The 288358-nt window shown below is 44.6% G+C and overlaps 1 protein-coding gene across 1 annotated transcript; it reads right to left on the bottom strand.

The window, feature by feature from the left end:
- Positions 1 to 72394: 72394 nt before the first annotated feature.
- On the bottom strand, positions 72395 to 282988 carry HECA (HECA ribonucleoprotein granule regulator). The gene is made up of 4 exons (XM_085612473.1): positions 282386 to 282988; positions 169853 to 170893; positions 128388 to 128542; positions 72395 to 76332 (listed from the first exon to the last, which is right to left on the bottom strand). Exons 1-4 carry the CDS (start codon positions 282633 to 282635, stop codon positions 76168 to 76170), a joined length of 1611 nt encoding a protein of 536 aa, XP_085468599.1. The 5' UTR covers positions 282636 to 282988; the 3' UTR covers positions 72395 to 76167.
- Between the last annotated feature and the right edge of the window lie 5370 nt (positions 282989 to 288358).

Here is a 288358-nt window from a genome sequence, read left to right as displayed (position 1 = left end):
AATACGCTATTTACTTGCTAAATTGGCCTAAACCCGACATCCATTTTGAAACCATATCTATTTTTTGTACACACGTCTCTCTGCCTGCCTCTTATCCACGAAGCCCTTTCTCACAAATTAGCTCATCCTCAGCCTCTGCTCACGATCTGGCGATCAAGATTGTTTAGGAACTGGTTGGCACAGTGTGGTAATTGTATCCTACCTTTATTTTCATTATACAATTTACAGTCATTCATGTCTAATAGGTATTGTTTATGTCACATGGATCTGTAACATGTAATGTGGAATTGACTGATGCAGAAGCTTAGCTTTGAATACAGCAGAAGCGGTTGGAGTTTGCCTCAGCTGGATACCTTAGCTCTTGCACCAGTGGGTCCATTTATGGCACTTAAATAAAGACACTTTTTATATAACTTGCAGACTCCATCGCTTTATCCCACACAGCCACTTTCTTAAACACACCTGATTTCACCATTTGTCTTCTGTAGCATTGCAACATTCTGCATTATATTCTTCACGATTATTTCTTTATTCCTGCTTGCTAAAACACTCCATTTGAGTCTTCAGACCGGTAGGGATGAGTAATTAGCTTCCCACTCCTGCTATAGTCTAAACCCATACTAACACCACTTGCACAGCTATGCTACAGTGGCCAGTATGTTACAGCACCCAGAGCACATCAGTTTACAGCAATCAGGTCACGGTTTGATCCCCAAGTGTACTGGCACCTCACCTCAGCACCATCTCACTCTGGTCAAAACAGCACTTTCACTCCGCTAGGGGTGAATACTTCACTTCACACTCCCTGTATAGCACACCCTAACCACCCCACAGAGCTCACACCGCTATACTCTAAACCCATACTAACACCACTTGCACAGCTATGCTACAGCGGCCAGTATCCTATAGCGCCCAGAGCACATCAGTTTACAGCAATCAGCTCACGGTTTCATCCCCGAGTGTACCGGCACCTCACCTCAACACCATCTCACTCTGGGCAAAACAGCACTTTCACACCAGTATTAGTGAATACATCACTTCACACTCCCTGTGTAGCACACCCTAACCACCCCACAGACCTCACAGCGTTCCTACCCTCCTCTTTCCTACTCTTTTTGCCCTTTTTCCCCCTTACTCACTTCAACGGAATCACAAAATGGCTGCCAACACTTCCTAGTTGCAACCGCTCGCACCGCTTGCAGCCAATAAGCAGCAAGCTCGTGCTCGAAACGCCTCAGCCAATCAGAAGGCATAATTCCCAAATATCGATATCTGTAAATTTCGATATTTCTCCAAAACTACTCAATGGATTTACACCAAATAAACAAAAGCGTGTTTTCTAGACCAAGACCCTTCTCCCTGCCAAATTTGGGGTAATTCCGTTCACCCGTTCGACCTGTAGCCTTGTCTAAAGTTTCCTATGGAAATTAACATGGAGAAAACATGGGACCCCCCTTTTTTCTCAGCCCCCCTTGACGAATCACCCCCAAACCTTCTACATAGGAGCTGACATGAACAAAGAATTAGTTTGGAATATTTCATGAAGATTCATCAAACACCGCCAAAGTTATAAGCAAAACAAAAAATGTTCTTCCTATGGAAACTTGGTCCTAACAATAACTAGGTAATATATATATATATATATTCACTGAAAAAACCATAGGTTTCACACACGTTATAGTTAGGAATTAGCATTTAAAAAACCTTGCAAATTCACTTAAAAAACCATAGGTTTCACACATGTTATAGTTAGGTGGATATTTCACTCGTAAAAAACCAATGAAATTCCCCCGTTATAGTTAGTTCAGATAACTATAACTCGCGTGACCGCCACTCTATCACAAGGATGATGTCATCAGTGATGTCATGAGTGATGCCACTGACCATGTAATGAGTGATGTAATATGTGACGTCATGAGCAGTGGATTGCGGGCGCGCGAGATATAGTTATCTGAACTAACTATAACGTGGGAATTTCATTGGTTTTTTACGGGTGAAATATCCACCTAACTATAACATGTGTGAAACCTATGTTTTTTTAAGTGAATATATATATATACATACACACACAAAATGAAGATACTTGCACTCGTTTGATGAGAATAATGAGCCACTCCAGATCCAGAGTACTTGCAAAGTAAATTTTATTCCAGCAGAGAAAAAACAAGACACATTTCAACCTCACACGGGGTCTTGGTCACATGACCATAAGTACGTTTCTACGTCTTTTAAACACAATGCGTCGCACATGACTTGACGATACTAAACATAGTGAAAATTCTTGAAGTTGTTGTTCAAGCACTGTATTAATCACTAATCACTAACAATCATTTTTTGTTCTTTTGCTTCACTCATCACAAAATATGTATTATACATCTTAAACCAATTGAGAAAGGAAAATGTGTTTTACGGTGCTATACAATGATAACTGTGGTTGTTGAGGATTTACACCATAAGGCTATTTGCATCAGTCATATTGACAATCAATTTTGAAAATCAACAGTAATTTTTCCGATCTCTTGTACTCATGACACATAACCATAATTTTCTCATTGCTATGACACATTTGCCGGAATAACTCATGTGTAATGGCCACAGGCAAGGACTGAGCAGGCCAGATGATCCTGGTGTAGTACCAACAATTAATTGTGTATTTATGTTAGTTGCTGAACTCAAATACATCAAAAATAATTAGTTATGATTTCGATTTTCTCACATTCATCTTCCATAGTTCAGTTTTTTAAAGTTTCAAAGACAGTTAATTCCGCTCTAGGGGCTATCTTGAACATATTATTTTAGTGTATATACACACCTTCTCTTCCCGGCCATGAGATTCCTAATGACCCCACCACTTTTTGCTGCTCCTATTCAAAAGGGAGAACAAAATTTGATTTTACCGACCCTTTATCCCCAGTGCCATTTAACTATCAATTTGTGGTTACCTTGAGGTTCTTTTGTGTATATTAAAACCATACTGACTACTAAGTCGGATAATAAGATACATAAGTGGCTGTGCTCTGTAATTTATATTTGTTTGCATTATATATAGGAAAAAGAATTCCTTTCTGTATATAGGATGAACAATGTTATATGGCACGGTATTCTACATTGAGCACACCTATAAATTATGTACTGTAACAAAACTGGGATAAGACAGAGACAGAGGTGTAACCACTGCCATTTCTTTTTCTATAAACCTTGAGGTTCTCGCCTGCTCCACTGCTCGTGTTCCTGTAATAAAATGAACATATATCTAGATTAATATTCCATTGTACCTGTTCCACAGGCAATGTACACAATCAATTTAAATAATAATTTCTTATATCATACATGCAAACACTTCATAACCCTTATCCCTTTTCTGCCAGTTCACAACAATCATGGTTGTGTGTCTGTGTCCTTCTATTGTTCTAAAAAAACATTTTCTAACCTACAGTTAAAACCACTTCAAAATCTGAGCCAGGAGGTTAAATTTGTTGTTTGTAAGTTACAGAATTGTAACTCCTCATCAATTGTTCTTGTAATCTACAAGTGTGAATGTAACTCCTCATCCCCTGAGGGAACATGTATCCAGCCTGCAAGATAAAATGGGACTCCAGTCTACGTAGTATGAATGTTCGATTGCCACCCCTGGGATGTTTAGGAACTGAATCAAGTCTAAAGTATCTTGTTAATGTTCTGTTTCCATTGTGTACCTCATGAAAATGTTTAGCAATCCAGTAACTGTGGTCATTGTTAGTAATGGCTCTCTAATGTTCTAATATCCGCTTCTTCACTAAGAAGGTGGTTTAGCCTATATACCATTTCTCACATAGGAAAACTATGTCATAGGCTACATAATCCATTCCACCATATATCAATCGAGGGATATGCCACTTTTTGTTGATTCTCTGTAAAGTGACCTCCTGAGTATTCTGACTGTACTTGTAGGCCTTGCATCAACCACACCGGTGAAACTCTTTCCCTTGTCCCAGCTAGTTAGTCTTCGTTGGGGAGAGTGTACCAACATATCCTTCAGCAAGAGATTCTTTTGGTATGTCACAATGCAGTTGTTCCTATCTTATCCTTTAAAAAGGGATCCTGTACTAGGATACTCCACCTATTTTTTTTAAAGATCTGTCTGAACCTCTCTGTCTGAACCTCCCTGCCTGGCTGTTGTACTTGGTTATGAATCTCACTGCGTCATCCTTCCCTTCCTTTCCTTGTTTAGAGTGTGGGGGTTACAATAGTGCATTCTCCCTTTTCACACTATTCGCTCTTCAGTTGGCCTGTTGTAAGGCTCTGTGAGGATAATTTCTCATTTGTAGTCTCTCTGAAATTTCCCCTTCAGTTTTTTGATAGGTTTCTTCCGAACTACAGTTCCTTTTTGCCTGAAGGTACTAACTATAGGGGATGCTCCACCTGAAATTTGGCGGGTGGCAACTAGCAGCGTGCAGAATGGAATTCCCTGCTGTATGTTTTCTGAATAGTTCAGAATTCAGTACTCCATCTACCACTGTCAATTTCAAATCCGAAAATTCCATGGTACTCTGGCTACATTGCATTGTAAATTTTAAGTTGATATCATTCTGATTAAGTTTTCTGTAAAACATTTTTAAACCAATCTCATTGCCTTCCCGCATGAAAAACCCATTGTCAATATATCTGAGCCATATATGGACTCCTTTCGTCCAATGTGCCAAATGCTTTTTCCAGAGCACCTGCTCCTCCCACCAGCCAACCGTCAAATTGGAGTAGCTGGGGGCGAAGCAAGTGCCCATGGAAGTCCACGGCACCTGTTTGAACCATTCATTCTCAAACATGAAAACATTGTCTGATGGGCAAATTTCTACTATTTTATTATCATGTTTGTATGTTCTAACATATGAAAATTCCTTCCTCTTAAAAAATGTTTGCATGCTCTCAAGCCATCTCCATGTTGAATTCTCATGTATAGACTTTGCAAATCCAAGCATACCATCCAATGATCCTTCCCCAATGTAGATTTTTAATTTTTTGTAAGAAATATTTTGTATCCCTAAAATAGGAATTCAAGTTTTTTTACAAAGGGAAATAAAAAGTGATCAACAAAAATGGATGTATTTTCAAGCAGAATGTTTTTTTATGAAACTATGGGAGGCACGGGGGGGGTCAACTAGACTTTTATGTACTTTTGGGAGCAAATAGTATGTTGGTGTCATGGGTGTTTCATTTTTAATGAATCATTTGTCCCAGTTTAAAAGTTGATTATCATACCAATCCACTATCATCTCAAAGTACTTATTTTGAAAATCCAAAGTATGTTTTATCAATTCTACTGTTGCATGCAGTGTTATTAAGCTATCTATGGCTTCTTGTACATATTTGCCTCTATCCATTAAAACCACATTACCCTCCTTATCGGATGGTTTGATTATCGACTTGTCATCTTTCTGTAGGGCTGTAGCTGCTTACGACTGTTCTCTTATCATGTAAGGTCTCTGTGGAGTCTTCTTAGTGAGATCAAGTATGTCATTCACAACTATCTAGCAAAAAACATCTATGTTATCTTTTGTTATCTGTGGGATATATTTGGATACAGATCTAAATGTAGTTTCACCATTTGCTCCTACCTCTATGCCAAAAGATACTGGTAATTCTTTTATAAATAACGGATCAACCGGATCATAAACTTCCTTGGGGCAATTCCTCCCCCACCTTCGTTTATCTCATGTAATGCATACAATATTTCTATATCTTCAATGGATAGAAGTGATTCCTGTCCCCTGTTGGTAGGTGGGACAGAAGGTAATGTGTTTAATTTCTTCAGAGCATGCATTCTATATAGTTTTAATTTTCGTGCAAATTTATATAACTCAATGAGTACCTGCACATACTCTAATGGCATGTCTGGGCAGAACAAAAGACCCACTTTTAAGGCCTGTTCCTCAATGTCAGTAAGCTCTCTACTAGAGGGATTAATTACCATCGCAATGTCGCCTCGGCCATTATTGTTTCTTCTGTCCATGGCTGCGTGTTCTTGTCTTTCTGTGCTGCCGTCTTTTTTGATTTTGTCTTTTCTACCTCTCCCTCTTCTTCTCAGCCTTCCTCTGAAGGAGTGTTAGTTGTTTTGTTGTAAGAGGCGAATTTCTCTGAAAAAGACGTTACTTCCATTTGTCTAGCTGATGCACCATCCAATGAGTCCAAATCCGAGCTTAGGTCCAAGTTACATAATCCTCTTCCTCTATCCATTAGTCCCAAAGCTCTATCTTTTGCTAGTTCAGTTCTGGCTTGGTCTAATTTTCTCGTAAATGTTAAGATTCGCCCTGCTTTATAATCATGTTCATCGCGTAGGAATTTCCATCATCATTAGTGATGTCACTGACCATGCCATGAGTGATGTAATATGCGAGGTCATAAGCAGTGCATTGTGTGAGCGTAAGTTATAGTTAGCACAACTAACTATAACTGCTGAATTTCACTGATTTTGTACGAGTGAAATCTGAGCCTAACTATAACATCCCTATAACCTTTATTTTTTTTCAGTGAATCTCTAAAATTTGTTTTATTCTATTTCCTAACTATAACATCCTTGTAACCTTAGTTTTTTCAGTAAATTTCTAATCTTTTTTAATGTTGTTTCCTATCTATAACATCCCTGTAACCTTTGTTTTTTAAGAGAATTTCTAAGTCTTTAAAAAATGTATTTCCTAACTGTAATCACTAACCTTTAACAGTATGTGTGTAAGTGAGTGCATGAGTGTCTCACTAGGTCAGTGAGAGGGTGTGAGAGTGTCGGAGTGGTTCTGTCAGTGGGCATGCGAGTGTCTGAGTAGTCTGTGAGTAGGTCCGTGAGTCTCTGAGTGAATCTGTGAGTGGGTATGTGAGTGTCCGTGTGGGTCTATAAGTGGGTACATGAGTGTCTGAATGGGTCTGTGAGTGGGTGTGGGAGTGTCTGAGTGGTCTGTCAGTGGATGTGTGAGTCTCTGAGTGGGTCTGTGAGTGGGTGCATGAGTCTCTGAGAGGGTCTGTGAGTGGGTGCATGAGTGTCTGAGTGGGTCTGTGAGTGGGTGCATAAGTATCTGAGTGGGTCTGTGAGTGAGTACATGAGTGTCTGTGTGGGTCTTTCAGTGGGTGCATGAGTGTTGCAATGGGTCTGTCAATGGGTGCTTGAGTCACTGAGTGAGTCTGTAACTGGGTGCATGAGTACCTCAGTGGGTGTGTGAGTGGGTACATGAGTCTTTAAGTGGGTCTGTGAGTGGGTGTTTGAGTACCTCAGTGGGTCTCTAAGTGAGTGCATGTGTCTCTAACTGGGTATGTGAGTGGGAGTGGGTCTGTGAGTGCATACATTAATGTCTGAGTAGGTCTGTGAATGGATGCATGAATGTCTGAGTGGGTCTGTGAGTCGGTCAGCGAGTGGGTGTTTGAGTCTGAGTAAGTATATGAGTCTCTGAGTGGGTCTGTAAGTGCATGAGACTCTAAGTGGGTCTGTAAGTGAGTTCATGAGTCTCAGAGTGGGTCTGTCAGTGGGTACATGAGTCTCTGAGTGGGTCTGTGAGTTGGTGCATTGGTCTCTGAGTGGGTCTCTTAGTGGATCTGTAGGTGGGTACATGAGTGTCTAAGTGGGTCTGTGAGTGGTTGCATGAGTCTCTCAGTGAGTCTGTGAGGAGTGTGTGAGCTTGAATGGGTCTATGAGTGGGCTGTGAGTCTCAGAATGGGTCTATGAGTGGGTGTATGAGTGTCTCCGTGGGTCTGTGAGTGGGTGTGTGTGTCTGAGGGCTGTCTGTTTTGCTCTCTTCTGCTGTTTTGCCTTTTCTGCTTGTTTTTCTCCCTGTTTTGCATTTGTGCTAGTTTTTCTGGCCTCTGTTTTGTCTTTTTTTTGTTTTTTTTCTACCCACTGCTTTGCCTTTCCTACTCTTTTTTCTGCCTTCTGTTTTGTTCTTTCTGATCTCTGCCCTTCCTTTTGCCTTTTCTGCAAATTTTTCTCCCTCTGCACAGGGGAGGGGGGCCGTGTGCCCCGCTCTCATGGCCAATTTTGGCCCCAGGGATCCCATCCCCTGTGGCCTTGCCTTACTTTATATGCACTCAGAAAGGGGAGGGGCCTCATGACCCCCCTACCGGGCAACTTTCGGCCCCAGGGACCACATCCCTGTAGGCCTGAGCATGTTTCCCTGGGTGCCCCTGAGCACCTACCCAGAGCACCCAGAGCACCCAGTGTGCAATGGGACCGTGGGGTAGACCAAAGGCCCCGCGGTCCGTCCCTGCTCCCTGCCTCCTGCCAGTGCCGGCATTGCTATTGCACACAGAGAGCTGCTGGAAATGCAGTTACCTGTGTGCAAGAGCAATCACTTCATCTCTTTCCCTGCCCGCATGTCTGCAAGCAGGGAAAGAGATGAAACATCCTCTTCCTGGAGATGGTAGCACTTTGACAGCTCGCGCTCATGGAACCAGAGTGTTTGCCTTTGCCTGGCTGGAGCTGTCACAGCTCTTGCCAAGCAAAAGCAAACAGCCATCACCCAAGGGTCGGCACATCGGGAGATAGTTGGAGCTAGCCCTGGGGGTGAGGGTCACCAGGGCCATATATGGCTCCAGGTGGGGGGCCGCGCTCCCCCTCCTTTACTTTACATGGACCTGCCCCAGGAGGTGGTGGTCCCCGAGGCCAAAAACTGCCTGGGAGGGGTGGGCTGCATGACCCCCCTACTTCAAAAAAAAGAAGGAAGCCCAGGGGAATTGCTGGTCTCTGGGACTGGGGAGGGTCCACCTGGCTCCACATTATTCTTTTTTTATGTTGACCTGGGGAGGTGGTGGTCCCCGGGGCATGGGGATCTGCACTGCCCTGCTACATTCTAAAAGTAGCCCCACAAAGGTGGTTGTGCCCGAGGGGAAATCCACATGGCCCCATAATATTTTTTTATTGTAGCCCTGGAGAGGTGGTGTCCCCCAGGGCAGGGGGGTCCACGCAGCCCCCCCCTGCACATTTGTAAAATATGCCCCGGGGAGGTGGTGGTCCCCGGGGATCCAAGAGTCTCAGGAGGGGAGGGCCCTCCTTTTTTTATACAATGCCCCTGGGACCTGGCCCACCTGGGTTTTTTTCCAAAACAAGCAACTGAGTCATGGAGCCACCACGATTTTCTTGAATATTTAAAAAAAAATGCTTTTTTGCCCTGGTGGTGTCCCTCTGGGACCCAACAATCAGAGCTAAGGGGTCAGGGGTCATACCCTGCCCCCTTTTCTTTTTTTCAACATTTTTCATGGGACTCGGCTGAAGCTGAGTCCCAAGATGGCTGCCAGTACTTCCTGCTTGAAGTGTTGGCAGGCAATCAGATCTCAGCACGATATCAGGAGGATTCGCTGAGCCTTCACGTCCTTTGATATACAAATTTGTTTTTTCTTCAATGTCTCCCAAACTACTGAATGGATTTACACCAAACAACAAAAAGGGGCTTTCCTGGACCAAAAGATACCTTTCTGCCAAATTTGGTGCAATTCCGTCTAGAGGTTTGGGCTGTAGTCATGCCTAAAATCTCTATTGATGTTAAAATTGGAAAAACACTATTTTTTTACCCCCTTTCTTTCTCGGCCCCCAAAACTTTCCATGTGCAACAAAAATCACCAGCATACTGTTTTTGAAACATTTTGTGAAGATTCGTCAAACTGCATCAAAGATATAGGTAAGTCAAAAAACGCTTTTCCCATGGAAACATGGTCCTAGCTATGCCTACCTATATATATATTCACTAAAAAAACCATAGGTTTCACACATGTTATAGTTAGCTGGACATTTCACTAGTAAAAAACCATTGAAATTCCCCCGTTATAGTTAGTTCAGCTAACTATAACTCGCGCGCCCGCAGTCCACTGCTGATGACGTCACATATTACATCACTCATGATATGGTCAGTGACATCACTCATGACATCACTGATGACATCTCAAATGACATCACTGATGACATCATCCTTGTGTAAGAGTGGCAGACCTCCTCTTATCCTAATATAAACATTGATACACATTGAAAAATACAAACTAAAGTTTTGAAAACTATAGAGATACCAATACCAGTTAGAACAACCTATTCAGTAATTCCAAAATCTACATACGCATCCACTTACTCATCAACACTTCTATATAGTCACTCATACATGTACTCAGTCATCATATCTACTCATACACCTATACATCCTGTTACACACCTACACTCATACATAGAGTTACTCACACACATACTCACACATGCAAATAAACATCCATTTACTTGCATATACAGCTATACACACACCACTACACTTACTTCTACAGAAATGTACACATACTTACTCTCTTAAACAATCACTTATAGAAACACATACTTATTTATACAGGAACTCTTCTAATCTCTCACTCACATATATCCTCACTTATATACATCAATACTCACATATACTACTTGAAAACATATGGACTTACTCATAAAGACACTATTGAGACAGTCATTTACTCTCTTACTGACCCATATACACACTCATCCACCCATACTGTCCTGCTCACATACTGTCTTCAAAACACATACAAACAGTGAGTCACTCATTCATGCATCTATACACCAAGTAAGATCCCCCACTGAACCATACAGACACTAATACTGATACTCTAAAAATGAACTAATAACCCAAATACACACTCATGTAGCTACTCACCAACCCATGCAGCCACTTATACACAAAGTGAGACACTGATACAGATATTTAAATATTTAAACATTACTCACTAATACTTGTTTTCACTAAGATACTGTTAATAAGTCAGTTATACAATTATTTTTCCAAAAAAAACATCCATTTAGACACTTATTTATCAATTTATTCTTCCATTAACCTTTAGATAACATATACAAAAATAATAATAATTTTTCCAGAAAGACACAGTCACTGGATGATGTCATCAGTGATGTCATTTGAGATGTTATCAGTGATGTCATGAGTGATGTCACTGACCATGTCATGAGTGATGTAATATGTGACGTCATCAGCAGTAGATTGCGGGCGCGCGAGTTATAGTTAGCTGAACTAACTATAACAGGAGAATTTCAATGGTTTTTTACGAGTGAAATGTCCAGCTAACTATAACATGTGTGAAACCTATGGTTTTTTCAGTGAATTTGCAAGGTTTTTTAAATGCTAATTCCTAAATATAACGTGTGTGAAACCTATGGTTTTTCAGTGAATTTGCAAGGTTTTTTAAATGCTAATTCCTAACTATAACGTGTGTGAAACCTATGGTTTTTTAAGTGAATTTGCAAGGTTTTTTAAATGCTAATTTATGAATGTTTTATTATATTTTTTAAATATTTATTTTACAATAAGCTACCTATGTATATAGTTATAGATTGACTTTATCCTGTAATATGGAATGGCTCAGCTCTTTTTTATTTTTTATTTGGATAAAGTTGAACAGCATAGTTAATATCTTCTATAAACTTATAAACACTTTAAAAAATGTTTGTTTTTTTTTGGAGGGTTTTTGACCGTGCACGCACTGTGCACGCCTGCGCATGTTCTCCACGTGCGCATGCGTACGTCGTGCGTGCTCTGTACGCGCATGCTCCATACGCGCATGCTCCGTACGCGCATGCGCGCGTGCTCTGTACGCACATGCGTGCGTGCTCCGTGCACGGACGTTGCGTGCACGGCAAGTCATGTGATTTAGAAACAACACTTTTCATTGGTTTATAGTAGTTTCAGGTCATGTGATTAAGAAACAACACTTTTCATTGGTTTGTAGTAGTTTCAGTTGCAGAAACTTCCAACACCACACCCACTCCCCTCATTATTTCTTCTGATTCCCTGGGAGAAGGAGCTGAGCAGCTTTTCCAGTACTCCAGTACTTGAGAATGGCAGAGCAGCAGTCATCTTCTGGGAGTGAGCAGGAGACACTTGTGAGGCAGAGGAAACAGAAAGACTCTTTTATATGGCAATTTTTTACATTTCCAGAGGGGCAGAAGAAGGTGAATGCTCCAAAAGTCACCCGCACTATTTGTGGTGTTGTCTTATCAAGAGGAGAGCCTAAAAAGAAATACTCTTTTAGTATTTTCACTATGCTCAGGCACGTTAAAGGAGTACATCCTGTGGCTTTTGCTCGAGCTGCTAGAGACAACCCTCCAGCAGCTCAGCCGAGCACATCCGCAGCAGCTCAGCCGAGCACATCATCGGCAGCTCAGCCGAGCACTTCATCTGCGGTGGCAGCTTCACCTGCTTCTGTACCTCTGGATATACACCCTCTGTTCAAGAGGGTGCATATACGGTGCAATGCGTGCAATGCTCTTCTCTCTTATGGTGACACCAGCATTCCCCTAATAGAGAGCAAGATACAGCAGCACACATGCGGCACCCCATAATTTTTTTCATTTCTTTGTTCCTCTGTTCCTCAATTAACACAACAGCTCTTTTTAGAGCCACCTAACATCTAAACACTTAAATTTGATTTTTCATTCTATTTTTTGAATGATTTTTTTCGCAAAGGTACGCGCACGGTGCGTGCACCCCGCAATTTAAAAAATAAATAAAATAAAATGTATTTTTCACCCTTCGGGGTCCTTCAGGGACCCCCTGACAAAAGCTAGGGGGTCAGGAACTCTGTACTCTGCCCCCTTTTCACGTTCTCCACCTTTCTTTTTCACTGTCACACACAAAATGGCGGACAACACTTCCTGATTTCGACCGATTCGAATGTTGACTGACATGTAACCACCAATCACAATTATGCTCGCGCACGTTATGGTGCGCGCATATAGATATTTATGTACTTTTAACTGTAATTTTCTCAGGAACTACTGAACAGATTGACACCATATATGCAAAAGGCACATCCCTGACCTGAGGACTACCTCTTTGCCAAATTTCAAGTAATTCTGTTCAGCCGTTCGGGCTGTACCTTCGACTAAAAATCCTATGGGAAAATGCATGGGGAAAACGTGTTTTGGGACCCCCCTTTTTTCTCAGCCCCCGCTTGACGAATCACCCCGAGACTTCCAGGGTAGGAGCTGAGCGGAGCGCCCCATTAGTTTTGAAAATTTTGCGAGGATCCGTCAACCGGCGCCAAAGTTATTCAAAATAGAATTTTCAGATTTCCTTTGGAAACACGGTCCTAACTATAACTATCTACTGGCGACCGCCAGTAGATAATATATATATATACATATATACATATATTATGCTGGTGGTTGCTGGTGCACAGCGTGAACGCCGGAGGTGCCGCTTTCTGTGGTCTCCTCCCCGACATCTCTTCAATGCAGGTAAGAGCGCCACTCTCACGTGGTGTCAAGTGAATTTTATTTAAGCAAAGTTTGAGTGTCTAGAAACTAGGCATTTTGGCTGTTAACAGTCTTGGTCATGATGCAAGTCGCTATCTTGTGTCATTTTTTATAATCATGTGAAGTGTAACACAACATGAACATAAAAAACATACTCAGCCAATCACCTTATTTTAACTGCAAAAAAGTAGTAACTGTGCAAAATTTTACCAAAAATTATAAAAAAGAAAGTGGAAAATGTATTTTTTAACAACAAAAAATTGTATTACATAAATAATTTCCTTTGTATCGAATTATATCAGATTACTGATTCATCCTATTTTTTACAGGTGACTCATTAAACATTGAGAATATCCATAATCTGCATTGTACATATTACACCCCAGTGGCCAACAGGGAACTTTACTACATACTGGTATCAATGTACACAATTGGGCTCAAGTGGGCGTTACCCCAGATACATATTAGCTCTTTCATCCACCATACGGTTATCACTGCCAGCAATCTGAAGAGTTACCAAGAGTGACTGATCTGGAATAAATAGCAAATATAAACATTAACATAAAAATGAAACACAAATCAACACTCAATGTATACAAACAGCGCAATAAATTATTAAATAAATCTCTATCAGTTCAACATTGCATTTGTATGTAAATTACAAGGTCCTCACATGGTCAGAAATGTACATAGAACTCTTCATCACAATTCAAAATAGTAGCTTTTAATATATTATGCAAATGCAATAATTGTGTCCCCAAAAATTGCTTTATCATTTTCTTATACACATATTTTTCTTTACCTTGAGTTAATAAATTCAGTTCCCCAAACAAAATGTTGCTTTTGCCTGAAAATAAAGTTTTTGTCACGTTGAAATATTCATCGATAATTCACATGTAATCCTGCTGCAAGTGGACAGAATTTGCCTCTCACATGTCCGTGAATCAGAACAGCATAACAGTGATGCACACCATACATTAACAAATGCCCATTTCATGTCATAGTTGCCCATCTGAAGATAGGAATGACCACCACACTAGAATTACCATTACAATAAGCGTGGCCACCACTATGATTGTGATAGCAATAATAATGCCAGTGAACCTGCAACATATCAAGAAGGGACACCCTATTCCAGTGCCTCCATCATGACCTAAATGGCCTTCCTGTATCGTAGGATGGCCCATATATATAAAGGATAGGCAACTTATGCTATGGAAACAAGTGTACTAGAATTGGCCACCTGAAAGGCCACTATGTCCACAATATGTCTAGGGGGCAGTTTATAGCAATGTCAAAGCAATGCAAGGTATGGGCACGCTCCAGGGTAATATTCCTTTATTATTCTAAGCAGAACGCAATTGAATCCGAACACTTCATATTCCTGGGAGACCTCAACTTCCACCTGGATGACCGCACAGACACAAACTCCTCTGACCTTCTGTAACGACTGTACAACATCAGCCTCAAGCATCTGTTCACAGACCCCACGCACAAATCAGGACACACTGGAACCCATCTTCACGTCCAGCAACAGAATCAGGTACAGCCACCCACAGAACTCACCTGGTCGGATAACTCCATCGTACACTTCACCATCGGCCGACCTCCCTGAAACCACCACCAACCACTACAGCGGCCCCCTCCGCAACTGGACCAAGGTCACTTAACACCAAAGGACCAATGCCCTTAGCATCACCCAGCACATTGTCACCACAGAACTGAACTAGGCAGTGGAGAACTTCAACACCTGGATCACAAGTGCCACCAACCAAGTCGCTCCCACCATACCGGCCCGAATACACAGATCCACCAAACAAGCCAGTTGGAACACCCCAGAACTTAGCACGTTAAAAATGAAGATGCAAACAACTGGAAAGAAAGTGGTGAATCAACGGTAACAACACTAACAGAGGCACCTTCAAGTCGGCCCTAAACAACTAGCACAGCAACCTCAAAGCTGCACAAAAAGCGACCCTAACACACCGGATCAAGACCAGCACAAGCCAAACCAAGGAACTCTTCACCATCGAAAGAGAGTTCAAATGCTCGTCAGCCACCAAAAACTCAATCCCTTCTTCACAGGAACTCTGCGATGCCCTCGCTTACCACTTCCACGACGGAGAGCAGCCATCTACAGAAACTTCGATCCCCAACCTCCTCAACATCTCATCAACCCCTGCCACTGACCAACCACTCACCACATGGGAATAAGCACTGCAAACACAAACACTTTAATGAACTCCATCCAATCTGGAGCACCCACCGACCCATGCCCTCACCGACTTTTCAACCTTGGAAGAGACAAGATCAACCACCCGCTCACCACCATCCTTGTCACCTCCATCACCACAGCCACCTTTCCCAATGCCTGGAAACAAGCAGAGGTCAGATCATTCGTCAAGAAACCCTCTGCAGACCGCAGTGAGCTCCAGAACTACAGTCCCATCTCGCTTCTCCTGTTTCCCGCCAAAGTCCTGTAGAAGGCCGTCAACCCCCAACTCACCAAACACCACGAGAGAAACGACCTGCTGGACCCTTCCCAATCAGGATTCAGAGCCAATTACAGTACTGAGACAGCCCTGATCGCCGCAACAGACGACATGTGCACCCTACTCGACAGAAGAGAATCTGCCACCCTTATCCCACTCGACCTGGGTTACATGACTGGGAGTTGGTGACAGTTGGGCTTTGTATATTCCTCGTAAACAGCCACACAATAGGGAACCTAGGTGTGGCTGGATGGGACATCACTAGCAGGATAGGAGGAAGGGGCAGGACCCAGCCCCACTTACACTTGAATAGGCTGTTTCCACACAAAGGGCTGCATATTCCCTGTAGTTAATCTGGAGCCAAGGCCAGGAAGGCAGAGCACCTGTGCACTTCAAAGGACTGCCTCTAAAAGTGTCTCCCCACTTCATAGGCACCAACTGGGTATAAATACTGGACCTCAGACACAAACTTTTTAGTACATTTCTGGACTTGTAGATATTCTGCCAGGTAGAAGGACTGCTGTGCTGGTGAAAGGACTGCCACTGCTGGACTGCTGCTCTGAAAGACTGCTGCCCTGCTGTGCTGACCTACTGCTTGCTGTCCTCTTGCCTGGGTGAGACGGGCTGGACCTGCATCTGTTGAGCCCAAGACCACCAGAGTGACTCCAAGAGCTAGTTGGTTGGCCTCCTGACATGAGCTTCAGAGACAGAAGGCTTCAACAACTTTGAGCCCCAGCACCTGGACTCAGCAATCTGTGAGTCTATCCTTCCAAGTAGTGCGACCCCTAGTCCTGGATCCTTGGAAGGGGGCATACGGTGCTCTGTCAGCTGCTGTGTATCCAGCAGAACCAACACATCTCCTCTGCTTCGCAGTGCAACTCTGAGCAGAACCAATGCATCGCCGCTGCTGTGTGGATTGGACCCGTCACAAAGACCCGCATCTCCTCCAAAGCCTCTGTGGAACCTCTGCTGTGTGACGCATCCACAGCGCAGGCCCTTGCATCCCTAATCAACGGTAGCCTCAACAACAGATTTTTGCCTAGCAGCTCCTCAGAACGGACACACTGCTTCAACTGTGAGACGCATCTTCGACGTGGATCCTTGCAACACTCCTCAAACTAAAATGTAAGGTACTTTGTTAAGTTGGCCTCACTGGGTCCCTGTAGTCAGCCTGCGCTGCATCATGATCAGCCAGAACTTGGAATTTTGTATCCTCAGTTGGCTCTTTGGGTTTTTGCTGCTATATTCACTGAAATCTTTAAAATTGCGAAGCTGTGAATCATAGCGTTGGCATGGTTTTTATAACCAGGTGCTCACAAGACGGCCACTACTCTTGTGAGATGGTGAAGTCTTGAGGGAATGCGGTCATAATTGATAATAAAGAGCCGACAAGGGGCTCATGCATGCGCTACCCTCCTCCCTCCACTCAAAATATTCACTGGGGCTGTTTGTTCTTACCAAAATGTGGGGGAATTGTGGCGGATTCTTGTCACCTCCTGACCTCCCATGCTATGTGCCACCTTACACTATGTGTCATTTGGGGTAGGGATGTTCTGTCATGTTTTATTATGCTTTATGTTGCCCTGGGCACCCTCAACAGCTATAATTTGTTTAATTGCAAGAGATGGTAAAGATGTACCTTTTTGCAAAAATTATAAGTACATTCAATTGATTCATTTAGACTATACGATCTTTGCTAAATTAATAGCCTTAGGGCATATTAGTGTTGAATAATCTGATTTTATTAAAGGGTGATTATCTTTGGATAACACTAGAATTATTTTGGGATGTAATAGGAAGGGTTTCATACCTTGATTACCCTATGGCTGCAATCACACTCGATGTTAAAAAAACGCCTGATTGGGTGGAGTGAAAATTCTTATTTGAAGCATTGAAAGGGTATGGTTTTGCCCCGAATTTTTATAAATCTATTTTTGTACTCTGCTCGTAAAGCTTCTATTTTTGTTTTTAATAGGATTGTATTTCCATTTTTTTTCACTTAGAAGAGGGACTAGACATGGTCACTCCTTATCTCTGATATTGTTTGTTCTAGCACTTGAACTTTCTTTAGTTAGAAAACTGACAGAGTATACATAGGAAGAGTTTTAGTTATGAAAGCATAATATTTTCACGTTTCTTAACTTTTTTTGTGTGTGTCTGGTACATTATCTGTTATTAACAAGCGTTGCATTTATTTTTTCCCTTTTCCAGTAATCATGAAATTATCAAATCCTTAATATTTTCAATTTCAATCATGTCATTTAATGGTCTACTAAAGTGATAGTCTTTTGGCAAACTTCACAAATTTCCCCTTGGGTTTGTTGCAGTCTCAAACAAAACCCCATTACTTTTGGTAAGTTATCCCTGCAGCTATGGTGTTGCCTTGAATTGGCTTGTTCAGTTAATTTCCTATCAGCATAGTGCATGTTGTGTCATGCAATTTATAATGTGTGCATGGATTATGGAGAATTAATTTTAAAATATTCAGCATTTGCAGATGTATACTCGTGAAAATGCCATGGTTATCTTCTTTGTTGCCTGTATTCTTTCATAAAGTTGAGATCTTCTCTAAAACTTCAGGATGCAAGTGGAATGTTGAGAAATTAGAAGCCTTTCAACTAAATAAGTTCTTCCTCAGATCCATATTTATAACTAGGGGTGTGCGAACAATTATGTCAAATTATGTATAATTATATGAAATGTAAAACGGCATTTGGTGCTATACTTTATCACAAAATGTAGCCTTGCGTCTATTTTTGATGCGAGGATGCAATTCATGCTAAAATAGAGCAAAAAACACAGGCAGCACAAACAGCAGACACCCATGTTCTGGTTGTTTGTGTTGTTCCATTGCATTTGCACTAAACTATTGCTGCAAACATTGCATAATTACATGATGTGATGCAATAGCGTAATTTCAGGAATTCTTCTTAAAAAGCGCACCACAAAATTACGCAAGATTATACACACTTAATAGAAATTTCACCTAGGCCTAATTGTAACCTGGAATGGAGCAGTGACAAAATCAAATATTTAGGTATTTAGGGCCAATGTACAAAGGGCTTACCAACTGCAAATCTTCTGATTTGGTCAATTGGATGCTTTAAACAGTATGAGGGATATACTTCCCTGATGTTTCTTCCTTTCATTCTGTTTTTACACTTAGACAGTCTTGAATTTGGGTGGAGGATTCATTTGAATTACCTTTTACAGTATGGTTACATTTGGAGAAATAACTTTTCTCCTTTTACTTTGAAAGAAATTCTACTTATCTTTCATAAACCTAAATGTTTATCTATACCCACAATTGCTAATATTTGTTGACCACTTTCACCAATGATGAAATTCAACTTATTGGATGAAGAAGAGTTTCTCAATTCTCCCTGTTGGTATAATGCAGACAGGTTTCTGTCTTGGTCTGAATGGTAATCAAAATATATTGGTTGGGTATGTCAATTATTTAATCATGGACATATTATTAAAGGACTCATACGATCACCCTAACTCCTTTTTTGAGTAATATGTTGTTATATTATCTTATGTGTATTTGTAAAGTGCACTATCACCTGCAACAATATCCTGGCTTTGAGCAGTTATGTGTGCCTGGGATTAGTTGGTTAATTGAAAAGCCAAGTCTTCAGTTTCCTGCGGAAGTCACGAAGAGAGGAGGAGGCTTTGATGTGGAGTGGGAGAAAGACAAATTATTAAGGGCACCGGATACTGACTATCATGCTGTTTCTGATTTATTTCCTAAGTGTTCCCATCCAAAGGCTTCTATGTTACATACATTGTTTTTGTCCCCTTAAAAGAAAAGGAACAAATTGGAGACAGAAGAGTATAAATTTACGGTCTTGCTAAATATTACCTGTCAGTATGTAAATCAAGAGATGTAGTTTTATTACATCTGTTATATGAATGTCCTTAAGTTTGACAGGTAATTAATGAGATTATGATTGCAAGGGTCGCTTCCATAACTCAAAACATCTTTTTGGGTAGCATGGTGTTGGATTGAAGGAAGTTTAGCTTGCAAGAAAAGGTAGTAGACTTGTTTTAGATTTTGCATTCCAACAGATTATTTTTAAACTGGAAGGATTCTTCAAAAAATTCATATAAGGAAGTCAATAGGTTGCAATCATTAAATTGATCTAATTAGTACTACATAATTAAAAATGCCTACTAAACGTTGTCATATGTGGGCTGCTTTTGTTTCATATCTTTGCAGAGATAAACAGGAACCTGTTAATATTCCAAATGTTAATAATGAGGTATTTGCATTTCTTTGAATGCATACAGAACTAATATTTCAGGTACTATTTATTTATATCTTCACATATCTAAGATGTATTCCTAATTGTTGTTATATTATTTACAATTTTTAATGGTTTACTTTTTGACACTTTACTTTTCTACCTTAATCTTCCATCTGTACCTTTCTTTCTTTATTCTCTATACTTATAAAATACAAAATGCTTTTAAGCATTGTATGCTGCTAGTTTGCTTATAGCCGGTAATTAAATTACATGTATCTTTAAATTACTACTACTGGTTATCATGTTATAGAAGATGTTAAATGATTATGGGCCATATGTATCAACACATTTCCCCATAGACACAGAAAGGGCAAAACCCTTTGATACATCTGGCCCTATCTGTATCGATCTATACTTTCATTATTTCATCATTCTTGTATCATTAATAACCTATTTATATTTCTCACAAGTGAAATTACTTCTTAAAACCTTTGAAACAAAAAATCTAGTTTACATTGTTGCTTTATGTTCAAATTTTCTATAGGTGAACCCAACCTGTGTCAAAAATCTGTGAATGTTCTTCTCTCCAAACAGGTAGTGTTTGGTCTTATTTATCATCAATGTTTGGACTGATTAATTGGGTTATTGTGATAGGAGACAGTGTAGGTTAATAAAACTTCGAAGACACTCATTACAGCTGATTCAGGCAGGTGTCTCAGATCTATTTTTATCTCGAGTAAGAGTCACCAGCCAATGTCATGTGTAGGCCCCTTAATTGCCACCCTTAAAACAATTACTTCCTGGTCGGCAGAAAGAAATAAGGACAACAAAAAAGGAAGATGAGGAAGAGAGAGTAGGACCTCAATTAATAGTCTGGTGGTCCACCAACTGCCAGACTCACGGGGCGCGGTGGTGGCAGTCTCCCGATTACGACTCAGGTGGTCAGACCACCCTGGGACCACTGACGTTGCCAGGGGCAGTGACTTGGTGGTCAGAGGCTGCAATATGCTTGGTGGGACCGGCGTGGTCCCGCTAAGTATATTACGAGTTTCCTCTCCGCCAGGGTTTTCATGGCGGTTAAACCACCATGAAATCCCTGGCACAGAGGAAACAAAGGGGGCCCTATAGGGCCCCCTTGGGCCTCTGCACCCTGTGTATGCACACAGGGGGGCATAACATGTGCGCCCCTGTGTGCATGTACACCAGTTTCTGCACGGCATGGACTTTCAAGACCATGCCATGCAGGAACTGTTTTTAGTGTTCCCATTGTGGTGTCCGTTTTTAAAGGCACCACCGTGGGAACGCCAAAACTAAAGCCCGCCAGACACAAGTTACACTCGTAATCTGGCGGACGGCTTCACCGCGGGTTTGGCTGTGGGGCCGTGGGGCAGACCTGGAGCCGCACCGCCAAACCCATAATCGGGCCCTCAGTCTTGGAGATAACTTGGTTTTTAAAGCTGCGCGGATACCAGACAATTAAAAGCTCACAGCAAAACATATAATGCATGCACACTTCAGGCACACACATCATGATAAATTGCTGTATTGTTCACCTATGCGACCATAGTAAGGATTTCTTTTACTTTTGACAGGTCTATTTTGTGGCAAAGAAAAGGGTGCAAAGAGATACAACAATATACTGAATATACATCTAATAGAGATCCCTGATTACATTGAGGCCCCGAACCTCCGTCTGTTATGGAATATTTGCTATGATGCGATCATGGATGTACACAAACTAGTCTGTATGCTCACTGTAGTTGGCATCACATATCAAATTGAGCCATCTGAATGAAGTTAAAGAAAGCTTTATTTCCATGACTCTCTTAAGTGGCTTGTCTCATTCCTGCTCAGCTCCAACTGCCCCTTTCATAAAACACAACATCGCCAGTGTTCTGCATAAAAAAGTTTTTTACAGAACACTGGCTCAGCTTACATTACTACATGAGCCAACCTTCTAAATGTTTATAACATAAAAGATGTCCTCACTTTCAATAACCTTTACAAAACAAAGAAATAGTATCAAAATATAAATATAAATAAAAATAACAAACAGCTGTATAAAATTCTATACCTACAAACTTAAGATAATATACACAGTAGACTACATTTAACACAACATTTCTTTGTACTTCTTCGGAATGTAATTTCATGTTCATTTGTGCCACACTCTTGTTCATCCATATCAGCCAAACTTAATTTCCTATTATATCACTCTTGAGTTTTTTACTCAAATCCGCTCCAGCATTTTTCCTTCACAACAACTGACTTCACACTTATCACTAACTTTCACCTACTCGCTCTTATTCCATCTAGATCCATCCTTCAATTCCACAAATACCGATCTTCCTTTTCTTATACATCCTGGCAACTTAATTCTGACCTTTTGAACACACAACACATCAAGCTCCTCAGCTCTGCTCCTCTCATCAAAATAGTTTTTATACAAGATCTGCTTTTCACTAACCATCTTCTGCAATGCCTTCTCATCAACTTCAATATGTCTTGTCTTGTAACCAAAAGCAACAGCCAGTTTCAATTTCCTCTTTCTGAGTAGTTCAAAAAGAGATATACCTGTGGTACAATGTATACTAGTTATGCATGCCCATAACATTTGGTAACATGCTCAATAACATTTCTGCCATTTGCCACTGCCAATTGAAGGTTTCCTTCACAATCCTATTGACCCTTTCAACAAGACCATTGACCCTGGGATTGCATACTGCAGTTTTGCAATGACGAATGCTCCTTTGGCATAAATAAGTTTCTACATCCTGGGAACAGAATTGTGGACCATTATCCGATATCATTTATTCTGGATAACTTTCCCTAATGAATAATTTTTCCATGAATTATATTAAATGTTTACTTCTCACTTCACTCATGAATTCAGTCTCAAACCATATCAAATAGTAGTCTACGATGACTACCATAAACCCTGTTGCGATGTCCCATAATGTCAAATGGACTCATATCTATGGCAACCCTCAACCAGGGACCAGCAGGATAACTGATAGGTTGAAGCGGTTGTGTGTTGGTTTTCAAAATGTTGTCACTATTTCAACATAGAAGACATTCTTTAACCACCTCCTCCACATCCTTGTCCATGTCTGACCACCAGAACAATTCACTCACCTACTCTTTGTCTTGTTCCTCCACAGAGGACCCTGGTGTTCACCATCTATAATTATTTTCCTCAATGCCATGGGATGAACAAGTTTGCCACCACTCCAGACACCCCACTCATCCACATTCAATTCATTCTTAACTTGTACATACCCTTTTATGTCTGTAATATCAGAATAGCCTTTCTAATACCCTTAACCAAAATTGCCAATTCAGCATCTTCCTTAGCTGCATCCAACCATTCTTGTATTGTGATGGATACTTCATCAAAACATTCTAAGTCTCCAACCCAACCAAATTCCTACAAGTCATCCCCAGAAAAGTTGCGTTTCCTCACTACAACCTTGTTCCTAGATAGAACATCAGCTAAAACATTTTTCCAGCCTGGAATAAATTGCATCACAAAATTAAATTGTTACAGATTAGCGAACGAGCTTGCAAATCTATGTGACAGTATCCCTGAACCCTTTGTTGAAAGAACATTTACGGCTTATGATTCATTCTGATCAGAAAAGGTATGCCCCATAAATTCGTTCTAAAGTGTATGTAGGCCCAGAAAACAGCTAATGCTTCCCTTCCGATCACTGAGTAGTGTCGTTCCATTTTAGATAATGTGCAGGAAGCATAGGCTATTACAACGTCATCTCCTTTCTGAATTTGTGTAAGAACTGCTCCTAATCCATATGCACTGATTACCCGTTGATGCACATTTCACTATTAATGCTCTCAAACCTGTTACAAATGAATCAATATTTTCAATTGCCTGTATGTGGGAAAAAAATGTACAACTGTCTTGAATAACATTTGTCTTGTTACTAAAATGTAAATCCAACTCTTTTATGGTTTTAGCATACAATGACAAGTTATCACCTTCTTCCTGATTAGGAACATCAGGGAGAGTGCAATACATGTTAACCCTTCTTTACCTAGAGAATGTATCAGCATAGCTTGCTTCAGCCATTCTTTGACGGCCAGCTGCCAACATAAACATTTTAAAAAGGCAATGCTCTCCTCCCATGGAGTCACAGGATGACCCGGATTGTGTAAAAACATTGGCAGAACCGATCAATTGTGTGACATTGTGTGCACTTAAAATAATAAATCAAAATAAATAAAGATTCCACCGTCGACTCATTCCACTGAAAATAATTATTTTAAATAAAGTTCTCACTATCTTCTCACTTGCTTATGTGTGTAGTGTATGCACCAATGTTATTACTGCACCGTTTAAAATAGCTACTCCATTAATACTGTGCTTTAAGCTGTGCACCATTAACCTCTACACGATGACTTGCTTTGCAAATCACTGAACATGCCTGGATTTCACAAGCCTGCCAAGCGGCACCAGTAACATCCGTTTGTAAGTGTGCAGATCACTAAAAGCCTAGAAGACTTCCAACCCATACTTGGGGCTTAAAGCGTGCAAACTGTTGTGATATTGATCTGCACCAAAGTTTTAAAGGATACAAATCACTGAATTTAAAACGCTACTATTTTGCATGCCAATTTTTCCACAACATATCTGTCAATCGTTGTTGACACTTCTTTTATTTAGAAGAAAGCTATACCAAGTTTAACCAGAAGATGACGCCGTCTCCTCACAAAAGAAACAAAAACAGCCTCTCACTCGCCACAAACGTGCGGAACCAAAGCAAAGTTTCTACCTTCATAGGCAGTCATAAAGCATGGTTTCACTCGCCCTTCAATGTCACCAAGCAATGCGGAACCCTCAAGATGGCACGAGCAGCAAAGTAAGCTGGTGCTGGCAGCCAACTGTAATGAACAATGGGGAGTGCAAGGGGTCCTAAATTTAGCCCCCAACTGTCCCGAATAAGCCAAAAGCAAAAGCGCAGGGGCAGTGCACCTGGGAGTAAAACAGTACATGTAAGCTGATGCACACGGGAGTTGGATCAGTGAATTGAATTGGAAAGTCGCCCAATGGGAAACCAGGGGCGACCGGGAACAAAGGGTAAGAGAGAGGCATGGGTCTCATACCAAGCCATTCTTTGGATGCACTAACCTCGCCATCGATACCCACCCACCAACACCAGAATACGGTAGTCGCAGACGTAAGGAAAGGGGGGTAGGGCAGATCGGAGGCAGCACAGAAAGGTACCCACGAAAAAGAATAAATTTGGTAGAGGAAATGCTCAGACAGTGCCCTTGGGATGCCTCACAGCAGGGGCACAGGTGAGCATGCGAGAGCACACAGGGACAGCCAGAATTGAAGGGCTGCCCGCATAGTGCCCTTGGGATGCCGCACGGCAGGTGCACGGAGATGCAGGTGAGACATCAGCAAAGGTACAGGCAACGGAACGGCAGCCCGCGAGGTCAGTAGCAAGAGAAGCCTAGAATCTGTAAACACTGGGAGACCGATGGGACTGACCACTACTCAGGTTTAGTGCTGTCGGCTAGAAGGAAACAGGACAAGTGGGACATGATTAACAAGAAATGCAAGTTATGAAAAAAGACATGGGTCGCGAATGACCAGCCATGAACGTTGTGAAATATTGATCCATGGTTTATGTTTTATGCAATAAAACTGCGGTCTTTTTACACTATAACCTGTGTACTTTTCAATGTATGGAAAAAGGGGGTGTAATGAAAGGGGCCACTAATTAGAAGGGGGGGGGGCGAACTCGCAGGCCTTGGAGGGGTTTGGCAACATCAGAGGAGTCCAGTTGACTGACCCAAAATGTAAAGGGCATTTCATACCATTTATTGCTTAATGGTTTTGCCAGAACAAGCTGACGGGGCTTGACCCACAGCCCCTTTCTATGTATTGAGTTTTTTTATTGCTTTGCACTGATGAAATCAACTAAAATCTGGCAAACAAGTACAGAACTCTGCAGTCAGACCAACAATGGAGGCGAGTACGTGGAGCTATTGGAGGATTTGGCTCCAAACACAAAGTGCATTTCTAGTTTAAAAACATAATGCGAGTTTTTTTTTTTAGCGGAGCGCTAAGGTCTCATGAGGATAAAAATGTCACGTTCATCAGAGGGCCCCGTTACAAACAGTATTATTATGGGGCAGACAAATGGGCAGTAAATTATAACAAAATATTACAAAAGAGGACACGATTGTACAATGACCACCTTCTTTATTATGTTTAGCTCGTATAAAGTGTTCCCAGGCAGTGACGAGATGATTAACACTGTCCGGCCCCTTGGCTTCGATCAGGGTAGTTTACAGATGTGTGTCCTCGCTCGTGCGACTCTCAGCTGTTCACCAAATAGAATTTTGCAGTGGAGCTCAACGAGGGTGAACGAACTGCTAATATATAATACCTCAGCAGGTGGCGATATGGTACCGTTTCATTAAATTATAGGTAGGTTAAAATCAAGCCCACTGGTGGTTTAAAGTTGTAATCTGCATATTAAAACTAGCGTTCCTTTGTATTTTAGGATTGTATGTGTGTTCACATTTTTGGCTACAGGAATTGTATATAAAGTAGTAAAACAAGTTGATCAGAATATTGCATAACTCCCAAACTTGGCCCACTCCACACTTTCACGTTAACAATGACTTTATGTTATAAGACATGAGGCGTGGGTTGTGCTTTTGGGAATTCTTGGCCGCAGTTTTATTATCATGTATGTTTGTCACTTGCCCATCATTTGGGATCATAAATCACGTTTGAAATTTTGGCTGGGTCATAAATCTCTTTGACGAGGTCATAATTCATTGAGACAAGTCAAAGATCATTCGTCGTCATAAATCGATCGCGTTTGGTCATAAATTTAACTCCTGCCATAATTCGCAACATACTTCAATTGTTGCTATGTCCTCAATTATACATTTCAATTTTGTAAGGTAGAGTTTCTGTTTTGCACTTATCCTCTGAACACGAGTGGGGGAGGGGGCGGGTTGGGTATGCCGCTGACCGCGGCCCCCGCAGGGGGCCAATCGGCGGTCGGCGCCTTAGTGCCCCCGGGGCACCGGTCACCCCTCCACACCCACTCCCACTGGGGGGGGGTGGGGACGCAGACCGGAGCCCCCCTCCTCGGGCTGGCCGGAAGTGACGCGCAATGCGTGTCACTTCCTGGCCCTGGTGTGAGGGGGAGGCTATTTAGCCTTCCCCCACCCACCTGGCGACCTCTTTGTCGCCCACCTCGCCATTGCTCGTCGTGCGTCGGGAAAGCGGTGGACATCGGAGGGCAGAGGCCGGCGGGCCGCGTGTTGTGAGGTGAGCGTAGGGCAAGAGTGTTTGGGGTGCTAAAGCCCCTGCACGGCGCCCCACGATGTCCACATAGAAATAAGAATTTCTCCCCGGTGGGAGGCATCGGGCACCGGGCGGGTCACTCGGGTCTGGAGCCTGTTGTACCGCGGTATTTGCAGTAGTTCATCCGCTTCCCCGAGGGCCGGCTTCTCTGCAGGGGAGCACTTGAGCGCGTTGTAGTCTAGCTCAGTGGGTTAACGCGTTACGGGTTTTCTTCCTCTATATTGTTGTACCGTCGCATTGCATGCGGGGAATGGGAAGAGCGAAACCACAAGTCCCTGATTAGAAAGGGCTACTGGTGAAAGTGGTAGCGCGGCCATTGTGAGCAGGGCAGCCACAGTACCATCTATCAAAACAGGTTCAACCCCTCGTCACCTCTAGAAATTGCAAAGCAAAAGAGGGAAATTAAAAACAAATAATAATTGGGGCTATATTTTCGAGAGAGGCTGTGGTGTAACCTCAAGAGCAGCCGACTTTGGGCCCGGTGAATGAGGTTTGAGTCCTGCCACCGCAAGCATAACAAATACTTCGCTCAAATGGTCGAGCGCTCGCTTAGCATGCGAGAGGTAGCGAGATCGATGCCCGTATTCGCCATTCTAAAATTTGCATAAATCGCGCGAAAGGGTAGCGGGATCAATGCCCGCACCCCGGGCTAATTATTCACCCCCCCCTGCACCTCGCAGCGGGATCAATGCCCGCACCCCCCCCCCTGGTTTATGGTGAAGTCGTTTGCCCCCTCCCCGTGCCTCGAGTCTGGGGGGCGGCACCTGAACTGCGGTGCCGAGGGGAATACAAGGTTATCGCCCCCCCTTCCCATCGGCTACGAGGCCGGTGGTGACGGGAGGGGGGCGCATGCAGTGGGCGGCGCGCTCATGGGCAGCGCGTGCGTTGTCGTGGGGTGGGGGGCTGAGGCGAGCTTGGCCAAGGGGTAGCCGTGGTAACCTGCGAGTTTAGGGTAATCAGTTCCGGCCCGCGGGATCGCGTCCGCACTGCGGCCAGGTCTAAACCCCCCGCACCTCAATGGATAATCGGGGGCGGTGCTCGGGTTATCTGGTTCACTCGCTCACGTACTATCGTAATTTGAATTACGCGCCCAGTACCTGGATGTATAACGTAAATAGGGCACTCATGTAAAGCGCTCCAATACCTTCGGGTCGATCGCGCGCTACATAAGTATGCAACAGGTAACCGTGGCTGCCTATATAGGCAGATCCATGATACCCGTGCATGCATTGCTCGCAGGTTTTGCTGTACTTGTCAACGAAGCGCCCAGTGCCTAGAGGTGTAAGGTAAATACGGCACTCATGTAAAGCGCACCAATACCTTCAGGTCGAGCTCACGCTATATAATTATGCAACGAGATTGGTAACGGGGCTGCCTGGGTCCAACAGGTAATCGTGCGGCCTATATAGGCAGATCCATGATACCAGTGCATGCATTGAAATGAAATGAAATGAAAGAATGAAATGAAATGAAAGAGGCATTTATAGAGCGCATGGCTACCCTAAGGCCTCCCAGCGCTAAGAAACAGACGACCAGTAAGTAAATTAATTAGACAGTAGGAAAAAGATGCGTCTTCAAAAGCCGCCGAAAGGGCAGGTATTCCTCCTCCATACGGATGGAGTCTGGGAGGGTCTTCCATGTCTTGGAAGCGACATATGAGAAACAGCGACCTCCACATCTGGACCTGAAAATTCTCGAGACCTTAGCCAGGCGTTTATTTCCAGAGCAAAGGTGCCTTCTGGGATGGTATGGAGAGACTATCCTTTGAAGGATTAGAGGGCCGTTCGCGGCCATGATATTGTGCGTGATACAGAGGGCCTTGAATATAATCCTTTCTGAAATAGGAAGCCAGTGCAATTGTCTAATTGCTCCTTTCGCTGATTCTCTCCGCGAAATTTGCAAGAGAATTCTTGTCGCACAGTTCTGGACCTTCTGTTGTATGCCTATTGTGGACTGGGGAACTCCTAAATATAGGGCATTAGCGTAATCCAGACGTGACAAAATCAGTGCCTGGAGGAGTAGTCTTCTTGCATGAAACGGGAGAAGAGGCAGGATCTTTCGAGCTGTCTTCAGTATCCCGAAACAGCACCCAGCTACCTTGTTAGCCTGTGTCTTCATGTCTAGTCTTGCATCCAGCCACACTCCCAAACTCTTGATGTGGTTTTTAGGAGTAGGCGGGTTTCCCATACAACTAGGCCATGCCAACGGCATGTCTGGAGGCAAAGGTTTTCCCAGCAGCATAAGGTCTGTTTTTGCTCCATTTAGCTGGAGGCAGGGCTTTTTCATCCAGACAAATATTTCCTCAAGGCATCTGGAGAGATTACTTCCTGGCTGTCCTGAGTCTTTAAGGGAGACAATCAGCTGGGTGTCATCGGCATACGTGACAATTTGTATGCCAAATGCCTCCACAATTTTGGCTAAAGGACTCATGTAAATATTAAAAAGAGTGGGGCTGAGTGATGAGCCCTGAGGCACTCCACTCTTCAAAGGCACATTCCTAGAAGTCACATTCTCCTCAAAGACCTGGAATGTGCGGCCTCCCAGAAAGGAGGCTATCCATCTCAGTGCGGTACCAGTCATCCCTATCTCGTGGCATCTTGAAATAAGGATTTGGTGGTTGACGGTATCAAAAGCCGCACTGAGATCTAGGAGGATTATTGCAGCTGATCCTCCTAAATCCATAATTTTCCTTGCCTCCTCCACTACGGCGATCAGGGCGGTTTCAGTGCCCTGACGAGATCTAAAACCAGTCTGTGTCGAGTGCAAGCAGTCATGTTCCTCCAGATAGGAGGAATGGGTAGTATTGACATGCTTCTCTGCTATTTTGGCTATGCCCGGGAGCAGGAAGATAGGGCGATAATTAGCCATTACCTCCGGGTCTGATCCTGTTTTTTTTAGCAGGGCCTTCACCATCGCTTCCTTCCATAGTGAAGAGACCTTGCCTGTTGCCAGTGAGGAGTTAATAAGTGTTGCGATGACGGGGGCTACTTCTAGGGCAACCTTCTGCAGCACAGTAGGGGGCGCCTGGTCTTTTGGGGAACCAGATTTAAGTTTATTAAGTAAGTACATCGCTGTGTCTGAGTCCAGGGGCGGGAAGGATTCCAGGCTCTGATCTCGACGGTCTCCAATTTCTTCCGTCTGAGAATCATGGTCAAAAGTGGCGACTGCCGAAAAGGCTGAGTAAATCGCCTGTACCTTATCCTGGAAAAACTCTGCTAAATTATTACAGCGCCCTTGTAAGTCAGTGGGGGTCACTGTGGTAAATGGAGGAGTAGTCAGGGATTTAAACATTTTAAAAATTTCTCTGGGGGTGTTAGGTGCTGATAAAATCTTTGCTTCATAAAACTTGGATTGTGTTTTCGTAATCTCTACTTTATACAATTTTAGTGCATCGCGATAGACTTTCTTTTTCTCGAGTGAGAAGTCTTTCCTCCACTGTCTCTCAAGTTGCTTACAGTTCCGTTTGAGATCTCTCAGCTCCACGGTAAACCATACAACTTTTTTTGGGCCCTTGCAGGTTTTGCTCTAATACACTCGATCTCGTAATATTGTACTTGTGGACGAAGCGCCCAGTGCCTAGATGTGTAAGGTAAATACGGCACTCATGTAAAGAGCTCCAATACCTTCGGGTCGAGCTCGCGCTATATAATTTTGCAGTGAGATTGGTAACGGGGCTGGCTGGGTCCCCGGGGGTCGCGGGCGGTGCCAGCCGCGTGGTCGCTGCCTAGATGAAAAGGGTATCGCCCCCCCCCCCCCCAGTCGGCTACGCTGCCGCTGGGGGCGGGGGGGCTTGCAGCGGGCCGCCCGCTCAGAGGCATTGCGTGCGTCGTCTTTATTGGTGCTGAAGGGAGCGGGCGGCTGTATTAGTGCGCCAGGGGAACCATAAGGGGAGTGCAGCGCTTGCGTATTATCACACAGATGGCAGGCATTTGTTAATATCGCCGTCATATGGCGAGAACGCGGGCTGCAAGCCGTGGGGTCGCCCCACCATCCTCGGTGATTCCGGCCAGTACGACACCCCCTACAATTGAATGGGTTATGTGGGCGGTGCTCGTGCACCATCAGGCGAACACTACTCCCGGCGCATGGTCTCCGGTGCGCCACTGCCCCCACAGCGCCCAGACCCCCCCGCGGCAGGAATCAGTGAGGTGCACAGCGGCTCCCGCGCTGCTCCTGATTCGTCTCCGGTGCGCCACTGCCACTGCCCCCGACCCCACTCTGCTCCAAGATAACAGGATAACCCCTACCCTGCAGAGAGAGGTCCTCAGTAGAGCGCTCCAATACCTTCGGGTCGATTTCGCGCTTTTTAAGCACGCACAATAAGAACCCTTCTGTCATCTTGTCAAAGAAAAGGGCAGGATTTGTTGGCGGCAGGCCTCTTTGTGATAGGGATCTGCGCCAGGGTTGATTCCAGGGTCGCGGTGGCGGCCCGCACCACGGTTCTCCACGGCTCGTTTCCAGTGCTGCGTGAGACATCCCGCTCCCTCGCGATATTTTCTATCTGGCTGGGACTCTAGCGCGATGCAGGCGGCAGCTGCCCGGCACCATTTCCATTTAAATTAATTCGCTGCGTCTTTCAGTTACTGTGGGGATGTCCAGCAAAGCACCGTATCTTCCGGTTCTGGCCATGGGCGAGGTGTGGGTAATGATGTCCTGATTCCTGTATCAGGAGCCCGTTTGACCATGAGTCAGCGTTGTTGAGGCCCCGTCTATAAATATGCAAGCTGTAATTGCTGGCTGCCGAAGAATGCGGATACATGATACATGTGTATGCATTGTTCACAAGATTTCGCTCGTGCCCATATTTGCGCGCAATAGACGATTCCGGACATTACGACACCCCCCTGCACCTCAATGTGAATTTGGCACGGCGCTTGTGTCCGGCGCTCCAATACATTAGCGCGCATTAATGTTTTAATGTCGTGGCCGAGCGGTTAAGGCGATAGACTAGAAATCTATTGGGATTTCCCCGCGCAGTTTCGGATCCTGCCGAATACGAAAATCTTCAAAGCCAGTGCGCTCCCACATATGCGGGTCTGACTCCGCCCCTTGCCTTGCGCCGCGTACCCTGCTCTCCCCGATTATGTGTCTCTGATGTCAACGGTGATGTCACCGGTGGCTGCGTGGGTCTGTTCACGTCCTGCAAGCTGGCAGGAAGAGCCCCAGCGCATGGCTCCTTGGTTGATTGGTCGGTATCACGACGATGCACACACTGACAGCCCGTGCCCAGTGAGCGAACTGGGCCTGATAAATGAGGTTGTGTTGTAGTGAAGGGTGTCCATTCGCGCTTTTTTATAGCAGGGTTAGCAAGGGCAAGTGGGGATGCACTTTCTTTATAAGGTGCAAAGGCAATTCCGACCCCTGGGTCGCCTCCTCATGCTTGTTTTAGGGAGAAGGTATTTGTGCCCCCCCCCCCTCGGGTGCGCGGCCGCTGGGGGCGCGGGGGGCATGCGGCAGGCCGCGTTGTCCTGGGCCATGGATGCGCTGCCACCGAATGCGGGATTGCGTAATGTACACACTGTACTAGTTAAAGCGCTTCAATGCCTTCCAGACCTCCTCCTGCCCATGCATCAGCCACAGCGAGATAGAGGTTGGTGGCCGCATCGAACTAGGGTTCAGGGGGTTTCGCGGGCAAGGTCTAAACCTTCCCCTGCCCAAGCGTCGCCGCAGCGTGATTCAGTGTAGGGTAGAGCACTCATTACACACTGTATCGATCGTGTGTCCGTCGGCCTCTCGCCCGCGGGGCATACTTCTCAATGGCGGCGGCCATCGCGAGCAAAGTAAATGAATGGGGGTGCGACGGCAAAGAAGCCGCACACCCTGCGCCTGGGGAGCTGTTAGGAGATTAGCGTCGGTTCACGGCTCTAATACACCAGCACTGCAAGGCTGGGAGCTGCCTGGGTCCCCGCAGATCGCGGGCGGTGCAACCCCCGTGGCGCTCCCTGGATAAAGTTATCGCCCCCCCTCACGTCGGCTATGCTGCCGTTGAGGGCGGGGGGGGGCAGGCAGTGGGCTGCGTGTGGTAGGCGTGGTGACCTGTAGAGGTGGGGTAGTCCGATGACTGCGAGCTGGACGCTGGTTTAGGGAAGTGAGGTTCCGCCCCTTGAGGTCGCGTCCGCATTATGCGATTGCGGGCATTACTGAACCCCGCACCTCAATGGATAATTGGTACGAATCTTGTAAGCTCCCCATGCTTAAATGTGTAATGTAAATAAGGTGCTCATGTAAAGCGCTCCAATACCTTCGGGTCGAGTTCGCGCTATATATTTATGCAACATGTATTGCTGGCTTCCTATAAGGCGGATACATGATACAAAAGTGCATGCATTGTTCACATTACGTGATTGCGGGCATTACTAAACCCCCCGCACCTCAATGGATAATCTGGTGCGGTGCTCGCGTGATCCGGTACGGGGAGCGTGTTATATGGTACGATTCTCTTAAGCACCCCCTGCTTGAAGGTGTAATGTAATTACGGTGCTCATGTAAAGGCCTCCAATACCTTGCGGTCGAGTTCGCGCTATATAAATATGCAACGATTGCAGGCATTACTAAACCCCCCGCACCTCAATGGTTAATCTGGTGCGGTGTTCGCGTGATTTGGCACAGGGATCGTGTTATATGGTACGAATCGCTTACGCTCCCCGTGCCGGCATGGTGTAATATAAATACGGTGCTCATGTAAAGCGCTCCAAGACCTTTGACGTCGAGTTCGCGCTATACAAATAGGCAACATGTATCTGCTGGCTTCCTATAAGGCAGACACTTGATACAAGTGCAGGCATTGTGCACAAGATTTTGCTCCAATACCTTCGGGTCGAGTTCGCGCTATACAAATAGGCGACATGTATGGGCTGGCTTCCTATAATGCAGACACATGACACAAGTGCAGGTATTATTCACAAGAATTTGCTTGTGCCCACATTCGCACGCATGCTAATACGGGGCTCATGTACTGCACTCTATTACCTTCGGGCGGGTCACGCTGTGACTCCGGGCAGATAATTTAATATCCACGTGCCCGACGATGTATGCATATACGGTGCTCACGAACTGTGCGCCATTACCTTCGGATCGAGTTCGCGCTGTGGTTGTGACGCTGGGCAAATCACCGATCACCCCATGCCCAGATATGCATGCGTGCTGCTGGGCCTGGTCCACCTGGGCCCCCGAGGGTCACGAGTTTTGGCGGCTCATGATCCCACTCCGTGCCCGAACATGTACGTAGATACGGGGCATACGGACTGCACCCCATATACCGTCGGGCGAGTCGCGCTGTGACGCCGGGCAGATCACTTAATCTCCCGTGCCCGATTATGTATGTAAATACGGTGCTCAGGAACTGCGTGCCAATACCTTCGGATCGAGTTCGCGCTGGGTGTGTGACGCTGGGTAAATCAGTGAATATCGCCGTATGATCTCACTCCCGTGCCCGAATATGGGTGTAAATATGGTGCTCATGCACAGCGCTGCTATACCTTCGGGTCGAGTTTGCGCGTTATAAAAGTGCTATTTACAGCAAGGGTCGCGCTGTCCGATCCTGACCACACGTGACCACGTGTCCCTCGTCTCCAACCTTTTTGCTGAAGGGGGCTTGGGTCGTGTGTCGTTGTTGTTGTTGTCAGCAACAGATAAAGTATCAGCGTGTGGGTAACAGGCATCTGCTCTCCAGCAGCTCCGTGCCCTGGGAGCACGCGCGTTGCCCTATTTCTGAGGCCTACCCATAAAGGGGCCGAGTAGCAAAACAAGTAAATAGGCTCCATAGGCGGGCCTCTGGCCTTACAGCTGGGTGAAACCACCATCATTTGGAGATAGGCCCAGGTATAATAGGGCCTTTTCTGGATGTCTAGAGGACCATGCGGTTGGGGGTATCCCCCACCGGATTCACTGGTCGTGTACTGCAGCTGCGGGAGACTGGGATCCGGGTTTACGGACACGTTTACCGCGCTAGGGGCACTGCCAGCCAACATAGGGTGCTGCTGTCCCAATAACTGGGGTGTCAGTGGGGCAAACACAAGGGGACATTATGTCAATAGTACATTTGTCACGCCCAGGGTGCACTAAATCTTTACTTCAACGGAGCAGGAATTTGGCACCGCTGGTGATGCTCTGGGTTTGTGGAGGGGGGGCACCCCCCGCCACCCTCCTACTGAGGAGCATGATGGGAGGGGCGAAGTAGGACTTAGTCAATCCTCAAGGCTTGAACTTTACTGACAGCGCACAATGCTTAAGCCAGACAGATTCCCGAAGCTGGTATACCTAGGGGGTTTCATCACTGAGGGATCTGTAGGGGCATAATTCCCATAAGGAATAAGGGATGGTGGGCAAGGGCAAGAGTCGCCGCTTGCCCATGGTCACGCGCTGGCAGCCAGGAGCACTTCTGTGCTCCAGGTTTAGCAATCAGAGGGGACTGGCCAAAGGTTAAGTAAAACCCTTCTTGCCTTCATAGCCAAAGAGGGCAGGCCCAGAATTGTGAAGAGGGTAACCTGCCCGCATGGGGGGCGAATAGTTCTTGGCACATCTCCCCAGGCCCAACGGGTCCTCTATTTCAGCAGACCCTATCCGGTTAGTATAGCGTCTTGGGCCTTGGGGACATAGATGGGGCCATCTACAACACCAGGAGCTATAGCTCACTGGTAAGTCTTGGGCCTGTGGACATAAGGGATCTCACAGGGTTTGAGTCCCGCTAGCGCTGTCACACTGTCATGAGGTGGCAGAATTTCAAACTCTTCTTTCTGCTAGGATGGTTCCCTTCCAGCTAGTTGCAGGAAGCCCTAGATAGGAGAGGTTGCAGGTAAGACTATAGCGGGTTGGTGGGGGGCCCTGGCTGCGACGGTGAGCTGCCTCCAGGGCTGTGGCGGAGTTACAGGGCGATCTGGAAGCAGGCCGGTACAAAGGGTACCTCTGCGTGACACCATAGGGGGTGCCTGAGCCAAAACCGAGGAGCCTCAAGGGAGGTCCCGGAAGCCGTGTCAGCGCCCCGCTAGTCCTGCGGGCGGTTGTGGGCCTGAACAACCGGGGGCTTGCTATGCGACGCTCCGCCCCGAGAGGGGGGGCGTGAGTAGAATTACCAACGGCACGTGATCGTAGAAAGAATCACCTGGAGGGCAGCAACGGTGGGCATCGCTCCCGCGCTGCCCGGCTCATCAGGCGGGCGGGCGACCCAGTTGGTTGCCTGCCCTTGGATCGCCCGTAAGATAACCCACCCATTACATATTCTGGAATTATGTAATAAACCTGCAGCATTGTTACCCAACACCAACTGTCTTGTGTGTGTCTTTTGGGTACCTATTATGGGGGAGGGGGGACAGTGGGGTGCCCCTGGGGGTACTATGCTCTCACTGCTGTTAGGCTCAACTCGCTACCTTTTCTTTCCATTTGTGCCCTGCCGTCGGGTCTGGGCTGCGAGTGCCGTGCTCCGCAAACTCCCCCTGTTGGCCGATTTACCCTGCCGTAAGGCATGCCAGAGTAAGTGGCCGTCATCCGGCTCACCACCCTGACGCTGTGCCTCCTTTTTCCAACACTTGTTCCTTGTTTTACCTCCTCTACTGTGGCCTTGTCTTCTTCAGCTGCTGCTCCTCGTGTTGAGTGTACCCAAGGGGCAGTGCTGCTTATAACCCCTTTAACCCCCAGCCTGTGTTGGGTTTCTAACTCCTCATAGGGGGGATTAAAAAGATACCAGGCCCCTGATTGGCCCAAGGGTTCGGGCCCTTCAGCTCCTTCTTGGCGCTCTTTTTTTTTTTTACCACAATGTTTCCTGGCCGGGGGGGGGGGGGGTGGGGGCCTCCCCTTTTGCTTGGTGTGTAATGGCGCCGAAAAACATTTTTTCTGGGCCCCAGGTGGTTATTAACGTGCCGGCCTTTCATGCCCCCTTCGTGGGCAGTCTCGCCATACCCACCAGCATTTGGCCCACTCCAAACGTTCACATTACAATGACTTTACGTTAAAAGGACTTGAAGCGTAGGTTGTGCTTTTGGGACTTCTTTGCTGCAGTTTCACTATCATGTATGATGGCCTTTTGCCCATCATTTGGGGTCATAAATCAATTTTGCCAGGTTCATAAATCACTTTGATAGAGTCATAAATCTTTCAGAGAGGTCAAAGATCATACCCCGTCATAAATCAATCCAGTTTGGTCAATACTCCTGCTATAATTGAAAACATACTTCAATTGCTACTATGTCATCAATTAGACAAATTTGTAAGGAAAACAGAGTTTCTGTGTTAGACTTATCCACTGAGCCCAGGGTGGGGGCGGGGGGGGGGGGGAGGCTCTCCCTGCTGTTCGGCTCAACTTGCTACCTTGTCTGTCCATTTGTGCCCTGCCATTCAGCGGGTCTCAGCTGCGAGAGCCATGTTCCGCAAAATACCCCTGTCGGCTGACTTACCCTGCTCATAGGCACTCCCAAGTAAGTGTCCTTCATTCCTCACACCACCCTGCCAGTGTTCCTCCTTTAACCAACACTTGTTCCTTGTTTTACCGCCATGCAGCTTGTGTGTCTCACGTCCCCAGGTGGCTCAATCCCCTCCCCCCCCATGTCCGAGTTTCTCACATTTTTTTTCAGGAGCAGCCTGCCATCGCCATGGCTGCGCACAGGTTTGCCTAGAACACCTCAATGTCCTTCGAGAGGTGCACTCCATCTCCTGTGTATATCTCAGAGCGCCTCAGGTTGATCAGACCATGCCTCATGCTCTCTAAGCCATTTGCCTTGCAAAACTTGCTGACAGAGAGGTTAAGTTTTCCCCTGGAATTATCCACTGCCCCATTCGAAAAGGCCCCTCTTCATTTCTGCCTGGGGATGATTTCTGACCACATGATGGTGGTGGTGCTGCCAAAGTATCTCGCTGCTTCTATTAGCCCTAATTGGATGTCGTGGAGGAGGTCCTTCCCCCCAAGCTAGACGAGATTGTTGCTGCCCAAGTGTATTATTAGAATATCTGGGTAGTGTGTTGCAGTTGCTTGTAGCTTGGACGGGGTTTCGGCCAGCTGTCCCTATCGCATTCTTGGGATGTCCCACCATTGCATGTTGGTGGCGTCTGGCTGACTTGCCCAGCCACTGCGTCTGTGGTTCCACCAAGACTGCATCCGGTGGGTAAATGAATGACGGACCACCCATGCTGTCCAGGGCCTGTCCCCTGCCAAGGCGTCAACAACAACTGTCAATTCGCACGTGCCATGTGTGATCATAAGAGTTGGAGCCTCATGCAAGTTTTGGAAGCGTTTGAGCGCCACCTACCCTTCGCTTTGATCCCTGCCTCTAGCAACCTGTTTTTGAGCACCCGTCATTGCCACCCCTATCCTGAATGAGTGGGATCCATGAAAGATTACAGTAGGCCCACCCGAAAGCCTTGCGCATTACTGCAGTCAATTGAAACTTGCTCAGTAGGTCCCAGTTCTTGTGCCTGAAAAGTTGTCCTCCCCTCCACCCGCCGTGCTGTCATGTAGGAATACAAGCACCATCCTTGGTAGTACTTGGGGTCCGCTAAGCAATGCACGTTTACTTAGGACCCCTTGGCTAGCTGGTCTGTTTTTGATTTTCTCAATAGTAGCACCACCTGTGTTGAGACAGGTTTAACATCTGGGGCTTATAGGCATGCTGTGCCTCCCTCCCTTTTTACTGGGGCCACCAGCTCGCTCACTGTGCATGCCTCAAAAATTGCTGGCGCAAATACGGTCTTGAACCGGGAGACCTCGAATGCTTTCAGGGCTACTAACTCGAGGGCATGTGTTGGAAATGCCCATTTTTGCAGGGTTATTCCAAACTTTTTGCCTACCTCCTCTTTACCTGAACTAATTTTAGTTGGCTTTAGGACTCTGAGCACTTTACCTCTGCTGACCAGTGATAAAGTGCATATGCTCTGTACCTAAAATGTTATGACAGTTGGTTTATCCATGATTGGCATATTTTGTTTACTTACAAGTCCCTAGTGAAACGTACTACAGTGCCCAGTGCCTAAAAATCAAATGCTACTAGTGGGCCTGCTGCACTGATTGTGCTACCCATCTAAGTAGTCCTTTAACCATGTCTCAGGCCTGCCACTGCAGAGCCTGTTAATGCAGTTTTGTAACTGCCATTTCGACCTGGCAAGTTCACCTACGTGCCAGGTCCAAACCTTCCCTTTTATTACATATTGGTTACCCCTGTGGTAGGCCCTGGGCAGCATATGGGCATGTCCTTTAAGTTTTACATGTTTTGGTACTGAAATATACTTAAATGCGTATTTCACTACTGCAAAGCCTGTCTCTCCCACAGGGTAACAATAGAGCTACCATGTAACATTTTACAAGTGTAACTTTCAATTGGGAAAAGACAGGAAAGTAAGTTTGGTGTCTCTGGACTCCCAAGTTAACCCCTTCTATGCGCACGATGATCGGGAGCCGTCGTGCGCAACGGTGCTCATGTGCACGCGACGGCTCCCGGCCGTCATGACACATGTCCCCGGAAATCCCTCTGGTGCAGGCACCAAAGGGATTTCTATTTCTCCCCTGTAGTCTCTGGAGCTGGGGAAGAGCTTCCCCAGCTCCCGAGGGCCCCCCCCGTTTCAGTAAAATGACGATCAGCGCGCACATCACGCTGACGTCATTTCACTGAAACCGAAACTGAAATGAGCCTTTAGGCTCATTTGTTTCACTTTCTACGTGCTCAGGGGGCTATCTCAGCCCCCTGAGCATGTAGAAAGACAGGAGGGGTATCATTGGAAGGGGAAGAATCTAAGGAGGGCGATCCCCAAGCAGGGATCCACCCACTAGACACCAGGGATGGGGGGAGCGGCCCCTTGGACAAGGACCATCGCACCCCCATAAATAATTGGCATCATTCAGTCTTTCTGCCCCCCATGGGGGGCAGAAAGCCCACTAAATGCCAGGGATTTTTTTGGCGCATTTTATTTTAGGGTGGGGGCTGCCCGAAATGGGCATGCCAATGCCCCCACCCCCTGCCACCATTACAGCCTTTTAGAGGGCAGATGGGGGCAGGATCCCCCAAAATGCCCCCCCGGGGGGTCAGAAAGCCCACTCAACGCCAAGGATTTTTTTTGCGCTTTTGTTTTTAAGAGTGGGGGCTGCCCGAAACGGGCACCCCGATGCCCCCACCCCTGCCACCATTACAGACTCTCTGCCACCTGGGGGGGGGGCAGATGGGTGCAGTAGCCCCCATATACCCCCCCAGGGGGCAGAAAGCCCACTAAACGCCAGGGATTTTTTTTGTGCATTTGATTTAGGGTGGTGGCACCCCTATTACAGCCTTTCTGCCCCCCTAGGGGACAGATGGGGGCAGCAGCCACCAATCTGCCCCCCGGGGGGGCAGAAAGGCCCCTAAACGCCAAGGATTATTTTTGCGCATTTGTTTTTAGAGTGGGGGCTGCCCAAAACGGGCTTGCCAATGCCCCCACCCCGCCACCATTACAGCCTTTCTGCCCCCCCGGGGGGCAGAAAGCCCACTAAACACCAGGGATTTTTTTGCACATTTGTTTTTAAGGTGGGGGCTGTCCGAAACAGGCACGCCAATGCCCCCACCCCCGCCACCATTACAGCCTCTATGTCCCCCCGGGGGGGCAGAAAGCCCACTTGACGCTTGACGGCAGGGATTATTTACGTTGCCATATGTAATTTGGGTGGGGGCTGCCCAAAATGGGCATGCCAATGCCCCCACCAAAATTACAGCCTTTCTGCCCTCCCGGGAGGCAGATGGGAGCTGTAGCCCCCAATCTGCCCCCCGGGGGGAAAAAGCCCACTAGAAACCAGGATTTTTTTTTTATTCATGTAGGGGCTGGCCAAAATGGGCATGACAATACCCCCACCACACCCAGAGAAATTCCAGTCTTTTTGCCCCCCGGGAGGGCAGATGGGGACAGTGGCCCCTGATCTGCCCCCAGGGGGGGCAGAAAGCCCACTAGGCACCAGCAATTACACTGGCTTTTTTATGCGTGGGTGTGGGGGCTGCCCAAAATGGGAAAACCAATGCCCCCACCCCACAACAAAATAGCCACAGTCTTTCTGCCCCCCTTGGGAGCATATCGGGGCAAACCCCCCCTCCCCCGATTCCCCCCAGGGCGGCAGAAAGCCCACTAGGCACCGACATTTTTTTAGCAATGTGCCTACCTGTGGATTTTGGGCCCTAGAGCAGCTGGCACGTAGGGAAACCTAGCAAACCTGTACTTTTTTAAAAACTAGACACCAAGGGGAATCCAGGATGGGGTGACTTGTCTGGCTCTCACCAGGTTCTGTTACCCAGAATCCCTTGCAAACCTCAAACTTTGTAAAAAGAAAACACATTTTCCTCACAATTCTGTTGTGGGAAAGTTCTGGAATTTGCATGGATCCACAAATTTCCTTCTACACAACATTCCCCCAGGTCTCCCGATAAAAATGGTGTCTTACTCGTGTGGCAGGCCCAAGTACCCGCGAAAGGCGAGGGCTCAAAACGCAAAAAGGGCAAAATTGCCTATCACAATACGACCTGGTTTTGCAAGGGGGGTCACCTGGGTTTTTGGCACCGTGCTTGGCAGCCAGCTAGGGAAACCTACCAAACCCACACATTTCTGCAAACTAAACACCCGAAGGATTATAGGGAGGTACGGCTTGCGTGGATACCCCAACTTTTTCTTACCCAGAATCCCCTGCAAACCTCAAATTTAGCTGAAAAAAAATCACTTTTTCCACACATTTTTGTGTGGGACAGTTGTGGCATCACCGGGCTGACACAAATTTCCTACCACCCAGCGTTCCCCCAGGTCTCCCGATACAAATGGTGCCTCACTCGTGTGGGAGGCCCAGGTACCTGCGACAGGCAAAAGCCCAAAACGTATTGAGGCAACATCAAAATTGCCTATCACAAAACAACCTGTATTGCAAGGGTGGGGTCACATGGATTTTTGGCCCTGTGCTCGGCGGTCAGCTAGGGAAAACTACCAAACCCACACATTTCTGAAAACTAGACACCCGAGGGATTATAGGGAGGTATGGCTTGCGTGGATCCCCCAACTTTTTCTTATCCAGAATTCCCTGCAAACCTCAAATTTAGCTGAAAAATCACCTTTTCCACACATTTTTCTGTGGGAAAGTTGTGGCATCACCGAGGTGACACAAATTTCCTACCACCCAGCGTTCCCCCAGGTCTCCCGATAAAAATGGTGCCTCACTCGTGTGGGAGGCCCAAGTACCCGCGACCGGCAAGGGCCCAAAACTTATTGAGGCGACAGCAAAATTGCCTATTACAAACCAACTTGTTTTTGCAAGGGGTTCCCATGAGTTTTTGGCCCGGGGCTCGGCGGCCATATAGGGAAACATACCAAACCCACACATTTCTGGAAACTAGACACCCGGGGGAGTCCAGCGAGGTATGGCTTGCATGGATCCCACAAAATTCTCCTACCCAGAATCCCCTGCAAACCTCAAATTTCACTGGAAAAAAATCACTTTTTTCTCAAATTTTTGTGTGGGAAAGTACTGGAATCCATGTGGATCCACTAATTTCCTCCCACCCAGCATTCCCCCAGGTCTCTTGATAAAAATGGTACCTCACTTGTGTGGGTAGGCATAGTGGCTGCAACAGGAAATGGCCCAAATCATACTGTGGAGACTTCGAAATTACCTATAACAAAACTACCTGGTTGTTGGGGGCACCTGAGATTTTGGCCCCGGGCTCGGCGGCCATCTTAGGAAAGTACAAAACCTAAACATTTCTGAAAACTAGACTCCCGGGGGAGTCCAATGAGGTATGGCTTGCGTGGATCCCCCAACGTTTTCTTACCCAGAATGCCATGCAAACCTCAAATTTAGCTGACAAAAAACAAATGTTCCACATATTTTTGTGTGGAATCACCATGCCGGCACAAATGTCCTACCCCACAGCGTTTTTCTTAGTGTTCCGAGTAAAATGATACCTCACTTGTGTGGGTGCCCAATACAGAATTGGCTAAAAACGTATTTTTTAAAAAATGTAGCGCTTAGAATTGTTGGTGCTATACCCTTATTCCCTATGTTTTGGGCTCTTCCCAGTCATAGGCCCTTGCCCCACCCACACAAGTGAGGCATCATTTTACTCGGGAGACTCCTTTGTGCCGGAACAGTAATTCCATGCAAAAATATGGGGAAAATTTGTTTTTTTTCAGCTAAATTTGAGGTTTGCATGGCATTCTTGGTAGGAAAACGTTGGGGGATCCACGCAAGCCATACCTCATTGGACTCCCCCGGGTGTCTAGTTTTAAGAAATGTTTGGGTTTGGTACTTTCCCAAGATGGCCGCCAAGCCCGGGGCCAAAATCTCAGCCCCCCCCCCCCTAAAACCAGGTAGTTTTGTTATAGGTAATCTTGAAGTCTCCACAGTACGATTTGGGCCATTTCCTGTTGCAGTCACTATGCCTACCCACACAAGTGAAGTAGTATTTTTATCAGAAGACCTGGGGGAATGCTGGGTGGGAGGAAATGTGTGGATCCACGCAGATTCCAGAACCTTCCCACACAGAAATTTCTGAAAAAAGTAATTTTTCAGTGAAATTTGAGGTTTGCAGGGGATTCTGGGTAGGAGAATGTTGGGGGACCCACGCAAGCCATACCTCGCTGGACTTCCCCGGGTGTTAAGTTTCCAGAAATGTATGGGTTTGGTAGGTTTCCCTAGATGGCCGCAGAGCCCCGGGCCAAAAACTCATGGGACCCCCCTTGCAAAACCAGGTTGGTTTGTGATAGATAATTTTGATGTCGACTCAATAGGTTTTGGGCCCTTGCCTGTCACGGGTCCTTGACCCACCCACGCGAGTGAGGTACCATTTTTATCGGAAGACCTGGGGGAATGCTGGATGAGAGGAAATTTGTGGATCCACACAGATTCCAGAACTTTCCCACACAGAAATTTGAGAAAAAGGTGATTTTTTCAGCGAAATTTGAGGTTTGCAGGGGATTCTGGGATCAGAACCTGGTGAAAGCCAGCCAAGTCACCCCATCCTGGATTCCACTGGCTGTCTAGTTTTCAAAATGTATAGGCTTGCTAGATTTCACTAGGTGCCAGCAGAGCTAGGGTTCGAAAACTACAGCTAGGCACTGTGCAAAAAAAGGGTCATTTTTCACTGTGAAATTGTGGTGCATCCACGTTGCATTTTGCGCCGTTTCCTGTCGTGGGCACTATGCCTACCCACACAAGTGAGGTGCCATTTTTCTCGGAAGACTTTGGGGAACGTGGGTGGGTAGAAATTTGTGGACCCACCCAGATTCCAGAACTTTCCACCACAGAAATGTGAGGAAAATGTGTTTCTTTGACAATTTTTTAGGTTTGCAAGGGATTCTGGGTAACAGAACCTGGTGAGAGCCTGTAAAGTCACCCCATCCTGGATTTCCCTGAGTGTCTAGTTTTCAAAAATGTATAGATTTTCTAGGTTTCCCTATGTGCCGGCAGAGCTAGGGTTAAAAATCTACAGCTAGGCACTTTGCAAAAAATGGGTAATTTTTCACTGTGAAATTGTGGTGCATCCACTTTGCATTTTGCGCCGTTTCCTGTCGCGGGCACTAAGCCTACCCACACAAGTGAGGTACCATTTTTCTTGGAAGACTTTGGGGAACGCGGGGTGGGTGGAAATTTGTGGATCCACGCAGATTCCAGGACTTTCCACCACAGGAATGTGTAACAAATGTGTTTTTTTTGACAATTTTTGTAGGTTTGCAAGGGATTCTGGGTAACAGAACCTGGTGAAAGCCAGTAAAGTCACCCCATCCTGGATTCCCCTCAGTGTCTAGTTTAAAAAAATGTATAGGTTTACTAGGTTTCCTTAGGTTCCGGCAGAGCTAGGGTTAAAAAACTACAGCTAGGCACTTTGCAAAAAAAGGGTAATTTTCCACTGTGAAATTGTGGTGTGTCCACGTTGCATTTTGCGCCATTTCCTGTTGTGGGCACTAGGGCTACACACACACAAATGAGGTACCATTTTTCTTGAAAGACTTTGGGGAACGGGGGGTGGGTGGAAATTCGTGCATCCAGGCAGATTCCAGAACTTTCCACCACAGAAATGTGAGAAAAATGTGGTTTTTTTAAACAATTATTTAGGTTTGCAAGGGATTCTGGGTAACAAAACCTAGTGAGAGGCAGTAAAGTCACCCCATCCTGGATTCCCTTGGGTGTCTATTTTTTAAAAATGTATAGGTTTGCTAGGTTTCCCTTGGTGCCGTCAGAGCTAGGGTTAAAAAACTACAGCTAGGCACTTTGCAAAAAAAGGGTAATTTTCATTGTGAAAATGTGGTGTGTTCACGTTGCGTTGTGAGCCGTTTCCTATCGTGGGCACTAAGCCTACCCACACAAGTGAGGTACCATTTTTATCGGGAGACTAAGGGTAATTCAGATTTGTACAGCAACTGTTATTACCTATTGAGTTTCGATGCATTTCTGCCTTCCAAATGAAAGACAATGTGTAAAAAAGAAGTAATTTTGAAACATGATCGATAATTCTCATGCTAGCATGAGTATTCCCAATTTTGGAAATGTGCAAATATCTACTGTTTCTAAACTCTATATTTTGTTCCCATTTCTGAAATACATAGGTGTCTTTCATACCGATTTTTCCATGTATACATTTTCCCAGAATAATTGCTATATACCTGGTACATAATAAAAAACCATTGCAAGTCGCTGCTCAGTTTTTGGATCTGGGTTCGTCGGGTTCTTGGTGAACCTACAAGTTCTATATATCCCCACAACCAGTAAGGTCCAGCGGATGTAACGGTATATTGCTTTCAAAGAGCTGTCATAATTAGAAGAAGTTACAGGTGAAAACGTTGCCACAAATGGCTGTTTTTTTCAACTAATTTTCAATTTTTTCTAACTGTTAGTTTCTATAAAGAAACCTTGAAGGATCTACACAAATGACCCCTTGCTGAATTCAGAAATGTGTCTACATTTCTAAAATGTATAGCTTTACAGGATCCCTTTTTGCTTTCATACCCATTTCTACCATTAACTGGAAGGAGGTTGAAAGCACAAAAAATAGCAAAAATAGGTTATGTCACAGAAAAATGCCAAAACTGTGTAAAAATGTTTTTGGTTTACTGACAAAAGTCTGTCATTCCCTAAAAGCTGGGAAAATGGTGATATCAGCCCCACAAACCCTTTCTTGATACCATTTGCAGGGAAATAAACAGACGCTTTCATTTGCAGCAGTTGTTTTCCATTTTTCCCCCAAAAAACAAAGTTTAGCTGTATTTTGCCTAATTTCTGGGTCTCCTACAGGGGAATCCACAACCCCTGGGTACCTTTAGAATATCCATGATGTTGGAAGAAAAGGATGCAAATTTGGCGTGGATACCTTATGTGGTCAAAAAGTTACAGGGGCCTAAGCGCAAACTACCCCAAATAGCCAAAAAAAGGCTTAGCACTGGGGGGGGGGGGAAAGGCCTAGCAGCGAAGGGGTTAAAGACTCATCTTTTAGTGAAGTTGGTTTTTAAATTACAGGTCGGAAAATTGCACTTTTAGAAAGAATGGTATTTTCTTATTTAAACCTTTTAGTGCCTTCTACCTGTCTCTAGATACATGTCTGGGCTGGGTGACAGATGGCTTCCTGCATTCCCTCTAGACAGAGGCACACAAAGGAAGTATAGGTGTGCCTGAGTGGTCATCTGCATGTTGGTGGATCCAAATGATCAGCATGTGTGGGAGGGGCTGACACTTCTACATGAAAGGGCTAGGTCCTGTCCCAAGAAAACAACAAAATGTCCTTCTTGGGATTCCCACTTTTGTTATCATCTTATCAAATCCCTTTTTTTTTTTAGGTGAACCCCACATTTGTTACCATCCACTCAACATATCTAAACACTGAAACCTGTTTAATGTTAAAATGTTTTGTTTATTCCATATCATAAATCACCAACACTTAATAACAGTCATATAAAATCATTATTCTTAGTTTGTGCAAGGATACACTAGTATATTGTCTCAAAGGCAAAAAATTGCACTAATATCCTTGATTAAAGTTAGTTGACCTGCCTATTGGATTCCCTATCCGGTAGAGTAGTAGGCAATGTATCAGGATTTACTCAGGAAGTGGAAGGCTTGGACCACTAAGCTCTTTGGGGTAGGGTGGTGGTTGAGAAATGGGGGGTCCCCTGGGGTGGCGTAATGGCGGCAGGCAATTGTCCTGATCTAGGAGGGTGTGTTGGTAGCTTGTTTACTGTTTTCAGATTGGATTTTGTGCTTTCTTGTTACCGCCCTGTATTTATTTTCGTATGGCCCATCCGGACTGCTTCGTACATTCGTGGTCACACGTGGTCACACACACACACACACACTGGCCGAAGGTGCGCTTTTGTCTAGGGTGTGTAAATGTTAGATCTCCATCTGTTTCTTTGTACAAGTTTTCAATTGGCTGGCATCATAGTTTAGGGTAAATGTTAGCTTGTGATTGGGAATCGGGCTTTTTGGTTACCGCCCTGTCGCTTTTTGTGACAGCCCATCTGGACTGGCCCACGCCATCTTGGTTTCCCGTGATCTAGGAGGGTGTGTTGGTAGCTTGTTTACTGTTTTCAGATTGGATTTTGTGCTTTCTTGTTACCGCCCTGTATTTATTTTCGTATGGCCCATCCGGACTGCTTCGTACATTCGTGGTCACACGTGGTCACACGTGGTCACACGTGGTCACACGTGGACACACACACACACACACACACACACACACACACACACACACACACCCACACACACACACACACACACACACACACACACACACACACACACACACGCACACACACACACACACACACACACACACACACACTGGCCGAAGGTGCGCTTTTGTCTAGGGTGTGTAAATGTTAGATCTCCATCTGTTTCTTTGTACAAGTTTTCAATTGGCTGGCATCATAGTTTAGGGTAAATGTTAGCTTGTGATTGGGAATCGGGCTTTTTGGTTACTGCCCTGTCGCTTTTTGTGACAGCCCATCTGGACTGGCCCACGCCATCTTGGTTTCCCGTGATCTAGGAGGGTGGGTTGGTAGCTTGTTTACTGTTTTCTGATTGGAATTTGTGCTTTTTTGTAACTGCCCTGTATTTTTTTCTTCATACGGCCCATCCAGACTGCTTCGTACACTGGTGGTCACACACACACACACAGAAGGGCCGGAGGTGCGCTTGTTTTCTAGGTTCTGTAAATGTTAGATCTCCGTCTTTGTTTCTTTGTACAAGTTTATGAGTTTTTATTTTCTGCAAGTCTTGCATGAGTATAAAATAGATGGGGTTTGGCAGTAGGGCTTTTAGCAGCTACTGGTGATGCCTCCCATGGTGTCACGGCCCTTTTTAGGTGTCGCCTAGCATTGCAGCGCGCATGCGCTGCTTGCTCTGGTGTTAGCCACGCAAATAAGAAATGACATGTCACCCTAACCCATACTAACATATGAAAATATGACGCAAATGAGAGACCTATTGTAATGCAAATGCTTGTTCTTTTAGTGGGACTTACTGGAGTGGGATGACTTTGATGAGGATCTATGGGTCCACGACTGATCCTGGTACCTTCCTCTTGACCGGGATCGAGACCATTGTGCTGTCACATGTCGAGCAACAAGGACCTTGAATGATCGCTCCCTAAAGGCCTTCGGGTGCATGGCATGACAATCGGCAAAGGTCTTGGTGTTGTGGCTGCGCTCAAGTTGCCAGAGAAAGACAAGGTGCGGGTCCATCACCAACATTTGCCAGTGACGGGCACTGCAGGGCTTGAATCCAGCCTACCTTGTGTGCATCCCTGTCACACCAAGAGATAAGTCTAAAAAAAACTTCAACAAAAGTTGAAAAATGTTGATTACAAGATCTTTTAAAAAATTCTTGCAAACCTATTAGCACAAGTGACCCCTTCTCTTATACATTGCGATCAAAATGGCTCTGTGCAAGGTAGGCTCTTGGCTTCTAATACTCACTACTTACTTCAAACAATCGACTATTTTGGCACCAATAAAATCAAAGCAGCAATAATAATGCTAGATGCCAAAAAAGCCTTCGACAGAGTGCAGTGGAATGTACTTTTTGCTACCATGAATACATTTGCGATTCCATCTAACTTCTGCCAAGTAGTGAAGAATATATACTGTGATGTCCAGGCCTCCAAAATTGTCAATGGTAAGATGGCCCGCTCTATTTTTATTAGCTGGGGGATGCGAGAAGGATGTCCCCTAACGCTCTTTTCCCTGTTTATTGAACCATTGGCCTGTGTCATCAGCCAGGACTTTGACATCCTAGCTCCTGTCCCTGGATCCGCAAAACTCAAGTTGGTTGCGGATGATACGGCCCTGTATTTGGCTGCAGATGTAGATAACATATCGAGAACTTTCTCCAAATAAGTGAATTTACGGCAATTGGGGGGTATAAAATAAATCACGCAAAGTCAGAGGCATTACTTTTTAACTGCTATCCCGATATATCACCCCTCACAATGCAGGGACATTAATCAACGACTCAGCCCATAAGGTATTTAGGGATATTTATATCCTATCGCTTGGAGGACTTATAAACTTAATAAAATGTGTAACCTTTTTAAGCATTGGAAGGATCTTCTCCCCTTGCTCCTATTCCTATTTTCTAATATGATGGTTAAGGTCCCCCAATCCTTCTTTGATCGGATATATTCAGAAATAAGACATGTTATATGGCAAGCAAAAAACCTAGACTGAAGCTACAAACATTACAATTGGATTCTGAAGATGGTCTCGCTTTACCTGATTTTAGTTTCTATCTTCAAGTTTCACTTATTAATTGGCTGAATTATAACAATTTAGAGCACATGCTTTCTGGCAATTTTTCCCTCACTCTAATGCTTGAGGAATCTGAGATTGGTCTTGCTCCTTTCTTACGATTCCCAAATTACCGAAACAATTGTGTTACAAGATCCCCAGAGTTAATATCTAATTTCCCAAAAATGTGGGAAGCCCACAGAATCCCCTGGCTGCATCCTGAATTGAATTTAGTAAAATGCATCCCCCTAGGTCTTCAATGGTCTATTCAGACTTGTGGTCAATGGGCTAAACCTGGGTTCCATAAAATACAAGACTTTTCTAAAAGAGAGAATTTTTCATCCTGGCAGGAAATCAGAGAACAGAACACTAATACAAACATGATTTTCCTCTTCAGTTACATCCAGATTAAGATTGTTTTATTTTATTTTTATTTGTTATTTTTTTGGAGTGAATGTGTGATTTGGTGTATGTGTTTACACATTCTCTAAATGCATTAGGTATTTTGGGTGGAGTTGATTTGGTTGGTCTAGAGGCTGGGTTTTCTCACTTTGTTTTATTACCTGAAATTTGGCTTGGTTAGTTTGGTCCTTTTACGTGGCCTGTTGAACGTTGTATAAATGTCTACTATTGGTGACGATTTGTAATACACTCACTCAAGATGGCGCTGGTAGAAATTGTGGCAGAAAGTTCGTCATCCCTGTGGACTATCTTGTACAGGCGAAGTTATTATGGTAATTTGATATGCGAGATTCGATTTAAAACATACTTGTTTTAGATGGCACGTATAGTAGTAGAGGTATTTAGTTCTTGGTTCGTTTCCATGGAATTAGCAGGTGAAGCTGCTTAGCCAATTATGCATGCGCAACGGTATAGACTATAATGGCATAAATAGAGATACTCACTTAAGATATCGCTTACGGATAATTTGGCAGATGTTTCGTCATTTTTGTGGGCTGTCGTATACAGATTAAGTTACTGTGGCAACTTGTAATGTGGTAATACGATATGAAACACACTCTTTCAAGATGGCGCTTGTACTAGTATAGGTAGTTAGTCCTCTGTCAGTTACCATGGAATCAACAGGTGAAGCTGCTCAGGCAATTGTGCTTGCGTAGCGATGTACACCGCAATGGTATAAATAGAGACACGTATTTGGGTTATGTCTCGCTTACTTACAGGAAGGAGAACCGATGACACCTACGTGCGATTGAAAGATTGATACGCTTAAAAAGATGGTGAGTTAGGAGGGAATAGGTTGGATTCAGTGTTTGTTTTTGGGTAATTCTGAGACTTCTTCCATCTGGGAGTCTCTTGACTTAGCCTCTACGTTTTTCGTCGGTAATTGGGTTTGATATTTTGTGTCATTAAGAGACTGGGCTTTGAAACCCCTTCCCCCCAGCAAGGAATGTGGGTAGAAGTCGATGTTGAGCAGCTTATAATTCCTATTGTCTGCTTCCTAGGACTCCTTTGCTTTTTTCTCTTTATGGGCACTAGATATTAGATTGTGGTAATTTAGAACACGTAACTTACAGCTTTGCGATCGCGCTCTTTGCATTTTTTCTTCCCCTCCTTCATCTTTTTCCTCCCGTAGCAAAATATACTTCTATTTTCTTGCCTTCTTGTTGTTATCGGGACACTACGAAGAATTCTAAAATCGTGTATCCTACCCTGGGCCTTTTTCAGACTTGGATAGGGATGAAATAGGAATACCTTTGTGACCTCTATAAGATATGCTATTCAAAGGTATTTATGATCAGCTTACTTTTCTTTTTGGAGACAGAGCATAGTAAGGATGCCTTCTAGAGTGGAATATAGATGGTAATGCAGAATATAATAACTTTTTTATACAGATATATGGAATACTTCTGAATAAATACCGGATGTATCGGGGTTCTGCCTTACAACTAGAAGGATTTTAAGGTGTCTTCTGCTGGTATGTAAATACTGTGTTGTACTACAAGAAAGGTTTATAAAGATCAGAATAGTAAAATGAAAGTTAACATATAAATGCAACTATCCTGATGTTGACTCTTTGTTCTGATCTTGCTAGGGTATCGTCACACAGGAAGAAACTGTGATTACTCTCCTTAGCAATAACAGCAATTATTGTAGGTCAATATCATTCCTTCATATAGTAAGTATTTTACTTTTAAATTTATGGTAGGATAGGATTATAATACCAAAGTTACATGTGGGATAGACACTCTCCTTCTCGCAGTATAGTTCTACCTGGACAAAATCCTCAGTTTGTTGTATTATTAGATTATTTTTCAAATAAATCCTTTTTTGTTAGGTAAGGTAACACTTAGGGTATCACTATGTATGCTGGGATTTTGTATAGGGTTATGTTGTAAGGGAACACCTTGCTTCCTGTGCATTACACTATTTGGTATATACTGCATATATGTATTATTTGGTCCAATCGGTGTCTTTTTAAAATTTATCTAGTAGTTCCATTTTCTTGGGGCTAATGATTAATTTTGTTTTATATATATATTTTTCTAGGAAATCCCAGGGTTTGAGAACCTGTGGTATGAGAAGTAGAGGGTCCTGATGAAGGTGGTTTCTACGTTTTCTTATGCCACCGAAACGCGTTGACCAAGCCTTTTTGGAAATCCTACAATTGTTGTAGTAGCTCCCCTTGGGGGTTATAAAGACTGTTAACAACTAATAAGCGCTAACTGGGACAGCTATTGAGATTTATTTATAGGATGTGTATGGTATGTGGATGTATGAATGAATAGTATGAATGTTTAGCGTTCTCTTCCTGGGTTTTGATTTGGAGTAATAAATGTTGTATTAGGAAATTGATATAAACAATATGTAAAATATAATGATGAGGTCATAAATGAAGATTGATTTACATATGAAAAAAAATATTTGAAAAAAAAGGATAATTTAAAAATACAATAAACAGGAGTAAAATTATTATATTAAAGTGGTAAATTGGTGTTGTTTGTTGTAAAGCCCATGTTGACTTATATGCTTTACCAATATTTGACTAAATATAAGAAATTAGAATACAGGTCTTGGGGGAGCATTACTTGTCAGAACACTAATACAAACATGATTTTCCTCTTCAGTTACATCCAGATTAAGAAATTTTGCTCAGGCTTAATAACATCAGAAAATTATGATAGTTCTCAACTTTGGAAAGCCCATTTAATACTTAGAACTAAAGGGCTGGGGAACTGGAATACGCTATTTAAATCTGTAGATAATAAGCAAATAGTTTCAGATCATTTAGAAAGAATATTTTTACATCTACTGGCTGCCGCCTTAAACTCCAACAATGGCAGGGATTTAACAGAATGAGCTGTAAAGCAGTAAGAGCTGCCAATTTAAGAAGGATGGTATGTTTTAGTAAATGGATGACTTGCTATACCCCTGCCAGACTCCATAAAATCTATATGTCGGTAGACCCTAGGTGTTTTAGATGCAACTGGAAGCATGTGATGTTCACATGCACCCACCTAATTATTTTTTAGCAGAATGTTTTTGCTGAAATTGGAAGAAGTCTGTCACTTGATCTCTCTCCTGATATTTCAGCTGCCCTTTGAGGCAGAATAGAGGTACGGTACGAGCTCACTACTGGCCGGCTACAGTTCATCTTAATCGCCACATTGAAAGCAAGATCATTAATTCTTGCAAATTGGAAATACGAGACGATACTGACAATTTCCCAATAGGTGATTAAAAGGCAGAGAGTCTTTATGCGGGAAACTTTATATGCAAAAAGGGTGGGTACGGAAGTGAAGATGAACAGAACATGGAATAATCGGAATTGAATCACATCAAAGGCGGGTTAAAATGATTTCTAAATTAGATAAGATGAATTTACCACGTTACTACTCGTTGTGTACTTCTTATGCACTTTATATGTTTATAGATCTCCCGTTTCTATGAATCCAGAAGTATATATGCACTTTATGTAAATGTCTAAGAAAAGAAGGGTAATTTATGGATTATGCTACATTGAAAATAAAGATTAAAATTTAAATTTGATAAAAAAAAGTCAGTCAAAAAGTGACTGGGGATATAAAAAAACAGGCTAACAGTTGTGGCATTCAATTGTCTGCACTCTGGCATCAGGTTCAAAGCAACAATGTGCTCACTCTTTGACCGTTATAAAATACCCACTTATATAAAAATTGCTTCACTGGATGGAGGAGCACATAAACAACCACAAATAATCCATATATTATCTGATATGAATAGAGAGTTTTAAATGATTCAATGTAAGAACAATAAATAATTCCAATGTATTGATTCTAATACAGCGCATAATGCACAATCATAATACCAAATAGGGTGGCATTGCAAATAAAAGAGCTTTCGACCCCCCAAACGCTCAATCTGCATTTCTGCTGCGCTGTCCGCATCCGTAACGGGGCCTCCTCCGGCAAGGGGTCGAAATAGGAAGTGTAAAAACAGGGGAGTTCCAAGAAGAGGTGCGCGAAAGTAAATTATACTAGATTACCGTTGACTAAGAGAAACAGAAAAACAAGGAAATAATCTTGTGGCTAGACTCGGGCAGGGTGGAAAAATGATATACAGTTCAGAGGTATAAAAATACACATAGTTTTGACACACTACTGCATGGGTTACCTTGAGAAATCTTTATGTTAAAAGGGGAACTGGGGACTGGATCAGTTCTGCTTGAAACATGATTTCTTTGCCCTGAAGAAGTCCTGAGAAAAAGGGACAAAACGTGTAGGCTGTTTTGGAGTCTATATCAAGCTGTACATACTTTTGATGAAATGTTTATCAATCAAGAAAAAAGAAAGGAAAAAATATGAGGAAGTTGCTTTGCTCTTTTATTTGCAATGCCACTCCATTTGCTATTATGAATGTGCATTATGCACTATATTAGAATCAATACATTGGAATTATTTATTGTTCTTACATTGAATCATTGAAAACTCTCTATTCATATGAGATAATATATGGATTATTTTTGGTTGTTTATGTGCTCCTCCACCCAGTGAAGCAAAAAGTGACTGGGGGTAGCTCTCTTTGGATCTGCACTCACTGGCGCAGAAAGAAAACAACTGACATAAGTGTGCTGGGTGGGAGCCTATGTGCACGTCAATATCGGCACAGATGACAGCACGCAGAGGCGAACGACGCCACCTACCAGCATGCAGGAATACTGCTCACGAAAACTTTCCAGATCCTGTCTGACGCCCAGGTTTAATTCTAAGGTAAAGACATTACATCCCTGAATTATACTTTGCAAGAAGTTGATGTTATGGCCAGGCCTAACAGATTTTCTTAATTTGTATAAAGAAACAGGTAAATCTCTATTAAAGTGAACATGATGATGGAGAACCCCTCCCAGGTGACTTAGTAAGAAAGTGGCTGAAGAAGGACAGGTGCTTCCCCTACGTTTAAGTGCTTAAAAAACACAACAAAGAAATTAATATAATGTCCTGAATATATCAGCCTGGGCGCAACGAAAAGCTGAGTGAACCAGCCTGAATTAAAGTTTGTAGGTTATGACAGACCTCGAGAAACAATACTTAACTAACATTTCATCTTAAACAGTGGTTGGTAAAAGTTATATAGAAAGCATGCACAACTGTCTCAAATTTCAGAACCAAGAAGAGTCCTAAAAATATTCTACCTAAAGTAAACTACCTGCAATGTTTACGGGTCTTGCGTTAGCCAAGACCTTTTGATTTTACTAAAATTATAAGTATAATCTAATATGTAGAAGCTTTCAGCCAGCCCTCTTCTTCCATTGGTCTGCTATTGTGTCATTCACATTTTTCTTTGGCCCACTCCAGCATACAGCCTGAGGCAATGGGTCAGCCTACTTCAGCCACGGGCTCTCTTCCCTGAGTGACAGTATATTGCTCATTTACTACATGCGTCCACATTGGAGAAGACAATGCAGATGTTTGAAGTGCTCCATTTTTCCTGCCAAATCTGCACCCTGCAAACCAGCCTTCCAAGGAGCATCATATGTGTGGGCAGAGAGGCTGGAAGCAGATTGTAGTTTCACTAAACATAAAGCTTAATTGTATCAGGACTTTATGGCACTAGCACAAAGAGCTCTCTGGGGTGCACTCATGCAGAGAGCCTTCCAGGTTGTGCGGCATCGATTCCAATTTATGACCACAACACAAACAGTGCAGGTTGGAGTCTCCACAGACTGGTGACTATATATATTTTTTCCTGTTGAAGTGCCTCATCCTTTTTGCCAATCCCCTGCTGTAATACTCCCTCATCACTGTCTTGATGTTGGCTATTTCTGGCCTTTCAATCTTTTGCTCTCTTTCCACTGCAGGGTGTGTGTGTTTAAATTTCATTTATATAGCGCTTACTAGCCCCGACGATTCATGACGCAGATTCCACAGTAAATCATTCTGTACATTAATTAATAGCAAAGCGTTACAAATGCAATGTTTATGCAGTGTAATTGTGCTTAAGAATGAAGTTCTGTTAGTTTGACATGACTGAGGCTTGAGGCCTACTGGTGTTTTCCGTTTGCACATTTGATTGCATGGGGTTTTCCAGTGCTTGAAAAAAAATGTATTTCCCCCCTCCCTGCCTGTGTACTTCGGAGCTCAGACTGGACCTTCAGGTTTCATATTAATTGTACTCAATTCAGTCAGCTTCATGGTCTGCTTGCACTGCAACATTTATAAAAGGTAATAATGTATGTTTTAGGAGCGGACAGATTTTACAACTATATATAATTTAAATATTTCCAATGCAGTATTGTTTTCTGTGTAAGGGATTGTAGAGCGTATTCACTTGAAGTAGAGTAAATTTGAAGTTTACCATGTGATGTGCTTTCTATTCACCTATTTGTTGTGATAGGTATTTCTTTTGTCACACCACAGTGACTGCACAGCTTCTCTGTTTAGAAAGGTATAAATGGTCACTATTTTAGAGATGAGCCAGAGCTTTGTTCCGAAATCTGGAGAACAGACCCCTTATGTTGGTCTTTTTAGCACTCTAAACTCAGAATATTTTCTATATCTCTTCTCTCCCAATAGAGCAGTCCTTAAGATAAGTGTTCCTTGGTTTTTCCTGCCATGTGGTAAAACATATTCCATGCTGACTAGTGACTAAATTAGGGCTGTTTCCCTGCCAATGATTTTATATTCATTTGCATTTTGAAATGAACGACTAATGGCTTTTGTGTTGAGTTTAACCTTTTTATTAAACCATCTGACCTTGCCTCATATGGATTTTTCTGAGTGAAAATTTCTATTAATTTCCTATGGGTTTATATGATTTGTGGTTAGGACTCTCAACTTTAAAAACTGACACATTCCTTCGATCGGCTGTTTTAATGCTGGTAAAGCGCCGACACTGTATACACTTTTTTAACCACTCCCAGACACAATCTCGCACATAACTTTTGTTATTACCATTTTATGTTTGGTTGCGGGTGGGCGGGGCAGCTCTGAGAGGAGGGGAGGGGAGGAGTGGTGTGCCCGCCCACTCCTGAGTGCCAAAGTCTGTTCGGTCCGCCCCCTGGGGCAGCCCAAACCGGTCATGCACACTCTGCCTTTTCTCCATGGTGGCTGCATGCTGCCTACATGGAGAAAATAGCCTCCCCATTAGCCCCTGGCTGGTCGGTGTCACGACCATCCCACAACGCTGCTTAAGCAGCATTGTGATTGGCTTTGGGGAGGAAGGGAGCCTGGCTGCCTGCTTCTGCTTCCTGTTCCTGGAGAGCAGGAGAGCTGAGAAGACCTGGGACCTAGGACCTGTGACCCAGGACCAAGGCCCAGGACCCAGGACCCAGGCAGGTAAGTTACATTTGTATTTTTGTAAAACTTAAATTAAACCCCCCTCTCCCCGCGTGACCCCCCCACCGGCGAGTCGTGCCAGTCGCGACTGCAAGTATCCAATGATATGAAGAGTCGGAAGGCAAACACATATGATGCTCCTTGGATTTACTTGCTTCTTGATATTTTTATTCATTTGCTGAAACAGGATATAACACATCACAGAATAAAAGAAAAATCATAGCACACACTCCCCAGATGCCATGTAATCATTTCAAATTCAAACACTTAGCGAATGATGCTTAACTTTGAGAAGCTTTGAGTTGAAGGGCCGTGTGCAATACTTACTTTTTCTCCTTGCGCCAACAACAAGCAGTTTACGAGCATGTCATGTTCTGTGAGTGGCTTCAATTCAGGAACTAAACAGTAGAGGGAAGATTTACTAAGGACTTGTGTTGTCCTTGCGGGACTCAAGTAGTCGCTAGGCAATGCAAGTCCATAAATGGGATTTACAAAGCTATGCAGGGAGCTATTTGTACCACTCTGCATGACTTTGTAAAGAAATGTAACAAAGCGCAACAGTTTGCGCTGCGTTTCATTTCAATGTTGTAGGCATTCCCTGAGTGCAGTGCATCCACCCATAAAATTTGAAGCAATCCCAGATTTACTAAAGGCAGCGAACCTGGGATTGCACCAAAATGGTGGGCTTACCATAAAGAGGCGTAACAAGAAGAAATATCTTTGTCTCCTCGTTACTTACACTTTTGTATGCGTGATGCACTGCACATCACACATAGAAAGAGGAAATTTCCTCTTACATATTCCTCCCTGCACAAAAACAATCCTGCCTGCAACACAGGCATCCTTGCAGCATGGCGCAAGGCTTCCTGAATTTGCATTAGGCTGCACAAAGTGCGTCAGTGCTAGTAGAGAGCAAAGTGCACCATATCTTTCACACAACACAGCAGGCTGGCTTCCTGACTTGCGTTAAGTGGAAAAAGTCTGCCTCAAAGTTCCATATCCTGCAGTTAAATGGGAGGCCGCATGTTTTGACAATATCGTAATGCAACAAGTCAATGTGCACTTATCAGAGTGTATGTGTAGTGTGTCTACGTGAGTGCACACATACGTCATATGTCCAGAAAGTGCCAGAGTGAATGCTCACATCTGTGTGCTTGAAAAAGTGCCACTGTGAGAATGCAGGCAAGAGAGTGTGTCTAGGTCTACAAGTGTGAGAGTGCTTGCCTATGAGCCTGTGTGCAGGTGGCAGTGCAGGAATTTATGGGTGCCACTGCCTGTGTGTATGTCAGAGAACATGTAAGAGCCTCAGTGCCCGGGAGAATAAATAGACTACTGCTCCTCTCAGAGTGCACACATTTTTGTTTTTTTAATTAGTATTCACTTGTGGGTACACATCCTCAAGTGCATGCACAAGAACAGACAGGAGTGCATTACTATGCACAGACTTACCTGCATATATGGTCATGTACATCTATATAGTTGTGTGCATTCACGTGGATATTCTTTACATGTGGACATGCAGCAGTGTTTCTGCGTATGTGCATCTGCAGTTGTGTGCATGGACTTGTCTTTGTGTTTATGGCCACTTATCTGTGTGCTTGCATAATTGCATATCTGTGTGTCTATATGCACCTTGTTTAATGTATTCTTGTTTTTAGGTCTGTCGTTAGCTAAGACCTTTCGACTTTCCCAAAATTGTATCCAATCCACTCACTTTTTTTTTTTTTGCCAGCCCTCTTTATCCATGGGTCTGCTGCTGTGTCATTCACTTATTTCCTTCTGCCCACTACAACATGCAGCATGGGGAATTGGGTCAGCCCACTTCAGCCATTGGCTAACTGTACTATTAGTGAGGCATTTGGCTCGTTAGCTAGGAACACATCTTCACACAAAGTATTTTCCTTCAGTGCCAGGGACTAGTATGGGGACGTGTGCTTTTTGAAACTAAAATATATTTTTGCATTTAGCCAATGTTTTTTATTTTACATTGGCGAAGGTCCAGTAGCTCCACCAATTTGTAAATAAATAAATAACAAAACAAACAAGCATTTACAAAGCCAAAAGGCGGGCAGTCAATGACAGACACATTGGCTTTCCCAATGCTTGTTAAAATTAAAAACACTCACAATAACTTACTGGCGTGGGCCATTTAATCTGTAAAAATCGTTCAAAGTGGCTGTAAAGGGTCTTCATCAACTTAAATTGATAGCAGCTGCTATTTTTGCTGTACATACTTTGAGTGCCTTAGGGATTGTTCAATCGGTTGATTCCAGGACACATTTCTCCTGGTCTTCTTCCGGTTGACTCACGACCTTTGATATTGAACACGAGACAGTATCACAGCAGTCTCAGGGTTGAACATAGCACATGAGCCTCACATCATTAACCACAATAAAAAGTACAGAATGAAGCAGCTGGTCTGGCAAACACCCACACCGTCACCTACCGTCCACGGTTTGCCTGATGCTACGCTCGGCAGCAGCAGAGGCGTTTTAAGGCATGGGCAAAGTGGGCAATTGAACAGGGTCCTCACCTTCTAAAGGGCCTCTGGAGAAGTGAACTATCTTGCTCTCACCTCTGTCTATTTCTGTATATAATACCCCTCTCTACCTACCTCTGCCTCTTTATGCCCATTGTCATCTACAGGTTTAATGCCCTCTGGCAAGGCATAATCCATTTGTTTTTGATTTACCCCGCTTCCTGAAAACTTGGCATCATGTGGGCTCGAATTAGCTGAAAATGGGTAATAAAGTTAGAGGTTTTTCCGAACAAGGTCCCCAAAATCTAACTTGCCCAGGGCCCCAAAAATACTTAAGGCGATAAGGTGCTGCACCAGTAATATTGATGAGTTTCAAGAGGAGAGGCAGAGTAAGGCGTTGTGATGTAGGTGATAATGGGGAAAGAAAGGAGGTAAAAGGTGAAGATATAAATGGATCAGGTAGAGATCAAATGGAGAAGGAAACTGTAGGAAGAGAGGGGAGATAGAGCTGCTTAGGGAGAGGTGGGAGGGAAGAAGGGAAAACTACACAGGGAGTGGTGAGTAGAGAATTGAAAGTGCAGGAGAATAGAGATGAGAAGGAAAAGCTGCAGGACCATAGGTGACAGTAAGAACGCTACAGGTGTGGAAAAGAGAGAGAAGTTATAGATAGAAGTAAAAAAATGTAGTAACCGAAGTCACAGGTGCAACTGCAAAAAGAGGTGACAGGGAGAAGGTGTAGCTTCTGGGGAAGAGGCGAGAAGGAATAATTGCAACAGCAGAAGGAAGATGGCTTGGAAAGTGTTGAGTGAATATAGCTTGTGGAATTTGGGGAGAGTTTCTGGAAGAGAGGCGACAGGCAATGGAGAAAATGCTGCTTCAGGGAAGAAAAGAAAGCTGCAATAGGTAAGTGAAGAGGGCAAGTGGAAGCTGGTAGAAAAGAAATGGGAGGAAGAGGGGCTGTTTCAGGGAGAGAGGAGACTGGAAAAGCCGCTGGAGGAGAGAGGACAATGAACTTCGAGCTGGAGAAGGAAAGATGAGACCAAGAAAAAAGGTCTGTAGGCAAATGTGAGCGGGGGAAGAAAATGGTTAAAGACAAGATGGGAAAATGAAAGGACCAATGTGGGAAGGATAAAACATCCTGGAATAGAGGAGGGAGATTGGCACAAATGAGAGGCGAGAGGGAATACGAAAGGTTCAGGGTTACTGGTGAGCTGGACTAAGACAAAGCTGCAGGCTGATCAGGGAGAAAATATCTGAAGGAGGAGAGATGGCAGAGAGAATGGAAAGCTGCAATGCAGGGGTAAGAGTGCACAAGAATGCACGGGGCCAGAACCCCTGGCAAGATCGTGGTTTATGCAAGGGGCGACCTACTACAGCTCAACTCGGGTAAGTTCCACCTGGAGCCGGCTACCTTACACCGGCTGGGTTGCGAGGGTCTGCTAATATCACCTAGGAGTATTAGAGGGCGTCATTGCACTCCCAGCCCCAACGCACATACCCTGAGCTACGGTCTACTGAATACTCGCTCTTTGCAGAGCCATAGGTTAGAGGTCTTCACACTTTTGGAAGACAGGGAGTTAGACGTCCTTGCGCTTACCGAAACATGGCTGGAGGATTGCTCAGTGCCTGATCTAGTGGCGGCCCTTCCAGATAACTACTTGGCTATCTATTTTAACAGGGAGGGAGCCAAGAGAGGAGGAGGAGTAGCCCTTGTGTATCAGTCATGCCTCCGTGCCAATAGGTTCCTCTCTGAAACCCTTGGAGGAGCTGAGGTTATGGGGGTTAAGATCAGGAGGGGAGCGGTCTGTGTGGTGTTCTTGGTGGTTTATCGGCCACCTTGGACGTCGTCTGACTTCCCCACTCTCTTTGTAAGACTGGTCCAGGACCTGTGTACAAGATATGATAAAATGGTGATCGTTGGGGACTTTAACTATCATTGGGAAAAATCACCGAAAGAGGGACAAGCATTACAGATCGAGGAGGCGGTCTCCTCTTTAGGTTTTACCCAACAGGTCAAGGGACCGACACATGAGAAAGGTCATGTGCTCGATTTAGTCTGGACCACCATGCCAGCCCAGGGTACCACGGAAATTCTCCCCTGTGCTTGGTCTGACCACTTTCTAATAAAGGGTAGACTTCTATTGAAGGGCCCCCTGTCCAAACCTGGGGAAGGCTGGAAAATGGCCCGAAAATGGAGAAACCTTGATGGGGAAAAACTGGTCCACCTCTTAGAACACCACCCCTCAGCCAAAGAGCAGGATACCAACGTAGATACTCTATGTGTACACCTCCAGCACAAATTGGGAAGTGCCATTGATGTGGTGGCACCTCTTCGCAGGATGAAGAAGGTGGCGAGAGGAGCCGGGGCGCCTTGGTATAATGACTCTCTCAGGGAGATGAAACGCGGGGTGAGGAAGAAAGAACGGGCTTGGCGTAAAAAATACGACGCCATCTCCAAACAAGAATATGTTTCATCCTTAGCCCAGTACAAACTAGCTATACAATCAAGGAAGGCTGCTTTCTTTGAGGAAAGAATAACCACGGCAAGAAATCCGCAAAAAGAAATTTTTCGGGTTCTGGCGGAGCTTAGGGTGAACAAGGAGCAAAGTCCCGAGTTCACCCAGGAGGACTGCCAGAGGTTCCAGGATTTCTTCGTAAAGAAGATATCTGATATCTTGGACAAAATTGCGGAAACTGCACCCTTCGAATGTCCGCGGCTACCGGACCCTATCGCCTCGCTAAACATTCCACCATTAATTGAGCTATCTCCTATCTCCATACAGGAACTATTTAAAATCATAGGCCGAGTTAAATCAGGTTCCTTGGTGGACCCATGCCCTCCAGACATATTTAAGATGGCAATGCCAGGAATAGAGGAAGAGGTTCTGCATCTATTGAATACCTCTCTTCATACAGGACAGATCCCCTCAGCCTTTAAAGAGGCCCGCTTGATCCCCTTGTTGAAGAAACCTGGAGCAGATACAAAATGTCTGAAAAACTTCCGGCCCATCTCCCAGCTGCCTTTCCTTGCTAAGGTGATTGAGCAGCATGTGCTAGCTCTATTATCGGGCCATCTAGAGAGTAACAACCTGCTGGAGACCAATCAGGCAGGGTTCCGTGCTAATCATAGCACGGAACTAGTCATGCTATCCATTCTAGATGAGCTAAGGATGCGAGCTGATGAAAAAACACCGAGCGCCCTGGTACTACTGGATCTCTCCGCGGCGTTTGACACCGTGTGTCATAAACAGCTTCTGTCGCGGTTGAGAACCTTTGGCGTCGTGGGTACAGCACATGCATGGCTCACATCATTTTTGCAAGGTAGGACACAACGAGTGCAGCTGGGGGATCTACTTTCCACCCCTGCTCCGATTACCTGTGGGGTCCCACAGGGCTCTGCCTTGTCCCCCCTACTCTTCAACATCTACCTGCAGCCATTAATTGCTCTCTTGAACAGGATGGACTGCCTAGTGTACAACTATGCTGATGACACCCAGATAATCATCCGGCTGGATGATGGTCCAGGAGCATCCACTAGGCTACAGGACATATTGAAAACCACAGTCAATTGGATGTCCAAGAACTCCTTGAAAGTCAATCCGGATAAGACGGAAGTATTGCCCATTTCCATCTCGGGTAACCCTTGGAGTGAGAAATTTTGGCCTAGGGAGTTGGGTGCACCACCTAAGCCGGCAGCTGCGGTTAAAAGCTTAGGCCTATATGTGGATAATAAACTATCCATGGAAAAACAAGTTGCCACTGTAGTAGGCACCAGTATATGCCTTTTAAGGCAACAAAGGAAGATCTCTGCCCTACTTTCTTTCCCTACTCTGAGACAAGTGGTCTCGGCCACAATTCTGGCTAGGCTGGACTACGGTAACTCCCTTTACTTAGGTTTGCCACAGCGGTTGCTGGACAAACTACAGGGAGTTATGAATGATGCGGCTAGGTTAATATTCAAAAAACCTAGGACTGCCCATGCTTCTCCCCTGATGCAGGAGTTGCATTGGCTGCCAACTCGGCAGAGAATTGTCTTTAAAGGACTGTGTATCGCTCACAAGGCTCGGTATGGCAAAGCACCAAAATACCTTAAATCCCGACTATCCCCCTACATACCGGGTAGGACTCTGCGTTCGTCGGACGCCACTCTTCTGTCTCAGTCCCGTTTCAAATTGTCCACGGTGGGCGGCCGCGCTTTCTCCAATACGCTCCCAGCTATATGGAACAAATTGGACCCAAAGCTCAGGAAGGAAAGTAATCTACTTTCCTTCAGAAAAAAACTAAAAACGGTACTGTTCAAACAAGCATGGAGCAGATCTTAGGTACATAGTTGGTTTTTTCAAGTGAATGTAACATCTTTCACGCTAATTTGGTCAGACTGCGCTTAGAGACCCCTGCGGTTATAACGCGCCATACAAATTAAATAAATAAATAAATAAATAAGAATGCTGCAGGAGCAGGTTCAAGAAGCGGATGTGAAAGATGGAGCGGTGAGTTGTATATGGGAGAGCTAGAGGAGGAGAGGCAAGAGAAAGTATTGTAATGGTGGCTCTGATAGAGTGCTGCCTTTCCCAAATATTACAATGCTAGCATCAACCACAATTAAATACAGTCCCCCAATTTTTAATGCTTGGATCAATTCAGCCCTTGACAAATTGGCCCCGATTAGATCGGTCAAATTGTCCAGGAGTAAACCTTCGGCGCCCTGGTTTAACATGGAGCTACGTAGGGAGAAAAGTTTGTATAAGAGGCTTGAGCGTGTTTGGAGAAGAAATTATGAACCCTCAGCTAAGTGTGAATATAAGGCAGCACAGAGGAAATTCCACACCGCGAAGCGCAGGACTATTAGGGAATACGTGGCAAAATAGATTATGGACTCTGACAACTCCCCTAGAGAGATTTTCAAGATAGTAGAAGGCTTTATGAAACCTCAGGCCTTGAAGAGCACGATTACCCCATCGGTGGCTCTCTGTGAGGAACTAGCTGTTTTTTTTCAAAATAACATTTCTACCATTTACTCTGCCTTTCCATTATCAGGAACGTCTGATGTTGCAACTCCTGACACATCAGATAAATGGTCAGCTTTTTGTCCTTTTGAGATGGAGATGTCACTGAAGGAACTAATGAAAGTTAAATCAGGCTCTCCTCTTGACCCCTGGCCTGCCAGATTCTTTAAGCTATTAGCACCTAGGCTTAATGGTATCCTGAATTCAATCTGGAATACCTCTTTGGAGACGGGGATCTTTCCATCTAGTTGGAAAAAGGCCTTTGTTCGGCCTATCCTTAAGAAAGTGGATGCCGATCCAGCAGAGCAAAAAAATGCTAGGCCTATCTCTCTCCTGCCGGCTCCCGCTAAAATCTTAAAAAAAGAAGTTCATAGACAACTTTCGGACTTCTTAGAATCAAATGACCATCTTCATGATTTTCAGTCTGGGTTTAGGACAGGATATAGTACGGAGACAGCCCGTCTGGAGGTGGCAGAATCAATTTGTGAAACCTTAGACCAAGGAAGCTGTGCAATGTTGGTGCTGCTGGATTTGTCCGCAGCCTTTGATACGGTTTCCCATAGGATCCTCCTGAATAGATTATATCATTTAGGAGTAACAGGGACTGTTTTGTGATGGTTTCATTTATTTCTTGAAGGAAAGTCGTAACAAGTATTTCTGCACCCCTATGTCTCTAGTTCTAGTCCTATGCCTTATGGAGTCCCACAGGGGTCTGCTTTAAGTCCTACACTTTTTAATGTCTATTTGACTCTCCTTGCGGCAATTGTAGAAAAATGGGGAGTGAAGGTTGTCTCGTATGCAGATGACACTCAACTTGTGTTCTCTTTTAAAGATCAAAGCGAGACAGCCTTCACTAATTTTAGACAGTGCCTTTTAAATATTTCATCATGGATGATGGACAGCTTCCTAAAGTTGAACACTGATAAGACGGAGGTCTTATTTTTTAATCAACCAATTCCTCCACGTACGGAGCTATGGTGGCCAGCTGAGCTAAATCCGCCCCCGCTACCTGTGTCCTCGGTGAGGAATTTGGGTTTCAGGTTTGATTCCCAACTCACAGGTAAGGCACAAATTACACATGTCTCCTCCCAGTGCTTTTGGAAACTTAAGGCTTTGCGTAGATTTCTTCACTTCCTGCCGATGGATTGCAGGAAGTCAGTGGTTTATGACCTAATTACCTCCCAACTTGACTATGCTAATAGCCTATATATTGGTCTCCCAGAGTATCTGATGAGGAGACTACGGTGTATTCAACATGCAGCAGCCAGGCTGATTAGAAATGTGCCATTGCGATATCACATTACCCCCCCATTTACGCAGCCTACACTGGCTTCCGGTGAGGAGAAGAGTTCAGTTTAAAGCTCTTGTATTGGCTCATAGAGCAATAAGAGGGGTAGGTCCTCATTATCTGAAGCGGAGGCTCCAGATATACCGTCAAGTGAGAACACTCAGATCTAACAGTTGGAACCTTTTGGTCACCCCTCGTTTTAGGAAGGCAAGGACGGGCGGCTGTGCATTCTCTGTTAAAACATCTACATTATGGAATATTATGCCTAATGATCTGAGAAATATAGAGGTGGAAATGCCTTTTAGGATGGCTCTTAAAACCTGGCTTTTTGGTCTGCCCTAAATACAGTGATCCTTCCTGGTCTCTCCTCCCTTAGATAGGATGCTAGCGCCGGGACACTTCCGTTGGAAGTAGCAGCGCGCTCTATAAGTGTTAATAATAATAATAATAATAATAATAATAATAACCACAATTAAATACAGTCCCCCATCCCTCAAAACCACACAGACAGCAATGAGCATATTTCCAATTTGCCATTGTTTCCAAATGAAGGGCATTTTTACAACCCAATTCAAAAACTTTGATTTTGGAGCCCGGGCCCATTTTCTGCCCCCAGTTGACCCCCTGATGTGGATCACTAGACTCCAGAGTCACAAGACACCTATTGATACAACTTAATATGTCCAGTTCACAGCCCTACATGCATAAAATGGCTGAGCGCAAATGGGAGAGAGTGAACTGTAGCCACTGGCTGACGAGAAGCTGAGATGCAAAATGTGTGGAGTCAAGAGGTTAAACTCTCATATCAAGTTAAAGAATCAGCTGATTGTTTTCACACTGGAGTAAAGTCAGTTTTTGTAAAGCGCGAGCTACTCACCCTTACGGGTCTCAAGGCGCTGGGGGCCGTCGTGGAAATTAAGTGAGCTATTGCCCAGAGTCACATGGTGCTGAGCTGAGCTGCCGCCGGAGCTGGGGATCGAACCATGAACCCTGTACTCCGAAGTCAGCTGCCGCTGCACCACACCTCTCCATCATAGTTTAGTGAAGCAGGAATCTCTGACATGGAGGTAGTGACTAATCAGCACACCACAAAAAGACCCCATAGATCAGAAACCTGCTGTGAAAAGTCCCTCCACAACTGCCCCCCCAATCTCTAGAGTCATAACCCACCAATCCAAGCCCATGCTGTTCAATGAGTAATTGACTTAGTTGAAGTTGTGTTGCACTGGTTGTTAGAGTTGGAGCTTTAGACAAAGAGAAAAGTTCCAGTTAATGATCAGAGTAGTTGGTGGGAGAAGGCAGAGAAGACGCCCCAGGGGAAGAAATAAATAGAGAGGCAAACGGCTGAGTTGGAAGCTGAATCACGTAGGGTATCTTCAAAGAATGCAGCTGACTCCCCAGCCTTCTCTTCTCAGAGTAGGCTTCCAGTGAGATGATAACTACATAGGTCCGGGGTCACAACGACCTAGCTTGTATGGACGCCTTAAATTCTTTAACACCAAGCAAACGGCCACAAGGCCAAAGACAGAGATCCACCGAAGCATCTCCCATTGTAATTAATAGAGACATCACCCAGTCCAATATAAGCCAAGTTTTAAACGCACCAGCAAGAGTGATGGGGTCTGGATGCAGATTTGCAAAGGAAGAGAAATAAGCGAGTGAAAGGTATGAAAGTAAATCATTTTCAATCTTTAAACCATCTTTTGCTTGATGAACATCAGAGCCTGCCTTCGGTGTGGAGTCCAGATGCCTTGACGCCCCCAAGAGCAACCAAATCAGCATGACAGCTGCACACTCTTGACCATCATGGGTGACAAACACCAGCGTACTATGGTCGTTTCCACATACAGGAACATCACCAGTGGCAAATTTCAGTGGCCAGATAGCCATCACAAAAGGGACGTGACTACAATTTCCATCACGGTCCTGTGGAGGCTACTTTAAACCTGCATTAACATAAAAGTGAGACATGCCCCTTCTTGCAAGATAGGAGTTTTGGACATGTCCGCGCTTGCGGTCAGCTGTCAATCTTCACGCTTCCCGTTTCTGCGGGTGGTCATGTTTCAGTCTCTAAGAGGATCCTGGATCTTCTGCTCAGCAAGGAATCTTGTCCAGGGCAGTGAGGGATTTTCTTGGCCATCAGCCCAACAGTGAGTGAGAACAATTAAGGTGTGGCCCACCTGATCAAGGAGAAGTGCACCAGCGGGAGAGGGCCCACCAAATCTTTGGAAATGTATTGTATGTCTAAGCACATTTACAATCGTCATCTTAAAACAGGTTTATCTGTGGACTATGTGGAACAGTCTATAACAGTGGTCTTCTATGCATTGTCTGGGTCATTTCTGTGAACTCTCAAATTATACCTTCGACGGAGATTAAGCCTTTAAGTTGCAACTACACATATTAACCTGTGGAAGGCATCAGGAAATTATTGTCTTTTGTTGGTCTAATAAGTGCATCAAGGTGCTGAAGGAATAGCAAGGTTCAATATGATTTGGTAATCCAGTTCCTTCCTTTGTGTACTGTACTTTACAGCACTGACTGAAACATAGGTAAGAGAGTGACGTTACAAAGTTAATTTTTTTTTTTTTTTTTTACAGAGTTTTATATAGCGCGAACTTGACCCGAATCGGGTATCAGAGCACTTTACATAGCACCAGTTGAATTACATGAGGACCCATTCATTTTTTTGTTAGGCACGGAGAGGATTTAGTGATTTGCCCAGAATCACAGGATGTTCAGCGTCATTGCCGAGACTCGAACCCAGTTCCCCAGATTGGAGGTCGACCGCCCTAGCCGTTAGGCCAACTCCTCATCTCTCTTCGTAAGGCCCTGTGCCCAACACTCACAGTGCACCGACTTCAGCCTTACAAGGAGGGGTCTGGCTACAGAGCCTGTGGGAGGATCAACACTGAGGCCCAGACTAACTAACATTTATGCAACGCAGAGGAGCACTGGTGAAAATCAGCAGTGTGTGGTCTTCCCCTTCTGGAGCCTGCACTCAAAAATGTCCAATAACCATGAATGTGCAATGTATTCAGCAATTTCACCCTAGTCAGTATCTAGCGTCTAAAATTAATGTGAAATGCACGTGTAGGTTTGTGCAAATTTTATTTTCACAACAACGGCAAAGGGGTCCACGAAGCTACACCTGTGACAATTTAAGGCATTAGTTCCCGTTTTGAGCCATCACACCATAAAATGCACATAGAGACCAGCAATTCGACCCTAGGGATCACCTAACTATAACACATGAGCAATGCATGTGTTTCCCAAAAATATATATTTTTTCCCAGGAGTGCAGCATCAGGATCTTTGCAAGCCTAAGCCGTGCTGTTTAGGGTGAGAGCTACCATATACAGACACAGTGAACAGTCCCTCTAGAATGTTGCCGCCCCGTCCCAAACACCACCCATCAGTGGGGTAACAACCCCTCCTAACTACTTATTGATTTGCTATCCAACTTGCAGCTGAAATAGTAGAACCGTGAAGCTTGGGGTCGAGTCTCTGCCTGGGAATGAGCCGGGGACTACCGTTTCATGCTGATCATTATTTTAGCAAAACCAAAGGGGATAAGGGACGGAGTGTTGAACATTGCAAACACTCACCCCCAGTCAACTGATCTGGGTTTAATCCATCATCATTCTTTAGCTCACTCCGGTTCAGACATAGCCATATGCAAATCAGTCTGACCCTGTGCCTCATGGGAACAGTCCAGCCCGAACTGCCAAGCCATGTCTTCCCTGGACCGGAAACAAGCATCCTGGACCGGTTTCTGGCTAATCAGCCGTCATCAGCCAGGCTAGCTTGAATCCAGTGGCAAAGTGAGCAAGGGGCCCACGTCTGGGCATTATTTTAGGCATAGTAAACTTTACTTGTGTGCATTAAAGTAATTTTCATTCAGTCAGTAAAGTACTGGCTTGAAAGTCCATAATTAAAAGAATATTAAATCGTCCTATTGTTTACAGAGTGTCTAAAAGTACATCATCTCCTTGAGCAATCTTTGGTCAGCACGGATTTATTAACCTTGAGAGAGTCAAGTGCAACAAAGGAGTTCTTGGTCGTTCATTGTAGGTTTCACGACTACTGTGACTTCAGAACGAATATATCTCTTTCCTATACATGCAATACATCGCATGCCATTACAATGCGGTTGTTACAATGACCACGTTTTTACACCGAGAACCATTACATCGCAAGTCGTTACAACGACTTGCTGTAGGGGGCGCGCTGGACTTAAGAATAGTAATAATTTACTATTCCTACTCCAGTTTGTGCAACAGCAGGGACGGTGTTGGACTGTAAATCCAACTCCTTCTGCCCCCTAAAGCAAGTCGTTGTAACGACTTGCGATGTAATGGTTCACGGTGTAACAATGTAGTCATTGTAACGACCGCGTTGTAATGGCATGCGATGTATTGCATGCGATGTAAACACTGTTTCCCCTTCAGGACACCAGTGTCTTGGATACAGGTAACTTTAGAAGCCTGTAAGCAGACCTATTGTTTCCAAAACATACCATGTACTTAGAGTGGGGTTTGGGTCAGCCCCGTGCTTAAAATCTAATGGCCTTGTTGTCTCCTACTGATTCAATGGTTTTCTTCCCTATTCCTGTTTTTGTACCACCCAGAAGAATTTTGTGAGTGAAATTCGACTTTGGGTACTTTCTGTGATTACAAGCATCAGCTAATGCAGATACACATGCTGTCTTGATTTTAGCTGGCAAATGTTGCTTTGCAGTTAGAGGATAACACAAATGCTTAAAATGTGTATGAATCTTAGAAGACACTGACGACATCTGCTGCCATTTCAAGTGCTGTGCATGTTTTCACGAAATAATCTCAATATGAAAGAAAAGGTTTTCTGAAAACTGTAGGAGACAGGTTATTTGAAATAAATGTGTTTTTGCAGTAGACCAAGTGTTTATATTACAGACTGGTAAAGGTTGTTTCTACATACAGTTATTCAATTTGAGTCCTAAGAGTGCCTATCGGATTGAACAGCAGATGTCAGTGTGTGTCATGCAAGGCATGGTCTGAAACCAGTCACAGCCCATTTAGACGTTCATTCTCTATATGTCAAACAAGTACATTTTACAGAGCGACTTTGCAAAAAACTTGGCTAAAAAAGAAAAGGCTTTGTTTTTCATTCATTGTCCCATAACATAAAACCAGCGACTAACCATTATGAGTGGCATAGGAAATGTGTATGTCTTCCATAGGTTAGTTCATCACCCGTACGCATGAAGGTAAACTTGCTTTTTAACATGAAGCAAATCGCACCCTTTCACTACTTGGAATTCAGGAGCCGTTGAACCAGGTCTGATGGCTCAATCGACTAATGGATCCCACTCCGAGGATCTGTGTATGACCCCATTGCCACAGAATCGAATTCCAGTGCATCCATTCAACCTTTCATCATTCTGAAGTCAATAAAAGGAGTACCTATAGGTTGGGTACCAATACATTATGTGCTTCTGTATTGTGTGGAAGGCTTTGGGGATTTAGCGGCCTGCACATGCCTTTATGTTTCACTTTAGTCACCACTCGCCATCCACTCTACTGAGTCCATCACTGGTCTGTTAGCTCCGAGCCAGTACTGCTGACCAAGTTCCATTTGCAGTCCTCTGGTAGTAACATGTCCAGTGGTGTTAGACAAAATACAAAAATTCGGTGGATAGTGCATTAGTGCCTTAACATATATTAATAACATGAATTATGAAATTCATCTGAATTTGGCCCATCTGGACCCTGCTTCCCTCTTCACCTTCCCTCCCATTACATGACACAAATGCACGTGATATGACAACTCCTTAACAAAGTCTTGCTTCTGAACCTTTTATTACCGTTTTTGACACAGAAAAATCACCAAACATATAAAAACTCATCAAAAATTACAAATGATAAGTGAATAAAACTGTTTAATGTTGCCAACATTAATTCGTTCTTTTTCTTAGCAATGGTCAGGCAGATCATTATAAGCAACAAGAAAAGTGTTAATCTGGCCTTTGCACATTTTTCGACATCTCGACACTTTTCACTTTTTCTATTCATCTTCCCTGATCCTCGCTGAGCAGCAAAGTTGCTCATTATGTTCACATTTATTGTGCAACAATTTACCCGCATTTCTCTTACCACGTAACTTCACCACACCTCGACACCTAGACAGACTGCCCAGTTTCCCAAACAAGAGTTTTTTTTGCCAAAAGCATGAAAAATTTGGCAGAGCAAAAGAAAAAAAAATACATTTTCACCTAGCATACATTCTGCCAAGTGACACAAAGTGCAATCCAGAAGGTAAATAAAAATTATTAAATCCCTGCTGACAGTTACCCCTCAGTTTCTCTTTCCTAAATCCAACAGTAAAAAGAATGATAAATTGCTTTTTATATTTCATTGTGGCCCTTCACTCTCCATTAATACTAGCCCCAGTTAAATATAGCAATCTTCGAAGACAAATACATTATGGGTTATCGGTTGACCTACAGAGACATTTCTGCTAGTCTTGACTCAACAATCAAACAAATGTTTCTTTTTTTTTTTTTTAGATGTGCAGTAATAGGAAACCAAAACAGAATCCGGGATTGGGAAATTACTGCAATCGGGAATATAGTATACTCACTTCTTCACCAAATGCATTTTGTCTGATAACTAACTGTACGTTATGTTTTGGCAATGCATCTCAATACCAGGACCTTTCTGGGAATTAATTCCGGTTTGATTTTTAAAACATCTACTATCATTAGGTTCAACAGAAACGCTTACTCTTCATTGCAAAAGGTATCTTAGCAAGCGAGGGTTCAACTATTGGGAGCATTTTCATTACTACTAAAGTGGATTAATAACACTTGTAGTCGTCTGCAAAGTGAGGTTTTCAAAGTGCTAGTTTGATATTCTACTGAGAAATGTATTATTATATGAAATTGAATACTGGAGGACAGGGGAAACATTTTATAATTTTTTTGAGGGAGAGAAGCAGAGACAGGAAAAAAAACTTCTGGCATTCATGTTTTGCAGTACAATTCCCTGCACTTTTTATTTTAAAAACATGAATGCATATGCACAAGAAGTAATAACCCTTAGGCAATCTACTTGTTCCTATCTTGTTTCTAGCGGTATGTCTGGGGCCAGGGTCACTGACAGCAGAACTGTTCTGGTGTAGCTAGAACACTAGTACAAAATACTCCAATCCTGGCTCTTACACGACTGCCCAATGACATCACTTTTTAGAACTTTTTATGCCAAAATGGCTCTGGAAACATTAGCATATAATTTAAAAATAGATTGTTCGAACCTCATTTATAGACCACAGTCACCGTTGACACAGGGACCAACTAGCTGACCCTCACTATGCCTTTTTCCCACTTCTTTTATTATGTTGCAGAGGAATCTGGCCCACTCGAGCCGTTTTCCTGATGCAATTGAAAAAATAGGCTGCGTATGGGATTGTCTGCGTAGTTTAGAAAAAAGGTTTACAAACGGTCAACAATAGTTTTTTCCAATATATGTATCAGAAATTTCTAACTATACGCTTGAAAGGCGGCCTAGGAATGCCAGTCCATTAAACAAGTGGCGTACGCCACAAAATGGTGGCTCCTTTAATGGATCAGTAATAATTACGGAGCTTGAATGGGCAAGGGAGCACTTTTCTGATTACCAACTGAACCAAATGACAGGACAGGAAGAGAATATTTATTTTTTAGCATACTGCAGGCCAAAGTCACAAAGTCGATTATGAGCCCTGAAAGGTCAACTGTGTCACATTTTCTTTTTAAAAATTTATGAATTGCAAGTAATCTAGTATGTCTTGGCTTTAAAAAAATATATATTTAAAGCCTTAATATTGTAGAGGAAGAGAAGAAAAATAAAAATGCGATTTTGATGCCACCCTTGAGCAGTTCCAAATATGCCATGATTCATTCCAATGTACGATTGTCAGCCATGACGCAATGAGCGTCATCCATGACCGGTTTGATGATGCCCGGACCGCCATAATCTTTCCAGAATGGAAGTATTGCAAACCCTACTTCCCAGTAAGAGTAGTTGGGTTTTTGAATTTTGCAACTAATGTACACTTTATATGGTTGCAACAATTGTATTTTCTCTAATGTATCCCAATTACCATCCTCTATGATACAATTCAGTTAGCATATTTTAAAAATCAGGGAAAGAAGTAAACTTGACATTATGAAAACTGGCCTGCTAATATGGCGAGAGCCTTTCAAAAAATTGATGTACATTATTCAATTCAGAACAGAGAATATTCGAATTAATTGTATTTATATTCCTTTGTAAAAAGCACACAATACCACAGCCTTTTTTTTAAAAATTGTACCTGGGACAGCTACATAGCTCCCGAAAAAAGTATGACAAAAAACCCTTGTAATCAATGTAGCTATATGTGCAAAACTATATTTTATTTCAAACAAGGCATTTTCCCAGCACTAATCACAAAGCAGTGAACCATAAGCACCCTCTCTCATTGCTTTAATAGAAATCCAAAACCAACATATTTTTAGAAACTCAAGAGTAGAGACACTGCACTTCTGCTGGCTTCAGCATTTGCAGTTTGTACTATATGGTGTACCACTTCCCAAATTAACACTTAGGCCAATTGACAATTATTGTCTAAATTGACAAGCGGTTAAGGTGTCCATCGTTTCAGCTCCTCTTCAATACCACAATCGGGACAATACTGCAGCTGTACTTTTTTTTCTAAAGCACTTTTGTTCTCAAATGAGCAACAAACTGGACTGTACTAAAATCCAATATATCAGTAAAGCGACATATAGATTGCACTGAAAAAATGCAGTCAGAGTGATTTTAGTATGGGGGTCTTCTAAATACACGTAGTACTTGATTTCAATCTGCATGGCACGACACAGATCAATTTATCATTTGTACATATGGGAATTAACTGAGAACAGCCATATCTCACCTTGAGCTCAGCTCTCATGGAATCCAAAAGGGACACATCTCTGTAAGTCAGAACAAAGTGCATGGAAAGGATCGGCCGCTTTCTGCCTGGCCGTTGGGTGAAAGCAAAAAAATTGAAAGAGACATTGCAAAATTGACCCGTTCTCATTTCATATCCTCTAGCTACCTAATATAAAAACCTCATTCTCCCAACAACAACAAAAACTACACCACACAAAAAACTAATTTCCAGAGCAAATGGCCTCATAAGAAAAAATACATTTTGGTATAAATGTTTTATCATGTTTTGAATACTGGTAAAACAGAACCGTGTTCCAAAGTGCTAGGCAAGCGGGGAAAATGCTAGTTTAGATAAATATCGCAAACATTATGGCAAAAAAATAGAAACTATTTTTAAAATGTTTCTGGCACCAATTTACATTCACTCGTCATACAATAGCTTACTTTTTCCATCTAGGATGAATCTGAATTTGGATCAGCTGATACCATTTATAAGTTTTATATGTTTTTGCAACATACTGCTATGTAATGTAAAAGTGTTTTTTTAGATAGAAAAGAATTTACTTTTGTCGATGAATAGTTCCTATAAAAGATACGTAACAAAGTAGCTTCACCTAAAAAATAGCCAATACTAAAAACAAAGCGTTCGTCAATAAGCCTCAAGAACTTTAAATGAGGAGAATGGCTTGACAAAGTGGTAGTCTAGATTGCCACAATGCGGGCACTGCTGCACGTTGCTGTATTCGGAGAAGTACTGCATTCCAATGCGGACATCGACCACAGGCTTCCCACAGTGCTTACAGTTTAGTCGAGCCTATCAGAGAAGAGAAGAAAACACCAGATTAGAAAAACCTGCTATTTTTTAAGCACGGAAAGTGAAGAAGACAGGATGGAAAAGGTCTGGCTAAAGAAGAAGAGTAGTGAGGAGGGACAACAAAACAGCTTTATGAATCTCGATCGATATTTGGGCCTAGTAACTACTCACCTCAACGAATAAGCACAACCCATGTCAGGGTGAACCATCAAAGTCGCTAAATTAACCTGCTCTCACCCCCTGGTTGCTATGGCACAGAGCAGTTAGGCTTAACTTAGGGCAATGTGCAAAGTATTTATGCATTATCAAAACCGTAAGAGTGTCCAAATGCAATACAATGAAACTCCCAAAGCAAATCAGAAAACAGAGTCAAGTTTAATAAACAAAATGACACCAAAAAAAACAATAAGGGGAACAGGAGATATGGGTTGTTAGAAATGGGATTTCTGGTTGGCTAGAGCATGGGCCTAAGCTAGGCAGAAACCACCACTCTAGTCAGGGCAAGGGAGTTACACACCGAATATAACCCCTGCTCACCCCCTTGTTAGCTTGGCCGAGCAGTCAGGCTTATCCCAGAGGCAATGTGTAAAGCGTTTGCACAACACACTCACACAGCAGCGACACACTAGGCACACCACAAAAGAAACTCCATACAAGGGTATATCAAAAATAGCCTTTGTATTATCTATAAAACACATTAGAACATATCACATATATACACTGTGCCACCAGGTACTTGTCATGTATTTACAGGTATTTACATAAATCACCAGGCCAATCGGGCCACTGTCATAATCAGTACATAAATGACCGTTGGGGAGGACAACCAGTAACTACTGGTAAGAGTGCACTTGGCACAAAGCATGAGGCATGAACATCGTGATAATAATCAGCATAGCACATTACACATATACATGCTCAGCACAATGCACCACAGTAAACACCTGCCACAGTGCACATGTCGCAATCACCATTACGTGAGGGAACACCCCCTTGCTGACCCTTGCCAGCTATGCACAACAACTTCGCAGCATAATCAGGGCCCGAACTTAGCGCACATAGTTAGGTTACTACCAGAAACACATCATGCCCCTCCTAGGCATATGCAGGTCACCACTGTAATGCATAGAGTGCCAACCTTGCTACTTAGCCCAGCATACAAGCGAACATCAGCTGGGCACTATTGCACATCACACCCCTTCCATGGTGTGCCAGAGTAAAACACTGGCCAGTAGCCCATAACTAGGTCTACCCTCTGCCCCTTGTGAGGGCACACACGACCCACACCCAAAGGCCCAGGCACAAATGCAGCCTGGCGAGGTGGAGGACAACCACGTACCTCACTTATGGTTGTAGAACGAAGTGTAGCTGCCTGTGAACCCGCGCAGCAGCTGCAGGCGTCCGGAGTTCCTTGTGTCCTCACAGAACTCTTCTCCGCCAAAGCTTTGCCAAGTTAGGGGGGAGGCCTCGCTCGGTCCTCCCCGCGTGTTGGGACGTTGTCAGGCCTCCCGATGGCCACGGCAAAGGTACTGCAGCCTCGCATCTTTCTTTTCGGCCCGCCCCGCCTTCTTCCTTTTTCGGTGACTGCAGGCTCTCCCTTGCTGGAGAGGAGGGTCCGCCCGGTGTGGCTGAATAGAGCCCGCGAGACTCCGGTCTCGCCTGTGTGTGTCTGGAAACCGCCTCCAACCAGGCTGAGGAAACCTGCGGGGCTCTCCTCTTCCATACTGGATCCCTGCCCAGGATCAGGTTTCCTGGATCAGCGCCCCGGCCACAACTAGGCCTCGCAGGGGAATCCCAGCATCGGGATTCCTTCTCTGCAGGATTCTGGGATAAAAGTGGCTGCAGGGCACATCACTTTTGAGAGCAAAACAATGAAGCACACGCACTCTTCCGGGCAGTGTGAGCCCACACCTAGGGCCCAGGCCACAGAAGAGGAGGGGGGGGGGGGGTGCTGCCCATGGCAGGGCCAAAAAGCGCTCCTCCCCAAATCAGTCCTGTGTAAGCCCGCTACTTTTAGAAAGCTCTCACCAGCGCTATGATCACCCCAGCGCAGGGGGGGGGGGGCAGAGAACAGGGCACAGGCAGGCCAGCAAGCAGGGCCCCTTGGCAGAGGGCAGTCCCTTCAACCCTCCAGCAGGCAGGGGCTGAGTCCCATGGCAGTTCCTCCTTGCAGAGTGTTCCTCCACATCCAAGTCAGTTTCAGTTCAACAGACATGGGGTCACAGCACCAATACTTATAGTACCAAGTGTCTTTGTTCTCCCCTCTTGCACAGGGCTCTGTGCCCAGTCCAAACCAGTTCTGGGGGGCACTTACACATCTTTTCAAGTGGCACAACCATCTCTATTGTCAGTGTAGGCCCTGGCCCCAGACACACCACAGGGGTGCGGAGCCATCATTGTGGAAGGCAGGCACAGCCCTATTCAGGTTCAGGTGCAACTCCTCCAACCACTCCAAATGCAGATCAGGCCTATTCAGCCTAGCGTGAACTCACGCAGGCTCTCTGGAGCCACTGCACCTCCCCAGCCCCGTCACTCCAAGGCCAGACAGTCAATACACAACAGGCAGGCACAAAAACACATAGCCCACAGAAATGCCTACAGGTGTTGCAAGACATGGCAAAAACTTGGGGTAAACTCAGGTGTTCTCTAAAGATTGGCTATTTTATAAGTAGGTCACCATTGTGGAATTCACCAGGTAGTCCAGATTGGCTGATGGACAGCCTTGCAACACCATTGAGGGAGGCAGGTTTGGAGGTCTGGGGGGATTTATTTGTGGAAGGTTGTTTGCTTCCATGGGAGGCTCTGCTATCTAAAATAGGGCCGGGCCTCTCTAGGTTTAAGTACCTTCAGATTGCAAGTTGGGCACACTCACAGATTTCTGCTAAGGGCAGTTATGTGTTAGGAGGAGATAGTAATCTAGTGACGCAGCTATTGGATAAGCCTTCAGCCCGAAAGGAAGGTTTCCACATGGTATGAGCTATTATTAGAAGAGATGGATGGCGAATTCAAACTGCCAGAGTTGCTGTGGGCCTCTACCATTACTGATCAGAAAACATCACTGTTTCTTTAGTGGGAAAAGCGCGGGTTAAACACTGGTGCAGCCCACCCACTCTCTGAACCAAGCTGCCGAACATGCAAAGAGTGGGGCGAGGCAGGAAATGCTTTCTCTGTTGCCTGGTCCAAGCGTCGTGGGACAGGGCATCCGTGTGGTCTCTCTGCCGCCGGTTGTAGAGTGGCTCGATTTCCCCCATCATGCAGTGTCCGTTTCAGCCTCACACAGGCGCTAGTCTTTCTAGAATTGTCAGTGGCAGGCGTCTCTGACAGGTAAGTCAGACCCTGAATAAACACATTAATTATCTGCAGAAAACCACACCATTTACTAAGAAATGTACGGAAACTGTGATGCTGCATGCTACGGGCCGGGATCAATGACCATGGGGGAGGGGGTCAAAAGGTAATTTACAGCAAGGGTATGAATTTATCACGCATAACGACATTATGTTAGTTAGTGCTGGGCAACTATTTTCCCTTTGCTGAAAGGCCGCACTCCAGTGACAGTGATCGATGGATTCAATAGTCACGTGAGCCCATTAGCTTGGGTGTACCTTGCAGCTGGAGAGCTCTAGACTGGGTCATATTTAGTCCTAACTGCGGCCTCGCATCTTCCATGTTGACACGGAAACCTTGTATTCTGTTCACTATGGCTGTGGTTATGTCACGCAAATATGGCGTCTTTACACATGCCCCTATATGTAAATTGAGACTATTTATGCAGCTCACCTCTTGATAACTAATGATCGTGATATATTGGGCACTACAATAATCGAACAACACTGCCCCCTGTCATTTCCAAGGGTGCATTAGTGACAGTCTGTGAGTCTTTTACTGTAAACACAGGGTATTCTAATCCCTGCAGGAGTTATACCTATGCCCAACATTTACAGAAGTGCAAGTCATTTTGTTTAGGTTTATTAAGGAAAATATCAATAAAAAGACAGAAGTAAAATGTTTTTTATTTAAGCTTATGCCTTAGCTGTTCAAAGTGTGCTAACACGCTATTACACATCTTCAGCATCTCAATTTCAATCACTTCAAGTTCATATTGTCAAAGACTGAGATTCTCGCACGTAAAACAAACTTGGACAAAGTATCACCTCTTCACCATCTGGACACAGGCATGAACCAGAGCTATCAAATAAAGTGAGAAACATGATGGGGACTATGGCCTCGACCCACTGCTTAGGTAAACTAAGTGACTAAGGCATGTTTTACTCAATGTGAACTCAATGCCACATCTTTCTATATCTGGGGTTTCCTCACAGGGAGATGGCCACCATCGCTTTGGGTCAGTCACACCTACATTATGCCAAGAGTTTATTTACTGGTGCCCAATGCTATTTTTCCTCCCCAACTTTGAGCTAATTACGAATGCAGGCATCAGACAATGTCAACACCCATGTATACATAATCCTATCACTCACATTCTTCAAGAATGACACTGGCTGCAAGAAACATCTCTTTCATGGCTCTCTGCATCGCACACGAGACCATCCGTTATACAGGACCGATCTTCCTTCAACTCAAACGTCACACCTACTGCTAAAGAATGTGTCTCTGATACAGACTGGCCCTGCGAGTCACACTCTGGAAAATCTCCCAGTCAAGAATACGGATACTTCAAAAATACCCAGATTTTTAGACAGCGGTAAAGAATTGGCACCTCCCAAACACACGATCCTTTCCCAGCAGAAGGTCCAACAAAAGAATTGAAAAACATTACTTACCTGTAACTTAGTTTGCACCTTATAAATGTTACAAATTACCATGCTGTTCATTGCGTGCTGAGCTTAGACCAGTGCAAGGTGTCCTTCGTTGTTACGCAAATTTTGGTTTCAAGCTTGTGACATGACGTATGATCAGCATGATCAAATACCCTGCAACCAAAAATGCACCATTCTGTTTCACGTCATGCCTAAATACAACTGCAAGCTTGCCACAACAAAACTGGAGCACTTTCAAAACCCCCTTGCAACATCCAAAACAGATATTTTAAACCCACTGTCTCCAAAATTCATGCTTTAAAGGACATGATGGCGTGCTATAAATCAACTTAATAAATCTACTGGTCATGCAAAGCTAACAAAGTGGTAACTTTTCAGAAAATCCAGAGTCTCCTTCAGGCCCTTGACCGGAGCACCCGGTGCTGTAGAAATGCAACAACGTGTAAAACAAAATAAAAATATAGTGAATGTTTCTCTGTCAGCTCTTATAATTATGTCGGGAGTTGGTGGGACAAGTGGATTTTTCAGGACATGTAGATCTTAGCAGCATTTTGTCCCTTGGCCAAGTAGATTATTTTAAAAATTCCACACCCCTGTTGCATATCATGTGAAGCTCAAAGGGGTCATCTTAACCTATTCAGGTTACCCTTTGGTTTGCTTCTTGGAGGAATTTCATATATAATCACACCTATTCAAGACTAATTATGGCTGGGACATGCTGGCACTGAACTTCTAGGCCCTGGGTACACTTTGTACCATATGCTAGGGACTTGTAGGCAAGTTAAATATACCTGTTAGGAGAATGCCAATTCAAACATGTTTTATGGGGACACCAAATGGTGGTACATTGACGCCCATAAAAAAATAAAAAGAGTTAAGAAACCAATTCCGGTCCCAAACACTAGATGGTGGAATAATGCACAGGATATGAATTAAGAAAATATTCACGCTGCAAAAATCAGATTATCGCAATAGCATCGCTGAAGAAGAGAATTTGTGAACAACTATTCTGAATATTGACAAACTTTTTGAAACCAGCTTGCTGTACTACTAAAGTAAAAACACATCACACATTCTGTGATGAACTAGCAATAATCTTTAATTTAAACGATTTCAGGGTAAAAAAAAGACTTTTAAACAGCCAGAACGGTCTATACCAGTCCAATGACAGCAGAATTTATTCAGAAAGTTAGATCTGGTTCTCCGGAAGATATGATCAGAGCTCCAGTTTTTCCATTCTACACCCTGCTTCACAGACATTTTAAATCTCCACAGGAATAGGACCTGGAAAAAAGGTGTAACTCCTTCACTCAAAAAAGTGTTGCTAGACAAGTCTTTTGAAAACAAGTACAGTCCGATCACCCTACTCTCTTTTAAGAGAAGAGATGCAAAGAATGTTGCGGCGAACCAACTCTGAAAGAAAATCACCTGTTAGACCCCTAGAAGTTCGGGTTCTATCCAGGTAGCGGGATTTAAACCACTCTTGCAAGAGCACTAGATGAACTGAGGAGCACGGTGGAGGATGGGATGCTGTTGGTATGATCCAGTGGACCAACCTGCCGTATCTGATGTAGTTGTCCATTATATCCTCCTGGCAAGGCTGGGCGAAGTGGGGAACTCAAAACTATGGCCTTTGGTTTGCCTCATTCCTGGAATGTTGCTCCCAATCAGTGCTATTGTCACCTTATCATTCTGCAAGCTAAATGGTACCATTTGGAGTCCACAAGATGTTGTCAATACATGGTTAACTGCAAAATAAGGAACTTAAACCACCACATACTCAGCCCAGCAATTACAATTCTGAGATCATCCTACATAACCCTAAACAAGCAGTGATTTGCCCAACCGCAGATTTAATTATAAATTTCTCCTTTATGGAAAGACCCATAGGGCACAATCCTGAACATCACTCCTGTTTGTTTTTAGTTAGAGCCTGGGCAGCACATGCACTGCTCTGTGAGGCATGCTGTATTCAGGTATGGACTTGAAACTCCACCCACTCTCTGCCCATATTTTTCATTGGCTTGCGTCACTGTCCTTGTAAACTGCGGCTTTTCATTGGTCAATATGCTTAGTAGTCTCTCCATAGTACCGCCTTGTTTCATTTTGTAACCTCCCATCAGGAAACCCCCTGTTACATGTGTTGTTACTCGGTAGGCTTCAATTACAGCCTCTGAGTACTATTTGGTTAAATGGTTTTCTCCTTCCCACATCCTTCGCCATACTCATGGTGGGAGAGTTGGCTCGTCTCCCATTTCTCTCTAAGTCTCTCCTCTAAGTGATCAGCTAAATTCTCCTTTTTTAGATTTCTCTCGGCTGTTAGTTGCGCTCTGGTGAGGTCTGGTAGATCTCCTTCGAGTTTACTGTCAAGGGTTATTATCTCTTCCTCGATGAGTCTGATCTTAGATTTACTCATCTTTGATTTCCAGGCTGCTATGTTGAGTATTTTACCTCTCATTACTGCCTTATAGGTATCCCAGACCACCTGAGGAGGCATCCCTTCTTTATTTGCCTTGAAGAAATCTATAGTTTCCGACATAAGTGAGTCAGTATATGGATTATCCAGAAAAATTGAGCGATCTACTGTCCATCGTCCGAGGATGATATTTTTTCTCACTTGTAGGGTTAAGACTAATGCTGAGTGATCAGATAAATGTGCCGGAATATGATCCGTGTTAGTGATGTTTGGCATTAAATTAGAGTCTAGAAGAAAGAAATCAATTCGGGAAGAGTGGCCCAATCTTTTATTTTGAAAGGTAAATCCTTTAATACCAGGGTTTTTCTCCCTCCAGATATCTACCAGACCTAGATCTTTTATACATAATGAGATCCACTGTCTCATTTTTGGTAGGTTGATCTTCCTAGTAGGATGTCTGTCGAGTTTTGGATCTAGTATTATGTTAAAGTCTCCTCCCCAAGTTATAGAGTAGGGAGTTATTAATAATTGAGAGTAGAGATTTTGAAGAGGCTCAGGATCATCCGAGTTAGGGCCATAGTAGCCAACTATAGTAAATAATGCACCTTGTACTTTTATATTCGCAATGGCCCATCTCCCTTTGTTATCCACTATGCTTGTTATTACTGATACTTTAGCTGTTTTTTTAAAAATAATAGCAACTCCCTTCACATTGCAATTCTGGTTGGTACAGACATAAGAGTCTATCCATCTATAGTTTTTTGTGATACTTTCTCACTCTTCTTTCAACAGGTGGGTCTCCTGAAGGATTAGAATACTGCAGTCGGATAACTTTAGATACTCAAAGATCAACCTCCTTCGTTTTTTAATTCTGAGACCATTGACATTCCAGGATAAGATCTTTACTAGCGATGAATTATCCAGATTGTGAATTATTTTTCGAGTTTTTTGGGGGTAATTCGTTTAGGCATAGATCCCCTTCGATCTTCCTTATATTGCTTTGAGGACTTTTTTTATTTTTTTCCCTATTTTGCTCCCCACCCTTTTTGTGCACTTGTTCTAGCATAGTGTGTTTAAAATCCCTCCCAGAGGAAGCCTCCCTTGTTCCTTTCATTGGCAAAAGAATTTTGCCCATTTGAGCTCCCTATCTACCAGGCTCACAGGTTATTTCTTTTCTTTCATTTGTGTCAATAGCTGTTAAACCTCCTTTGGGTCTCTAATGTTGAGCATTTTATTTCTCCACATAATTTTCAAAGAAGCTGGGAACCTCATTTGCACTGTCGCCCCAAGTTCTCTTAGTTCTGGCATAAATTGTCCAAGTTGCCACTGTCTATCTTGCGTCACCTTGGCGACATCAGATCTAATTCGGAAGTTCCAATTGTCTTTGTTATATACTCCCTTTTTTAGTGCCTCACCTAGTATTCTTTCTTTAAGAGAATAAGTTTTAAAGTTTATAAGGATTTTCCTAGGATTTTTCTTCAGTTTGTCTTTCCCGAAGGGGTCTCGGTGCACTCTTTGTATATCTTCTTCCAAGACTACAGGATCTGACCAGGGGAAGTTTTCATTCAAGAGAGATATTATGAATTTTTTTATGTCGCCACCTTCTCTACCCTCCGGTATATTCAGAATTTTGATGTTGTTTCTTCTGGACTGGTTCTCTATAGATTCTAGCTTATCTCGGAGAGCTGCTTCACTTAACTTCAGTGCGCTGATTTCTCTTTGTGAAGATTCTACTTCTTTACTGAGAGAGTCCATTGCTGTTTCCACTACTTTAACTCTCTCATCCAGGGCATTTAGCTTGGTTTCGAAGGCCTCGCAAGTCTCTTGAATTTTTATTTGATTCTTTTCAGAGATAGCAAAGTTGTTCCTCATCTCTAATAATACAGTTTCAAGTAGATTATTTGAAGAATTCGGACTCTGTTGGTCCATCATGCTTGCATCTGTAAGTGTAACCTCAGATGGATCAGTTGTCTTAGGTTCCGGGTCTGCATCTGGGACAGAATCCATCGTAATCTCTGACCCTGTATCGATCAGTTTAATCGCTGTAGTATTTGTTGTTGTTACTTTGTCTTGAGTGGAGATAGTGCTTGTTGGAATGTTTTCCAGGGTCGTTTCTGGAGCTTGCTCCACTTGGGTTTGTATTTTGAAGAAGGATCTAAGTGAGGGAGTAACCTTCAGTCTTGGGCCCGACTCTGACAGATGTACCTTGGACCTGGGTTGTTGTTTTTTTATTTTTATAAATGGAGCTGGAGGGGTTTTTCCAACTAGATCGGTTCTTCTAGGTCTTATATTTTTTGTGTTAGCGAGAGTAATCTGAGGGGTACTGGGATTAAGGGAGGTCGGGGGACAATCTGCCAGAAATTGTCTATTCCTAAAACAATAACTGGTTCCAGTTCCACTACCACTAACAATTTTGTCTGACTCGCCTACATCCCCCAATGTCAGGTTGCAGCCTGTTGAATTTTTTAAAAAGTGGTGGTTTAGCATGCAATCTCTGCTAACTGACAGTTTGTTAGATTCAGGGGGGATTGTGGGACTTGTGGTCTGGCATGGAAAACTAAGACTGAACAAACCAGGAATAAGATATCTAGAATATGTAAAGCCCAATCGAATATATTAACATCGGAGGATACAGAAGTGAGAAATGAATTCCAAAATTTCTTTAGTGAACTATATAAAGAAGAAAGCTTCCCGAATGAAGCTCAACTCCAAAACTACCTGGAAACCATAGACCTGCCTTCTATTACCAACGAACAGAGATTAGAGCTTAACAAGCCAATAGAACAAGAAGAAGTCGAAATGGTTATCAAAAGTCTTAAGAGAGGGAAAGCACCAGGACCAGATGCTTTACCAAACGAACTATATCAGTCACTAAATAGAGCCTTAATTCCACACTTAACTGAACTAATGAACGACATTTTCATTAACAAAATAGATCTCCCTGCTTCATGGAATGAAGCAGTCATCAGTATAATATTGAAACCTGGTAAACATCCAGACCACTGCGAATCTTACAGACCTATATCCCTCTTAAATTGTGATTACAAGATCTACACTCAAATCTTAACAAAAAGGTTGACCAAAGTAGTTAATCACCTAATTAACATCAACCAGAAGGGCTTCATGAAGGGACGACAGATTCAAGAATTAACCCAAGAACTCATTTCAGCAATCGATGTAGCAACTCAGGAAAAAATACCCTTAGCTATTATCACCATGGATGCAGCTAAAGCGTTCGATAGGGTTAACTGGCTATACTTGAATGCTGTACTAAATAGATACGAGCTAGGAGTCAACTTCCAGGACTCAATTAAATCAATCTACAGATATCCAACAGCAAGAGTTTTAGTTAACAATAATCTTTCAGAGAAGCTACAGATCACGAGAGGCACTAGACAGGGATGTTCCCTGTCCCCACTTCTTTTTAATCTTTATATCGAGCCTCTAGCGACTAAGCTAATGACTAATCCTAAAATTTCGCCATTTACATACAATGGCTGGACGAAAAAATGTGCTCTCTTTGCTGACGATCTGATGATCTTCACTGATAATTTTTTTAATTGTTATCATGATATCAATGACACAATAAACCAATTTGGTGCAATATCCGGATATATGGTCCACCAGTCCAAGTCTGAAATTATGGAGTGGAATTGTTTCAGTAACCATCCCCTTAAAAAAAAAAGAATACGATATCTGGGTCTCGACATAATTAAGGATATACATAAAATTTCGGAAGTCAACTTTAAAAGGGTACTAAGTGAAACCAGGAAACTCCTAAAAACGTGGAGTGGAATACCCCTAACCTTTATGGGGAGATCTAACATCATAAAAATGATGATTCTTCCCAAATTCACCTATATATTTAGCACAATCCCCCTAGAGTTTGATCAAACAGCACTAAAAAACTACAGGGGGAACTAAATTCTTTTATCTGGGCTGCTAAAAGCCCCCGAATCGCATGGAACAAGCTTAAAATGAAGGAAGGACAAGGGGGTATAGCAAGCCCGGACTTGATTCAGTATTGTAGAGCCTTCCAGTTCAAATATGCAAGAGTCTTACTAAAAGAATATGAGCTTGATCCATCCCATCTCCAAGCCCTAGTAGGACCAGTGGGAAATTTTCTGTATAAATTTGGACACTCAAAATTCTTCAAAAAAATCAAACTAAAAGTTCTCTTTTCTGCAGTTAAACTCTGGACTCAGATAAGAAGAATAACCAAAATCCCTTACTATAGCGACGGGGCACCGATCTGGGATTCACCGGGCACTCCGGAATGCCTCCAAGACAGCCTCTCAGCTCCTTTAATCTTAGCTGGAATCACTAGATGGGGCAACTCATAAAGCAAGATAAAATTATAACTTGGTCACTTCTTGACAATCTTGTGGGAGGCTCCCTATCTAAATTTAAATATTTTCAACTATCTAGCTGGGTAAAAGCAGAGCTGGAAATATACGAAGGAGACAAAGATCTGGAATCTAAAATGCTAACCACCGGAATTCAAAAGAAAGAAATTTCCCTCTGGTACTGGGCCCTTATCGAATCAGGAGAAGATATCCCCAAGATAACAGAAAAGATCTGGAGGAGGGCACTGCCTACAGCAGACATCGAGAATTCTTGGCAAGTATCTATGGGAAAATGTTGGGGTATTATAAAATCTGCTGCCCTAAGGAGAAACCACCTGTTTACTCTTCATAGAGCGTACTGGACACCGAAAAGGCTTTCAAAATTTAACACCACTGACCGGAAAAAATGCCCGAAGTGTGGAGAAGAGGAAGTAGACGACTTGCACATGTTTAGGCAGTGCCCCCAGATCAACGATTTTTGGAGTGAAGTGGGTAAGACCTTAGAGAGGATATTTAACTACCCAGTCAATGTAAGTATACATTTGGTTATCTTTGGGATTAGAGAAGAGGGGGCAAATCTTGTTAAATTAACAAAAGACCAAGAGAACTTGCTCTTTACTTTAATATTACTCGCAAGAAGGGAAATATGTGTTAACTGGATAAAATCCAACCCCCCCTCATTTACGGCATGGATTAACTATATACATAGGATTTCCAGATTAGATAGAAAAGGGAAGACCAGTAAAAGATATAAATATTGAGATATTTGGGAACAACAGAATATGTTAAACTAATTAAAATGATATTTACCACTGGTCCAATGATTAAGCAATGGCAATACAATAGAAGCATTGACTTCTAGAGTAGCCTGGAATGCTAGCTCCACCCACCCCCCTTATAAGGGTTAAAGAGATGCAGAGATCTTGACAGATAAATGGAAGCTCCCCTACTGGTAATTTGTAAAAGGGGTAGCGAAAGGAAACTACGCAACTGTTATAAGGATCCCTGAGAAATCTCCAAACCCAGTATTGCAAAATGAGGACAAAAAAAAAAAAAAAATGGTTTTCTCCTGCCTGCCTACTGTTGCAGACAGAACACACACTCCCAACGCTTTTTTTTCCAAGCATGGCACGTCACTCTGATACAGTGGTGGCTGTGCCTTTAGATTGTTGTTTGCAGCCCGAACGCGGCCATATGCTTTTTTCCTTACCATTTGTTCCGTTTTTGGTTTACAAGCGCCCCATATGGCGCTTTCACTTTAATGTCGGCCCCTTTCTTTAGACAAGTGGGGCTAAAGAAAGGGGCGTGTCCGCCATTAACGTGAAAGCACGGCATGGGGCACTTTTCCAAAAATAACCTTTGCAATGCAATAGGTCTTGCATTTGCGAGAGTTTAAACTATTGGCATTGTCATTTACATTGTCAATAGCTCAAACTCTTGTGAATGTGAGACCTATTGCCTTGCAAATGCTTGTTTTTGTTTGCCTCTCTACAGACAGATGCTCTGAGAACCGGGAGACTCGGGTCTTCCTACGCCAGCTGGTTCAAATTGTCAACTCAGGCACTGAGCAAGAGTCGGTCTAGATTTGGGGTGCATCCTGCCTCCTCTGGTCCTGCCAAGTCTGGGACTGAGGGAGAAGGAATAAACTGGAGTTGTCTTAATTATTTTCAGGTTCTTCTTATAGAATCAGTTAATGATGCGTGTTAATACAGATTACAATGATGTCTAATGTTTGGTCAGCCTCAGAGGGTGGCCTAAAAAGGCTATCTATTTGCTTCAGTATTCCACTGTACTTGTTGTGCTATTTCAAATACAGTTCTCACCACAAGTTGTAACACTTCCAAAGATATTTAAGTCAGAAAAAGAGCAGCAGTACTTCAAAACCATACCTACCGCTTTTGACATTGTCAAAATTAACGGAAAAGACTATAATTCAAAGCAAATTGTTTAGGGCAGGGTGAAGTTTTAAACTTTACCCTAGATGCAGAAGGAAACTCACAATTTTAGTAAAATGTACTAAATTTATCTACTTAACTTGTGGAAAAAGCTTTTTGTATAACCAGGTTTTCGAAAGATTTTTGGGGAGAAATTTTTTTGCGAGATTCTCCTACTTAAGCGGGTTTTGGGGAGAATTCTTCAGGCAAGACCAGGCTTAGCCGTGTGCTGTATAAATGCTGATAACATAACACTTTATGGGGATGCTTTTTTCTTCCTTTATAAAAACGTTTGCGAACTTTGTTAAGTTGACAGTGATTGCATAGTTTTAAACAAAACACATAAAGCAGTGGAGAAAACAACTTCACAACTGTTGAACTGCTAAAATGTGAAAACAAGCATTGAAAATGCAATAGGTCTCGCCCTCGTTTAAGTTAAAACAATTCGGTTTGTCATTAGGTAGCTTTTTAGCTTTGCTTTTATTATTGTTTTTCAAACTTTCAAGTACAAAACATGCATATGTATGCATATATGTATATGTATTCATGCATTTATATAGATATGCAGATGTATATATATATATATATATATATATGTTTATGTATGTATATATATTACCTACTGGCGATAGCCAGTAGGTAGTTATAGTTAGGACCACGTTTCCATAGGAAAACCTCAACATTCTATTTTGAATAACTTTGGCGCCGGTCGACGAATCCTCGCGAATTTCTCAAAATAGGTGGGGCGCTACGCTCCGCTCCTACCCTGAAAGTCTCGGGGGGATTCGTCAAGCGGGGGCTGAGATAAAAGGGGGGTCCCAAAACGCGTTTTTCCCATGCATTTTTCCATAGGACCTTTAGAACGAGCTACAGCCCGAATGGCTGAACAGAATTACTCAAAATTTGGCAGAGAGGTAGTCCCTAGGTCAAGGAAGTGCCTTTTGTAGGTTTGGTGTAAATCTGTTCAGTAGATTCTGAGAAAATAGCCTTTAAATCAATATATATATCTGAGCCAGCTTACGGTACGCTTACCGTACGCTTACGGTAAGCGTACGGTGGCGTGCGCGAGCGCGATTCTGATTGGCTCTTAGATCTTAGTAAACATTCGAATCGGCCGAAACCAGGAAGCGGCGGCCGCCATTTTGTCTCTCGCACTGAGAGAGATTTTTAAAATCGGAAGCCCAAAAACATGTAAAGGGGCTGTTTTGACAACTCCCTCCCACATAGTCATGTGGAGGGAGTCCCCAAACATCCCCCAAGTGCAAAAACGGTTTTATTTTTTTTTCGGCAATTTCGCGGGGTACGCTTACCGTACGCTTACGGTAAGCGTACGGTAAAAAAATAAAAATAAAAAAACCACTATCCACACTTACCCCACCCCCTGTGCTTTTGGTGGCCGAAGGCCACCAAATGTGCTGGGCTTATTACAATGGAAAAAAACACTATCCACACTTACCCCACCCCCTGTGCTTTTGGTGGCCGTAGGCCACCAAATGTACAGGGCTTATTATAAGGGAAAAAAACTTACAGGCACATGCATCAAACCTTTTTGCGATCGCAAAGGGTGCGAATCGCAAAAATAGGCCGTTTGCGATCGCAAAAGTCAGTGTTGAAATGCATCAACTGTATATTTGCGAAAATCCATTTTTTCGCAAATATAAGGAATCGCAAAACATTCTGCGAATCAAATAGCGAATCGGTATTAGCGTGTCCCAATTACCGAATCGCAAACAACGAATCGCAAAATGTATGCATGACAAATCGCAAATAGCGATTTCCATGAAAATCGCAAATTAGCGATCGCTAAATAAGAAGGATCACAACCAGGTGGTAATCATGAGTGCAAATCACAGACAGGTGAAAACCAACTGAAACCCATTTAAACACACCCAGAATGAGCCAGCACTGTTCACAATGGCAGGGATTTACCTGATGGCGAGGAGGATGAGGCTGCAGGCTGCCGCACAGAGACGGAGGCGAATGAATGAGCGCATCTTCAGAGTCCGCATAACTTTGCTAGGCCAGCAAGAGGATGAGATATACGACAAGTATAGGCTCAATGCAGCAATGATCCATGACCTAATCAATGAATTGGACCCCATAATGCAACGACAGACACGTAGGACCAATGCCATCCCAACGCATGTGCAGGTCCTATGTTGCCTACACCTTCTGGCGTCAGGCAGTTTTCAGGGGGTCATTGCTGTTGCGGGAGGTGTGTCACAAAGCGCACTTTCAAGAATATTGAAAGCATTCCTTGATGCCATGATGGCCGTGATCGGGTCTCATATCAAGTTCCCTACCACCGCGCTTGACCTTGCAAAAACCAAACAGGAGTTCTACCAGATAGCTCGTTTCCCACATGTTTTGGGTTGTATTGATTGCACCCACGTTGCAATATGTCCCCCTGCAACACAGGAATATATATATAGAAATAGGAAATCTTACCATTCCCTCAATATTCAGGTTGTTTGCAATGCCAAAAACATTATCACTGACATTGTTGCGCAATTTCCAGGGAGTGCACATGACTCTTATATCTTCAGGCAAAGTGGCATACACACCCGTCTTGTCAGGGGAGAATTTGGAGAGGGACATCTGCTTGGTAAATATGTGTTATAGTTTATCACTGTCATTGTACGTATGTCAATGTGAAGCTGCCACTGACTCTTTGCTCCATTACATGTAGGTGACAGCGCATACGCCTTGCGTAATTACCTAATGACGCCTTACCTCAATCCCACAACTGCCAATCAACAGAGGTACAATGCAGCACATATTTCGACAAGGAACATCATAGAGCGCACATTTGGGCTGTTGAAGAGCCGATTCAGATGTCTACATAAGACCGGTGGAGCACTGAAGTACAACCCTGAACAATGCTGCAAGATAGTAGCGGCATGTGCCATGCTGCACAACATAGCGACAAGGGGAGGAATGGACATCGAGGTGTCTGACAGCGATTCGGAGGATGGGAACCAGCAAGTGCCACAACACCATGCAGCACAAGGGGCAGGCGCAGCAGAAGGGCGTAGGAGAAGATTTGACATCACACAAAATTATTTCTGAGGTGAGTAATGATGACACAGAAACTGACTATTGCTATCAGAGTATTCTTTAATTAAATAAAATTGCCATGAGTGTTCAAGCACACTTGTAATCTGACCAGTGCAATGGACATAAGTGGTTTGCAAATGTCAATTCACTTGTCACTCTGTGAAAAGTCAAATCCAAATAAATGGTTACGTCACCATAGTGGAATGCACTTGTACATGCCAGTCTAGCGCTTTTTCCCACGAACACCCAGACGCCTGTCAGACCCAGCATTGTCATCCGTTATGTTGGAAGCGGCGGGGGTACTGCTGCGTGTGTTGCGTCTTCCTGCAGTGCGGACTGGAACTGCCACACTACTTAGGCTTGAGCCACCCTCACTACCCTCTTCGGGCGTGGAATTGTTGGCCGCAATTGTGGAAGCATTTAGCAAATCAACTGCATTGGTGACCTGGTCCAGTGCTTTAGCCACATCGCCGCTCCAATGGCACATTTCAGTTTGCATGGTCACAGACCTACGTGCCAGCAGTGCAGTTGTCGTGGCCAATCTATTGTTTGATTTAGCAAACATTTTCAATTGCAGCATTAGTTGACGATGCTGTCTCTTCTGGGATACATTTCCCTCATGCATCACCTTGCTCAGTTGCTGCACACTTTCTGACAGTACTGCTATGTTGCTAGCCATCTTGCCAACTTGCAATTGTACTAATCGTGTGTTTTTTGTCTGCAGGCGCTGCATACGGAGCATCTGTCCCTCAAGACCACCCCAGACATCACTTGGTTGCTCCTCCTGCTGTGTCCTGAGTGCTCTTCCTCTCCTACGCCGGGCTCTGTGATTAGTTCAGGGGACCTGTGGTTGTGTTTGTGTGATGGAAGTTGTCTGGCCATGGCTGCCACCTGGTGTTGCATCAGCCTCATCATCTTCACACTCCATGGTGACTAAGGATGGAACAGTAGCCCTGCGTGACTTTGTTGGACGTGAGGGATTTATTTGCACCACAGGTGTGTCCATCTGTTCACCTGCGCTGGTGTCCTGCATGTCTGGGGAATCGCTATCCACATCTTCTACACGTTGTGCATCTGTGAGGTGAAACAGTGCAACACTGTATTATTTCATGTCTGTGATATTAATTGCACAGTAATAAATTTCTGCCTTTGTAAATGATTTTATACTCTATTAAGCTTTTTTGGGTTGTTACTCTGAGATTTGACATTTTAACTGCTTGACCTGACTACATCTCCCATAATGCCCCTCACCTACTGAATGCATTGTGTACTGGATGTTCAGGGTCTGCACTTGGGCTGTGCTGTGGTCGAGTTCTACCTTTACATTTTGTAACACTAAGAAAACATACATTCATCTTACCTTTAGATGTGTTTGCTGCTCCGGACGTGTCCAGCTGGGTCACACCAACAACAGCTTCTGGCTGGATGGTGGATTCAATCAAGTCCTCCATGGGAGTGTTCCCAGTGTCTGTTGGTGTTCCCCCTCCTGTCTTCTTTGCCTCCTTCAGGCGGTCAGCTATGCGCACCTTAGCCCGACTGCGCAAGTCGTACCATTGTTTTTTGAGTTCTTCAATGGTGCGGTGTGTCACCCCAATGGCATTGACCCTGTTTTGGATCCGGAGCCAGATTTTCCTTTTCTCCTGCTCTGCCACTTTCAATGATGCCTTTCCAAACAGCTTGTCATGGCTGTGGACTACTCCCTCAATGAGGGTGTCAATTTCTTTTTCTGCAAATTTAATTTTGCGTTTCCTGCCTGTTTGGCTCTCCTCTGCTGTTTGTGAGGCTTCCATTTGATATCACAAGTTTTTCTTCTGTCTCTGTCACACTCCTGTTCTGCTCCCAGAGCCAGCTCCCTCCTCTCCCTGACACTGTGCACTGGAAATGAGGCTGGTGCTGCTCACTTCCTGGTTGTGATGTCATCAGGATGCATCAAAAAGCGACTTCGGTATTAGCGATTTCGCTAATTGCGAAATCGCTAATAGCGAGTTCGCAAATGCCGAAATCGCAATTTATTTAGCGATTTTTAGCGATTCGCAATATTCTCGCAATGTTTTTGTTGCATCGTGTTTTGCGAGTCTTTATTTGCGATTCCTTAAAATTCGCAAATAAGGACTCGCAAACTCTCTTTTTGATGCATGTGCCTGCTAGCATTTAAAAAACCGTACTAATTCACTGAAAAAACCATAGGTTTCACACACGTTATAGTTAGGAATTAGCATTTAAAAAACCTTGCAAATTCACTGAAAAAACCATAGGTTTCACACATGTTATAGTTAGTGGAAATTTTACTGATAAAAAACCAATGAAATTGCCCCGTTATAGTTAGCGCAGGCAACTATAACTCACGCGACCGCAATCCTCTGCTGATGACATATGTGTCTTTATGAAAAAAAAATATTTGTAATATATGTATAGCTAAAAATGTATGGAAGAAGACATGGGCAAATAAGTGTCTAAATACAGTATTAGCATCAGCAGAGGATTGCGGTCGCGTGAGTTATAGTTGCCTGCGCTAACTATAACGGGGCAATTTCATTGGTTTTTTATCAGTAAAATTTCCACTAACTATAACATGTGTGAAACCTATGGTTTTTTCAGTGAATATACACATACACATACATGTATATAAATGCATATGCATATATATATACATATATTTATATATATGCATATGTGTGCGCGTAGAGAGGTAGAGAGAGAGGTAGGGAGAGAGAGAGGTAGAGAGTAGAGAGTGAGTAGTAGAGAGTAGAGAGTGAGTAGTAGAGAGTAGTAAAGAGTGAGTAGTAGATAGTAGAGAGTGAGTAGTAGTAGAGAGTGAGTAGTAGAGAGTGAGTAGTAGAGAGTGAGTAGTAGACAGTGAGTAGTAGAGAGTAGTAGAGTGAGTAGTAGAGTGAGTAGTAGTAGAGAGTGAGTAGTAGAGAGTAGTAGAGAGTGAGTAGTAGAGAGTGAGTAGTAGAGAGTGAGTAGGGAGAAGAGAGTAGTAGAGCGAGTAGTAGAGAGCAGTAGAGTGAGTAGTAGAGAGTAGTAGTGAGTAGTAGAGAGTGAGTAGTAGAGAGTGAGTAGTAGAGAGTAGTAGAGAGTGAGTAGAGAGTAGTAGAGAGTGAGTAGTAGAGAGTGAGTAGTAGAGAGTGAGTAGTAGAGAGTGAGTAGTAGAGTGAGTAGTAGCCTTGTCGGGCTGCCCACACAAAAAAGCCATAAATTAGGCCCTATGTACTTTGTAGAACCACACTCATTGACCCTGCCTCGACCTCAGTCTAAATCACAGTGGGGGGGCGGTACCGTGCTCTTATTCTTCATTTAAAGGACACTCGTTTGTAAATCGATTCACTTCGAGAACTGAAGCAGAGCCAAGCAGGCTCCAGAATGTAAATTGTTAAGTGACAGCCGGCAGGGGGTGCGAGAGGTACATTTTGTAGCTGGGAAATGCAGTTACTTGTTTTCCGCAGGAAAGACAAGGGGCCCACGGCAGATGTTCTGTCAAATGTCGTCGGTAATTAAAATAAAGATAGTTTTCGAGCCTTGAGAGCTGCCAGCCCAATGAAGATGCATGGATTAGGAATGCATTTATGCAAAGGAGTTCTTTCGGAGGCTGTTTACATGCAAGCTTTTCTCTAATTGCAGCTTGGGTGTAGCATCTGCTCTTAAGCACTAGAACAAATACGTGTGAGGCGCTTTACCACTGCTCGCCTCCACCAGGATGCACTGGCGAGAGGCCCTGCTATTAATCTTTATTTGGTGCTGTTGTGGTCGAGGCGGCGCAGATGCTGCCTGTGTAATCTGGAGGAACATTAGAAATAAAAGACCCCAAGGGATGAAAGGCGTCTGAATGTCGGCAGCGCCAACTCAGCATTTCATTCTTCAAAGCGGAACGCATTGTCTGCTTTATGGTGACGTCAGGCAGTTTGAGATGTCTTGTATGTATCTGACGGTGCCTGCCTAATGGTGACATCAGGCAGAAGCGAATGAGATCCAGATTGGTGATGAATTCTTTATTTAGTGGTAAAGTAACGGAGCCCACAGCTGACACAGCCAACATCCCAGACAGCCAGATAAAACTGACTCAACCTCTGCGCTGGCTACATCACTCAGGACGCTCCACATTTCAAATCACAATAAAAATATATACAGTGGGCAGGTGAAAAACAATTCACAATGCCCGAGAATAAGCCCTCCAAACAATAGTATTTCTAAAGATACGCAATGCCCCGAGCCGCTCCTCCCAAGTGCACGCATGCACATACTCGAGAGCGACCCCATAACAAGCACGGTCCACTTTCATTTTCATCTATAGCAAAACGATTTCTTGTCTTTATGGGGCCATGTGTTTTGAAACACATGGCCCCATAAAGATAAGAAAGCTTTTACTTCACCCGGAAAGCGGACGAGCCCGTCCAAGTGGGCCGGCCGAAAAGTGGAAAAGTCTACGTCACGCAGTGCTCTTTCCCAATGGATGGCCACCGTTTAGCATAAACGGTGACGCTGGCCAATGGGAAAGAGGGGCGGAGCTTGAAGGCCTTTACAGAATTCCCTCTAAATCATTCAATCTCGCCAGCGAGACTGCGCATGTGCGCAGCCCAAGCAGGCGAGACCTAAAAACTATGCGTGTCCTTTATCCATTTGTTATGTATAGAAGAGCGAAATAACACTTTAGAGTGTAAATGAATACATCCTGCCAAACGCAAGCTCATTATATGGATATTCCACAATGCAAGAACTTTGTTCGCCTTTATTTGTAACCTGGTTCTTCAATTGGGTAAATCAGATATTGAAGAGCCTCTGGATAAAACATTGTATTCGATTGCCCTCTAGTGGCCTTCAGATGTATTACTTGAAACCGTTTTGAGTTTTAAAATTCAATGAAACGTTATAGGATTCCAGACATATGTAGGTGCTCTGAATTGTATTGCATGCTGTGTGGGCTGTTATAATGCTATGCTTCACCGGCATTCATAGCATTAGTTTTCCTGCAAGCATAGAGGCTAATTACACAGCTTAAATAAAAATCGTGCTCGCCTTACAGCTCATCTGTTCACCAACAGAACCATGAAGAGAATACAGGGGGCTCTTCGCAACAAGAACTTTTTTTTATTCCCACTGTGAAAGTCTGATTGTTGTCAGTTGGTAGATTTCAAGAAATTCCGTTCTTTCCATTTTTTATCGTCTTGTTAGGTGCCTCAGTACCTACAGGCCTAGACTTTGTTCTTCTGTTGTATTTAGTTGGGTGTCTCTGACTGCATTTGTATCGTTTGGATACAACAAGGCCATTTTTTTTTAGGTCTCGCCTAGCGACGCAGCGCATGTGCTGCTCACATGAGAGACTACTGTCGTAGGTTTTGCTTTGGAAGCGGGGTGGAAGCTCCACCCATGCTTCTAATTGGCGCGTGTCAAAAATGCTCTCTTTTGATTGGAAGGGATGCATGTTTGTTCGCTCCTTGTCTCCTGCTTGCCGTGCCTGCCCGGACAGGAGATGTGCACGCGCACGGCGTCTCTTTTGCTCTCTGCGGACTCAACAGGGCTTCGTTAATTGGGTGTTATATATATTGGTTTCGCTTTTGCATTTCGCTGCATCTCGCCAAGGGCGGACACGCGCCCAATAAATAACATTTGATGCATGATGCATCTGTGTTTCTCACTTACCACGGACCGTTGTTGTACCGTAGAACATGTTTAAAATGTTTCTACAACGTTCTACTGAAAGATTTTTGTTTTCGTTCGCACCAGAATCTTACGGTTCCACTGTAGTTCCCAGAAACGTGAGAAGCAGCGCTGACTCCCGGTGGCTTTAGACAGAGGATGGGAGTGGAGCCGTACGCTGTTATCATGGTACCGTAGCAGTAGCAGCGCCGCTACAGGATGTGAGGCGGGTCATGTGCTACAGCAAGATGGCTGCCCGAAGTCCGGAGGATGCTGTCTGAGCGCATGTGCAAGCCTCAGCCAGAGAGTGATTGCCTGACCCCGGCCACCGTGACCGCACCGCTTCGGGCGATTACCGTATCCAGACTCTGCCCCTGACGCTGCAGCCATGAGAACCGGCGTCCCGTGGCACAGCTAAGTGTGAATCCAGTGGCAAAGTGAGCAAGGGACCCACGTCTGGGCATACCCTGCCAACTTGGGGCGAACAAAGCAAAACCAAAGGGGATGATGGACGGAGTGTTGAACATTGTAAGCACTCACCCCCCAGTCAACTGATCTGGGTTTAATCCATCATCATTCTTTAGCTCACTCCGCCACCCCAGTTCAGATATGGCCATATGCAAATCAGTCTGACCCTGTGCCTCATGGGAACAGTTCAGCCCGAACTGCCAAGCCATGTCTTCCCTGGACCGGAAACAAGCATCCTGGGACCGGTTTCGGGTTCATAACCCTCATCAGCCAGGCTATCTTGAATCCAGTGGCAAAGTGAGCAAGGGACCCATGTCTGGGCATACCCTGACATCTTAGGGCGAACAAAGCAAAACCAAAGGGGATGATGGACAGTGTTGAACAATGCAAGCACTCACCCCCCCAGTCAACTGATCTGGGTTTAATCCATCATCATTCTTTAGCTCACTCCGCCACCCCAGTTCAGACATGGCCATATGCAAATCAGTCTGACCCTGTGCCTCATGGGAACAGTCCAGCCCGAACTGCCAAGCCATGTCTTCCCTGGACCGGAAACAAGCATCCTGGGACCGGTTTCGGGTTCATAACCCTCATCAGCCAGGCTATCTTGAATCCAGTGGCAAAGTGAGCAAGGGACCCATGTCTGGGCATACCCTGACAACTTAGGGCGAACAAAGCAAAACCAAAGGGGATGATGGACAGTGTTGAACATTGCAAGCACTCACCCCCCCAGTCAACTGATCTGGGTTTAATCCATCATCATTCTTTAGCTCACTCCGCCACCCCAGGTCAGACATGGACATATGCAAATCAGTCTGACCCTGTGCCTCATGGGAACAGTCCAGCCCGAACTGCCAAGCCATGTCTTCCCTGGACCGGAAACAAGCATCCTTGGACCGGTTTTGGGTTCATAACCCTCATCAGCCAGGCTATCTTGAATCCAGTGGCAAAGTGAGCAAGGGACCCACATCTGGGCATACCCTGCCAACTTAGGAAGAACAAAGCAAAACCAAAGGGGATAATGAACGGAGTGTTGAACATTGGAAGCACTCACCCCCCAGTCAACTGATCTGGGTTTAATCCATCATCATTCTTTAGCTTACAGTCACGAGCACACCTTTGTGTGGAGACTTGCCCCTAACTTTGTGTTGGTGCAGCATTTCCTGCAGAGACCGCTTTTTGCGCATTGGCAGCTGGTCTTCACACGCTGAACCTAAAGGCTTACCATGGCACTGATTATGTTTAGTAAGTCTGAAGCACAATTTATATTTATCGTATCTGAAGGGGCTAATGCCTTTGTGACTGATTCAGACACGGTGACGGTCTGTGTGATACAGTGCATGTGTCTTCCGCCTGAGACACTATAACTGTCTGAATTGTTTCCTCAGGCAGAGCCCATGGGCGTGTATTCCTGCTAATTTTAGCCCCACTACGGCTAGTCGACTGAATCTCAATAAAGATTTAGCTGGAGGACGAGTCCTCGATTTCCAGCCGTTGGTGATTTTATTATGCACTGCTGTTTAACTGGACGAGACATTTACCTGTATTTCACATTCCCGTTGCATGCGCGTATTATGCAAGAAAGTCAGCCAGTGGTTAAATCGATCCTTTTAGCCTCCAGCTGTTTTTCATACACGTGAAAGTAACATGTGTCTTAAGTTTTTACCCCCTGCCCTTCCACAATCGCAGGCACACCATCTATGCAGGACGTTCTTCCTAACGGGATTCAAATCTGCATTGAATTCATAGAGGTAACAAAATTGTGACAAAAAAAGCTTATACTGGTTATTTCACTTTCAGGGGTCCGCAGCTTTTCGACACATCTACAAACATTTTGAGGTCATCAGTTAAATCCTGGTTTAACTTTTCTCCAAACGACTATGGATCACCATTATTCAGACCATGAAAGGCTCTGGCCAGGTGTTGCATGGGTTCAGCTGGCACTCTTCCTGCATATTCTCTTTCGGATGAAGATCTACGTTTTGTTTCTAGAACACTTCTGACCAGGTTACATTCTTTATAAAATAGTTGTCCTTTTCCAACTTTCTCTCTCTCGTGCTCTAGGTCAAAGCCCGATGTTGAAAAATAAGTACTAGTCCCCAAGAACGAGTGCACTTATAATTGGGGCAGATCACTAAGAATAAAGCACTTAAAACAAGCATTTGCAATGCAATAGGTCTCGCATTATAGTTTGTGCTATTGGCATTGTAAATGACAATGCCTTTTATTCATTTGTTTTGAAAACCTAAAAGCGGTGCATAAACACGCCCTTTGTACGTATAGTGCTTGCTTACAAGAAGGCTAGCAGTAAAAGAGACTGCCAGCCTTGCTTCTCATAAGCAACGACTATAAGTACAAAGTGCTTGTTTACGCACAGCTTGCAGGTTTTCAAACGCATAAATAAAAGGCATTGTCATTTACAATGCCAATAGCTAAAACTCTCGCAAATGCGAGACCTATTGCATTGCAAATGCTTGTTCTAAAAATTAGTTTCTTCCTGTAGAGATGCGCAAGTTCACGCTGCTGGCTTGCCAGAGATAAGTCTGTCAGCATCTATCGATCAGAACTTAGTGCATACAGACAGGAGACGTATCCTGGGTCTGCAGACGTGCATTGTATGTTCCCCGTTGATGCCTTTCTTCTTTGGCGCTGCCTTCCCATTCACATCCTTATAGCTGTAGACTTTGTTAGGGCCTGCCCCGCACATTAGTGAAAATAAAGATAGTTGGGAATTGGTGCATGCTACCTTGTGGTCTTCCCATACCGTAGCGACTTCCTTTATCTGTTTTTTTCCACTTTTAGGTGACTGATTCTTGTACTGTCCTCTCTCTTGTCTGGTCTTCTCTCTTTTTTTTGTAAACAAACTTTATTAGGATTTTACAGATCATACATCATATTGCTGCATTATAGTCAGTACATTCAAGTAGTGGTGACAGTACAGTAATGCGCTTCCTCCTCCCCCTAACGCCCGTGAGCCAGTACAGCGTCACAAAATTTGTAGCAAAGAATGAAATGTCTGTGTATCCTAGGGTAAAATGTATACCAAATGGGTATGAAACTTTGCGTTGTGCATGGCAATGTGCATAAGTAACAAGAGGCACTTCAGCCCATTAATGGGGGCCCAATACACCCTGCCGCGGTTCTAGTTTCTCTAATCTCTAATCTCGTAGGCGAGGCCATTGGGGTGTCAGATTCCAGGGTGGTAAAACTGTCCGCCAGTGCTTCCCAATCCCCGGCTGTCTCCAGTGTACCAATCCTGTATCTAGCTTCCCTGAGTAGCAACCTTCCTGCACAGCTGGCCCATTTTTCCATTTCCCTTCTCCATGCAATTATTCGGGCCCTCCAGGTGACTTCCAATGCCGGCCAATTTCGCATTTGGGGTGGAACTTACGCCAGGTCTTGAAATTTGCCTGTGGCTATAGTTTTAGCTGTATGTGGAAACCATCCTAGTAGGCAATGGCCTGAAGAACAGGCAACCTCCCTCTCAATGACCGTTGTGATCGCAGTCGTGACCTCCTCCCAAAAAGTGTATAGCGAGGGGCACGCCCAGAACATGTGCAGTATATGTGCGTCTCTTTCCCCGCATCTACGGCAAGCTGCCTCATCTATATGGAAATATCTCCTGAACCTCTATGGGGTAAGATATGATCTGTGCAGTACATAGTAGCTAATTAATTTGAAGCGTGTGTTTCTTGAGATTTTCAGCATTCATTTCAGGATGGTATCCCAGTCCTTGTCAGTGATAGGAATCCCTAAATACCCCTCCCACTGTGTTCGAAGACACTCTAGAGGGGGTGCCAGAGGTCAGCGCATATCACTTTATATAGGCATGAGACCATCTTAATGATGCATGCTGGGGAGGCCATGTGTTAGCAGCTGCTGAGCACCCGTGGCTCAGATGAGACTGTGCCCCAGTGTTTCTTTAGCGCTGTGATAAGTGCTCTGTACAAGAGAAAATTACCCTGCAATAAGTCAAATTCTGCTCAAAACTCCTCAAACGGTAGCAGCTCCAAGTCCTTAAAGAGATCCCCTATCTTTGTCGCTCCCACATCAGTCCAAACGTCACACCCTCCCCAGCATCCATCATGGGGCAAATGTTGTAGCATGGAGAGAGGTAAGTTGGGGAAACATGGTACCTTGCTGCGCGTTTTTTGAAAACACCTATTCCAGCATCGAGCAATTACCCTGAACTCTCTAGTGTCCCCAGTGGTGAACCATCGCACTCTCAGCAACATCATAGTGAGGTACGATGAAGTTGGCACAAATAGGCTTGGAGTCCTGTCTGTATTTCTCCTGGTCGCTAGCCACTGGACCGGCCTGTTTAGCTGGGCTGCTATATAGTATGTCTTAAAGTTAGGGACTGCCAATCCTCCAGTCGCCGTGGAGTGCTGTATCGTGGCCAATGCCACTTGTTCTTCAACCCATCCCCCATATAAAGGCAGTGATTAGGGAACCCAGGTCTCGAAATATCGCTCGCAGAACCCAGATCGGGAGTGTTCCGAAGAAGTAAAGAAGACGCGGCAAGACCACCATCTTCAGGAGAGCAAAACGGCCCGCCATTGAGAGGGGTAACATTTTCCAAAAATCCACAGAAGAGAGGAGGGAACGGAAGGTTAGTCCCACGTTGCCTTGTAAGTGGTTAGCGGGGTCATGATAGATCCTCACCCCCAGATATGCCAGGCTGCAGTCTGGACTTCTGCTAATTTAGCTTCAAGCCAGATAGCAGATCAAAGCTCGCCAGCACGCCGCTGCCTAGGTCCTCCTCAGTATCGTGGAGGAAAACCAGGAAGTCATCTGCATTTAGCACTGTGTGGTGTTAGGAACCCCGAAGTCTTAAGCCTTGATAGATACAACCTGCTTGAGCATAGCTGGCCAAGGGCTCCATAGCCAATGCAAAGAGCCGGGGGGACAAGGGTCGATCCTGCCACGTTCGATGTTCCACAATATGTTTCTCAGAGATGCTTTTTCCTGTGCAGACTCTAGCAGTCGGATTCCTGTATAGGAGTCTGGTCCATGCGAGGAAATTCCCACCCAATCCCATGTGCACCAGCCCTTCATAGAGCTAATGCCATTCTAAGCTGTTGAATGCCTTCTCTATGTCAACAGCGAACATTGCTGTGCTCACCCGATCATAGTCTCCAGTGTCCAGAACAAACAGCAGCCATCTGATATTTATGGCCCTACTCTGGCCCAGTAGAAATCCTGCTTGGTCCAGGTGAATTAATTTGGGCATGAGAGGCAGCAATCTGGTCGCCAATATCTTACTGAATATTTTATAGCCGATATTTAACATTGAGAGTGGCCTATATGCTGTGTGATCGGGCGCCGGTTTCCCTGGCTTCAAGATGGGGATTATGAGCACTTCACTGTTGGTGTCTGGCAAGGACCCCGTGTCCTTGGCTGCAGCATATAAGACAGCCAGTCTGGGAGCTAATTCTGTGGAGTAGGCAGCATAGAATTCCATCCGTACCCAGGATCTTATTGCGGTCCATATTTTTAATAGCCATTCGTATCTCCTGGGGGGTGTATGTCCCCTTCCAGATCCTCAGCCTCCTCCTACCTGAGGCACGGAGGTGCAGCATCTCAAGGTATGTCTGTGTTGCCGTGATGTCATGTGTCGAATGCTATGATATAAGGTGGAGTAATACTGAGTGAAGAGGCTATTAATCCCTTCCTGAGTATATTATGTTTTGTCGTCCCCCCCCCCACCCTCCAACTCGACTATAGGGGAGCCACGTTTGGTCTGATGAGCCAGCCATGCTAAGAGGGACCCCGACTTGACCCGCTTGGCCCACATACTGCTTAAAATCAAAGTATCGAAGCTACTCTATCTGGGTTGCTACTGGCCCTTTAGCCTCCAGTAGGGCAGGCTGCAATTTTGGGTGTCTCGATCTCTTTGTTTCTATATCCCTTAGGCCTTGTTCAGCAGTAAGTACCTCTGCCGGAATAGTATGCCTAATCCCCTTTGACTTCACTATGCACTGGCCTGATCCTCCAATGATCCAGGCTTTAGTCTCCAAGTAGGAATAGAGGGTCTGGGATGGGTCAACCACAAACAGAGCTGGACAGGATTATGATTGGATACTGTGTGGGCCAGGTATTCGACAGAGTGTACAAAGCAATGGATGTCCGGAGTGCAAAGAAATGTATCCAAGCAAACGTGAACCTCATTGAGGCTAGAGAAGAAAGAATAGTCCAGTTCCTGTGGGTGTATTCGTCTCCGAGAATCGACAAGCCCCCAATGACGCTGCCAATCTCCAAAGGCCTGGGCTGTATGCACCGTTTGGGAGTCATGCAGTGGGGGTTGAGATCTACCCAGTTGGATATTTGCTACACAGTTAAAGTTCCCTCCCCCCTTTATGGTTGGAAGTGTTAAGTAGGGTGCTAGAGGAAGCAATAAGTTGTCATGGCACGGCCCATTAGGCGACCCTGTACCACCACAAGTCTACCCTCTGGGTCTTTTAAGGTGTCAGTATGTTGGAAGGGCACCCCGCCCTAACCCATGTCAAAACACCCCTGGCATAAGCTGAGTGTGTGGTGTAAAAGGCTTGGCCTCTCCATCTAAGCTTCAGTGCTAACCCCTCTTTCGACGTTAGATGCATTTTCTTTTTTTTGTAAAAGCGCTATTTGCACCACTCTCCTGTTTAGGTAAGAGAATACTTTGTAGCATGTTGACATAGAGTGCATATCACGTATGTTCCAGGAGAGGCATTTATAGGTACCACCATCTATAATATATTGTAAGGGTATAGGCATATTCTACCCCCTCTATCTGTTTACTGCCAGCAGTCAGCAATCCTCTGTGCAGCACGGACAGTGTATGCATTATAGTAAGACTCATAATTCCCTAACATGTTAACCAAAATCAATTTCCGCAACGCCCTCTCTCCAGAACAATCAGGTAGAGGCCCCCATCAAACAAATAAACAATTTCTAGAAAAGTCATGGGAGTTCCCCGACGTTTCTTAGAGAGGGCGGAGTATTAAGGGGATCCCCACAGGCAACAGCTCCTCCATCCAGCTTTAATTAAAGGACAACTTGATACAGCCCAGGGAAAGAGGTTCAGGTAGAGCTGTCATTGCTCTACAGCATACAGTGTAGGCCCATAGATGAGTTCCCCAGCCCCGGTAAAAGCCTGTCCAGATAGATATTGTCATCAGATGATCTTGGGGTCACTTTGGGAAGCATGAGGCTCGAAAATGAAGAGCTGGTGGAGCCCCAGTCTGAGTCCGGATTGCGTGCCTCAGCCTCCTTCTCCAACATCAGGGGCCCTGTATCGCTTTGCTGATTTCTGCCACCACTTCCACTATGTTCTGTCTGCCTAGTTGCGCTTCAACCTGTGTTGGAGCCGCAGAACTGTGCAGCGATCTTCTGCACACAGATTGGGAGCGACATACTCACCACAGTTTGGGACATCCATTGGGTTCCTGCTGCGGGCGTCGGTCCAGCAATCCCATATCTCTTGGGGAGAGATAAAGAATCTAGCACCGTCAGGAGCCGCCACCCACTATTGGGCTGGGACTAGCATTGCGTAGGGAAGACCAAATTGTCGCAATGTTTTCTTGGACTCCTGAAATTTGGCTCTCTGTCTTTGTACCTCTTGAGAGAAGTCTTGAAAGATCCAAACTGTTGCATTTTCGACTCTCCTTTACAGCAGGCCTGTGCTAGAATGTGGTCCTGGTCTTTGTAGTAGAGAAGTCGGGCCACCGCCGGCCTCGGTGGGGCCCCCGGCAGGGGTGGCCTCGTCGGCACCAGATGGGCTCGTACAAGAGCAAAGAATGCAGAGAGGACCTCTTGCACCACTTCATTTCGTAGCCACTGCTCCAGGTAGGATATCATACTGGGTCCATCTAATTTTCTCAGGCAGGCCTACCACTCGTATATAGTTACGACAGGAGAGATTTTCAGCATCCTTCACTCTGAGCTCTAAGGTACGAATCTTGGTTTCCATAGTGGTCATTCTTTCTGTTGCTGTGGTGAGTGTAGGAGGTATTTCTTCCAGCGCTCGTTCAGTAGTGGTAACTCGCTCCACTAGGCGCCTATGATCATCGCATAAGAGGCCCAGATAGGAGCTTAGACTGTCGATTTTAGTTTCCAGTGCTGTTCTAGATGCTGTGATAGCCTGAAAAATGTCATGCAGTGAGGGGTTCTTAACCACTTCTAGTGGTGGAGCTGCCCCCTCCCCATCAGGAACAAATCCAGCAGCCCCCTTAGTGTCCGGGTCTAGTCTGCGGGTGGATTTGCCCATGGTCACCGCAGTTGAGGTCTCTCGAACATACATCCACGCAGCAGCGCAATGTACAATAATAGGCAATGTTTTTGGCTCCGCTGTCAGGGTGCAGTTCAGGCAGCAAGTGTTTCAGCAAGGAATGCCCTCTTTAGCACTTCTCGGGCCAGGTGTCAGGCAGCTCAAGATAAGGTAATCTCAATTGTTACACGCCCCACATGGGTCCCGGGGGGGGGCAGTGCCTCAGCCACCCGCAGGCCCCCCTGTACTCCTTTCATCTTGTTCCACTGGTGCTGACTGTCCCTTTACATGCAACGCTCAACAGGTCCCCAGGGCTAGGGGTCTGCAGGCCCCAGAGGAGTCCGCAAGCCACAGCCAGCTGTCTGGGCCCAGTCACTGTGTGTAGGATCACTCCACAATCACCCAGCAGATGCCCACATCAGGGTGAGGTCAGCCCAGGTAGCACTGCAGCCCAAGTTCCCCCAAAGCACAGCAGAGCAGGGGCAGGTATACTTATAATGGCCATAGTCCAAGAAGCAGCAGCTCACGGAGGGCCTCTGTCCTATAAAGGCAATTCACCACTGTCAGCCTCACTGCCCCCAGGGCGACTGCCGATACATAGGCACAACAGGCTCGGTCTAGCCCTTCACTCACGCCTCTCTTCTGCTCCAATAGCGGCCAGGATATCAGCCTCCATCCTCTTCAGGAAAGCAGTGTCCAGCAGGGAAGCACCAGGCCGCACAGCGGCTCCCACACCAGCCAGAGTCAGAGCCTCAGCGCCCTCCAGGTCGGGAAGACAGATCTCCGCCCGCGCCCCGCACGGGCAATCAGTGCACTCGCTCACCTCGGTGCCGGGGGTCATCTTCTCAGACCCCTCTACCAGTCCGAAGGGCTCGGCGCCTACTCGGCGTCGCTTCACTCGATCACCTCTGTCAGCAGGTCTCTGTTCTGTGGGTACGGGACGTTTCCTGCAGGGCAAGCAGGGGACTCCCCAGATCAGAGGGCCGGGGGGCAGACCACCTCACCTTCTGGCACTCTATTCAGACAGGCCACTGGAGGGTATCATCAGCGGGCAATGCAAATTGTGTATTATCGGCTGAGGCTAGGGTCGTCAGAAGCACTGTCTGTTTCCCCTTTGAGGCGTTGTCCCCGGGGGGTAGACAGGGCCCACAGGCTGGGTATATGTCTGCAGTATGGCACTGGATGGGATCGGCCGAGCGGAGCCCCAAGCAAAGCTGCTCACTCCATCGGTGCTCGGCCACGCTCCGTCCTTGTCTGGTATGCTCTCCTGCCCATAACAGCCTCTCTAGCCCCAGACCCTTACCTGCTTCCCTTATTACAGTCGCTATAAAAGAGTAGGCCAAAATTTAACCTGAAGTGCTGAGTGATGCACTTTAATGATATCTGGCTGAGCTGACCATCGATGATCCTAACCTGACATATGGCTGCTTTATGGCCCAGCTGAGAAAAACTATAGATTTAGTTTGTCTATTGAGAAGAAACGTAAAATGCTTTAGTGCCGCCCTGGTCCATAATTTATCCCTTCTTCATGCAGTTTAAGTTTCTCGAACATAAATGGAAACCAATAAACAGATCTGTCCTCTGTGAGCCAAGAAGCATTTTCTTTCCTCTTACCACATTGTGACTACATCCAAATAGAGGCATTTAAAATTGTTAAAGAACTATCCTCTCCCTTGAAAGTTTTCTGAGATGTCTTAACATTTTAAAGAAACTGAAAAAGATCATGGAACAGACTGTCTTGCCTTTTAACTCACTTCATTCTCTCCTCTGATATGGGTATTCTGACGCATATCATTTGGTTTCAAATTTTCTTCAGCTACATATGGCTGATTTTATGGCAGTTTATCTCCACCATGTGATCTTCTGTTCATTCATACCTGGTGTCAGCTTGAATAAACTCAAGAAGGAAGCAGTCACCATGCTTCATAGGACATCTTCTCTGGACACTAGATATCTGGTTAACATTCGCCATATGGCATTGCTTCCAGCAGTGTTGAATCCTATGTTGAGCATTGGCACCTCCTAATTCAATGTCAGTAATTTTCAGAAATCATCCAATCATATGGATAATTTTAAAATCCACTTTCATGCATAGTACGGCATCGATTTTGGTTCCGTCCTGGGTGACATGAGACATGTGGACAGTGATGCCTCAACACTGGTCCTTTGGACTTTCTAACTACTTGGTATACAGTAAACCAATACGATCTTGTTGCCCTCATTCAAGAAATCAGTGTGGCTGCTTCTTGTCTGGTTAAGTGTATTCCTTTCCTGTAAAAAACAAATAATTTTGTTTCCACTGTTTACATCAGGATTTCGCCCAGAACAGTGTATGGTTCCCTATATGGCATTCATGACATCAAGTTGATGATTTTGCTTCCACAAGGACAAATGCCCTTTCTGTGAGGAAGGTGGCTCAAATTTGGGTTTTAGGAGTGTTAACACCCATTCCTTGAGCACATAGGTTCAATGGTGTGTCACTAGGTTCAGAGTTAAGTCGAAGGTTAGTTTGTTAGACAAGAAATTACACAATTACATTTTAGATTACATTGTTAAAAATTGTAAAATTAAATATCTTAATTATAGTGACCACTTTTAAAACATCACTGATTTTAATCGCTGTCCAACTAAATTGCAATAGAAAAGGAACATAGACGAACGCTACCTCAAAATCCTGCCTCGCATTTCTAATTAGCACAGTATTCATTTCCTGTGATATGTTTCAGACAATTTACCAACATTTCTAACAATGCACCAGGTATTGTAATACAACACTGGCAACACTGGCAAATTTCATTGAGAAAAGCCAAGAATTATTAATGTTTCTTCACAGGATTTTGATTCCAGACAGAAAGAAGCATGAAATTATTGCTTGCGAGCACAATGTACTGGTAAAGACATTTATTAACAGATTACCTATAGACAAAGGGCCCGATTTGCACAGGTTTTTTGAGGTCGCAAATGGTCCAATTTGCAGAAACGTGTTTTTTGCAACCGCAAAAAATCTTATTTAAATGTACAAAGGGCAAAATGCTAGTTGATTTTTGCGAAAAGCGTGTTTAGGGCATCCCTTCCAAATACCGATTCCTAGAAGTATGCATTAATGTTTTGCGACAGGATACTGGTCGAAAAACGTTAATACTTTACAACCAAATGAAAAGTGATGGTTTGCAAACATTGAGGACGTTATAAAAATATATATTTTTAAGAGTAAGCAGTGGTCCCAATAAAGTTCATTGTTCATTTTTTAAAACACATCTTGGTTTCCTTTAAGGAAACGAGTTGCATTTTTTTTTTTAATGATTGTTTTATTCAAAAAGCAATCACAGACACGGTGGTCTGCTGACCTCATCAGGCCACCATTCCTGTGATGGCTGTCCTTCCTAATCGGTCCCAAGTTGCAACCTAACTCCTTAATATTCATGAGGGAGTACAACCCACCAGGAATCATTAAATAAAAAAACTTTCATACATATGAAACAACAATTACTAAAAAGCGATTTGGGAAAAAAAACTATCGCTATTTGGAAATCACTATCCTAAAGGTACATACATCTGTCCCTCAGTTTGCAGATCTGCGTGACTTGGGTATATGCACATGGTCTAATGGGCAGTACAAACTATTTTACACAAAGACAACCCTAATGAAGCCTAATGTCTGGTGGACAGTATCCTCATCACATGTACAATTTACATGATTCCCTGAAACAAACCAAAGAGGTAGTTAGTATATCAACTGCAGAGGGGTCCAGCAGACAAATTTAGGGGCAACGGGGCAAGAGTGTAGCTCCAATCTCTACTCAGAAAAAGGTCCCTCTATTGGGCCCGATTTGAAGCCAAAAGAGCCCTGGAACATGTTTTAATAAAAGCCTGATACTGCACCAAATGTGCAAGTCTAGTTAGCTAAGTCAACCGTCTCAAGAAAAGGTGGGGAGGATAAGGACTCCACTTTTAAACAAAATTTAAAATTGTGATTGGAGCATTTACTTTTTGCAGAAATAGCAGCAGAAGCTTGTCCTTCTTTTTTACCCACTTGATGATCACATATTTGGTACCTATGCAATTTAAAGGGGGCGAATCCTCCCTTGCTTGGGAGCAGGACCCAATCCAAATGAGGGAATGTCTTTGACCATACGTCTGAACCATTTTACAGATGTGGGCACACAGGCAACGAGGCTGTTCGTAGGTGCGCGAACGTGCACCACCCAGAATGTGGTATACAGTTAGTGCACTGGGTGGGTACCCTTTGGGAAGAAGGACAGATTGTCCCATGGACACACCACCCTGTAGGGGCTGAGGGGTTTTGTCCCTGTTTCTAAAGGTGGGACAGGGATGCCCACAATTTCACTCCAACCCCTTCACACTGAAAGAGGGATCTGCAATTTTAAGCACTCAGTTTCTTTGTTTCATCCAGTGCAAGTTCAAATTCACGCTGTTAGCATATGTACAGGACGAAACCCGGTCTATGCATAACCGACACAAGCCAGGAATGTATGCCTTAACTGTAGCTGGGCACAAGGCTGCAACTGAAGTACTAGAGGGTGTTGCAAATAAAATTCAGGTGATGCTCAATTAGCTTGCCTGTATTGCACGTGAGATACTGACCCCACTGCAGTCAGGAACTTCTTGACTGAGCAGGACCTGATTTATGGAAATCAGCACATTCATAAGATAAGTTATTTATATTACAAGAATCTCTTCTGCACCAGGAAAGGATAATTTCCAGACTCAAAATCAAAGTACTTCCATGCCCTCAGAAAGACAACAGGGGACTCGTGTACTTTGATTTTGAGTCTTAGACTGTTGAGGTAGAGCGTACTGGGCTTATCAGGGAAACTTCTTCCTTCCCTTCTGGGCACAGAGCCGGTTTTCCAGCCTTGGCGTACCCCTTTTTGTGATCGAAGGATAATTCCCAGCCTGTATGTGTAGCAGAATCATTGCTAAGAAACAATGCTCAATTTTCCTAAGGAACTACTCATCTATGCCAGTGGACTGTTCAATTTATGCCTGCGATTGTACTCAATTATGCTCTTGTGTATATGTATTATCCAACAAGGAACTGCTCAAATATTTCCCTGGCACTGTGTAAATGTGTACCGTATGTTGCCCAGGAACAGACCCAGTAGTAGAACCTGAGGGTAGTTCAGACAGTGTCATCTTCATGTCATTGTGAAAACACTGGAGTGGATTCCCACACTGACCGCCTCAAGCAGAACAGAGCTTCAGAGCACACACAACAGAAACAGAGGCATACTTGTCTGTGCCTAGAAACACCCAGAGGCAGCTCTGGCAGCAGTGGATCAGGTCAGAGCTGAGAAGAAACAAAGGGTACTGTGTGCGTGTTGCAAATTCTGCTATCAGGGAAATTTAAAGGTTTGCTGTGCATATTGAGATTACAGACCAGCCATAAAGACATGTGCATTAGCCAGTACACAATGCACTTTCTTCCCTTGCATACATACTGTGTAGAAACATGAAGCTGGAGGTCCCTACATGAAATAGGGTAACTCCTCGATGCAGATTTGCTGTTAGCTGTCCACCTAATCCCCTTGTTAGGACGAATTGTGATACATAAGAGCCAAACACCCCTGGGTCTGAGTCAGATGGTATAGGAATTTACTTTGCTGACAACAAGAAATCTGTGACGTAGTGAAACTGCACTGTGTTGGGGACTATGTGGTGGTGACACTGCAGAGAATGGATGAAGGCGATCAGAGACCAAGCAAGCTTTCTTTTAATCAGTGCATAATGTCTAGACACACTATTGCGTGACGCAGAACAAGAAGGATTAGCATCTAATGACACAGACCCGTCCCAATCATGGCCACTAATACTATCTTGTTGAACCAAAAAGCCTGTGTAAAAACAGTAGATGGTAAAATTGATCTGGTCTCTGCCACAATGGATCATCTCAAAGAGAGACTGGACAGCCAAAACTGTAGGATAGATAGAGCTCAACACTGAATATCACATCTTGAAAATACCTCTGCTGTTGTCAATGTAATATTGGTGGAAATGGGGCCACTCAATACAGCCATATCTGCTAAAAGTGAAGACCTTGAGGCGGGATTGTGCTGCATGTCAGCATCATTGGCCTGTCTGAATCCATGAACATGGGACGACCAGATGTCTTCATTGAAAGCCTAATGGTCCAGCTCCTTGACTACTCCAGTTTTATGACCACATTCTTGATAGAGAGGACTTCGCTGAGACCTCCACCAGGGGTACCCAGTGGCTAATAAAAGAATGTTTGCGAAACGAACGCAACAGGGGTATGATCCTGCATCTCACCAGGAAAACAGGCACACTGCAGTTTCAGTGCTCTATACTTGCTATCTACTCAGACTTTACTGTCACAGCCCCAGAACCCCAACGCAAGCTTACATAAGACCGAAAGGTGTACATTCAAGTAATGTGAAACAGTTAATGCAATAGCCTGTCAAACTAAAGATCAAACGGAATGACAAGATTCACCACTTCTCAGATCACAGGAATAGCCACAAAATTATGTAAAACTCAGGTCAGTCATGGAAAGGCATCTCCATGGAATGGGGTTGCGGTCCAGACAGACTTGGGGGAAACAGTGACAGGCTAGGTGAACCTGTTACTTCTCACCTCACTGAGCTAAACATATGATGTGGCAGCTAAGTCACCCCTGAGTGAGGACATTACTCTTTTTATTCTGGTTTTGCCATAGCAGATCTGGACAATGTCTGATTGTAATGTCATTGATAAGAATGCTTTAAAACAAGATTTCCTCTTAGTTGAGATTAGCAGCATAGGCCACCTGTTTGTTCTTCATGGTTATCCCCTTTGATCACAGCTTACTGGACTTTGGACACAGCTTTTACTCGTCTACTGTTTGTGCCCCCATCACCCTCCCTCTCGTCGTTAATGCGGTGTCTCTCACCCTCACCCTCCTCTTTCCCTCCTTCATTCGCTGTCTACTTCCCCTGCTCCTACCCCCTCTCCCCTGAATCTCTCCCCTTGCCTGCTTTTTCCCTTACGCATATGTCCTTATAGTTTGTCTCGACCTAACATGTAACTATGCAGCTATGCTCTAATAACTGTGTAACCTTTGTAACGATGTACCCTGCAACTATGGTCTGATACTCATGTAAAGCGCTCTGATACCTCCGGGGCTAGCCAGCGCTATATAAAACCTTTCAAACAAATAAATAAATAAATCAAATATTGGCTCGGGGACCTAGCAGGCTACTCGCACCAACGTGTGTAACATAGTTAGTGGTAGCCCTGGCTAGCCAGGTTGTTTATTGGGTAGAGGATATGTTATTGATTGTGTGAGCCATCAGCATGGATGAAGGGCAGAGAGTTAATTGTTTAGTTTGCATTACCTAACTCTGCATAACACTACATAAGCAGAACAAAGTAAGAAATAATGATTCATGTCCTGGAACATGGGGATTTAACTATCAATATACGCCCAGTTGGGTTTTAGCTCACCTTGGTGAGCACACAATAGATTTCACTATTTTACAAGAAACTTACCTGGCCCTGAGGCGCCTGGTAAGTTTCACTAGCAACTGTGGCGAGCAGAGATGTTTATCCTCCTATAGTTCACACTCAGAGTGACCTGCATTCTGATTCTAAGATCCCTAGACTTTAGGATTTCATGGCTATACTCAGACCCAGAGAGTAAACATCTCATTCTACAGGGCTTTGTGTTGGGCAAAAGGCTCCCTCTAGTCAAGACGTATGGCCCCAATGTGGCCTTCCCTAACTTGTTTGAAGGGATACTTTACCTATTAACCCCTTCGCTGCGGCGGGAATTCCGCCGCAGCGCTGGGGGGTGTGGGGGGGCAGCGCGGTGGCGCTGTGCTCATGACGGAGCCACTCCGTCATGAGCCACGGTTGAGCTGTGCTCATGACGGAGCGGTTCCGTCATGACTCCGCCCAGTTGCGTTGTCCCCCCGCATAGGCGGGGAAACAGCGCCGCGTGGGCGGAGCGGCCGTCAACGGTCGTGGCATGACGGAACCGCTCCGTCATGAGCACATGGTAACCGTGGCTCATGACGGAGCGGTTCCGTCATGAGCGGGGAAGGGGTTAAGAAAGACAGAAACAAAAATCTGTGGAGGGGACATAAACCGAACAATTGATCCAGTGCTAGATAAATCGCACCAGGAGATAGCCCTTGAGGTATTAAAACACTGGCACAGGTGATGGAGTGTTATACTTGGTAGATATGTGGCAGTAGAGGCATGGGGGAAAGGGAGCTACTCTTTCTACTCCTCACCATAACTCTGCCAGGCAAAGATTACTGGTTACTGAGCGAGATAACCTCATGGGCAGGCACCGTCTCATATCTTCCACACATGCTGGCTAATACTCACGTATCACATTATAGCATCATCTTTCAAACTCAAAGGTCTGGTTCCCTACCTGGATATTTCCAGCAGAGGCATAGACAGACTCTGTATTCGAAGACAATCGCCAAAATACAATAATAGAGTAGTTTTAGTCTCATACTGGTTCAGTACCACATCAATCGACATTAAAGGAAGCCTTTAAATCCTACGTAAGAGGGGTGCCTATCTCCACCAAATATGGCATCATAAGAGGCATCTCAAGTCAACTGTCTCATATTGAAGGTGACCTACAAAAACTGTAAGCACCACTGGTGTTGCAAACAGTATTCAGCTCTAAGAGATTAACTCTCTCCAAGGCAAATTTCATGGTGTGGCTGATCGGGAGCTAGCACATCTGGCTAAAAGAAAACAATATTAGGTTTTTGTACACATCTATTGAGATATCAGATTTATCTAAGGGATTAAGGCCACTAGGATCTCGGTATCATTCAGAAAAGTCCTCTGGATGCAGGGTCCTGCATGGAACCTGAAATCCAAGTTCTAATCCATTTTTAGGGCCCATGGATGGAGGTAATGCTCTGCTTCATGGTCTGCTCCTCACCACTCTGACACACGCTAAAAGCGTACTAAACACCCAGGCACATCTTAAGGACCCACACTAAAGGAACTTCATTGGCTCCCACTCCAAGTCTGCACCAACTTCAAGACCTGCTGTGTCACATTCATGGTCATCAGAAACAACACACCGGTCCACCTGGCTAGGAAACGAACCATATCAGGAGGATAATAACACACTAGAAACCATGAAAATGCAAGGTTGGGGACTACAATACATAAGAAGGTAAAGCAGGCTTTCTCCATCTACACCCGCAGAATATGGAATACCATCCGTGTCACCGCTCCAAACCTGGAATTCAGAAAAAAGTTGAAGACTCACCTCTTCAAGCTTCATTACTCCACTCACAATATGAATGCACTCATCCCTTATCTTGCTGTATGTCCCCAACTGCATAGGTGGGCTCTTGTGCTCTTGTTTAGTGCTCCTTTGCTGCCTTCTTGGTTTGTACTACATAAATACCCTTTAGTGCATACATACATTGCCAGAGGCAGGGCCAGGGAAGTGAAAAGATGTGGCAGCTACAATGCTGGCCTGGGGCTAAAGATACAGGAGATACACCTTTATGAGTAAACACTATGCTCACTTCAAGAGAAGGGATGTCAGGGTGAGGCAAGTGTGGTCTCCCTGCAACCTATGAAACAAGCAATAAAATGGTAGGAGGCAAGAGAAAAAAATGTATTGACAAATTTAATAGGACACACTACTTTAAAATGATTGCTGAGTTACTGGTTTGGCAATGTTTGTTTGCATTGGTTTTGGCAAAAAGAAAACAACTGACACTATAGCCATTATTTCTGGCCTTGGCAAGTGTGCAAAGTTGTATTTTTATTTTTGTTGGAAGGATATGCAATATCTAAAGAACTTGGGCAAAAATATAAAAATAAAGGAGTAGCCCAGCAGTTCATGCACACCAGCCCTGGAATTGAAGTGCACAGCTTTTAAAGCATCTGTGAACATGTGCCAGGGAAAATGTAGTGAACCATAGTTCAAAACAGCCATTAAATGAAGTGGGTTGAGCCACTGCCCGATAGTGAATGCTCTGGTGGTCAGAAGTAAAATTTGGTTGACAGTTGAACAAACCAATGGATGAAGGGGGCTGGCCATAAGCCACTCTACGTATTTGTGTGTTTAGTTTTTTTTAATGAATTATTTGCAAAATATGAGGCTGGTGAAACAACTAAAGGTGCCTCTAGGCCACACCAAAAAACAACAGAGCGCATCATGACACATTCACACTTATGTGCACTCATTGAGGGCTGGGGGGAATCATGGAATGCTTTTGTTATAAAGACAAACATTCCAAGATGGCCACTGATACCTGTGCATGTGTGTGAATGCACTGTGAAACAACAGCAGCCATTTTGTCAGTGTCCTAGTAGAAGTGTGCAGCTGCCAGGTCCTTGAACAATTCATTATCAAAAATGTTTTTCAAAACGACTATGAAAAAAAATAAAGGGGAGGGGGCGATATGGGGAAGGGAACAACGGATAAGCAGAGAGGTTGGAGGGCAGTAGTGAGCACCGGGGAAACAGGGAGAGAGGAAATCTATGTACTGACATGGAGAGCCAAAACTGAAAAAAAATAGTTCACTGATGTCAGCGGGGAAGGATACACGTTAGATAAAAAACTGTGGTGAAGATGATATGTCCCAGGAGGTGGGAAAAAAACAACATGTGAAAGAAAGTCAATTAATTACACTGAGATATAAGAAAGCCATCAGATCATGAGCAAGCAGCTGACCCAAGGGCACTCTGTATTATTGTGTTGTACTTCAACCACAGCTAAAGCTGTCTGTAGGTGAAACCTAAAAAGCCACAGCAAAAAACCTAAATGAATATGTAGGCATTTTGAATGTCTTGCTCGGTGTATTTAGAGAACGGAGTAGTGAGCTTTAGGTACATGTACAGGTTTTCTCACCAATAAAAAATTCAAGGTCGATGTAAATTTTGCAATCTACATGCTTAAAACACTAAAAGATGGGGAAATACAAGAACAAATCAAATTATGCATCTGGCATTTGGTTGTATATTTGCATCTAATTTGCAGAAGGAAATAAAGTTCAGTGAATTTAATATTGAGATGCACTCTAAGGAAAACTACAAATGAAACAGAACTGATTTAAGACATTGTTGTAGATTGGTACCTTCATGGATAATATAACAATAACAGCAATTTGGAGGGTTGAGTGGGTATAAATGAGTACGTATTGGCATTTTTCAATACATTACTTATAGAATTAGAAGATATTAGAGGGTTTTGGGAAAATGGAAGACCGTTTACACTTAGTAGTACTAGAATGGACAGCACTGCATAATGTTACGAGTTACTGGAAGCAAATTAAATAAAAACATATGAAGGGGGTATGGCCAAAGGTACATTTTGTTGAATCAAAAACTGACTTTCCAGAAAACAATAGATTAACCTATATTGAGGACCACTGGAATTATGTACTTCTGCGACCACAGCATTTTCTGCATAATTATGCATTTGGCACATAAACTATCATATGCAGCATAATTTCAGATTAAAAAAAAGAAAAGAAATGTTTTTAGCTCAAATGGGTCAAGAGTTACTAAAAACGTGTTAACGTGTATCGTGCATTGGAGGGACATTCAGAAAGGTTGACTGGTCACGTTTCAGTTGCTCATTGCTGTATGTGGGTGATAAACTGTTACTACTAAAGTGAAACCTTTGGCCAGATATGTTTAATATGTGTAAATAATTAAGTAATATCACAAAATGTGCCACATTCTGCCGCATATTTTGACTTTCGTTGCCAGCGGGCCATCCTATTTGCCTTATCAAAATATAACTGGGGCAGAGAAAATTAGGTATACCTATTTTCCCTGAAAGTAATTTTTGTTGAAAATACCTCTGATGGGAATAGATGTCTTTGGACAAATAATTGTATCAGAAAAGAAACCCCACTGCAGTTACCGCCTGCCCAATTTCGGGATCCATATTCTATTTGGCAGATTTCTTGGGCCATGTAATACAAGATAATAACAAATAAACAATAGTGAGGTAAGTTCGGTTTTCTAACTTCTTGTATGGTGCTATCAAGAGGCCTCATTTTAATGAATGTCACGAGGGGAGCGAAAAGACCTAGAGAGACCGAAGAAGCAACCATCAACCCAACAGACTCCCATCACCCCACCCACAACTTTACTGGGGGATGAAGTTGGGGGCAGCAAGAAGAAAGACTGCAAGAGGCCGCAACTAGCGGAGCAGGAGAGGAATGGGCGGGCTAATCAAGGGCCAAATGCACCATTCAAGCTGCCCAGCAGTGCACCATTCAAGCTGCCCAGCAGTGTCACCCATCCTCACTGTCACCAGGAGCTGAATCCATCATCACTGCCACCTGGCCACAAACTAACACACGAGGAAGAGGAAGAGGCAAGTCGGTACCTCGATGGGTTTGTAATAGTTAGCGATCCTATGTTTAGGTCTATAAGCTGGATATTGTACACACGTCATCCGCAGGCCAGGAGTGGTCTGCAGGGTTAATAAAAGGAGAGGGCCCGCACGTGGGTCGTCTCCCGAGACCAGAGTACTGAGAGTGTTTGTAATTACTGTCTCTGCCCTTTTAGCCCTGCGGTGGTTACTGTTGAGGCCTTACCTCCATACCCTGTCAAGCAGGACGGCACACTGGCGACGGGGGTGGCCATGACCAACCCTTTCATTCTGCTGCCCCTGCCTGGATCCCTGTACAGCGTGCACAGCTCCCACCGCGTTGCTCGGCAGAGGCCTGCCGCGACTCCAGCAGGGGGTGAGGAGCGGTGTCCAGATGGCTGTCACGGGTGAGTTGTATTAGAATAAACGAACAAAAAAGTAACATTCCAACAAAAAATGTCAAATCTCCCATAGCCCACCACTTTCACGTCTTGAATCATAACATCAGTCAACTGCGGTTTTTAATTTTGGAACAAGTACCCATCCTGAAAGGTCGGAACAACACTCAACATCTTTTGCAAAGAGAGGTGTACTGGATAGATAAAATGGACTCTATCAGCCCAAAAGGACTCAATAAACCGTGTGATCTAAGCTGTTTTTTGTAAAGTATACCCCCGTTGTTCTATTGCATTTTGTATTGCATTTTGCATTGAATTTACAAGCACGCATTAACTTCTGTCACTAAGTTATCAAGGTTCATGTCATAAATGGTATGCAATGAGACATCACCACCAAACCCCTATTTACACTTACTTACATTGATTCGCAGTTACCCTATCTCGGATGCATATTCCCACAGCATGCTATACATTTATACACCGACAGGGAGATTGCCTGCACAATACACGGTTCGTTACAACGTGAGGTTTAAATTTTCCAGCCAGTTTACACATTTCATTATCAGTCCATTTTTCACAGTTGGTAGCTACCTACCAGTCTGTCAAGCATCACGCCATTAAACTTGGTAAAAAAACTCATACTCGAGTTCCCGTGATTGTAATTGTGCACTTTATTTAGATGATACCCATAAAAATTAACATTAAGGCTCATTCACTTAATCTTTACTCCCAGTATTAAGCTTCTTCTCTTGACTCCACCTTTATAGTACCTTCATACCCATGAACTATGAGTCTTTCTTCTCTGTAGTTCATCATGATCCAGGCGCGTATACTGATTTCACTTCCGTGTCATTCGATGATTTATCTCCAGGTACCGACAACGATATTTTCACACACTATTCGGAGTAGACCCGATAGAGGAAATCACGCACAACTTCAGTAAGTTCTTTTCCACCCCGGAATTTTCTTGGGATATGCTTGTAACGACACCGGTCGATAGTTCATGATATGCAATCTCTTACAGATACTGGTTATTTTTTAATTCACCAACACAAATGGATTCTTTGCAACGCGTCTTGTAAGTACGCTCTCTCACAAGTGTTTTCTGTATTAAACATCGGCGTGCACGTTGATAAACACTTACGATCCCCGTATTCGTAAAGCATGCTTCCTTATTCACCAACCCTATCGCTAACAATTACGAACACATACGGCATCACTATAATCATTACGTTTGAGTGCTCACGTGATTACAGTGCATGGCTTTCAATTTTGGCACAAACCATCACAACTTCCTTCACCATTTAATCATGAAACACGTGATAACATTTTTTAAATATTTGTAATTCTCACATAAGACACGTGCTTAACATTATTTCGTGTACACATTATAAGTTTGTTACAGTGTGCTGATACCTTATCCCCTCATTTACAGCATGTCATCCCCTGATGAAGGGCTTTCAGGCCCGAAATGCATTGGGCATTAAAAAATCTTGAATGAAGAGTAATTCAATGGATTTCTACGTGCGTTCTATTGAACCATATTGATTAATGATGAACTTTGCGAATAATAAAAAACATTGATACCCAAAAACATTTGAAGCTTTGTTTACAGTTATTGATCATCATACCCGAGTGCACATGGGAGACATTCTTTAAGGCTTAAAGAGTGCTATTAAAGTCTACGATATCCTCATACTCAGGAGGACTTACCCAAGTGCACCACCTACTGATTTACCTCATCGACCATCTCATCATACCTAGGAGTGCGCTACCCTGTACATTGAACATTGTCACGGGTGAGTGCCTGCATCAAAGACGCGCCCCAGGCACCCGGTTGCAGCGCGGAGACGCCTGGCAGCACCCTGTGCTCTTCACAGTCACCGAGCGCCCAGTCACACGCGCGAGCTGCCACGCCTCCTGCTTGCCAGTCCCTGCCATTGCGAGGGTGGATAATGGGAGGAAGACACGTGCTCTGTACACAGGGGAGCGCGCGAAGAGGGGAAAAAGCTCCACCAAAGTGCACACGCTACACACATGGACCCCAGGGGGCAAGAAGGAATATCGACGGTGCCAATCCCTCAAGAGTGAGGAGAGGAGAAATAAAGAGGCTGCATACCAAAGGGGGAAGAAAGGGACACACCATCAAAAAACACACCGTTCAGCAATGAGAAGCAGGCAACAGCCCTGGGAAGAAAAGGAAAGCACCACCAAGCAGCACACCATTGAGGAAAGACCAAGGGGTAGCAGACCTGAAGAAAAAAAAAAAAAAAAGACTGGCAAAGGAATACACGACCTCAAAGAGAGGGGAAGGAAGACACAGACAGAGAAAAACGCAGAAAAAATAAAGAAGGACATCATCCACCAGAAGCATGGCTGATGATAACCAAGCACAATCCCAACAAAGACCCCCAGTACAACACGCACTTACCGGGGTGCTGCCACCCTTCAGTTAACTGGAAGACCCGGCGACAGCGTCCCTAAGGTGGAAGATTTGGATAGAACGCCTGAACAACTATTTCGTAGTCACGAGGGAGACCGACGGGGCAGTGAAGAGGTTGTTACTTCTCCACTATGCCGGAGATGAAATGTTCAAGCTATTCAAACACTTGCCAAACACTGGCATTGTCACGGACTATGAGGCTGCAGTGGCAGCGTTAGATGCACACTTTGACCCCCAACTTAATCCCGATTTCAAACGATTCAAGCTGCGCCAGGCACGCCAACGGGAAGGGGAGTCGATTGACGCATTCTATGCTCGTCTGCGCGAACTGGCTAGCACGTGCACGGAGGATGATCGGCCAAAGGAGATAAGGGCCCAGATCATCCAAGGGTGCCAAGACGCTAAGAGGCCTCATCTTACGTCACCCAAAAATTGCCCTGGAATACGTCCTCATATTAGCCAGGACCCACCATCTAGCCGCGGCAAGAGCAAACGAAATGGACCAGGCCCTCACAAAGACGCAAGGAAGACCAGAGATCATCAAAATGGAACGAGCTGAGGCTCTCCGAGCATGGACACGGAGTGATGCACCCAGGAAGATAAAGCCTGAAATGTCTAAGACGCGGTAGGGGTACTGTGGGCATGAGCCACATGCGGCAAAGGACTGCCCCGCGCAAGGCAAAACCTGTGCAAATTGTGGGATTCCAAACCACTTTGCAGCCGTCTGCAGAAGACAAAATCGAGGCTGAGACACCCGAGGACAAAGGCCACCCTCACAAACAGTGCGACAGCTGTCCATAGCAGACTCCACGCAGAAGGAGGAACCACAAAGAACCAGCCGAAGGTACCAAGGGCCAGAAGACTCGTTCAGGGATTAAGACAAAGTGGAAACATACCTAATCTCGTTCCCACTAGAACTCAAGCGCTGCAGAAGGCCGCAACCCACGTGTGGCCAGGATTGCAAGATCAGAGGTGAGAGCGATCATTGACACAGGGGCATCCGTAAATGTGATGGGCCTCCAACAGTACTGGCGCCTCCAACCTCGACCGCCGATCAACCCGTCCCGGATCAGGATATTTGCTTATGGGAACCAAACCCCTCAGCCATTGAGAGAAAAAATATCCGTCCCGCTCAGGTCAGAAGACCAAGAAGTCATAACCGTCATCCATGTCATAGACCGTGAAGCGAACACCGTAATCAGCAGTCACACTGCGGAAGACATTGGTTTGGTGTCGTTTGCCAGAAGTGTCCAGGTGAACTAAGTCGACGAGATACTGGACCAGTTCCCAGAACTCTTCCAAGGACTTGGACACATCAAGTGCGACCCAATAAAACTACACAATGACAAGACCGCCACCCCTGTGGCTCTACGACATCGGCGAGTCCCATTTCACCTGAGGCCCCTGGTGAAACAGGAACTTGAAAGGCTCGAGATACAAGGGGTGATCGAAAAAGTCTCGGGACCAACGCCATGGGTGTCCCAGATGGTCATCGCGGAGAAGCCCAAGCAGCCGGGAGCCATACGTCTCTGCATCGATATGAGGTTACCCAACCAGGCAATCAAGGGAGCACCACATAACGCCATCCATGGATGACATAATTGCGGATGTCAACGGGTTTAGGTGGTCTTCACAATTCGACCTGAACGGTGGGTATCACCAACTGCCCTTAGCGGATGAAAGCCGCTACATTACAACCTTCAGTACCCACCTGGGGTTGCGTTGTTACAAACGACTGAACTTTGGGATATCCTCAGGCACAGAGGTGTTCCAGAACACTATCTGCGAGATGTTATCTGGTCTGCCCGGGGTGATAAACATCAGCGACAACATCCTGATCCACCCTGCTACTGCCGCTGACCATCAAGGCATCTGAGGAGCACCCTGCGTCGCCCCAGTGAACATGGAGCGACACTCCACCGGGAGAAGTGTCTGTTTTTTCAACCGTCTCTAGAATTCTTCGAATACGTGTTCAACCAGGAGGGCATCCAGGTGGATCCGAAGAAGTCACAAGCCATCCGGAGTGCCCCAGCTCCAACCACACCCACCGAAGTGAGGAGTTTTCTTGGCATGGCCACTTACTGCGGGAGGTTTATTCCCGATCTTGCAACCCGCGCCAAGTCACTGAGGGCTCTCACAAAAGTGGATGTCAAGTGGAACTGGGGACCGCGGGAAGAGGAGGCGTTCCAAAGCATCAAGGACACACTACTAGGAGAATCCACCCTTGCCTACTTCGACCCAGAGAGCGTACAGAACTACTGGTAGATGCCAGTCCGCCTAGGAGCTGTAATTCGCCAGCAAGTCGCTGACCCGCACTGAAGCAAGATATGCTCAAATTGAGCGGGAGGCACTCGCAATAAAATGGGCCTGCAACCATTTTCATCTGTACCTGACAGGCCAGCCATTCACTGTGGTAACAGACCACTAGCCTCTGGTTCCCCTCTTCAAAGGGTCAGCCCCTCATCCACCTCCCCGAATTGAGCAATGGGCCATACAGCTCCAGCCCTACCAGATGGAGGTAGTCTACCGACCCAGGGCGAGGAACCCCGCCGACTTCCTGTCACGACACTGCCCACGAAGGAGGAGAAGGATGACCTCAAGAAGGTGGAAAAGTATATAAACATGATCTCCGTGGCAGCATGCCCCCAGGCAATGACGCTGGAGGACATTAAGAAAGCTGCTGAGCAAGACCCCATACACTCCCGGACTCTTCAAGCAGTTCAAGAAGGGTCATGGAAGGCATATCTCCAGCAAACCAACACGTGGGCGCCTGAGGACCGTGGAGAGCTGGCGAAAATATGGAGGGTGCGGAGCGAACTGAGCTCCACGTCAGATGGAGTACTCCTGCGAGGCCCAAGGCTGGTAATTCCACAAGCTCTGAGGCAACTCAACGGGCCCATGGGGGTCACCAAGGAGTGACCGAAATGAAAGCAAGAATGAGAGAAAAGGTCTGATTTCCAGAGCTCGAAACGATGGTTGAGGACATAGTACGCCACTGCCCAGCCTGCCAGATGACAAGTGCACTTGAGCAACCAATCCCGATAATCACAGAAGAGGCCTGCACCATGCCATGGACTAAAGTCAGCATAGACTTTGGGAGCTTCCCGGGAGGGAAGCATACGCTCGTCCTCATAGATGTATACTCCAAATACTCCATAGTGGAACCAGTCGTGTCGACCACATTCGCACATGTGGCACCCGTCCTGGATAAAGTGTTTGCCACATTTGGGTTCCCCACCAAGATCCGAAGCGATAATGGGCCACCATCCAACAGCGAGGGATCCATCACCGTTGTGTCACGCCCCAATGGCCCCAAGCCAACGGGGACGTGGAGCGATTCATGAGGACATTAAACAAAATGCTGCGCATCCACAAGTTCGTCCAGGAATATAGGAGCAGCTCACACTGCACCACGCTGCAGAGCCCCTGGGCACTCATGTTCAGAGGGCCGTGGAGAGACCTGCTCCCCACGTGTCCAGGGTGGACACCCCCACCCCATGACATTCAGTAAACCGAGGCGAGAATGGCAAAATCGCCGGGTAAGCATCCGACGCCACGCCGTATACCGGTCACTCCGACCAGGTGACACAGTTCTCCTCAAAGATTGCCGGCCGGGAGGGAAATTCCAGACCGCCCATGAACCAGACATATGAACAGTCGTTACCAGCAATGGCACCATGGTGACAGCCTGGAAAGGGAGCGAGGAAACATCCCGCAACATCTCCTGGTTTAAGGAGGTCCCGTCAGTGTCCTCAGAGTCGGACCCTTGGATCTCACCAGACCCGGACAGTGACACCCCATGCCGAGCTGATGAAGAAATCAACATCCCAGACTCTTGTTTCATCAGGGCCTCTGCCTCCCAGCTTGCCACCACCCTTACTGTCACCATGTAGACCCTTCATCCGGGGTCAACAACACCGCTACGGCTTACAACCCAATCCCCGACCCAACCAGCATCTTCTGGACATTGCGTGTTAAAACGCCACAGACTGATGACAAGGCTTCCTAAGTGTTAGCTGGTCTTCCTGGACCTGTTTTTGAAGATCCAAGTTGGGGAAGGATGTAATAGTTAGCAGTCCTGTGTTTAGCCCTATAAGCTGGATATTGTACACACGTCATCCGCAGGCCAGGCATGGCCTGCGGGGTTAATAAAAGGGGAGGTCCCGCACATGGGTCATCTCCTGAGACCAGAGTACTGAGAGTGTTTGTAATTACTTCCTTTATTCCTTATAGGCCTGCTGTTGTTACTTTTGAGGCCTTACCTCCATACCCCGTCAAGCAGAATGGCACAGGGTTGAGTATCTAGGCAAAGTATGGCGGAACAGCAATAATAGGACAGGAGGGACCGACTGCAGTCGAGGCAGGTAACGCGACCTACTGGCTGAAGAAGTGAGCAGTGGTTGGGGATTTTGGGCTGTTGAAGGTTTGCTGGCAATGTCTCGTGCGATCCCTAGTTCCAGTCTGAGGATTAAGAGCTCACTGAAGAAAGTTTTGGGCAAGGAGGACTACCGCCTTAGCTCCACTCTTTGTGGAGATCTGTGCGGAAGCGACGTGATCTCCCTGTGGCAGGTGCATCCACCCATAACAACAAAGGCAGCCAGGCAATCCTAAAGGAGTTGCGAGGTTAGCGGGTGGGGGCGAACTGCCACTCCTCCGCACCTACAGCATGCCAATGAACAACCTGAGACTGTCTCATGGCAAGATCATGCCCCTAAATCCAGGAAACAGCACCATCTTGGGCCTGCTCTCAGAATGGTCCCAGTATGATAAGCAGTAACACAAAGGAGCGGCTGCAGGCTAAGAGAGATGGGATAAAAGAGGATAGTGCATTAGGCTGAGACTCAGATGGAGCTGTCCCACTTAAAGCCCTGCATAATTCTCTTTTGCTACATCTTAAAGGAATAACAGGCTGCTCTGGCTGGGATGTGTGAGAGCCCGTCATAGCAGCTCTAGAATGCAGAGAGCACAGCCTCTGAAGGAGAGGGAAGGAAAGGCACATTGAGTGGTGGGGTGGGTGACACGAGGTCAGGTATGTTTTTTCTTTTCAGGGAGGAGTGGCCAAGGTATCTGTGGCTCCATCATCAATCCTCTGCCCTTGCATAGCAGTTGAAAGCAGGGGTAGATTATTTGTGGGCAATACATAAACCTTTAAAAATGAAAATAAAAAGGTGCATTAGCGCTGGATGCATCATAGTCCTTTTAACATCAGTTTTAGCCATGTTGCACAGCAGTCACGGTGCTGTACAGCATGCCTACAAATCACTGCCAAAGTCGGCAATGCCCATACTATACAGCATGAACAAAAAGCGATGGCACAGCCAACAGTCTCAAAGACGAGATCTATTGGCTTTACCAATGATGGTTAGGGTTCAGCACACCACCCCTGCGTTAAAAAGAAAAAACATATGAAAAAAAATACTGTCACATAAAGAAAGCAATTGCACCCATGTCTATGTCTTTGTGAAAATATATTGGGAAGCAGATATTATCTGCTTTTACTGCGACAACAGATGCTATCTGTTGTCACAATACACATCAATTTCAAAGGAGAAAAGGGCTTCTTTGACGTGTTTGTGGCATAGTATTAATTCTGTCGCATGCGGGCGTACTGAACCTTTCCACACTTCTCTATACAACTTTTACAGCTCCTGCAAAACGCTTCCGGCATGCGCAGGTATCTAATCAGCCTAATTTGAGGTGCATAACTAATTACCCATACAGGAGTGCCTGAAGGCCTTCATGTTGTGTACGATCTAGGATCTCTGCCAGTGCCGGTGGGCTACTGTAAAAGTGAACGCTGTACTGAGCAATTATCAATAGTATGGCTGTTCCTATTTCTATAGAGTACACTGGCTAGCCCAAGGGCATTTACCCAAAAGATAAAAGCAGCACATTATCTACTACCAACTGCAGTACACTGAATCAATTAAATACGTCAAACAGTTTCTGAAACATCAACATGCTCTGTGCATAACTCGCATAATACCTACCTGACAACATGGAGAGGCTGCCAAGATATCGTAGGTATACATTGTCCCCAACTGGTGCCAGCTGCCATCCCATCGGGATTTACATTTGATACAGATGATCTTGTGAACGCCTTCTAAACAGTCTACACAAACCGCATATAGGTGCATAAGCCTTCCTGCAGGAAGAAAGCAAACGGTTACTCAGGCAAAAATTAATGAATCAGTAACCGGCGCAGCTGCTTTAATTTGTATACATCATTTGTATTTCAGAATGCAGACCATACTTTGCGGTTTCTCTGAACCAATTTTTGGAAACCTTGTTACCCTGCATGCACAGCACTACAGCATCTTAAACAGGATGTCAGAAAGTAAACTCACCCAGCACATTAATACCCAGCTACATGAAGAAGTGAGACATATTGTAAAAAATATCTGCTTTCAATATACATTCAACCACAACAATTGAACTCATGGTTCAGATGTGCTCTATGTTTTGCAGAAATGTGACCATCCAGTTTAGGCACCTCTGCCTTCAGTGGGTTAAGCACAGGCACTCCTCCGCTAAGGTGAAGGAGAGTAGCCGCACTAGTTAAAATGCCCTTAGTGAAAAGTAAAATGGTAATAAACATTGTTACTACCTAAGGGTATGCAGTTCCTCTTGTTGTGGTGCCTAGAAAATAAAGTCAGTAGACCAAGCCACCGTTGTTCGTAATAACAAACTTGGTGGTGTCTGATGTGAGAAAGAGAGTGGAGAAATTCCTTCTTTCAGAACTAGGGTCCTCACAAACCCAGTGAGCTAGGTGTCATGCATGGACCTGCTCCTCGTCGGGTTGGTGCTGCAATACCCAACGGGCATCCCTAAAGGGCCTCTTTAGTAGAGATCTTTTGTTCCTCGCTGTATGATGCGGTGGAGATGTGTGGCCTGTCGTGTGTAGATATAGTGGAAAGGTGATTTAAAAGAAGTAAGATAGTCCAAATAAAACTTTTATTCTGGATGGCTATCCACCTCAATAAAACAAACAGAGTGGCAGCTTGTCTGACACAAGGGTTCAGTTTAAGCTATGCTCATCTCTCTAGGTCAACATGTTTCATACCTAATGGTCAGTTTGATCCGTGGCAATGGAAGGACATCCACAAATTTAATAAGGAGACAGTCTATCCTTGGCTAAGGGATGACTATACTGCATCAAGAAATGGATATTCATCTGATGAGGGCACTGACCCGAGTAGGAGGGGATCTTCCAACAGTGACTCAAGTACTGATAGCAGGGGTAGCAACACCCAGAGAAGGGGTAACTATCCTCCTTACTCCAACTACAACAATGCACCCCATATCAGGGACCACAACCACCTCCCCCCCTTTGGCAGTTCCCTATGTATCCTCAGGGCCAACCCCAATACTATCTGATGGGCAACCCCCCTTTTTTAGGCAGAGGCTGGGGCAGAGGAAGAGGGCGAAAAAGAGGGATGCAAAAAGGAGTGCAGTGGCAAGACCAAACAACACACACTGTAGAGACCAGGAGCCGGACCAGGGGGAAAAGGAACTAGTGGTCAACTTGTCCCATAGGGCCTTGACTGAAACCGAGAAAAGAGTACTCGAGAAAGGACTAGGCTATGTACCAACTCCTAGATCCGGTTCAGGGACACGTGTGAGATCCATGAATTTTTCAATAAAATCCATTTGAAAGCCTTTTTCCTTGACACACCCCCTGTTAACATTGGAGATTCATGTTTGAGGAACCCCTCTACCTTTACCCCTAGCAAAGGGATATTGCCCCCTGAAATACTGACGTTTGAGAAGGCAGTACTGAAAGATTTGGCAGGGATCCCTACGGGTAACCCGTTCCATAATTTATCCAAAGCTGAAGAAACATCAGCACGGTCATTGGCAGAAGACTTCAGTATAACCATAAAGCAAGCAGACAAGGGAGGGGCCACTGTGATCCAATCCACTTCTGACTACGATCATGAGTGCAGACGTCAACTAGGCAATATACTAGGTATTATACTCCGATTTCTGAACATCCCACTACCAGACTCAAAACTGAAGTCTGTAGCATGGTCTTTGAGGCTGAGGCCAATGGGTGGATTTCCAAAAAAGAAGCTGATTTTCTGATAACAAAGGATCCAAGAGTGCCCTATTTCTATACACTCCCAAAAATCCACAAGGGCTCAACACCAGTGCCAGGGAGGCCCATAGTCTCAGGAATAGGGTCACTCTTGGACCCCCTTTCTTAGATTTTGTGACCACTTTTTACAGCAGATAGGGACAAAAATCCCCTCGTATGTACGTGACACAATTGACACCCTACGCATCGTAGATGAAATACATGAGACGGACGAGATCAACCTTCTGGTCACTCTAGATGTAGAAGCATTGTATACAAACATTCCCCAGCGTGCTACTCTGACGGCCATTAAGTCATTACTCATGAAGGAAAACTGGACCTCATCCACCCCGGTTTCCTTCATCATGGGGTGCGCCACACTGGCATTGACTGAAAATTACTTTGAATATCAGAAACAACTGTTCCATCAGTCACAAGGTACTTCCATGGGAAGTAGGTTCGCTCAGTGAAGCTTGTCTATACATGGCCACCTTTGAAGAGAATGTCATCATGAATACTAATAACCCCTACATTAGTAACCTAACCTTGTGGAAAAGGTTTATTGATGAAATTTTAATCTTCTGGAAAGGCGACCGTTCAACCTGTGAGGAGTTCTGCAAATGGCTTAACACACAGAATTAATTTTTGAGATTCACACGTACTATCTCAGAGACGAGTATACCATTCCTGGATCTGAACCTTAGACTTGATCACACATGACTGAGCACCACCCTATATAAAAAACCCACGGATAGGAACAGCCTACTACTGTACAAGAGTCACCACACTTGGGCCATTAAAGACAATCTTCCCGTTGGACAGTTCCTTCGCATCAGGAGGAACTGTAGTACTATCACGGACTACAGGACTGAAGCAAAGGCTCTGGAAAATAATCTAAAACAAAGAGGCTATCCAGAGCGTCTTGTCAGGAACTCCTTCAAAAGAGCCCTGAAAAACCCTAGGGATGCATTTTCACATACCACCCCAAAAGAACCCACTGAAACCTTGACATGCCTCACATCATACACACCATAATCCACACGCATCAAGGGGATCATTAAGAAACATTGGGTTATTTTTATACAGGAGACATGGAGATTCCTACGCCTAGATTTGCCTTTAAGAGAACTAGAAACTTGAAGGATATCATTGTGCACACAAGACCTAAAACTGTGAACAACAACGCACAGAGAACACTTTAGGACCTTCCCCCTGTCACAGGGCATTATTCTTGTGGCACCTGTGTGGTCTGTGAACAGACGAGAGCCAATAAAAATAACACTGTGAGACACATTCACCTGGACTTTAAGAAGTCATACGAACTGTAACACCCCCAAATGCATATATCTGGTGATATGCCCCCTGCGGAAAGAGATATGTAGGGATAACCATGAGAGCAATCAGGGTGCGCATTACAGAACACAAGAGCAACATAAGATGCCATAGAGTTACAACCAAGATGTACACCCACTACAAAGAGCAGAGACATAGCCCAGAATCTCTACAGTGGCTTGTTCTTGAAACCCATCCCAAAATTACCCAACATGCACTATTCAGAATAGAACATCGATGGATACACCGTCTGTCCACTGCTCACCATGGCCTGACAGATGACTCCATGTTGGTCAGGTTCACCTGTGCCAATTCTAAGGTTTCCATACACATGCATGACCCTTTAAGTCAGCATACGAATGACACCTTGTGTACACCACCACACTGTGCAGAAGAGATGAGCAGACGAGGTTGAGAATGAGTAGAATATATGGATTTGTGCTGGATAATTGAATGACATAATCATATGTCCATTATAACGGACGTCTAAGACATGACGGCACACACATTACGTACGAGAACTGAGCTTTTATAAATATCACACGGGGTCCCTACTTTTAACAATGGGAAATGGGACAGATTACACCACACTGGGTTTACTACGGTCGTAATACCATACATTATACCCCACCACAAGATGGCCGCCGCCGCCAGTAACATTACTGTTGAATTTCCAAAGCCTAACACACTATGACGTGATCCGGATTCCGCCCCTTACTGCACGTGACCCGGAAGAGTACTTCTGCACCTACGAGGGACTGACACATACTGATCTCGAGCCGGTGATGAGGGGTAGGTGATCCAGCCTTGTTTCACAAATGTAAGGGTGAGTACAAACGGACCACTGGATTGGGCTCGAGAGCTTACCTGACCAGGCCCGCAATGTTTGTGGTTGAGCAGGTGAACACGAGATTTAGGATACCGCTAAACCGATTGACCTGACAGTGTCCTGGCGGGCGGACTAGGATGAGTGTGGCTGGGATATCGATCCCGGATGGTTGTTGGGCCTACCTCTAGTCAGGTGGTGCCGGACGCTGAAATGCCTAGTGCCTCAGACATACTCCAACCGTGGTCCTCCCACAGGGGTGACCGCTGGGTACCATTAGGAGCCGTTGATTATTGGATGTGCTCTCTGTCTTAACCCACACAAGAGAAGGTGATTTGAGTGAGAATGGGATTTGAACCATTGTCCCAACGACTCCTGAGTCTTCACCTTCCTTACCTCACATGTTTTACAGGACACCATGCTCCAGCTGTCCACTTGATCCGTCGTGCACTGACTGAGGTGTCACTTTCAATCTAGAGAGGTGAGTTGTGCAACAATCTGTTCCAACATCACCATTGAGTCACTATGAATGGAGTATTTTACCCTCACTAGCAACATGATTAAGATTTATGAGTGACTCACGATTTCCCTTGAGTGAAGCCCCCTGGGAGAGACAGTCCTTTGGTTTTTATACATTGTTTTAACCTGCCGCTAAACTTGGTATTTAAGCAATGCCCACCCACCCTTTTTTTTTTTTTTCACATCACGTGCCTAGGTTTTTAAACTCACTTTAATGATTGCATTAAAATAAAGGAGGCGATTGGAGAGAGAGTGAGGGACACTGTGTGACCCGAACATTGGTGTTATAGTTGTGTTTCCATTTCTGTATCCCCTTCATCTTTTTTAGGTCACTGAGCAACACTACAGAAAACTTTACCAGTAGTGTATACACGTGGTAGGTAGCAATCAGCCCCAACACGAGGTATAGATAGATTCACTGAGTAGGTCCTGAAGAATTGCCACAGATCAAACTGACATTTAGGCATGAAACATGATGACCTGGAGAGATGAGCATAGCTTAAACTGAACCCTTGTGTCAGACAAGCTGCCACTCTGTTTGTTTTATTGAGGTGGATAGCCAGCCAGAATAAAAGTTTTATTTGGACTATCTTACTTCTTTTAAATCACCTTTCCACTATATCTACACACTACAGTGCACACAACCCCACTGCATTATACGGCGAGGAACAAAAGATCTCCGCTAAAGAGCCCCTTTACGGGTGCCCGTTGGGTATTGCAGCGCTGACCTGACGAGGAGCAGGTCCATATGATGATGCATGACACCTAGCACGCTGGGTGTGTGAGGACCCTAGTTCCGAAAGAAGGAATTCCTCCACTCTCTTTCTCACATCAGACACCACCAAGTTTGTTATTACGAACGACGGTGGCTTGGTCTACTGACTTTATTTTCTAGGCACCACAACAAGAGGAACTGCATACCTTTAGATAGTAGGATCTGACTAGGCACTTAAGCTGGACCTCAATAAAAAGCCCCACAGTCCCCTCTTTTGTTGACTGAGGAGCCGGGCCGCTGCTGACTGGAAGCAGCATAGAGGAGTGATGGGCCGGGCACTTTAAAGTGTGCAGGTCTCTTTGGCCGCTGTCTTGCAATGGCCAGCCAAAATTGCGCACTTTAAGCCTCTCAAACCAGCTGTCTTAGACAGCTGGGCTGAGACCAAGCAAAGGCCTCTAGTGCTCTTTGGAACGCTGAGAGAGCCTGCTCTATCCAATCCTGGCGCTGCTCTCATACAGCATGCTGGAGGAGAGAACAACAATGGAGCGAGGAAGGAAGGAAGTGACTTATTTCCTTATTTTTTTTGTTAAATTATCTCGTCTGTATGTATCCCCAAGTCGCTACCGTTTTTAAAGTTAAACATTTTAACTTCAAAACAATAATCTAATGCATGTCAGCATGATGTTCATCTAGTTTACCGTTTTGCCAGCCTCACTACTCTCCATTGCAGGCAGCCGCCACTGGGGTTAAGGTATGTGGTAAACAGTCTTTAAACATCTATATTTTCTGAGTGGCGACAGTTACAGAAACACCAGTAACAAAGAGGGAGCATCAGCTGCACTTTATGAGCGATCAGTTTAAGATTGAATGACTTCAATATTAACTTAAGTCTGATAAAACAACAATACTATTACCATTAGTACTACTGATAACGCTTGTTTGTAAACAGCACTTCGGCAGATTCTAAGCACTGTACATGACAGATGTAACTATTTTCCAATTAAATCGTAGTAAATTTACGGAACTTGGCACATCTGAAAGCTGATTTTGACTTCCTAGGATTCAAACTTGTGATCTGCAGATCACAGCAGATGTCAGTGCCACGTCTTAATGCAGTGCGCTATCCCACCATCTATGTACACGTCATTCACATGTCACAGAATAATGGATTCTAGCTAGATTGCATCTCAAAATAGATCAACCAATCAGGTGTTTGTTAAGCGCAACTACTCACCCGTAAGGGTCTCAAGGCGCTGGGGGGTGGGGGAGGGGTCGCAGATTCCAGTCCATCAAGGAGGGGGTCTGTCGAAGAGCCAGGTTTTGAGTTTTCTTGCAAAGATGGGGAGCGATGTTGTCTGAGGTGGAGCGGAAGGTCGTTCCAGGCTCTGGCCACGTGGAAGGAGAAGAAGCGGCCTCCCGATCTGATCTTTCTGGTGCGAGGGACCACGGCATAGAAGAGCTGGGCTGATCGTAGGGTCCTTTGGGGTGCGTGGAATTTGAATCAGCTGTTCAGGTATGCTGGTCCGGTGTCGTGGAGGGCCTTGTGAGCGTGGGTTAGCATCTTGAAGGTGACTCTAGCTTCGATGGGGAGCCAGTGGATTGTGAGCAGGTGCTGGGAGATGTGGCAGTGTCTTGGCAAGTTGAGGACCAGTCTTGCGGTGGCGTTTTGGATGTTCTGTAGCTTGCGGGTGAGGTTTTTGTTTATTCCAGCATAGAGTGTGTTGCCGTAGTCGTGCCTGCTGGTGACCAGGGCGTCAGTGACGGTCTTTCTGTGTTCGAAGGGGATTGTAACTATTAGCTACCAAGCCTAAACCTTTATTATCCGAAAATGTATTGAGTGAAAAATCACCACAGACGGGTTAATGCCATTATATTTGCAAATTAAAGAGTGAGCCATTCCAGTTTTAAAAAGTAATTTTAAGAGCCACTGAAATGTGCCTGTAAACATGGAATTACTGCCCCGTCGGTCTCTCCCCCTCCTTCATTCCCTCTCTATTCATGAAAAAGTTCATAAATGTGTTTCACTGAATATTTTTAAATAAACATATTAAAGTATGCTCAATGCACACAGGGTACACAGAAAATGTAGGTTTAATACGGACGGTGAGGGGAGGACCTGCACCAATTGTCAGTACTCTGTAGTTGACAAAAAATAATAGACGGGCCGAACCTAGGTTACACAAATCCCAGCCCGGGGATGCTTGTGTAATAGTACTTTACCATATGGGCTTCAGGAGTGCTATTCCCTGCTCTGGTCTCATGGCTGTCACTCTCTCGTTAGTGCACATACACTGTACAAGATGCCTATCACAGAGCTCAACACACAGACGTTCCTGGTTTCTAATGCCTGACAGGACGAGACTTATGTAGTGCCATGACAACTATGCACATTGGTAATTCTTCTGATAAGTATTTTAACTCACGAAATAAGCAGCATAATTAAATTCCACTTAAGAAGGGCCAAATCTAAACTAATCATGATTGGAAGTATATCTTTCAAGCATGATCACACTTTAGCTCCAGTTTACATTGCCAGTGCAGTGAGCATGCCTTACCTGCTCTGACAGATGCTTGTATGAAGGAGACCTTCAAAGGAAATATGCTCAAGATGGAGCCACATAAAAAGGGCAGCATTACCTTCCTGCACAGAGGCTTGTGCCATAGAGCTACTGCTGCTTCCCAGGCAGATTCTTCAATGAGAACACCACAAGATCCGGTGCCAAGTGGAAATCACATCGAAAACCAACGGGAAGGCAGATGATGGGCGTCTCCGGCGAATCCCGCGTCGAGTAACCGCAGGAGACCACATGGCCCCTGTCTCCAAGCTGATTCCAATGCCGGCAGCGAGGTGAGGAGACGAGAAGACGCAGAGGCACCTAAAGCCTGTTTGCAGCTTGCATGCCAGGCGAGTGTGCTGCCCAGGACATTGCGAAAGCCCTTCCTGCTCCTGAACCGACCCCCATGCTTGGAGGGGGGGTCTGTGGAACAAGAGAGTACAGTAGCGGCAGAGGGCGATCTACTCAGCTGTGAAGTCGGACGGAGAAGGGATAGAGGACAGGCCGCTCTCTCAGATTGGCAACTCAAGGTGAACAGGCTCAGAGACATTCTGTTTTCTGTGTTTTTACTGCTGCTGCCTGGGATGCCTCAAGAGGACTCTCGTTGAGCACTAATTCGGACGCTGTGGAGTACTGTTATGCTGGCAGGGAAGGCAATGGGAGCTGAGCCCTGGGGAAAGGAAAACAAACAGGAATTGTGGTGTGCTTATGCGAGACTCAGGCAGACATCGTCTGGCTCTGTGAAAAATCAAAAGGATTATTAACTGCTGGCAGGCGCTATGGAGCTGTGATGGCTCTCTCTGAAGTGGTGAATACTACTAGGCAGGCGCTGTCATAGCGCTTAAATCTACCATTTATTTTTTTTAAGGTGCAGGTAGTACTGTTTTTTGATGGTGGGCAGCAGCAATTTATCATCTCGCCCTTTGGTGTTCGTTAAAGGGTTGAATCGGAGTCTTACTGAGAAAGCGGTAAAAGAAGAAGGCATATAATTTTGCATATAAGCTTGCATATTTGGATGCTATTGGGACAGTTATCTTCCCTATAAGAAAAATACATTGCAGTTTGGCTTTTATGCCCTTGTCATGATGGGGAGGCATTTAAAGATTGCTTATGTAATGGCTCATGGTGACTCAAATGCGGGTTTTAAATCTAAAACTTGAACAGCTCAGATGAAGACAACTTCAGCAGCAGCAAGAGCCAAGCAGTCGCAAAAAGCTCGCAGACGGTCAGCCTCAATATCAAGCCCTCTGAGCTCAGAAGAGGATGTGGTGGACCACAGAGTGGGGGTTAAATAGGGGGAATCAAGCTTTAAGAATTCCTCAGCAAGACAGGTCGGCTGAGGAATTTGACTCTGAGGGGCTACCCCCGGCTTAATCTGGCTTAGCCAGTAAAGCAGACATTTCTAACAACAGCTGGATAACAGGAAATATAGAGGAGAGGTTGAATCAAGAGATCTCAAAGGAAGATTCTTCTAGCTTGTTTCAAGAGAAAACCAAGGAATACCCATTATTGTTCAAATCTCCAATATCCTCATCGCTTGCACAAGTTCAAGAGCAAGAGCCCGTCAGTATTATGCAAGTGAGTGTGCCACAAAGCGTTCAAGCTCCAACTATGCATCAGATTGTATTGGAAAAAGAAAAGGGGACTCCTCAACTCCTAGAACAGCAAAATGGGGTCTTAATGTACGGTCAGCCTCTATCCTCCATCTTGGGTAAAATTCCAGAGGAAGGACCTCAAGACCTGGCTCTTCGACTGATCCAAAGCTGCCCCCCCCCGCCCCCCAGCGCCTTGAGGCCCTCACGGGTGAGTAGCGCGCTCTACAAACCCCTGATTGATTGATTGATTGATCGCCCAATATGATATCAAAACTATGTTAAATCTTATCCTGGAGGAGATATGTGAGCTTTAAGCAACTCAAGCAAGCGAGATAGCAGCATTGCATCATCGCATGTCAAAAATCAAAGAGGCAGTTGGTAGCTATCCCGCAAGAATGCAAGAGGCCGAATCCCCGATGTCCCAGCTGGAAGATCAAATGAACACGATGCAGCACCAGGCTACTTTGGATAAAAAACAGAAAATCTTACTCAAAAGTAAACTGGAAGAGATGGAAAATCACTCATGACGCTCCAAACTGCGGCTGATCGGGGTTCCATTAGGTGTGAAGGACCACAAATGCATCAATGGGTCGAGACATTTATCAAGGACAATGTGCTGCCGGAAATCTCAGGACCCAGACCCCAAGACTTTAGATCACTTCTGGAACAACAAGACGAACCTCTGCCAAGGAGAAGAACCAAGGATGCTGTAGGAGTTGGACGGCCCCCCTGCCAGTGTGCTGTGTTGCTGGATTGGCCTACAGTGGTGTCTTCAGTGCCAAGGAGAGGAGAAGGAGCTTTCAAAGAGCTTTCATCATCTTGCAGAATATTACTCCAAGGGCTTGAACTTGTGTCTGCCTCCTGCTGAAGTCTCAGGGACAAAAGACTTCACCACCAGCTCCCCTCTGAATTTCCTTGCCGGGAATTCTGTCTGCAGACGCCTGCGTGTTGCTGGGAGCTGGAAGCGCGACTCAACGAGAAAAAGCGTGTCACAGTTGCAGCTATTGCCGTTGAATCCCCAGAGAAGCGTGACGCCGCCGCATCACCAGAGAAGCGTGCCCTCGTCAAAGCTGTTACCCGACGCATCACCGGAGAAGCGTGTCGCCGCTGCAGAGGTCGCCGTTGCATCACCGTAGAAGTGTGTCGCAGGTCCTGTTACGGCTCCAAAGTTACAGAGTTCGCCGCACGGCTGCCGGGCGTGCACGCATCGGTCGTCGCATGAAGGGCGCCATCTTATCGCATCAGATTGTCGCATCGCATCGAGGTGCCATCTTGTCACATCGTAACCGGAACGCAGTACGAGAATCAACGCATCACCTCCTCTCTGGTAAGGACCAAGCCGCATCCCGTACTCTGCGCAAGCATTGAAGCGTGACGCATCATCTCCCCCGAAGCAAGGGACCGACGCATCACTACCCCTGCGAACCTTTGGTTTGTTTTGCGTTACGCATCCAGGTACTATTGTGAGAAACGTGTCGCATTTATCACCAACTTGAACTAAGTTACTTCTACCATCTTTAAGTCTATTTTGAGGACATTATTGTGGATTTTTGTCGATTGTGGTCTTCTGTTAAGTCTATATAAAGAATACTTATTTTTATAAAACCTGAGTGGTGTCCATCTGTAGTGTTTTCACTGTATTACTTAAAGTGTTCACAAATGCTTAACACACTGCCTCTGAGATAAGCCTGTTTGCTCGTGCCAAGCTACCAAGGGGTTATCCAGTAGTGTAATCCCCTTTCCCTGACTTAGAAGCAAGGGTCCCTATTTGGTCAAAGGTACCTACCTCTGCCAACTAGAGATCCCCAGTTCTAACAAAGGGCATAGCAGCTCTATTTTTGGTCTGGAGGCTTTCAAGGCCACCCTGCGAGGACAGATGCACGCTTTTTTTGCCTCACATTCCAAGACTCGGAGGGCACAAACAGCGGAATTGCAACAGGCAGTTGATACTGCTTTAATGCACGGAAATAGTAGTTGGGGACAGCGTTCGGTAGCCAAGCAGGAATTGCAATTGTTTTTTATTTTCGAAGCAATAACTAGTTCACAGGCGTTCCAGCAGCGTGTATATGAAGAGTCAGAAGGTGGAGAAACTGCTCGCTTGGTAAAGCAGAATTAAGCAGGAGGCCGCAGTAATAATAGAACTGAAGGAACCAGAGTCAGGGGTTTTGGTTACTGACAAGGAAAAGATCGCAAAAAAAAAATTCTAGACCACTATCACAAGCTATATGCAACAAAATATACACCTACAGCTGAGGCAATAAGCCAATATTTTGAAGGTATCAAACTTCCACAGCTGACAATTAAGCAGACAGAGGAAATAAGTGCAGATATTACAATAACACAAATCAAGAGCTCCCTAGCCTCAATGCCTGTTGGGAAGGCCCCAGGCAACGATGGCCTTCCAACTGAGTTTTATAAAGTATTTTCAGAGGAATTAGTACCTTTTTTGGTAGAACTTTTTAATTTCGTGAAAGCGGGGGGCGAAGTTCCATCTATTTTCAAAGAATATACCATAACTAGCTTTGTTAAAAAAGAATAAGAGCCCTAAAAATGTTAACTCATTAAAGGCCGATTAGCTTGTTGAATGTTTACTATAAAATATTAATGAAAATTTGGGCAAATCGATTTTCTCCAGTAGCGCAAAAGGTGATCCATAAAGATCAGTTTGGATTTGTGTCAGGAAGATATATGTCATCAAACACTGGATTTAGAGTTCAAACACTAGATTTTTTTAACAGCAACAAACTTCCCGTTTTAATAATGATGGTCGATGCTGAAAAAGCATTCGATCTAGTTAACCGGGATGCGCCTTTTGTTATGTTCTTAGAAGGTTGGGATTCCCAATCCAAATAATTCATATGCTAGGAAACTTATATCAAGGGGCCCAGGCTCAAGTCTTTATACATTCTCGTTTAGCAGGAAAGATGGATATAAAGCGAGGAACTCGCCAGGGCTGTCCACTATCCCCGCATTGTTTACCTTTTTTATGGAACCACTCGCTGGTATTTTAGGGCTAATAAGGAGGTAAATGCACCATTAGAGGGCATGCCAAAAATTAAACTGATTGCAGATGATATTATTCTCTTAGACCTGAGGAACATAATATAAAAAGAATGCTGACAGAGTTTATGCAGTTCAAATCTATTGGAGGATACAAAATCAATCATAATAAAACTGAAACCCTGCTACTCAATGCAGGCTGCCAAATTCTTCCGAGTTATCTTCAACAGCAAGGCTGCCTCCCAGAGCCAATTCGATATATGTTACAAACTGATATGAGGAACTTTTTTAATTGAATTATGGAATGATGGTTATTAGGATCAGAAATGTATTTGATAGATGGACACTTCTTCCACTTACATTAATTGGTTGGGTTGCTCTTATAAAAATGTCTATTTTACCATTATTAATTTTTCTTTTCACAAATGTACCGGTAAAAATTATTATGTTGTAGTTTAAGGAGTTGGAAGCAATGTTTTGTCAATTTATTTGGAGGAAAAAGGTGTCAAGGGTAAAGTATTCAGTACTTCAACTCAACATTAGTCAAGGGGGATGACACTCCCCCAAGTTCGAACTTATTAAGAAGGTACTTTTTTGGATATAATGGCTCGCATGTTAGATGCAAAACAAGGAGATGATGGACGGATCGCTGAAACTTTTCAGACACTCACCCCCAGTCATAGATCTGGGTTGAATCCATCATCGTTCTTTAGCTCACTTCCAGTTCAGGGAAGACCTGGCTTGGCAGTTTGGGCTGGACTGTTCCTATGAGGCACAGGGTCAAGACTGATTTGCATATAGCTGGGTCTGAACTGAGGTGGTGAAGTGAGCTAAAGAAAGATGATGGATTCAACCCGAATCTGTGACTGGAGGTGGTTATCTGAAACGTTTCAGCGCTCCGTCCATCATCTCCTTGTGTTTGCTTCGTATGTTAGATGGCAAGGCATCGCTGGATAGTTGCGTGGATAAAATGGTGCAGGAAGGAGAATCCCAGATTCCGGTTTTTATTAAGACCACGAAGCTCCCAAAGAAAACTAAATATAAGACACTACATGAGTTTAGGGTCAGACTACGGTCATTTTATTCTCTGAAGACTCAGACAGCAGGATATGAGTATTTGAAGCTTATAGAATGCAAAAATGTGGGTCTGTATATGCAGAAAAGCTAGATAAGATTTTGGGAACGTAATGGTTTTAGAGAACTCGGTCATTTTATAGCAGGGGGAGGTTTCTAAAATATCACGAGATGTGTGGAACACGTTGCAAACCCATTTTGTTTAGGGTTTTTCCAGATTATGCAACTTTTGAAAAATACTGCTCCCATCTAGTTCCGCTCCAGTGCCCGTACTGGCAGCCTTCTATAGAACTAAGCTAAGGGAGGGGTTGGAAACTGGTACAGACATTTGCAGAGCCAAAAGGAATGTTCTATAGTAATAAACATTTTAGATAAAATTTCCCAAGAAACACATTGCACTTTTCCAGAGCTTGAGTGGCAGAGGATTTCGCTGCATGGCAATAAGGCATTAAGAGCGTCAAATTTGAAAAGAATGGTATTTCTATCCCACTTGATGTCTTATTATACACCAAGAGCTTTACATATGATACATACAGAAATAGAAGACAGGTGCTTTCGTTGTCATCAACTGTGACAGGGGGGATGGCTCCATATTTTTTTACTTGTCCTCTCTTAACCAATTTTGGGAGAAAGTGTTCTCCGCCCTCAACAATGGCTTACAGAGAAAATTAAAACCAGAGGCAGAGATAGCACTTTTTTGGGTAGAAAGGCAGACCCAAAATGTCCAATCTCCAGAGGACAGGAAGCATTTATAACAATATCCTCTTTAATGGCACAGTCCCTGATCCTTCAGAATTGGAGGACAACTAAAGTCCCAGTTTATTTAAACTGGCATAAAAAAATGCTACATACAAAAAACATTTGAGGAAGCTTATGCAAAAATGGTAGGCGGTATTAAAAGATTTTCAGTAGTTTGGAAATGTATGGACAAAGTAGGAGGTCAAGTAGTGAATTTAATCTTGATGTAATAATTATGATATTAGTGGAATTGTTGAAAGCATTGCACTTTATTTGTTAATATCTCATGGCTATTCATAGGCAGGTACAATGAGGAGGGAGAGCTAAAAGGAAATTGGGTCACGGGTTACAGAGGTATGATGAGGATGAACTTTATTGGAAAACAGATAAGAAAAGCAGTTAAGGAGAGTTAAAAGTACAGCACTTTAGTATGAAGAGGGATGTTAAACATTTGCTTCTACATAAAGTCTATTGCCTTGGGATAAGAGGTAAAGATGAACTGATTATTAAGGAATAGGAGATCTAAATGTTATGAACTAGACTTCTATGTATTAAGATGAAATTTATAGTCTGATCATGTATAAAATAGTATGGGCAAAGCTGATGCTTGTGTGGTTTTGGGGTCTGGGGGGTTTATATGCATTTTAGGGTTAGCTATCTGCCCAATAATTTATAATCATTATAGATGTGTTTTTCGTGGGGAATAATCAAACTGACCCAATATTCCAATGAATTCATTTCTCTATTGAAATGTACTATATTAATAGACTCTGTATAATGTTTTGGAAAAACTCATATTTTAAGCTGATCGGGTATTTGGAAGGATTGATGGCACTGCACTTTATTATCTGCACTTTGGTTAGGCAGTAGTTCTATGCCTTCAAAGGATGACATTTTAAGAAATGGCTGATTCCTGGTGTAAAGTATGAAGATGTATTTGATTTTACGAGTTATAAATAGTAATATTCATTGTGATTTTTGATTCTGTACGTTTTTTTGTTATAATTCTGATCAATAATTTAAAAAAGAACACCACAAGAGGCAAATCCAGAATCTAATTCTAGGAGGCTGTGAACGAAAGCTGCAAAAGGAGACACTAGAGAAGACGGGCTGTGAAGTGGAACATTAGAAATACTTAGTACAGCTTCTATGGAAGAGAACATCATTATTCCAAGATGGCCAATGGAATTTGCACGCTGGTGTGAGGTGTCCATCTTGGAATGGTTTTTGTTAAAGCCCAAAAAAAACAATCATTCCAAGATGGGTTCAGTGCATGTGCACACATGAGCAGCAGCCATCTTTGAATGAATTTTCTTCAAGCAAAAAAAAAAATTCAAGATGGCCATCGTGCCAGTTTAATGTTCATTTACCATTTAAAGAGAGGGGGGCAGTGAACTGAACTGTGAATTCAAAATGAAAATGTCTGCCTTCACGAGGACTTTTTTAAGAATGAGCAGGGGCCCAAAGCATCTTGAAGAGCACCATATTGTTATTATTAACGTAAATCATCTCTTGAAAAATGTGTAAAAGTGATGGGAAAAACTTTAAAAACAACTATTTCCTGCCTCAGAGGAAATATTGCTTTAATAAGCCCCAGGAAAAGTGTGAGAAGTATTATGGTAAGAGTGATGCCACAGGTGCTATGGTATTACCACAGTGATTCAGTGTAGAGTCAAAATACAAGCGATACAAGAAAAAGGTCCAATTAAGAAGCTGAATTGCTGTGAACTACAAAAAAGTTGTGTTGGGTTGTAGTTGATGGATCAAGGAACTCCCAAGCAAAAGCACCTTCTTAAAGTTTAAGATATGGAAGAGGTTATAGTTTAGAGATGCACTCAATGCTACAGCAAAGCCAATGGGTTTAGTCTGGGCAAACAAATGCAATTATTTTGTAATATTTTGTTCCAAGCATATGTCACAAAAATAAAAGAAAATGCGCCACCATCTAAACATGACAATCATATGTATTGAAAAAATATATATATATTTTGTTTTAACAAAGAACAATTGCACAAATATATATATATATATATATATATATATATATATATACACGCACAGATATGAGTACATAAAGGGACTCTGGTCAGCCCTCTTCATTTGTTGGTCTGTTAGCTGTCATTCAAATTTTGCTTCCGTGTACCACAGCAAACCGCATCGGTTAACGGCCCGTCCAAATAAAAACATTTGCTCTCTTGTTGTCTGAGTGAAGGTCTACTTTTTTCCTGGTCACTTTCACATGCACCTAAAAAGGAGTGCTAAGGTGGTAGGATGGGTGGACAATACTTTTTGTATGTCTAGGCTTTCCATTATTTGTCCTTTTTTATTTTTAGTCATCCTTGTGTGTTTAAGCCATTTCTTCAAATTAAAGTAATTTACAGCCAATAATATTTTTTAGCACCAATAACAATCATATTTTTCGGTAACATGGAGAAAACAAAAAGGGTTTCTCCATTTACCTGCTATGAAGTACACATGCAGTGCTATTAAATATATATAATTTGTTTTAATCAGGCTGGTCCATCGAGACAACTGATTTACTACATCAAAATGGAGAGGAATGGGTATTAACGCTGGTAATGAAAATGAGACAATGGAGAGAAGTAAACTTTTTAGAGCAGATAGCCCCCTTTGTGGATTCAACTTAGGCAGTTTCTTTTAATTACGATGCTAAATTCAAAGAAATGCAGTAAGCATCAGTTTGGAATGGACTGTCCAGGATTAAATACTTGATTTCTAATGGAAAGATCTGTACTTCCCAATAAAAAGCAGGAGTATGTTGTAATGGTCTCCAAGATTAATTAAAACATACAAAAAACACATAAGAAAAATGATATACTTTTTTGGTATTCTAGAGAAAGAAGAAGGGGAGGCAGATGTCATGGGGAACTTTATTCAGCCGAGACACATTTTATAGAGTAGGAGATCCAATGAGCAAACTCTAAATAGAATGCATGAAGAAAGAAGACCAAGCAGATTATTAATAACTGCTTCCACTTTTGAGATCAGGAAAAATATGTTCACTTGCACACAATACTAGGAATACCCAGGCAGATCGATTCAGCTTTGGGGTTCACCCGACTATAGCAAGAGAGAAGTAGATAAGATAGTGACAACTGCCACAACTGATGTAGGCAGTTCTGTTACTGCAAAAGCACAATTTTCTAATATGCTTAAAATATAGTAGGGTTAAAAACAGAATGCATTGGACTAGATACTCAGCGAAGTGAGAGAGTCTAGAAAAGTCATGGAGCAGCAAATGGGCACCCTCACCACTACTTTCACTCTGCTTAAGGCAGATCACAACAAATTAGCCACCACGATGAAAGACCATTCCCTCACCCTTGATGAGATGGTGCCGCAACATAAAGAACAGGCAAAATAACTGCAATCTTTTCAATAACAAGTCACCGGGCTTGTGGAAAAGATGGAGGATGCAGAAGGCACAGCCTGACGCAATAATATACGTGTCATTGGTTGATGGAAGAGACGCGAACATGACTCGAGAATTATTGTATTCAGGGCCCAAGGGAAGGGGGTAGGAGTTTACCGGGTTGCAATTGAAATGTCACCATTCACGTCATGGCTGTGTTTGAATGCAATAATGTGTATAATGTTGAAGATTTATACTGGACTACATGGCTGGGATGATACTGTATCATGGAGTTAGGCGTAACAAGCTGATGATCATTGTATAACACTTGTAGAACGGTGACAAACTTATCTTGTGCGCTACTAAATAAAAAACCCAATTAAGTTTGTTTGAAGGAAAAAAAAAGAATGCAGATTTTAAAACTATAAGATACAGCATTTTTCACACACAGTCTTAAAATATAGCTAGATATGAACTAATGCCAATATAGTAATTAAATTGTTTGACTGCTTTTTCTTTTACAAGTTCTGGAAAAATTGTCATGAAAAGTGGAGTCTTTACACCCTAGGAAGAGGATTTTCCTTAAATAAAGACCTGGGATCTAGGGTTATAAGAATAGTTTTTTTAACAAACCTGAGGTCTGGGGCACCATTATATAGGTGTTACCCACCTGACATTATAGGAACAGTAAAATATGATGATGCACAGAAAATAGTCAATTAAAATAAGAAATGTGGGAATATTAACAAAACAATTATGTTTTGTTAATCTTATGAGGCAATAAAGACTGAGAAGACCAGTTTAATGTCAAGCATTTCTTAGACATTGTGGTTTTTACTTCATGTTGAATCCTATACTGGATAACTAGTGGATTCTAGCGCCAGAGACTACCCTCAATTAGTTCAACCATTAGCCAGAAAATGGATGATGGGAATAATAGCACATATTATTTACTGAGCAGTGCTATGAGAGAAGCTTTTTCTGCCTTTGGATCTCTTCTGGACCTATATCATATCATTCTGTAGTAGTAAGGATTTTAGTTAACAGGATTTAGAAATCCAGCCTTAAAGAGCTGACAAATGTAATGCAACTTAGAAGACCCAAACAAAACTAACTATTGCAAAGGGTACTTATAGAGAAATGATCATGGAGTTAAAGGAAACTTACTGTGTTCCAATGCCCAGAACAATGGAGCAGTGTTACCAGGCCGTAAGTATCAGCACCACTATAGTAGAAATGAAACATCACTAGATTGCTTTGTTCAGTTATGCTTACAATTTAGCATATTGAGAGTAATTCCGAGCAGAAATTCCAGACTATGAGGATCCCCGATTACCAAACATAACCTCTGCTGTATCTCTACATAACACAATCAATATCACAGCCTCAACGTCGTGTGTCTAATATACACTCGATGAACCGAGCCCAAACAGCACACTGCGTAAAGAAATGGTAGCATGTGTGTATCGTACTTTATTGGCTGCTGTGGTTTCTCCTTTGTACACAGGTATTATTTTTCCAGCCCATAGATTATGCTTGGAAGGCCATCTTGTCCTTAAGAAAAACTGTGCAAGGTTAAGAAGAGGATTAGAAGAGCAAAATCGCCAAGAGTGTGCAGTCCTTCAGGATACCGATCCCAGTTACTGAAGGCAACAGGATAAAACTAATAATGAGTCCAAACAAGATCTACATCCCAAAATAGATGGGGCTTGTGCCCCAGGTGGAAACAACCCATCAAAGTGATGTTCAACTACAGAAGTCTGGAGGAAAGATGCAAGCTCTTGTTGGCTCATATGGCTCATATGGAATATAGATGGGTCATGCAGGCTTCCATCGGGATACTAGTCGCTACCAGGTGAAACACATGAGAAAGCACATAACAAAAAGGGGTTGTCTCTCTAACGATAGAATCCACTGACAGAAACACAACATGTAGATCTCACTTTCTTCTGATGCGCTACAAAAGCAGCGGTGAGAGAAAGAATGCATAGGGAGGTGATTACATATACCCTGTACTACCGCTTTACTACCTCAGTACATTTGTAGCTCAGATTGTCTGTCTGATGGAAAGAAGAACTAGTAACCAAGAAGTGTTACTCCACAGAATATAGTCATTTAAAGATTTAAAGTAACATGACAACTGTCTCAGGCCACAGCAATATAGTGCTATTCTGGCTAAGGGAAAGATTTTAAGGCACTTATGCAACTGTAAGAGGGTAACAGACTTGAACTCGCAGACAGCTTGGAATTTACGGAGTTTACTGAGACCAGGGTGGATCTTTTAGGAACACTGACATTTTTTATTTTAATAGTTGGAAACACAATAGCTATAAAAGACACATGTATTGACAACTACTATAACTACTATAATAGCTCAAAGCTTGATGTGCATGAGACATTGAAAGAAACGTTTTGTTAAACTGAGGTTATTCAACCCCAGGAATAAAAATGGAGTTGAGTGATGCATGTGGAGGTTCCTACAGAAAGAACCTAACCATATAAGTACACAGGCCCTAGCATCGTCTGGAATCCACACCAAGAAACCATCTGAGAACACCAGAGATAAGGAGGCTCTCCTGAATAATGGCCGAGTCTACACAACATAAATATAGTGATGTTGAATAAATATTAGGTTGCCTACCAGGAAGCACCCACAGTCATCTCGGTGAACAACTTACATGTCCAGCTAAGGCAGACACGAAGTCTATGAGAATGTAATTGTGTTTGAGAGTGTACGGTCAGTCCTTAAGACCTGCCTGAAGGTCTTGATGGCCAAGAGCTTCTATATGTGGGAAATCACTTCTTTCAAGATCAACTGAAGCTAGAGAAAGCGAAAACTTAAGCTAAAAATGAGAAGACTAAGTAACAAATTCAGTGAGACATCCTTTCAAGAATGCAGGAACATACCCTCTCTCCAACATAGGGGTCATGATCTGCAAAGCTTGATCCTGAGGAGTCAAATTTTTGCGCTTTGCTCCAGATGCTGCATTTAGGTAACCCGGGGAAGATCTGTAGGTGGTCTTTGACTCGCCCAAAGGAAAGCCTTGAGTGGTTCTCTTATATACAACATTACCACAATTAGGTTGCATTCTCTCCAGTTTCTGACAATAGAAACACCCACTGTGAGGTTTTACAAAGAGGTTCAAGCAAAAGAGCTGAGATAATTGTCTGTCATAGCTACTACCCTGCAATGATCTAGAAACTCATCCATCTATGATAGCTGGTCCTTACATCTCTCCTCGTTCCAGTTGTTGCGGTAGCCACCCGGTGAGATTAAATTCAGAAGTGTCTGCCTTAAGCGGAGGCAGGAATCTGTTATAATATCTCTCAATGGAATCAGCCAGTGTTTGAATCTTGTTTCGTCACTGCAACACAGACACGACACACAAACAACCCAGAGAAGTAGAAGAATTGTAAGGAAAGTCAGAAACCAGATTTCTGTATTTCCACTCCAGTTTGGCACATCTCCCTGGCCACTTTGATAATGTCCTGTTCGCAAGAGCGTGCAGGTTCTCTAATTCCGAAGGGACGATAAAGCCTTTTCTTGATCGGGCGGATTTAAAAAAACTTACATTCAAGAGTGGTGTCCCCCATGAAAGTAGTGAGTCATGTGGCAGTTACCTTCTTTTTCACTTACAGCTCTATCGCTGTCCAATCTGAGGCATCCATCTAGGGCCAGGACAACTATGGGCCTGTCAAGAAACGTAAAGGAACGCAGAATAGAGGGGTGAGCTTTCCCAGAGGGAGAGGGGCCCTCTGGAACACAAGTTTACATCCTGACTCAGATTGCTTTTAGGAAGGTGTACAGTATGAGACGTTTTATGAATGTCCGGAAAGTACATTCGTTTTAGGCCCTCAGCATGTCCAGAGAAGAAGATGAAAAGATCCCATTGTGCATACATGGACCAGGCAGCAAACCAGAAAGCGGATATAGCCAACGGTTGTCTTGGGCAGGGAAATCTCTATTACAATGTCCCTCAGAGGTTTGCAAACTATATGGTGGAATTCTCTAGAATTGTAATATCAGATCTGACATCATCCACATTGCCTAGAGCAGCCCTGAATGCCTTATCCTGGAGTTGACAAGATGGTAGAATGGGGCAGCCAAAAGGACTGGTTCTCAAAGGAACGCAAAAGGGAATGCATATCCTATATACCCAAGGGCTACTCTCAATACAAAGTGCACAATGGGAAGCTGAAAATGTGTTCTTTTGTACCTTGGTTCCTCTTGCAGCGTGTCAGCACCTAAATCCTAACACATCTAATTACCCGGTTTAAACCCCATTGCACAAATTCTTAATAGTGCATTTCTGCCCCACTGACAGGAGGACTGGGACACTAAAAGATGGTGAAGAAACGTCTGTGGACAATGTTGCTCAGTTCCTCCAACCTTGAGGCCGGTTATCCTAAGATTATGATGGGGACGGAAGTACCACTGCTGGATATTTTAACAGAATAAAACGCACCTTCCTCTGGCAATGACAATATCTGATAAAACTGAGAGTAAGATAAAAATGTCTGGAACTTCACCAATTGTATCTGATTTGGAATGCACTCCCTTTTATTTTAGATTCCAAAAACCGATAGCACCACTGAAAATAGGGAAAGTAAAATATCATTTTAAATCCTCTCCATGCCGATATGTTGGGTCTTACTTAAATGCTGAAGTCTCTGCCTAGCCACTGCCTTGTGTTACTTGAACCCTGCCAAGAGACATGCACTGCATTGTCTGAAGTTAGAGGGATCCAGACAACAGGAGTAAATCTACAAATAATGGGATATCTGGCGATTAACTGGGGCTTCTGTGGCATGTATTATGGAGGGTGAAGAGGAGTCTGGGGAAGGGATTCACATATAAATTGAAGTAGTTATGCATTTTCTAGGACTTAGAGCATAAGCATGCTCTACGAATGTGGGACACAACTTTCGCAATGCCAAGAATATAGAACAGAGGTCACGGATTTGTTCTTCTGCAAGGAAGGTCTACCTGTCGTAAAAATAATGCTAATGACTGCAGACACTAAAAAGGACAAGAGGATTCCTCACTTGTGGTCATAGAAGAGAAAGGTGCCCCATCGGTTAAGAAGCATTTGCCGAGATCATGGGGCAGTCAGTGGTTAATGGGCAGAACATGTGGCCGACACTGCGGTGCTCCACTAGCACCCAAGAGCCTCAGGTACTACTGTACTTCAACTGGGATAACCACAAATATTTCCTGAGTACATTTGACTCTCCAACGGTAGCGAGGGAGCGTAGTCATGCTTACTCAGGGGTAGTAGAGACTTTGGAACTCAGATACTGTATAACATAACTAATTACTCCAAGTCATCTACAGCTGGGCCTGATCCCACAGTTGGTTAATGCATCCACTGCTAATATGCGTGTTTGACCTCCATGGTCACATGTTCAACTGGAATTAGGCCAGGAAGTGCTGCTGGATTCTCATCCACATTGGATGGTCTCCTTCACCTTTAAATCAAATACTTGCTATGAATCAGTCCTTTTTTAGAATAAATCCGGCACATTTGCTTCCAATGAGGAGGAACTCAATGACAGGAAAGGATTTAAAAAAAAGAACATTTATAATATCTCTAGAATCAAACTACCTGGTGTTAAGTGAAAATGCCCTCATTATGAGTGGCCCTGGAGATGGGCTATTATTTCCCCACCCCCGGGTTACCAATACCGGAGGCCCCGTTAACTCTAGGGGGCGGGGGTAGGCTAATGCATTCCATTACAAGTTGGACCCTCAGGGGTCGCTAAGAAAGTAGGTATTACGTGGGGAAATAGGTAATTTGGGGTCCGATTCTCCCGGTAATGCCTCATATTATTAGTGGACAGCAGTAAAGATAGTGAGTAACCCCATCAAGAGCGTGGGATCGAGAGAAAGAGTGAGCTGACAGAGAAGGACTCTATCGTCATCAATGCTTGTAAATACCCTCAGCAGGCAGAGGATCTCCTCAAAAACAAAATATATAATTGGTGGACAATGACCTTAAACTCTTGCTAAATATAGAGTGCTCTCGTATACAAATGCTAACAGCTAGCTGCTTATTGCACATATTACACAACCATTTCCAAATTAGGTTGTAAAGATGAAGTTATAATACTCTTTTCACCATCATATCATAAATCAAGTAAGGAGGTTGCTTCCTAATGCGGTGACTCCCATTTCAAAAGTAGACCCAGGTGTTATTTTCATTATGTCGGCATAATTTGGCGTAATTTCGGGAATTTTGCATTGCAAAAGATATGAATAACATCAGAGTTTAAGCCCTTACTCTAGTTTGCCTAAACAAGATGTGAGTTAGGGTCAAAAGCCCTTTAGTGGGAGCATGCAAACAATGCAATCGACGTATGCCAAACGCGAGCACCAGTTGTTGAATGTGTTTGCATTTTTACCCAAGTGGACCATTCAAGCTAATTTTTTAGCATGAAATTGATCTTTTTTATGTTTCTTCGGGGTTGCAATGAGTAAGTGGCATTAAGAGTGAGGTTACTGAGCATACAGTATCAACTTCGTCTCGTGCTTTATCACTTTGGTTTGGGATTTTGGAGTGAAAGCGTTGGTGTTCCTTTGTCTAAAAACTGCTACATCCTCTACCCTTGAAACTTCGAATTTGTAATATTTCTGGAAAATCAAGTAATTCCAGTGGAGTTCATTGCAAAATGTTTTTGTTGGCAGGCACTTCGTATTTTGTTGCTTTTTTATTACGTTTGTTCATTTTGTTTATTTTTTGCTGATGGCCTGGAGTTTAAGTTAGGGAGGAAGCAGGCAAGCCCATTATAGATTAAGGGATAATGGATATTTTTGAATGGTGGAGTCCTAGGGTTAATACTATTTCCACATTTTCCTTGTGGTTTTGTTTAATTTTGTCCATATTTGCCTTCACACTGGTGCATTTTACTTATTGGGGTCTAGTCTGCTGTATGCCTTGGCAGTAAATGGTCATGTATTTTTTCACATTATCACTGCTTGTGTGTTAAGGATATTTTTTCATTATTTTAGGAGCTTGTGGATGGCCTTCTATGCGTTTGCATCCCAAATTTAGATTTCTTTCTTTGCATGTGCCTCTTGGTGTCTAGGGAAGTGGTGGCTCCAGAAATCCAGGGCCATGTAGCTACACATTTTCCTTTGTTCTTCCCCATGTACTTGCCCACCATTTTTGTTTGCGTGTTTCCATTTTGCTGTGCAGTTGGATTTATTGTTGTCTCTTCACTTGTGGTGTACTAGGCTCACACACAGGCCACATTACATTGTGGGGTATATTTGTGCAATAAGGAAGGAAGGAAGGAAGGGAGGGATGGAGGGAGGGAGGTAGGGAGGGAGACACTGTCAGACGCAGCCATTTTGTTGCACCAGTGGATGTTTCTGTTAATTTTTAGATTTGTTTCTCCAATATATTTTTTCAGTTATATTTGTTATTGTTAGCGGCATACTGCAGTAGGTTGCAGTATACAGTTGTAGTTTTTAATTAATGTATTTGATGTTTGCCCACCTCCCTTGTGCACTGGAGGGATACCAGATATTAATTTATTCAATATTCCCTACCTCCCATGTGTGCAGATGTGCAAGAGGATACTACTAACTAAGCCAGAGAGTGGGGGGGCGTGGCCAACCGCCCAAGATGGTGGACACGACCTGGTAGGGCTCCGGACTCTGGGGGGGATTATCCTGGGACTAAACTGTGCCGCGGGATGTAGCTGCTGCCCGGAGAGTTTCGTCGGTCGCCCACTGCTGTCCATCAGACGAAATTGGCTTAATCCCGGAGAACCAGGGACGGAGGATGGAGATCGCCTGCGGGCGCGAGGAGTGCGGCCGAATTACGGAGAGTCGTGGGAGCGGAGGAAAATGCTGAGGCCCTCGCCGCCTACGACTGCCTGAGTCCTGGCGTTTGGAGCCAGAGGCGGTGGTTGTTTCTAACTGCCTGGGATTGGACGGCAGCCGGAGCGGAACACCGGGTAGCTGGATCGGAATACAGAGCAACGCACCAACACAAGGCGGTGAGAGCGCGAACTACGGTGAGACGGGCCGGGAGAGGAGGCCCCTCCCCACCCCCTATATCTTACTTTTTCTACTGTGTCTGCGGTCCTGCGGGACCCTACGCCGCAGCGGACTGTGTGAGAGCGGGGGAGCGCCTGGACTGGAGGCGAGATGTGCTGGCAAATTACTAAAGACACAGGCCGGCTGGATGGTGCACCCCCCCACCAAGCATGGTGTTTCAAGTAACACCTGATTGTCGCCGGCTGCACTGACGGAGTAGCGGCTAGTGTTTCCTGGATTTAAGGCTGCTGCGTTGTCACTGGGCTTGGCAGAGCGAGTGACGGTTCACTTTACGACTGGCATACTGGAGAGGCATTAGAAATTGTGCAATATTATACCAGCGGTGAAGTGGCGGGGGTGACCAGCGAAGACAGGGAACTCAGAGACAATGCGCATTTACCTTCACTGAGGAGTGAGGCGCCAGAACTAGATCCTTCAAAGGTGGGGACTTTACGCGGCGGCTGGAGCTATATCATTCGTGCCTGTGGTTGTGATCGACTAGTCTGAGAAATGGGCAGGTTAAAAGGCTAGACGCTGGCCCGACAGCGGGGGGACCCCCTGACACCAATACCAGCGAAACTGCGCCGGGCACTTCCGCCACGAGGTTAGTTGAGTCCAACTCAGAAAAGCTGGATCTGATACTGAAAGAAATCCGAAACTCTAAAGAAAATAATGGAGCAGCAGATTGGGGCCTTCACGACCGGACTTACCTTTCTGAGGGCGGACCATGGGAAACTCGCCGAGACGGTGCGAGACCACGGGGAGGCGCTGACCAGTATAGACCTGCAACTTACTGAGCATGTTGCACTAATCAAACAACTACAGCTACAGGTTAACGGCCTCCAGGACTGGGTGGAGGACGCGGAAGGCCGCAATCGGCGCAACAACATCCGAGTCATTGGGCTTCCGGAACGGAGTGAAGGTACTCACCCTGCGGACTTAATGGAAGCATGGTTCTGGGAGTATGTCGCCCCTGAGGGCCTATCCCCGTATTTTTGTGTGGAACGGGCGCACCAGATTCCAACTGGTGCTCCGAGGGTTGGCGCACCCCCACGACCTTTGATAGTAAAAGTCCTGAACTACAGAGACAGAGACGTGCTAATGCAAAAGGCGAGGGAGAAAACGGACATTCATTTCGAAAATCAGCGGATCTCTCTCTACCCGGACTACACCATCATGGTACAACGCCAGCGAACCTCCTTCCAAGCGGTGAAGAAGGAGCTTCGGGCGGCTCAGCTCAAATATGCCCTACTGTTCCCAGCTAGACTCAAAGTAATACATGACAAGAAATCTCATTTCTTTGACAGCCCCACTGATGTGGAAGAATGGTTGGAAGTGATGGATATTGCACATAGCCAGGAGAGAGCACTGGGCTTGGTAAGGCATAGCCCCACGCCGTCAAAACAACAACAACCCCGAGGACGTGATAGAGGCCCGAAGAACTCGGAACAACGTGGGCCGACGCCGGCCCAGAAGTTGGCAGACAGGGCGGAAGCACTAGCAGTCACAGGATCCTTCCGCGAGGACAACATGAAGATCGTGACGGACTCAGAGGACAGTACTATACAATCAGACTCTGACCATAGCATTACACTCTTTTCCTCGGCAACGCCCCAAACGGGGGATGGACTGTTAGACACCTGAAGGATAATGAATAATTCTTTACACATTAGGCTTCTATAGGTTTGCACCGTCTGCACCACTGACACGACGCATCACGCTGAACAGTATCCTTTTTTCTTAAAACATGTTGATTGTGCATGTACAATGTTTCTGAAGTATGCAATGTATTCTGACTTGCCATGTTTTTCCTACAACTGTAAAAATGTCAGTAATTGTAATTGCTAGGATCCGCACATGATCTATCACGCTGTTGGGCACTTCTGGCTAGGTCACCCATGTGTATCACCCCAGCCCACATATGGAAACTCCTGTGTTGTGAAAGTGCACAGATAACTATACCATGAGACTATTTCCCCCCAGGGCCCAATGGAGCCACCGGAGCTCTACACCCATATAAGCAATAGTATGGTTGACGGCGCTGGCCCCCCACATAGCGCACGCACTGTTCTATATACTTTGTATGTTTCAGTTCTAAGTTTGGCTCAGCGTTGTTTATTAGCTGCGCCGTTTATGTTTAGTTCACAAGGGATGGGGAATTCCTGGTCCACCTTTGCTCACAAGCTTCGCACTGCATGGTGCATGGCACACACAGCATATGCATGTCTCGTGCTCAAGCCACCTTAGGTTCCTACAACCTACTGACCTGGAATGTACGGGGACTAGGAGCGGTACATAAGCGCCACAGAGTGCATGCCTACCTCCTTAGGAGGAAGGCGCAGATAGTCTTCCTTCAAGAATCGCACCTGATGGAGGCAGAGGCAATGAAAACTCGAAAGAAAATGGAGGGCCGAGTATTCACCACTAATTATTCGGCCTTTGCTAGAGGGGCGACCATTTGGATCCGCCATGGGGTCCCGTTTGTAGAAGTGGACTGGCGTACGGATGAGCAAGGGAGATATATCCTCGTAAAGGGCACCTTAGACGGCCTACCCATAGTCCTCGGTAGTATATATGTGGCGATTTTCGATCAGGACAAATTTTTTTGTGACCTGGGCAGAGCCTTGACGGGTTGGGACACCATCCCCTGGATGGGGACTGTAATGCCATCCTAGACACAGAGTTGGATAGATCACATCCTCCGTTGCATGGGGCTGGGACACATAGGCGGACTGAGTTACTGAACACTTGGATACAGGGTTGGAGGCTCAGGGATGCATGGCATGCTACATCCTACACATAAGGAATACTCCTTTTACTCCCCAGTTCATCAGCTGCATACCAGGCTCGTTAGATTCCTTTGTTCACACACACTAACCACACACATCCACAATGCGTCATATTTAGCCAAAACTTTCTCTGATCATAATCCTCTGGAACTTATGCTGACATGGGGTAGGGTCCCAACTCCTGTGCCGACCTGGAAATTGTGGCCACAGCTCCTAGAAGACGCCCCTTTTTGGACTCTATTGTCGACCAACATTAGTAATTATTTCACTGACAACTGGAACACAGCTTCCTCCAACCTAGTGGACTGGGACGCATTTAAAGTGGTGGTGCGGGGATCCGCCATTGGTGCCAATGTAGGGGCGAGGCAGGAAGCGCATCAGAGACTTATGGATACAGAGGCCCTAATGATGGAGCTAGAACCAGCTGCAGTAACTGACGTAGACAAACGTACATCTCTACAAGAGGCTCGAATTAAGCACGCAGAGACTCTGGAAGCCATTAGCCTTATATATTATCGGGCATACACACACCTGAAACACACGGACGCTGATAAATCAGGTACACTGCTAGCTCGGCTACTGAAGGATAGTCCGGAGGCGGCACCTATCACCTGCATAAACTCGCCATTGAAGGGTCTGGTCCATTCACAAATAGAAATCAATGAAGCATTCTGCGACTATCTTACCACCCTATATGCGGCACCAACACATGTGAATGTCCACATGATGGATGTCTTTCTAGATGATCTACAGTTCCCTACGATTTCGGAGGCTTCACGCAAAGACCTCTTGGGACCCCTCACCCAACACGAAATACGAACCGCCATTAAAAGTCTTAACCGTAATAAAGCCCCAGGCCTAGATGGTCTGCCGATTGAATTTTATGTTACATACTCAGACATCTTGGTCCCTAAGCTTGAAGAATTGTACAGGACGGCATGGGACACTGGTAAATTGCCGCAATCCACTATGCAAGCTCTAGTAGTGTCACTCCCCAAACCGGGAAGGGACAGCACTGTGATGTCCAACTACAGGCCGCTGTCTTTATTGGCTACCGAATATAAAATTCTAAGTAAGGCTCTTGCCAATCGTCTGGTTCCTGCATTCCCCGCCCTTATCCATCGTGATCAATGCGGGTTCCTTCCAGCACGTAGCACCTCACTCAATACTAGGAGACTGCATCACATAATGAGGGACGCCCCCATGGAGTATACTAGGGCGGGATGTCTGGGATACATGTTTGCTGCCCTGCAGCGTTTTGGCCTTCCCCCGGACTTCCTGAACTGGGTGCACCTGCTTTAAGTTGAACCCACTGCAAGGGCACGCACTGGCGGCTACATTTCACAAGAATACAATATCCATAGAGGTACTAGACAGGGGTGTCCACTCTTCCCCCTCCTGTTTGTACTTGCAGTGGAGCCTCTGGCGATAGCCTTGAGGCGGTCGTCTGCCGCTCTGGGAATACCAATACAGGACTCCACACATCTTATTTCAATATATGCAGACGACATCCTAATATATCTACGAGACCTAGAGGGCGAGGCGGGACCCCTTCCTGATATCTTCTCCACCTTTGAGGCCATATCAGGATTAGCTAATATTGCAGGAAAATCCCACGCTTTCTATTTCCAAGAGGGACCACGCCCGGACATGATGCAATTCGGTATTTATCAGCTATCTGTCGCGCAGGATACATTTAAATATCTGGGTATCCAGGTGTACAGGGATCAGTCGGACCTACTAGAGGGCAATTTAATGAAAGCTATTGCTTCACTTCGTTCCAGCATCTCCAGCATCTCCTTCTGGACATCATTGCTGTTGTCAGTGATGGGGAGGATAGCCATATCCAAAATGGTGATGCTGCCTCGTCTGTTATACTTTTTTGTTAATTTACCCCTGATGGTGCCACTGTCCATCTTTCAAACTCTAGACACGCTACTGTCGGAACTTCTCTGGGGAGGAGGTAGACGTCGGGTCAGCCTCAAGAAGCTACAACTAGCACCGAATAAGGGAGGGCTGGGTATCCCTGATTTCCGGGCCTATTACTATGCATCTGAAACTTCAATGGCTGTCTTATTGGACGGCAGGCAGGAATCTACAAGAAATAGGCTACGATACTCTTGACCTTGAACGAGGTACCTTACATAATATGCTGTTACCAAAAATAACCACACCGTTGGGCGGACCCCCACTGTTAACAACGGCATTACGTTGCTGGAAAAAGGCCCTCCAGTACACCTCGGCCACGACCCCTTACGCGAGTAATATTCCATTACTGGAAATGCCAATCATGGGTTGTAAACTCACCATGAATGGACTACGAGATTGGATAGATGCGGGAGTTGCAGAAGTGTGTTCTTTCTTTGGAGATGGTGTCCTCTTAAATAATGAATATACTTATGGGGTGGTGAGATGCACACCTGTGTACTCTTGTTTAAACTTCTGTTTTAAAGAACTATTTAACCGTTGCAGACATTTTGGCGTGCAATGCTAGAATCGCGCTCCGTCCAGTTGCGCTTGCAGGTAAACATGAACACATAAGGTCCTCTTAGATAATGCCACATTTGTGAGGAATACCGGTGCCCTGGACCGACTTTACTTGTTACCTGCCATGGTAGCGCATTATATCAGGACGACATGGGCACCTCAGCGTAGTGAGCTCCCACAACACGACTTAGTGCACCTGCTCTAGTATATGGGCAGGGGGGGTCACCTAGTTAGATGGCTATATACAGGCATTCGAGCACAAGCTTCCACTACCCTCACGGACCTTCGCACAAAATGGGCAGAATCTACAGACATAGTGATTACAAAGTCTGGGACAACATTTTGGAGCATCCCAAAAGGGATTCCCTCAATGCCAAATTAAAATTCATACAAACAATGGTTCTTCACAGGTCATATTTAACCCCGAAAAAGATACAGCGCATGTTCCCAGAGGTCCTAAACTGCTGTCCGAGATGCAGAGCGGAAGAGGCGGGCTTTGTTCATATGCTGTGGGCCTGCCCGCATCTTCGAGACTACTGGGGACAGATCCGGACTATACTGGGGGAAATCACACACCTCATAATAACAGACAACATACTGGAGTGCCTGCTGGGATTGCGAAAACGTACTAGGGCCCAGAAGGTTAACCTACGCTTCCTGGACCTAGCGGTTATACTGGCTATTAAAGCAATCACAAAGCGATGGAAGTCCCCGAGGGGTCCCCCAGTGTTGGCATGGCGAGAAGATGTAATTAGATGGGGCAGTGCTGAAGGTGTGGCGCTCAGACGGGTGGAGGCACAAGGGCACAGGAAACGTCCCATCTCCATGGATTGGACTACTATGTTGGAGGAACTCACACAATTAGAAATCCTGCATACATTCGCGAACCCTCACCAGGGATCACCTTAAACACACGATGTGTGGTTTGCACTGGTTAGAGTGACCTACACATGCACCAGTACTACAGGTTGACGATGAATGGTAACTTACGAGCATGTGACAGGATAGAGGGCAGTAAGTAGGAGGACCAGGAAGGGGAGGGGGGTGGGGAGAGGGGGCAGTTAATTTAGTTTAGGGCTGCAAGGATCAGACACGTGATACGTTTCCTTTGAGGTACTAATAATCCTTCGGGATGAATCCCCATGTTCTCTTTTATCTAAGCTATTTAATTTTGTGTTATGTAACGCTGGAAATACAGATTTGAAGCTCGTAGAGTTAATGATAGTTGAAGGGGTGTAAAGATCAACAAAAATGAAAATGTCATAATTGTATTGGAATGCTGTATCGTACCCTACATGACGGCTCAATAAAGTTTGTTGGAAAAAAAAACTAAGCCAGAGAGTAGTCCAATCCCATGGGGCTTCTCACAGAGCCCCATGATGACTCCCACAGGGGTCCCATGGGCCGTAGAGGTACACCATCTATTTATAAATTTATAAGATTTGTGCCTGCCCCACCCCAGGCGAGACCGCCAGTCCGGCAAAGGAGGGGGCATTTTGATTATCTAGAAGGATAAGTTTGTATGCAATCATATTACACTTGGGGAATTGGAGGGTGCCGAATGCCTGGGCTTTCAATGCACCTTATCGGCAAAACAATCATTAGCGGGAGCTCTTAGCTATAGGCTCCCGGGCCCGAGTAAATCTTTTTTTAATTCTCTCCCGGGCCCGAGTAAATCTTTTTTTAATTCTATTAGCGAGATGATGGCACCCCTGGCACTCCACTGTAATCATTACATGATTTGGGGAGATTTCAATTTGCATATTGATATCCCTACGGACCCGGAAGTCATGACACTTATGGATTCATTATCTGTCCTGGAATTGGCGGCGGCAGTCTTGCACCCTACACATAATAAAAGGTCACAGTCTTGATCAGATCTATACAAATTTAGCGGTAGAGGCCCCCCTTCCTCTGGTATGGTCTGACCATTTTCTTATCAAGTTCAATATAGCTCAGTTGGGAACGGATTCCCCAATGATAAGTTTGAAGAAAGGTACTAAATTCAGAGCCTTCCACCAGCTAGAGTCAGTGGTTTTAGGGGAACAACTTGAATCTTCCATTTACTTTCTGCAGGGTAGCGCTGAAAGTGACGCTGTGCTGCTTGACTCTTGGTTGTTCAAAATGTCCATCAATTAGCCCCCTTGCAGTCGCTATCATCTAGATCTACAAAGCGTTCACCTCCCTGGTACAATCAACAGCTCAAAAATAGCAAAATCCTCTGCAAAAGATTGGAAAGGAAATGCCGAAAAAACTACGATCCTGAGACCGAGAGAATATAAACAATCACTTAAAGAGCCCTTGCATAATATAATTGGTGCTAATGTAAAGCGCTCCGATACCTTTGGGTTGAATTTGCACTGTATAATCCTTGAAAAAAAAAACAACAACGGGGAGGAGTATGGGAAACAAAGGTGAACGGTAAGTGGGTTAAAGAAAGCTATGGCGGGGGTGCCAAAAATAAAAAATAAATAAAAAGTACCTGAAGGAGCCTGCGGTCAGTGGAAGGACACTGGTCACAAGAAGAAAGAAGTACTTGGTCCATGTTCCATGGCAGGGACAAAGACTAAAGCCCAAAAGTAAGCCGGAGGCACTGACCAATAGGAAGCAAGGAAACAAGAGTGACATGGAAGCCAACTATTGGTAAGGAAAGTTAGGTACTGGGCGGGCTCTAAACCCCTTTTAAGCTTTTCTTAAAACAAAAACAAAAAACACAGTCGCTTTTGAGGATTGCATGCACACTGTAGGCAAAATATTAAAACAAAATAGAATCAATAACACAACATTAATGACTATAAAAAACAGGAAAAACATTTCTTAGTGGAGCTAATGTAAATACACCTGGTCTACTGTGTAGGCACAGATTAACAATCATGAAGAACTCAGCTATTTGACCTGGTGACTAAGTGGTGAACGGGTTACAAAGAAAGCTAATTTACTGTATGCTTTGCAGTGAGAAATCAATGGTTCCTAAGTCCAACTTGCTGGTCTACAAACAGACTAATATTTAAAAAACAAGAGCATGGTCTGCCTCCGATGCCTAACCCTGCATTCCCATACTTCGCTGTATATGAAGGTGCAGAGGTCTGCACCGTACACATTCTGTATGTCACTTCCACAACAAAAAGAAGCACTGATCGGTAGAAAGACAATGCACTTGAAACAGGTAACTTGCATCAATGAATGCCAAGTGATAATTTGTGTGATGGATGAGACTGTCGTGGATATACTTTGTATTTCATGCTTGGGTGATCATTTGATTGAGGGAGAATGGTGGGGGTGTAATGAACTAGCATTTGGGAAATTTGCACACCAGCATCTTTGGTTCTTTCGAAACTTCAGTTTACCTAGACTAGATTAAGACTACATTTGTTTGGTTTCATTTTCTTGTTAAACAGGTCTGTCTCTTTTTAGAAGAAAAACAGTCAGCAAGTTTCAACATGCAGAAGAAGCACCAATGCCCATCTACTATGGGGAAAAAAAGACTCAAAGAGGCCTCCCACTGGAAACTAGTAAGGAGTGAGGTATTTCAATAACACAGACTGGTGACTTGAGAGGCAAATTCGAAGTGGTTGTGGTGGACAAATATGACAAACACAGCAAATATTTATTGTTTGGGTGATCATTCGTGGTGCTTGGAGCTAGCGGTCTGTGGTTGATGGTAACAGACTGACCCTTAAATAATTGTATGCTAGGTCATAGTCTGCACTTTGAATCCTGGTGCATCATGTGTACCTTTACTCTCAAATATTGTCATTTTCTCTTCTCATTCTACAGCCCTCTTTTGTAAATAAGTAGAACCTCCAAGGCACTCCTGCTCTGCACTTCACCCCTGCTCCCAAGATGGACAATGCCAGAATAATGCAATCGCACCAAGTATATACAGTATGATTTTTCGTCACTTTTCTTTAAATATTTTTGAACTGTGTGTACTACTGCCATTTTGGACTTCAACCTACATAACTGTTTATAACTTGGAAATCTGTTGGCTGTTAAAGGCAGAGTAATTCAACTTTACTGTCACCTTCTTTCCATAACAGATGTGCCACACTCATGGACTTTCTGAATGCTGTGTTTGTCTCTCTAAAGTTTTAACAAATCATCCCTACTAATCCAATCATTGAATCCCTAACCTTCCTCCCCAAGTTAAGAACTATAGTGCTGTTAGCGATTTCCACTCACAACAGATCTTACGCTTAGCGGGACGAATGTAGTGCATGCATTGTTAAACTGTTACAGTGGGAGATCACGAAAAATGTATAATTTGCCCACATCATTCCCTTTAAGCCGCAAAGGGAAATGAAAGTGCAGAAAATAAATGATAACAATGGTAGTCCAAGGATAGCAGGGCGCATTCTTTCTACCACAATCTACGTATTACGGAGGATCAATCAATCTGATGATCCTACTGAAGCAAACCTCTTTCTGTGGCGTGGGTGTTCATTACACTTACTTTAGTAAATGATTCCCCCTTGATACTGTGTTTGGTTTATGCTGGTCTTAGACTTTCCACTCTTTTTCTTTCATATTGCAGAGTGAGAATCTTTCTACACTGATTCGCCTGCTCCATTCAGAAAAAGAACTTTGTATATTCTGTGACGTCTTCCCTGTTTGGGCCCAATAGGGCCACCAGCAGTTAGTCCCTTTAGAAAAACCCTTGCATCAACAGCCTTAGGAGAGGTAGCTGACAATACATTTCTGCTAGGGTAAGAACCAGAAGGAGGGAGTGGTTAAGTTTGGGGATGGCCAGGACAATGCATAATATAAACACATCTCCTGTGTTCCATTGTTTCGGGGCTCAGCGTCTACTTGGACGGTAGGTAGAGCATCCTTGTTTCTGAATGATACACTAAAAAGTACAATTAACAATACAACTAATAATAACCATAACAATAATAGTAATAATAGATAACCTGTTTATTTTTTATAAAAATAAGTCCTCCCACACCATCCGCAGCAGACCCACCCCCTCCCTAAATCCCTCAAAAACCCTCAAAACTAAATTAGTTGAAATCAAATCTATCCTATTCCATCCCATCTGTTCCCACCCACACCCCCCACAACATGCCCACCGATCTCGCACCGGACATCCTTCCAAAGGCCCAGTCTTTCTTTAATTAACCGCAGGCCCGATTCAGTTCTTGAATGTTTTAGATGCACTTTTGAAGGAGGGCATCCATGGTTGAGGGGAGAGTGATGGTAGCTGCTGTGTGGGGCGAGGATCCACTTGACTGCCAGTGGTGGCTATGGTGCCTTGTCCTCGATTCTACCGGCTGGTCACTGGTCGAAGAGACTGCTGCTGGCTCTTCCTGCACTATCACCAATCTGTAATACGCCACCACAATTGCATCCATTTTTTTTTTTTTTTTTAGAGACACAGTTCTGCAGCTACATCCTGCAAGCACCTGTCCTCCTTGGTAAGATCAGTGGAGCTCTGAACTAGGTTCCAGCTGGGAACATCAGATCTTGTGAGGAAATAAGAAATGAACATGAATTGTGCCACCCATTGTAAACACATTCAATTAGTCATTCAGGCACAATGTGGTGCAGGTTCTCTAGGGCCACTGGAATATTTTATGTGATTCTATGTCTCTGTGACTTACACATTATTTACATATTTACGGTTTGCTGATATTTGCTATGATTAATCAACCACAAGCACCAGCATAGTTCAAAAATATTTTTTTGCTCAAAAGGAAGAAGAAAGAAAAATAGAAAAGGTTAAATACGTGATTTCATGGGGTAATACTTTGTTTCACTCAACACTTAAGTAATATGGGTCTCATTCCAATGGCGAACAGACTTGAGTCCGTCCACCATCGTTGCGGGGCTTGGGACCAGCCGCACATGAGATTACGATGTGACCGCCAACGGTGGCAGTTGCATCGTGTTTCTCTAACATTGCGGCGGGTGCTGCTGGCTGCAGCACCCGCCGCAATGTTCGAAATGCAATGTTTGCATTTATCTGCACTACCATAGATGCCCCCCCAAGTGCCACACCAAAGTCCCCTGGCACAAAGGGGGCCCGCAAAGGGCCCCAAAAGTACATCTCCGCCAGCCTTTCCATGGCAGTTTCACCGGTGGCGGATTCACCGCAATCCTAATGACCGCCTATGTGTTTAAAAAAAATCACTAGACTGAAAAGTTACATATGTTACCATTGACAACGTTCGTGCTTTAAATTAATGCTGCACAATTCATTTTGTTATATTATGCAACAGTAACACAGTTAACCTGGTGGAACAACAGGATGTTTGGACAACTGCTTGCACATAACAATAATCCCAGTGACCATGATTCTTTCTGCACTCACAAATCCAGTCCAAAGTCTCACCGCCTGCACCACACCCTCAGTTCTAATTTATTACCAGTATAACAAATATTACTCCTAAGTTAGGGAGAAAGTGAGTTTTGAGTAAGGTTAGAGTTTTAGGCCAGGGTGGCTTGGGCAAGGTTTGTCTTGTACTATGGACAGGTTGGATGGTTACTGGAAGACAGAAGACATGTCCGTGTATGAGATGACATATGAGGGAGAAACTTAGGAAGAAGTTGAGTAAGAATTTGGGGAAAATCTCAGGAAATAGAAGATATGAGCAGTGATAGGTATGGTATGGGTGGGCACTGGGCAAGGGCAGAGGCAGAAACACAGGATGGTGGATAACTTTGGAAAGGGGGTTCAGGAAGGAAAGGAATACCTTAACAAAGTACAATGCAGCAATTGTTAGTCAGAATGGAGTAGAACTCTGATTCACCACTATACCAGCAGCCACTTGCTCCTCCTCCTCCTCCTCCTCTTCGTCACAATCTTCATCATGGCTCTCATCTTCAATATCTGCATTGGCAGGTTTTACAAAACTAGCCATTTATTTAATAATGTCACCACCAATTGCAGGATTTTTCACAAGTAAAAAAACAACCTTACAACTCTGAATGTATTGCTAGCCAAAGAGTCACTTTGAAAGGTGTACCTCGATACTTTAAAAATAAAACACTAAAAAATTGAATGCTATAAACATTTTTAAAAAACGAGAGAAAGGCTTGGAAACGATCAGGAAAACAATGATTAAAGGAAGTAGAAGACTATGGAGAGGGGAAAAGTAAAAGAAGTAATGGAGAGGTTAATGATGCAACATTAAACAAAGAGGGGGAAGAAGGGAAACACTAAGAAAACAGTAGGAAGCAGGCTGTGGAAACAGAAAGAAATATAAACAGCAAACACAAGGCAGTGTGTGGGTTATATGAACACTACCTAAACTAGATAAAGGTAAAGTTAGCAAAGAGACAACAATAGGAAAATAAAGACTGACAGAGGGTCACACTGTATTACTAGAGGGAATGCTTTCTGGCACAGTGAAGGCGACAGAGGATGCTGGCTTCCCAGTCAACTGTATCCTTTTCTTTGGTGTTCCTGAAAGGAGGAAAGATAAAGAAGATACTGATTATGAGTATAGGTATCTACAATAACAATCAAGCACATGTAATAAGAATATACAGGCAAGCAAATATACTGTTAGAGTTACTGACCCAATGCCCACTCTTTAACCTCCATCCGAAAAGCAGCTCCCTGCCGTACACATTAGTTACAACTGCAAATGAGGATACTCCTCTGCTACCTTCATACATTTCTGATATTATTTGCAATTAAAGTCAACAGTAGCTGGCTGCACCCCATGGAGAAGGAGACTGTGCAGCGACAGGAGAGTCAGAGGAGCCACACAACCATTGAGATCGTCTGTCTTCTCTGCTTCCTGCCCATCAACCTAAGCCTAACCATACCTAGCTCTTATGCTGGCTGCTGCTGACATCCTTGGTGGCCTTCACTCAATGTGAATTTGTGGGCGAGTTTTGTTCAAATCTCAGTACCCAACACTTGACGTCCATTCCAAGTCCTCCTGACACCCTACCTGACATTACACACTAGTCTCGGTCTGGACCGAGTACTCCCACGTGCAAACTAAGTCAAAAGAAAACATAATATATAATATACCTTGGTGTGTGTGTGTATATTCTACCTTATGTACACACACAAGACACATTTTCATATCACTAACATTATTTAAACATTAAATGTGTTTTTTTCCAACAGGGCTAAACTTTTTTTAAGGTTTAATTCATTTTCTATATAGGCAATTGTATGTATTTATATATAATATATATATGTATACATATGTGTATACTATTGAGAAACATTCAAAGATAACAAACACATCAGCATTCCTGTCCTGCTCCAATGAACATTCATATATATAAACCAATATATCCTGAGTGCACGTCTTGGGACTTTTGTTCTGTCACAAAGTTCATTTCAGCCTGATTGCAGCTATGCACACTCACCCGCCCTCTTGTATGTATGTGTATTTGTATTTATGTGTATTATATATATATATATACATACACACATATATATATATATATATATATATATATACACACACACACACACACATACACACGCACATATATATATAAATATTTCTATATATAAAACATATCCTGCAAAGTAATTAATATAACATTAGAGAACTTGAAGCATCACATACCTATCTCCACCACCTCGACGACTGCTCCTGGTCCACGATGTCAGCCTAACCTGCTGGTGGGTTCAGGAGACCCCGGTGTGGCGGCCCATGCTGTCCCCAGCGCAGGGTCCGATCCACCAGGCTGCACCCCTTGTTGGGCCTGCGGCTTGCTGCCAACATACGGGAGGTAGCACTGTGCATAAAACACCTCCTCCGAAAAAATGTTATACGCAGTGGTCACCGTGCGCAGACTTCGGAGGGGTTACAGCAGCTACCTCCTACTGTAGTACACTGCTTGTCATTGTTGGGAGTCGGGAGTAACAAAAAAAGCAAAATAGAGAGACAGAGGAAAAACTGAAAAATACAAGCACAGTGGCATGAAAAAATAGAACAAGGTAAAAGGAACTTGTGAAAATAGGTGCGATATGCATAAATGGAATGGATGCAGTTGTAAGTCCTAAGGAACACAGATAGGAAGGGGCAGACCAGATTCTGAGTGGCACTTCGTAATCAAAAAGGCCACACGTGTAAGCATCATGTCATATTACATTATTTTTATGCAAAATACTTCTTCGTGTCATTTTTTGTAAGAGAGGCAAGAAGATGCATTTTGCGTAATTTTGTGTAACTTTTAGCACATTTTGTGTAATGGAGCTAACAGTAAATACAGGAATTTTGCAAACAACTGTTCACAAGGCTTCAGGTTATGCAACTGTGGCATCCCCCATCTGTGCAACTTCTGAGCCCAGGCATGGGAATCAATTTAAATCGATTACATGTAAAGGATAGCAATCATTCAAAACTATCTCTGCATGTTAAAGGATTGGCCTCTCCGTTTAATAGAAGGGTTTCTTATATTAAATATAAGGGAAGTAAGATGTCATCTTCCAGTGATACAAATTCTGACTCTGCTCTTCCTTCACCATGAGCGCACAAGATCAATGCTCCTCTATAGCCACAGTAGAATTCCACAACATTGGAACTTAAAAACCCATAACCTGTTGGTCATCTGTCTTTGAATATCTATTTTTGTATTCAATCTAAATTAGTAAGTGAACAGTGCCGTAAAGCAAGTGGATATATGTGCACTGGCTAAGGAGAGCAACAGGACAGCTTCCAGAAAAACACAGCTTAGGCAAGTGCCTGGGCAGAGCCCTGTTACCTGCTCTCATCAAATATACTCTGCCAACTCTTGAACCAATGACTACAATTTTAATATTTGTATCTCAAGAGCAAGTATAGAGCCCTAATAGATTAAAAAATGTCCCCTAAAATTCCATGTTCATCACTGAAAGCTTAAACATGATTTCAAACATACATTTTCCAATTCTAGCCAATGTCTGTAATGCTATTCAATACTTACAAGATACATACAAGATAATGAAATACAAAGTAACTGACAAGGAGTAATACTGAATTTGAATTTGCATGTATGTAACGTAATTTAGAATCCCTGTGTGGATGCTAAGTTCCCATACAAGTGCAACATGATTTCTAAATCAAATGTTGTTTCTTGCCCACTAAGCAGATTACCTGTTTACAGCTTACCTGCCCCCAAACCAATTATGCAATTCACAATATACCTCTTTCCAAGAGGAGAAGATGGTGGATGAAATCAATTTAGAAGGTTGCATAGTTTAAGCTATTAATATAAATGTTCTTAACACTGATATGCAACATTGCATTTAAATTGACATTACTATAACCCAATATCCCTTGATAAAATGATTTCACTGAAATGTTCAATGGTTAAAAAACATAAACATATAATTAGCGAGCAGGATAAACAGAGAAACCATGCTGCCCATTTACCTTGAAGGTGACAGGGAACATCATAATCAATTTCCTCATGTCTTGATGGGCTAAGAAATAGAGTGCCATCTACTAACGGAAACTGCTCAAACACTGGGAGCACACGGTGGCACAGGGCACAGTTCACTACATTCCTGTGGCTAGCGCTAAGTGCTGAAAGAATAAATTTTCGTAAATCCTCTCCCTGTCCTAATTGGGCATCATCTTCCATACGAACATGGAAAGTGTTCAGCTTATGCCGTGGTATATGGGCAAGAAGCTCGGAAAGGTCGAGTCTCCTCAGGAACTGGACTGGGGCAGCCAAGTGTCCTGACCGATGCCCTTGTACACCAGAGGCCGCAAATTCATAATGGGCATTCCTGAGCATCCCAGAGGGAACCATGTTCTTCTTGTGAGGTTCCAAGTGAATGGCGTTCTTTAAAAACTCTCCCAAGTAGCGTGAACTGCGGGGACCACTAAAATGGGATGGCGAAAGGATTGAGTAACCAGATGGAGGAGACTGTCCAGGAGAACCACAAGGTGAGCGAAGACCATAACCACCACTGGCTGTCCCCTTTTCTTGAGAGTTCTGCCTATCTACCGAATGCTTTCGTTGGGGATCATAACTCAAACTCTTCTGAGGTTTGCTTGTAGCACGACACTTTTTAGCATCATCCAGGGACTCAGAAACAGATCTACCAGGGGTTTTCTCTGTAGGAACTTTCTTCTTCTTCTCTTCATGCATCCGCTTCACCTGGTACCAATCGGTATCCTTTTTCAAATGACCTTGCCCACATCGGCAAGAACAGAAACGGAAAGCAAGATCATATCCCTTTTTCGTCCACATATTTTGGCGACATTGCTTTTCGTTCCAACTCCTAGCTCGGCCAATGCAGTTAAACTGTACGAGGATGCTGCTCTCCCATTCGTAGAAGCACTGAAGGTGCATCCAGGTGCTGTAGGGACAGTGTTCGTTGTTGCATACTACTTTCTGGTAATCATCCTTCTCCAAATCAATAGACCTTGCCAAGCTGCAGATCAATGGGGTAGCACATGGTACTTCTGCAGGAGAAAAGAAAAAAAAAAGATTTTACAATGGGTTTTCAGGCAATGAATTTACTCCAAGTAGACATTCTAGATCAGCATTTCTGTTAAAAAATCTGATTGGCTTCAATATTCTTGAAATATTATTCAGTATCCTTAAGAATGATCCCACCTGTCATTTGGCACACACATATTACTTTTAAACAAATCAGGATTTTTGTCCCTACTACTGTTAGGCTCCCGTTGTCTCAACCACAAACTTGCCACTCCGACTCAAACCCCTAATCTGTTAACCCACAAAAGGCCACGTATGCTTTTCTCTTTTTAACACTATTACTTTCAAGAATCAAGTCTACTTTCTCCCATATCTCATTTACCCTTATTCAAAGGCATCTATTACACTGCCGTTCTTCTCTCTCATTCTCACCCTACTGGAGATCAGATGAACCAACTCATACACCCCTTTTGTAAATTCTTTACAAGCACTTGATTTTAAAGAGCCATCTGCTGAACCTACCAAAATCTCATTTTGCTTGTTTAATTCCAGGTTCTTTATGCCATACAACTACCTATATCACATACCTTCACTACAGTTCAAATCTGTTACTGAAACATGGATAGATCCGAAAGACTCAGTCACACGAGCTGCCCATCACGAAGAACTTGCCATGTTCTATAAACACCGTGATACTGCTACAAGGGTGTGAGGTGTGTAAATAGCCTCAACATGTCTATCATAAGTATGCTTTACAGCTATACTATACTATACTAGACTAGACCCATCACCTTTTCTAATGGAATGCAGCTCTATCACAGCTCTTACCCATTTGAACGCTCTCATTTTGAAAATCTCTCTCTACTCCTCGCACCATCGGTTCACTCTTTCATCTTAGGCAGTCTATCATCCAACACCACAGCTGTCATGCTAGATGATTCCAACACTGATGTCAACCTTCCCCCGAGGTCATTATTCTCTATAAACCTTCACCACAAACACTTTACCCTCTCAACCTCAGATCTCTCCCTCTGTTAGATCCTTGAAGACAAAAATTAGGTTTTTCTGTCGCAAGTGATGCACATCACAAGTCACAGAACACATGCAGACTACAAAATAGCCTTGCACAATCTCTTTTCTGCACTACAAAGTGCTGAATCTTCCTGCTTTCAGGCTACACTAACCTCCCTCTGCTGACACACAGTGACTCACTTGCATAACAACGGCCTTTTCGCCCTACGACACTTCTTACTCACTCAATCCCGCCTATACAATGCAGGCTTTGCAGCACATTCAGCCTCTAAATTCATTAACATTTGAACTCCTCAATCCCCACCCAGCAGTCATACACTCTATTTCTCCCTCCCTTTGTGATTAAGAATTTAACCGCCCTATTCCTGGCAACTCCTGCTGAACAGGCTCATATACCTATAAATATCCACTCCTCTTGTCCACCAGCTCACCCTTTCAGCCCCTGAAAAAAATGTCTAGCACCATCATCAAGCAACCTATCTCAACTTCCCTCTTTAATTATTCTCTCGGTTCTGGCTGGTACTTACACTCAAAACTAGCTTCAAGTTAACTATTTCCCTAGCCTTACTCAAGTAACCTACCTACTGCTGATCCATCCAAGCCTGCCAACTATCTTCTGGAGTCAAAACACTCGTTTTCTAACCATCTCACCGCATTTCTTAGTTCCCATTACCTAATAATCTTTTAGAATATAGCTTCATAACTCTACACTCTACTGAAACTGCATATTCTCACATGTACAGCTTGATCACATCACATCTGGGTACCATAAAAAGACAAAAATACATACTAATACTCTTTGATATTTCAGCCAGTACTGCCAAATACATTACTCTCATTACTACACTTTAGCTTTAACTCATCTGGTTCTCCTCTTACCTCCCCAACCAATCCTTTACTGTCTCAGGTATTCATCAGAATTTAGGTCAACTCCATTGCCAGTTGGTGTTACAAAAGGCTCTGCTCTGAGTCCTACACGTTTCTCTCTTTACACTACATCCCTACCATGCATCCTATTGACATTAGGATTCTCTTATCTATATGCTGATGACATGCAAACTGTCATCTCCCTAGCAATGTGCACCTCTGTACTCCCATTCAAATTACCCAAATGCCTCACAGCTATTTAGCACTAGGTGACTATAATTTCTTTACACTAAACTTCTTGAAAACATATATTATCCCGTATCGTGATGGAATCCTATTAGCTCCCCTTGTGGGCCTGCACCGTCTTCAAAACCAGCTGCATCATTTACATAGACATCATGAGCAGCACCCCTGTCGTTCACAGCACACAGCACACCCACAACCAGGACACCATCAGACTGCAGACTAAGAAGTGTAAAGAAGAAAAAACAAGACAGCGGGTCTTTTTGTTCTATATACCCAGTACAGGGAGAACCGCTCTGTATCCAAGACCTTCCCGAGACTGCTCTAATTGAGGAAAGAGTTGAAGACTCACCTCTTTAAAGAGCACTTCATCAAAATGCGTTAACTGTCCTTAACCCAGCTTCCTCTCCTGTTACTAATTGACTTTATGCTCACCCTAGGCCATCCTAAAGTATACAAACAAGTATAGAAAAAAGTGATTGGTGGAATGCATAAATTAACGTCAGCCACTGGTAATTACTTAGGGCTGCATCCTATTCCACCGTTATTTTGCACACCGTGCCACCTCAGTTTGTACTCCGCCATGTGCGAAGGACTCTTGGCCCTGCTCCAATATAGCTGTGTCCAAACTGAGGTGACATGGTGTGCAAAATAATGATGGACTGGGATGCGGCCCGCGTAATTACCAGTGCTGAGATTAATTCAAGCATTCCATCCATCATATTTTTTAATACTTTAGTGTGTCTCAGAAATATCGGATACATACATACATTTCTACTTTCCTGCTGAATGAGAGCCCACATTGCTCATAGTTGCTAAAGTCTGTATTTTGAGACACTGGAGATCCAGTGATGCATTCACACTTGGGGGATAGGTTATCTGAACCATTACACATGGTCTCATATGAAAAGAAGTCAACAGACTACAAGACAACTGGCAGTATTCCTTCAGATATGGGGTCCATGGTTACCCATATGACTTTCCCTTATTGCCCGTCATGCTGGGTTAAATGTATGTGTAGCATGGATCTGCTAGGGGGCTAAAGGAATCAATTTGTTTATGACTACTGTTGCTGATCTATTTTTGGTGTAGATGTGCTTTACCTCCATTTTGTATGTAACTGGTCGATTCACCTCCTTAATACTTATATTTCCCCTCCTCTTTCCTTCCCGGATATCAATGATGCTGCCTGTAAGCCAATTTATATATTGTTTTAGCATATGTGCCTCGTAATACTGCCTGAGCAAATGATGATTTTTTTGGGTAAAAATTAACTAGCTTGATGATGAGTGGGAGCAGTGCTGGGAGGCCTCTATTGACGGCTTTAGAATTACAGATATCCCAGGGTGGGAATAATTTCTTGAAGGATTTAAGCGTTTTACAGACTTCATCCTTGGTGGGGTAAAACAGTGAGAGTGGTGAAGGGAGGGAGAGGTGGTGAGAGGAGGGGCTCAGTCCAATCTGGGTGAAATGTATGTGGAGCATGATGTGTAAGTGGCTGAGTGTATGGCATCTGCCACCAGAGAAAGGCACTCATTGGCATCAAAATGAGATGCAGCAGCAGGGGTGGGGGATAACAAGCAGGTGATAAAAACAAGGGGAAGGGAGACCACTGACAAAGTTAAGGAAGGTAAGGGGTGTATTTTCTTGGAGGAAACAGGATTGTTGAGGTATGCAAGAGAGGGGGAGACCCAGTCATGTTGAGAGCGACATTGATCTCCCCCAAAGCCAAAACATGTTAAGACCTAAAGGAAGCAGGTTTCTGTGAAGAATCCCAGGATCATTCTTTCTAGAGAGGGCAAAACAGCTAGGCCTTCCTCCCAGAATAATTGATGTGGTACATTAACATCAAAACACTGTTACAATTAAGGAAGATTTAATTTAAAAAGCACAAGCCAATTTAAACTGAATATAATTTGTATATTAAAATAATACCAAAATGAATACAATGGGATTTAGAGGTCAGAAGTTATTAAAACAAAAACAAAAAAACAGCCCAGTAGGAAACACAGGGGTCTCAAAATCAATGTCAGTCAATGGGGTGCGACTGACATTGATCATAAGACTAGAAACATAGCACACGTGTGTTTTCAAAAAAGAGTATCTAGTAAGACATTTTTTAAACGCATTGGAAATCAGAATCAGGCTCGATACAGGAGCTGCAAAATATGTAGTACTGGACAAATAGGGGCTGGTGTATTTTTCGTCTGGTGTCCCGCGGTCCGTTCCACTATGGCTCTGCAAGCTGGGCCAAGATCAAACCTATCAGCACTCGTCTCTCAGTGCTTGCGATGGTGAGCAGTCACAGGCTTCTCAGGGAGGTGGCGTGGGGGTGCGTCAAGCTCAGAGCTCAATCACCCAGCAGCAAAATAATGGATTGTCCAGCCCAGTGCTTATAGTTTCTAACAAAAATAAAGTTGTTCATTAAACTCAAAAAGGAAACAGCACACCATAATATGTAGGTACGAAACCAACTGACATGGAGCTACTGTATCCAGGATCATGGTTCCATCATTCCCACCTTTCTCTATCTTTAAACTCATAGTTGGGTCTGGTGTTCAGATACATGTGCAAATGCTACCTCCCTCTTTTACAGTTTGTGGTTCAGGTAACAGTCTCAGCCCCAATCTCCATATCTCACCAACACAAGCTCTTCTGAAGTCCAGGTCAAGATTGGACCCCAAAACATGCTTCAGGTTCTCCCTCTCTTCTCTGGGAGGACATGCGCCAGCTGTGAGTAATCCGACCTTCGAGTCCAGACCTCAGAAGAAGCTGCAGAGGCTGCCATCCAGAGTCTGCTCAGGCGAGTAGGCTCTGGCACCATCGATGGTCTCTGGCTGGTTGCAAGTCCAACTCTGGAATTCAGGTGAGTTGGACAGGAAGTTGGAGGATTAGAGGTTGCCTGGGCAGCCATTAGCACTTCTCTGGAAGAAGCACAGCTCCAACTTGGCTGATGATAATAGAAACAAGCATTGGCATAGCCAATAGGTCTCGCCTTTGGGACCTTATAAGTATTTAGCCATGCCGCACGTTACCCTGGGTGCTGCAACATGTACTGTTATTTCACATGCCACTGGTAACGGCCGCACACACCCAAGGATGGGCTTTTGTTCAACTTAAGGTGAAGGCAATTTATAACACACCCTGACACGCTCAACTGGTCTTGAGGTAAGGTTGCAACTTCCTGGAGCAGGGCAGTGAATTCAGAGTTGTTGAGAAAATGTTTAACTTGATTATATCACCTGAGGTTTAGAAAAGGATTTTTTTTTAAATCTATCTCCTTTGATTCCACATGACACTCGCATCCACCCATACAAATGAGCTTGAAGTAACTCAGCAAGTAAAACTCTTTCTAAAAAAAAAAAAAAGTATTTAGATTTTGTCAGCAATATGGACTGCATCCCCTGCCTATAGAACCAGCCAGCTGCACCAATTGAGGAATCGCAGCCCCAAAGTGAAGCAAGCTCGTACTACACCATTTTTTAATGTGAAAATTCAACTACTGCACCTATTACTCCACAAGCTCAGCAGAAGTTGTCATAAAGGCATATTTCAGACACACCCTGACGATAGACCTCCAAATTAATGCCAAAGGCTTAGGGTGACCAGAACTTGATAGTCAAAAAACAGGACATTTTGAAAAAATAGAAAAGGGACTACAATTTTTCGTCCACGGAATGGCGCAGAATGACCGTTCTCATCAACATAGGATCACAGAAGATGCATTAAGAAAATAAATAAAATGTAATTTCTACAACCAACATCATACCTATTAAATTGCTTACTTATAACAGCTGCTAACTAGCACAACTTCAGAACACCCACAAACGTGCATCTCACTGTTTTCAGTGGACCCCGTGTAAAAACCGGGACATGAGCCAAAATTGCCGAAATCTGCCGGAACAGCTGGTGAAAAACCGGGACTGTCCGGGCAAATAAGGGACGTCAGGTCACCCTACAAAGAAGCCGGTTGTGCTTAATCAGATTCCGACTTCGGTGTGGTACCCGCAAAAGTAATACTACCGCTCCACTCTCGTGCAGCCGGGCAGTTAGACCAGATATTCCAACTACAAATAAACCTAGCCAAAATCGTTCCCTTAACCTTCTAAAGAGTCCAGCATAGCGCCCATTAACAGAGACGAACCTAAGGGCCAGAAGACCAATCACACTTGGGTGTTTTCATGCTGCCTTTAGCACGTGGAGAACTATTTCCAGTAGTAACCAGGTCTCAGTCAGAAGAGAAAAGGGGTATAAGCTACAGGCCTTTGTTTAAACTGTGCGGTCTTCGAGAACTCACTATATGCGGAGAATCTCACACTAGAGTGAAAAGTTTGCAGGGTGTCATATTTTGAAAGTTCTTTCAGTGGATGTGTAAAGAGGTTGTAAAATGCAAGACCATCCATGTTAAAACAAACTTTCAGATTGTGAAACACTGCTTTATATTACTTGTGCAGTGAAATAAGATTTCTGAATAGGCCAACAGAGAGAGAGATTGACAACAAAAAAATGACAGAATTTAATTTCCATGTTGATTTCCACCAAAGTGGAGGGAGGTTTAGCGGGTGAAAGCTAAAATGAAGCCCCCCAACCCTGCTTAAAAAGGGACCATCTTCCCCAAATCAGGAATGTGCGCATCATAAAATAGATTTTCTTTTTACATTACATGTCCGAGGAAGGCAACCATATAAATCAGCGTTTGTGAACGCTGTGAGAAGTCAGCACAAGAGTATGTATGTCAAGAAAGTGACATCACTGCGGTGCCCAGTCACAGGAGAAACGACAATCTGCTGTGGCAGAGGTGGGAAAGCCTCTCAGGAAGACTAACAAAGGACTTAGGGTAACCGTGCAAGGCGCTGTGTGTACACCCCCGCAGGGGGAGAATAGTCCACCCTTCAGCAAAATGTCCATCTGACTCACATGGCGGCACCTAACAATGAGGTCGAGGCATGCGGCCGGACAGAGTGACATCACACCCACAGCATTGAGCCGATGCTGGGAAGCCTGCGCCCATACAACAAAGAGCCAGCGCTTCAGAGGGACCAATGCTTGAACAAGAGCTGGCATTGTTTGTGTTACTGGATAAACCAGCTTGCGCTGTACAAGTGATAATACTGGCAACAAACATAGCGCTTCTGCCGGCAAATGGCGCCTGACGACCTGTACTGAGCCAGCCACCAGGGGCTTCCTAGTTTACTCAATGATCACAATAAATATGAAGTCCTTAGTGTGCCATGTTAATTAGAACTCTTGTAGGTATCTTGATTTGCGTCAATCACTGTATCGGAAGTCCTGAAGTATGTTAAGTGATCCCTACAGGGGCGTGAACCAAGATATTGTGCGGTCCTGAACCCGAATGGAAAACAAATAAACGAGGTACTTTTGAAATGTGTGCGGCAGAGGAGCGAAAATATAAGCACACAAGGGACTTTGCAACGGTACGGCGGGGAAGCGAAAACATAAATACACAAGGGTTGGGGACTTTTGAAACGGGTGCAGCAGGGTAACAAAAACAAAAAGTGCTTAGCGACTACTTAAGTCCTTAGTGTGCCGTGTTAATTAGAACTCTTGCAGGTATCTTGATTTGCGTGAATCACTGTATCGGAAGTCCTTAAGTATGTTAAGTGATCCTTACAGGGGCGTGAACCAAGATATTGTGCTGTCATGAACCCGAATGGAAAACAAATAAACGAGGGACTTTTGAAATGTGTGCGGCGGGGGAGCGAAAACATAAACGCACAAGGGACTTTAGCTTCGGTGCGGTGGGAAAGCGAAAACGTAAATACACCAGGGTAAGGGACTTTTTAAACGTGTGCGGCAGGGTGATTACGTTGGGTTTACTGCAATGCGCGCAGAAATATTAAATGTGTTATGGCTTCAAATACCAACAGAGAACAACATAATTTCCCACCAATGGCCTGTTTATGATTGAAAAGGGATCAAAAATGTCAGCAGCTATTGCTTTCAGGTGGCTTGTCTTCTGCTTAGAAGTGTCTCTTCGTACCCGTTAATGCGGCCTGTTCAGACACTTAAAGGGAATTAGCCACATATTTCTGCATAACGCAAAGCGCGATTCCGTTCTCCTTCATGATTCAAAATAACACTTCGAAAGCCGAACAGCAGCTTACAAGAAATACTAAGTGTCTCGTATGGCAGAGCTGTCACTTCAGTGGAAAATGAATAACACTTTTTGTAAAGCGAAGTAAATCTGCATAATGTTAAATTTTGCACAGCGCGTTGATTTACAGAATGTTAATGTACTTTTACAGTCATCGGGCAGGCGCGTTTCGAAGAACCGCAATAAAATGAGCCCTTGGAGAAATTGCAGTTCTGACTGACAGAACAAAACAAGCATTTGCAATGTAATCGGTCCGATTGCATTGCAAATGCTTAAGTTTAAAACTGAGCACGGTGTCCTTGAAGCAGGCACTGCGCTCGGTGCTAAAATTAAGAAATATATCAATAAACCGAGCGCAGTGTCCGTGAAGCGGCGCCGCGCTTAGTTTCAAAGTAAAAAAAAAAACAAAGTTAAAAAAAAGACTCGCAGAGCGTTTCCCTTGCAGGAGCAAGCCAAGGGCACCATCTGTTAGCAAGTTAATTTCAAACAGATAGTTTCAAGCTCATTCCCGCAAGGGAATCGACAAACGTGCACGCCTTTGCCATTGAAAGCAATGCAACGCGTGCACGTTTTTGGCCAAAAAAGCAAGTAGATTACAAGAGGTCCCCTCCTATGCAGCGCATGCGCACTGCGTAGGCGAGACCTAAAAAGGAGTTGTCTGTACAGGTTTAGGCACAGGTCATAGTGGCAAAGTCCACTTCAGTGACCTGGTCTGCTCAAGCACAATGTTCAAATTCACAGCTGCACGCTCGGCTCAGGTACTGTTCAGGATCACAGTCTCTCTGCTTGGACGGACCCTTAGTCCTGGGGTCAGCTACTCAGCTTGACTTGGTCGGGTGCACTTCCTGAGAGGCTGGTAAAAAGTTCTTCCATTTATTCTTAGACTAGACTCCATACAGGTGCTTCAGGACAGAGGTATAGCTTATCCTTCCAGGTCCGAGTCCAGGTGATGTCCTTTTACCTCTGGGAAGCCGGCAGAGACGCAGAAATCAGCTCTGGTTGCACAGCAGTCTTCTCAGAAACCTGCAGAGCACTCCCTTCCTTGGTTAATTAGAACGTGGAACTGGAACACCAAGAGGAGTGCAGCTCAATGAAAGCAGAAAGGAGATGTGTGTTATCGGTCTGCACTCTAAGAACCAATTTTGGTTAGTTCTTCTTTCTTGTGTCCTTTCTAGTCTGTCTTCAAGAAACAGCCTTTGTGTACAGTGATGCTCCTTACAACAGGGTAATTTGTAGTTTGAAGCACCCACAACAAAGGCTCAATGAGGTGTGAGCATTCTGCACCAAACTAGCAACAATGCCATGAACAGTGATAAGGAAAGAAATAAAATACCAGCCTTTCCTAAAAGAAACTTCACACTTTAAGTAAAAGAACTGGAGTACTTCCCCTTACCCCCACCATCTAACAAATGGCAGTGCCGAGGAAGACTAATCACCATCACCTTTGCAGTAAAAACAACCTAATCAAATTTCTAAAGGAAGCACAAGCTCCTCATTTCCCAGTTCATTGTCTAGGTCTCGTCCCTTCAGCTATGTCAACAATCCAATTCCACTGTCTGGAGAAAAAACCTCACCTGCATCTTCTGCACACAAATAGCCTAGGGGCTCCAACAATGGACTCCCGGGGTATCGCTCATACACACAATACATGTACCACAAATGCTACACATATATGCACATACATAACATGAACTAGGATGTTAGTTCTAGGACCAAGGTTAGCACAGATGTGGAACTTTACACAAATGAGTAAGTTAGCCTCTATACCAGTGACGCAGATAAAAGGTCTGGTCACAAACTACTGATTCACAAAACACAGTACACTGTCTCCACCACTCTACATGTTAAACCCAGGACATGTATGGTAGCCTACTGTCAACAAATGAGGGCATGCTTGTTGCTCCCCTGAAAGTCTAGGACCACAGGTATGTCAAGGAGCAGACCAAGGCTGCTGCACACATGCCTCATGCTAGGTTAGTATGAGGCTGCGGCCAAAATAGGAAAAAAATAGGATACCAGATACTCGCTTAGACACTCCAGGAAGGGGGCATAAGAGTACACTATGGATGGGACAGTCTCGTCCTAGCAGACACTTTCTTATTCTTGATTGGAGTCGAAATATGTTGATATCCTTACAGGGGACGCTGAAACCCAAAAAGAAATCAAGGAAATGTATTCTGAGATAAAAGTCTCATCCTGTAAAAGAGAAAAAAGGGAGCAGATTACACACTGAAATTATGGTTAAGTAGTATAATGAGGAACAATGGTCTACTTAGCCACTATTTCAGGGTGCAATCAGCTCCCTTTTTCACTTCAACTGGAAAAGACTTATCTCAGAACATGCTCAATTGTTCATTCCATGACATTTGGAAATGATTTGGACTGGTCAAACTATGGAGCAATTATCCTTTTTTGTTCAAACTGTGTTATGCACAATCATGGAATATACAATCATAGTCACAAAATAGACAATTTGACAACTGCAGTGCATGATTCCTGTCTGATTAAAATGATCTAATTAGGAAAACGTACAGATCAACTGGTTTTATTTTCAGTGACGCAATACGTTATATAATGAATACCTGTAATCTTACCTACTTTTAAGGAAGAATTTATGTTCTTCTGGAATATACACTCATGGTCACACGATCCCACTATTTGACAACTGCAGTTGTAAACTAGTCTAACACTTTTGTTATGAAATGTGGGAAGAACACCAATAACTGTTAAGACCTAAAAATACATGGTACAACTATAGGCGCTACTAATACTTTCCCGTATTTGGGGATTGAATTTGATAATGAGTGCTTATGGAAGAATGCAATTTTAGATAGGAAGTTGCGGTTCAGTAAAGCCTGTATGGCACTCGGAGGGTTTGCTAAGCGGTTGGGGTCTAATCCACCCCCATTGTTGATGTCAATTTACAAAGTTAAATGTATTAGCATCGCACTATACGGGGCAGTCGTGTGGGGATACCATAAATGCAGAGTTATTTAACTTGTGGAACATTAGTTCTTTAGATATCTCCTTGCCACCCCGAAAAGTACTTCAGTACATGTATGTCACGCCGAACTTGGGGCACCATTCAATGCAGATCTGATTCTCTACAGCCTATTCTACTTTGGTATAAGGTATGGACGTCCGTACGTACTGACTTGCATCGTGCAATAATCAAGGACGGCCTTAAATCAAGTCTATATCAGCGCATTCCATGGCTTGTTTATATTCAATGTTTCTGTAATGATCTGGGTCACCCTGAGTATTTTGGGAAGCCAGAAACATTAGCTTCTATTAGCAGAGATGTTTAAAAAGATGAAATCATGACCCATCTGGAGAATGTTAGACTCGCATCTGAAATTTGTAAACTTAGTGTTTTAGAAAATCTAATTACTTTAAGTACTTACGATATGCAACTATATCATAAAGCAGTGTTAGATGCAAAACACAGGTTTGTGCCGATTCGTTTAAGACTAGGTACCTTTCACCGTTTGGTTAGTTTTCCAAATATGAATGATTGTTCCACAACTTTATCTAGCTGCCCCTGCAGTGATGCAATGACGTAGAATACTATGCAAGTGGTCCTTTTTTGCAAGTTTTTTTACCCAACAGAGGGAGTGTTATATTATACCCATTATAAGAGGGACACATTTCACGCAATGCCGACCTGTGTATCAATATATATAATCTCTGCCCACTCGGGGGATTTGCTGCAGTGTGGCATAATTTTTATGGGCTGATTTTTATGCTCGAAAGAACATTTCTTTACCTCTTTCATAGCGACGAGATATAGTGTGTAATTTTATGTTGCAATGCGGGGCGGTGTAATCTGTGCCAAGTTCAAGTGCATTTTATCTATTGGTAATGTACCACAGTTGAAATAATCCAAGTCCGTTTGATGGGGCTGATGAGGAGTGCATGGCGGACCCATTACGAGGTTTTTATCCCCCCTTCTGTGCTCTAGTGTTTGTTCAACTCTACCCGACTATGCTGTAGGAACTTTGTGTGAATGTGGGAAACATTCCAGCAAGATGTGAGGGTCTTTTATATTTTGTCGGTTTTACTGACTTACATCTGTCCTTTATCAATGTCAAATAGTGGTATTGTTATCTCATTTTAAATTTCTATTACCTATGTAGTCCCTCCGTTGAACTGAGTATATATTTTTAACTCAACATGAATTGCACTTTTTTTTTTTTTTAATCTTGTTCTGTTTTATATATTGCTTTTATGGATGGCTAATTGCCACTGAGTAAAGGTATATATTGAATGATTGATTGACAACTGCAGTATGTTATTCCTGTCTGATTAAAATGATCTGATTAGGAAATAACTTACTTTCTTTTTAGAAAGAATTCCTGTTTTTCTGGAATATACACTCTTAGGGCCATACGCATCATGAATTTTAAAGGTCGCAAACGGCCAGATTCGCAGAATCAGGCCGTTTACGACCGGTAAAATGCATTTTGGTATGCATGAATTCCAATTTGCGATTCAGTCACATGTTATTGAATTGGTGTATGCCCCAACTTTCCTGCTGTGATGGCAACAGAGACTTCCTATTTGGGTGCCGCGATAATATTGGCAGGCAACGTTAATTGCGTCCTTGACGGATCATGGACCGTAAGCCCCCTCAAGAACATACTAAACCCTGTATGACTCGGACACTAAGGGATATTCTGCTTGGCATGCAGTTATGCAATGTCTGGAGAGACAGTCATCATGCAAAGAAATTGTTCTCATGTCATTCCCGGCATCTGGGACTTTTAGCCTTTTACTGTTTCCTCTACACTGAACTCACCCCAAAAGTGGAGAGGATTACCTATTTACCGAGATACCTCTCGGATCACTCACCTGTCTTGCTGTGTCTTGGGGGGAGGGGGGTCCATGAGCACCCGGTGATACCCCTGTGGCACTTTACAGCAGAGGCGCTGACTGATTCCCCGTAAGCAGCTACGATCTTGGATACTTTGTCATATAACTTTGAGGAAAATTGGGGGTCTGCTTCGAGCAGAGTACTGAAAAGGGAGGACATGAAGATCGTCCTTAGAGGGGTGTCTATTAAGACATCATAAGGGGTCCGGCAGCAGTTGGACCAGGACATAAAAACTCAGGAACAAAAAGTGGGTAAACTGGCAGCGAAGCGTCCCACGGCCCCAATGTTATGAAGGAGTGGTGTGCCACCTGGGAGGCCTTGATGTAGGACTGGCGCAGAATATAGAAATGTACATATACTGCGTAACGACAGCACATTCATATGGAGGGAGACAGAACGGAAGCATTTTTGGCCTGATTAGTAAAACGCGAGTCATCACCTACGAACCCTATAATGCAGCTTCATGGAAGCAACAGGGAGATAGTGTATAGACAACATGCGATTCTTGAAGTTCTGGCTGTGCATCTTGCCAATGTTTATGCAAAACAAGTGTCCCCCCTCATGGGAGCCTATACAGAACTTCATGACCTCCATTGAACTTCCCAGACTGGACCTGGAGACGGCTGACACACTGAATGCTCTGATTACCAGGGAGGAGCTCTTTGCAGCCATCCGGCGTATCAAGCCAGCTAAAAGCCCTGGGAGTGACTGACTACGCCAGAATATTTCCAAAGGTTTGACCCTCTCAGGCCTTGAAAAATAATAAAAATGTAACTAGACCTGCAGGTCCAGCAACTTAAATAATCTAAATCGACCTATTTGTAATGCGCTTGACCCATAAACTGGTTTCAAGTGATCGTGGGCAAATTATTTAATTTATTGAGCCGCCATTTTCTTCATTATCACATATGAGAACACTTTTTTCCATATATAATACAAATCTAGCCACATATAAGATACACATGACCCCTGACGTGCCACTTAGTTTGTTCATTGATAGCATTTTCATCAGGGCAATCAGGTTTAAAATCTATAACTTTTAATAAATACTTAACTAAAGCATGAAGTGGTAGCACACTGTCATTTGTACTCAGCAGATTTTACATAGAAATGGCCACAAACTTTCCCAAGGACATGCGGATTTACTGACAAAACTATATAGTGGACAATCAATAATGTATGGAAATAGATTTTCTGCAAATATTTGTCATTTGCACATTACCAAGTAAAGTGTTATGGTTTGTTTTGCTCCTATGTAACTCCTTGTTTGCATCACACTTCTTAATTACAAAAAAAATTGCTTTTGTAATTCTTGATATATTTTAAAATATGTGTAATAATAACATACAGGCTATTTATTTAAATGTTATGTGTTAGAGAAAAATAACTGACATCTTCAGACAGTTCACTTGACAAAAACCTCTAACTCTACTAAGGGAGAGAAAAATAAACCTAATTTTCCAAGCAGCAATTAGTTAAACGACAAACTGACATTGGACCTCTTTCCTTGAACAGACAAAGCAAATGTGTCAAGATAAAAACAAGATTTAATGGCATCTTTATTGCTCACTCAGTTCTAAATTAACAGAACACCTGTTCCTTTCCAACCCAAGTTTACTCCCCGCATGGGACAAATAGGTGCTAACAATAGCTCGAACTGATAACATTTTACTTGCAATTGCTAAGTAAATTTTTCGAGGCCGGCCTCTGTTGCTTGGCCGCCTTTTAGAGGTCTATGATGAAGCCCTCGAGGTACATTCTTTACCGCCTCCATGCGTGAGGCAGTGGTGGCCATGATACCAAAGCCTGACAGGGACCCTTTACTGGCTAGCTCATACAGGCCGATAGCGCTCCTAAATTTGGATGTGGAAGTCCTAAGTGAAATCCTGGCGGCCTGCCTCCTCCCGCACATTCCTCACCTTATAAATACAGATCAAGTGGAGTTTGTCCCGAGGTGTCGCACCACTCATAACGTACGACACCTGGCACGTGTGGCATGCTCTGTGCCTCATGGAAAATGATTATGCTTTAGCACTATCAGACATGGAGCAAGCCTTCAACTTCATGGACTGGTCTTATGTCTGGGAGGTTCTTCAATGAACTGGAGTCGGTCCAGGTTTCCTTGAATGTGTTCAGTTGCTCTATGCCACCCCCTCAGCCCGAAAAAAGGCGGGGGATTGTTATCTAATCCATTTGCTCTGCGCCGGGGCACCAATCTGGCTGGCCTTTATTGTTGCTCCTCTTCGCAGTCGCTTCTTGCGGCTGCCTTGCGTGGAGTGATGGGTGTATGGGGATATCTCTCGAAGAGACCAACCACGTGGTCTTCCTATATTCCGATGATACACTGGCGTGTCTTTGTCAACCGGCATATTCGGTGCCTACCCTCCTTACAGTGCTGCATAAGTTTGGCAACGTCTCGGGTCTCAGGATTAATCCAGGGAAATCCAAAGCGATTCCACTGGGAGGCTGGCAGGGAGACCAACAGATGAGTTACCCCAGGTGCGGTTCAATGGGTGACTTAGGAGACTTAATGCTTGGGGATCCACATGGATGAAATATTATGAGTTGGAGGGGGGGGGAAAAGAGAATGAGGGTTCATTGTCCGGGAGGCTGAGGGAAGAACCCTGAATGAGGTATATTATGACCCACTTGGTGTTGAACAGGCAATGTGTGCGTTTGATGTCATGATTTATGTGCAATTGGATCTTTCATGTCCCTCAATGTATAGCCCTGTAGTGGATATTTATTATGAACACTGGTCGACTGAAATTGCTCTACAACTTATCATGTCAAGTATTCGTATTATGTTCTATATGTTATTTTATTGTCAAAATAAAATAAAAATATAAAAAATAAAAAAAAATACTTGGGGATCCAGTTGGTGACTAAGGCCTCCTCCTACTTTGATCTTAATGTGGGGAGAGTGGTGGAGGGCATAAGCAGCTCCATATGGTTCTGGAGGGACTTAACCTTGTCCCTTATGGGCCGAATATCAATTGCAAAAATTATAATTTTGCCCCGGTGTCTATATGCACTACAAAACTCGCCATACATGGTCCCCAGATATTATTTCCAGACACTAGATGGTCTGTTGGTGGATCTCCTGTGGGGTCCCAAACGAAAGACAGTATGCCTTAAAACACTACAGAGAACATGCGGTGGAGAGGAGGTTGAGGTTTCCTGCCTGGAATTTTATTACATTGCTTCATAATTTAAGCACGTGGTCCGCTGGTTGGACAGCGATGATAACTGGGAGAAGCAACTCCTAGCAGGCATGTACGTTAACCACACTTTGTCAAAGCTCCTGATGCTTGGTTCCAGGGTTCCCACCTCGCTACCCTACATTGTACAACATGTGGCTGTTACATGGGAGACCAACACGCACCTTATGCCCCGGATATGCCTCTGTGGGCGGTTAGACCCTTCTCATGTATCGCTGACTCCATATCTGTGCAGCGATGGAAAGAGGGAGGATGCCAGCTGATGGGGAACCTTTATGTTAATGGACAATTTATAACGCAGGAGGATGCAGTGACCTCCTTTTATCTGGGGGCAGGATAGTTCCTACAATACGAGAAGATATCAAGGGTTGCGCGGAAGGTCTGGCCATCTTTCCCTGAGGAACCCCCTTTCACTAATGTATTGAAAGTAATGTTGTATATGGCCCAAGGGCGTCGACCGGTGTCCAATCTCTACCGGGCCTTACGACATGACCTACCGGGTGGGACTAACCCTGTGCAGGCGAAATGGGATACATTGACTGGGGAACCTCTAATGGAGGGAGAGTGGTTAAGAGTCCATGAATGAGTCCGAAGTGTAAGCTCCAATATGCGGTTTAAACTCCTCCAATACAATTTTGTACATCAGATACACCTTACCCAATGGACATTGTGCACGATCTATTTGGACCACCCTGGAACGTGCCCACAGAGTGGATCGCCAGAGGCTGACTTTCTCCATATGAGATGGGCCTGCCCGTCCCTTGTTCCCTACTAGGAGACTATACTCGTACACCTGAAAGAAGCTACAGATGATATGATTCCCAGTGAGATCCGACAGGTGCTGCTGGGCTTACTTCCTGCCCCCAAAAAAAGAAACGGAGTAGGAGCTTTGTCTTTTTGGGACTGCAATTGGCAAAAAGACACATTGCTAAAGCGTGGCTTTGCCCTACGCCTCCGCTAGTTGAGACGTGAATGACAGAAATGTGTGAGTGGGTGACTTCAGAGGCGGTCTGAATGAAATACGTCCGGAGAGATGAAAAACATGAAGACGATCTCCGGGCATGGTCATCTACACTGTCTGACTTTTGCAGGCCATGGGAGGGCCCGAGAGTGTGAATTAGCAGGAGGCGCAGTTATCCCCGGTGCGTTGACCGCTGGATGGTATTTGATGAACTTAAATATATTGGGATACCTAGGATGTAAATGCACAGTCTACGTTTTCAGGGATACAAGACTTGATACGGAGGTGGGGAGGGAGGGAGTTAATTTGTTCAATGTTGGCATGGAAATCCATGGACAGGGTGGAGGGAGGTGGTTTCTTGATCTACAGTATAATGCAATTGCAGTGGATCCAATTTACTGTCTTTCAAGCTTCGAACTGAGGTTTGGTATCTTTCACATGCATTAGACTGATGTGTTGCTATCCTTCCTCTTCCTCCTCTTCTTTGATACTACGGGAACTACTGGTGATGATGCATTTTTGCTCAATCATGGTTATATGGTGGGGAGAGGGAAGGAGAAAGATGAATATCCCTGCGGTAACTTCCAATGTAAAAACTGTCTCTGCGATTCTCAAAATGCCAATAAAGTTTGTTTTTTTTAAACATGTTACCGAATCGCAATTCGGAACTGGGAATACATGACGATTCTGTATTAGGAAGGGGTGTCCCTTACTAATACCGAATCGCAGAAGTATGAAGGAATGTTTGCCTTTTTATGTAGGAACATTTGCATTTTACCACCTACTTCAAGTAGGTGGTAACCCATTCCCTGGACCCCTTCCTCTTTGTGAATGTTCATAAAAATGTTTAAGAGCAAGCATTGGTCCCACGGACCACTGCCGTCTCTTGAAACATGAAAAGACAACTTTTAATTTTTCTTTTTTTTAAATTCAACCTATTTTACTTAGGGCGGCATTAAATACAAGCATTTGCAATGCAATAGGTCTTGCATTTACGAGAGATAAAGCTATTGGCAATGTAAATGACAATGTCTTTAATTTACATGTTGTTTTTAAAACAGCTATATAAATGGCAAATGCGAGACCTATTACATTGCATATGTGTTTGGCGCCTGTGCTATAAAAGTTTTTTTTAAAGCATTAGGAGAGGGCGTGTCCTGCCTGAAACAGCAGGCAGGACAGAGCTATTTGAGAAAATAGTGCTTAGAGGCTGTAATTAAAGCCTACCGAGTAATAACACATGTAACATGGGGTTTCTTTATTGGAGGTTACAAAATGAGAAAAGGCGGTACTAAGGAGGGACTACTAAGCCTATTGACCAATGAAAAGCCACAGGTTACAGTGGTCAATGACAGAAGCCAATGAAAAATATGGGTGTAGATGGGCGGAGCTTCATGTCCATACCTGAATACAGCATGCCTTGCAAAGCAGAACATGCGCTGCCAAAGCTCTACCTAACAATGAATGTATACATCTGTAATGCGACTGGTGCTTATGTAAAACGATGGATACCTTGGGGTCGAGTTTGCGCTATAGAAAACTACAAAAAAAAGATGTTCATCAGAAAGAATGATGACTTTATTATTTGGCTGGCTGGCTGAACTAGAGAGGCATTTCCCTTTGAAGGCAGGTGATCTGGCCATCGCCACATTTCTTGGCAGTTATTTCTATTTCACTGTGGTCAACCTGTGGCCAGTCACACTGAGCAAAAGCGGGTTCAAAGACATGCCATACTGCAGCAGGTTGTGGCCCAATCAACTGAAGAGAGCAACAACAAAAATAAGGCTGTCTATATACATTTTTACCCCAATATTTATTTGCAGCAATATGAGTAGGTGAGGTATCCACATACAAAAAGGTCACTTGTAGACCCTCCTCAATGTATTCATTCTCAGGGAATGAGGCGTGCACTTAGAAGAGGCAGGCAAACGTGTAATCTTTCTCACATTACCACAAATATATTGCATGCATAGCAGGCTAGCTGGTTTGGGATATACAACAGAAAATTGTGTTTGCATTACCACTGCCTTTGTGGAGATAGGACGTCAGCTGACTAGGCCCCGTCTTTGAATATCCTCAAGCTAAGTCTCCACACTCCGACCCTAGTGAAGCTCCTTTCTGATTTCACACTTGAGTTAATGGATGGCCATTGGTTGCATACCACAGTGTGTAGACACCAGCATGCGCCTAACTGAGAGGCTGCACAAGAGGAGCTCATCAATTAAAAGGTTCTGGGATCCCTTTTTCCGTGACATATTTAGAATGATTTCTCAATGGTTTTCGATGACAAGCTCTGAAATTTTAAAAGTGAGTGCCTGTTTTCTGATATTTTGTTAACGTGTATATGTGTGAAGCCAATCACACATAACCATGCAATGGTTCAGGACTGTAGGAAGAAAAGAAAAAAACGACGAAAGAGTTGTACAATTAACAAGCATTTGCAATGCAATAGGTCTCACATTTGTGAGAGTTTGAGCTTTTGGCATTGTAAATGACAATGCCTTTTATTTATTTGTTTTGAAAACCTGCAAGTATTGTGTAAACACGCACTTTGTACTTATAGGTGTTTCTTACGACAAGCAAGGCTGGCAGTATCTGTGCCTCTTTGTACTTGTAGTCCTTGCTATCCAGAAGCAAGGCTGGTGGTAAAAGAGACGCAGTTAATGCCAGCCTTGCTTCTCGTAGAGAATTTGTGTTTACGCACCACATTGCAGGTTTTCAAAACACATAAATAAAAGACATTGTCATTTACAATGTCAATAGCTCAAACTCTCGCAAATGCGAGACCTATTGTATTGCAAATGCTTGTTTAATTTTGGGTGGAAATAAATCGATGAGGTTGCACCAGCAGATTTCCCCCACTGGCTGAATGTCTAATTCATCTACTTTGAGATTTATTCGCTAAGTATTCTCCCACCTTTATGCATCCTTAACCCAAAGTGTTCCACAAATACACAAGTACATCAGGCAAAAAAGCCACCTAAAATAAATATGTGGGTAATTTGAATATAAAGGAGGTGGAGGCAGCACGTAAAAGCCTCACAGCAAACATTGTGGCAACAAAAACAGTAAATTAATGCAAAATGATCCAAGTACAGAAACTTAAGGACAGCAAAGAGAGCCCTTGTTTGGTCCATTACTAAAAACACAGGCAGATACTAGGCAGACAGAGTGGTCCTAATGGGGTCATCGTCAGCCCTATTACTGTGCGTTTCGCAAGCAGACAAAACTGCATTGAAATTATAACACGCGCTTTTACTGGCAGTCACAAAATGTATGCTGAACTCCCACTGGCAGACACAAAACTGCACATACTACAAACACTCTAATTCTAGAACTCACAAATAGGGTTCAGACATACAACGGATAATGGCAAGCATCGTACAGACACACCTTAACGTACAATGAAACGGACTGAAACACACAGGCTCGACTGCCAACAGGGTCAAAGTCTGACTAAGCCAAAGTACACATTAGGCAAGTGTCACCAACCACTCCTGTCTGGGTGGAGACCGATGTAGTCTTTACAAGGAAACAATTTGATTAAATGTGCTTGCCATTAACCCTCAGCTTATGGCTCTCTGCAGGAAACTACACTGGGGAAACAACATCAGGTAGATTCATAGTCAGGATGTAGGGTCAGAAAATGCTTAGTACTACTGTCGCACAATGGGACTTCTATGGCAGAGTGTACATGGGGCTCAGTGTAATCAACGAAAGGTGGAGCTCTATTGACAGTCGAGGACATAGTGGCGAGTACTGCCAATGGGATGTAGTCATTATACAAGTACTGGGCCTGGCATTGTTTAGTAATATCACTGTGGGTGAGGGAGGAGCCTAGCGCTTGACCAAGATGGCCGCGTGAGCTCTGAGCTCCCGAGACCCTCGCGCCCTCCGTCGATTATCCTGTCTCTAATCCTGTCTGCATGCATGGCATCGTGTAGATGACTTGTCAGGGAGGCGATTGATGCTACCCGAGGTCGGATCGCCCACCGGGAACCGGAGTTATGTATGGCGGAAGATTGCGGCCTATCTCCGAGGGATGCCGGGGGCTGGAGTTGGCAGGATGCCCGACCTCTAGTTGAACAACAGCGGCCAGGCAAGGTGTGAACTGTCGGATGGAGGTCCCCGTCCTTTCGCTTTCACTTTCTCTCCCTTTGTCTGCCCTGCCCCTGGAGAGCCCTTGGTGGCTTTAATTTTCCTTTGGACGCTCTACATGCTGCTCTGGCGGCCCACTGCAGACCTGATCACTCCTGATTCCTCTTGCTGAGAGAGGGCCGTCTTATCGGAACCGAGCTGCTTGGTGCCAACCATGTCGGGCAAGGCAGAGGTGGATCGGCTGAAGCCTAAGTCTACCAGGCGGGGAGCCTATTCTCAAGCTAATAATATGGACCGCTATGCTCTGCAGAAGGGGTCACCGAGTGGGTCGAGCCAGTCGCTGGATACCCAGAAGGAGGTCTCGCCCTTGGCCCCGGAGCTTTCGCTGCAGGATGTCATGGGGGCGCTCGAGGGGATGCAGACCTCGATTGGGAGACAATTTGAGGCCCTGGCGCATAAAGTGGATACCATCTTGGTGGACGTTAACCTGATCCGCGCAGATTTGGGCAAAACCAACGAACGGGTTAAAACCCTGGACCTCAAGACCACGGGCCTCGCCGAGGTGGTTTCGGAACTGCAGATCGAGGTTCGTAAGCTGAGGACCGAGAGTGATCTCGCCGCCCGTCGGCTGGAGGACTTTGAGAGCCGGGCCAGGCGCAACAACGTGCGCGTTATCGGGGTCCCGGAGTCCTCGGATGAGGCTTCGGTTGACCTGCTCGTGGAGGACTTGGTGCTTAACCATCTGCAGCCTAAGGGTCTTGGGAAGTTCTTCGCGGTTGAAAGGGCCCACAGAGTGCCGGGTGGGAAGCCCAGGGTGGGAGCCTCGCCGAGGCCGATCGTCGCCCGGCTCTTTCATTTTCGAGATCGGGACGCTATCCTGCAAGCATCGAGGGTAACGGGCCCGGTCCCCTTCCAGAACGCGTCGGTGAATTTCTATCCTGATTTCACCCAGCAGGTGCAGAGGCAGAGACAGGGCTTTCTGGGGGTGAAGAGGCGCCTTCGGGAGAGGGATCTGAAGTATGCCATGCTCTTCCCTGCCAGATTACGTGTGGTGTACGAAGACCGGACATTCTTTTTTGAGTCTCCCGCCATGGCCGATGAATGGCTGGACGCTTTGCCCCGACGACGGACGGGAGAGGACACTGCCGCGGATGGGGACAGTGGCCGGGATGGGCAAGGGTGATGTTTTCAGAGCTGCTCTGACTCGATTTGACTTTATCTAATGACTTGAATAGAGTGCAGTAAATGCGGAGGGTTGCGGGAGGACGAGGGGAGCTCTTTCCTCCCTTAGGGTACTTTTTGTAGATTTGGGTTTGGTAGGGCGACAGGCACACTGCAAGTTGGGGGGGCTTTGTAAGCTGCAGCAGGGGTGCAGGGTGGGGGGGATGGTTGGGATTTTGGGTTTGTTGTTGGGGGGTTTGTTTCTGCAAGGCGTAATGATCATTCTCGGGATTGTTCCATGGTGGCTCTTCGGGTGGGGGGTGGGCCTCTTTGTGTTTGGGGATGGGGGGTAGAGGTTTAAGTGTTATTAGCTGGAATGTTAATGGTTTGGGAGATCGTATTAAGCGCGGGATAGTTTTGCAACATTTGAAACGGTCAATGCCAGATGTCGCCCTACTGCAGGAGACACACCTTATAGGTAATACGTGTTATGCTCTTAATAGGAAGGGTTATAAATTCATAGCTCATTCGGGATTTTCCTCCGGGTCCAGGGGTGTGGGCATCCTAGTCAGGGCCTCGCTACCATTTGAGGTGGACTCCACAATTGTTGACGATAGGGGGAGGTTTGTGGCGGTGGCGGGGAGGTGGGAAGGTAGAACTTTGGTTTTGGTTTCGGTTTATGTCCCTCCAGCCCTGCAGGCCTCCACGTTTACAGATCTGGGTAGGGCCTTGCTGGATCTCCCGGGAGGTATGCTAGTGGTGGGGGGGATGTCAATGCTGTCGGTTCTGGGCTGCTGGATAGGTACCCGCCCAGAGACACTGGGGGGGCTCAGAAGTGGCTCCCAGACTTACTAGACACACTCGGCCTGATAGATTGCTGGAGGCTCCGGCACCCCACACAGCGTCAATACACCTTCCACTCCGGGGCGCATGGTAGCCTCTCTAGGATTGACTACCTGCTCACTCTGGCTGCGCACGCCCCACTGGTGTCTGAGGTCAGGCACATGGCGCGTGGCATATCGGACCATTCGCCAGTGTGGGTCAGGCTGGATATAAGCCGCGAGGGAGGGGGAAGGGTGGCTCCTATTAACCCCTGGTACTTTCGAGATTCCAAGATGCGCAGCGCACTGGTGAAGACAGTGGATAATTTCTTCAAGGACAATCAGGGGTCCGTGGACTCGGCCGTGTCGTTGTGGGAAGCATTTAAGACCGTGCTGCGAGGGGAGGCCCTCTCACTTGTAGTGGCGGCCAAGCGGCGGCGAGATGGCGAGGTTATGCAAGTGGAGGAGGAGATCGGGGCTTTGGAGGGAGCGTTAGAGGAGGAGGTAACAGCGGCCTCACTGCATGAGCTGAGCTTGAAGCAAGCCGAGTATAAGGACCTTGTGACAAATGCCGCTAAGACCCTCAGTAGGGAACAGCAGGGCCGCCTGTATGATGTTGGTGACAAGGCCGGGAAGCTCCTAGCTTGGCTGGATAAAAAAGAAAGGGTTAATAGAGTAGTGCCGGAGTTGACGGGAGAGGGGGGAGAGGCGATTGTGGAACCTGAGGGGATTGTACAGTCTTTCTCTGACTATTTCCGTAAGGTTTATGCCTCAGTGTCGGATAGGCCGCCCGAGGATTCGCGTGACCTCTTGAGGGATATCGCTCTGCCCTGTCTCTCTGATGTAGATAGAGATGATCTTGATGGAGACATAACGGTCGATGAGGTGGCGGGAGCTATTCGCGCGCTGAACCCGGGCAAGACCTCGGGCCCGAATGGCTTGCCGATTGACCTGTATAAGCTGTTCCCGGATAGGGTAGCCCCTCATCTGCGCGCCATGTTCGTGGAGGCGCGGGGGAGTGGGACCCTCCCGTTGGACCAGAGGCTGGCGACAATTGTTGTGATACACAAAGATGGTAAACCCCGAGATAAGTGTGCCTCATATAGGCCCATCTCACTCCTCAACGCCGAGCCGAAGATTCTGGCTAAAATCCTGGCGGGCCGATTGGTCAGGGTACTTGGAGACTTGATTCACCCGGATCAATCCGGTTTTATTCCGCATCGCAACACCGCGTTAAACCTTCGGCGCCTTCATGGTGTGATCGCCAGGGCTGGCACGCTGCGAGAACCGGCTATTGTGGCGTCTCTTGATGCCACGATGGCCTTTGATACGGTGGAATGGGCGTATTTGTGGGCTGTGCTAGCCAAGTTCGGCTTTGGCCCTGGTTTTGTGAGTTGGGTGAGGTTGCTGTATGAGGGACCCCTTGCGAGTGTGGTGGTAAATGGCCGGGCATCGACTCCGTTCCGGCTTGGGAGGGGGACTCGGCAGGGCTGCCCCCTGTCGCCTCTGCTGTTCGCCCTTGCCCTTGAACCGCTGGCGGAGTGGATACGCTGGCACCCGGACATACGTGGCCTTCGCTGGTCGCCCGAACACGATGACCGCATTTCGCTATATGCTGACGACATCCTGTTGTATCTTGCCTCGCCCAAGAATTCATTCATAGTGGTTTGTGACGATCTTACATCTTTCGGTAGGAACTCGGGTCTCGTCATCAACTGGAGTAAATCGTATTTATACGTCCTGAGTGGTGAGGTTCCACCGGTCCCGCGAACTTGTTCGATCCAGATTGCTCAGCAGGGCTTCGTGTATCTGGGGATCTTTATCTCCATGGACCCCGCTTTGCGGTATGAGAGAAACCTGCTCCCCCCCCTGGCGCGCCTGCGGCGGGATATTGAGGGCTGGCGGAGGTTGCCGCTCTCCCTCGTCGGGCGCGCTGCCTTGTTCAAAATGATGTCCCTTCCTCGGTTCCTCTACGCATTGCAGAATACTCTGGATTGGGTGCCGGCCAAGTACTTTCGGGAAGTCGAAAGCCTCCAACGAACGTTGTTGTGGGATGGGCGGCCGCGGATAGCGATTGCTAAATTGACGCTTCCATGGTATGACGGGGGTATCGCTCTTCCAGACATCCGACGCTATCACTGGGCCACCCAGTTGTCCGCGATTAACCATGGTCTTTATGGCCCGGCTCTCAGCCCTGGTTATGCCATGGACAGATGGTTGCTGCGCGGTGGGAACTATCTTCGGGCATTGTATTCGCGGTCCCTCGACTCGTCCCTCACGGGGCCCACTGGGGTGGCGGTGCGTGTATGGAAGATGGCGACTGACTCTCTGGGCTGGAAGGATAGGCTCACCCTAGCTACCCCGTTGTTTGAATCTGAAAGGTTGGGTAGGCTTTGGCATACGAAAGGGTTTGATAAATGGGACTTGATCGGCATCTCCAGGGTTGGAGATGTGCTGATTAAGGGGAGGGTGAAGTCCTTTGAAGAGTTGCAGAAGGAGTATGAGTTGGGGGCATCCGAGTTTTTCCGATATGCTCAGGTGCGTCATGCCCTGCGGTCAGTCCTTGTGGAGGGTGAGAGGGTGCCTGAGTCCTCTCCTTTGGAGGACCGGATCCTTGATGGCCATATCCCAGAGAGCACGGTCTCGCTCATCTACAAGAAACTGATAAATGTTCGGGCTGATATGCTTCTGGGGCTGCGGGACCAGTGGACCAGGGACGGACTCGAGTTGGATGATGAGGACTGGCAGTCTGCTGTTTCCTCTCCTAAGGAGGTTGCGATCCCGTCGCGTCTGAGGTTGGTGCAGCTCAAGATATTGCATCGAGTGTATGTGACGGGGCCGCGACTGGTTCACATGGGATTCTCTGAGGAAGGCCTATGTAGAAGGGGATGTGGTATGGTGGGTACTTTCCTCCATATCATTTGGGAATGTGGTGTCATCACGGAATTTTGGAGGCGAGTTCATGCGGTGATGGGGGAGGTGACGGGCATTGCTATGCAGCCGGAAGCGCGGTGTTGCCTCCTGAATGTCTGGGGGCCCACTGATCATGATGAGGCGCAGACCCAGTGGGTGACTCTGGGTAACATGGTTGCTAAGAGGGACATCGCGCGCTTGTGGGGTTCCGCGGGGCCCCCCACGTTAACCGCGTGGAAAGAAAATATGGACTGGAGTATGCTCAGGGAGAAGACAGTCTATTGCGCTAGAGGCCGCCCTCGGAAGTGGCATGCCATCTGGGGGCGGTGGAATCAATACAGGGGGGGAATATGTCTTGCCCCTGATCTGGATCCCCCCGAGGAACAGCTTTCTTCTTGATCTTCTTTCCAGCTTAGTATGCAGATGTGATGGTTAATTGACATCTTAGGCCTCTGCTTTCCCCCCGTTTTCCTCTTTTCACAGTACTGTAACTGTTAGACGATTGGGGTCCGGCTCCCCCCCCTGAGGGGCTAACACCGTGGGTATTCAGTGTTGTTGCCTTGCTGGGGTTTGTTGTGTGTTTGTAATTATTTAAAAATGGAACCTTTTCACTGCTCCTTCAATGCACTGTGGACGCTTCTTTGTCCTCTCCTACCGAAGCTGCCGAACCTCCGGGTTGTCGGCTGAATAGCTGTGTCCAGATTCTTGAAGAAATAAAGGTTTTATAAAAAAAAATAAAAAAAAAAAATAAAAAAATATCACTGTGGGTGGTTAGATAACTAAAATTCAGAAAGGCGCGTTGGGGTGGAAAAAGTTTTGTGATAGGCACTGTCAAATTGAGAAATTTTCTTCCTTTGGATCTTAAAAATTCACAAAATCTTTTTTAATTCAGGAATGCTTTGAAAACATAGCGTCAAGACACTGTCGGGTAATATAGCACTATACAAAACCTAATAACATAACCTACTGTATTGACTGCTAGAGCAGTGGGAGACGTGTGCAATCACCTTCTGATGGAGCTCTATGGTAGAGGGCACGGTAGCTTGAACTGTTCTGTACCATCACTGTGGTTTGATGGAGCTCTTTGATGTTCAGTGTGGTTGCTGGCTGTATGCAAGCTATGAGCTCTACAGTATGGGGATATGACAGCTGGTACTGCTAAGTACCATGTGAGTGATGGGTGCTTCTTGATACAAAGTTAACCGCGCCGGGTGGCCTTAGTGTGATGGAGTGCCATGACACAGCACTGGTGGTATTCTAGACCTTGTATTTGATGGAAAATATAAGCAGGAGCCAGATGGTGTGGCGCAGTAGAAATTTGGAATCGGACACCAAATATAGCTCCATCAAGCACATCATACTTAGTAGTGGCATACAGGACTACAAGGTCTCCAGCTTTACCACTACTTGTCCTAAATCCTTTAGGATTAGGGAAGAGGATGTAGCCTAACGTCTAGGGCGCTCAATTTCAAATGTGGGGAACGGAGTACGAGTCTTGCCAATGACCCTCAACATCCTGTGATGTGGGGCAAATCACTTAATCTGCCCGTGCCTAAATAAAAAAAATTAAAGTGTCCTTGTGTAACTCAACTTGTGTTCATGTAAAGCGCTCTGATACCTTCGGGTCAAGTTTGCGCTAAAAAACGGGGGGGGGGGGGGGGGAGGATTAGGTGAAGGTACATAATGAAAAAGATTTGACAGTGCGGAACATCTAAGATAAAATTTTGGGTAACTAACAAATTGAAAATGGTGTTGCATTGCACCATATATAGAGCATTATGAGCTATTAGTTAGAATCAATAACAATGACAAGTCAAGTGCTCCTGGGTAAAAAACATGCCCATGCAGAGATTGAGTCTAGTACTGGGATAGTAAACCATTGGAGGGGTTTCTTTTCTACTGTACCCACAAAAGTACAAGACCCAGATGAGCGCCGTTCGGTGTGGTGGACGGTCTCCAGATCGGGTCTCCAGATGGATTCTAAATGTAGCCTCCTGAGATGAGCACAGTGCCCACACAAAGCCGTGATTAATTACAAATACTGGGAACAAACCTTAAGATGGAAAGCAGGCAGCTGCCTCAATTTCGGCTTAGGGCTCCGTGCAGTACACACACGGCCGATGACCTTACTCAGTGTACAGGATGGAGGAGGCGTTGCGCTGCTTGTGCGCGACTTGAGGCCTGCGGTTTTCGACAAAATGTACAGCTGCTCGTCTTGGAAGCCCCCACGGTGTTCAAAACTAAAAAGCAACCAACGTGGTAGCCATTTATTCTGAAAGAGCTCCTGTTTCTGTTGTGGCATATCGTTCCTCAATCCATAACAGAACATGCACTCAGGAAAAACAACCCTTAGTAGCTGTGGATGCAAGGGCCTCGGGAGTTACACTGCAGAGGAAATCTTCAGAGAAAACGCACAAGAACACTCCTTGGTCAAAGCTATGCAAGTCCACGGATGGCGCCTCTGGGTTTGGGGTGTACAGACGACCCAGGGCAAAGCCCATGCCATACAATGGGCTCTCGGGTTTCTGAAAGGAATGCAGAAAGGCGTGGCACGTAGACTCCACGGCTGTGATGCATGGCTGTGCCCCGGCATCCTGAGCAGACAAACATGCAAACAACCAGTTACCCGTAGATAACATTACTTGCAAGATAGTTGCTGAACTACCACACTCAGCAGCGCTAGACGCCTGCGCAACTGGGCTGACTACTTACTAGCCTACGGCAGCATGTTCTCAGACCCCAAAGCTCAGTTAAGCATTCATCCAGTGTAAACCGCGCGATCCTGAGAGCGGTGCCGCTGCAAGGACACCGCGCTCGGTTTCTTTCTTTTTTTTTTACTTTAACACTGAGCACGGTGTCGTTGAAGCGGGCGCTGCGCTCAGTGTTAAAGTTAAAAAATATATATAAAGAAACGCAGCGCGGTGTTCCTGAAGTGGACACAGAGAAAATATAAATAAATAAAGTGAGCGCGGTGTCCCTAGCGGGCGCGGCGGTAATTAAAGTAGTAAAAAAAACATACAATTTAGAGCGCATAGCGCTGCAGCATCGCGCTTCGCGGCCGAATGACAAAAAGAAAGTGCCTACCAACTAATTGAAGGAGACAGTATAACGCCACAAGTAAACGATCCAGTCCTGATGGGTGGTCTCAAAAGGAAACAGGGCATTAACAAGAAGAGACTAACAAGCCTCATTTTCAATCAGATGCCAGCGTTTACCATTTACGATGACGCCAGCCAATAAAAAAAGATTGGCAGGGCTTCAACTCCACTTCTAAAACATACCCTAATAAAATATGCCTCGCAGAGCAAGCAGCGCATGCGCGCTGCAACGCTAGGCGAGACCTAAAAATAAAAAATGCAGTGTAGTGATGAACTACTGAAGATGTTTTGAGATTACTGTCATCTTAAAGGCAAACCCCCATCAGTCTTTTTACAGGTAATTTTAAGCATACCACACATTTCAGACTTTATTGGTGTTGACAAAATTCCCAGTGAGTTTCCACTGCCCACTGCCCACTCTCTAACATTATCTCCATGTAGGCAAAATTTAAGCTTGCAAGAAGTTCAAAGAATTGTTTATATTATCAACAAACCCCATGGGTGACTGACTCAATGTGAATTTATGTAATGTCATGTTGTGTTGGGTTATTTTATGTTACCTGTATTTGTAGCGCACGCGTCTGCCATTGGCATGGCCTCTTACAGCGTTCAGGCCCAGATTTACTGTACGTTTGTACAGGTGCTCGTATGATGCTCAGCAGTGCAAAGCAATACAATCGTCATTACCAGTTCTCTGTGCAAAAGCTGTTTTCCGCCAAAAGTTGACTTGAGAGCCAAACGAAAATCTCTTTACGTCCTATAGCACCAACCCAGTTCAACCAATGCAAAGGAATTTTAACAGACAGGAACAACAAAAACAACTCTAGGATTCCAAGCAAAGCAGATCTAATAAAATAACATAATCTGAGTTTGTGTGAACTCCTAGCACCAAATGCAAACATGGGGCAAGCGCAGTGTCACGCCAAATTATTATGCTCGATTGTCAGATTTGTACAAAATTACACATTCTACATACACAACTTACTTTTGGGCACTGGTCATCATGCTGAAATTTACACTAAAGGGTGTACTTTGAAGCCAAGTGTCACACATGGCACAGCTGGCTTTCCTGTGCACCATAACACAATGCTTTAGCATTGCACTTCAACATCATTTGTTTCCCGCAAACATGTCACACAACTTGCTGTAAATATGATACTGTACATTTTTTACCATTCGTGCAGTGCTGCAGATTTTAATGCAAATGCATTATTGGGGCAGCAATGCTATGCTAACTTTATAGCTTGGCTGCATGTTGTGTGCATATTTGTCTGGAGGTCAGCTCAACTAGTTACCTTCGGCTTGAGAGATACAGAGGCATAACGCAGTGCCCCGAGGAACGGGGGGCCCAACCCTTCAGGAGGACACCCTTTACCCCAAGACCAATGGATATCTGTGAAATATAGGAGGTTATGGGGACCCTCGTACATTCTGCGATGAGGGGGAATTTGCGTTACACCACTATATACGTTTAGTTGTCGTCCTGAACCACACAGCAGTGCTCCAGAGAGGGAAAATGGCCAGTAACTAGGTCCCTGAGAATTTTTTCCCTCTGGACAAAAATTGGCGAAAATTACCTTAGAGCAGTGCCAGTTATGTAGCACAATGCCTCAAGCAGGATTTTACTGTGGAGAATTGTGGTAATAATAGGACAAAACACGGTTTGCTCCAGTTATACTCCCATATTCTGCAAACATGCTTAAAATATTGTAAAAATAGCTACCGGCAATGTTAGTACCGGAAACGTCATTTCTGTAATGCTTTCGGATGTATTCATTATTGGGGCCAAAACAGCTCTCAATGGTCTCCCTTGTTCATTCCACAAGCATATCTTTGACAGAATGCAAGCATATAAAAATTAAACCCTGTTATCTCATTGCTGTTTTGACTACCACACATATAACGCTTAAAGTTAAAAACAATTGGACAATCCCCTATAGCCAGTTGATGAAAAACAAGCATTAGCTATTTATTTTTGTGTGTGTGTACGTTTTAAAGATAACCTGCAGCTGTGTGCCGGAACTTTGCCAAATCTCTATTTAATATTCAGCTCTCCCTCCATATTATCACCCCCAAACTGTCTAAGAGTTTCTTATAAATGAACAGAGGCAGTCCTCACAAATCAAGGCTTACAGAGCCGCAAACTTTATCCTCCTGGGTGTCCAGATGTCTGCAGGTCACAGCCGGGTTTAGGCCATGGAGTCGTGCTGCTTTAAAAGTGAGGGGACTTACATGCCTGGAATTTGAAATAAGCTCACAGAGCAGCCCCGGCTCTACTCCACCTCCTCCTCCAATGAGCCACATCAGAGCTGCCGACTGTGGACCTGAGGGTCAGTGTTCAAGCCTCAGCGTCACTCCACATTCTGTAAATGTGGTCAAGCACTTAATTATCCCCTTGCCCACGGGATATAATGGTACACACTTACATTAAAAAACAGCAATCTCGGAGGGGTGGGGACGGTAAACCAGTGTTGTGTGAGGAGGTGGGGAAAGACAGCACAGTGAGAAATGTAAATAGATGTGGTAATGTAAATTAAAGTTAAACCAAACACTAGAAAGTACAGAAATCGAATTAAAAGCCTGCTGGCACAACTGGGTAGAAAGTCATCAAGTCAATCCATAATCAGTGGCTTGAATGCACCACTATTCCCGCAAGGCAAATACTTAGAGAGAAGAGCTGTCACCATGCAGCCACCGTGCGTGCCGCTGCTCGCTGCCGCGGCAATAATACATGGGAGTGAACTTTTGAAAAAAGGTGGGATATACACCCACCATTAGCCATTTGCACACCACAATTTATAAAAGACACATACAAAAGCCAATCCAAAAGCGTGGGAGGAATCAGACCCCACAAATTAAATACAACAGATCACCTGACAGCACAAGTGCTGTAGTCTCGACCTAAAAGATCATTGCTTTATTAAAAATCAATCACAGCCTCTATCCCTGTGATTTTTTGTGATTCCTAATGGGTGGCAAATTGCGACCTGCCTCATTAATATCAATGAGGTAGGTCGATTTGCAGCCCACTTGGAAACGCTAAATGAAACTCATGAAATTTCGTACACTCAAATAGCGATTACCTAATTGCGATTCTCAGTGAATCACAATTCGGTAATCACTATTTGAAATAATGATACATGTGGCCCATGGTCACACAATCCGACAATTTGACTGCAGTGCGTTATTCCCGTCTGATTACATTGATCTAATTAAGAAATAACTTACTTTCTTTTAAGAAACAATTTATGTTTTCTGGAATATACACTCATAGTCCCACAATCCCACAATATATTAAGTGCAGTACGTTATTCCTGTCTGGTTAAAATGATTCAATTAGGAAATAACTAACTTTCTTTTAAGAAAGAATTTATGTGTTTATTATTTCTTTTTCTTACAAGGTTCCAAATGTAATGCAGAGTTTAAGAAATATCTGCATAATTTTGCCTACAATTCGTGATACAGGTAATTAGTGGCACCTGAATTTATATTAATTCTGTTAAGAGTTTCCTCTAACAGGAATTTTCTTCTTTTACTTACTCCTCTTGCTGATAGGGACCTAGTTACTTTCCAAGGTCAACCAGCAATGGAACACGGCCAGATACAAGTTGTTGGTTCACCTCACAGTTTGATGAGCAGCAATTATCCTTTCTCTGAGACAATCACAGATTTTGTATGACCTAGGGATGAGGTGCTACCTCAAACCTGAAGGCTCTAGACCAAACTGACAACGTTTCTGATTTTATATACAGGTGGCAGCATGATCAAGTAATTGTGCACTTGTTTACCAACATCTAATTCTAATCACATTCTTAACTGATATGGAAGCTTTACGAGAGCACTTCAATTTTTTTTTTTATAATGTTAAAATTAAGTATGTCGCTTTGTCTGTGAGTTTAGGTGTAGTTTTGTCATTTGACCACCTGTTAGGACGTAGTGAGTACTGAGTGAACATTATATGTATTTATGTCAACAGGTACAACCATAGAATCTTAAACAGTTGACCTTATTTTTTCTTACATCACTGTAAGTCATTTTCAGAGTACCAGAGGACTGCAGTATAGCGACTGCCCACCCCACCATCTTTTCAGGTTAAAAACTGCTGCAATATTAAATCCCCAAATTGCAAAGGAGAGGGATAAAAATGTAAAGTTGGGACAATGACCCTAGTAATTTGTTGTGATCATTCCCGGTTGGCAAAGTTCCATGGTGATAAATCTATGTTTCCATCTATGTTTCCATCATGTCCAGATGTTTCACCTACCCCACAAGCACCTTCCAATGGTGATTCTTCACATCATCCTTCTAGGAGTCATCGTCTTCCATCAAGCTATGACGATTATGATATGTCTTAGTCTCTCCTCTTTACGTATTTTTGTTGAAAGTGGATTCTGAATCTCTATTGCTGTTGATATTGTTAAGTTTTACTTAGACCTCTGTTTTTGTTAACATTTCCTTGCCTTGTTTTCCCTGTAAGGGGATGTGGTGTGATCATTTAAGCTGCACTGCATGCGCTTGCTATTCCATCTCCATGGGAACTTACCGGTTGGTCAGTTTATGACGAGTCTAAGCAAGCTGGCAGCAGGACTTGGCGCTCTGTACTTGTAAGCAATAAACCTCTTCAACCTACCCGACATTGTCTCCATAATATAATTCTTACTGAAAGCAGCCATGGACAAAGCCATGCGTTTATTCCATTGCTACTTACTTAAATTTTTTCAAATCTGTTTGACTGCATGCAGTACAGACTTACCTTAGCCTCTTAAAACAACCCTCCATTTGACAGGAAGATCTTGTCGTTTCTGCTTATGTAGTACTCGCTCTCTATTAAAAACAACCTGCACTGAACACCTTGCATATTGTTTTTATTTGCCCTAACTGGTCAGCCTTAAGACGAAAGTATATTCACCCAGCCTTACTTTACTTGCAACTTTTCGATTCACCGAAAACTTGTTGCTTTTTATCCTGAAATTTTGGCAGGGGTGTATGTTGCTAACTTGAGAAATGAACTGTGACAGTGAGCTATTTTATATATGTACTGCTCATGAAAATTAGTTAAAATTTGATTGGATTATTGGTTTTAGGTGATTCTTATTATGCCCTACTTACATAGCGGCCCCTTATATGGAGGTTTTTGGTTGTTAGGTTTTATTAGGATAAACCCTGGCACCCTTTTATACAGTAATTTTTAACATGTTTTTTCCTCTGTTTGTTATTTTAGCAATGCATTTGTATCTTTTCGAAGGTTGCACTTTAAAAATTTGCTGGATTTTAATTTAGATATGTCTGCGAGTGAAATTAAGATACAAGATGATTTGCGGAGGTTTCATTTCTTCATGTGCTTTTATGGCCAATTTAGGCCGAATAAAGAATTTATTGATTGACTATAAAAAGCAACCATTGGCATTACATTTAGCGAAAGATGAATAGATACAACTGGCTTTGTGTGTAACAAACCTAGTAATTAGCTTCCTGTGGGGCACAGACAAAACTCCAGATTATATGGGTTGGATGTACTGGGCACTTTCTTGGGATGGAGAAACTGACAATATCTCTAGAACAAAATAATAAAAGCTTTGAGGTGTTGTGGGTTCTCTTTATCACCTTTCTCTTCAATTAATTTAAAGAACTAACATGCCCCACTTATTTCAGGCTTATACCTATTGTTCCATAGTTTGATACATCAAACCATAGCTGAAAGACTCATAAAAGACACGTCTAACAGATTAGGGAATGAGCACAGAAGGTGGAGAACATAATGTTATACACATGACACTGGTGCTTTCATTGCATCAACGCTGAAACCTCATATCCTGTGAATGTGTGAGGGAAGGGTGCTTGGGGAGTGCCTTAGGTTTGAGTGACAGCTACTAGTTTTGAATTTCCCCGCCACCCTCTGGTGTCTGTCTACGTTCCTTCCTCCACAAAACCATTAATAAACAGAAATGATCTACAAAAACAACCCTCTCAACCACCAGGAATGTGGCAATTCTATTAATATAAAGATGATGTATGCAGACAATATGGCTCTGTTTGCTCAAATGGTTGTTAACATACAGAGGCTATTTGTTTGCTTACAGTAGAAAAAGTAAGAATTGTGCTCAAAACAGCGACATGAAATCTGAGTAAACAGGAGAGATGTGCAAACATCATACATAATAATAGGGGGGGGGGGCTCTGGCAGTGATTCAGGAATCTGCCTGTTAATTAATCTAGGACTCAAGTAATTTTCCAAGAGTGTCTACTGGGATTTGTTTCATTTGGTATCAATCGGAAATCTACTCCACCCGCAGAAGGAAATTAACTGCAGTAGATTTCTAATAGGTTTATGAACTGAACCCTAAATATTTAACAAATGCATAGCAGAAGATACATAATATGACATGATATTACTGATGTTTTTTTCAGTTTAAGCTCAGTCTCCAAAACCAATAAACTTTCTGTACCTAAAACTATCCAATGCTTCAAGAATGAGCTTCTCAACTCATTGCTGTCACGCCTGCAAGTTCACCTGCATCCGGACCTGCCCGCCACCAGCACCTGGCAAGCCGAACACCAGCAGCAACCACCTCAAGTGCATCCTCCTCAACACCCGCTCCGTCCACAGACACGCCATCGAACTCTGGAACCTCCTAGACACCACAGCCCCGGACGTTGCCTTCCTCACGGAGACCTGGATGAACGCCTCTTCAGCGCCCGACATCGCCATCGCCATCCCTGAGGGCTACAAGATCACCCGGAGGGACCGCACCGCCAACCAGATGGGAGGAGGCATCGCCATCATCCACAGGAACACCATCCGTATCACGACCAGCACCGACAACTCCCTAACCACCGCCGAACACCTGCACTTCCAGATCCACACCGACCCGAAGACCACCCTCAGAGGCACCCTGATCTACCGACCCCCGGGACCTCGCACCCAATTCAGCGAGGACATCGCCGACTTAGTCAGCCCGCATGCCCTCCCCTCCGCTGACTACATCCTCCTGGGGGACCTCAACTTCCACCTGGAGAACAACAACGACCGCAACACCAGCACCCTGCTCGACAACCTCGCCAACCTTGGACTCAAGCAGCTGGTGTCCACCCCCACCCACCTCGCCGGACACACACTCGACGCCGTCTTCTCATCCAGCACAGACATCGCCTTCAGCCACGCCACAGAACTTCACTGGACGGACCACAGCTGTGTCCACTTCCCCTTCAAAAGAACGACGATCCACCACCACCAGCAACAGGTTGCCCGTAGAAGCTGGAACAAGATCACAGCCGACCAGCTCGCCGCCTCCCTGAGCCAGCACCCTCCTGCCAGCTCAGCGAACCCCAGCCAGGCCGCCGAAAACCTCACGAAGTGGATCAGCAACTGCGCGGACGAACTCGCCCCTCTGAGGACCCCGCCCAGCAGACCCGGCAGCAAGAAGGCCCCATGGTTCACTGACGAACTCAAGAGCTCCAAGAAGAACTGCCGAGCCCTCGAGAAAGTCTGGAGAAGGGAACCAACACCGGACAACATGACCACCCTCAAGCTCGCCACCCGGAAGCACCACCAACTGATCCGCGCCGCCAAGAAAACTGCATTCAAGGACCGGCTGGACAACAACGCACACAACTGCAAAGAACTCTTCAACTTCGTGAAAGAGCTCTCCAACCCCAGCGCAGGAAACAACGACATCACCCCATCGCAAGACCTCTGCAACTCCCTCGCCTCCTACTTCCACAACAAGATCGCAGACATACACAACAGCTTCAGCATTCATCCGACGCACGCCACGACCACAGCAACGCCGCCCACCACCACCCTCCGCGCCTGGACTCCGATCAGCACCGAAGACGCCGTCCGCATGATGAATTCCGTCCACTCCGGATCTCCGACCGACCCCTGCCCTCACCACGTCTTCAACAATGCAGACGCTGTCATCGCACCCCACCTGCGGGACATTATCAACACCTCCTTCGACACCGCCACCTTCCCTGAGAGCTGGAAGCACGCCAAACTCAGCGCTCTACTCAAGAAACCCACAGCGGACCCCACCGAACTCAAGAATTACCGCCCCATCTCGCTCCTCCCGTTTCCAGCCAAAGTCATCGAGAAGACCGTCAACAAGCAGCTGGCCGCCTTCCTCGAGACAAATGGATCCCTCGACCCCTCACAGTCTGGCTTCCGAGCCAACCACAGCACCGAGACCGCCCTCATCGCTGCCACCGACGACATCAGAGCCCTGATGGACAACGGAGACACAGCGGCCCTCATCCTCCTAGACCTCTCCGCGGCATCCGACACGGTCTGCCACCGCACCCTAGTACAGCGCCTCAGCAACGTCGGAATCCAGGAGAAGGCACTGGAATGGATCATCTCCTTCCTCGACGGAAGGACACAGAGAGTCCGCCTACCACCGTACAAGTCAGAGGCCACCAAAGTCATCTGCGGCGTCCCTCAAGGATCCTCGCTGAGCCCCACCCTCTTCAACGTCTACATGAGCCCCCTCGCGGCCATCGCACGCCAACACAACCTCAACATAATCTCCTACGCCGACGACACCCAGCTGATCCTCTCCCTGACCAACGACCCCGCCGCCGCCAGAGCCAATCTCTGAAAGATGAAAGATGTAGCCTAGTGGATGACGACCAGCCGCCTGAAACTGAACTCAGACAAGACGGAGGTCCTCATCCTGGGCCCCTCGCCCTCCGCCTGGGACGACTCCTGGTGGCCCCCCGCCCTGGGCACCGCACCCAAACCGACAGACCACGCACGCAACCTGGGCTTCATCCTGGACTCCTCCCTCTCCATGACCAGGCAAGTCAACGCCGTCTCCTCGGCGTGCTTCAACATCCTACGCATGCTACGGAAGATCTTCTGGTGGATCCCCACCGAGACCAGGAAGACCGTCACCCAGGCCCTCGTCACCAGCCGACTGGACTACGGCAACGCCCTCTACGCCGGTACCACCGCCAAGCTCCAGAAGAGACTCCAGCGGATCCAGAACGCCTCAGCCAGACTCATCCTCGACATCCCACGAAACAGCCACATCTCCGGACACCTGAGAGACCTGCATTGGCTCCCCGTCAACAAAAGAATCACCTTCCATCTCCTCACCCACGCACACAAAGCCCTTCGCGACCAAGGCCCGAGCTACCTCAACAAGCGAATCAACTTCTACGCTCCCAAACGCCACCTCCGATCAGCCAGCCACGCCCTCGCCGCCGTCCCCCGCATCCGAAGAGCGACAACAGGAGGAAGGTCCTTCTCCTACCTGGCCGCCAAGACGTGGAACTCCCTCCCGACCGACCTGCGCCTGACCCAAGACCACCTCTCCTTCAGGAAGAAGCTGAAGACCTGGCTGTTCGAGCAGTAACGGCACCCCCCCCCCCCCCCCCCCCAAGCGCCTTGAGACCCTACGGGTAAGTAGTGCGCTCTATAAATGCCTTGATTGATTGATTGATTTTTCCACTTCCAATATGTTGCAGTGATTAAAAAGGCTGATACAAGTCAGTATGCAATCTCAGCCTGTGGATATAAGAAGCTATTTTGAATTCAATTCTCCAGTAGTGGTCAAGAAAGTAATACATTTAAACACTACTCTACTCAAACAAAGGAATTCTCAAGGTTAAATGACAGTGTGAAGAGGCACTGTCACTCCAATAGGTTAATATGTTGCACAGGTCTACTAAAAACAATAATCAACTATTATGCACTTAACTTCTACTTGGATATGCAAAAATGCCATTCGCGGGTGCAAAAAATGCTGATTCACAGAGTCAGGATCTGCTGAAATTAACTCGCACATAACAAATTTTCTCTCCAGGAAAATCTGCCAGTACAAAAGGTATTATACAACATTATGCTTGTGAGCAAATGCAAAAATATATATGTTCACAAAGGAGTGGGGGCAGGAACGTGGACACTGGGAAAACAACGATCACTCACACGATTACAACTTTGTGGATATTTACATGATGTATCTGGAAACTGCGGCAGCAGACGTATGTGCAATCTCGCAGTACAGTACAAAGCCCCTCCCCCTGAGCCAATTTGTATGTTTATTTTCAGACAATAAGAGCACCTACTTCTTGCTCGCAGTAGTGTTTTATTGTGAAGGAGGTGACACATGCACTAGACAAGGGCATGAAGAACAATGTTAAAACTCAAAGAAACACTGAAAGAAAGCAGGCACTTGAGTAAAGAAGGACTTTAGAAATGCTATATTGTAGCTAGGTCAGTTTATTTATTCACATAGGACACATTTTGCCACGTCAAACTATGCACAATATTGAAAAAGACAAGCTGGAGAAATGGCCAGAATGTCCAGAAGCACATTCATTATCACAAGGTAAAAAAGGTCAGGGAAATACAGGAGCACTTGGAGAAGGTGGCTAAGCTGGTGGAAGCAAACACAGAGAAAACAAATTGTGAAATAACCAGGATCTGCCTACTAGTCCAATTAATGGCAAAGAAATAGGATAACTTGAGGATGAAGCTTGTACATTTGTCTCAATAAGTGCAAAAATAAAGATTCGCTGGAAATCGAAAAGAGGCCAGCCAGCCAATAGTTTTTAAAGGCCATGCAACTTGATGTGTAATGTGGAATATTAAAAAGTGTCACTGATCTGTTCAATAAGCAATGCTATGCAAAATGTCTTAAGATATTTAAGTTCTCAATTTTACATTTTAATGATATTTTGTCTTCAAGTACTGATGATATTTTCCATACTAAAGAATCCCCAAGGCAAGCCAGCATTTTTTTTTTAAGAGATGTCTGAACACTTTGGACGACCACAACAAAACCCAAACTATGAACAAGACCGTCTTCTGAAAAGAGTTTGTAGTGGCAGAAAATGTTTTAGAACCTGAACCATTGACAACAACTATAGGAACGGCCGGGGGCAATGATTAGCAAAATGAGAAAACAGATGGATCATATCCCACTGGCGAAACATCTGTCTTCTGTAACTATATTTGTAGTGGAGTCTGCATTTTCTTTCAGATTCCAATCTATTGTGATCTGCGCTGGCTTGCTGTTGATGCCATAATTGAATTCAAACTAGGATATATTTAAATTCATCCACCAACAAACATCAGCCAATCTTCCCCCCTACTATATATGGAGAATGTAAGAATCTCAAGAGGCAGGAATGCTTTCTGACTTGAATCTAAGAGATTCACAACACACTTCGCAGCAACCCAGTATTTCTCAGGGACAGTCCCATCTGCCCCTGCCTGAAGACTTAAGTCAAACAAATGGACTATCTTCGGTTCTGCAAAAACAATTAAAAACAAACCTTTTCATACTTTACCTTGATCTGTAAATGCTTTGCTACAGACTCTGTTTTCCCTCTCCATCCCCGCTGTATCTCTCTTGTCTTCTCTGGTTGACAAATTCCACCTCATCCCTTCTTCTCCTCTCACTTTTTTCATTCTGATCTTCCGTCATACCCATGTGCACGATTATACCCTACTCTTGCGCACCTTTAACCTTTGTGCTACCCTTTCCCGTTTGTTTCCCCATGTTCTCTTCCCCACCTCTCCTTCACTCCTCTCAAACCCTTTCCCTATCTTGTCCTATATCGATCCTCTTTAAACTGCCCTATACCAAACCCCTTACCTGTGCGTATTCACCCGTATAATCTGACCCTCCTCCGCTTCGCCTCACATCTCTATCCCTCTCTATCATCTTACTTTTAAAAAATGATCTTCAATTCGAATGAGCTTGGGAAAAGCCACTAAGCATTACATTAGACCAGGAGCAATCGGGAGGGATTATGTTGCAGGCTAATAACTTTGCATCCCACATTGGGGATGGAGAAACACTACTCAGATCCTCTGCAAATGGCACTACACTCTGGCACGCTGGACAAAAATTAGGAGGGGGAGAAAGCCCACGTTCGCTGGAGAGGTTGTAGAAAAGAGGAGACTTTAAACCACACACTTTAGTCCTGCCCAAGGTTGAAACCCTTCTGGACAGTGGTACTAGAATCTATGGAGCAAAGGACTGGCTCTGACCAATCTAGATATCCTGAGGCAATATTGCTTTAGCGCCCTGAGAGAGCTACCTCCCCTCTGTATGGTATTCAGGGCAGGCTCAGTTCTCATGTACTTCACGCAGCTAAGCAAATAATCCTGGTGCAATGAGGACAACAAGTCCCCCCCTCTGAGAACAAGTGGATAGAAAGATTGTGGTGCATTATAGGAATGGAAAAACTCTCAAAAACTGCAAGGGCAAAGAATTTACTAAACAATGGAGTCATCGCCTGAATGTCTTCAATACAGACTGTAAGGAACTCTACTGTCCCGAACTGCTCCTGGTGTTAAAGGTTTTGGGCGCTTCTAAACTGGATGATTAATACTCTACAGTTCAACCACAAGCCACTGAAGGGACGCCCTCAGCTCCATCAATGCGGAGGAGCGAAAACGGAGGCACTTAAGACAATTGTGGGAGTCGCAAAAAAAGCGGCAGCTGAGGGGATGGGGGCAATGAGAGGGGAAACGGATGGGGACTGGGAAAGGGGCGATTTTGACGTACTAAATAATTTAAGTTTTACTTTGTGTTTTGTGGTTGAAATGGATAAATGGCAATAAAAATGTATTTAAGCCTAAAAAGGTACCTTTTACATGCGCCCTTGTGAGCGATTTGTTTATCTTAACATTTAACGTTCATCAGTATTTCCACTTTAAATGCAAAGAGATTTCTATTCTCCAATGTTGTTTTACTAATAAAACGCACTGATAACCTTGCTTGGTGGGGCATTAACCCCAGTCGCAGCTTTCACCGCCCAGGAAGTGAAGACACCAGCCTATGCCTGGCATGCAGCTGTCAGTTCATTATTATGCTTCCACCCTCAAACAAATGCAAAAAGAACAATTGATGGACAGAATGCAGAACAATGTCATACATTCACCCCAGTACAGAGATCTGAGCCTAAATCCATCGTTTTTTTTGCTCCCCATGGCATTCCAGTTTGAACTCAGCCATATGCAAATCAATCTTGACCCTGCGCCGAATGGGAACAGTCCAGCCTGAACTGCCAGGCCAGGTCATCCCTGGACTGGAAACAAGCATCCTAGGGCCGGTTTCGGGGATTCACCCCTCATCAGCCAGGATAGCTCGACTCCAGTGGCATGGAGAGCACGGGACCCACGTCTGAGCATACATGTCCCACTCGGGGTGACAAATGCAAAAAGAAAAATTGATGGACAGACTGCAGAACAATGTCATACATTCACCCCAATACAGAGAACTGGGCTTAAATCCATCGTTTTTTTGCTCCCAATGCCATTCCAGTTTGAAACCAGCCATATGCAAATCAGTCTTGACCCTTCGCCCATTGGGAACAGTCCAGCCCAAACTGCCAGGCCAGGTCCTCCCTGGACTGGAAACAAGCATCCTAGGATCTCTTGACTGGGGGTGAATTATTTTTTTATTTGTTCTGTATTCCATCCATCACTTGTGTGTCTTTTGCTTTCTCACCCTAAGTGCGCCGGGTATGCCCAGACATGGGTCCCGGGCTCACTGTGCCACAGGATTCAAGCTATTCTGGCTGATGAGGGGTGAAACCCCAAAACCGGTCCTAGGATGCTTGTTTCCGGTCCAGGGAGGTCCTGGCTTGGCAGTTCGGGCTGGACTGTACCTATGAGGCACAGGGTCAAGACTGATTTGCATATGGCCAGGTCTAAACTGGGGTGGCATGGTGAGCAAAATAATTATGGATTTAACCCAGATCTCTTGACTGGGGGGTGAATGTTTTAATTTGTTCTGCATTCCCTCCATCACTTGTGTGTCTTTCACCCTCAAACAAGGCATACCAAACAGCTTTAATTTCATTAATATTAAATACAGTCACCAACTTCGTTTTTTCCGTTCCACGATCTGTTTTACACAATGCTGACGTGTTGTTTTATTTCAGGCATGAGCCTAGCCATCTTGAGGATTTGTTCACTCACCTTGCATGCCATTGTTCTTGAACCTACTGCTCTCTTAGCTAATAGCCCACCTTCTAGATTGTCCCCTTTTATTATGTCTGGCCTTAGCCAACACCTTTTGATTTTGGGGTAATTAGCAGTGCATGGGGAGGGCGCAAGTTATAGTTACCTTAGGGCACGAGTTATAGTTACTTGCGGTAACTATAACTATAACTCATGAATTTCAGTGGTTTTAGAGTTTAAAACATTACATTGTTACTGAGCATTTCATCTACCTATAACGTTGCTTTAACCTTTGTTTAAAGTGAATTTCAACGTTTTTTTTTTTTAACATAAAGTAATATTTAATTACCATATGTTAATCCAACCCCCGCCACGCAAGGCTGGAGGCTAACACCTCGCATGCAACCGCCTGTGCGAGTGTGGGGTTGGCCACAAGGCCAGGCCTGCAGCCAGACCCAGTGGCTAACTCCTGTAAAAGCAGCCAACGCTGCACTGCACAGGGGGTTCGGTTGTGCATGGAAGGGGGTTCGCCACAAGGCCTGGTCAACCACCCAAAGACAGCCAGCCCAACACTGCGCACAGCCTTCAGCAGTTTGCGGCAGGGTTAGCCACAGCACCTAGCCCTAGGGACCCCAGGGATAATTTATTTTTGTTTTTGTTTTTAAAGAGGAGGGGGGTTGTGCGTCTCCCCTCCTAGAGCCTCCTTAGGCCCTAGGGACCCCATCCCCCAGGTCCTTATTTAATTTAAAGGAGAGGGGAGCCACGTGGCCCTGGGCCCGACCCTTATTAGGCCCTGGGGACCCTATGCCCCAGGGCAGTTGTTTTTATTGAGGAAGAGGGTGCAGCGTGGCCTCAATCCAGAGCCTTGTTAGGACCACTATTAAAATTAAAGAGGAGGGGGGCCCCCTCAACAAGCCTCCCTAGGCCCTGGTAACGCATCCCACAGGGTCTTAGTTATTTGGGAGAGGAGCCACGTGGCTCCTCACCAAGCCCAATCCCACCAGGGTTTTCTTTTATCAAGGAGTCGGAGACAGTATGTCTCCCTCCCCGAGCCGTTAGTCCCTGTAGACCCCATCCCCCACAGCCACTATTTTTTTTTTAAAGGGAGGGAGAGAGGGGCCATGCGGCCCCATCTCAGAGCATTGTGAGGCCCTGGGTACCAAATCCCCCAGGGCTGTTTTTAAAAAATAAAGAGGAGGAGATCCCCTCCACGAGCCTTGACACGTCCTGAGGACACAACCCCCAGAGCTATTCAATAAAATGAAGGTGAGGGGGGGGAACACGTCCCCCCTCACCGGGCTGATTTTAGCCCTGTGACCCTAGCCGCCGGAGTCCAGCTTAATTTTTAGGGGTAGTGGGGCATGTGGCCCCCTCCCCGGAATGATTTTGTACCTGGGGGTCCGATTCGTCAGGGCCTGGTGCATTTTTTAGGGTGAAGGGGAACACGGCACACCGTCCTCGGGCCGCATTTGGACCCGGGGACCCCATCCTCCAGAACCTGCCGCGATGAAAAGTGGGTGACCTGGTGCCCACCAACGGCACCCATAATCGAGTCTTGGGGGTCATGGGGGAAGCACCAAGGCTTCTGCAGCCCAAGCCGGCTCCTCGCATACCACGGGAGCCTACCAATGCTGCTCTGTGTGAGCAACGGCAATCTTTCTATCTGTTTTCCTACCTGCTTCAGTGCGGGCAGGAAAAAAGATGAAAGTCCGCTCAAAGTCGGCGGGAGCATTTTTTAAGCTCCTGCCCGCAGGGAGCGGACCTGGTGTTTGCCCCCGCTTGGTGGGAGTCTTGAAAATGCTCCTGCCAAGTGAGAGCAAACACAGGTTTCGCTGCCCATGCCAGTGAGGGCAGGTAAACCGCTATGTCCCAGGGTTGGGATCCATGGGACATAGCATCTGAGCTGGCCCCGGGGATGGGGCCATTAATAGTACAGGGAGAGGGCTGCATGCCCCCTTCCCCTTAAGAAATATGCTGGGCCTGGAAAATGGGGTCCACGGGGCCGTAAGAGGCCCGGGGAGTAAGGCATCATGTACTATTCGACCTGCTCTCCTGTCCGATCTTCCCAGGTCCCTCCTTCCGGGGAGCTTTCCTGCCCACGCGCTTCTTGGCCCCTGTGTGGGCGCAGTGCCCGCGGGGAATTGGTATCCTGCGCGCTTCCTGACCCGCCCACGGCCCCCTTTCGCGGCCGCTTTGTCTATCTCCTGTCCTACATCCCCCTGCTTGCTCCCATGGCGGACACACCCCTGCCTAAAGCTGCAGTGTGCGTCTTATCCTGGAATGTCAACGGTCTGCTTGATCGCTTCAAGCGCATGGCGGTCCTCAAATACGCGCAGCGCGCGGAGATTGATGTCCTCCTTCTTCAGGAGACCCACCTTATGGGTAATAAATGTCCCTTCCTCGCCCGCTACGGCTACGACAGGGTCTGGCATGCCGGTTTCGCTAGGGGCTCACGGGGGGTGGCTATCCTGCTTAAGCGTTCCTTTTCCTTTGTAATGTCCCAGGTGCATTTGGACCCCCAGGGTATGGCCGTTACGGTCTGTGGCGCACTGGAAGGCCGCCCGCTTACTCTGCTGTCCCTCTACGCAGCGCCATCCCTGTTGCAGTCCGCTCTTGCGTACACAGCGGACCTCCTCCCCAGGCTCCCGGCGGGGTCTCTCGTCCTCGGTGGCGACTTTAACGCGGTCTATACACCCCATATGGACTCGACGGGTCCGATCTCCCCTACCAGGACTGCTCGCGCAAAACAGCTATCGAGTTGGGCTGAGGCCCAGGGCCTCTGCGACGTCTGGAGGGTTTGGCATCCACGCGAGCACCAGTATACCCATACTTCGGCGGCACACCATTCCCACGCCCGTATTGATCTAGTCTTTGTTCCCTCCGCCGACTGTGCAGGGGTTTGTGATACCCGCATTCTTCCGCGAGGCCTCTCTGATCACTCGCCGGTGCTTATGGCCCTCGGCCCACCTCCCTTTACGGCCCGTCCGACGTGGCGCTTGAATGCCTGGTTCCTTCAGGACAAAGCCTTTCGGGGGGTGGTTGAAAAAGGGATTGCGGAATACTACCTCCACAACATGGGCTCTGTCTCTTCTGCGGCTGTCCTTTGGGAGGCCGGCAAGGCGACTATTAGAGGGGTTGCGAAGGGGCATCTACAGCAACAGCGCCGGCGCCAACTCCAGCAACTTACAGCTTGTGAAGCCCAGGCCCTGGCGTTTGAGCGCGATCGGGAGGCGTTGGGAGACGCCGCACGGGCGCGACGGCTGGCCTTTCTCCGCGAAGAGATACGCATGCACTCTCTGGACGCGGCAAAGACTCTTTGGCGCTCCTCGGTGGCCCGGGTTTACGGGTGGGGGGACAAGAATGGTACGCTCCTGCACCGTCTGGCCACCTATCCTCGTGCAGGCCGGGTAATTCCAGCCATCGTGGACGCCGCGGGGCAGAATCACACGGTCTCGGTGGCAATAGCTCAAACCTTTGCAGATTATTATTCCCAGCTATACCGGACGCGGGCGCGGGGACTCTCCCTTGCGGGATTGATGGGGAGGGTGGGGCGGCCCTGGCGCGGTTGGGGCAGGAGGATAGCGAGACCCTGGACCTGCCCATTTCCCTCCAGGAGGTCGAAATGGCAATCTCCCATTTGGCACCTGGGAAGACCCCGGGACCGGATGGTTTTCCACAGGAGTATTCCGCCCATTTCCGTGATGCCCTGGCCCCGCGGCTTCGAGATCTTTTTGCTGAGGCGGTGGAGAAGGGTTCCTTCCCGCGAGAAACGGATACCGCCACTATAGTAGTCTTGCCGAAAACTCAACCCCCATCGCGGTCCTGCTCCGAGTACCGGCCGATCTCTCTTATCAATACCGAGCTCAAAGTCTACGCTACCGTCCTTGCGCAACGACTGCGCCCGTTTCTGGCCGCGCTGGTTCACCCGGACCAATGCGGGTTCATGCCAAATCGAGGTACCAGACACTGCCTGCGGCGCCTGCACCTTGCTCTGGCCCACCGTGAGCGCCTCTCTCCTTATCTGGCCCTTCTCCTGGTGGACTTCGAGAAGGCTTTCGATTCGGTGGGGTGGGACTATCCTGGGGGCACCTTAGAACTCATGGGGTTCGGCTCCCAGTTTCGTGCCATGGTTCGGGTTCTTTACGCGGACCCAAGAGCTCGGGTACTGGTCAATGGGACCTTGTCCCGCGCATTTTCCATAGGGCGGGGGACGCGGCAGGGCTGCCCGCTTTCGCCCCTCCTCTTCGCCCTGGCGATGGAGCCCCTGGCAGTGCTCCTCCGGGCAGATCCTGTCATCCGTGGATGGGACTGGCCGGGTATGGTCCCTGATAAAATCGCGTTGTATGCGGACGACGCTCTTATTTATCTCTCAGATCCGGCTGTCTCGGGTCCTCGGGTGCGCCAAATTCTTCACCGGTTTGGGCAGGCATCTGGTCTCCGTTTGAACTCCGGGAAGTCTGTCCTGGTTCCGCTCCACCCTTCACGGGAGTGTTTTGATTGGCAGTCTGACATTCCTCTTCGACGGCTGTCCTTTAAATACCTGGGGATTTGGGTTACCCTTCTCCCGGAACTGTGCTGGGCTCTTAATGTGGCCCCCGTGGTGAACAAGGCCAGATCAGATATGGCGAAGTGGCAATCTCTCCCGTTGAATCCGTTGGGAAGGATCGCTCTTTATAAGATGATGATCCTCCCTCGGTTTCTATATATGCTCCAGAACACGCCCTGCTCCTTCCCCCGCTCCTGGTTTCGGAACCTGGATAAGACCGCAACTAGATTTCTTTGGGGCGGAGGTAGATCCCGGTTGGCCTTGGACCGCTGTCGCGTTCCTTCCTATGACGGTGGCCTGAGCATGACGAATCTTTACTTATACTTTCTTGCTGCGCGGCTGTTAGTGGTCCACGACTGGTTTTCAGGTGGGTGGGATGATCCGGCTTATCGACTGGAGGTGCGGCTCATCGGATTCCCCTCTATTCAAAATATGCTCTATGGCGCGACGGTCCCTGGATCGCTTCCAGAGGTAGTGCGGGCCCCCTTTCTGGCGTGGCGAGCAGCCCTACGGCACACTCGGTGGTCGAGGGTGCTAACCCGGGTGACACCGCTATGGCACGGCACTTGGATGCGGGAGGTGGCGGGACTCGGGGGCTTTCGTAGCTGGGACCTCCTGGGGATCTCCTGCCTGGGTGACGTCTGGCGGGGAAGCCACATGTGCTCCTTTCAAGAGCTCCGGAGTCGCTTTTCTCTCCATACCTCGCAGTTTTATCGTTATCTCCAGTTGCGCCATGCGCTCCAATCTTACGTCCCTCTAGATTCCAGACTCCCTGACCATAGCCCGCCTGAGGCCCAGGTGATGCTGGGATATCTTGGGAAGGGGGGCATCTCCCGCATTTACCGATCCCTGGTTAATAATACCCCGATGGACTGGAGTGGGCTGAGGCAGCGGTGGGAGGCCTGGGTGGGTCCTCTGGACGACAATGATTGGAGGGACGCCCTAATGGCGCCCAGGACAATCACCGCATCGGCTCGATTGCGGCTTGTCCAGGTTTATTACCTTCACACTGCATACCTGACCCCGGAGCGTCTGTTTCGCGCGGGCCTGTGCCAGGGAGCCTCGCGCGGGCGGTGCGGGATGGACCCGGCAGATTTCTTTCACATGGTCGGGTCTTGCCCTCGCCTGGCCGGCTTCTGGAGGGAGATTGAAACTGACTTAACTGACGTCCTGGGATGGGAGGTCCCCCATGACCCTCGATTAGCGCTGCTGGGCATAACGGATGGGCTGGATGGCTCCCGGAACGAGCACTATTTCCTAACCACGGCCCTGGTGGTGGCCAAGAGAGATATAGCGGCCGCCTGGAAGCAGGTTGACCCACCCAGGGGAGGCAAATGGCGCAGAGGGGTGGATTGGTGCGCTGCACAGGAACGGACACTGTATGCTGCGAGAGGCTGCCCCAAAAAGTTCCGTAAAGTATGGGGGAAATGGCTTGGGGGTCTAGTTTAAGGGGGGTATGCATGGGGCGGGAACGGAGGGAGAGGGGTGGGGGAGATTGCTTGGGCTGCTGCTGTTTAACTGTTACGTGATGGGTCTGGATATTATTAATTTGCTCAACTTGCTGTATGTCCTTTTTGATCTTGATTCCTATTTGATAATAAAAATGTGTTTATCAAAAAAAAAAGAGGCCCGGGGAGTGGGGCTGCTTTCCCCTTTCCCCTCCCTAGAGAAGTATCCATCACTATGAATGAGCCCCCCAACAACATTGCTTGTTAAAGGTGTGTAATGAAGGCCAGTAGCCATTATCTAGTAGATACAATATTGCTTTTACAAAGATATGTGAGGAAAAAAATCACTTAATCACATCAAATACTCATTTCTGGAAAGTACGTAAAGGACATTTCATTGTTTTTACAAGATCTATGTCAGCATGCACATATGATATTGTAGCTAAAAGAAAATGGAATACAGAATACTCAGGTGAACTAGTTTTGCCACTAATGGACATTAGAGTCTTGCTTCTGTGCAGCGCACTCTCTGAACTGATGTATTGCAAAGTGTTCTTATGTGATGATGAACAGGTGTGCCAACCTTCGGATAAATTGCACCATGTGACAGAAGGTGTGGCCTTCAAGGGGTGAAGTCCGTGGAGAGAGGGGGGGCATTATTGCCATTGGTTTTACAGGCCTGAGGGTGTGGGGGCAGGGAGAGGGGCTTTGTGCCAAGAACTAACACCCCGCAACTGCCCCTCCCACATAAAACAGCTCCCAAGGCTGCTGCTAATGTCCTGGGGAGTTTGGAAAAACTCCCATGGACATCAACAGTGCACAGCCTCCAAACATGAGCTTGAAACCCACACTACACAGGGGCTTCCAGCTCATGTTATTTCCCACAATGTGATATCGATCGGCTCCTCGGGAGATCATGTGAGCAGAGTCATTATTGCATGACACGCGGTGGGACCATGTGTTTTGACAGGTTTGAATGAAGGAGGCACTGTGAAAAAACAGTAATGTGGTCAAGTGGAAGCTGGGATTGAGGCAAGGTTTCCTGGTTTCACAATGTGAAATTCAGCCACTGCATTGTTATGTCTTTCCCTCCCATTTTAGATCATAGCTTTATGCGTTGTCAATAATTATTTAAGGTGCTAAATCAGCTCCCTGTCTAAAATACATCTGGGCTATGCATGTTTCAGAGGCACTGGTAGTGGTTCTGATAGGGGCGGGTGATGTTTTAAAGCAGAAGCTAAACTGAAAGCCACAGCATCCACCCTTGGTCAGTGCATTGAGACCATTTCCTCCACATAGCCAAAAGTCATTATTCATCTTGATGAATGCATACACCCACTCCTCACCCATCCAACTATTTACTAATTCATTGAGCAATGCTGCCGCGTCTCCAATGTTCATCCATCCATTCAATGATTGGACATGGTTCTATAAAAGGAAACTGTTTTGTTAACACACCATATTTGTATTTTTTTTTTTTAAACCTTTCTTGGAAAGGTATCCTTCAAACCACCCTTGTAGCAGTCAGGCTGGCTCACTGCGCTCGTTTGCTACGTGCTGTATGAGGGCTAGTCTGACAACATTTGCCAGGGCTACTTTGGTTCCTGGGCCAGCTCTGATTGACTCCAACAGTCTCTACACCGGTCCTCAGGTGAAGAAGAGAGGGACATCAAATGTTTATCACACGGGAAAGGCTCGGTCTCTCTCCTTATCAGTGTCACACAGCTTGAGGGAGTGAAAGCTGGATTGAAACTAGACCAAACGGCCAGTTCATAAAGCAACAATGAGTAAGATTCATGGTAATTTTTAGGACATATGTTCCATGTCCCTTCTTTTACTGACAAGTAAACAGTAAAGTAATTTCATTTTCTCGATTCGATTTGTCAGGCCCCTCCTCCGATTCTATTCCATTTGCAACCTTTTATTGACTGAGTTAAGCTCTTGCAACACTTACATTTGCACTTAACTTGCAATGTGAGCACAAAACAATGTTAGCAATTGTGGTCACATTCTTTTATCTGTAATTGGCGCATGAACATTTATTTTTGTTAATTTGGTAAGCTTTTATTTCCAGGTTACACTTGGTGCCCTGACACATATACAATGTGGTTTATTACTTTGCTAGAATCGATTTCTTATAATCACTCTAGCTAGTGCATGACTGGAAGGGTGTGGGACCATCACAGAAGAGCATTATAGTGGGGCCATGTCACTATATGTTGTGCTCTCTTGGGTAAAGGGGTTGTGGTGACATGGCATTGCTTTTTGCCAGGGGAGGACATTTTGCTACCCATTTAGTTTCAATAGTCATAGGTTAGGTTATGTTACTAAAGGCAAAAGAGGAGAAAGTGGTATAAGCGTTCCATGTCTGTGCTGCCAAAAGTGCCTTGTTAGCATTTCCATTCTGTCTTCCACCTATGCAATTTAGCAGTATCTGCCCAAGATGGTTGTTTCGTGTAATGCAGTGCCCTATTCTAGAAGCAGATTATGTAACAGTTCAGCGGAATCGATTGCAGCGTTTATGTGTGGTAATGTTACACTGAGGTTAACCTGCATGCTTCTCGGAAGCCTTCAATCCCACTATGTTTGAAGGCGTGGATTGTATTCATCAAACGTGAGGACGGGAGAGCAGGAGAGGGGAGAGGAAGAGGAAGGAAGCTTATATCCAGAGTTCATGTGCTCTGCTGGTATGGTGTGAAGTCTGATAAACAAAGGCCACTTCAGAAGTAATTTACAACAGCATTGACAGGAGACAGGAACTGATAAAGCTGGTATGTGCCCTGTGCTCTCATCTGGTAGAAAGCATTCAGTGCAGAGGCGCAGAGTAGATTGTTTCAAAGTGGAGCGGTGTATGGTAGAGTACAGTGGCGTAGAATAGAGTGACACAGAGTAGATTAGAGTGGCATAGAATGGATTTACACAGAGCGCACTGGCATAGAATGGATTGGCACAGAGCGCACTGGCATAGAATGGAGTGGAACAGAGTACAGTGCACTGGTGTAAAGTGCAGTGGTGTAGAGAGCAGGGTTGCAGAGTACAGTGGCACAGAGCGGAGTAGAGTGGCGTGGAGTGGTGTAGTGGTGAAGAGTGTAGTGGGGCACAATAAGGTAGTTTGAGATAGAGTGCATTGGCATAAAGTAGAGTGCTCTGCTACGACATCAGGCTCTACAAACGAAGGCAACAACACTAAAGTAATAACAAAGTAGAAACAAAAGCACAGGCACTGAATGGAACTAGCTTGTGTGCAGATGTGCTCCTTGTGAAAGGGCTAAATGCAGTCCCTCAAAGTGAAGTTAGCCAGTGGCTGAAGTAAAATGACTCACTGCTCCATTGTATGCTGTAGTGGGTGGAAACAAAATGTGAATCACACAAGAACAGACTAATGGATGAAAACAGGTGGCCGGAAGCCCCTTAATGCAAGCATATTATACATATAATTTTAGTAAAATCAAAAATTCTTGGCTAAAGCCAGACCTAAAAAAGGAAGCAGAAACAAACCTATAACCAGTTGCTTAGAAGTCTTTTCAGATACCGAAGGGAAGATTTTGTAAAACATTTATCTTACCGGGTGGAGGACAGGATGAAACTGAAGGTATTTTACTTTGGATGCAAACCAGTATTAGGCATGGAATGAACACATCATGATGCTCGTCACACCTGCTAAAAACCCAGGTGCCCCCCCCCCCCTCTGCAAAACCAGGTAATTTTATGATAGGTAATTTTGATGTCTCTACAATATGTTTTGGGCACTTGCCTGTCACAAGTACTTGGCCCACTCACACCAGTGAGGTACCATTTTTATCGGGAGACCTGGGGGAACACTGGGTGGTAGGATATTTGTCTCAGCCCAGTGATCCCACAACTTTCCCACACAGAAATGTGAGAAACATTTGATTTTTTTCAGCTACATTTGAGGTTTGCAGGGGATTCTGGGTAGGAAAACGTTAAGGGTTCCACACAAGTCACACCTCCCTGGACTCCACCAGGTGTCTATTTTTCAGAAATGTCTGGGATTGTTAGATTTCCCTAGATGGCCACCGAGCCCAGGATCAAAAACGTAGGGGACTCCCATGAAAAACAAGGTCTTTTTGTAATCGATAATTTTGAAGTCTCCACTGTACGTTTTGGTCCGTTTCCTGTTGTGGGCACAACATCTGCCCACACAAGTGATGTATCATTTTTATTCGGGAGACCTGTGGGGATGCTGGGTGGGTGGAAGATTGTGGCTGCCCGCAGTTTCCAGAACTTTCCATCACAGAAATGTGAAGAAAATGTGGGTTTTTTTCAACAAAGTTTGAAGTTTGCAAGGGATTCTGGGTAACAGAACATGGTGAGAGCCACAGAAGTCACCTCATCCTGGATTCCCCTGGGTGTCTAGTCTTCAAAAATGTACAAGTTTCCTAGGTGCCAGCTGAGGTAGGGTCCAAACACCATAGCTAGGCACATTGCAAAAAAAGGGTCAGTTTTCACTGGAAAAATGTGATGTGCCCATGTTGCGTTTTGGGCTGTTTTCTGTCGCGGGCACTAGGCCTACCCACACAAGTGAGGTACCATTTTTATCGGGAGACTTGGGAGAATGCTGTGTGGAAGGAAGTTTGTGGCTCCCCACAGATTCCAGAACTTTCTATCACAGAAATGTGAGGAATGTGTTTTTTTAGACAAAGATTGAGGTTTGCAAGGGATTCTGGGTAACCAAACCCTGTGAGAGCCACACAGGTCACCCCATCCTGAATTCCCCTGGGTGTCTAGTTTTTGAAAAATGTATAAGTTTGCTAGGTTTCCCTACATGCCGGCTGAGCGAGGGTCCAAAAATCACAGCTAGGCACATTGCAAAAAAAGGGTACGTTTTCACTTGAAAAATGTAATGTGCCCATGGTGTGTTTTGGGCCGTTTCCCGTCGAGGGCACTAGGCCTACCCACACAAGTGAGGTACCATTTTTATCAGGAGACTTAGGGGAATGATGGGTGGGTAGAAGTTTGTGTGTTTTCCAGCAGTTTCCAGAACATTTCATAAATGTAATGTGAAGAAAATAAGTTTTATTTTTTTTACTAAGTTGTAGGTTTGCAAGGGATTCTGGGTTATACAGGTTTGCAAGGTTTCCCTAGGTGCTGGCTGAGGTAGAATCCAAAATCTACAGCTAGGGACACTGCAAAAAAAGGGTCAGTTTTCACTAGAAAAATGTGATGCGTTTGAATACATATGAGGCCCTCTGATGGAGTACCTATCAAGGGGATTACCACAGCTTTCCTGCCACCCCCGCACTCGTGCCCTTCACCCATTTCAGGTGTAGGCCACCGAGGCGAGCCACTACCAACCTGACCTTTAGCCAAGTCAACACTGGACGATGTAATAAGAACCCCCAAGCTAAAATAGCTATCATCTTTCACATGAGTTGCTGATGCTCTATGTATGCATTTTCTACCTTTCTTATTTTGTATATTATTTTACTTAATTGTTAGTTGTTTGTATAGGACGGCGCAACACTGATGAAACAGCTGATGCAGCTATTAAGACAATTTCTATGGACATATATAAGAACCACATGTAGGTACTCTGTTTAAACTTTGGCGTGATTAACGCAAGTGGTTTGCTCGCTGCAATGTTTCTTGGTTGTGTATGTGTCTGTAAAACCAAATAAATACAAATTGAGAAAAACAAATGTGATGTGTCCACGTTGCATTTTGGGCCATTTCTTGTCAGGCCACAAGGCCTACCCACACAAGTGAGGTACCATTTTTATCGGGAGACTTGGGGGAAATACTGGATGGTGGAAGTTTGTGGCTTTGTGCAGTTTCCATAACTTTTCATCACTGAAATGTGAAGAAAAGTTGTTTTTTTAAACTAAATTTGAGGTTTGCAAGGGATTCTGGATAACAGAACCTGGTGAGAGCCACAGACGTCACCCCATCCTAGATTCTCCCGGGTGTCTAGTTTTCAAAAACGTACAGGTTTGCAAGGTTTCCCTAGGTAGTGGTTGAGGTAGAGTCCAAAATCTGCAGCTAGGCACATTGCAAAAAAAGGGTCAGATTTCACTTGAAAAATGGGATGTGTCCACGTTGCGCTTTGGGACGTTTCCTGTTGCGGCCACAAGGCCTACCCACCCAAGTGAAGTACCCTTTTAATCCAGAGACTTTGGGGAATGTTGGGTCGAACAAACTTTCTGGCTCCCCTCAGATTCCAGAACTTTCCATCACAGAAATGTGAGGAAAATGTGTTTTAGACAAATTTTGAGGTTTGCAAAGGATTTAGGGTAACAGAACCCTGTGAGAGCCACACAAGTCACTTCATCCTGAATTCCCCTGGGTGTCTAGTTTTCAAAAACTGTATAGGTTTGCTAAGTTTCCCTATGTGCTGGCTGATGAGTCCAAACTCCACAGCTAGGTACTTTGCGAAAAAAAGGGTCAGTTTTCCCTGGAAAAAATGTGATGCGTTCATGTTTTGTTTTGGGCCATTACATATTGCGGCCACTAGGCCTACCCACACAAGTGAGGTACCATTTTTATCGAGAGTCTTAAGTGAACACAGAATAGAAGAACAAGTGTTATTACCAATTGACTTTCTCTGCATTTCTGCCTTCCAAAAGTAAGACAGTGTATAAAAAAAGAAGTCCTTTTTAAAAATGCCCTCTAATTCACATGCAAGTATAGGTACCCACATATTCAGAGTTGTTCAAATAACCACTGCTTCTAAACTCCATAAGTTGTTCCCATTTCGGAAAAACATCTTTTCCTTGATACCTATATTTCACTCTTTATATTTTAGAAATTGAATTACTGAAAACCCGGTGCACAATGAAAAACCATTGCAAGCTGCAGCTCAGTTATTGGCTGAAGGCACCTCAGGTTCTTGGTGAGCCTACAAATCCTATATACACTTGCAACCTGAAGGGTCCAGTGGACGTAGCAGTATATTGCTTTTAGGATAAAATCTTTTTTTATTGGCAAATCAATAAACAAATCAGATACACAGCAAGCCGCCTACAACCCACAACAGACCGGCCGCGAAGCTCAAATATTTAGCAGTGCGCAGGGCCTTGTACGTCAAGCTAGCAACCACAAGGGGACATAGTAATACACATCATGCTGCCTACAACCCATGTTGGGCCGGCTGCGTGGGGGCAACATAAAATGGAGGCCACTCAAGCTTATTAAAGGAAAATCATAAGTCATCGTTATCAACTACATGGGGCAATAGTCTTAGCACAGTATCGCTGAGTGCGGTAGAATACATTGCATGCTCAAGAAAAACAAGACTAGAAAATAAACTCAGAATTGAGCAATCCCTATTCCGCCCCGACTCTCACCCCTTCAGACTGGATAAACAGGCTTTGCGCGGAATCACATTTGATCTGCCCTAGATCAGAGTCCCTGGGGTCCCGACCTCCCCCAGATCCTGCGTTAGAAGTCTAAGGATGCGCAACTATGACGGGTATGTCAGCCCTGAAGTCTTTGGACAGGATAGTGATAAAGGGGGACCACATTTTCGTGCATGTTATAGGGTCAGAACTAGCTGCCAAGCACAGACCAGAACTAGTGGAGCCATTGTCTATGGTCCGGTAATTTGTCTGAACCCTAGCTTACCAAGAGTAACCTATGCACTGCAATGAGGGTCAAGGAAATCTGTCAGCCTCCAGTCGACCGGAGAGGGTAGGTGAGGGCATTAGGAAGCCCGAGGAGAGTGTATGCAGGGAGTCGGATCCTCTTGTTGGGCTGCGTGAAAGCCCTGATCGTGCTGCCACATGGCATCCTCTTTTGGTTGGGTTAATGCTATTTGAATCCAGCCTCTCTTTTCTTTTCTCCTTTGATTTTTACTTTTCCTAGGCTTTCCAAGAGGAAAACAGAGATCCTGCTCTTCAGCAAACGGAGCAGTTATTCTCCACTCGTCTCCATCATCCCCGCCTCCCTGCAATAACTGGTCCATGTAGGGATATTCTCTACCTAAGACAAAGGGTTCGGGTAACTTAGGGATAAGTCCCACTCACAAGACCTGTAGGTTGTGGACTCCCACCAGGCACACTTTGTGGCCTCATAACACTGTGCAGACATCCTGTGTCAATCAGGGCATATCTATCCTCCCCATTTACCATCACTGTTCTATGATAAGGAAGCACTTGCCCCTGTTTGGTACAATAGAAGGATCGAGTAAGCCCCACTTCCATTGGCCTTTCCTTCTGAGGACATACACGAGCTATATGGCCGAACGATCCACAGTTAAAATATTGGGGACCTGATGGGGGTGGAGTTTGAATAGGTACTGGCAAAGGTCCAGGCATTCGAGTGACTGTGTCAGACATCCTTGGTATAGGTTGTCGACTGATTTTTGTTGTGGTTCCCCCCCCCCAACAACTTCCAATGGGTTTCTTCCTTGTCTCTTTGTAGTTCCTGAGCCCTATAAAACGCACTGGCTATCTCAACTGCTCTTTCCATGTTCAGCTGGGTGTGTTGTCAGACCCACTTTTGTATCGGCGGGTGTAAGGACGTTAAATACTGCTCCAAGTAAATCCTTTCCATGATTTCTTCTTTGTTAGATACCAACGGCTTTAGCCACCGGTCTGCCATATCTTTTACTCTGTAAGAGAGAGCTCTAGGAGTCTCTTGGGGTCACTCCTTAAATTTGCCTAAGTCGAATAAGATATGTTTCTTCATCTACTCCCAATCGATCTAGAATGCTTTCCTTGACTTCGTTATATGGGGTAACTCCAAGTGGATTGGTTGCCTGGTACGCGGCCTGCAGAGCCCCAGAAAAGAGGGGCCCCAGATATTGGCCCCACTTGTCCAAGGGCCACCCCGCTGCTCTGGCCATTTGTTCAAAATTTGAAAAGAAAAAAATCCCCACTAACATACTTCTATAAGACTACAGAGATGAGAGTGATATGTCCTCGCTGTTGACTAAGAGTGCCCGCCAATTTCCCAATCACTGACTCTTGGGTTTGACTTTGTTCGGTTAAAGTTTTATGGAGTTTCTCCCTGTCTTCTTCAGCCACGGCCAGAAATTTCTCCATAATGCGTGCCAATTTTTCTTGATTTTCTGCCAATTTCTGTACTGCAGCCTCCATTTCCACAGATCCCACTTCTGACACCACTTGAGGGAGGGATGGGCGGAAACAGAATCCTGGAGGCTTAATATGTGGCTCAATTTTGACTAAATTTTATTGAACAGTGGTGGAATGTAATTAAGTCCATCAAGCTTGAAGGCTAAGGACTCTCCTTGTGATGTTCTCTCCGTCACTCTTCTCTTTTCTTCTTTCTAGGGATGTCCACTCAACGAGGTAAGGATGACATACCTTCGGAGTCATTCACAAGGTGGTGGCAGAGTTGGCCTCCGCACGCTTGCAGGGCAATACCCCCCTCTGGGCCCTTCTTCACCCCTTTCACTCCACCCCTCACTCTCCTTCCTCCTGCCTGCAACACTCACCGCGTCTGCCGCAACTCTCCTGAGTTGCGGCGGCTTCGAAGCAACCTCCAGGAGGGGAGTGGGCATCCACCAGTCCTCGCACCAGTTCTCCGCTTCCTCATCAGTCTCCTCCTCCGCGGGGTTTCTTAAGCTCTCCTGGTCCTTCGGCGGGTCCTCTTTCTGGCTCCTCTCCTCCGGTCTCGTTCTTGGCTCCACGTCTTCCGGGCTTTCATCCTTCTCTGAATCCCCCTCTTACGTGTTGATTGACCCTCCTCTTCCAGCTTCTTCCTGGATCGCCATTCGTTGTGTGACTCCTGGGGACTTCCTTCTTACTGTGAGGAGGAGGGAGTCATCTCGGTTAACTCTTTCCTTACTACGTTGAAACCCGGGCCGCCAAAGGTGAAACACTGCGAGTCTCCGTCCTTGCTCCGGACCTCCCACTCACACAGCCTTCAGGTAAAGGGCCTGATAACAAGTTTGGGGGTGATGGTCCTGTCCTCCAGGGCTCCCAACAACAGCAGCAACTTGTCCCGGAGAAAAACAACCCTCTCTGTGCAAAAATCCCCAAAATCGATTTCGCACTTGTCACCCATTGACTGGACTGGGCACATATGGGCACATATGGTCCGGACCCCAGCAATAGCAATGTACACGCACTAGGCATTTTTACAAGTGTCATGCATATGTGCATGCATGCATATGTGTACAATTAACACTTGTGCATTCAAAGTGTACACACCTGCATGGACACATATGGAAAAGTATTCTCAGCCATCAGAAACACCTCTGTTGTGCCAGTGCGAACATGGTAATATGGTGGGCAAGAGACCGCCAACTCAGCGGTGCACTTGGGACCGCCACTGCGGCAGTATGGTGGCAAGACCTCGAACTCGTAATAAGGCCCAAAGTTTCTGCTCTCACAAGTGGAGAATTAAAATACCATACTGAAATGGGCGCATCAACATTCCCTAAAATGCAGATGGATCTTTACCTTTAATTCGACATATGTTAAAAATCCTGCCTGCCTTTCTTTTAAAAATCAGTGCGAGTGAGCCAAGAACATCAGTTAACCTGAACATGCTTTTAGGGAGTTTAAAATGCATTTTTCAAATTGACACTTCGAAACACTTTTGGCACTAAAACAGGTCAGGGGTATCACAGACCTTTCTGGTACCTTTAGTCTGGGGCAACCAAACTATAGATGTCCATAGATGAGGTTTGAATTGAGAGTTGTTTTTCTCCCTACATTTGACAGATAATAATACAATGAATTCACACACAAAAAAACTCAGTTATGATGGAGCTACATTAAAGTGAGAAACACATTTCTAAATAAATTTTGAACTGCAAACCACTGCAGATTATTTTTATGTAATCAATGCATTTTTTGCAACTGGGAACACTCGCATATATACACTTGCTGCACTGTCAGGCCCATCTTCATAACATGCAGCAAGGGCAGCAGAGCACCACTTACTAGCACGAGTCAGCTGACGTCATTTATACAGATACATTACAAGGGCTGTGTGAATGGAAGACTGCATACAGCATAAGAATCCATTACTCATTCGGGTTTATTTTTCAGTTTGAGAGTATTTGTCGGAATCTAGGAAGTAAAACTATCCAGTACCCCACTTTTCTGCTGGCTGAATCCATTTCAAAGATACAGGATGAAAAATTCCATGTATGATAAAAGAATTGGCTCCCCAGTCCACCAGCATGTTGTTAAAACTTATGACAAGACATCAAACAACCATGAAACCCCCAAAAAGACTAGATTCATTCACTGAAGCTCCAGAAAACCTTGAATGATCTTCTTCAATGGGCACAGCCACATGGAGAAAAATCCACTTTATTGAGAGAATATACCAACTGAAGTGTAAACAGGTTGAATAGAAGAATCTCAACCGTACACTTGAAAACCCCCGAAGAGAAACCAATTCAATCGTCTTGGAACATCATGTAATCACAAGCTCACTGGGAGGACAGGGGACTGATTTAGTAAAAGAAGAGGAGAGAAAATGACCACATTGCATTGAGGTGCTTAGAAGACTTATATAGCAGTCATTGAGAACTTGAGCCAAATACACTTGAAGCATAATGTCATCACAGCATCTTGGAAGCAAGATACAAAAGAAATATGCCGGATATAATGAAATACTTTCTAATGGAGCTATAAAACTAACTGGCCTATTTGGTAACATTTCCAATCTTGACCCACTTCAGACTGTTCCACAAGAAGCAGTTCCACAAACCAAATGAAAGCCAAAGAGATGGCAATACACAGATTTCATTTTATTATGAACTATTAAATGAAAAGGCATTGAGGATTAAGGATGCTAACAAAAGTAATCATTCATTTTTACTTTTATCAAGGTCTGAAAAAAAGTAAATGGTCATCAACATAACCAGAACCCCCCAAACAGAGTATAGGTCGCTGAGATCAAGAAGCAAAAAGACTTGGACAGTGAAAAATGTTTCTTCAAATCGCAATCTGGCAACAGTATAACAAATTATATGGATTATGAACAGGACTCCTAATAATAATTTGGCCTCCATTACCAGAATCAGGAATGTTAGAGTGGGTAGTTATCCCTTCAGTTGCTTGCCTTCCAAACTTTGGAACTCACTACCGCTCTATGCTACCGCCCTATCCTTCGGCTGGCTCCCTCTGAATTAACATTTAGAAAAAAACTGAAAACTTGGCTCTTTGGTTCCAGTAAGACTTTTCCTGTTGTGCTCTACTTTCTTTTCTGTACTCAGCTTCCAAGCACGGAGACACTTCATGTGACGTAACCATGCGCTTTATCAATGACATGATTATTATTATTGTTGTTATTATTATTATTATTATAGTAAAAGTCCTCATGCGTATCACTGTTCGGAAAGGGGTCTAAACTTCACAATGATATATAGGTGAATAATCTCACACATACATTTAGAAATGAGGAGGGGCTGACTTACCCTTAACAAGGCCATATCATCTTATGATCTCACTTGATATATACTCAATAACACAATACCAGAGAGAAAAGCAAGGGGCATGTAGGAATAGGGATTAGACACTGATGACCACTTGCGTAAACGCTCTCTTTTGGTCTCTTATCCTCTGAGATATTTGCTTGGCAAGTCTTGAATGCGTCTTTTAGCCATTATCCTTCACTTTCATGCTGCTAATTATTTTAGATTGATGCATTGCTGTGTGCTGTGTTATATTGGAGGAATCGCGCTGTTTTAAACAAAAGTTTTAAAAGCATATTTCCGTCATATTACTTTTGTTCTGTGTGTTTTACCCTCCACTCACCTGCATCCGTACTGCTAAACACCTCCCCTCTGAGCCGCTTTCCGGTCCATCACCGCTGGTGCTGATTGTGGAGAAAGCTTTGGCTCTGCCCCGCCCCTCAGGGTTAGCGCTCCAGCTTCCCGTGTGCCTACATAATCCATGCTGCAACGGACGCGCAGCGGGCGCGCCTAAGGCAAGCCCGTCGGCGCCCGTCCGCGTCCGACCGTGTCCAGAGGCCAGGATCCCTGGCCGATTAATGTGCTACTCTAAGAGGGACCTATTGCAGCTAAAACCTCTATCTGTGGGGACTGCCCTCTCAGCCCAGATGGGTAAGGCGCTGGCAGACGAGAATTTACTGCTGCACTTAGTCGATAAGCCACACCAGGAGCAACCAGCTGCCCCGCTAGGCTTGAAGACTGTCCTTTTAAACACGAGATCCCTCTCCAAACACTGCCTTGAGGTCTTCACGCTGCTGCAAGATTCTGATGTAGACATCCTTGCACTCTCTGAGACTTGGTTGAATGACTCAACTCTACCTGATTTAGTGGCTTCCCTCCCCCCTGAGTTTACCATCCTGACGAACAATCGCCGGGGTAACAAAAGGGGTGGTGGGGTCGCCCTGTTTTGTCGTGGTACCTTTGCCTCGGAAAACACTGTGGAGGAATGCTTAGACGGAGCGGAAGTGCTGGGCATTAAGCTTAACCTTACCTTGTACTGCCTGATAGTGATAGTGGTGTACCGCCCCCCTCAACCTTCACATCTGTTCAATGATTTATTTTTTTAAATCATGAGTGACCTCCGGACCAGATATCAACATATCTTGGTTCTCGGAGACTTTAATCATCTTTGGGATGTTTTGCCTAGAGAAGGTGCAGTCAGCAGGTTGGACGAAGACATGTTGTCCTTAGGACTGCAGCAAGTTGTGAAATCCCCCACACATGAGAAGGGACACATTTTAGATCTTATTTGGACTACGTCGGTGGCTGATTTGCGGGCCGATTGTACTCCCTGCAGCTGGTCCGATCATCTACTGGTCAGCCTTCTGCTTCCTTTTGAGAACCGCCCTAAGCAAGTGCCAGTGGGGTGGAAGTCATTCCGGAACTGGAAAGCTTTAGACCCTACCACCTTAGAAGACGCCCTGAAGATGACGTCAGCACTCAGGCCAGGGTCTACAGACCCAGACTTGGCATCGGCAGAGCTTTCTACTTGGCTGACGACAGCCATAGATGCAGTCATCCCCATCCAGAGGACCAAGTCTCTGTACAAAACCGCTAGAGTCCCATGGTACACCTGTGAGCTCCAAGGAGAAAAACAGGTCCTCCGTCGGGCGGAACGACTTTGGAGGAAATCATTAGCCCTGGGCGATAAGGAGAGTTTTAAATCCAAACTAGACCATTATAAGGACTCCCTTATCAAAACTAAATCAGCTTTCTATGAAGCCAGGATTTGTAAGGCTAGCGATACGCAAAAAGAGACCTTTATTATTCTTAAAGAATTGAGTAAGCTGCCCGAACAGAATCCAACTCCCACTCAAGCCGACTATGACAAAATCCAGAATTATTTCTTAACTAAAGTTGAAGATATTATTCTGGCTATTAAAAACACATGTGTCGCTCCGTGCCCATTACCAGTGGTGGAGGTGCCCTCTGACCTATCAAAGACCCCTTTCGTTCAGTTTCCGCGGCTTGAACCAGAGGCCCTTGCCCGGATAGTGTCCAAGGTAAAGTCAGGGTCCCCGGAGGACATCTGCCCCCTAGGGTGTTCAAAACGCTCTTCCCCCTGGTTGAGACCGAGGTCTTGGCTGTTTTGAACCTATCCCTTAGCTCCGGACTGGTCCCCCGGAAGTTCAAGGAAGCCATAGTACATCCACTGCTGAAGAAAGCAGGTGCTGATGCAAAAAATCTGAAGAACTTTCGCCCCATTTCCCAACTTCCGTTCCTGGCTAAAGTTCTTGAACAGCATGTGCTCAGAGCCCTGACTTTGTATACCGAGCAACATAACCTATTGCATCATCGGCAAGCAGGGTTCCGTGCACATAACAGCACCGAGCTGGTTATGCTTTCAGTTTTGGACGACCTGCGGCTCGCAGCTGACAGAAAGACTCATTCTGCTCTGATCCTGCTTGATCTCTCAGCCGCCTTTGATACGGTGAATCACGGGCGACTACTTTCCCGTATGCAGCGGCTGGGAGTAACAGGTACGGCTCTCGAGTGGTTTACTTCCTTTCTAGAAGACCGCCAGCAGAAGGTCCAGTTAGGGGCTCTTACGTCCAAGCAGGGCCCCTTGCCTTGGGGGGGTCCCGCAGGGTTCGGCGCTGTCCCCCCTGCTTTTCAACATCTATCTACAACCCTTGATTGAGGCCTTGGCTGGGTTAGACTGTCAGGTGTTTAATTATGCGGACGACACTCAGTTAATAGTTCGTATCAACCACTCTTGTGACTCACAACGGAATGTTCAGAACGTCCTCAGGTACACCATGAATTGGATGACTCTGAACTCGCTAAAAGTTAACCCTGACAAAACTGAAATCTTGGAACTCTTCCCAGACTCCTCCCCTTGGTCTGATCTGTTCTGGCCTCAAGAGCTTGGCCCTACCCCCATTCCAGTACCTACCGTGAAGAGCCTAGGGATCATATTAGATTCCGGAATGACCATGAAGAACCAGGTTTCCGCTGTGGTGGGAAGCGGTGTTGGATTACTGCGTCAGCTCCGGAAACTATCGGCCCTTTTATCATTCACTACCATGCAAACGGTGGTAACTGCATTGATATTGTCTCGGCTTGATTATGGAAATACAGTCTATATTGGGCTCCCTGTATCACTCCTGAGGAAACTCCAGGTAGTCATGGACGACGCAGCTAGATTGATATTTAAGCTGCCTCGTAAAGCACATGCCACCCCTTTGCTGCGGCATTTGCACTGGCTCCCTATTAAACAAAGGGTATGCTTCAAGGGCTTGTGCAATGCTCATAAGTCCCTATTCGGTGAAGCCCCTAATTACATCAAAGACCGTTTGAAGCCCTACATCCCCGGTCGCCACCTTCGTTCTTCGCAGGCCAGTCTTCTTACTTGCCCCCGCTTTAACCGGTCGACACTTAGGGGTCGTGCCTTTTCTGTCTGTGTCCCGCAGCTGTGGAACAAACTCCCTGAGCTGCTACGAAAGGACACACATCTACTTTCATTTCGGAGAAGGCTGAAGACCACGCTATTCTCGGAGGCCTTTGCGTAGGCTTACGGGATGGGGCCTGGTTCAGAGTGTTACCTTGATTGTCTGTTGTCTAAAGCAAGCGCTTAGAGACCTTGGGTGATTAGCTCTATATAAATTACAACAAACATAAACATAGGGAAACATGACTGAAAAGGAAGAGGCAGTACTTATCATAGAGGTTTAGTCTATAGTGAGGGACCATCATGGGTCCTAAATTGGGGATTGGTCCAAAACACAATGGAGAGGTGTACCACCCTATCTAAAACAGAGGAATGGGAGAAACCGAGACTAGGAGGGTGACTGGTCTTAAAAAGGAAGCTACCCAGCCAGCCCAGGATTGGTCAAGAAGGGAACTAGGCATATTCTGATAACCCTCCTTCCTCGGGCAACAGTACATTCTTTGAAGGGAATGAAGAGGGAGATTATTACAGGATTGCTCATAGAGAGAGGTAAACATATCTGGACAGCTTTATTTTCTGCTCAACTGGCAAGAGTAGTATATTCCTAAAATGTAAGATACCAAAAGAGTCCACGTCACCAATGACACACTGCACAAGTTTAGGGTTTTGTTTGTACTTTTTTTTTTGAGTGGTGTTAACTCAGTTGGTCCACATCAGGTGCACTCGGGGGTAGGCAGGGGCCAGCAGGCTTCAACATGGCTGAAAGGAGAAGGTCTGTTGCTGCTCTACTCTCTGGATGATTTCCTTCTACAGTGGGGTGCTGATTAGAATTGAGACTAACAGTGGACTGGGTGGCTGGCAGAGGATGAAATGACCCTTATGTGGAGTCTGCTGTCCGGAGTCTGCAGGGCTTCATGGCATTGGAGTCTGAATACAATTTCCTTGGGGCACCAAAATGGTGGTGAATCCTGCAGGTCATGCTCATTACAGCACAAGAAAATACTTGATAGCACAGCATATCTAAGTAGAAGCTCGTAAGCCGCGAGGCTGTGTGCGGGTCTGTCGAGCTAAACTGGAGGCTGTAAAACAAGCGCTCTTAGCTATGTTGGTGTGGCATGGAGGAGAGAGGGTGTACAAATTTCTGATGAAGAGGAGCAGACTAGCTTGTATGTCGGCTGTCTGACCTATGCTTCCCAATGACTGACAAAATTCCTGCAAATGAAAAGTGAAGAGGTACAATAGCAGTTTGTGTAACCTATAATGCTACAAAGGAAAACAAAAGCACCAAAAACAAAGCAGTTTTTCCCCCCACCTATCCCAATGCAAGCTCCAACCTGTGATGGGGGGGGGGGGGGGGGGGGGGGGGGTTCTAGAGAATGAGGTGCCCACAATACCACTCGCATAGGAGGAGGGCCTCATCGTAGCCACACTGAAGAGCACTGCAAGTTCACTCTTGCTGCACTGGGGGCAAAATGAATTAGCTCTTGGATAAACGGAGGACAGAAGGACTGTCAGTGAGAGAACCTTGAGCAAGATGTATGGTAGAATGGCGGCGATGAAATGCACCACTAACGGTCATGGAGGGAGGATCCAGAATATAAAGAGAATCAAGCCCCTTGTATATTCCTCAATTATGCACATGAAGCCCAAAACTGAGCAAATAGAAAATTAGTCCTCCAGGATCTGCATTCTATGGCTGCAGAGACTTAAGGAAAGAGGGACACCACTTTCACACCTCAGTTTTATTTGAGAATGAAGAACTTGCTGAACAAGGTGTTGTGAAGGTGGTGAGATTGCCTAGTAATGGTCTCTGAGGACAAGCAGGACAGGATACTTTGTAAACTAGACTGGGAAATTATGTTCAATGTGAGAGAGAGCCCAAAAGAAGGAGCTGTTTGTGGACAGGTGGAAGGTCCAAGGCTATCCATATGTCAGCCATGTGATTTTGATGCAGTGTCATTGCCTGCAGCAAATTAAGAAAAAGTTAATACGCTTTGGCCTTGATGCCTCCCATCTCTTCCTGCCAAGAGTATGAGAGGAGGTAGGACATTTGTTTTTGTTCAACCTGAGGCAGTATAATGGTTCCTACATTATAGGGAAATTGACGATTACGTCTGCAGAAAAAATAAGGCTGCTGAGGGAAATGCTTCAGATGGTGTTCTTTCATTAGGAGGTTCTATGGCAATTGAGCGGTCGTTTGATACTTCACCCATTTTGTTATGTTCATATGGGAGTGGTTTCAGGATCTTAAATGATGATTGAGGTGTTGGTAATGGTACAACATTTTTTTATCCTTCACAAAGTTCACTGGAGTTTGGAATCCTTCCCTTTGTTCACAACCCCCGCCAGTATTTTCAACTTGCATGCTCCAGGATCAGTACATTCCGAAAGCTTTCTGTGCTTTCGAACACATGACTGTATAAGGAGCATGAGGCAATAGTGTCACTTTCTAGGTGATATCTGATTTTATACATGTGCTATGTTGAAATGACTAATATCATATGCTCTAATTGAGTATGTTTAATAAAAGATTTAAACTATAAAGTGAAACAAGGACTAGAAATCTCAGAAAGGATAACATTGTGAAAAAATACTTCAGGTGGGGCTTACAGCGTATCTGGTGACATAGAGTAACCTGGCAGCTTTATTAGAAGGAAGTGAAGGGAGGCAAACTTTTCCTAACACTGTTCCTTTCTCTTCCAGAAAGAATCATCACTTAAATGTTATCATTGGTTTAATTAGATATAAGAAGTTACCTCACAGCAGATGATGGATCCTGAATTTGACGTTCTGACAACCTTCTGTTTGATTTAATAAAGGGAATTAGAAAAATGTATATACTCCTCTCTTACATGCTAAACTCCACAAAAGGTTGCGAATGGTGGATGTTCCGAATGGTGTGGAAGCTGGATAAAAGACCAAGACCTCGAGACAGGAAGAGCCCAAACCGGTTACAAGAGAATATCAACACAGTTAATTGAGAAGACAAACACCTGATTCTATGTCAGGACCGGATGCGAGGATTATATGTACAAATACCAATACGCGCACAATCTCCTACCCTGCTTTTGCAGACTCATCCAAACTGTGTGTAGTCCGTTGCCTTAAGGCATATGAGCAAATGACATAGGAGGATCGCCCTCCGGGAGAAAGACAGCTCTCAATGCATTAAGAAAACCGTACAAAGTGGTATCCTCACCTCCTACTATAGCCCGCTGGGTTCGATGGATGCTGCAAGAAGCTGGCAAAGACACAAAAGTGTTTGGAGCACATTCCGCAGGAGGAGCAATGGCTTCAAAAGCTTTTTGTTTGGGAGCACACTTAGAGGACCCCATGCGTGCTGCAGACTGGTCCTCGAACTCTACATTTAAGAGATCTTATTGTAAGTCAGTGGTAGATATGGCCCAATTGGTGGTGAGTAAGCTTTAAACTAGCATAATCCTCGCCTCCGGTCCTGACATAGAATGGAAATTTGCCTAGCTTATTGAAGGTAAGTTTCAATTCTATTATGGACTCGGAGTCAAGGATTATCCCACACAGTGATCATGGCAAACACACTCCCGCGCCATTCTGGAGTAAGTACTCAATTGAACATTCTAAAGTAATGTTATACAAATACGTTTCAAAGTAAATTGCTCTGTGTATTGCAATGTTGAATTTCGTATTCGTGTCACGACGACCTGACGTGAACGAGCTGGAAAATGATTACTGATGCAGCCTGTCTTTGCAGGAAATGATGGAGCTAAACAAGATGCATGAAGAGAAATTTATGGTGTGATTCGCGGGAAGAGGGAGAACAGACAGCGACCAGAGACTACGTTGGGACCCAGATGTAGAAAGGAGAGATGGACATGTGGGACCTTGTAGTTTTACTTTCCCTGGTGTTCTTGGGAAAAGTAGTTTTTTTTGTGCTTTATTGGCTGCTGTGTTTTTGACATGTTAATAAAGTGTGCCTTCTCTTTCCTGTGATCCTATGCCTTAAGGCCATGGACCACAGTGTTTGGGAGAGTCTGCAAAAGCAGGGTAAGAAATAATGTGCGAATTGGACTTTGTACATTTAATTCTTGTCTCCGAATCCTTAATAGAATTTAAGCTTACTTTCACTAAGCTAGGCTAATTTTCATTCTGACATAGAGAACAGCATGGTCAATAGATGCCAAACGTCTGACTACAAAGTGACAACATTTAACACCCCAACTCCACCTGCAGGGTTTAAGCTCTCACGGGGCAGAGGTATTGTACTTACCAACGCAGAACTGCACTATCCTGCCAAAGGAAAAAACATTCATTCAGAATGATAAAGCAGAATCACTCTCCAAGTGCAATTAGTGGTGAAATAGTCCACAGACTTCGGAGTTGGCATTACCGATGAAGATAACAGAGGGAATGTGAGTGAAGTGCTTTTCAACTTTGGCAAGGAAACATTTCAAATGAAAAACTGATTTGGAAAAAGAATTTCCCTGAAGCTGAAAGAAATGATGCTATAGAATGGCAGAGATTTTGAGAAAAACAAGAATTTGACAAAGCTAATAAATCTCTGATATTAGTGGAATTAAATTAGTTTTTTTGCTTTGCCAATGTTGTTTCCCCCCTGACGCTGTCCCATACTGGCAACACCAAAAATGATTGGCTGCTGCAGTGACACAGCAAAAAAAAGCTGCCCGATGAAGCAAATGTGCATACACATCACCACACATGCACACAGGGCAGGAGGGGCAAGGCAGCTACTAAGGAGCTGATGGTGCGAGGTTAATGTGGGGGCCTAGGAACTTAGACAGGGATCAACTGAGCAACTTGGAGAAGGGGAGGGGAGGATGACACTTATAAACAAGCATTGGCATAGCCAATAGGTCTCGCCTTTTGGACCTTATAAGTGTTTAGCCATGCAACAGTTGCATAACTAAACACTTATAAGATCCCAAAAGCGAGACCTATTGGCTATGCCAATGCTTGTTTTAACTGCTGCAATCTATTGAAGCCTCACAGAGAACATCAAAGCGGCCCTGCGGCCGCGAAAGTGATCCGATCAAACATCAAAGCGGCAGCGAAAGTGAAAGTAATCGCGGTAAAGCGCGACGCGCACGCCCGCCCGCACACATGCACTGTAGCTCTAGGCTGGCCTGGTAGCACTTTTTGGAGCCCTCACAAAATGTCTCGCTGGGTCAGGCGAGACCTAAAAACAATGAAAAAGTGAATGGAAGCTAGTAAAGGGCAACAGACAGGGAGCATCACAGAGAGGGCGTGGTATTTGAGGGAGAAGGAGCCTGATAGACAGAGCAGAAAACACATGCACTCCCATAACTACCAAAAGCAAAATTTAAATTTGTTCCCCGAATGTTAGCACTGGAAGAATACAGGTTATCCAATGAAAAGGATGATTAAGGACCTATGCTATAAGAGGGAACAAACATAAGAAGAGGAAGTAAAGCCACTGAATAAAAAAACACGCTAATTAGATTGGCAAGAGAACCAATGGTGGCTGTCCCACGTCTTATTTTAAGTAACCGTTATCGCCATATAGGTGTTTGACAACAGACCACCAGAAGATATCTGTTGGCGAGATCTGAAAATGACTTTAAATACTCTGACCAGGTACCTTCAGCGATTACTAAAGACAGCAAACATATTTAGGCCATCAATCGATACCATTATAAGCCTAAACAAACAGATCTATGAAGCTGGTAGAACATGCAACAGTGGTGACCCTCAAATCAGAGGTAAAGGGTGCTACCATTTAGAGGTCAATGCGCACAGACAACATGCAAGGGCTCTAATAGAGGGCACTTGCCTTCAAATAGGGTGTAAGGAGCATTATTTATATCTTACCAGGAATAAGAACAAAATTAAATGAGGCATTACACCCACTCCACGAGACAAAAAGGGTAGAGTAGGTGTTTTACCCGTGTTCCCAGACCTTTCTAGATTAATGGATTTCTAAAATACTCTTATGTCCAAAAATAGTTGTGGAAAGAGGGCCCCATATCGATAGGCAAATATTGCACCAGGAGACAGGAACCCAACAAAGGATGGAAAAGAGGAAAGGAACTTGGACTCCAGGAAATATGAGAAAAGGTAAAGACATCAACCAGTATTTAAATACGGAAGGAGGACACTTGTGAAAAGCATTAACAAGTACTAATATACCAAGGTGGAGAACCTGTTCTACAACATCCGCATTTTCACAATAAGAATTGGTCAGTTTACCACATCCATCCTCGACTTGAAGAAGGAAGAAAAAAAATAAGATTTTTTTTTTTTTTTTTAAATCAGCAAAAGGCCAAACATTAGTTCTTGACCATTATCTGTAGCACATTTTACAGCTAGAGCAGCAGGGGGCTGAGAGAACGAAATAGCATTTTTTAAATAATATTTAGTGGTCTGGGGCGCATGTTCAGACTGCTAGGTTAGGCAAATAATGCCCCACTGGTTAGCCCAAGAAACGTGACTGGGGTCATTAGACTCCATTGCAACCAATACCACTACATCAAGATCTCTTCCAGCACACAGGTACGGACAACATCAGCCCTTTGGAACATGCCAGATATTTTTCTGTTTCAAATTCATATATGCGGGCAATGGCACATGTTACCCAGGTGCTCCATTCCCTGAACTGCATTTCCCTTATCTTCCCCTCCGTGCCCACTAAAAATCAAATCATTAGCAAAATTGAGAGGGACTTCCTTGTATTTACAGATTTGGTATTCCAAAAGAAAACATTGCTGACCAAGGAACTAACTTCAGCAGCAATCATTTGATCTGACAAGAATGTTCGTCCTTTAAGATCAAAGAACTAAAATCAAGAGGCAGACAAACCCTGTGTAGACCCAGTTGAGCTATACAATGAAACTATTAAGCAGACGTTTAGGAAACTGTTGGGGTCCAAGGAAAGGATTGGGTAAAGCATTACCATTGAGCTGATCTGTCCAATACAGCACACCACATTCACTGACCGGGTTCCCGAGCTTCTTTTTAGTAGACAACACTGAAGTTTATTAGATGTGGTATGTAAATATTGGGAGGTATAAATGGCAGAACGTAGATTGGTAAACTAAGTGTTAGGGTTACAAAAACGTTTACAGAGCATGACAATGACACAGAACCTATAAATTAGTTGAGTCCCCAGAATGGTCTCCTATGAAGAACAACCACCTGATTGTAAACCATGAATCCAAGTGTACCGTTTCAGAGAGTTAAAAAAATTAACCATGTAAATGAAGTAGTCTTCTATCCTACCAACCAAGAAAAACAGACAACTTATTTCCCCACCCAAATTAGAAGGGAGACTAAACCCGAAAATAGAAGCCCCCCCATTATCAGTGCCACCAAAACAATTTCTCGTTACTCTATTGAAAAAAGTAGTACGACAGGCCCCTCATCCACTCCTCTGACAGACATCACCCAAGTGCTACCTCTTTCTCCACACAGCCAATTAACACCTCTCCTTACAGGCCAGACAGAGGTACAATTATTTTCCCCACGTACCTTTTGTTATAACAATAAGTGCAGAATTGTGTGGTAAGGAGAGTAGTAAGTGAATCTGAGGGATAAGGTAAATGTCTTACTGCAGGAGGGCAGAGCAGCTAGGTCCAGTCAATAATCAAGTCCAAGAGTTGATAGACGCCCACCTGTCTGTCCTAAGGGTGAGTTCATTCAGTTGAAACCTACAGCTGGAACAGGCCAGTGACGCAGTAGGGAGCAGATGGGTGAGGGACAGGGGACCAACTAACAGACCAACCAGTCCTGGATTTATCCCTTAGGGTATCCTTTTCAGCACCAGAACGTCGCGAAACCAGTAGCTTACAAAGGGGTGAGGCCACAGGCAAGACATTCACCTGAAGCAAGGCTCAGTGGGCCATGGGGTGCCTAATGAAAAAATCATCATCAGTGTCGTATTGATCTACTTATACAGGATCATGGACAAGCATAGTAAAGGTTGTGGTTAGACTTTATTTGTACTACTTATGCCCTACCTCATAACACAGAAAAATGAAATCTTTATTTAGCAATAATCTGGATGAAGCATTTCAAGTTTTTAATAACTTGTTTGACTGGATAGGAAATTAGTTTTCTCCACCTGTTAGCAGTCGAAAAATTAAACGAAGGCCAACTACCCCTTGGTTTTCTAAAGATTTAATAGAAGCTAAACTGTGCCTAAGGCACTACGAATGGAAATGGAAAAGCAAATGCAATGAAATATGTACATTTAATTATAAAAGGGTTTTAATAACAATTACAAAAAAAAATGATCACACAAGCTAAGTTCACTTACAGCTAAGATCTAGTCTAAAAGGATTTGCAAAGCAGGGAAACCCCAGAGAGAAGTCTTTAAGATTATTGCAGCCTCTCATCTATGGACAGAATTAGTCAGATTATTACAGCGATTCTCTAGAATGCTGCAATAATCTGAATAGATTTTCCATTGAAAGAGAAGGTCAATCAAAGAGGCTGTCACAGATATCCCTAAGATTGGAATTGCGAAGATACAGGAGAAGAAGCAAGATTACATAAAGTTAGCCACCTTTACCCCTTTAAATCAAGACTCCTTATAATACCAGTTGACCAAAATAAAATCCCCCCCCCCCCCCCCCGAGATCCTTGTCCACCCAGATTCAGGAGGCTATAGTCCCTGCCATAGTAAAACCACCTAATGTCTTATTAAATGCTTTCTTGAAGATGGGAATAGTTACGGATGACCTTAAAAAAAGTCATGGTGTAACGCGACTGCTTTTGTTTTTTTTAAATGGTGACGGCCCAGAGGTACTAAAGAATTACCACCCCATCTCTTCACTGTCTTATTGTGCCAAATTCCTTGATTCTCATGGTGCCTAGGAACTTAGTACTCATTTGTATAACTCTAAGTTCCTCGACTCTCAGCAAGCAAGCTTTCATATTAAACACTGAAACTGTGAAACCATCAGTCACTGATGACCTTCAAAAGGACATGGACATATACAATAGCTCAACATCAGTCCTGTTTTTATCTGTCCATACATTCAGTCGGTGAACCATACTATCTTGCTCTGCCATGCAAGCGCTACAGGTATCTGAAAAGGCACATAAATGGATGGCTTGTTTCAAATTAACAGAACTGACGCAGTACGATTTACATAATTTAGTGCAGCGGAGGTTACAGTTTATTGTGGGGACCTCTCGCCTCACTTATTCAACATTTACATTCAACCTCTGATAAAGGAACTAATAGAGTTTGTCAGATTTTTAATTAAGCTCATGACTCTCGGATCCTACTACGTATTTATGGTCAGACCTCTATTTCAAGACATGATGCACTTTATCAGTGGCTGCATGAAAAGTTATCAACTAAAGTTAAATGCGGAGAAAAGTAAAAAATAGTGGTTTTTAATGGTAACTGCGTCAAAGTCCAATTGTTTCTGGCATGCAAAATGGGATTGCAACCGGTTCCCAAGCCAGCAGCAAAAATCCTAGGAAGAGTAGTTAACCAACAACTTCCATTAAGATCACAAATTAATGCTGTAGTCTCAAAATGTGTTTTTATTCCAAGGACCAACAAGAAACTATAACCATTTCTTTTTCTGATGAAGAAATTAGGACTATTATGGCCGCTATCATCATCTGAAGATTAAATTATGCAAACAGCAGTTATCCTGGCCTTCCAAATTGTGGCACTGCAAGATTCCAACTGCTTCAGAATGGAGCAGCCCGGTTGGAGTTCAAAGCTCCTCGCAGATCACACAGAGTATCCCTTCTGAAACGTCTCTAGTGGTTACCAGTGAAGCAGCGCATTCAGATTAAAACTTGGTGCTTAGTTTTCAAGGCTGTGCATAGGATGGCCCCAGATTTCTTGACCAGTCGAGTTGTAAGCCCAGAAGCAGGAACTCAGTTTTTCTACAGCCAATCTCCCGGTGGTGCAGATATTTTGCAAATTAGAGGTCAGTGGTGGCAGGTTCTCTGAGCTAGCCGGGACTGCATGGAAGTCCCGCCCACTTCACATTCGATCCCTCACTAAATTGAAACTTTCAAGATTTCTTTAAAAACCTGACTCTTCAAGCAAGTATTTCAGCTGCACCCTTAAGGTGGGCCTTGTGCTCCAGTGATTCCATCTCTCTCACAGGTATTGTTAGCGCCATGATACTCTTGGGTGAACAAGCACTCTATAAATACAGGATAAGATACCATAGCATAATATTACATACGAGGTTTGAGATGGTGATGGTAGATGTATGCTCACTTGATTTGGGGTTGAATTATTGAATAACATTACCACTGCCAGCACCTTAAACGTTCTGAGGTGTTTTTCAATGGAAGAGAGTTCCTTCATACCTAATCGCGGACAATGGGGCGCAGTTAACCTTGCGGGAAATTAGGGCGTTTTTGAGGAGTACGGTTGTAAAGCATTGTAAGACATCCGTTTACAACCCCTAGTCCAATGGGATGGCTGAAAGGGCTAATCAAGTGAGTGATTGAGATGGATGAGAAAGGTATGTAAGATGTAGAGAAGACTGCATCGGATGCAGTCTGGGCACACTGCTGTTGTGTGAATATGACAACTGGACAAACATCTTTCTTCATGATGAGAAGTCGCATTGCGCAAACCAAGCTTTTTCCAACTTGATTGAAGAAAATCACTGAACAGGATCAGAGTCAAGGTTCTCAGGGTGTATGGGCAAGTAATCAGAGAAGATGGGTGACTGCAGGCAATCATGTATAGGTTAAGCAAGGGCTTGTGAGTACAGGGTTGTCCAAATGTAAAGATCCTTACGCAGTTGTATCTGCAAAAGGGAATAATGTTGAGTTGGAACATGGGCAAAAATGGAAAAGATGCAGGGTGGTTATTTTTTCAGAAAAGAGTGTACTGAATACCATATGCTATAAAGATGATGACTCTGATAGTTGCAGTGAATCCATGCTTGTATCGGATGAAGAACAGTAACACAGAAAATCCTCGGGTCTGTATATAGACGCAAAATGTCAGTAGATAACGGATATGTGTCTCACAAAATCTGCACTAGGGAGAAATCCCTTAAAGGACGAATACCCTCACACACCATAGGTATCATGCTTCATCATATGGGTTTTTCCTCCCAATGGGAAAACCTAGTCCCATTGAGGGCTACTACCCCCTCAATGTGAGGGGGGAGCTCAGGGATGTTTTTAGAGATGTTCCTACTCTAACAAGGATGCTAAAATCCCATAGACGGATGATAGTGTAGTGAGGACGAAGCGCAAGTGAAAAGTGCTCCAAAAAAGTTGTGAAATTAAAACTACCTAGTGGGGGCAAAAAGGATTCTTTATTTGCTTGCTCACAACGGTACAGTTTGAAAACAGTGCAGCGAGCAGTATGGATTTAAACTGCTTGATATTGTAATAAGGTCGACATGTTTCAGCCTAAGTGATCTTAAACAGTATCTAGGCTTTCTTCAGGACCGAAAAATTAAAGCTGCTGCTCGTTCCAGGTCTTGGCCACGATGTAGGAGAAAGCACTCTTGCCTGTCCTGGCTTTGCGTATGCGCGGGGTTTCGGCGAGGTCGGCGGATCAGAGGTTTCTCTTGGGTACTTGGAAGGAGATCCTCTCGTTGAGGTATTGGGGTCCGGTGTTGTGGAGGTATTTGTAGGTGTGGGTGAGTATCTTGAAAGTGACTCTCTTCTCTACGGGGAGTCAGTGGAGGTTGCGCAGGTGTTGGGGGACGTGTTTACGTCGAGGGATGCTGAGGAAGAGTCTGGCTGCGGTGTTCTGTATGGTCTGGAGTTTTTTGAGCAGAAACTTATTGATCCCGGCGTAGAGGGCGAGTCCGTAGTCCAGTCTGCTGGTTATGAGTGTGTGGGTGACGGTCTTTCTTGATTCGGGGGGGATCCATTTGAAGGTCTTTCGGAGGATGAGGAGGGTGTTGAAGCAGCTGGAGGTGAAGGTGTTAACCTGTCGGGTAATGGAGAGGGAGGGGTCTAGTATGATCCCGATGTTTCGGGCGTGGTCCGTGAGGATGGGGGGGCTGCTGAGGGCAGTGGGCCACCAGGCGTTGCCCCATGCGGAGGAGGGGGGTCCAAGGACGAGGACCTCTGTCTTCTCCGAGTTGAGCTTCAGACAGCTGCTGCTCATCCAGGATGCAACGTCCTTCATTCCTACCTGGAAGTTGAGTCTGGTGGTGACGGGGTCCTTGGTGAGGGAGAGTATGAGCTGGGTGTCGTCGGCGTAGGATGCTATGCTGAGTCCATGCTGTCTGATGATGGCGGTGAGCGGGCCATGTAGATGTTGAAGAGCGTGGGGCTGAGCGACGATCCTTGGGGCACGCCGTAGTTGATTTCCCTGGGTTCCGAGAGGAAGAGTGGCAGTCTGATTCTTCCTCCCTTCCCTGAATGCCGGTGTTGTGGAGTCTGGCAGTGAGTGTGCGGTGGGAGACTGTGTCAAATGCTGCAGAGAGGTCGAGTAGGATCAGGCCCGCGGTGTGTCCCTGGTCGAGGAGGGTGCGGATGTTGTCTGTGGCGGCGAGTAGAGCGGTCTCGGTGCTGTGGTTGCTTCGGAATCTGGATTGGGAGGGGTCGAGGATGGAGTTTTCTTCGATGAATATTGTTCGCTGGGCATTGACGATCTTCTCGGTGACTTTGGCCACGAAGTGGAGGAGAGAGATGGGTCGGTAGTTCTTGAGGTCTGCTGACTGTTTCTTGAGCAGGGGTCTGACTTCTGCGCGCTTTCAGTCGTCGGGAAAGGTGCCAGTCTTGAAGGTGGTGTTGATGGTGCGTTGTAGGTCGGGGGCGATGGCGGCTCTGTGGTAGATGTGCAGTGGGCAGGGGTCCGTGGGGGACCCTGAGTGGATGCCTTTCATGGTCGAAGTGGTGTCCTCAGTGGAGAATGGGGTCCAGGAGGAGACGTTAGACCGGCTGGCGTTGCTGGAGAGGGAGGTGGTTTCAGCGTCAGGTGCCTGGTCATTGAAGTGTACGCAGTGGTGGTCCGTCAGGGGGGTTGCGTGGTGTGGCTAAAATGGATGTTGTTACCTCCTGGGAAGATGAGGTCGAGGGTGTGTCCTGCCTTGTGGGTGGGCGTGGTGACGAGCTGTTTCAGGCCAATGTTGGCGAGGTTGTCCCGGAGGGTGGTGGAGTTGGGGGTCGCTCGGGTTGTCGAGGTGGAAGTTCAGGTCTTCGAGGAGTATGTAGTCCATGGAGGTGATGGCGTGGGGTACGATGAGGTCAGCGATGGTTGTGGCGAATTAAGAGCAGGTCTTGTGGGTCTGTAGGCGAGGGTGCCGCGAAGAGTGGTTATAGGGCTGGTCTGTGTTTGAAGTGAAGGTGTTCGGTGGTGGAGAGGGAGTCATTCGTGGTGGAGGTGGAGAGTCAGAGGGAGCTCTTGTGTGCGATGGCGAGTCCTCCTCCTAGGCGGTTGGGGCCTTCTTTCCTCTGGATCTTGTATCAGTCGTGGATGGTGGTGGCGATGTCAGTGGCGGAGGAGGCGTTAGTCCAGGTTTCTGTGAAGAAGGCGACGTCTGGTGAGAGGTTGTCAAAGGGGTCCCAAGATATCTACTGCATGTCTGTGCAGGGAGCGCACATTGAGGAGGATGCACCTCAGGGTTTTGGAGGTGGTGGCGTTCGGTGCGGGGGTGGTGGCCGTGACGGTAGGAGAACTGTCCGTGGGTGGTGCTCGGTGTGGAAATCTGGCAGTTGTTGCTCCTTCCAGGGTTGAGTGCAAGGAGGGCAGCTGCGTCGTAGCGGTGGATGGTAGGAGATCCAGGGCGCCTGGTGCTAGTCGCGGACGGGTGCAGACGGGCTTGCCTTTGGCACGGGAGGGGGAGGGAAAGCGCATCTGGGAGGCAGGAGCGAGAGTGTCGGGGGGGGAAGGGGCCGCAGGAGCAGCAGCGGCAGGAAAAGGGCACAAGAGAGCAGGCACAGAATAAGTCACAATGCAGGGGCAAAACAGTCAACAGGGACAAAATAAGACACAATAAAGCAAAACAGACAGCAGGCACAAAATAAGGCACAATACAGCACTAAAGACAAAAACAATACTCAACAGGAAACCGGCGGAGAGCAGACCCGAACCGTGCTGATCAGGGCAGCGTCCAAACGGCAGAAGTGGCACACCAGCGGAGCTGCGGGGGTGAGAGCAGGACTCTGACCACTGAAAACAGTTCAATACAACAGCACAACTATAAAATGAGAGGGTATCATGGATATGCATAAAATATTAGATTTTATTTTTATTGTAACACAAAACAATTCATTATATGGAGTGTAATGCAATTGTATTTTTTTGCATTTGCATTTTTTGCATTCTAAGGCTAGTGATACGGGGTAAGTCACATGAATTCCACAACATCACCACACAAACAAAGTCGACAAAATGGATACTCAAAAACATTTTCCCAGGGGCCAAAGTGTATGGCCAGTGCTATGTCTAAGGACCACATTGATGTACAAAAGGGGATGGTGATGGACGGAGCATCAGAACCAATCAAACACTCACACCCAGTCAACAGATCCGGGTTTGATCCATCACTGTTCTTTAGCCCACTCTGCCACCCCAGTTCAGACATGGCCATATGCAAATCAGTCTGACCCTGTGCCTCATGGGAACAGTCCAGCCCGAACTGCCAAGCCATGCCTTCCCTGGACCGGAAAGAAGCTACCTAGGACCGGTTTCTGGCATTTCAGCCGTCTTCAGCCAGGCTTGCTTGAATCCAGTGGCAAAGTGAGCAAGGGACTCATGTCTGAGCATACCCTGCCAACTTATGGCGAACAAAGCGGTGCAAAAGGGGGTGGTGATGGATGGAGCATCAGAACCAATCAAACACTCACACCCAGTCAACAGATCCGGGTTTGATCCATCACCGTTCTTTAGCCCACTCTGCCACCCCAGTTCAGACATGGCCATATGCAAATCAGTCTGACCCTGTGCCTCATGGGAACAGTCCAGCCCGAACTGCCAAGCCATGCCTTCCCTGGACCGGAAACAAGCTTCCTAGGACCGGTTTTCTGGCATTTCAGCCGTCTTCAGCCAGGCTTGCTTGAATCCAGTGGCAAAGTGAGCAAGGGACTCACGTCTGAGCATACCCTGCCAACTTATGGCGAACAAAGCGGTACAAAAGGGGGTGGTGATGGACGGAGCATCAGAACCAATCAAACACTCACACCCAGTCAACAGATCCGGGTTTGATCCATCACCGTTCTTTAGCCCACTCTGCCACCCCAGTTCAGACATGGCCATATGCAAATCAGTCTGACCCTGTGCCTCATGGGAACAGTCCAGCCCGAACTGCCAAGCCATGCCTTCCCTGGACCGGAAACAAGCTTCCTAGGACCGGTTTCTGGCATTTCAGCCATCTTCAGCCAGGCTTGCTTGAATCCAGTAGCAAAGTGAGCAAGGAACTCGCGTCTGAGCATACCCTGCCAACTTATGGCGAACAAAGCGGTACAAAAGGGGGTGGTGATGGACGGAGCATCAGAACCAATCAAACACTCACACCCAGTCAACAGATCCGGGTTTGATCCATCACCGTTCTTTAGCCCACTCTGCCACCCCAGTACAGACATGGCCATTTGCAAATCAGTCTGACCCTGTGCCTCATGGGAACAGTCCAGCCCGAACTGCCAAGCCATGCCTTCCCTGGACCGGAAACAAGCTTCCTAGGACGGGTTACTGGCATTTCAGCCGTCTTCAGCCAGGCTTGCTTGAATCCAGTGGCAAAGTGAGCAAGGGACTCATGTCTGAGCGTACCCTGCCAACTTATGGCAAACAAAGCGGTACAAAAGGGGGTGGTGATGGACGGAGCATCAGAACCAACCAAACACTCACACCCAGTCAACAGATCCGGGTTTGATCCATCACCGTTCTTTAGCCCACTCTGCCACCCCAGTTCAGACATGGTCATATGCAAATCAGTCTGACGCTGTGCCTCATGGGAACAGTCCAGCCCGAACTGCCAAGCCATGCCTTCCCTGGACCGGAAACAAGCTTCCTAGGACCGGTTTTCTGGCATTTCAGCCGTCTTCAGCCAGGCTTGCTTGAATCCAGTGGCAAAGTGAGCAAGGGACTCACGTCTGAGCATACCCTGCCAACTTATGGCGAACAAAGCGGTACAAAAGGGGGTGGTGATGGACGGAGCATCAGAACCAATCAAACACTCACACCCAGTCAACAGATCCGGGTTTGATCCATCACCGTTCTTTAGCCCACTCTGCCACCCCAGTTCAGACATGGCCATATGCAAATCAGTCTGACCCTGTGCCTCATGGGAACAGTCCAGCCCGAACTGCCAAGCCATGCCTTCCCTGGACCGGAAACAAGCTTCCTAGGACCGGTTTCTGGCATTTCAGCCATCTTCAGCCAGGCTTGCTTGAATCCAGTAGCAAAGTGAGCAAGGGACTCGCGTCTGAGCATACCCTGCCAACTTATGGCGAACAAAGCGGTACAAAAGGGGGTGGTGATGGACGGAGCATCAGAACCAATCAAACACTCACACCCAGTCAACAGATCCGGGTTTGATCCATCACCGTTCTTTAGCCCACTCTGCCACCCCAGTACAGACATGGCCATATGCAAATCAGTCTGACCCTGTGCCTCATGGGAACAGTCCAGCCCGAACTGCCAAGCCATGCCTTCCCTGGACCGGAAACAAGCTTCCTAGGACGGGTTTCTGGCATTTCAGCCGTCTTCAGCCAGGCTTGCTTGAATCCAGTGGCAAAGTGAGCAAGGGACTCATGTCTGAGCGTACCCTGCCAACTTATGGCGAACAAAGCGGTACAAAAGGGGGTGGTGATGGGCGGAGCATCAGAACCAATCAAACACTCACACCCAGTCAACAGATCCGGGTTTGATCCATCACCGTTCTTTAGCCCAGAAACCGGTCCTAGGAAGCTTGTTCCGGTCCAGGGAAGGCATGGCTTGGCAGTTCGGGCTGGACTGTTCCCATGAGGCACAGGGTCAGACTGATTTGCATATGGCCATGTCTGAACTGGGGTGGCAGAGTGCAACGTACATGGGGTGCAAGGGGAATTCGAAGTAGCAAGTGATCAACAGGTAACAGCCCTACTAGTAGGCACAGTGAAGTTTTAGCAGGTTACTATGTCAAAAAGACAACAAAATACATTTTGAAACACAATGTATAACCATTGTCAAGCAAGAGAAGCAAGTGACTTCCAAATGTCATCGAGGCTATTGCTGATGAAGGTCATTCCAGAGTAGCCATTTGACATGTTTTTAAAATGAAGCAGTCGAGGGGTTGGATCTGATCTCCGGCGGAAGGGCATTCCAAATTCTTGGAGCAAGCCTGAAGAAGGCTGTAAGTTCTTTTTTTGTTGAATTTAGGAGGTTTAATAGTAGAGTGTTCGAGCTTCTTAAGTTCTGACTAGAGCCGGACAGCTCAAGGTTTTTTGCCAGGTAAACGGGGGTGATTTAGTGAATAGCTTTATACGTCAGACAGGCTATCTTGAAGCAGATCCTTGCTTCCATGGAAAGCCAGTTAAGTTGAATTAAGTCAGGTGTGATATGATCATGCTTTCTGGAGTCCGTGATGAGTCTAGCAGAGGCGTTCAGTGTAGCTCTTAGCATAGCTAACCTAATCTTCGGAAGCCCAGCTAGGGTGACCAAACCATATTCCAATTGTGAGATAACTACGGATTGGACTGCTGACTGGATGTCCTCAGGAGGTAAGAAAGGCTTGATTTTCCTAAGAGTGTTGAGCTTATGATTGGCACTCCTAATGGTGGCACTGATGTGCGCTTGCATATTTAGGTATTTGTCGAGTGTGACGCCTAAAGAGCAAGCAGAGTCAACAATACAAGTGGTTACGAGGGTAATCAGGAGAAATTCTGTTTGAGGGTATTTAGTAGCAGATGATTATGCGTTACCCATTGTTAAGTTTTTTGAAGTGCACCAAGAGTTTTAGGGCCATATGTATCAAAAACGAGTTTTGCGATTCTCTAATTGCGTTTTTTTGCGAATCGCAATTAGAGAATTTCAAAATGCAATGTATGTAGGATTTGCTAAAAATGATGCAAATCCTATATATTCCTTATTTGCAAATCACAAATTGAGATTCGCAAATAAGGAATACCTTCCGATTCCTTCCTATGGGCTAGGAGGCCCATAGGAATGAATGGGAACACATTCTCAATCTGCGATTCCCAATTAGAGAATCGCAAATTGAGAATGCAACTTCAAGGTTGCCAAAATGACACCCTGTTGCACCCCTGAAATATGCATGTGTGCACATTTTGCGCACATACATGCCCTAAAGGCATGCATGTGCGACATATGGCAGTTTAAAAAAATCTAAAAAGTGCTTTTTCAAAGAAAACCGCAAATTACCACCAATTTGAAGTCGGTGGTAATTTGCGATTCCTTAAGGCCAAATCGCACTTTTTTGTGCTTTTTACATTGCATTTAAGGAATTGCAATTTGCGATTCCTTAAATGCATTCGCAAAATAGGGAATCGCAAAGTTTGTGATTCCTTATTTTGCGAGTGGGTATTTGTGTGATACATTACACACTGCTAAATTGCGATCGCAAACGCTGAAATTCTGAGAATTTCAACATTTGTGATCGCAATTTAGATTGATACATATGGCCCTTAATGTCATCTGGAGAGGAAATCTTTAAATATAGTTAAATGTCATCCGCCTACATATGGTACTGAATGCTAGCGCAGAATACCAGTAAGAGGTTCCATGAAGAGATTGAAGAGCGTGGGTGAGAGTGCAGAACCTTGAGGTACCCCAACAGATACCAGCGTACTGGCAGCAAGTGATCAATTGACTTTGATTCTTTGGGTACAATTATATAGGAAAGAGGTGAAGCAATTTAAGACAGGGCCAGATAACCCCAATGTATGTCGAAGAAGAGAAATCAAGTTATCGTGTTTGATAGTGTCAAAAGCAGAGGACGAGTCAGGAAGGATCAGAAGACAAGGAATATCTTGGTCAAGAGCCCTCAAGGCGTCATCAACAATGTGAGTTATAGCTGTTTCTGTACTGTGCCCTGCTCTAAAGCCTGACTGGTGGAGGTCAAGGAGCTGAAATTTCTCGATGGGGTTGCACAGCTGTGTGTGAACGCATTTCTCGAGCAATTTAGCTAAAGACATGATGCTGGTGATCGGACGGTAATTATTGGGATCCGCTAAGTCGGCATTAGGCTTCTTGGGGATGGGCGCGAGTTGCCCCATCTTAAGGCAGTCGGGAATCCACCCCTGTAGGAGAGATTGTTGAATGATCATGGTCCAGAGAGGGAGAATGGCCGAGTTGAGATCTTTGAGAAGCTTAGCGGGAAGTGGATCACTGAAATGGTTGGAGGGTTTAAGAGATGCCAAATAATGTAACAGTTCCTCTCCATCCAGGAGCAGGAAGGAATTCTAAGAGGCATTGTTTTGGTAGTGTACTCTGTGGGTTAGAGAGGAGCACACACTGCCATAGGAACTGAGGAAGCCAGGGCGATCATAGACTGCAAGTTAGGAGCGGCACGTTGTAGCTCCCGCTCAATAATCCTAGACTTTTCTGAAAAGTGCGCTGAGAAGTTCTCCTCACTGGGGCCGGTAATATAGAGTGCCGGGATAAGATTAGTAGAGTGGTTAGCTTGTTGTTTGATGATTTCAAACTGTTTCTAGGGGCGTTTTTAGCACTGTCTAGCTGTGCCCTTTTTTTTAGCAATGTGAAAATGTTTGTTGTAGGAGATTCTCAACAACCTTAACTTGCTAGTATTTGTCTGGTGCCTCTGCAAATTAGCCCATCAGCTTCAGATAATTAATCTCTCATCTCCCAAAATTTCTTGCACTCATTCCCAGGCTGTCCCTTTCTCCCATCCACACCTTATTTTTCTCAACACTTGTTGTAACACATTCATCCTAAGGCACTTTTTTCAATACTTCCTCCTTATTAGTTCATCCCCATCAACACACACACCTAGTCTCTTTTAACTATCGGTCACAATTATACTTGAGATACAGTCAGCCACCTGTTCTTTTGGCCAGGAATGTACATGATCTCAAAATTAATTATCTAGAAAGCAACAAAACCACTTACAGATTCTACTCAATATAGTACTTTTCTTTCTTTGTGAACACCTCTGTAAGCAGCTTTGGTCTGCTTTCACCATAAATCTGCTTCCTCATAGGAAGAGACAGGGAGACAGATTTAAGCTCCCCTGGTCCCAATGGTAGGGAAGGCTTTTGAAAGGGTGGGGACTGACATTGTTGGACCTCTGGACCTTAAGACAGACAACTGGAAAAGGTGCATATTAGTGGTGGTGGGCCATGCACTATGTATGAAGAGGCAGTACCTTTCAGAACTGTGACTGTGCCTATGGTGACCAGGGCCCTGCTTAGTATCTTTACCAGAGTAGGGTTCCCTAAAAAGTATTCTCAGACAGAGGCACAAACTTCATGTCTGCATACCTGAATGCTAAATGGGATAAGTGTGGGCGACTTACAAGTTCACCACACTTTATCACCCCAAAGCCAATGGGCTTTTAAAGAGATTCAACAAGACCCTGAAAGGCATGATTTTGGGGATATAGAAGAAATTCCAACAGAAGTGGAACCTCTTATTGCCACGCCTTTTATTTGCCTACAAGGAGGTATTTAGCTTTTTACTTTTATTGTATAGTTAATTAAAACCATAACAATTAAGCATAAAATAAACAAACAATTAACAACAGTAGTCTAAATTTTCAAAAACTTAACTAACACTGAAATGTGCGATATTCGGTTATTCAGGTAGTCAGCACAATATACCTTACTAAAATGCCACATGCCTTGATGTGACCCAATATAAATGCACAATTTCCTTCATAAAAGTAAAACAATATCATATCCACGAAAATTCATATTCAATATAAAATATTCATAATGAAGAATCAACGATATGTACACAGGTCTGGTTTATAATTACGGTGAGCCGTATTACAATCATGTCTAAATCCTTTCCATAGGGCCCAATGGATCAGTACAATCTAAGAGGAGAGATTGATTTTTGCCCTCTAGTCTTAACATATTTAAATCCTCTGATGTACTTGCTTGAGCTTAATGCCTACTGAGCTTGTCCTTCTCTTTACCTCCTGGTACATCCCTCTCCAGCGGGGAATGCCAAAATACAAAGGTTCCCATAAAAACACCCTCCATAATCTTCTTGTAGTTACCTTAGAAAGCCAAATATTCCTTCTATGAAGGTTTAATCCTCGCTATCTGGCACCATTCATCAAAGATGTTAACAATAGTCTCCTTAGATGTTCTAGGGCAGAGCAACAGCATAACAAATGGAACGATGATCCTCGATAGTTGTGGCCTAGCCTACAATTGATATCAGCCCCTAAGCCAGCCCAACCCAGGTTAAAATCTCTTATTGGTAGCGCAAGCACTCTCATGTAGAGGATTTGAACCTGAGTATTTGCCTTAATGAAGTCCGAGAAATATTTTTGCGGCTACCCAACATGATATGACTCCATTAGGGGCTGTACCAGTACTCTGCACTCAACGGTACGCAAGTCTTGTTCCCAGGAAGATTTTTTCATTTGCTTGTTATTAGATGTCTTTATTGCCCGATATGGGATATCACCATCTCCCAAGGTGGACTCCTTAATTGTAAGTATCTGAATCACCTTATTAAGTTGCCTAGACCATGGGTTACCAGGTTTTTCGTAAATCAATTTCAAAGGATTTTTTTTACGAATTCTTGGGAGTTGTCCTACACTTGATAAAATATTTTAACATCGATGCCTTACACTCTATTGATTGGATTACTAACCCTAGCTCAAGTCTTAATCTTGAAGCATCGAACATATCGTGGTTGGTGGAATACAGCGAGGTACCACAAAAGGGAGTGGGATTCAGCCCATAAGCTTCTGTTTGCGCACGCTCTTAGAGGTCTTTTATTCCTGTTCTGAGAATGGTGGGAGAAACCTCTCAAGGAACCCAATCAGGACACTGTAGACTATGTGCTAGGCCTGAGATCCAGAATGGCTGAGTACATGACTTTCTGGTTCAGTCAGATTGCCCTGACTAAGGGTGCTATGGAGAATTCAACAATAGCAACTGCCGAGAGCCCATTCCAAAACAAGTTAATGCCCATTCATTTGTAGACCGTCCCTGCCACCTTTCAGTGAATGGTCAACCAGGTACTGTCTGGGTTGAATGATATTGCTATCATTAGCTCTGTCTGGCAGAAACACCTAACTGGAACGCTTCAAGCCATGTACTGGTCAGGGCTATCAAGGCCAGCAAGTGCCACCTAGGGCAGGGGTCTGTAAAATACCTGGGCCACTAAGTTAGGTAGAACATATACAGTCTCTCCAGCCCAAGAGCCAAACCATTATGGCTAGGGAACCCTAAAAAAATCACACTTAGGTCAGAGCATTCCCGGATCTGATAGGATACCTTAGAAGGTTTGTCAAGGGGCATGGCACCATTGTGAAACCTCTGAAAGAGCTGACTTCTTAGAAGCAGTCCAAGAAGATAATATGGACTGAGCCGTGTCAGAAGGCCTTTGACATCATAAAACAGATGCTGTGTTCTGCAACGCCTTCAGCAACGCATAAGCTGTCCAAATAGATGCTTCAGAACATGGTATTGGGGCAGTGTTGTCACATCTGATTTATTTAATTGCCATATTTAACCTTCCTACAAGTAAAAAGTATATGGTGCAGAAATACACCCAAGGATTGGAAAGTTAAATCTCACCTGTGGACTGCAGCTCTTATTGTGCCGTCCACTAGTATGACAAAGTAAAACATGGGTTATTGCGCCATCCACTAGTGTGACAAAAGAAAACATGGCTTCAGTTCTATCACTGTACTCTGACTACTGCATTTTAAACCTGCACCTACCTGTCAAAATAACCCTTTTGACAGGGGGAAACCCATCCTTTTTAATATCAAATTTTGTTCAACCTAGCCAAACTGTATCATAAATTACAGAGCCCAACAGCTGATAGGGTCCAAGTAGTAACAGATGCCAAATTGCTACACACGTTAAGTTTTGGGCATCTTGTCTTCCCTGGAACGCTTACAAACGCACTAGAGTACTATCATATTGCAGCTTACAAAAAACATTCCGCTCCCTTAATCAACAAGACGAAAACTGACACAGCTGGAGTTTGGGCTGCTGAATATGGATGTTGAATGTAAAAAGGACTTAATCAAATATTCCTACCAAGTGATTAGAGCAAAAGAAGACACCATGAATGGCATATTGCAGGTCATTTTTCACGATGCGAAGAGTACATGGGCAAGGTACTTCATCAGCGCTTCTACTATACTGAATTTGGTTACAAAAAAAACTTAATAATCCAGCCATGACACTGTACCATATAAAGAGCATACTAAAGAAACATGGAAAGCACCTGTCGAAAGAACAATATTTGAAAAAAATTAAACATACCGCGGGTGCTATGAGGCTTTACATATCTCATTAGTATGCGACTTGCCAGACACACTTGAGAGAGCCCATGGGAAAAAATGCCCTAAGAACATACTATTGACCAGACTTCTGACACTGCCTACATGGGAATTTAGACTTCACTTGAAAACCAAAGTACCAGGACAAAGGAAGTGCACGCTGTGTCCATACAACCTGGAATATGTGGTACATCTACTATGCTGCTGGCCAGCACAGCTTTCTCAAAGGCAAAACTTTCTGAGGCCAATATTCTTGCAGTATGGTATAAGAATCTGCAAAAAAGCAGTGTTTTATATTTACTCGTGCTATGCTCCCATGGATCTAGCACAAATTGCCAAGTTCTTTGAAATAGCAGGAAGGCTACTGAGGAACCACAGTCTACACGTGCATACAGTATACCACGTTGCATCAACAGCAAACTTGCACTGATCTCAACTATGAACACTTTCTGAATAGGGAGCAGCAGACTGGCCTTATTCCTCTGCAAGCCTTCACTGATTTTTTAATGTTAGATTTTATCTTTGGCAGACTTGGCTGATGTTTTAATGATTTGTCACCCCTGTTTACAACTATGACTTGCATTGCAAGCTTGGCAAACTCACTGGTTTAAACTTTGACTTATTATTCTTATTAACATGCCACAATATTGAAATGTCTGTATCGCGACAGAACTGCACTAGACATTTGCTGCACTAATTATGAGATAAAAATGTAATACACCCATTAACTGTCTTGAAACACTGGCTGCTGGGCTACCACCACCGCACGTTGCACTCTTTTGCGAAATGCATTTGCACTGGTTTGAATTAAGTTATTTTTACCATGATAGAGAAATTTAACCCAGCACCAACAGCGGTGAAAGCTTGGCCACAGGGTTGACCGTACTGCATGTCGCACTTTCAGTGAAATGTTCTTGCTTTTATCTAAAATTTTATCTTACCGATTATATTTCCTTTTCTTTTTACTGAACGTCTTCTTTATGTCATATGACTACATTGTGAAGATTTTAATCAATCATACAATAAACTCACAGATTTGATTTGCCTACCTTTTTAATATTAATAATTTACCCATATGTAGGCCTTGTAGCCCACAAAGCAGGATGCATGGTATTTAAAGGTGGGGCACACAAAAATGTAATGTTATCATCTTCCTACAGTGACAAACCCACTAAAACTACTTTTCCTGTGGAAGGCTAGCTTTCTAACAAGGAAAGCTAGAGTACAGATTAAAATATTAATTCAAATATCCATGGTTTAGGACACAAAAGAGAAATAGTTCAACTACTTTTTTTAATGTTTCTTTAAAATGTAATTCAATGGTGAAGATAGATGTTTAATATTTAGGAAAAGTAACTTCTAGAAAGCTACCTTTTCTTTGCCTGACGATCCTGGAAGCTAATTTGCATTAGCTTGACAGCAGCGGCCCTGCCAGTGCTGGACTTCAGGGCAGTGTGAAAACTGCTCCCAGAGCAGAGATGGTGGCCTTGGTTGAGAGACAGCTCTGGCTAGGTATGATTCAGCCGAGAAAGGTCAGCTGGGAAAGTTTATGGAGGTTTACAAACTTGAAAGGAGCAGAGGCGACGCCTGCCCATTCATAGCCTAGTGTAAGGGGAGACTTGAGGAAGGGGAAGACTTTGTTCTTCAGACCCAAGGTAGTGAGATGAACACTAGCTCAGTGGGACAGCGAGCTGGTCCCAGAAGCTCTTTGGTGTATCTTAGGAGGGGACCACTCAATTCCCTAAACACACTCCTGCCTGGGACATAAGGGCAAGGGCAGAAGGCATGTGCCATCCTGGATTCCCCTAGAATAATTCATTTTGGTTGCTTTTGCAGTAAAACACACACAAGTGCTACAAATGCAGGTATCATTGAACCTTGAACTTTTTCACCATGAGTTAGTCTCCAGAAGTCACCCCATCAACTCTCTAGTGAACTGTATGACAATCAGGTTCACAGCCTTCACCTCCGAAAACATCCTCGACCTATGAATGAACAAAAGGTCTGCACCTGCTGTTTGAGACCAGTGTGGAAAAGAGAACGGCTGGAGCTGCTCCCACTTGTACCCAGGACAAAGAGGTGGACTGTAACAGTCAAATGGCTTACCTCCTGTATGGATACAGTGACATCACAAGCAGCAAGAGGCCTTTTTCCTTGAGTGGCCAGTTGCAACGGGAAGAGGACTGGACCCTGCTAGTGGCCACTGCTGGAGTAAGCCCTGACCTCTAACTGCAGTCCCTTGAAGCCTTAGTGGTGTCCAGAGGGACTTATTCTGAAATCTCTGAAAACATGTGGACTTATAAAAAACGTTTGTACTTTCAGTGCTCCTGAGCACGGAGTCCATATATCCAAGTCAATCGGACCAAAGCATGACTTCTGCAGGCGAAGTTTTCAAGTTGGACCCGCTCATAGTTAGTACAGCAGAACCTTGCGACAACCCTATCTAACTTCAGTGTGACATTGCCACCTTAAAGGCTCGCTTCAGCGTTCAGCTGGGGCCTTTAACAAGTGAGCGGGCCTTTAATAGCTGGTAGAGACTGCTACGGAGGGCTCTAAGGCAATTAGAGCAGTCTGCCCCTAAAGGGAGGAATGTTCTAATTTGTAAAATAAAGGCCTCACGGAGCACGAGGGGATCAAAATCCCCTCGGGCTCCGTGAAGCCTTTTGTTCACAGAAACAGCTGTGAACAAACATTGGAATTTGAGCTCCGGGCTTCTACCGGCAATTAGAAGCCATGAGCACTCCACTGTCTTCAATGGCGCTCCCAACATTCCAATGTTCTAATCCCAGATACAGCCTGCAGCCTTGCCCCCACTAGAAGATTCTGAGCTCCAAAAAAAGAGACAATGTCCAAGAGTAGATTCTCGACAGGACGAAGGCATAAAAAGTATCCAAAAGATGAGGGGACTTCCCTGGTCATGAAATATTGACTTTTCCTGCTCTGAGCTTTTATTGCCAAAACCAACAGCTTTCCAAGTGAAATCTTCCAATGGCTATCCAGCTTCAAGAGGATTTCCTCAGATACAGTCTGCAACAGTGCCCTGAGTGAGGATTTCAACTTACATTTCAGAGACTAAGTTAGAAGTTTGGCCTATCCGACCCACACTCCATTGTGATCAGCCTGAAATCGTGCCTGGGTCCGGTCACAAGTCTATTGGCGCTTTACTTTTTCTTCACTCTTTTTTTCTTAAATATTTAAACATTCATATGTCCAGTTCACCTTTTAGGATTTTATGTTTTAGCTGTTTAACTGTTTTGTTATTTCTAAATGCTTATGCATTTCTGCTCTTTGCCATAGCTTCCAGGGTTTGAGCTCAGGTATAAATTATTGAAATCACTGCCTTCACCTAACAGGTTTATTTATTTGCAGAGTTTTATATAGCGCTGGCTAGACCCGGAGGTGTCGGAGCGCTTTACATGAGGATCAGCGAGTTACACGTTACAAAACAAATTACTTCAATTACAGGAGCCAAGTATAACATAGGAGAACAAAACTGTGATTAAACAATAACATGAGTTATTAGCGCCAAGCATATTCAAGACACACAACCAATGGGGCAAGGAAGGTAGAGGGGGAAAGGTTAAAAAGGGTAAGGAATGCATATCAAGTCAGGCAGACCGGCAGGGGGAAAGTACTTCAGTGGGACAAAACAGTTAAAGTGAAAGAACAAACAGACGGGCTGTGGACAGACAATCCAAAAATATCCCGTGTAACGGTGAAAGTATAGGAAGGGAGGGGTGTTGGAGACCTAAAAGGGGGGGGGGGGTCGATTAGAGGAAAAGTTCAGTCAGAAGAACAAAGGAGCAGACCAGCAGAAATGAGGATCTGTTGAAACCGCCAAGAGGGAGGACCCAGGTCACAGGAGCCGATAGAAATTATCTCAAAATGGCGGGATATACAAAAATCCAATGCAACAACCATAAGGTAACTGACTCCACGGCTCCAAGCAGGGCAGGAAGGGGGAGGCAGTCACAGGATCACAGAGGGAGTAGACGGGGGAGGGAAGAAAACACCGCAGAGAGACAAGGAAAAACTATGTCCAATGTCCGGCTGGGTAGGAGACAGCCGAGGGGGTGAAACCAAAGCCAATTTCCTCTATAGCTGCCTAAACAGCTCTACCGGCCATCGGCCATGCTAGCTCGGGCTCCGTGGTCAGTACAACATTCGTGGTTTCTGCCCTGGGGGCATCATCACAGTTCCAACGGCCGCACCCGTTCCGGTGTTACTGGGAAGCACCGCCCGCCTTACCGTCCAGCTCGCACCCCAGGAGGGCCGAGTTTAAGTCTGTCAAGGTCGGCATCAAGGAACGCGGACAAAAGAATGCTGTGAGGAAATACCATGTACAGCCAGAGATGCAATGTAGCACCAATCACCTGCAATCTAAAAAGCTGACTAGCCCTCTGATACTAATTTAGGGCACAAGGTGGTGCTCAAGGTTTAAGACAGGAGACCACCAACTCTTCTGCATGAAACAGAGAAGTGGAGGACGAAAGGGAGAGAGAGAGAGAGGATGGTGGTCAATTGGGGGGGGGGGGGGTAGGAGTAGAAATAAAGGGATTAGGAAGCAAAAAGGCTGCAGAGTGGAGGATTAAAGGGGGAGCAAAGATAGCCGAGGCATTTATAAGCAGGGGAACATGTCCAGAAATACAGAGCCAGTTAGATAAAAGACATTCTAGTAGCAAGTAATCAACAGGAGCGGCCATTTTGAGTGAGGGCACAAAAGAAAGTGATGTAATGGCGGGCGCTGGACCGGTAGTCAAGAAATCCAGAGGAGCGGGAAATAAACTAATGTGCGTCACCTCAATCAGGCAAAGTCAGAGTCCATCTGGCTGTGTGTAGCGAAGAGCCATGGCCTCAGCTCATCGACGATAGGAAACCTCCGTTGAGAAGAGCTCCGCTGATGTGCCCCCCCAACTCCAGTGAAGCAGCCCCCACGGATCTATATTGGGCTGACCGGCTGTTGAGTGATTATGCCCCATTGGGTTAGTGACTTTATTACTTGTGGTGGACCACCACTCACCCCAATTAATAAATCACTTTCTTACAGTGAGCAAAACGAGAACAACAGGAAGACAAGTTCCTTAACGGAGTTACCTTACAGTTCAGAAGAATGTAAGGAAGGCCAATATCACTGTTGGAGCAGATACAAGAATGAGAGGAGTGCCAATATCACTGTTGGAGCAGAATCTTAACTATTATAGATTACAAGTCCAGGAGTGCACAGATAGATCATGAAGGAAGTCGAGGCATGCAGAAGTACAATCAAACACTGGTGGAGTGCATCTGCAAAGGAACAACATTTTAATCTGTCAATTTGAATGAAATTAGTGAGGCTTGAAGAACTTGTCCTCTTCCAGTGGAGCAACTGCCGGGTCCATTGGTTTTCGAGGTGCTTTATAGAGAAAGATCAAGATGTTACCAGATGTGTCAATAAGCTCAGTTGGTCCCTAGGTCATTGACAGCTATTTGTTCAAAATGATGTTTAAGGTATAGGGAATTTCACCACCGCTCATACAATGATGATGCAGGTTTCTTTTACATCCTTGTTATCATCTGAATGGCAGGGCTTGCATAATGTTTAAAAGTTTGTTTCGGCTTTGAGAGTGGGATGTGACTAGTGACATGGGATAACCAAATTAACTCCCCCAAGTTAAGGGGATAATGATGAACAAGATGTTGTTAATCACTATATGCATTATCTTCCAGAAAGAGGACAAAACAGTGTTCATGAGAGGTGTCGGCAGTATTGCACCACCACCATTTATTGTTGAGTATGAGGACTGCTTGCTGCAGTTTCCCCGGGTGCCAAAATGCTCTGTTTCCTAAGATGAAGTGCACTTAAGCCACAGATGCTGATGTTGAGCAACCACTGGCTTTTCTCCATATTATTTGATCCATTTACTCATTGAAGACAAGTTTGTCTCAAAAGCTTTTAAAGGCTTCTTTTCAGACGGGGGTGGTGCATCATCCCTTAAGACCAAGTAGAAATGCAAGCTTTACCCAATAATTGCCTGGTTTTAATTATTGTACAAGAAATCCATTTGCTGTTTCTACACACTTTGTAAATGACTAAAGGACTGATTTGGAGATTGCCTTTTCAAGAACATACTATTGTTGGAGGTTATGGGGTAAAATGTCAAAGTGAAGCTGGAGAGAAGAATAAGGGTCTCTTTCTTTTTTCGTTAACACCTAGTGAATTTTTAAAACCATATTTTTGTCAGTCCAGGTCTACCAGTTTTTATTCATATTAATTTAATATTTTAATTGGCTAAACCACTGAATCTTAGAAGTATCTTATTTTCTGCTAAAGGGACCTCTAGCATTTGTGAGCCCTGGACATTATTTCAGAGGCACACAGTAAGCAATTTGCTCTCATTCTGGAAAATAGTGATAGGGGAATAGGGCAAATGATTGATTCTTCAAAATGTACCCACAATTGGACAGGTCTTTTTTTTTTTTTTAACATGAGAGGCTGAATTTCATAATTCGTTTTCCAATGTTAAGTTTATACTAGGAAACCTTTGCATTGCCATGGGTCTCTTTTAAACTTTCTTTGATTGAATTTTGAAGTCTGGTTAGGAGCAGAAGGATATCATCAGAAGATACCAAATGTTTTAGGTAAATCACTAAGACGATGTGAAAGATTTCACATAGTCTTTTTCAAAACTAATGTTTAGGGTACCCTTGGTGTGTAACCCGACTGAGTATACTCTAGTAAAGAGAGACTTGACTTCGGTACAGGCTTTGGAATTGAAATACTATTGAATTAATGGATTTAGGAAAAAACGAGATTGTTCATACTAGAGCCTGGAACAAGAAAGACCACTCAAGACTGCCAAAGGCCATCTCCACATCAAGGGCTAGAGCACACCATTCTTCTTCAGATTTCTCAAATAGCTTCCGTATATTACAGAATAGCCTAGTGTTTACTGAAGCAAGCGGTACTCTCACCAAATCTGAAAGATCTACTTTCACTAGTGAGCGGATTAGGGTTTCTCTCAGCCAGCAAGGATTTTAGCTAAGAATTTTCTCTCTACTTAATAAAAGAGATTACCCTGCAGGTTTGGGGTGTATCTAATCTTTCTGACTTAGTAATTCTTAATAATAGGGTATAAGTTTGCTAATGAAGCTTTCTTGCATGGTTACATAACACTCAGTTGGCAAGTCATCGGGCCAAGACATCTTCTCTTTTTTCATAATCATTGGTGCCTTAATTTCGTTTGAACTTCCAGTTGTTCTCGCATACTTTTATAAGGGTCAAAAGCAGTTCTCCATCACGGTGATGCTTCTTGTTCATTGATAGGTAATGCCTCACAGTAGCTATGAAACAGCTCTAGAATTAGCTTGAGCTTCAAGATAAGTTTGCTCCTTTCATCTCGAATGGCAATAATTTGCCTATTTCGTTTTCTTCATTTACAAATTGTAGCCTACTCTATTCCACACTTGTTTATGCCTACATACGTTTTTTGGTGTGGTACAGTTGAAAGTGTGTTGGGCTCCACAGTTCATTCCTTATTTAATTTGATGGGGGGGCTTGAACATTTCCTTACAGCTGGTTTCAGAATCAACGATCTGTAATGTGTGTTTGAAATCTTAGTAGTAATTTGACCAAACTGTTATTCCCCAGCCTCATTTGTGCTAATTTTCTCACCCTGCAGTGTGTTTCATTAGGAGTACAAGGTAACATCTGAGCCTATTTCATATTTACTTGTTTGGAATAATTCTTCTGGTAAGACAGTGATCCAGCTCTTAAATCCTTCGCGTTCAGTAGAAGTGTGTTAAATTTCCATCTGCTGTTCTTTATTGGGGCGGATTCCAAATGAAATTAGATTGTGATTGGTGCATCTGACAAGATGATGGATCCAATATCTACTTTGTTTATTCTTATGAATGTCTTTTTATTAACAAATAAGCTGTCAATTATTGAATAGGAGTTAAAATTGGACAAAGAAGATTGTAAATTATTCCCTATCAGAATATGCCACTCTCCATAGGTTGAGATTTTTTTCTGAGAGAAGATTATAGAGTAAGCCATGAGCTTTCCTCAAACTGTAGCCAGAATCAAATTTCTGTCTAAAATAGGAAGTAATAAAGCACCCCATCAAGATTCACAAAGTACAAGGTGTTAATTGAAAGGTCACATCTTTTATTCTACATTATTGTACACTAAAAACAGCTTAATATCACTTAGAGGTGAGAAGTATAGATTAACGATGGGAATTATTTCCTTGTGTGTGTTTTATTGCACCTTATCATCCATGTGATTTTCCTGAAGCAAAATTATATTTCCCCTTGGTTCCTTCATGGTTGTCAATATCCTTTGGCGCGTGATCGGATGGTGTACAAATCAACATCCACAAGATGATTTCAAATGTCATGAAAACTCCTGAATCCACCTCCTCATAGAGAAATGTCTTATTACCCCTAGTGTTATAGATAATATACTAAACAAGTGACAAATGTCTGGTACCAGTGGTATACAACTTTTTTTAACCAAACCCTTTCTTTTTGAATGTGACCTGGGGAGGTCCGTCACAAAAATAAAGCCTTCATGGAGTCTGCAAGTGTAAGCGCTAGAAACTACACAGACTTTACAGAGATCAAAGATAAATTGAGAGATATTTTAAAGAGAATAGGGGATCTGACAATGGGTGACCTTTGAAGTTGTATATAGGGGTGAGTGTGTCAGGTTAACAATTAACACAAGCCACTAACCTTCTGGAACAAAACCAGTGGGGCGATTCGAAGTTTCCCTATTCCCCCCCCCCTGCCCCGACCCACAAAAATCATCAGGCACCTCTCCCGCGAAGAACCGTAGATGGGTAATTCAGTGCAGGTGCTTCATTCCGCATACGGTCAAGGTCTTAGCAGTTTGACAAGCACTGGTTCGTTATGGAGGAGTGATTTATACACTCTAGTTCCTCCCCATAAAAGGTGATCTCGTTAGACTGGAAAGGAGGTTTCTGGGCGTTGTAGTCCCCTTTCCCTGTGAATACGTAATTAGTCAATCCTCCGCACTCATGCTCCATTCACTTGTGTAGATGGTAAAGGAGCTAGTATAGGGAGTGTATGTGGTTATGTTTGGTGCAAAAGGGTGCGCCCCCCTACCAGTAACAACCATGACAGAGTGTAGTAAGACCATTAAGGGAGTGAGAATGGTGCTGTTGAAAGAATTGTTTCAGAATGAGAATGAGTTGAGCAGATTGGAGGTCGAAATTGCATCTAATCACACAGGACTTTCAACTACTGGAAGCTTGGAAGGGGCATGCAGAAAAAATGGAACGCTTGAGTTGTCAAAATTGCAAGACTTACTCTGACAAAACATGTTAGGAAGGTAAAAGGGCAGGCAGACAGCTGAAAAATGTGCTCAGGTTGGAGAGAGCTAGACCTGAATTGGTGTTAATGAGTGACTCAACATGAGAGATTATTCACACAAAGGATCGGATCAATAATATATTTAGGGAACACTATTCGGTCTTGTACATCCAGTCTACACCACATCTTAACAAAATTTCAGGGTATTGGGGAGATTAAGGTCTTTGTACCCTGACTGCCTCAGTGAGATGCTCTGAATCTCCCTATGATGGTACAGAAGAGCAGGGATACTATTGGAAATATGCAAGGCAGAAAAACCCCAAGTTCAGACTGAGTACCCCAAACATTTTACACCACACACGTTGCATAACTTGTCCCTAGACCTCTGACTTTATATAATTCAGCTTAACAGTGGGGAGTTTTACCCCAGACAATGAAGGAAGTCATAATGATGGTGCTTCTGAACTAGGAAAGGACAGCATAGATAGGGGGATCTTATAGGGCACTCTTCTTACTTAACTTAGATTATAAGGTTTTAGAGCTGCCATCATTTTTCGACCTACATCAAAACAGCTGTGTGCCAGGATACAGCACTTCACCTAACCTAAGGCAACTCTTTCAGCATTTGTGTCAGTGACTTCATCAGATGACCTTGTTACGTCAGTCTCATCCCTTGGCATGGAGAAGGTGCTTGACTCTTTAGGATGGGAAAATCAGTATTCAGTTCTGGAGAAAATATTCTTTGGCCAACAGATAAAGCACTGGATTTCCTTGTTATCTGCTAATCTGATGGCCAGGATGTGCACATTCTAGATGTACTCCACCCGGTAGACTATGGAGAGGTACTTGACAGGAGTAGGTCCTATCCCTGATTCTGTTTGCCTTAGACAGGGAACCGTTAATATGGCATTTCAGAAACTGGTGTTTCAGAAGAAAGCTGAACGTGGCAGGTGATCAACATAATATTTCTCTGTATGCTGATAAAATCCTATTACACATTAAAGAGCCTTTGGAGGCAGGCAAGAAATTATCCGCTCAAATCTAGTTCTGGTCAGTTATTATGTTCACCTAGTCCTGGCTCCAAACTGTCTGGCGGGGAAAAAAGGCAAGGGCGGGCCTGGAGTCAGGTCTCTCTGTGGGTGCCGTGGGCAAGGTCCTTTGAAATGTAATTAGGGATGGGTAAAGCTCCTCCCCAGCCATCCTGTCAAGAAGACCCTCTCCCAGTTACACCCAGGTCCCATTGGTCACTGTCCCGGACCAATACACATTCTTGATGGCGGAACCATTAACAGCTGAAAACTTGTGGATAGGCCTCAGAAACTTGGGGCAGGAACATGTCAACAATCTAAAAGCGGCATTTTCGAAATTATAATCTAAAATCACCATTTCACAGGATTTTAAATTACAATTCATTTGAGTGTGAGAATCATTTCTCTATCTGCGCCAAATCTGAAGTTAGCACTTATTAACTGAAATAAGGTAACCCAATGTTGGCCTATGGGAGAGATAAGCATTACAAAAGTGAAAAACAATTTTAGGACTTTTTCACTGGCAGAACATGCAAAACTTAAACCCATATGTCTGACTTTTTTAATGAAATGCACCCTGTCCTATGAGCTTTCAGGACATGCCTTAGATGTGGCTTCTAAGTACTCAAAAGGAAGGTTTAGGACTGACAAAATGTTTAAAGCTGCACTACAGTCTGCAGTGGCATCCCCGATACATGTTTTTTACATGTTTAATTTGCAGGCCCTGGGTACATGTAGTACCATGTACTAGGGATTTACAAGTAAATGAAATGTGCCAATTAGCTATATTCCAATTTTACCATGTAATAAGGGGAGAGCACAGCACTTTAGCATGGGTTAGTAGGGGTAAAGTGTACAGAATCCTAATGCCAACAAAAACGAGTTCAGCAAAGTAAGGAAGTGACGGCAGAAAGTAATTGGGGGGGGGGGGGAAGATACCACGCCAAGGGTGCCAAGTCCAACACTAAGGTTTGCTATATGTAGTTGCCCTTGTCTACTCAGGTGAGCTAGTTCCATGTTTAAATTCCTGAGGAAGCAGGTGTTTTATTAAGATCACAGTCTCACTGGGGAAAAATGTATACAAGGCACAAGGAGCAATGAGACTAGCAATCTGATTTTGGAAAACCTGCTGTTATCAGTCAAGGGGAGGACTGTCTGCTCCAAGATGATGATTATCCCATGGCTGCTCTAGTATGTTTTTTTAACCTACTTGTAATACTGATGCAGGCATTCTAACTGGAACGGGACTGCTTTTTATGGAATGATGGCAGACAAAGGTTGGTTCTTGAAAAGATTCAACTTCCCTTGAAAAGCAATGGGCGGGGAATCCTAGAATTTTAGCTGGAATATTTGCCAGTTCAATTGTAATGTGTGGCTAACTGAACTGACTTGATTCAAACCCCAAGAGGAAAAACTATTTTCCAATAAGATATTTCCTGAAACGTTGTGTGGGGGGGAGGGGATCTGCTTAACAGAAAGGGGCACGTACACCCTACTCCCAGACAGTTAATAGTAGCACAATATTGCTGGAGAAGGTACCTGAGAAGAACAAAGTCAAATATGGTACATTGCTCCAAATGTGTGCCTTTTAGTGTCAAAACAGACTTGTAGAAGTGGCAACAACTGTGGTCTTCAATATTAGGACAAATTGTTCATTCATGGTGGTGGGGGTGGATCTATAAGATGTTGATGATTACGGTACATTTGAGTTGGTTAGAAGGGATTACGAGTTCACAAAAGGGTAGTTCCCATCATACGAACAAATGGCCCATTCTGCAAGACTGACTTTGAACATGGGCTCCTTGAAACTGAAAAAGAACATACTGCTTGCCTTGTTGCTATCAACTAGTTCAAGAAGAAAGGCGTTCAACTATTACATGGTGCAATGCTAGGAAACACACAACCACTACTCACATATCTGAGAGACATATGGTCAGCAATTGTTGGGAGAAAACTGAACAAGGAAGACTTTAGTATAATAAGGACATAGGATTCCACAGTATCCCACAACATAATATTTTCACACATATCTGACCCCAAATAAACTATATTGAATCTTCAAAACACACTCAGGCAGCAGTAACTTTGGCAATGTAGTAGTCTCAAGCTTTATTCTTCAATGTCTGGTACTAAGCCCAATTTAGGGGACACCGACATTGGCGTTCAGCGGATCATGGACTGTCCATTGTTGAGTTGTCCAGAGATGTGTTGTTGGGCTTGTTTAGGCATCATAAATCTAAGAGGCAGGAGAGACAGCTGAGGGACTTGGTGCTTTTCAAAGAAGTAACTAACTATGAGCTGGATTCTTTCCAGGATCCTTTACTGATGTAGTAGCACACACATATACACCAATGTGCATTGGCAGAAATAACATTTTTACACCTGCAACTCCAGGACAGAGAGTTGAGTTAACGATTAACTACTGAATTTGGGCTACATAAGACAAGATTGTACGAATACTTGCAGGCTAGGCATGCTCTACACCAGGAGTCTCCAGAAGTCTGTAACAAGAGCTACTTAGGTTCAACAAAAAATCATGCTGAGCTACTAATATTATTAGTGTTATATAAACAACATTACATTAGGGGTTACCCTATGCAAGACTGCCAGCAGTGACTACCTCAGTGCATCAGGCTAGTAGCAATGCAAGAAAGGCTTTAGCAACTTGGAATGTATATTTTAGAAATTAAACCATTTTCTCCAAACATTATCTTATGAGCTCTGAAAATACACACATTTTCATCTTGAATAAGCACTTTTAAATTTTAGAATACATATGTTAATTAATCCAAGCAATAGCCTCTAATTTAGTAGGTTGGGTTGCAAATAGGAGAGCTACTTACAAGTAACTGGAGAGCTACCGGCATCTCACGAGCTACTCTTAAGTGATGCCTGCTCAAGACACATATAAATAAGACTTAGAAGCATTGCCTGATTATAATCCCTTAGAGGTCAAGGTCTTACATGAATACATGCGAAGGGGAGGCATTTCAACGCTATATAGATCATTAGTTCTTAACAGGCCTGACACCCTGCGCACATTCCGTGAACGATGGGAGGAGGAGATAGACCAATTAGACGATGACTAATGGGCGGGTGCCAAAATGGCCCCAGGAGTTCTAGTTATATCCTGGAGATTACATTTTACACAATTTAAGCACCTACATAGGGTATATTATCATCCTATAAGGCTCTGGCAAATGTTGAGAGCAATATTTCCTAATTGTCTGCGTTGTGGTGACCCAGATTGGTTGTTCATCCATGTGATAAGAAGAAGCTGTTCGATAATACAGGCTTACTGGCAGGAAATTCACAAAGGAATTATGGCAATTGAATGACATAATGTTAACATGGACCCAAAAGTGGTAATTCTGGGGATAATGGATCAATAGGACAGAACTAACAGCACAAAGTTATTAGTGGTAATAGGCCTCATGCTGGCTAATCGTGACATAGCCATGTGCTGGTGATGTGTGGCTCCTCCCACAGTGGCAGAGTGGAAGAGAGGTATGTCGGTATTAGCTGCAGCCGAGAAATCTGTGTGGAAATCTCGGTGGAAAGGGACGTGGATGCCTGAAGAACTACCTTTGAATTTGGGACTATTCGCGCAGATATGATGGCTTTCTTGTGCAATGATCCGTTTTATGATTCAGAGCTTCATCTGGACACAGGAAAAATTACAATGCAACTTCTAAACTGAATTCATGTATCCTTATATAACCTGATATTAATAATACGCACTGTGCGAAATGGAATGAAAAAAGTATAATAAAAATATATTATCAAAAAAATATACATAGAAAGGAAATGTGATGGCTATTTTGTCCATCCTATGCACAGAATTCATTGTGTAACTATCAAAAATGTAATTCACGTCCAGAGAGGAATAACTTCCAACCTAGGAGAGTTTAACTTCCCTCACATGTCAGGCATTTCATCCTCCTCGGACAAGGTCCTCAGATTTCATGAAGGCCCACAAACAAACTCTTGGACATGTCTAGACAAAGTCCAGCCTCCTAGCTGACCACGTATGTGTGTTTGGAATCGTTTCCAAATTTTTCCAAACCAAGACATTTTATCTGCTTGAATGACTCATCTTTTCCACAGCATTCATATGCCACAATTTAGCCCACCAGACACCAATCAAAGGAGAAGCCTCATGCTTCAAATGCTGAGCCGGAGTTATCGCACCAGTAGTAAAAGATTAATTTTCCCATTGGGCTGTGTTGAGAGTAAGTATTTTCATAGCCTGGGAGGATTACCATGTTGTGCATGGGAAGAGTCACTTCTCTAAAGGTTTTAATGAGTTTAACGAGCTTTATCTGAGTATGGTTTTATACTGAAGCAAGTTCGCCACATCTGAATCATGGTGCCCTGCGCTTGCCACTGTCTCCAGCACAAATCAGATGTTACTGTTATGGCCTCTAGCTGGGTTGCAGTGAGTTACCCAGTACATAACAGGAAGGCATTCTCTTTGTGCGGTTGGAGGTTTTCCCCGCACTGTGCCAGATCATATCTAAATCCTTAACAGATAGTGAGTGCAGGAGCTTCTCTTCCCACTTTGTCATGCAATTATTGTGAATCTCACATAGAGGCCTTTGCAAGGCTGAGTACAGTTTGGTTATACTCTTCTGGGTGAAGCTTTGGTGAGAATCATCTCAGTAGGAATCAAAGCTCTACTTCCCAAAGCACACCAAAAGTTAATACTTTGATGGATTAAAGGGAATGCTTTGAATATACTGAATCACTTAAAGTTTTAACAATATACACTTGTAGGATACAATATTGCAGAATTACCCCCTTGTCTTTACTTACTGTTTAGATTACTATGTGAATTAAGTAATAAACTGTACAGATATTTATCCACATGAATATCCGTGTAGAATACATAAGCTGTGCTTGGAGGCAAGTAACTGATTGTATTGGAAATTTTAACTGTAATATAAACTCAAAAAGATTAAATTAAAAATAAAAGCTATCACTGAGGTATTGACACTAGAGAGCAGAGCTATCACACTGGGTACATAGACAGCAGAGCTATTCCTCAGCTAAAGGATAATGTACAAGCTCATGATACAGATACTAGAGATTTCTCACAGGCTCAGGGAGGCCACAGTCAGCAGAGGTATCATGACTTTAAAGTTTTATATAGTGTGGGCAAGACCCAAGAGGGTATCGGAGCGCTTTACAAGTGGTCAGGAAAGAAGAAACAGTAAAACAAACAACAAAATCAAGAGCGAAACATGATGTGGTGGGTCCCAAAATGAGGCAGGAGGCCTCCATCGGGACCAAGCAGCCCAGAGAATATACATGATCATAGACGTCCAATACTTTACATGGGTATAGTAAATGTGGACTAATGCAAAAGGCTACTAAAGCACATGAGCCTTAGAGCAAGAACTTGTTCATTAGTAGCACTTTGACTTTCTTTGTAAATGATACGGTGAAGGGTTCAGTCTGGTTTCAGGGGGCAGGGAAATTACACAGGCCTATTAAGATATAGTTCAGCACTCTACACTAAGTAGTCAGGTAAAATCCAAATTCAAATTAAAGCCAAAAACACATTGATGAACTTGGGAGTCCTTTGAAGGGGCATTTTAATCACACGATGATCCAATGTGGAGTAATAAAAGATTCTTTATTTCATGAATTTCTTCACATTCTTCGTATCTTATCGAAACATGATTCAACATTCTGTTGCAGTCAACGCGTTTCGTTCATAAGAACTTCTTCATGGCTACAAAAATCATAACAAGCATACATTATACAAATGCATAAATATTTACAAATTGATCAAATATTCCAATCGCACAAACCAATGACTGAACTGACCACTTAATATATACAGGCTGCTAATGATAATTAAAGAGTATAAAACATAGGCTATTAGACATGATGCCCCTTTCAACCAGGTTATTTTAAAGGTTTTTAACTGTAAACATGCACAACCTCTTCATACACGCAACTTATGCATTCATTTGATATTCACGAATTTAATTACAAAAAAAATAAGAAAGCAGTTCATTACAGAGCGCATACATAACGTCAAACTCAGGTCTTTTGGGCTAATCTGAGCCAATGTGTGCCTAGCTCTGTAACCCCAGAATATGAGTACATTTGACTGAAGGGCATCAGTGAGGAGGTGGCCTGACTATATTGAACTAACTTTGGAGGGCATTTTAATGATGATGTAATAGACATGAGTTAACCATGTAATGAGATCTTTAAGTGGTGCTTGCATGGAATATCGGGAGTTGAATTGGTTTTACAATATTCAGGAATTTAATTTATATAAAAACTATTTGAAGAAATAATGAGAATTTCCCAAGATTATACGTGTTACCTCATTGTATTATGTAGAACAATATACCTATATGTGTATTCTGCATGCAGTCTGTAATGAACTCCTTTCTTATCTCTTTTATAATTGAATTGAAAATGCATTTCATATTCACTGTAGTAGTATATTATGCACTAAAACTTACACAGACAAAAAATGGTTCAAGGGTATACATGTTTACGGTTAATCCCGAGAGATATTGCATACATGAGTTACTATTTTTTGGTATTAAAATTCATTAACTTTATAGGTGGTGAATAAGTTATTGTTTATCTACAAGGACATTTTAACCGATTAATATCTCTGTTAAATACTTTACACTATTTTTCTCCTGTACTTTTTAAACATGAATGGTTACCCCAATGTGAATCAAAAGGTGGATCTTATTCAAAAAGCAATTCTTGAATACAAAATGGATGCATAAGTTACATGTGTAAAGATGTTATGCAGGTTTAAAAATAAATACTTTTAACATAACATGGGTGAAAGGTGCATCATGTCTAATGCGCTACTCTTTATACTCTTTATTATTAGATGTCTGTATATATAAGGGATATTCAAAGTACAGCCCCGGGGCCACATGAGGCCCTCCTGACCTCTAATTGCGGCCTGCTGGTGTACAGCAGCATTGGGCTGCTGTTCACTTGATAGAGCAGGTACATTCAGAGAGCTGTGAAACAAACAGGGGCATACTTTATTTACTTGTTAACTAAAGAAGAAAAGGTGACCTAGACTACTTATCTTCAGGAACACCTTTAGTTTTGAAAGACCTCTTGTGCTAAACATGTAAAAGCATGCTGATCTTCTGTAAACTACAAAAAAGTGTATTTTATTAACATGCATGAAAGTTTTAATTTAAATGCATCAGATTATATCGCTGCATTGAGAGACATTCATTAGCAGTGATAGTTTTCAAACATAATCTTGGAAGCATTCATGCCTCCCCTAGTCTGAAAACAATGCCATTAGTGAAACAAGAGGCAAGTCATTTGTTAGGTGCACCTTGCGTGTAGCCTTGGATGTTATATAATTGGAACATTATAGATTATTAAATGAAACACAAGAAGAGGTTTTGTACAGCACACCTCCTGAACTCATAGGTTATAAGAGGCTCTCATATGTGATAATGAAGAAAAAGGAGGCAAAGTGAAATTAACCAATTACCAAGGATCACACAATTTCGTTGAGTGGGGAAGCCAGCACTGATACCAGGTTTTTTGGTTTCACATTTTGTAATTCAGCCACCAGATGAGTAGCTCTTTCCCGCTCATGTTTTTACATTGCATGTTTATGTATTGACTTTAATTCTTGGTGCATGAGAATAGAGCCTCGTGGCAGACAGAAGTCATGTGAGGGCTCAGTTTAATGTATGTTTGTTATGATTTATGTAGCCCTGAAGAAGTTCTTATGAACGAAACGCGTTGGCTACAACAGAAAGTTGAATCATGTTTTGATAAGATACAGAGAATGTGAAGAAATTCATGAAATCAATATTTGTAATACTCCACATTGGATCATCATGTGATTAAACTGCCCCTGCAAAGGACTCCTAAGTCCATTAATGTTGTTTTGTTAGCTTTACATTGAATTTGGATTTTACCCGAATACTTGGTATAAACTGCTGAACATTATCATAATAATCTTGATACAGACAATTGGTTTTGTCAGGACGCTCCTACTACATCACCGTCAAATCCTGGAATGACCTGTCACACCACATCAGGACCTCCCATCCCTACTCGAGTTCTGCAAGAAACTGAAGACCTAGCTATTCAACTAGGAGCCTGGTCAGCCTCCAGTGCCTGGGTTTCCCTGGGTGATAAACGAGCTATACAAATCCCAATAACATAACTTTGGGTATAGTGGTGGTAGGTCCCCGGTTTTAGTGCCTTCTAGAAAAGCCTCATTAAGCCATTTTAATATTTAAGATTAACTGTAGGATATGTGTGGCTGAGTGATAGTGTTTCCACCATCAGATTGTGAGTTATAGGTTACATAGGCCCTAATGTCTGAGGACTTGCACGGCAGAGCTATATTTTCAGAATACAAAGGCCAAACAACTCCATATTAAGGCAGCAGTGCTATCCACAGGAGGCAAAGCCCCTCAGGCTTCGACCTCACATAGCAAAACAAAATATAAGGTACATGCTTTGCCTTTTTGACAACTGAACTACCTCTTATGATACACAGACCTTAAAGGTGTTCGCTTTATAGAGAACTTATATGGTTAAGGCATCGGATGAAAGTGCTATTTCCTAGTCTTCAAAGACCTTACAATTTCATGTCTCAGAAAGAAAAGCTGTTGGGTCATACAGGTCTGACCAGCAGAGGTCTTACTCAGCAGAACTATCCCCAAGACTACTCTACTCTCATTTCATAACTGATTACATATAACACAGACCAAAAGTTGCTCAGGATCACACTGAATCTCATTAACGAGCTGGTAGTGTATGGCGTATTTTGGTTACAGAAACTGTTTCACCTGTCTACTTTCCACCTCACAGTGTTATCCCTCATAAGAAAGAGAACACATGGCATGGCCCCATACAGCAGAGCTATCCATAAGATAACACTGATCCTTCAAGCATTAGCTCTGGACAGCATCCATACAGTTCATTTTACAAAGATTCAACATGGTGTTCTCTTAGAGAAAGCAATGCTCAATATCAGACTTCACAAACAATTATTATTATATTTACTTATAAAGCGCCTGAATCACCCCCAAAGCAGTATCTCCGCGCTGTAGGAGGCGTAGCCATTGGTGCAAACCAGGTAAGGAAAACTGAGAATAGCTCAGTCTTGAGAAGTTTTCTAAACAAAAGATATTCTGAGCATTTCCGAAGATAAATCGGAAGTTGATTTCAATAGTAGGGCGCTAGATAGAAGAAAGCTTTTCCGCCCATACGAGATTTTCTAAAAAGGGGAGTGAAGAGCAGGTTCTAGACTCACACAACACAGCTATTAGGCAAGTAACACAAACCATATATGTTTTGGCTTCATGTACAATTTTCTCTCCTGCCACATAGACCATAGCAGTGTTCTTTATGCAGCACAGCTCTCCCTAAAGTAAAGCAGAATTTACAAGTTCAGGCCTCAAAAAGCAGAGCTATCTCTCAGTCTTCACTGAACTCACACGTATAGGCCTTTGATAACTTATCCATCCATCAAGTGAAGCAGAGGTTTCAAGGTCAGGCATCACACATAAGACTTACACAAATAAAACACATAAATAAGACATTCTGAGTACCTACACAGCAAAGCAGTCTCTCGGGTTACATAACTCCTATTACAAGAATTATTTAAAATACCACAGAAGAACCTTGTGAATTGCTCGTGATTACATCAAGAGTTGGCAATGGTCTGGGATCTCTTCATTTGGAGTCCTGTTCATGTGTTACTTGAGAGTTCTCCACTTTCTGTTCCCTGATGGATGCTGTATCATGGAATATGATTATTCAGTGTTCACTTTGTGTTTTCTGTTTCCTATATAGGTTTCAGGCCTGCAACATATTTAGCTCTTGCATACTCTTATCTACTTGCTTAACTGTTTGCACACTTGGTTACCACCATGTAGGACCAGATGGTAAATGCTCATGCTAAAATCTGAACAAGCACAGTGGGTGTTCAGTCCGAATGTGTGCGCACAGTAAAAAAGGGCCCAATTGCATTTGGACCCAATTTTACCACTTGTGCCCAAGCCTAATTTAACGGAAAGGTTGTTATGCACAATCTTTCAATGTCCTTTTTCTTCACACCTCTCTCTTACTCATTGTTCTATTTTTACCTCGTACTCCTTTACACACTCACATTCTCACTAACCACAACTTTGCGCTCTACAAGAGGTGGCTTCTTTACGACTAAACATGCCCAAAAGTATGCCCTTGTACTGCATAGAATATAGTTTGAATGTTCATTGAACCCCTGGGAGATTTAAGGTTTATGACTGAACATAGAATAGCGTGACTGGCTGTACAAACTTTGAATTTCACACAGAGACCCACGAGACCAGTCTAATCACTCAACGTCACACAGAGATTCAACAGGTACCGGTGGAGAAGTGTGGCTCAGGGGTTAGAGGCGGCAGACCCGGAAGCTGAGATCGGTCCTGGACCAGGGTTCAATTCCCCGCCTTGGCGGGTCTTGGGCTAAAAATTCCACGGACTTGATAATTCTCGCCCCGGTGCCTCCTCGACTCACGGGTTCACACTCTGCGACTCTGGGCAATAGCTTGCTTAATCTCCACAACGGCCCCTCGCGGCGGGATGCCTGACTTTCACCTTGTGGATACCCTGCTATCTCACAGGGGAATACCAGGACGGGTTCCCTAAGCAAGCGCCGGGAAACCCACAGCGGGTAGCTGTGCGCTATATAAGCTCAACTACATTTACATTTACATTCTCCTCTGGGTTACTCACTTACGTCCTCCAGATTTACTGAAGATACCTATGTTAACTTCCTAACGAAGGAAAAGTCTACATACAGAGAGTAAGAAAGGGAAATTCGAATCAGCATCCCTGACAAGCTAATCCCAATTAAAAAATGCACCAAACTGATGACGCCACTGCATTCTCTTAACTGAAGGTATCACAGTTAGGTATTGAGTCCAAAATTAATGCCTACTCTGTGGGCGGTCACGAGACACCACATAGGTAAACAGATTATGGGTGTGCATTGTCTCTTTGCAGCGTGTGCATTATGACCATAGGTCTCTACTCAGTTGCTGAGGTGCTCGATCAGAAGGGTTTTCAGCAGTAATTGTTAAATCTCAGCAGGGGCCAAACAAATTGAGTGCTAGTGTCATACTAGAAAAGCAGTCTCAATCATTTTCAGCCTAAAAACTGTCTCCTGGCTTTCAGTTTGTTTGTTTTTTAAACCTTTGTCTATTTTATACTTATGTATATTTGGCCATCTTATTGGTATTTATCCATATTTATTTGGTGCTTTGAGAATAAATGTAGCCATAAAATTGTATATTTCCTCACCTATTTAACTGATAAACATGCACTCATACTTGGAGGCCTGTCACTGTTTAGCAAATTAAGCAGCCAACAAAACACTACCCTTACAGGTAAATATTAGCATTATACTACAAATATATGTTAACATATGTCTGTATTCAAGGAAATTCCATTCTGTATTTTGCATTCTATATTTTATTTTTAACTCCCCATCCTGTCTATCTGCTCAGCAGTTGTCCTGGGGTTGCGAAAGGCGACATGGAGTGTTATTCTCAAGATTTTCAGTATTTGTCTGCTTTTTAAAATAAACACAGATAGTAAAATCAGTTTTCTTTTTTTTTTTTTTATGTAAACATGTAAAACAGGGAGCCTTACTTATAACTGCGCCAATTAGCTAACAAATAACCAGGTTTTTGTTGTGATTGACATCCCAACCGTAAATCTAGTCCAAAGGGTTTCAATACGTGCATTTCCATTTCTGAGGAACGACATTAATGACAGGTTGAGAACTATGTGTATTACCTGTAATTGGGTAGTTTTTTTATGCCCTATACACATGTACTGAAAAGTAAGCACTATGAGCAGGTTAAAGTTGACAAAATAATGATTTTTCTTTTACGAAAATACGACTGGCAAAAAAACTAAATTATACAAATGACGAGTTATGTATACATTCTGTGTATTGTAATCTTCTATAGAGGTATACTGTAAACAAATCTCTTGCTACCAGTCAACACATGGTTTATTCTGCCTCGTGTGCTCACGACTTTCCGCTGCAAACCCAGTTGGGTGAAGTTCAAGATTAATAAAAAAAACTAAATAAATAGCTAAGAGTTGTTGAATGTTGTTTCCCAGCTGCCTGCTGTTGCAGAATAGAGTACGTATGTACTTTAGAGAGGGGACAGGGGTAAAAGTGTTAGGATCCTGCAACTGGACTGGGCGTACAATGGAGTAGCAGATAAAGGAGACGGGGTCCTTGCAACAAGACGAAGTTTGAGGACAGCATAGCCAGCAAAGGTGTGGTCGTTGGAATCCAGTTACAACGGGATAACTTTCAGTGGGCGGTTAAAACTGCTGCGGGGGGGACTAGAACTTGGTGCCCAGAGAACATTATGGGGCAAGCAACCTGCTAGAGGAAGGGAGAGGCCGCGCACTGGAGAAATGGATAGTTATGCAGGAAGGTGCATGCAATGAAGAGCTGTGAGCTAACTATAGGTGCATAGGAAGGCTCGACGATGCTTCCAGGGAGAGTTAGTGTAGGGATTGTGGAGTTGAGGGAAGGTAGCAGAGGGAGGGAAGGGAGTAGCTGTACTTCCTGAATTTGTCTGGCATGCAATTATCTTCTCTGACCTACAACTGCAACAAGCAGTTTCCCCTTCAAACGTGGAATCCCTACCCCCACACAATTCCCCGGAATGCTGCTCACCTGTGTGGGTGTCACTGGACGCTGCTGCTGCTGCGGGGCACGGACCTGCTGCTGCAGTGGGAGTCGCAATTGCTGCCGCAGCCGCTGTTGCTCCACCTGTGGGAGGTGCAGCTCCGGCTGTGGCCCCCGCTGTAGCCTGGGGCCCTTGGCCACCTAGAGCTGCAGCCGCCAGGGCCCCATTCTCTTGCTCGTCGCCACTGCTGTTGGCGCGTTTGTTCTTCCTGCCTTTGCTGTTTTTCAGGTTCGGCATGGCTTAGCCTCCGACCTTTTCTTCTATAGGTTGAGCAGGCTGGGGGCCTCAGCCCGACTTCATTATTTCCCAGCACCAACCGGTGGCCCGGAATCCTATGCAAACGTACAGGGTGCAACTATATCTAGAGCTCCAAAAATGCAAAAGTAGGACTATGGAGTGGGGATCTAAATTCTTCCTCTGTGCAGTGGTATAAAAGGCTGCAGCGTGCGGGACCCGCTCAGCCTCCCCGCACTGTTTACATCGTGCAGCAACAGCGCGGGGCTGTCAGTCTGTGAAGGGGAAGGAGTCGGGAGGGGTGTGTCAGCTTCCCTGCCTCCCTTGTTTTGTTTCTGCCTCTCTGTTAACCCTGCATGCAATTGGCAAGCGATGCGACAGGCTGTCGTTAAACCGAAACCCACGCCGCCGCCATTTCTGACCGACGTGTTTAATAGTACGGATAAAAGAAGGGGTAAGGCAAAACTAATAGCAGTGCTCTTTAGAGGGGGTTTACAACACAAAATCCTTAGGTCGCCTAAATGCGTTTAGCAGTCATAATCATCGCTGGTGCTTACATTCATAAAAGCACATAACTCCAAGTGGTTTAAAAAATATTACTTTTTTAGAAATGTTCAGTTATAAAAATTAGGTTATATATACGGTATGTAAAACTTCGAATGTGTCCTCACGTTTGACCTTTATTTTGAATCACATTATGTACCAGAACGGCAGACGTTTCTCTTCCAATATGGCCGCCAAAGTAACAACAAAGCCCATGTCTGCCCTGCAGCATCGCTGTCCTTCCTTGTTCAGTGGTTCCTGTTGCTTACTGGTGATGATGCCTCCCACACCCATTTCGGAGTGAAGTCATACAGTCTCATTGGCTCCTAATGTTTTTTTCTATTCATTGAAGGGCTGGAGGTGTTTCGCAGATATTTGAGGAATCTCTTACATTTCTTTTCAGATTTTTGCGCAAATGAGTGTGGATGAAACGATGCTACAGGCTATGGACGCATTTCTAAATAGAATTCAGCATTTTGTAGATGATCCGATGTCTTGTATTTAGAAATACCTCTGGAATGCGGAAACTATAAAAAATAACAGATTCTTCCTCACAGTTACATCAGTTTATCTTGGCTGGGATAAGTTGAATGCTGCAGCTTTGAAATATTTGTAATTGGAAATACCAATGTGCAATCCAACTTTTACTAATATTGCCCTCTATATAAAGTTTTATTGTACTTATCGCTACACTCTTTTTAGGTCTACACCCAAAAGGATTACGTTTACGCTTTACAAAGAAATATAAATATATATGCCTCCTCTCCAGTGATTGTCTTTAGGGTATAGGGTGTATAAAGAACCCATAATCGTACTTATTTCTAAGAGTCGCCTTAATAAATTACGCAGCAGTATGTGTCATTTTTTGTCAAATTATGAAATACACCCTATATTATATCGTATATAAAAATTAAATTGGAACAATTCAGTTTATAAAACTATAATTATCTACCCTTTCGTGTGGAGTTCGATATTTTGTAATTGACTCGCACTGTTTTCACTTTACTTTTTGCTTAGCTTGCCCATCACTTGGGCCTGTGCTGACATCTAAAGTCACAAAATAATAGCAATTTTTGTAAATAAGATTTAACCTTAAACATTCTTCCATTTTGACCTGGTGTCTATCCACTTAACTCATCAGAGCAACAGTTTATGCCACTCCTCATATGCCCCTCTACATTTTGACGCTACATATATCTCGCTGGTTCAAGAACTCTAGAATATATATATATTATTTTAAATGGATACATTATTTACCTTTTACAGCTCTCATTTGCCTTTCTATCAAGTTGTTGAGAAATTTCTTCCTAAACTGTTCTCTTACGGACCACTGCACAATGGTCTTTTCCGTCTGGCCTCACATCATCAGATCGTCAGCAACTCATTGCCTCATCACTTTCTTTCGGTATGGCAGCACTGACTCATCTTTTAGCTGTCACTTGTCCAAAAAGCCCTCCTGTTAGACCTGACAGCCTTTGGCGTGGTCTTTCCCCAAAAGTTTTGCTTTCTCCCTTTCTCTTTGCTGAAATTCATTTTTGTTGGCTTTAGGACTCTGTGCACTTTACCACTATTAAGCAGTGGTAAAGTGCTTGTGCTCTCTCCTCTAAACATGGTAAAATTGGCTTACACCTAATTGGCACATTTAATTTACTTTTACATTCCTAGTAAAGTGATACTACATGTAGCTAAAGCTTGTAAATTAAATGCTATTAATGGACCTGCAGCACTTGAGGTCTACCTCTCCCATAGGATAACATTGGGTTACCTTACTATATTTAATAAGTGGTAATGTTTGATTGGGAACAGGTAGAAATGCCATGTTTGGTCTCAAAATAATTGTCATTTAAAATCCTATTTAATGATAAAGTCTGAATTTAAGTCATAGTTCTGAAAATGGCACTTTTAGAAAGTTGGCATTTTCTTGTCCTAACCATTTGGTGCCTGCAGCCTGTGCCTTATGACTGTGAATAGTTGGAAGTTGGCCTTTGTGTATTCCTCCCAGGCAGTTAGACAAAGGCGGACTAAGTGTTAGCAGGACGGACCATCCAGCCAGGATGGGTGGGGCACAACTGTTCCATGCACCACTTACATTTCAAAGTGCTGCCACTAGCACACTCACAAATGAACTTGACACCAGACATTTGTCACCCTAGACCACTTGGGTTCTGAGCAGGGGAAGGGAGGACATTTCCAGAACCAGATAGGGGGATAGCCTAGAAGTTTCTCCCACTGGATGGCACCAGGTATAAATAGTGGACTCTTAGACCAAATCTTCAGTATACTCCTGGACCTGTGGACATTACCGACGAAGGACGGCCTTGTTCCCTAGGGGACTGCCCTGCTGCTTGAGGCCACCTTGTTCCTCCGAGAACTGCCCTGCTGCTACCAGAGGACTGCCTGCTGCATGAGGCCTTCCTTGTTCTTCAGAGTACTGCCCTGCTGCTTGTGGTCTGCCAGTCTCATTGAGAAGGAAGACTGGACCTGCTGCCTTTCTCCCAGGCTAGCTTGAGTGACTCAGTTGGCTGACTCCTGTTATGAGCTACAAGGACACAACAAGCTCAGGAGGCCTCCCTGCAACTGTAGATGCCTGACCTGCAACTGGACCTACCTCAGCCCTGGTGGCCTCTGCTAGAGTGGGTCCCTGACCCCTAATAGGTGCCTCCCCAGCTCCTGAACCCTTGGCTGAAATCAGAGTGCAATCCTCTGCAAAAGAAAGGTGAAATCCTGAAGTTTTGGGCTCTTCACAACCACAAATGAGCTCATTCACACTGAGACTCTGCTGTCTGCAACAACTGCCAAAGCAAAGCTCCGGTGAACCTGACTCTTCGTGTTACAGTGACTGCCAGCAATGACCGGCATCATGTGATCTGTACTTAAAGCTACAGCTTTATATGACCACCAAAGAGAAACTCCAGCAACGACTGTCTGTAAGACCCGACCAAATCTTTGCACTACAGCGGCAACCTTCCACAACACCAGGTCTGCTCTTTGTGCTACAGCAATGACCATCTGCGGTGCTCTTCCTGGTCTTCGTGGCCACCTCCACCATGAAAGGAACTCTATGCACTAAAATAATATTTTATTTTCTATGATTAATAAAAACCTTTACAATCTAAAACAGCAGTTGAGCTCCATAAAACAGAAATCATTTAAGTTGAGAAAAATTCATACATATTACAACAAAATTATATCACATTGGTTGGCTACGTATGAATAGCAGCTAATTATTCCTCGATTTGAACAGCACAACCTTGATTAAAGTGATAATGCATTAAGACAGTGATTTGTACATAAACGGTGTGACAGATTAGATGCAACAGGTGGAAACACATGAAAATCACATGAAATGCTCGATCAATTAGGTACGTTTTCCTCTTGTCTTTTTAATGCGGTCTGTGTTTTACTGCAGAAACAGTGAGTCTTTTAGTGGATGTTCATACCTCGTGAGATTGGCCTCAGCTAAAAAATATTCTGTGGCCTATGTACAAAGCCAAATGCCTGGGTGCTAAACGCACGCTTTAAAAGAGATGACGCAATTATGTGCTTGGTTAATAAAAACATTTTGAAACCTCTAAAATATACCATGATTTGAGTCCCTTCTTAAAGTGCTTCTGCTGGAGCAGGGTTTTCTGTCAAAACCCGAACATCAGCTTATATTTTTTATATGTCATAATTAAAATTACTAATAATTAATTACTAGATATTAATTGTTGAGTTTCTGACTAATCAACTTTACTAATGAAAGAATTATACGCGGGATTGCAATTGCATGGCTTAATTAATACGTGAACTAAGTTGGTGTGCAAATTAATTAAATATGTGTGGCCAAAGTGCTATTTGTTATGTGTTTGCGCTTTGAAATAATACGCTTTTAATGCTTCTTTATGTTGCAGTTGGCCAGATAATTACATACACATAAGGGTATTAGTGGGAATTAACACTGTACAATCATTACGATGTATTAACGTTGTTTTGTGTTTCCTTTTGATTAAGATTGTCCATTTTGGCCTAGTCAAAGATAGCCGATATTTACAGCCTGCATTTGAGTAGATGGGATACGAAGAGAGGCCTCGCTGAATATGGTTGAAAATCCTGACCATGGCCTCTGACTGTATTAAAAGTTTCCGTGAGGACAGCGGCTCTGGGCTTGACGCCAGTTGTCACCAGTCATCCTTGGGAGAGAATAAAAGCCACAATGAACTTTTATAAACTTGCGGTGGCTTCGCTATGATTCCGAGGAAGAGCATTCAAGGATGTTACATTTTTAGTTGTGCTTCCTTCTTCCGTGTTTTTATTTTTGAGATATTCGAGAGCGGAGGTTTTTTCTAAATGTTGCGAGTCAACATCCTTTCCTGCTTGCTCTGCTCAACGGACGCTTGAAGCTTGTTTGTAACTTTTAATGTGTTAGTTTTCCTATAAATATTGTTAGACTAGAGAGGGTCTAAGGCCATTTTCTTCCCGAACTTAAGCTCAAGAGGATCGGTGCTGAATGAGAGGACGGCGATTCGAGAGACTTTACTGAGAGACCTGTCCTGACCCAAATCACGACATTTAGCTAGAATAGGTAACTATGAGGATAATGATTTTGCTATTGATTGACTTTCATTTGAACTAATTTAGATAAAATAACCCTTTGTTTGAATCACAGTGTCGGGTGATTATTTCTTTGTCATTTATTGGGTTTCCAAATGTGTTCATATGGTTTAAATCATGACTCAAGACTGATCAATTAGGTCGCATTGACCTCAGTTTAGGTGCAGATTGTTTAGGATTTCTCTCGTATATTCAGTGTGGATAGAGTAATAGAATGAATGTTAGTGTGATGGGCCCTAGCGTATGAAGAGTATATGTGCGTGTGACTGTGGAATTACTCTGTCCGTGGAAGTAGGGAGAATTTATATGCTCCGATCTGCAGCAGTTTCCTGGTAGCAGAGGATGGTTTGATTATTGTCTTGATCTGATAGATTGCTTGTACATAGGCTTTCGAATTTATTGATTTATTGATTGATGTTGATATATGTACTAACACTATATGTTGAAGTCGTCGTACTGAGTTATATGTAGTGTGTACGGCTTCTGGAACGTGGGGAGCTGGTGACAGTTCCGTAGTAGGATAATGCAGTGGACAACCCAATATACCCTTGAGGGCTTGGGCAAAATTGAATAGTAAAGTGAGAAGGTGC

The sequence above is a fragment of the Triturus cristatus genome, chromosome 6, assembly GCF_964204655.1.
Source record: "Triturus cristatus chromosome 6, aTriCri1.1, whole genome shotgun sequence".
NCBI classification, from domain to species: Eukaryota; Metazoa; Chordata; class Amphibia; order Caudata; family Salamandridae; genus Triturus; species Triturus cristatus.
Note: the sequence above shows the minus strand (reverse complement) of the source record. Positions and strands in the feature narration are given on the sequence as shown.

Coding starts and splice junctions, on each gene's coding strand:
- HECA (XM_085612473.1), bottom strand. CDS start 282,635: ATGCCGAACCTGAAAAACAGCAAAGGCAGGAAGAACAAACGCGCCAAC. Junction 170,894..282,385: donor GTCCAGTGACACCCACACAG/GTGAGCAGCATT, acceptor TTTCTCCTGCAG/AAGTACCATGTGCTACCCCA. Junction 76,333..128,387: donor CAGCCTCTCCATGTTGTCAG/GTAGGTATTATG, acceptor CTTCTCTGATAG/GCTCGACTAAACTGTAAGCA.